General features: G+C 40.2%; 3 protein-coding genes and 1 pseudogene across 5 annotated transcripts; 1 reads left to right on the forward strand and 3 right to left on the reverse strand.

Moving 5' to 3' along the window:
• Positions 1 to 1,467: 1,467 nt before the first annotated feature.
• Positions 1,468 to 14,633, reverse strand: LOC138918385 (vacuolar protein-sorting-associated protein 36-like). The gene is made up of 6 exons (XM_070239663.1): positions 14,618 to 14,633; positions 7,213 to 7,278; positions 5,761 to 5,825; positions 5,049 to 5,133; positions 4,020 to 4,096; positions 1,468 to 3,932 (listed from the first exon to the last, which is right to left on the reverse strand). The coding sequence occupies exons 2-6, from the start codon at positions 7,261 to 7,263 to the stop codon at positions 3,839 to 3,841; spliced, it is 372 nt and encodes a 123-aa protein (XP_070095764.1). The 5' UTR covers positions 7,264 to 7,278; positions 14,618 to 14,633; the 3' UTR covers positions 1,468 to 3,838.
• LOC138918380 (mitochondrial ornithine transporter 1-like) lies at positions 8,688 to 141,003 on the forward strand. 3 transcript variants are annotated; one of them, XR_011427712.1, is made up of 5 exons: positions 8,688 to 9,013; positions 11,122 to 11,291; positions 12,266 to 12,424; positions 139,851 to 140,540; positions 140,945 to 141,003. XR_011427712.1 is itself a non-coding variant. In XM_070239644.1 (4 exons), exons 1-4 carry the CDS (start codon positions 8,829 to 8,831, stop codon positions 97,511 to 97,513), a joined length of 525 nt encoding a protein of 174 aa, XP_070095745.1. In that variant the 5' UTR covers positions 8,688 to 8,828; the 3' UTR covers positions 97,514 to 100,150. The 3 variants fall into 3 exon arrangements, 2 of the variants coding, with proteins under 2 accessions (XP_070095745.1, XP_070095744.1); XM_070239644.1 differs by lacking the exons at positions 139,851 to 140,540; positions 140,945 to 141,003 and adding an exon at positions 97,503 to 100,150; XM_070239643.1 differs by lacking the exons at positions 139,851 to 140,540; positions 140,945 to 141,003 and adding an exon at positions 13,909 to 18,139.
• Positions 18,712 to 220,452, reverse strand: LOC138918367 (uncharacterized). The gene is made up of 60 exons (XM_070239620.1): positions 219,753 to 220,452; positions 219,049 to 219,151; positions 218,576 to 218,684; positions 213,108 to 213,204; positions 212,593 to 212,669; positions 211,977 to 212,120; positions 211,022 to 211,113; positions 203,870 to 203,917; positions 202,933 to 202,986; positions 196,829 to 196,876; positions 195,892 to 195,945; positions 189,762 to 189,809; positions 188,825 to 188,878; positions 182,695 to 182,742; positions 181,758 to 181,811; positions 175,632 to 175,679; positions 174,695 to 174,748; positions 168,569 to 168,616; positions 167,632 to 167,685; positions 161,506 to 161,553; positions 160,569 to 160,622; positions 154,443 to 154,490; positions 153,506 to 153,559; positions 147,376 to 147,423; positions 146,439 to 146,492; positions 140,313 to 140,360; positions 139,376 to 139,429; positions 133,250 to 133,297; positions 132,313 to 132,366; positions 126,187 to 126,234; positions 125,250 to 125,303; positions 119,124 to 119,171; positions 118,187 to 118,240; positions 112,061 to 112,108; positions 111,124 to 111,177; positions 105,015 to 105,062; positions 104,078 to 104,131; positions 97,965 to 98,012; positions 97,028 to 97,081; positions 74,460 to 74,516; positions 73,540 to 73,593; positions 70,869 to 70,922; positions 69,294 to 69,347; positions 68,502 to 68,567; positions 53,709 to 53,759; positions 52,369 to 52,530; positions 50,938 to 51,057; positions 49,360 to 49,459; positions 49,153 to 49,216; positions 48,370 to 48,434; positions 44,098 to 44,158; positions 43,207 to 43,288; positions 43,015 to 43,103; positions 35,932 to 35,993; positions 34,054 to 34,134; positions 30,342 to 30,447; positions 25,423 to 25,514; positions 22,607 to 22,702; positions 20,557 to 20,624; positions 18,712 to 18,978 (listed from the first exon to the last, which is right to left on the reverse strand). Exons 7-60 carry the CDS (start codon positions 211,069 to 211,071, stop codon positions 18,867 to 18,869), a joined length of 3,378 nt encoding a protein of 1,125 aa, XP_070095721.1. The 5' UTR covers positions 211,072 to 211,113; positions 211,977 to 212,120; positions 212,593 to 212,669; positions 213,108 to 213,204; positions 218,576 to 218,684; positions 219,049 to 219,151; positions 219,753 to 220,452; the 3' UTR covers positions 18,712 to 18,866.
• A 39,434-nt stretch (positions 220,453 to 259,886) lies between these two features.
• LOC138918373 (thrombospondin type-1 domain-containing protein 1-like) lies at positions 259,887 to 282,466 on the reverse strand (annotated as a pseudogene).
• Positions 282,467 to 283,963: the final 1,497 nt, after the last annotated feature.

Genomic DNA, 283,963 nt, shown 5'->3' on the forward strand with positions numbered 1-283,963 from the left:
ATAGAGAGCAAGATTAAACGCAGTCAAGTATATGAGACGGACAGTAACTCTTAGGGAGTTTAGAAATAGAGCTGTGTACTGGAAACAGATTTTTCTAGAGCAGGTGGGATTGAGCAAAGCATGATTTTGATTAGTGGGGGTAGGGGTGTGAGTGGGAAGAAGGAATGATGGGAAGTCTGGACAGACAAGGGGAAGCGTCCCAGCAACAGGAAGAGGCACACCTCACGCTGTTCCCGTGACCCAATGCCTGCCACCTACTGACCATCTCTTGGTCCTCATGAGTCTAGTTTACCAAGCTCTTCCCCTCCCACGGGGCCTTCCCAGGTCCCTCCCTCAAAACGAAAAGCTCCTTCCTTGTCTTCCACAGCGTGGTACCTGTGCCCCTTTCATGGCATGGACTTCCTTCCATCTTCAATTAAGGTTGCTCACATGTCTCTTTGCCCAACTGGGCCACCCTCTTAAGGGCAGGGGCTGTATCTTATTCACTTTTGTATCCCCACCAATGGCCCACAAAGCTCCTCACACAAATTCAGTATGTATTAAAAAAAATGTGTTTTAATTGAAGTGAATGGGAGATAAAAAGTAGGATAAAGTGGAGCCAAATTATAAATAGATATATACACTGGAGTTAATTCATTCAATAACTATTTATTGAGTCATACTGTGTGCCAGGCCCTGTTCTGGCCTCTGGGGATCTATCCATGAACAAACCAGCGAAACATCTCTGCCCTGTGAGCTTACACTCTAGAAAATGGATGGGATCAGCAATAAATTTACATAAATTCAACCATACTATTCAGGAAAAAAAAGGATCCATATTTAAATAGTTTATTGGTGCTGTAAAAGTCTACTGTTGATATGTAGTTTGTATTATATATTGTACTTACTATATTCATAAACTATTCATCCTCATGTATTACACTACAGGGAATCTAATATAGAGAACTTTATTGGCAGTTTAAGAGATTCTCAAGGATCATTTTGAGCATGCTCGATTTCATCCTTAGGCAGTCTTTAGCACAGTCTTTGAAACCTAACCACCTTATAAGTTGTGACTCTACTGAAACAAAATGAAAACTGAGATTGTTGGGCAAAGAAGAACCAGTTTAAGTATTTGAGCATGAGAATGCTGACAATCACGTCTGGTCAGATTTGTCTGGTAACAGGGAATGAGAGACAGTACATTCACATGAACACACAAGGTCAATCAACAGTGGAATTCACATCAGGAATTAGAAGAAAACAGTTCATGAGCCATTTCCCATTCTTTTAAAACTAAAATAGTAAGAGCTTGAGGTCATAAATATTTATAATCAACTCGATTATAAAATCTAAACAAAAAAATTGTAACATACTGGCTTATTCTAACTAAAGGTTTATCATTTTCATATATTTTTCAAAGAGTATTTAAAAAGAACGCCAAGAAACATCGTTTTTAAATTTTGCAAAAACTTTACTCTATATACATTAATTCCAATCATTTAATCCTGAAAGCAATCTTCACTTGTACAATGTAAAAAAACTTTTGACAGTATGTGACTAGAAATATCCCATTACCATAAAGCTACAAACAGATTTATGCTCCTAAGAGCAAAGTTAGGAAAGCAAAAATAATAACCACACCAGTGATAAGCAGCAAGACAGAACTTTTTTGCACTTAGGGCCTGATTGGTTCTATTTAAACAAAACCTCTACCAACAGAGGACCAAAATAACATCTTATTTGGCAAAAAAAAAAAAAAAAAAAAAAGATAAAAATATACATACAGAGGTCTGGAAACAGTGGAGAATGCCCACTTAAAAAATTAAACAATGAAATTATTCATATGTCACTTTTCTTCTTTAGTTCGCCTTATACAATTCAGGTTGCGCCATGTTTGTTAATGTTGTCACACTACTGTAAATCAATATGGTGAACAATGGGAGTTTGCTGTAATGAATCCGAACCATGAGAGCTAGATCCAGGAGCCCAAACAACCTTAGTTGCAACTCATTAAGCGGTGAAACAGATTATTTATCTTTGTAATTTTTACAAGCCGTAGCCAGATATCATGTGTGTATGTGTGCGTGCATGTGCACGTGCAAGTATGCCAGAGCAGTGAGAGAGAGTACAACTCAGAAGGGAGTGACATAAACAGGCTTACACAAGGACCCAAAAGATTTGGGCAGCCGACACTGAATTTCCCCAAAACAAACCTGAAGCTGAGCAATGGGGGAATTCGGGGATCTGTCATCACAATATAGAATCAGTGACAGATTTGGAGAACAAAGACTAAGTAAGGCAGGATGCCTCAGCCACAACATTCCCATGACACTGGAGGACACAAAGCAGTGACAGCCACTCTTCAGGCAGGGATCAGGGACAGACTCTGCCTGCACTTGGAGGGATTCCCTGGGTCTGCGGCCGAGGGTTCCTGCAAAGGCAAAGGGTCCCCAAAGGGCATCTGCAGTAGCCTCAGGCAGTGGCCCTCCACCTCACTCAGTGAGAATGTCTTAGGGACCCCAGAGTGTGGCCCTGGGTATCCCCTCCTCCTGGTCTCAACCCTTCTCTCGATACAGATACTATCCCTTCCAGAGACTTGGTCAAAAACTATCGCTACCTTCCACTTCCAACTCAGTCTCAGGAAGAGGGGGTTCTCGTCCCCATGGGGTCCCTGAGTTTGAGGTAATGCCGACATACTGTATGCTGTACCACAGTAACATATGAAGGCAGGCAAGTCCACTTTAAAACTCAAGCAATCTAAATTCAACATCGGCCAGTTTTTGTTACCTCAGTAATACTGTTTGGCGAGATAGTTTCTCCACACAACTTATGATGTGTGGGGTAAAGAAAAAAAATATTGCTAGAATGTGATAGAAATATTTTTAAAAGTTCAATGTTGAAACTCCTTAAGGGAAGGAAAAGGAGACATTTTACTTTTCCACTGTCTATGTTCCTGTCCTTGGCTTCGAGGTCAAAGAGCACCAAGGTTCCTGTTAAGCTAGTTCAAGCTTCTCCCAGCCCCTCCCCTGCACAACAATCCTAGGGAATTCCGGAGCCGTCTGCTTCCCAAATTTGTAATCTTATCTCTGGGCATGTCTACACAGCTCTTTAATTCAGTTTCAAAATCCACAGTACTTTTTAAACCAAATGACATAGTTGCATTCTTTAAATGCCAGCTATGAAATCATCACTTAAAAAAAAGAAAGAAACTACTCAGATAATATATACGTAAGACAAATAAACTTCTCTCCCTTTTTAAGTGCTTTATTTGGTCTGCTGCAGACATGCGTATGGCTGCTTCCAAAGAAAAGCCCTTAGGAGGAGCTGCTGACAGCATTCCGCAGTTTGATATTTGTTCTAATGTTGTCAGGTTCTTAGACGACCCCATACGTACGACTTGCTTCATGAAAACCCCCCAAAATGGGCACATTAGATACAGGAAAAAACCTTATTTATAATTCAGTGAATTTTTCTCACATCAAAATAACACTCTAACCTGTCCAAACATGCAGCTTCTCCTTTTCTTCCCCCATGAACTAAATTCCTTTCCTTAAAAAACAGTCAGACTTGAGGATTGAGTGAAAATCTACCATATTTCAAGTTCAACTCTGAGGGTTCTTTACAACTGTAGCATGATTTCAAATTCACATTGTCATTCATTTTTCTGTATTTTCCTATATTTATCCTAAATAACCTTCCTGGACCCTTATATTTAGGGAGAAACTAAAAGGGTTTTATATGATACTGCAAAGTTCCTGTAAATGCTCAGTTTATCAGGGTTTACTCTGAGCTCAATGTCAGACAACCTCTACATGACGCAAAGATACGGACAAGAAGTATTTCAAATACAAAACCCTTAGCTCTGTGTCATAAAAAAATTTGGGTAAAATCGCAAGCCTTCCACGGAATCATCTCGGCAAAGATGGCCCATCTTCTCTGCAAGAAGCAACCTAGAAATCAAGAGGAAAAGCCACAATCATGTGTCTGTTCAGAAACACAAACTACAAGGTGTAATGAAGAGCAAGGACCTTACGTACCGTTCTTTGGCCAGGAGGACAGACATTCCTACGAGCTTGGCAAACTCTTCTGACGTTAGGGATCCCTTTTCTGAAACCTAACAGAAACACAGAGCAGAAAAATGTGATGGTGTGGACCGTCTAGGCGCCAACCTAAGGAGAGCGTCCACCAGTATACTCGGGAAATAACTGACTGAATTTCCTACTAAATGTAAGAATATCCACTACAGAACCACCTCTTCTTCACTAATGTTTAATTCTGCAAAAGCTGAACGACCCAGAACAAACAGAGAAGAGGTTAAAATATCACGAAGTGCATAGTAAAACAGTGCGGGAGTACAAAGGCACTGCGGTAAAGCTTAAAAAGAACTATTTGCTATTCTAAGAAGGAACATACGACAAATTCTAATTGAGTGCATATTACACGCTCCACTGAGGACCCTTATCTACAGATGTAGTTTAAAATATGTGGTAGAAATACCTATAGTCTTGGGATTTTCATCGAGCTTAAAATTAGAAGCATAATAAATATGAGTTATTCAAATTATACAGGCTCGCCGCAGAGGCTATGAAGGCAGTAATATTTCAAATATCCTAATGAGTAATATTAGCAGTTTGGCCAGCAAAAGCCATCTAAACTACAGTTGCTTTTCATATTTTTTGAAGCAATTATTTCACAAAACAACTTGTGATGTTTTATAATGCTGCTTATGTGGGTGTTACTGAAAGAAAAAGTTCAGTCATGGGTAACATTCTGATTAACAGAGTTAAGAACCTGTTCTCAACACTGGGCATCAAATGAAAAGAGAACGCCTCACTAATTCTATCTCCTTACTTACAAGACGTTACGAGTATCGGGAAGTTTCAAAAAGCTTTCAAAGTATAATTTTGATTACTATTTATTCATTAATGATAAACTGTTTTTAATTGGGTCTTCAAATGTTACTTTTTAGTAAAGTTAAATCCAAAAGGAAATCCTGTTTCTCGAGTTGCTAAGCATCGCGTCTTGGTAGCAAGCCCTAATAACCAGAGGAAGCCGGGTTCACATACTGTCTCCAAGGCTGAGGCCACCATTTCCTCTTCCTTGTGGGCCTGAAGCTCAATTACCATGACGCCGCTGTCGAAAACTCGGAGCCTACAAATCGCAGATGGGAGAACAAAGCCATGAATATCAGGGATTTTCAACCCCTGAGGAGGCGCAAGTATTTCTTGATATCTTTTATGCCCAGGTATGAGGGGAAGAATAACACAAAATAACCTTTAAAACATAACGACCACAAGCAACCATGGCATAACTAAAAAGCTCATGAATAAACAGGTAATAAAATTATGAACTATAATCCAGAGGCTTTTCTATAATCCAGAAATACGTATGGCTACTTTTTTTTAACCTGAGGATAAGGAAAATATAATTCACAGCTCAATATTTGCACTTCTAAGCTTCCAGAAACTAACGCAAAATGTCTAGGGGAGGAGGCGCTGGTTACTCTGGCCTCATGGGAGGTGCCTACATTCTACTCTCACTGCCCTCAATCCACAGCCATCAGACTACTAGCACCCGCAGGCCACGCCCAGCCCTAAGGATGGAGGCCAGAATGACAGAGATGCTTGTGGGCCCAGTGAATTCTGTTCGCACGGAATGTAATTTCAAGAGGGGCGATATGGTGGCTGGCCCTGCAGGACGGCACCTGGCAGGGCTTGCCTGTCCTCTCTGTGAGGAGTAGCGACTACAGCCAGCAAGGCCCCGCGGAGGACCTTTTACCTGAGAGGTAATTTCAGCGCTTCCAGCATCTTGCACGCATTCACTAAATCTTCTGGCGAGAGCAACTAATGGGGAAACAAATCCAGTTTACACTGAAAATTAATAGAGTGATGCTATATAATTATAATGACCACTGAAACAGAAGAGCAAACTTAAAACATCGTTTATCAAGGATTTTAGGTAGCTTAATCACTACAAGGCAAAAAGGATTAACAAAGAAGCAGACTTCTACTCATTAAAGCAGTGCTATCCAACAGAAACAAAATGCAAGTCATAAATGTAATTTTTAATTTTCTAGTAGCCACATTAAAAAAATAAAAGGAAACAGGTGAAATTAGTTTTAATACATATGTTTTATTTAACCCAATAGGTCCAAAAATTCAACACATTATCAATACAAAAATTACTAATGAGATATTTAAGAATTCTTTATTCTGTACTAAATCTTGTAAAGTCAATGTATAATTTACACTTACAGCACCTCTCAGTTTACATTAACTACACTTCAAGTTCGCAGTGGCCACACGTGGCTAGCTAGCAGCTACCCTTCTGAACCACATGGCCTTAAAGACTCAGCCCATGTGGTGGCTGACAAGCACAGCTCTGAGTCACAAAGAATGGCTCCAGAGCCAGCCCAGCCTGGGTCCAAATAATTTGCCATGGTCAAATTATTTAATCTTTCTAAGCTTCAATTTCCTCTTCCCCAAATTATCCCCCAGACAGGGACAGTAAAAGTAGGCCCCTCACTGAGTTATTGGGCGGCTAGATGAGGGAACCCTTGCAGAGTGCCTGGCGGATGGTGAACACTCACTGATGGCAGTTATGATGACTATTGAAATAAGAACAGAGCAGAGGCTTAGCTCATGGGGCGGGCTGAATGCTGGAGAGACAGGTGTGGGTCATTTGCATGGAGCTGACACCACAAAACTGATTTAGAGGGCACAAAGGCGAGAACCCTGGAGGCCAAGGACATCTGGGTGTGAAGGGACAATGAGAGTTGAACAGCGGCTGCAGATTCAGAGCCAAAGAAGCGGGGCAGCTTTTTCTGTATCATTTACAGGCAATTGGTATCCAACCCAGTTAATTCAAACAGGTAACTATCACAGAGAAGGGGCATCACACTCAACCTTATTAATCACAACAACACAAACACAGAACATTAGAGCTGAAAGGTATCTGTGCGTCCAAACCCTTATTTTAAAGGTAGAAAACCTGAGTCCAGAGAGGTTAAGTAAGCTACTCAAGGTCACTCAGCAAATCACTGTCAAAACCAGGAACAGAATCTACCTCCTAGACCCCAGGGCAGTATTCTATTCACTGCACCACACTGCTTCTCCAAATAGTTTTGATATTCACAACCCTTCCTCAAATTCTATTCACTATAGGGGAATTTGTACTATATTAAGAAAGTCTATAATTAGTTAAAAGAATATCTAAATATTCTATTCTTACTTCCATTCCTCGAGCTCGGTTTACTAAACAGTATACCTCTGTGAGTGACATTATTCCTCCTCATTCCTGTTAAAAATGAAACAAAAGAAGTATTACGTTACACTTAGCACCAGTTGGCATTTAACAGAAATCACAATCAGAGTGAAATCAGAAATCATAAAATTTCTTAAGAAGCTTTTGAAAACTGTATTTACAAACAGGAAGACCTGTTCAGATACCCTGAGGCAATTCAAATTCAATACTTGGACTTGTCATTATTACTGTTTTAACATTTACTCAACGAAAAATGGGGCTCTCTTCTTTCATGTTTCAGAAAGTGTATTTAAATGTTTCAAGTTATTCCAACTAATAAATGAAAAAAATCATAGAATTAAATAGGAATATCACCATTTTACAACCCCTAATAAAGTAACAGATCTCCATAATGACTACCAATGGCTGCCAACATCACAAAAAAAGACGCTCAGACGTTATGCACCTCCTGATGGAAATGCTGCTGACTGTGGCTTGTGGCACTAAACCCACAGGAGATGCGGTGAGTGCTTCCGCTTTTGGACTAATGTGCGTTCATTCCTCCGTTTACATTTCCAGTGTAGTCATTTTACCTACAACCCTCGAACTGCTGACGTGCACCGGCCTTATGCTCTCCTCCGGCACCATCACACCCTCATGCCGTCTGTTGCTGAGGTTGAGGCGGTCACCAGCTGACCTGGGAAATCTTTTTGCAATGGCAGCTTTTTGGTTAAAAATTTATCCTGGGTTTTCATCTGTGGCAGTTATATGCTCCACTGCTCCAGGTTGGATTTTGAGCATGTAGGCATAGCCTCAGAACCTAGTTTTATTTAAAGCTTAGTGGCAAATACACTAAAGTATTAATAGTGTATGTTTTTGGGTGATGGGACTATAGGTAATTTTTTCCTCCTCCATGGTTTTTGGTTTTGTTTTGTGTGTCACTGTGTTTCTTGTTCTGGCTGCTGTAACAAAATACCATTGACTGGGTGGCTTAAACAACACACATTTGTTACTCATACTTCTAGACCCTGGGAAGTCCAGGATCAAGGTGCTGGCTGGTTCCGTGTCTGGGGAGGGCCCTCTTCCTGTTTTGCAGAGGGACCACTTTGCTGTGTCCTCATATGGCAGAGAGCGAGCACAGCCTAGCTCTCTGGTCTCTTATAAGGGCGCTAATCCCTTCATGAGGACTCCACCCTCGTGACCTCATCTAAACCTAATTACCTCCTACAGGACCCTCCCCGCCCCCAAAATGCCGTCACATTGGGGTTAAAGGGTTCAACAAAGGAATCTGGGGTGGGGGGCCCAACATTCAGTCCATAGCGTTGTGACTGATAAAGGAGCATGGATCCTGCAGTCAGGCAGACCTGGGTTCGAATCCTATCATTGCCACTTAGCAGCTGTGTGACTTTGGGCACAACATGTATCATGTCTAAGTGTCGTTTTCTCCGTGTGGCAGTTGGGGTCTTGCTGTTCGCCTCACCGAGTTGCAGATCCTTCAATGAAACAGCACGTGCACGTTCCTGGTGGGCACTCAGGAAGTGTTTCTCTCCCTTCATCTGCACTCTCCTTTACCACTGAGTTTCAGCGCAGTGAGTGCTGCATGAATGAACGGCTGGACAGGTAACTGGTCTCCTGTGCTGTGTCCTTTCAGTGACCTGCATAATGCGGCTGCCGGTTCCTTCGCCTCCGCGTTTGCTGCCCTGGTGCTCTGCCCCACTGAGCTTGTGAAGTGCCGGCTACAGACCATGTACGAAACGCAGATGTCGGGGAAGATAGCCAAAAGCCAGAAGTAAGCACCGCTTGGGCACAAACATTAGGTCTCGAACATGTATTGAGTATTTTAAAAAATATATTGTACTAAAATTAAGTGACAGATATAGAAACAGATGTGTCTAATCCAAAATACTGTTTCTAGAACTTCTACCAATCAGAATAATTTTCTGAACGGACTATTTGTGGTGGTCAGACCCACCCCCCAGGCCACAGAACATCATAGACAGGTGTTTAATACCCCAGAAGTGATGAAGCCAGGAGCTTCTACCCCTTTTGACCGGTTGAGGGCATAAGGCATGATCCCCAGCTGTTTTTGGAGGCACATGGCAGACAGCTTTGGAACTGTGTGTGAGAACTGAGCCTTCATAAGGGACGCTTTGGTTCTGAGATGAATATTTGATGCCCTTTCCCAGGTTTCACGTAGATGTTCAGGCTGATCACCTCAGATCCCAGCGGTAACTTTCTTTACGCCCCTCCCTAATCCTTCAAGCGGACCTGCAAAGGGCGCCAGTTCTGGGAACACTGAGCAGGACCGTTGTGAGCATAGCTGCCCTTCAGATCAAATTCCTCTCCAGCTCAGTCTTGAAAGATCCTAGTTACCCTGTGAAGGTGTATATGTCACGTACATATGATTTATTTGAATTGTAAAGCAATTTATTATCCTGATTAATCTCAAAACTTGCTTATTTATCTTCACATCTGGCTGACTGCAGTTCTGGGGGTGAATATTGCTGTGGTTAACTCAGACCCTGTCAATCCACTGGGGAAAATTGGTAGATAAATTGACCATTTTCAGAGTTACCAGTCCCCTTGCAGCAGCGAGGCTGGGGTTTGTAATAGAGCCCAATTTCCTGCACCCTTGGGATTCTTTACAACCAATTTGAATCTATTATTCATAGCCCAGAGTCCAAAACTGTGAGTCTTTAAGACTTTTTATTGAGATAGTATGTGTACACAGTAACACGAACACACACAGAAAACGTAAGTGTGAAATGAACATGCCTTTGTAACCAGTGCCCAAGAAGTAGGATGTTAATAGCCCCCAGAAAGTTGCCCTCATGCCCCTTGTAGTGGTTTAAGGTATTTTTAAGGAAAATAGTTAGGTCCAAAGGACTTAGGCAGATGGACAGCTTGCGTGAAAGTAAGTACTGGCTGACTGTATTTTAGGCATAGCAGTGGCCACGCAGGGATGTAGAGTAGCTTGGGGTTAAGACTTGGATGGGAAGGTAGGCTGGCCGTGTCGAGTTGGGTTACTTTGTTACGTTCACATCCGAGGATGAGAGCAGCGTTGCAGGAAGGACCTGGCTGATGGATAATACCCGATGAAGCCTTCTGAAGTCCGAGGAAGGAAGATAATCATCAAAAGCAGGTGGCCTTTGTTCCCTCTGGGCTTGGTCCTTCATTGGTCCAAACTGAGTCACCTGCTCTCTGAGAACAAAGTGAGGAGTGAGGGGTCCGCCAGGCTGCTGAGTGTGCGGGTTCTGCGCTCTTCCTGCCACGGTGCACGTACTCGGGAAGAGGAGTCTAGATGGACGGGGTGCTGTGTTCCGGCTGCTGCAGGACTCGGATCTGCTTAATTAGAAAGCCTTGCACACCTACCTCTCTAAGAACTAAGTCCTGGTGCTTCTTGCCTTACAGGAGCCGTAGCTCCATTCTTAGAATTTCTTTTGTCTTGCCTTAAAGTAATGTTTAATGTTACTTGCTCGTTTCCCTGCACTGACACAGAATAAGACAAACCCTAAACACCTGAACCAATTTTCTCAGAACACAGCAGATCAAAAGAAAGGTTGGGGAGATAGAAATCGAGGGAGGTAAGGGACTGGGCAAATAGGATACCGTTTTATTCTTGCTGAGTTTGGACAACTCCTTATTGTAATTTCGCTTATTCCGTATTGAAAAATTGGATGTTAGCTTTTTTACATCTTTGATAATATGCCTTCTAGAAATGTGTGCTTCCATTTTAATGAGATTTCTTTACCCTGGAGTAGTTCAGGTGACAAAGGTTGTTATAAAATAGCTGTATCTGAGATTTCCTTCCCACAGCGGCCTTTTAGAATTCTGGTTCTCTGTTTACAGATTCAGCTGCTTCGCCTGCTGTAACTGTCTCTCTGTGTCTCCTCCCAGTACAGTTTGGTCTGTCGTGAAGAGTATCCTTAGGAAGGATGGCCCCTTGAGCTTCTACCATGGACTCTCGAGCACTTTACTTCGAGAAGTACCGGGCTATTTCTTCTTCTTCGGTGGCTATGAACTGAGCCGATCGTTTTTTGCATCTGGGAGATCAAAAGATGAACTAGGTAAATGTATTTGCGTGGACGGCGGGTGGGTTGATGGTGTCCGCTTCCCGACTGTATGGTTGCTGCGGATTCCGTGCACTCTGCGCCGCCTTGTAGGGGATCCACCTGGCACTGGGGAGATTCTAAATCGCAGAAAGTCACAGGGCCGAATGATTTCTAGCATCTTCTTCTGGGCTTCATAATTTCCTCAGGACAGGGGCTGGAGCAGCACATCCCAAACTTCTTCCCTAGAATAACATTTGTGAATTTCTTCTGGATCTATTTTCAGGAAGAAGAAATATAGAAATTACTTTCCCTGTGGGAAATTACCTATAAGTCAGCTTGCAATAAACTGAGAACTTGGTAATAAGTCTTGATAGTGTTTTGAGAGCAGTGAAAAGTGTAGTTCTTTCTAGTTTGTTCTCTTTAGCTGCTGGATACAACCATATCAATGTTTGAATCACATGGGTGATAACTTTTTTCTTGAACACCTCCCTTCATGGTTGGTGGACTTATTCTGGGGTTGGTCAAGCTCCCAGGCTTAACTGTCTTGTTTAATAAGACAACTTTGGTTTTTCATGGTAAAGGAAGAATCAGGGCTGTGGGGCATTAAGATAGTTAAGAGAAGGCTGATAAATGCCTCACCCTGCATTTCAGTGGCCTCTATTCTCATTCCTCCTGTAAGGCGTTGCCATGCTGCTGGGGGCCTGCTGATTCTAGGGGCCAGCCCTCCAAGGATGGCACAGGAGGGCCACAGTGCCACAATGATCAGCCTAAACATGACCCTCGCTTGGGCTTCTCGTCCTGGCATGATGAGGGGTAGACCCAGGCCACCAACCGGAACCTTATGCTCTTAGAGCTTCGACAGTCTCCTCAGGGAATTGTGTTTGCAGCGTTTTTGTTTGTACCTACCTCCGGCCACTGCCATTGGCCTCTGGAAACATCACATCAGCTGCCCTTGAGACAAAATACTGTTTGCTAATTTTCTTCTCTAGGCCCTGTCCCTTTGATGTTAAGTGGTGGCGTTGGTGGAATCTGCCTCTGGCTTGCTGTATACCCAGTGGATTGTATAAAATCCAGAATTCAGGTTCTTTCCATGTCGGGGAAACAGGCAGGATTTCTTGGAACCTTTATAACTGTTGTGAGAAATGAAGGTGAGTCTGGTAATTGCAGAAACAGGAGGTATGTTTAGAGGGGCTGGTCATTTCGGTGCTAGTTTCGTTGAGGTGGTCAGGTGTGTAATTGCTTTCTTCCCCCTCCGCATATCCCTTTTCTAGTACTGTATATTAATCCACATTTGTGGATTTCTGTTTCCAACCCCCTTTCTTTAGTTTAGTTAGTTAGTTTAGTTAGTTTCATTATTCTCAAGAAAATTTAAAGTTCTTATTCCTAACCCCTGGCCCGGGTACCTGTCAGGATTCTTTGTTCTCAATAGCCTGGAGGGAATTGTTAACTAGGGGCTTTGTCTAAGGGAATAGGTGTTTTGAAGTTAGCACCACTTGTTTTACATACTGTATTATCAGAAAATGATCTCTAAGAACCACGAAGGGATTTAAAAGAATGTACAACATCCTTAATGCTAAGACTTCTGGAATTAGAAATGCACTAAGCAACTTCTGAAGGTAATTTGCTATCAATTCTTAGAGTTAAGCAGGAGGATAAAGATTTTCCAGTTAATGTTTGTTTAAAGCCAGTTTTATGCAACTAGTGAGTAAAGTTCTGTCCTTCCAGCATCCACTGTACGTCTTAAACCTTGGGATGTGAATGTCCCTGTCTTGATTTTAAGAGAGAGAGCAGGGGCCGGCTCCGTGGCCGAGTGGTTAAGTTCGCGTGCTCCGCTGTGGCGGCCCAGGTTTCGGATCCTGGGTGCAGACATGTCACCGCTCGTCAAGCCATGTTGAGGTGGCGTCCCACATCCCACAACTAGAAGGACCTGCAACTAAGATATACAACTATGTACGGGGGGGGTTTGGGGAAATAAAGCAGAGAAAGAAAAAAAAAGCACCATAACAATATGCAGAAACTGTTTAGTTTGTATCCCAAATAGAGTGCAGACATCTTGTACATTACTGATAGTAACCCCTCTTTAAATTTGCGTAACACTTTATGGTTTTACAAAGTACTCACACCTCAATTATCTAACTAGCTCTTCATAACTACCTTGGGCAGTGCTAATGCTAGAAACAGGTCTCTGACTTCAACGCTGGTGTTGATGCTAGAAACAGGTCTCTGACTTCAGTGCCGGTGCTCTTTCTGCTGGCCCAATGCCTCGTGGCCCTCACCCCCCAGGAGAAGCTGCAAGGCTGCTGCCTCCTGTGGCTCTGTGGTTGCCTCCTGTCTGCCCACGTGAGGCCTCAGCTCTACCCAATCCATTTACCAGAAGTTAACCAGGTGTGGAATTGGTATATGTTACCTAAGCATCAACCAGCTTTGCTGGGAGACCTGACACTTGTCCTGTTTCTGTTAGTTGATTTGTTTCCGTCAGTCCAGGGAAACCCGGAAATAAGTCTTTCCATCACTTGTTGGTTTTTAGTGCTATTGGCTGGATTTCTAAGTGTAAAAATATCTATGCTTTGCAGCTTTGTGGGGTGGCTCCAAGGAGGGGAGTCTCAGTCTTCCATCACCTTTTATCTTCTAGGAATAATGGCCTTGTATTCTGGACTGAAACCTACTATGATCCGAGCGTTCCCTGCCAACGGGGCACTATTCTTGGCCTATGAATACAGCAGAAGGTTGATGATGAGCCAGTTTGAAGCTTACTGACGTGTTCTGGCGAACCGAGATCCAAATAGGCGTTTGAGGGCTGCAGTTCCTCTCAGGGCTTCATGGAGTACAAGACCAATGTGAATTATTTTGATTTTGTGGGAAATTTGTTTTTGTCTTCTCTTCTGCTTTAAATCTTCAGCTTTATGGAAGGACCTCTATTTTACATCATGTAATTTCTGCTCATAATTGTATTGAAATAGAAAAGTTACTGCTCTTGTCCTTGGTGGGACTTTCAGGGCGAGCTGCTGGCCCTCTGTAGCGAATCTGAAAGGCTAAATACAGTTATATCAGGGCTTTTGCGTAACCCTGTATGTGTACATGCAGTCTGGATGGTTATGTGCTGTGAGTGAAGCACACTTTGTTCCATGTTTGATCTCAAATCTCACCAGGAAAACCTAGAGGCGTTAACCACGTTTCATAAAGATGGTTATAAATGATTGCTTAAGCCATCCTATATGTAGGGTCTCTTTTAAAATCTGCTTAGCACCTATACTATACTAAGTGGTTAAAGTTTTTAAAAAGTTTTCCTGTGGTGCTTGAAAACTAAAATATCCATCTGTGTTTTAAAGAGGAGACCATACCTGCATACTGGTGTGGCTTCCATGTTCTTGATTTGTTTCAGAGTAGGCATCCTGGATTTTCCCAGGATGCTCTACTGTTAAAATAGTGCCATTCATTTTCTAGGTGGAATCATATTCTACACTCTGACGTCTTGTTGGGTTTGGCCTAGAGCATCAGGCCTTCGGGCAACAGCACGCCCTCCCCGTGCCAACTTCCCTTCCCTCTCCCAAAGAGCTTCCTGTCTGCTGGGCTTTAGGTTGAGGAAGGGGCTGAAGGGAGGGGGCTGTGCTGCTGTGCTTTGTGAAGTCAGCTTGTGGCTGACAACAGCCCTTAGCTCCTGTCTTGCTCCTGGTCTGGGTGGGATTCCAGAGTATTGTGTTGGACCATCTATGGGCTGTTGATCTACTTTGAGCCTCTCACTCATTACCTGCACCAATTGGAAACCCATCCAGGGAGCAGAGCGCCAAAGCCAAGAGAAGCCCTCGTTCCCTGTCTGGTGACTGAGTGATGGGGCTCATGGGTGGAGTCCTCCCATCTCGGACAGAACTAGACACAGTGTAGTGTTTGCACTCCACTGTGAGTAATGTCTGGGCTGACCCATTCTAACATGTCTCAGGATCCATACTGCTTGCCTTGCTTTTACAGTTTCGGAGCCTTTCACATTTGGTACTGGCAGTCAGTGAAGTTTAATGGTGACCATGTGGGGTGTGACTTTATAAAGCAAGGAAACAGGAAAAGTAGTTTTGTTAAACTCTGCCATGTATGTGTACTAACCACAACAAAAACCCCAGTTCATCCGATCCCCAGACTTGGGGATGGGCAGCTGCTCCTTGGCCACCTGGTGTAAGAGAGTCCTCCTCGTCACCACTAAAGCAAGCCACCTCATTCCGTGCCACTCCAAGACCTGCAAGGGCTCTCGCAGTAAAAAGTGTTCTTAAGCAGCCTGTGAGACTGAAAGCAGGCAGCCTGACACTGTTAATAGTAGTCCATACCAGGTGTGTCTGTCCCTGTTGGCAGAATGTAAATAATTTTTCTACCTTGCTTTTCTCTCCATACTTAAATGGTCAGTAGCTACTGAGGGGAGCCTCATCTCAGCAGTCTTGGCTTGAAGCGAAGTAGAAAATGGGACTGGCTTCCAGCAGGAAGTGAAGTGCTTCAGAGTCTGTGGTCCCCCTGCCCGGCGCCTGTGGGTCATCTGGGGGTTAGCCCTGTCGGCAGCAGACCCTCTCATGTTGTCCTTTAAGGATTGAACTAAGTGTCTTCAGTAGAAGCCATCTGAGGCAAGGAAGAGTGAGTGGGAGTAAGGAATGGAAACCAAAGTCAGGAGAATTTTTTTTTTCATTCTGTTTGCTTAATTCATGGTTCAGTATTTGGGTACAATTTGTACCATTTCAGATTTGTACTCCAGACAAAAATATAGTAGCTTGAAATATTGTGTTTAAAGAAATTCTATTGTTCTATCATCATTAAATTATTTACCTAATATTTGAGCATATGATGGGTTGTTTTGTTTAAGTACTTTATATCCATGCAAAGAACTAAGTGACGGTGATGTTTGAGGCATGTTTAGTAATATTCCGAGGTGGTGGTTTTCTTGCAACAAGCATTGGTTTTTGTCAGCAAGATTCCTGATGTAAAATTATTTCACTGTAGGTAAATGGACCAAAATACACACTTTTTATATACACTGGCGGTATGAAACTTGGCTCTCTGGAATCACTCCCCCTGCACCAGGCTGTGGATGGGACGGGACTGATTTGGCAGGACGCCATTCTATCTTTTAAAATAGTTAAACTTCTTGCTATTAAGTTTTGGATAATTCTATTTCAGATTAGTAAATTCTGTTTAAGAAAACCAGTATTATTCTGATGTATTATGATGGAAGTTTCTTGCATTGGTCAAAGAACGCTTCACACTGGGTTTGAAGAAAGCAATACCCAAGAGGCCCTAAACCAGTTCTTGTTAGGTGAGCAAAAGCAGGGGAGTGTGGTGACTCAGAATTGCCAGAAATCTTGATGCATTTTGGAGGATTAGGGGAGAGAAACCCCAACTGTAGTCCCCTTTATTTCTAAAAGCCAGGTTCTTAAAAACTGCGCTTTCCTTCCCTTGTTGTTGGCAGTATTGAGAAAGGTGACTGGCTCGGTTGAAGAGTGAGATCGCAGTTTTTCCCCATTCCCCTAAGCCCGCCGCCGCCTCTGCCCTCCGTGGGTTGTTGCTCCAGGAATTTTAAAGGAAACTGTACAACGTATTCTGCCACAACACGTTTCTGTCACACAAATACAGGGAACAAAGTAGTCATAACGTGGAAGGAACTTGAAAGCATGTTCCTCCAAGACCTCTTCCTCCAAGGGGAGCCCGATTAGGGGAGTAAAATGACAACTTCTGTCAGAAAAGCAGAGAGTCTTCAGCTAGGCTGCTGCACCGGTAGCTGGGACCCTTTGTGGGCTATTTTGAGGGGAAAAAAGAGCACCATAACCAGGCAGCCTGCCAGGATTGCACGGCTTTCTGTGCCACCATGATGCCCAGCGGCTCAGAGCTCTACTCCCATCTGTGCCGCTCTGCCACCCACCAGCCCTTCTCTAAAGTATGGCTCTAGGTCCCCTTTAAAAAAGATACCTACGGTGGCAACTGCCAGATAGTCTGAGCTGCCAACCTGGGTGGTGAGTGGTTAGCATGCTGGTTACGAAGTTGCTTAGTTGGAGTGGTCTGTCCCAAACCCTATTTTTTCCCCACGAACTTGTTGTTTTTTTTTAGTGTGCTTTTTGCCGAGCACAAGGTTTTCAGGAATGAGTACACTGTTTTAGCAGAGGCACCGGTTCTTATCAGTTGCTACCTCTCACTTCTTGATAAATTCAACTTGGTCTAGACTGTTGAGAGCCTTGCCAATAAAAGGAAAATCACTCAAGGATAATTTAAATAAAGCCAAAATAGAACTGTTTTCAAGGACAATTATGGCCCTGAGATAAAGTTGCAGTGAAGGTACTTAGTATAAAATAGCACCCAGTACCAATGAGAATATGATTTCCGGTGGACACAGGGCTAGCGTGTGTTTATGACAGAAAGGTGACCTTGCCTCGCAGTTCCACATCACCTGAGTGAAGTCGGTTGTGAGTAGGGGCGGGTTGTAAAATAATCTAGATTTCTCCAGGCAAATATTTCCTTTGGCTTCACTTATGATGTTACACAAAAGCAAAAGTTACTGAGATTCTTTATCCTTCATGTTTACCAAGATTCTGTTAGCCTCCCCGACGTCTGTGCCTGTAGAATTAAAGGAAGCTCGTCACTCCGTGCGGTGCTTGGGGCAAGAGAGAAGTGTGTGTTGGGGGTGGGGGACTGCTTGTGGAATGGTTCTTGGGGTTTGAAACAGTCTTTGCTGCCAATGTGATGTTTGCTAACAGACAGTTTGTAAATCAAGTGGAGGAAGAAAATAGGGATTGCCTTTCTAATAAACCTGAAATTACAAATGTGAAAGCAGGGAATACATACTTGTTCAAAAATATATAAGTAAATGAAATAAACCCACAGTATTGGGGAGAATCGCATTTTTAAAATATCTCGATTATTTTGATATGAAAGTTTTATTTCAAAGTTCTTAAAAGTGGTAACTTTTAATGTTCCTGTTAGTGCTGTTGAGTCAATTCCGACTCCCAGCGACCCTGTGGACAGCAGAGCAGAACCCTGCCCGGTCTTTTTGTACCATCCTCTCGCCTTCCAGCGCTCTATCAGACAATTCTCCGCTGCTCTTCACAGGGTTTTCATGGCCAATTTTTTTGGAAGTGGGTGGCCAGGCCCTTCTTTCTAGTCTGTCTTAGTCTGGAGTCTCTGCTGAAACCTGTCCTCCATGGGTGACCCTTCTGGTATTTGAAAAACTGGTGGCACAGCTTTCAGCATCACATCAACATGCAGCTGCCACAGTATGACAACCGACAGATGGGGTGGTGTGGTTCCCTGACCAGGAAACGAACCCAGGCCGCAGTGGTGAGCACGCTGAATCTTAACCACTAACCCCCAGGGCTGGCAAGTGTTCCTGTGTACTGTGTTCCAAATTTATCTCAATACAGATGAAAACTATGTGTGAAGTATATTCCTTCAAAGAAGAAAAAAAAACTGCCACTGACATTTTACCTTTTATATTTTTAATAGATTTCTTAATACATGTACATATATGTAAATAAAAGTATACTGTCAAAGAGACAGGTTTTTAAGATGTCAACGTGCAGTAGGGATTGAAAAGACGTGATTCTATCCTGGAAAGGACACTGTGCTCAGTCAGACGTTAGTTCTGGCTTTAAAATATATCTCGACTGCAAACTTTGGACCGTAAATTTTCCATGTCTTCTGTTTATGGGGATTATCCAGTTCGCTTCTTGAAAGATAAAGCCTAGAATAGAAAAAAAATCATTACCTTTAATTTTGGGCTAAGAGGAAAGCCATGCAGCCGGGCCCGCTTGTTAGAGCTTTAGAAGAGACCTGGCCACGGTTAGGCTCAGCCCCTTCTCAGAGCCCGTCCTCCCACCTTCTCTAGGGAGACGCAAAGTATCTTAATCCTCAGTAACACAGCAGTAACAACATGTCGTCAATTCTTTTAACATTGCCTGTAATGGAGTTAATGACATCTGGGTTTAATAAAATAAGTTTCTATATGTGACAAATCAGCCAGAGAGACTCGATGTGTATTAAAACAGAGTAATAAAATACTGAGTGTCTTTCAAATGATGAAGCTGGCATTTTCAGCTGATTAAGAATCTTGTAACTAATAAAAACAGCTTTACTAGGTAGTATGGAAATTTAAATGTTAAATCTTTAGAAACACATAAGTGAGGAGAAAAGTCATCTAATTTGTTGCCTCTCCCATATGATTATGGTGTTTTAAAGGAAAAAACTGTTCTTAGCAAGAACCACTTTTCAGGAGTAGCATCAAGTGACGTTCTGCCCAGATGTCTATATGAGGGACTTTGTTCCTGTTAGGAATCAAAGTTTATTGTTTGCAAACATCTAGGGAAAAAATTGCTAGAAATTTTCCATTAAATCCAAACTTCAGTCTATCAGAACCCATTAAATGTGTGTTGTTGTAAGTGTGTAGGCTGGATGTTCAGTTCAGTGTTGCCTCACTGGACTTGTGTGATTAGATGTAGTTCAGGGTTGAAGGAAAGACTAGGCTTGCATGTAGTGAGAACTATCAATTCATGCCACGTACAGTCACAACCACTTCTTCAAAACTCACCTGCACAAGGTTTTGGATATTACTTTCCTTTTGTATTTCATGGTATGGTGATACCAATGATCTGAAATTTTCAGCACCACAAAACATACTCCTTAAAGTGAAGAACTTATAGACTCAGGAATGAGTTTCCAGATATGGTAGAAGATTCTTTGGAATAATAATCTTCAAATCAATTAATTTTTAAAAAAGCTTTCCCAATTTAGTTATTAGAAAATCATTTTAAATGGGAGACTATTAATGATTTTTTTAGCTGTCTTTATGGTACTTATTGTGTCTTATAACTTCTGCCATTGATATAAATGAGTCAATCAGCTTTTAAAACTAGCTGAAGCCTTGCTAGATGATGCCTTCTTTTGGAAGAGAATTTGGTGGTGGCCGGTCATCAGTACATCAACACATACTGAGGACCTGCCATATTCGAGGTACTGAGCAGACTCATATTAAACTTCCATGGGAGGGATTTAGCACCACACCCGAGATCTGATTAGAATACATTTTAACTTATAATGCAGTCCTATGGTATAGACCTTGAGGATGATGCAACAGGGGGTCTCAAGAATAACCATATTTTTTAAATACTCAGATTAAGATGAGTAAGGCAATGAAGAGTGGTGACTAGAGGACTTTTTGGTTTCTATAAATTGAGCTTAGGGTAATCAGCAAAAGACTTGCCATTTCACCTTACACATACATTGAAGATGAAGGCATTTCTACTGGATTATATCATAGCCATACCTGTTTTTCATGAATGATGTATGAAACCAGAAGAAAAACGGGCATTTGTCATAGTACTTAGGAATATTCTAAAAAGACATGGTTTAAAAATAAAAGGTTATTTTTCATAGTAAAATTGATACCAAGAACTAATCATTCCAAAGTGATTAAAATTCCTTCCTTTATTCATGTTTATCAGACAATTGTAGCCATTAAATATGCAGCACTTACAGTCTTTAACATTACACTTAACACGCAAAGGAGAAGGCTTTAAGAGACGGCTCTTTTTTTTTTTTTGAGGAAGATCAGCCCTGAGCTAACATCCGCCACCAATCCTCCTCTTTTTGCTGAGGAAGACTGGCCCTGAGCTAGCATCTGTGCCCATCTTCCTCTACTTTATATGCAGGACCCCTACCACAGCATGGCTTGTCAAGCGGTGCCATGTCCGCACCCGGGATCCAAACCGGTGAACCCTGGGCCGTCCAAGCGGAACGTACGAACTTAACTGCTGCGCCACTGGGCCGGCCCGAGACTGCTGTTCTTTTGCTGTTTCTACCAAAAATTTCAAGGAAATCTATTTTTTCCGTGATAGGTATTTATAAATGTAGACAGTGGTCTTTTAATCTGGTTTAGATAGTGCTAAACAGAATCTACTAAGGATCTATGATTATTTATGCCCAAATATATTGTCCATTTCTACAAGGAGCAGCTGCATTGGATAATTAACCATCATTATTGATGATGATAAAAATACCTAAATTTTTTGAAAGTGCTTTCATCTCATGGCCCTGGAAAATCACAAAGGCCAGGTATTACTAATGTCCCCTGGGTCAATGCCGTTACACCAGTGCTTCTGCTTGGTGTAGAGACCACTGATAGAGAATTCAAACTGGTCCATTATTCAAGGGGTAACCATCCACTGTGGGAGCAATCCAGGTCACTTGCTTCAACATATTTACCATTTCAGTACTTAACAGATTCTCTCCCAACAGGGAGCAAGCAGCAGCTGAAGGAAGGCACAGGAAATAAGTTTTAAATTGATCAGCATATTTACTTATTGGCAGTTCTCTTTGGTGATTTAATAGGAAGATGAAACGACTGAGGCTTAGAAATTTGTTATATACAGAATAATACACATTTTTTTTGAGGAAGATTAGCTCTGAGCTAACATCTACTGCCAATCCTCCTCTTTTTGCTGAGGAACTGGCCCTGAGCTAACATCCGTGCCCATCTTCCTCTACTTTATATGTGGGACGGCTGCCACAGCAGGGCTTGCTGAGCGGTGCCATGTCCGCACCCGGAATCCGACGGTGAACACCGGGCCGCCGAAGCAGAACGTGCGAACTTAACTGCTGCACCACCAGGCTGGCCCTACTCACACATTTTATGACTATCAATATAAACTATATACATGATATTCAGAGTAATGACAATGGCAGACGTTCAGTTTTTCATAAAGTAAATATTAGATTAAAACTACCATTTACAATGTATTGTAAATCAATTCAGAGGAAAATAAAATCTCCCTCACTTTAAAGTATGTTGTAAATTATGGGGAGTGATTAATTTTTTTTTTTTTTTAGTTTGGCACAAGCTAGTGTTATTTTTTTATTTTTTTAATTTTTATTTTTTTCGGATGTACATCATATTTCAAATTCTGTATACATTACATCATGTTCACCACCCGAACACTAATTATAGTGCATCCCCTTGGGGAGCGATGTATTTTAAAGATACAAAACAAAAATGTGATCACTGCTATAGCGTAAAACATACCTTTGTTGTTTTAACATCTTGGTTTTTGTATTTTTTTCTTATTTGAAAGTTAATCCATGCAAATTGTATAGAATTTAGAAAAAACAAATGAGCAAGAGAATTTTAAAATTACATATGCTTTTCTTTTAAAAAAAAATTATAGATCTGACTTGTTGCTTTTCTTTTCTCCCTCTCCCTGGCTAGGGATTGACATCTCCTATCATCTCCCTTGTTGGGAATTGTAGCAAAGGAAATCCCAAACCAGAATCAAAGACCAGACAAGAATAATGGCATAGGTTGTTTCTTGATTACTCACGGAGGAAGAGAAAAATTGCACTTTCACGTCATCATACAGAGGTGGACAGTTAACAGGTGTAATTATTACTCTGTCTGTTTCCACATCATGATGTATCTGTGAATGAATACATGGAGTTCAGAACTATAAACCTAGCTAATAATGAGATAATGAGTAGAACAGTGAAGTTCACGTTCACTTATTGAGGCTTCCTATATTTATTGAGTACTCTTGGTCTCACAGCCCCATCACATGTATATCTACACGTTAATCATTATTTCTATAAAGTTGCAATACTGTTGTTTACATTTTTGAAAGGCTAACATATCTGAGGGTTATGGTGGGGCACTGTTGAAAAGCAAGTACTCAATTTTCTATTAGAGGTTTACCAAGTAAACTTTACTGTTGAATGTGTGTCACTCAATTTTCATATATTAGGAACATGCTAAGAAGCTCAATTTTAAAGTTGATATTCACATTCAAAAAGCAATGCATAATTGGTCACGTTCTATCCAAAATGTTGTGATTGCTGATGGGATCATAGGCCTTGTTCCTAGCAGACTGCTGGATGGAGTGGCCAAAGATATGTCAAGTTTCTGGAATGAGCAACTTTGAAGCTATACTGAATATTTCTGTTATTGCTTCATCCTTGTATAATAGTGGCACCACAGTGAGAAAGGTCTATACTAGACCTTGTGAAAAATACAGAAGAAGGTGCAGACTCAGTTGACGCTTCAGGGAGCTATACACATAAGGAACAATAGTAGCATGGCATATAATGACGTGTCAAGTTGTATGATGAAGACTGAGTGTGCTGTTGTGTGCTTCAGGGGAGGTTAACCAGAGGTATAGAATGATAAAGCTTCACTAAGGGGGTAGAAATTGAGTTGGCATGGAAGGACTTGTATAAATGAAGAAGAGCATTGAAAAGATAATCCAGTTCAGGCAGGAGGCAGCTGGGGGTGGTGGATGGGGCCAGAAAGGGGAAGGGGGAGGAAAGACCAACAAAAACATGAATCAGACATTATTGTGTTCCAAAGGCCAAAGGGGACCCAGTCTACTTGGAGTGGAGACTGCAGGTCAAGTTATGATGGAAATAAGCTCAGGTATGATAGGGCTGTATCTTGAGAGTTGAAGAGCCAGGGAAATAAGAAGGAAGTTGTTGAAGAATATGGTGGGGCATTTCCTTTGTGACAAAGTGGCCTGATAATTATCACATATAACATTTATTTAGTGATTAATAGCTCACAAAGCAACTTCAACTATATTATGTAATTTAATCCTCACAACACTTGAGATGTAATCTTTATTTTACAGATAAGAATACTGAGCCAAATATAGTAACTGGCTTTGACCATGGGCACTCAGTTTGTCTTCTGCTCTACCTATAAGCTTTTCACAATGAGAGCAGTATTTCAGGATGCATATTGCAGGATCCTATATACTGCATTATAAGGAGAAAGAAAAGGTAAGGAGATGATTGTAGAAATCTAGGCGTGAGCAAATGAGGTCCTAGACTAGGTGGTAGCAATGGGAACAGAAAGGAAGGGAGAGAGTGAAGAGAGATTTCAAAGGTATAATCAGCGGGAATTGGTGACTAACTGAATATAGGGGGCCAAGGCAAAGAGAGAACCAAAGATAATACCAAATTTGAAGGCCTGAGCGAGAGAATGCTGGTGTCATTTGCAGAAGCAGAGGAAAAGCTCATTTGATAACTACGGATCGACAAATGTGTTTGAATTGTTAGGGCAGAGACTGTCCATGTTGTAGCTCCAGTATCTATCACACAGTGGGTGCTCATAAATATATTGAGTGAATGAAAGAAAAAAATTATAGTTTAAGCCAGGGGGATGGATGAACAGAACCAATAATAGAGTATGTGTGGAGAGAAGAGCAGAAAGCCAAGGATCAGGCCTCGGTGAGTGCCCTCAGTTGGGAGTGGGGCACAAAAAGAAGGGAAAGGAGTGCTGTTGGAGAGGTAATAGTAGAACTAGAGACAAAAGCCTGAGAGAGAATTTTAAAAGTTAATTTTTCTTAGACCCATTAAGGAAGCTTGCTTATTGCTTCAGAAAAGGTCCATAGTCTTAGGCATTTCTCCAACATGTAAGAAAACATTGACTACCAGCTCCCATTGCTTTGGGTAAAGAGATTCCTCTTGCATTGTTTCTCACAGAGCAGTTCCATGGGACATCTGAGTTAGAATGACTTGGGACATCACTAAGTCTAGAGATTCCTGGGCCCCATTCCAAATTTCCTGAATTATACTTTTGGGGTGCAACCTAGGAATCTGCATCTTACAAGCTCCTAGGTGATTTTCATGCACACTAAAATTTCACAATCAGTGCCATCCAATAAAAGGACCATGAGGCAGCATCCCACAAAGCACAACCAGAAGGATCTACAACTAGAATATACACCTACGTACTGGCAGGGGGTGGGGGAGAGGCCTTTGGGGAGAAGAAGAAGAAAAATCAAATAAGATTGGCAACAGATATTAACTCAGGTGCGAATCTTAAAAAAAAAAACAAAACCAAAAGGATTCCTTTAAAAAGAAAAAATACTCTGGTAGATTCCTGGGAAACTGCTTGACATTTATGGAAAAATGAAAGACAATGCAACACTCTGAACTGAAAATATATTCTGGAAAATGCCCTGAAAAAACTAGTTTGAACAGTGAGTTTAATTTAGCTCTGACTAGGGACACTCAGTCGGATGGTAACCAGAAAGCAACTTGGCCTCTCTTTGTGGTGAGCACTGGTCTGGGGAGGTCAAGATGCTGATTTGACATTGAGATTGAGACAAATACCAGAATTTTCAGTTCACGTGCTTTCTCTTACCCTACAGTTCTTGGAAGCAGAACAGACAAAGACAATCCTTTTGCGCATTATTATTTGTACTTTCAGATCACGTCCATTTCCGTTTCCAACACCTGAATGAAATTAAAAAGTTAGGCTGGTTAGAGCAAAGATCAAAATGTCTCCCCAATTAAAATTATGGATTAAAACGAGAAAAGATTATCCCAGCTAACAACGTGTCAATATAGAAACATTTGGGACATGCATAGATTTTGTCTTTGAAGGACAAGGCTTTAAGCCCAAATCTGTCTCCTAAAGCAGACGTTATAAGGCTGGAGAAAAATAAAAAGTCATATAGGTCAGCTTCTAAGACTTAGAATCTCATCTTTTCATCTTTCTAAGAAAAAAAAATAGAAAAGGTGACTTGCAACCTTCCTTGTTAATGTGTTTCTTTCTTCAGACTTCTAATCATGATGTTTCTTAACAAATTTAAGTCCAGTTCCTAGCGCAGTCTCTGAAAATATCGAATAGCTGGGTCCAAACATTTCTACGGTGCTCAGGATGTATTTACAGACAGATGGTTTCTTGCTCCTTTTTCAATTCCAATGGCCCACTTCCCTTAGCATTTCCTCAAAGGGCTGGTTTCTCAAGCCTCCAATTAATTTTTATTGTTTTCCTTTCAACCCTGCATATTTCACTTAAATATGCATGGAACTAAAGGTACAAAACTAAAACAAATATTCAAATAAAGTCATATACTAATCATTCTTTTTTTTTTTTCCAAGGAAGATTAGCCCTGAGCTAACTACTGCCAGTCCTCCTCCTTTTTGCTGAGGAACGCTGGTCCTGAGCTAACATGCATGCCCATCTTCCTCTGCTTTATATGTGGGACGCCTACCACAGCATGGCGTGCCAAGCGGTGCCATGTCCGCACCCAGGATCCGAACCGGCGAACCCTGGGCCGCTAAGAAGCGGAACATGTGCACTTAACTGCTGCGCCACCAGGCCCCCCATATACTAATCATTCTTGATTGTTCATCTTATATTATGTTTGTGTTGCTTTCTCTAATACCGTATTATTTTTTTCATGTTTTTTTATAGCCTTTTTTTTTTTTTAAGATTTTATTTTTTTCCTTTTTCTCCCCAAAGCCCCCCGGTACATAGTTGTATATTCTTTGTTGTGGGTCCTTCTAGTTGTGGCATGTGGGACGCCGCCTCAGCGTGGTTTGATGAGCAGTGCCATGTGCATGCACAGGATTCAGACCAACGAAACCCTGGGCCGCCTTGCAGCGGAGCATGCGAAGTTAACCACTCGGCCACGGGGCCAGCCCCAAATACTGTATTATTGATTTGTCATTAGGAATCATGGTTTCTTTGCCTCAGCTCCCTCTGTCCTATTCCAGTTGCAAATCTTCTTCCTACTGATGTCTACCAGAGATCAGTAAAATGTAGAACTAAACTAAGTCAAATGCTTATCACATGACAAGAAAAGGGCATTGATTTATAAGCTTAAATTAATTCTCACACGTTTAAAATTTTTTAAATAATTGAAGTATACTTACATGACTTAAAAATAAAAGGTAAAACAGATGAAGTGAAAAGTCTCTGTCTCACCCATCTTCCCGTTTAGTTCTCCAGCCCCAAATAGATAATCACTACTATTAGTTTCTTGCTTTTCATGCATACATAATCAAATATGAATATATATTCTCCCAGAGAATTTTATATGTGTACACACACACAAATATGAATACACATTACTGCCCCCTTTTGTCTTACAGAAATTGTTGCATACCATAGTACTGTCCTGTACCTTGCATTTTTTTAACACACATTAAAAATTTTATTTAACTCCTTAATTAATAAGGAACCAGTAAAATGTTACAGCTGGTTCAAAGTACTGCACATTTATAGGCAAATAAGGAATGATGAATTTACAGATATAAAACTGTCAACAATCAATCACTTTTCACTGAACACAACTAATTTGCATTTCTATGTACAAAACTTATTTGCATTATTATCAGTTTTCTACAACTTACAGAGTTGTAGAATAGCTTAAAGACCATGAGAGGTGGAGGGAACCACGGAAGGGCACCCTAGACAAGATACTGCCTGTTTCAAAGTCTTCCACACTTTTTCCTGACAGTCTCCCATCCCCTTTCTGTTGTGATCAAAACAATCTGAAAGGAAGATTATTATTCCAAAAGAAGGCTGGTGTCATTAGGTTTGGCCTGATGATTTACATGGTGCAGCAAGAATTTTAACTTCCCATAGAGGCCTTCTTAAGTTGGCCCCACAAGCCTAGACCCACATTGTACTGAACAGCTGCTAAGGTCACAACTTTCTATCTGGAAGTCTTCATGAGGAATCTCAAATTGGACTTTTAAAATCCTCTATTTTATGTTAGCCCGAGATTAGGAAACCAAATGCATGAAATTCTCCATTTTTCACCTGCAGTACTTAAAAATTTGGGTTAGTTCCTCTGTTCACCACATCTGCACCTTATGGTTTTACTAAATGTCTCCACAGAGTTGAAATAAAATTCAAAATATTAAGAGAGAGGTCACAGTCTTAGGATACAATATCAGACTGGAACAACATATGAAATTCTAGAACTTATTAGAAACATTTCTAAGCTTAGGATTTTGAGAAACTAATCTTATTCTCATTGTTCATATTAGAGAAATGCATTAAAACTCCATTAAACTAGGAGGCCGCCCCGTGGCCGGGCAGTTCAGTCCGCGCGCTCCGCTGCCGCGGCCCAGGGTTTCGCTGGTTCAGATCCTGGGTGTGGACATGGCACTGCTCGTCAGGCCACGTTGAGGCGGCGTCCCACATGCCACAACTAGAAGGATGTGCAACGAAGATATATAGCTGTCTACCGGGGGGATTGGGGAAGATAAAGCAGAAAAAAAAAAAAAAGATTGGCAACAGTTCAGGTGCCGATCTTTAAAAAAAACTCCATTAGACTAAATGCCTGTTTGCCTGTTTTGAATAGTTTAATACTCACAGAAGTTTGTATAGATACTGTTATTCCCATTGTTAACAAAGAGGAAACTGAGGCAGAGTGTGCACTCAGGTACCATACAGGCTCTCACACCATCCAGTTGGTCTATAGTTGGGTTTAAATTTCTTAGAGGAAGAAACTGCTCCAACAGCCAACTGTGTTGCCTCTCACTCTGTGGAATAAAGCAGCCTTGCAGTCTAGCGTGCAGGGCCCCACTGAGTGTGGGAAGGAAGGGGAGCAAAGCGCTTCTGACCTCTACTGGGCAGCCTCCTGCTAGAACAGGCTGTGTTTCTAGGCTTTGCCTGCATGATGCTTGCTTGAAAATCTAGACCAAAATTTCCCACAGAAACAATGCTACTAGGTTGAAGTTGGTTTCAGAAGCCAGAAACCTACATAATCTGTTTGTGGTAATCCACCAAAATTCCTCACCACCACCTCTTGGTGGTGGTGATATGGGTGGGTGTGTGTGCATGGAGGAGGTATGTAAATAATTTGAAAAAAGCATTTTATATTTTAACAACTGTAATCTATCTTTTCAACTATGTAGTTTATATATATTTATTTAAAGATTCTTTCATTTGTAAATGATTGGATGAAATGTTAAAAAAAAATAAATATCTAGATCTTACTTTGTGTGACTCTTCAGAAGGCTGAAAACACTAGGCTGTCTGGGTGGATACCAATGCTCTGGCACCATTCCACCCATGAGAGGTCCAGCACTCAGCACCTCCTCATGGTCTGCAATCTGGCTGTTGCTTTAGGGATCAGAAGCCTCACCCCCTGCTGCACCTCTGGCAGTGAGAGTGAGGCCCTATCCCCTTTCTGCTGAGACATCCCTGCCTTCCCACCTCCTGGAGGTGAGCTGTGCAGGAAAGAGAGGTGAGTGATGGAGAAATAGAGACATGGGACTTGAGGCCAGTTCCTCTCCCTTCCTTCCTTTCTTTTCTTTCTCAAGTCCCAGAGATGGACGATCTGACCAATTTTCCTGCCTCCCTGGGCGGTGGTGGATCCCAGTCTCTCTCCATCATTCTTGAAGCAGGCAAACATCAATTCTTTTGAAGCTTATAAGGATTTTTACTCCTGGTAAAAATCAGTAACAGTTGGGGCGTTGAAAGACACCCGATACAGCCCAGGTTTCTCTCAACCCTTTCCAGGCTCATGTGGATTCAGGTAGGGAAGATCTAAGCACTGTCCCCTCAAGAAGCTTTCCCTGACCCCCAGGCTGGGTGGGGCCCAGACTCTGTGTGCTCCCAACACTGTGGTCAGCTCTTTATCTTTGTACTCATTCCGCCCCTCTGCTAACCACCCAGCGACTCCTTAAGGGCAGAGAAACACTAGCATGGGGCTGGCCCAAAGCAGGTATTCGGTAGTTATTTGTAAAAAGAATTTGTGGCAACAAAATTCATTTGCTGTTTGGGCATTTAAGACATCTTGATGGAGCTGCTGAGAGTGAGGGGGCTACAGGTGGAGGAGGGAGGGCAAAAGGAGAGACCAGGGTGGTGAGAAAACAAAGGGTCTCTGAAAGGAGTAGGTGAGAAAATGGTAGAGATGCTGCTGCCAAGACCATCCCTGAACTAGAGGTGGGTATGAGAGAGAAGTGGTCTCCAGGGCTCACAGGCCCTTCCTCTCTTCTGCATCAGAGGTTCCACGCTGAAAAGTCCACCTGGGCTGAGACCAGAGCAGCAATAAGAACAAGAGAAAAGGGAAGGGGATGGACCCCCCAAAGTGGTGATGGGAGAGGAACGGAGAAGATGTCTAAGGGTTGCTAATATGACCACAGCACTGCTAGGCCAATAGGAAATTCCAGGGGGAGGGGTTCATATGTGAGGATACATAAAAAGGCAACTGTGAGTTGGGATTGTCTGTTTTATATAACCGTAAGGGAAACTCTCTCGAATAGTAAGAACACTGGCCTTCCTGCCCAATTTTCCAATTATACTAAAGCACTTACCATGAATTGAATGAACAATAATTTTTTTTATCATAAGTATCCTTCTTGGAGGAAGATTCATATTGTAGATATTTTTCACAGCTGCAAAGTATCCAACATACCTATTCTGCAAAACAACAGAAGCCTCAGTTTAAGTGGAGATGAAAAGTCTAAAGTCAGCATTCCTGATTTTTTTTCTATACATAGAACTTGTTAAGGAGAGTAATTAATTAAGGAAACATTTATTGGATGACATTATATGAATCTACATACATGCCATTATAGGCGTTTTTATATATGTTGCCTCATGACTGAATATCTACCTTAAAAAAAGATACTGAACTAAGTGCTGTGGGGAAGGAACAAGAAAGGAGCCAGGTGTTGCTTATAGGCTGCTATGATTGAGAGGTTGACCAACCAGAACCAACAAAGCAGTTTCAACAACATTACAGTGAGATGCAGCTAACTGCAACTGTGAAAAAGGTCGATCCAAGGGTAGAAGCTTGACTGTGACGGAGTTAAAGGAAGGCTTGTGGTTTGGTGGAGAGTCGCCTCCTAGGCATGAGAGAACTGCAGATGTGAAAACTCAAGAGGAAGACTTCTCTAGGCCAGTGGTAGATACATATTCTTCTCTCGTTCCTTCACTTTGCATTTCCCCAATTCTATTTTCAAGGAAGCCCTGTCCTTTTTAGTCTAGTTCTTCTCCTGTGGCAGGCTGCTCACAAGGGCTCTCTCCTTGAATCTTTCTTCAAGAAGCTGAAGAGTTCAGGTACTGAATCAACTGGACTTAAAAGTTCGCGGACTCTTCTGCACCCAATGAGAAGTGTTAAATTAACTGCCATACTTTGCATTGGAAAGGGCCAGTCAAGGGAAGCGCTCTTGCAATTTCTTAACTCAGAGGTGGATGAAATGTAGTCTGTAGAATGGCCCACAATGCAGGGTCAGAATTTGATGGTATCTGAGAATTACCTCCCCACATGGAGGGAACTCTGTCCTGGGGCTTTGCCAACACAGCTCGGAAACCTGGGGCCGGGTCCTTGTATTGCTCTCCCAGTGAATCAGAAAAGATTCAGTTGTAGCCTAGGGAGTGCCAGTTCTGGACCAAAGTTAGAGAAACTGTGCATGACTACAGAAGAAATGGGGAAGGGAATCTGTACAGCGAGAGTCCTTGAAGGAGTTGCATCTAGCGTCCCCTTGGCTTCTGCCACTAGATTCTTGATCTTTCATTAAAGGATGTAACCCATCATGGCCCTAAAGCTGCTCTTACTCTCACTCTTCCTTCTCCTTCAGCCTAAAACAACAGGGTTTGTAACAGAAGTTAATAAGACAAGCATCTATTTAGTAAGCATTCACTACAAACAAAGGAGATACTATAAGAGGTGCTTTGGGATGCCAAGGTTGGGAAGATGGGTAAGACATGGGCCTTGTCTGCAAAAGGGGCAGAGAAGTCGCCACTTCAAATAGCTAGAGAATAATATAAAGTCACTTAGTCCCTAAAAGAAACACAAAGGGATATAAAAACTGAAAAAGCAAGAGACTACATCAGGCTGGGAAGAGAAAAGGACTCCAGGAAAAAGGGTCCACATGAGCAACAGCATGTGGGTATAAAGTGGTACCAGGCTGAGAAACAGCAAATGGTCCAAATGTGTTAGAGCGTAGGACATGTGAATGTACATTATGGAAGAAATGGTTGGAAAAATAAGATCTTGATGCCAGATTAAAATGTTTATATTTGTTGCCCTTGGCAGAGGGGAGCCATTATGGATTTTGAGCATGGAAATGTCATGATTAGAGCTGGGCTTCAGTAAGTTCAAGTGTTACTTTTAGCCTATAGCTTATTACTATCTTTTTTTTTTCTTGGGTGTGGCAGAAAAGTATCAGTGGATAAGGCTGAGTTCTTTTTCCCCAAACTAAATTTCTAGAGCCAGCAGTTACTAAATTTCCAGAGCCAGCTAACAAGGCCAAGGTTATCTATTCAGCTCCCATCACTTCATTCAAAGAAAACTTTCTTTCACAGCCGCATCCACATCTACTTAACAATTGCCAACCAACTCTCACTTCGGTTTGAGAGGCAATATAGAAAAGGCAAAAACAGATGAGATGCTGTGCAGAGGATGGGAAATAATGGGCTTCAGAGTCTGACAGATCTAGACTTGAGTTCTTGGTTCAAAAAAATTTCGCTGAACTTCAATGTTCTAATCTGTAAAATGGGAATCACAATGGTGCCCTCTCATGGAGTTATTGAGAGTATTAAAGGAGATAATGAATACAAAGCACTTAGCGTGGTTCAACAAAGTCTAGTATGTTGTAAACTCTATAGGATAAATGTCCAAGTTCCTTCAATAAACAAAGTACAAGGAATAAAGAAGAGAGATGGAAAAGCTATAAACTAAAAGAGACTTAACAGACAAAGAAACCAAATGAAATGTGTGGCCCTTGTTTAGACCCTGATTGAAACAAACTAAATTTAAAAAAAGATTTAAAGATAATTGTGGAAATTTAAACATGGAGTAGACATTTGAAATTATTAAGATATTATTAAGGTATAATATTCTTAGATATGATAAATGGTTTTAAGGGTTTTTTAAAGAGTCTTTATGTTAGATGTCACACTAAAATATCTGTGGGATAAAATGATCTGATGTCTGGGATTTCCTTCAAAATAATCCAGGTATAGAGAAAGGATGGAGAGTGAGTGTGTGTGTGTGTGCACACGCGCGAGGAGAATGGGGAGAGAATGGATGAAACATGGTTGGCTACATGATGAAATGATTGTTGAAGTGGTGAGGTGACTGTAAGGAATTTATTATATGATTGTCTTGACTTTTTGTGTGTGTGTGAGTAAGTTTCACCCTGAGCTAACATCCATTGCCAATCTTGCTCTTTTTTTTGCTTGAGGAAGATTGTCCCTGAGCTAACATCTGTGCCAATCACCCTCTACTTTGTATGTGGGATGCCTCCAAAGCATGGCTGATGAATGGAGTAGGTCTGCACCTGGGATCTGAACCTGCAAACCCTGGGCTGCAGAAACAGAATGTGTGGAACTTTAATCACTTGGCCATAGGCCGGCCCTGTCTTGACTTCTTATATTTGAAAAAGTCCACAATAAAATGTCTTCAAAAGGAAAAAATAGGGTAATAGCATATATTTCACATGGGTTGTCTGAATATTAAATGAGCTAATATATGTAAAAGTACAATAGTGTCTGGTATATAATAGGCTTTTGAAAAATGTTAATTTCCTCTTTTCTCTCTGTTTAAAAACACAGCCTCCCCATCTCTCTTTCTCTCTCTCTCTCTCACACACACACATGTGTGCACATACACACTTGTGATGTTCTGCAAGGGCTGAATTGTCCCAGTAGGGGTTTGTGAAAGACTCAGTTCCTTTCTGCAGGGAAATAAAAGGCTGATGACTTTAGATATTTTCAGAGGTCTGGAACCTTAGAATTGGACCTTCCTACTTTGGGAGGGGAATCAACTCCTGAATTCTGTAAACAATAACCAATATAAAATGGAAAGCAGGATGCTCTGGGGAGAACTCAGTGCTTGCAAAGCACAGGCATGCCATAGGCATGGCTCTCGGGCCCTGGGAAGGATCCAGGCCTGTCACGGGGCACCCAAGTGCTGCTACCTGATCACCAAAGGAGAAAAGTCTAAATGAAACTAAGTAATAGGCACCAATCTTAACCAAATTCCCCAAAGAACCCACCTTTTTTTAAAAAGAAACTTACCTGGGAAGGAGTTTCTACTCCCTGAAATTTAGAGCTGCTGGTTTTATCTGTTCGTCGTTCTCCAAAATAATAAAGGCTCTCCTATAGAAAAGGGGACAATCCAATCATGGCTCATTTTCACTCTCCTTTCCTATATAAGGTACTCTTAAAGTTTCCAAGGCACATTATTTCCTTAAATCAGCGGTCTTTGGGCAGAGGCTATCCAATACAACAAAACTAAGAAGGCAACATGAAGATCTGCTCTCATCCAAAGGCTGATAAAGACATGGGGTTTCAGAGCTGGAAAGACCTTAGGGATCATCTGGTCCTTCTTCCTACCTTTCCATTTTACAAATGGGGAAGACTGAGACCAAAAGAAAACCAAGTGACCTGTCACGGAGACGTATGCAGCCAGTTGAGAGAGCACAGGCCCAGAGCATAGGTCTCTGGCTCTCAGTCTAGGGCTCTGGGTCAATGGCTTTTGATCTTTGTATTTTTTTATTTATTTTATTTATTTTTTTTTGAGGAAGATTAGCCCTGAGCTAACTACTGCCAGTCCTCCTCTTTTTGCTGAGGAAGACTGGCCCTGAGCTCACATCTGGGCCCATCTTCCTCTACTTTATATGTGGGATGCCTACCACAACATGGCTTGCCAAGCGGTGTCATGTCCGCAGCTGGGATCCGAACCGGCAAACTCCGGGCCGCCAAAGTGGAATGTGCACACTTAACCGCTGTGCCACCGGGCCGGCCCTGATCTTTTTATTTTTAAAGCTACAATCTACATTAATAAACCTAGGACACACACACACACACACCCCTGAAACAAAAGTTTCACAAAATAATACTACCATTTGACATTTTCTATTTAATCTATTTTATTTTATTAAAAAACATGCTGGTCACAACCCAATAAGTTGATTTACAACCCACTGATAGATCATGATCCGTAGTTTGAAAAACACTGTCCTAGAACATCCATTTTATAATTTGTGTGTCTCAAATTAGAAAAAAAGAAGATGGTGGAATTAGAGTGCTGGGCATTGTGCATAACCCACAGCTCCTCTTATCTGGACTGGCGGCCAAACGAGGAGCAGAGCTGCTGAGAGTGTGTCCTTTAAGTGGTAACCTCTCAGCAAGATCATGGCAGAAAAAAGACTGACGACCCTACTTAAAGACGTAGAAACAGCCCACTCTGTCTTCTCACAAATTTCTAGAGGGCACAGACCCCACATATACTGAGTACGCAAAGATAATAATATTCGGGCAAGACTTGGCTCTGAGTTGAAAAACGATACCGTCTATCTTCCTAGCACTTCTGAGGATGTTTAAGGTCCTTTGGAGAATTTACCTAATCAATCTTGGTACTATTCTTGTGAGGAAGGAAGAATTCTGCAGTTGGTGGGAGTAACAGCAGATCTGGGACTAGGGGAGGCGAGTAAAACCTCTAGATTGCTGAGTATTTGTACAATTGCATAACTTGGACCTTACTCATCTCATCTCAATCCTGCCCCTATTGAGTCCTGTTTCTATTTAAAATGTTGCTATTGTATACATCATGGAGTTTTTGCATTAATTTTTATTTTTGAAAGTATTGAATTAGAATATTATTTATCTTAATTACTAAAATTTTTGGCATTCCCTTAATTTTTGTGCCCAAGGTGAGTATGTCACTGACATCACCCTCATCTTGGCCCAGAGTAAGAGGTACCTAGGCTAGTTACTAACTAGAGCAAGTTAAACAAGGATGTATTAAAACCAAGCTTTCTAATAACCACCTCTCCAATTACATTTTCATAAGTACCATGACTCAAAGGATCATCTTAACATCCTACCAGTAAGGTTTCAGAACTAGCGAATTCAATCAGCACAGGACAGAGTTGATAGTAACATCTTTCATACCTCTGCAGTTACAAATATTTCACAGGCAATCAGGCAGGCACAAACCATAGTACCAGTCCGTCCTGGAAAAGAAAACAGTTAGTTCGTGAACCAATGTTCATGGTAATACTTGGTATAAAAATACTCTTAGAAATTTCCTAAGAGTTCATTTTGGATTGATTTTCTTTCACTCTGAAAGTGCTTGTTCAAAGTATTTCAATTCAGAAATAGCCAAAGCTGTTTCACTGCTCAGAGGTTCCACCTGGAATTCTGCCCTAACTCTGTGCATGATCGCACATGGGCACGTGTATACCGTTCTTGAGTTACTACTGCTGGGGGCTGCAGTAATAGGCAGAAGCAATCAGCTCTGCTCTAGGACTCCAAAGCTAAAGAGCTGCTTACCAATTAAGACCTAATTACATACCCTGTTTTTCTAACTAAAAGTACCTATAAAAGATAAAACATGGTCAGAACCCAAAACACTATCGAGTATTTGAATACCCTTTACTCCTTACATTTTCATTAGAGTTTTTAAGTGTGTTACAAAACATATATGAAAGTAAAAAGAGTAGTATAATGAACCCCCATATACCTGTTTCCCAGATTCTATAATTATCATGTTATATTGCTGTACTTGTTTAATTTCTCTTCCTTCTTCCTTCCTTTCTTCCCTCTCTCCCTCTTTCTCTCTCTTTCCTCTATAGCATTGTAAAGCAAACCCTTGATTTCATGTCATTTCATTCTCGAAGTCTCTTATGTTTTATTCCAATTGATACTTTTGTCCTGCCATACAAAATCTGAGTTTAAAAAACATGTTACTTTTATTTTTACGATGATCTGTAGCTTTTGTCTTAGCCAGTATATGCTGAACTTATTTTATGTAATTCCAAACTTACTCTTCTAACTTGAGATGCACTCTATTTTCTAGTCCTTTTCTGTTTGTTTGTTTAATGGACTACTAAACTTATTTTGCAACCCATAGTTTGAAAAACACTATTCTAAGCCAAGTGCTTCCAAAGAGGACTTTGTACCACCGTCTGCTATTACAAATAAAAGCTTCTTGCTAAAGGAAGCTACTGACCATTAACAACCTGGCTCTCAGTTGTATAGACTGTTAACATTTCAATTTTCAAGGACATTTCTGGTCTCTATAACTCTGATATTTTCCCATTTGAAGAAAACTTTTGCAGATTCATGTCCTTGTGACTGTAGATAAGTACAAGCACAGACAAAGTAGATGCTCTCTCATCCAGTCAAGTCGTGTACAGCGGGGAATCGTAAAAATGATACATACTTGCCTCCAATATTTTATTTTAACTTAAAACATAAATGTACATTCATTCACTAAACTTCTGATATTGGACGAAGGTTTTAACATTTTGAGTGCCCCCAACTGGAGTTTTTTCTTGGAAAGGCCAGACTCATGGTATAAACCATTGCCTCATCCATATTTCTAGTTTCAGATTCTTCCGAGCAATCTAGGTGCAGGATCCTTCTAGATTTTACTACTGGAATTTTTCTCCCAATGTTTTACATTAGTCGTACTTGCATTTAATTCAGCTGCAATTTTGGTTGTAGGCAGTCAGCTTCATTGAATCTTCTTGAAACATTCAACTTAGGTTTCATAAAATTGTAACTCTTTCTGTTCACTCTGACATTTTACAGATCTACATAATATTTGATTATTTGACATAAGTATAATAACAAGTAGAACTGGCAGACACTGGTGGAAGCAGAAACACATAGGCAAACTAAAAAGAAGCATACTAGCTACAAGTTTTCAACATGCCAATGGACACCAATAGGTGTGTTTATGGAGGGAATGGAGAACGTGAAATAATCCACCAAGTTGGTCAGATGGAAGTCGTAAGAGAGCTTTTGTTATCCTGAAGTCGGCAAAAGCATCTTGCACCTCTAAATATAATACAATTTTTGGCTTTCATAATGATAACAACTAACATTTGGGTAATGCTTAACAGATCTCATATAATCTTTACAACACCTCAGTGAGGTAAACAACCTGGCATAAAGAAACTGAGAAACTGAGGTTCTGTAAGTTTAAGAAACTTTCACATAGTCAAATAGCTAGATACCTTAATGCCAGCTTATATGACCTTTTGCAACAATCCTTAAACTTTATTCTTTCTCAAGTGGTGTCCATCACCCTTCCTCACAAGGCAGATCTTATATTTCAAGTTCTTGAATCTATAACCAGAGTACTGAGGTGATTTTCCAGACACCAAGAGTGGTAGCTCTATGTATGTATGTATGTATATATGTATGTATGTATGTACGTGTGTGTGTGTGTGTATCCCTTAGAGTTGTTTAAAGCACTTAGCATGTAACTGAAACAATTTCTCATTCAAGATATTCAGACCAAAATAGCCTTTTGTCAGTTTGACTGCCTTACTTGATACAATGAATGTCTCAAATGAAAATGTACTTTGTAGCATCCATTAAAAAAGACTTTGAAAGAGCTAGAGACGCTTAAACATTCACTCCTATTATTTAAATAAAAATATGTTCATTGTATATCTACTAGAAAAAGACTCAGGAAAGATAAGTCTGCTGCTAAAAACTGATAGCATACCAGTTGAAGGATAACAATAATGGCCAATATTATCAAGCCATTGATACTTCTTTCAGATAGATAATTTTCACATTTCATTTAATCTCTAAAATAGGACCATGAGGTTGGAACTGTCATCATCCACATTAGAAAACTATTAGAAAACTAAAGCATGGAGAGTTTAAGTAATTTACTCAATGCCGCAAAATTCTTTAACGGCATAGTTGGGATTTAAACCTAGATCTTTTATTTCAAAGCCTGTGCTTTTAATCATTATGTTTTGATAACTGCAACTTTTCAATTTCTTTTCTTTTTTTTTTAGTCTCTCAACCGGGAAAAAAAATCCAATTGAAAAGGATAGACTAAACATTGGTAAAAGACACGTATAAAAGATAGCCGATGAAGCTGTGAGAGAGTTCTCAGTTAATCTAGTCCTTGGGCCCAGTGGAATTATTTTCCAGAAAACTTAGAATTCCTGACTGGACAAACTTGCAAAAGAGATTCCTCAGCATCACTGGATATTCCTTATGGTGGAGAGCAGGAGAGGTGTGGATAGCCTAGAGCTGATTCATTTCCTGCTTTGCAAATCAGGAGGTAGTGCATTTCCCAAATTGTAAGCCAGTAACCTTGGTGTTAATTTAGGGAGAAATTTTAACACAAATATACTTAAATGGATTTGTTGCATACACATAAAGAAAAGCTATGATCACTCAAGCCCAATGTGAATTTTCCAAGTTCTGGTGGATTTATTTCATTGATACTCTCTTGATACTCTTTATACCCACTTTTCCCTACACATCTGTACGTTCACAGTACTCCTTGTATGACGTCTCTGCTCAAATGTCTTTGTATTGGTAAGACCTTCCTTGACCATCTACATATCAGTTAGCAACCTCTCTCCCATTACATATTCTCCTTATTTTTATTTTTTCAATTGCACGTGTCACCATCTAATACATATATTTTCTCTGTAAACAATAGACTGTGGTCTCCATGGGAGATGTGCATGTATCTGCTTTGTACACTGTCACATAAATGCATCTAGACAGGATCTGCTGTTCAAGGCATGAATGAATATATTTGCTCTTTCAATTTATCCTGTCATCCAGTCCCATGGCCACTCATTTTTCTCATTTTGTTTTCACTTCCTCATCCACCTAGAAGTATGACGGACAATTTCACTGTTGGTTTTGCCAATACTAAATAACAGTGCCAGTAACATTGCCATTCTTGCTTCTGGTCCTTTTGCTGTGCCCATTCTGTAAAAACCTAATATTGGGTCCATTTGGGCACCCACTTCCTCCATTCCTACACCAGAAATGTAGAGACAACAGAGATGCAGAAACACCAGAGATACAGAGAACCACTGGAGAAAAATCACACAACTTTTCATGTTGGTAATAATGTCAATTAATGGTCTGACACTTAAGCTAGACCCTCACTGCAGCCAAAACACTTCTCAATGGTGCTAGTCAGTTCTTTTTCTTGGTTCCCTTAGAATTTGGTTGAAATTTTCCCTACATTCCTTAGGTCGCCAACCCAATTGCCTTCCCACTGACTCTGAGTTTGTGTCTTCATTTCTTTCTTCCCAGAGGCAGGATCTCCGATAACGTGTTGCCTCCCTGAATCCCCGTTACAAGCTTCCCGTAACTACATCTATTCCTGTGACTACACCTCTTCCCTTGAATCTCACTTGTGAGGAGTTTCTCCTCTTAATTCAGCCAAATCCTCCACTTGGGCTCTGGATCCCATCCCCTTCTCTCAACTCAGGGTTTTGACTTTATCAGGCCCTACTCTTCTGTGTCTTCAACCACTCCCTCTCTTTGACTCCTTTCCCTTGGCAAATAAACATATTCAGCTCCCCTTACCCTATCTTATAAACAACACTCACTATCAGCCCCAAATGCTCAGACAACTAACTTCTCTCTGTCCTTTTACAGACAAGCACCTTGACTCTCTAGTCTACACTTGCTATGGTCACTTCCTCCTCGTTAACGATTCTGGTGCTGGCTGTCTTTAGACTCTATTTTAATAATTATAATAGCTACCATTTACTCACTGTTTACTATGAATCAGGTACTCTACTACACAGTGTAATATGCATTACTTCATTTTAATTTCTTAACAATCCTTTAAGGTAAGTATTACAATTCCCATTTTACAGATGGGAAAACTGAGGTTTTGAATGGCTATCTAACTCACCTAAATGGTTAGCGATGGTCCTAGGTTTTAAATCTGGACAGTTCAATGCTAATTATCCCACCATTACCAACTGCATAATAATATGCACACTTTGAGAAAGACTGTTCTACATCAATGTATCTATCTTAGTCTTGAGCTCCTTTATATCCCACTGATGTGACTGCCTTTTCCAGTCACCTGCAGGCTTGCTTGACTCCTCTGGTCTTTTCAGTATTTCTTCACTGCACCTGGATCACTGTTTTTGGAGTTTTCTTTGCTGGAACCTTTTTTTTTTTTTTTTTTTGCTTCATCTGAGGTATTTTGTTATTTATCTGGCAAATCTGGCAAGGAGGTTTCTCTTACATTTTCCGATAAAAGATAAAAGAATATTTATTCTAAGAAATCTAAAGAGTTTTCTTTACAAGGGTACTGAGAATATTAAATCTGGGTACTCTTTGCATTAAAGTTCAAGAAATCTAACAAAGATGATTGAAAGTTAAAAAGACTATTTCTAAATCAAGATGATAGTTTGAGCACCAATGATAGATTGAAAACTTCCACCTCTGTATCAAACATATGGAAATGATAAGGAAAAAAAATGGCTGAACTCAAAAATAAAAAGGCAAGGAAAACTCAGAGGATCAGAAATGGAGAGAGGAGTCAAGCTGGTAGGTAGGAGTTGAAGCCAAGAAACCTCAAAATAAACTATTATAGGAAAAACAAAAGGGTGAGAGGATCCACAGAATGCAGGAAAGTAGATAAAAAGAAACATAGAAAAATTGTGGTAAATATAAAACATATAGTTGAATGTCATAAATAAGTCCAAATATGTCAGCAATTGCAATAAATACATTGAAAATGAAGATACTGAGATTGCATGTTTAATGATGCAGGTATATGCTCTTTAAAGAGACATATCTAAACCAAAATGACACAGAAAGGTTGAATGTAAAATGATGAAAAATTTATAACAGAAATAACCCACTGAGAAGATATAATAATGTATTTGCATGCACCTAACAACACATTATGAAATATAAAATGCAAAAGTTGATAGAATTAAAAGAAGAAATCAACACACAAAATAGTTGATACAAAGAAATAGTAAAAAAGAAAAGAAATACTAAATAGAAAGATTTGAGTAATATAATTAATAAGATTGATTTAATGGATAGATAGATTTATAATAGATAGATAGATAATAAGATTGATTTAATGGATAGATAGATAGATAGATAATGGATAGATAGATAGAGGAAAACTGATACGAATGACAATTTAAAAAAAAGAGGCTGCTCTGATGTGCACCAGCTGAACACCAGCCCTCCAAACAATCCTAAAGGGAAATCAATGAAAGACATGTGAACACAGAATAGTCCTCTCTCAGAAAAAAGAAAAAAATGAAATTTGAAATGAATGTTTTCCTTCAAGCAGGGAATTAGCTTTAATTAAAAGAATAGTGAAGCCAATTGCTTGAAATTATAATATTTTAGGTTGAGCCATGTGAAATGGCCATTTTTATAAGTGAAAGATGGTCCAAAACTGACAGTTCCATGTGGTTCAACCTCTATATTCTTCATTTATCCATGGCATTGTAAATTGCTAACATATACAGAATATTTCAACCTGTGGATCTGGAGACAGAACTTGCCTACTCACTAATGGGCTTGAAACTAGTTTTCAAATAAGACTAAAACTTGATTCTACTCAAATATATACGGCAGTTTTAAAGAGTTATGTTTTCCCGGAATTCAATATAAAAAACCATTTTACGGCTCACCAAAAACATAATTCTTTGTCAAAAATTGAGAAATATGCTTGGATGATTATTAAAAGTCTAAAGTTGAATGAGAGAAAATCTAATTCAACTTAAATTGGTTGGATTTACTAACAGCTTTTTTTTTCATTGTACACCCACCAAAATCATCTTCTTTGTATCATTACACTATAAAAATTCCAGTAGATTTGGTTTTTGAAATAGCATCACTGTTGGTGCCCTTAACTTTAAAAGCCTCTCACAAAGTTTAAGAACAATCTTAAATAGAACACAAGTGCTCAGACAGTTTCTAAACACTGTATTTTGACAGATTATTTTAGCAAATCAAAAATGAAGAAACCAAATAGTCAATAACAACGGAAATTTCTTAGTTTTTATTCCTATTTTCTTCCCTTCTTTACTCTCTGCCTTCCTCCCCTACTCCCCCCTTTCCTTCCCTTTCTTCAGTCTTGAAGCTAATATTAAAAAGTGTTAACAATTATTAACACTGATTAATAGCAGTATGACTTGGTCTTGTACCTTAATATGTTTTTCACATTTCTCAAAAAAAGAGAAATAAAAAGAAAAATGTTTTTACCTTTTCCGCCTTTACAGTGAATCACCACAATGTTTCTTTTATCCTCAGCCATCCACTCAATGACTTCCTTCGAAAGAGTCAGCATCTCTCTGATTTCAAACGTAAAATTTTTAGTTGAATTAAAGTACTTCAAAAAAATTGAGCTCAATTCATTTAGCCCTCTTCTGACAGCCAACTTGGCAAGAAACTTACTTTAGAGTGGGCACATTGTGATCATCAATCATGACTCGATGGACCCTGTGGTGGAAATGCTTAGGATTGTAAGATCTTTCACCTAAAATAGATGATGCATGGGTCATACCTCTATATCTAATAAACAAAGTAAATGATCAAGTTATGAATAAGTTATGCTTTTCTGTTAGAAATTCCTTATTCACCTTTAAAAGGAGCTTTCTGACTGGCTCCTCCTGCTCTAAAAGAAACTTAAGGGTCTCAAAAATATAAGGACAGTAGTGGTTTGTCCATCTTGAGTAACCTAAGTTCAACCTATTTTGGTTTGCTTAATAGGACTTACTTTTAATTTTCTAGCAGGCTACTCATTACATTATTATAGGGTAGTTAAGCACCACAGAGCAGAAGCAAATGTGGTCGACCAAAATGTTTGCCTCCTGAAAATGATAATTTAATGTACAGGAAGAGGAGAAAATCAAGAAAGACAAAGTAGTAAGCTGAGATATAATCTGTTTTCTACACCGTTTTCTTTTTTTTCTGTGTAGGGCCCTGCTCTCCTCACACCCCACTCCTAGTGGGTTAGAGAATGAATTTGTTGAATTATCTGTCTTCAAAACAGGAGCTGGCAGGAAGAACAGAAATATTTTCTTCACCTAAAACCACTAGAGCATACAGACTCCTAAAATGGCTCCGCCTCTACCCCAGCCTCCTGTCTCGCTCACGGGGCACTTCGTGCTGTTGAGCTATCTTTTCCCACCAAATAGGGCCAAGAGCAAGATGGAGATTTTTTAACTCACTTCCCACCACTACCAAATACTTATGACTAAATGAAACGTAAAAACTGAATCGTCTTCTTACATGCAGTGATTGGTTTTCTATCTATAGTAGGAAAATATCTAGTTAAGTACGTACTGCATAGATTGTAGACTTGGTAGTGGTTTCGATGCTTGGTGTCCAGGAACCGCACAACTTCCTAAAATCGATGGACACATATATTACATATATCCACATGGCACCAACATAAGCCACTTCCTAGGAGTAGCCTGAAATGGTTATTACCTTTTATTCCCTTGTCCCTCACTTAGCACCTTTTAGGGGAGATTCAGGGACTATAAGAGTATGTGCATTCCAAATCACATCTAACCCACTGATAGTTTTCAAATAGCCCACAAGGTTGTGCTTGACTACCCTGATTAGCCTCTACTATAAATACACATTGTTTAAAGATACCAGACAAGGAAATTAGCTGGTTGACTAGTTTTAAGTGAATTTATTCCTACTCATTAATTCGCAGTACTATATGATTCTTATCTAGATCTAATTCTACATAGATATGTATTTTAGATAATGATCTGGATTTTACCATCTACCTAAGCATTACTTAAATAAATAAATGCAAAAAATGTATGTATGATTGTGTGCATGTGTGTGCATGACAGAAAAAGATAAACACATTATGTCAAATTTTAGATAAATGGTAACAATATGGAGAATTTCTTGGCTCATCTGTGTTTTCTTATTTTCTAAAATGAATATATATGTGTGTATGTGTATATATGTGTATGTTATACACACATATATGTATATATGTATAACTAAAAATAATAAATAGTGGTTATTATTTAAAATACAGTTAATATCACCATACTAATACAACAATATTTCCAGCAAACTTATCCAACTGCAACACACACGTGCATGTATCTCTGCCAAAAACAAAAGTGACTGTAAAAAATGTCAAAAATTGATTAGTACAGTACCCTTATAGCAATGTTTACTGGCTTAATATTGAGAAAAAGAAAAATTAAGGTATCAAAATGATCAATTTGTTAAATTGGTTATCCCTGTCAGGAGGAAATAATAAATCAAAAAGAGAAACACTCTGAGTCTGCATAGCACTGTGGTAGGGGGGATAAATAGTCTTACAAGTGTCAAAAATGTGTGGGATCCCTACACCAAGATAAAATCCAGATGGACTGAGGTATCAAATATAAAAAGCCACAAATATCTCTAAGAAATGTAAATGAACATCAATCAATTCTTTGGATGAGGAAGAACTAAGGATTATCAATGGAAGATCAACAGATTTAGGTTTGACTTCACAAAAATTTGAAATTTCTGTTTAAAAAAAGCCACAGTACAACAAACAAATGACAGGAGATTCTTCAGTAAAATTGAGAGAATAAGGACTATGCCTAGTGTAATCTATAAACTAGTTATAGTAGTACAAACTAATAACACAGTAACAACAATTTAAAGATTACTCTCTCACCCTATAGATAAATAGGCCATAAATAAAAGTGTCAGTTCACAAAAGAGAAAATCCAACTGGCTAACAACCTACAAAGATAAATATTTAGCCTCACCAATAAAGATGCCAAAACAGTAATGAAATGCCATTTTCACCCATAAAATTAGCCTTTCCTTTTTAATGAGAAGACCCAATGCTGGCAAATATGGCATGAAAATTCCTTGCAGGCCAGTTAATAAGTACATTTCAAGAAAAGAAAATTGAAGGTTAATATCTCATTAGTATGTACAAAAATTTCTAAATAAAATATTAGCAAATAGAATCTAATGATATATTAAAAAGGATAATATATTAAGACCAAAGGGGGTTTATTCCAGGAATAGAAAATATTGTTTTAATATTCGAAAATCTCAATGGAATAAGAGAAAAACATTTTGATTATCTCAGTAGATGCAGAAAAAGTATATGATATATTCAGCACCGATTGATGATTAAAAACTCTTAGCAAACTATAAATAAAATGGAAGTTTCTTAATCTGGTAAAGGATAGCTACAAAAAGCCTCTAGAAAATATCATTCTAATATTGAAATAGCTAATTCTTTCTACCTAAATTTGGGAACAAGGCAAGGCTGTCTACTCTTACCACTTCTATTCAACATTACATTGGAGGTCCTAGACAGCTGAATAAAGAAAGAAAAAGAAATGAAAAGTACAAAAAGTGGAATTAAAGTAGTAAATTACATGATTATGTATGTAAAATATCCCAAAGAATATACAAATTAATTATTAAAATAAATGCATGAATTTATGAAAGGTGCTGGAAATACATACAAAAATCAGTTATAGTCCCAGCAAATAATTAGAAAATGAAAATTTAAAAATACCATTTAAAATAGCATCAAAATCCATCAAATAGGGATAAAGCTAACAAAAGATGTGCAAAGCCTGTACAGTGAAAATACTGCTAAAAGAAATTAAAGAAGACCTAAATAAATTCAGAGATATATTATGTGTATGGGTTGCAAGACTCAATATTTTTAGATGTTGATTCTCCCCAAGTCAAGCTATGTAGTCAATGTCATCCAAGTTAAAATACCAGCAGGGTATGTGTGTGTGTGTGTATGTGTAAATTAACAAGCTGATTCTAAAATTTATATAGAAATTCAAAGGACCTAGGAAAGTCAAGATAGTTTTAAAGAAGTACAGGTTTTCTGGGTTGGTGAGCAGGTGGAAATGCTCACCTGAGAAAAGTGAGAGAAAAGGGAGCCTGGAGAGGGTTTAGAAGCTTTGTGCCCCTTCCCCCATGCATTGCCCTATGCATCTCTTCTATCTGGCTGTTCCTGAGTTGTGTCCTTTTCTAATAAAGTGGTAATCTAATCACCAAGTAAATAAACATCAAATGAAGATGCTGTGGAAGCTGAGGAGCATGAGGTAAAAAGACTCAAGTTTGACAAAGAAGGAGAAGTCAGAGAGATGGCCAAACAACTTCAAGTGAAATTTCTTCAGTTATGATAGAAGAAACAAAATCATCTTCATCTAAGAATAAAGACAGACAAAGTAGTTGTATCAGGCAGCACTGTACAGAGGAGGATGAAGAGGCAGAAGAGAGTCTTTAATGACATCAACAGAAATGATCCCAGAAAGAAAAAAAGTCAAGAAAAAGAATCTGATGCCTTAACTAACTGTGAATGAAGAGACTTCTGAGAAAAATAACCAAATGGAGGAATCTCATTGGTCTCAAGCTGAGAAAGATTTACATTCTGAAGGTAGTGCAAATATAAGGCCCTGTAAGTAGCGACTGTGACTGCCATGAAACAGAAGAATTAGTAGGATCCAATACCAGTAGACATGGAGAGATTCTCTCAGAATCATCCATGGAAAACGATGATGATGCCAGAGAAGTCACTGATGAACCAACAGAACAAGACTATTGGAAACATTTAGATGCAGTATTTTACATACAGTTCTAGTTTTATACTGTATCAAATTCCTATGTAATAAAGTGGAGGTTTAGTTTTACAAGAGAAGTAGGTTGTAAAATAAAGTACTTTATGGGATACATCCTGAGAGAGTTGTTCATATAGGAACAGTGAATTATCAGCTCATCTGGGTCCTGCTTATTATTGACAATTTTTGGTGGGCGGAGTCTGGTTAACCAGTGGTTTGTGTATAGATTTTTTAAATTTAGAATTAAAGTTTTTAAATGGGAAGGTAATAATTACAATTTTTAAACTTTGAGGACAGTATCACATTTAGTTTCTACATACGCAAGAAAGCTTTTTGTCTTGTCTTTTTCTGACAGCTCTAGAAGTTTTCCTATTTTGGTCATAGTTTCAACATTTTACCATGTGAATTATAGGGTTTTGTGGTAGTTATATATTATTTATATTTATAAATATACATTACATATAATTCATCTCTTACAGAAACAGAAAAATATAAAATTTGCCTCCTTAGAATAATATTGTACATTTACATGTAATCTATTATACAGGGTATATTATATCACACATATAATAACATATTATATAATATAACGTGGGATATAATACATATTATAATAAAATAATAAATAGCATATATTATGTTATGTAATATGATTAAGTACAATTATATTTATATAATATATACCATATAATATATTATATATAAAATACATAATTTTAAATACAAATATACGTATATTATTCTAAGGGAGGCCATTTTATATTTTTATCCTTCTATAAGAGATGAATTTATATTATTATATAAATTATATATATTTATAAATGGAATAATATATATGTATATATAATATGCATTAAATTTTTTACCTGAAAGAGTATATTTTTAGGAGAATACTGCCACCTACGTGTTCTAAGTTATATTAAATTTATAACTCCATAGTCTGTTTACTGAGAAAAATGAGCATTTGTTAGATAAATACCCTTACCTTAATGGGATTCCTATAGAAAGAGTGTTTTCCAGAAGATGGGAATGACATGGCAATAATACGCCCTGGAAGTCAAAATAGTCACTATTACAGATGTTATTATACATGTGAAACAATAAATGAGAACTTAATTTACATATAATCAGACTCTTTTTTCATAAAAAAGAAATTTCAGGATTGAGAATGACAAAAAAGCTAACTAACCCTCAGAATAATCAACATAACATATTAAAATATCCAATATAATGACCACTAAACTCACACAGTGCTCCCAAGACTCAACTGCTTCCAGCCAAATGCAACAGATTTATGTTGATCTCAGTCTGGAGCTGCCCCCATGGTGAGAATTTCTTATCTGAACACTAAAGAAAAAGGAGAGATCTGGGATCCAGCAATCGTGGGAACTCCCAGGGTGCTCCAGTGCTCCTGACTCAGAAACCTGAGACCTACAAAGGGTTCCAGCAAGAGAACAGGTCTCTCTGAGATCCTTGAGACCCAGGATAACTATTAGAACTCAACAAATTCTAAACCAAACAAATGGAGTCAGCTGAAAATTCCTTCAACTCCCTGTACTGTAACCAAGTAACCCTGATTTGGGATGACAATGGAGATTTTCCATTGTCAGGGTTAAACTACAAATATGTCACACTACCATAGTGGTAGATGTCTTCACAGATCAAGAATGCTTTAGACAAGGTAAGAACCAAAATAAACATATAATTACCCACACACAAGAAAAATGTGAAGTTAATGTAAGTAAATCAACAGTTAAACTTCACAAACCAGTAATGTAAGTGAGGTCTAAGTCAAATCCATCTTTCCTGTATCGCCGTTTGTTTCCTGAAACCTGAGAGTTTAAAACAATCATTAATTTGTAAAATATAAATCAACATAAAAATAAAGAAGATTATATACATATCTATAACACTCGCCAGTATTTCCCGAAACACAAACATTTTTCTGAATCACAAACATGTTTTGCCCACTTACCATCCTTCTGGTCAGTATTTCAAGATGTCTTTTTTGGTAAGCCAGATGAAAAACTCTCATCAGAATGATAAGTCGTAGAGGTCGAAATATAATTGCCAATCTAACAATAAATTTTAAAGATCCATTTTTACTTCAGAAATAGAGGATTTTGTCAATATGGACTAAGTCTTGAGCAGTGATTCTTAACCAGGGGCAATTTTGTACACCCCACCTATCCCCAAGCCTCTCACCCACTTACCCAAGGGATATTTGGCAATGTCTGGAGGCATTTTTGGTTGTTGTAACTGTGTGTGGAGGGGGTGCTACTTGCATCCAGTGGATAGAGGACAGAAAAGCTGCTAAACACCAATGAACAGGACAGCTTCCATAACAAAGAATTATCTGGTCCAAAATATCAATAGTGCTGAGATTGAGAAACTCTGGTCTAGAGAGATAGCTATATGATGGATGCTTAGAATTTGCGGATTTAACTTTTGTAGCTTAAGATGAGCATTTTTCAATCTTTTCCTCATCAAACAAACTGAGGGTTCTTGTTCACCTGTGTTACTCCCATCAGTAACAGAGGTTTACTACACTACTAACACACATCAGGCAGGCAGTAGATTGAGATACTTCCCAAGTGTGCTAGCTACTGTCTCTCCTGCCATCAGAAAAAAAACACAATGACAGAGAACTGATGGTTTGGACTAGTGCTTCTCTAACTTGAGTGCACACACTGATTCAGTAGGTCACTGGGGCCTGCGGTGTTTTCCTTCTTGCATTTCTAGCTCTTAGATGATGCTGAGGTTGTAGGTCAGAGGACCATACTGGCTCCAGCTATTTTCAAACAACTCCAAAAGCCTATCGCATAACATCAGGTTTCACTAGCACCTGAATTGAAGTCCTGGGAAGCTGGAGTGCAGAAAGAAGCAAGCTATTAGACTAATAAATAAGCCTAATGAGCCACCCAACATCTACATCCCAGTACGCATTTGTTCTTCTTTTCCTCATCGCCAAAGTAGAAAGAAGAAAAGCCATCAGTTCTTCATACACATTTTAGTTTCCTGATCCCCAACAGTTCTGATTTTGCCTCAGCTTTCTTCATTCCAATGATACTGCAAAATTCCACCTCTGTGTTGCTATCCACGTCACCTGGTTTTCTGTTCCATTTGCTTTTTGAGAGAATTATCATTGGAGTCACTCAAGTTTTGCATATGCTCAAACCAATACTCTCTTTGTTATAGGAAAAACCCAGGAATTTCATGTGTAAGGAATTTGTGATTGAAGCTTAAACGGGAATTTCAAAGTATACCGAAGTTAAAGTTAGTACAAGAGGCAAAGTCCCCAGTTTCTTCTTTGAGTGCTCCATCTTCTTCATTCAACCAAAGGTACGTAGTGCGTACACCCTTCATGGATCCCTAAATACCACCAGCCTTTAGTTTCTAAGTATGTGGAAATTTATCTAAACATTTCATTTTCAAGCAGCTTATCTGGCATAGAATCATCACATTCAGAGTTAAAAGATTATACAAAATGAAATCCATAGAAAACGCAAAAAAAATAAAAGACAGTTTAAGAAACGTGAATCATGTCTCTTACCTGGGGATATCATTAAAATAACTAAAGTCATAAAAAATGTAAATTATATCAATCAGTAGAGTCAGCAGAATAATGACAGCATCTAAGGAGTTAAGTAAATCAGAGAAATATCGTTGCATCCTATAATGTAAAACAAAAAATACAAGTTTATGCTCCCCCAAAGAAGAGACAGGGAAATTTTAAAAGCAAGAATTATTTGACTCATCTCCATTAACAATTCTATTTTAATGAATTATCTAAATTGCATTTACTAGACTAGACTAAGAGAAAAGTATTCATATTCATTATTTTATACATATATATGACAAAAGCATAAATATTGCAGTTTAAGTTCAGTTAAGAGATATAACCAAACCATCAAACAAGAGGCAAGCAATGCCTTCACATAGGTGGGAGAGAAAGGTGGGATGTTGGAGAGTACTATTGGGCAGTGGAAGCTGAACATGTCACAGCCTTAGAGCAACTGCGGCTGTGAGGAGGGCAGAAGAGGAGCTTGTGAGAGGCAGACAGGTCCACTATTTTGGCCTGCGAACTCATCATCTGGCTTTGTACCTAGAGTGGAATCCCAATGGGCTGGTATGGCCTCCCCTGCAAAAGCTGAACTTGCACCCACTGCACCTTCCTCCCCCCAACGCTGGCTCCTTCAGCTGTGGGCACTGGTGATCCGCGGGAAGGTTCTAGGGTAGCTTCCACTTCTAGGGTAGCCCCTTTCAGGCTCTGAGTAACCCGGGAGTGGGCAACTGTCCTTAGCTCAAAGGCATGAGGGTAGAGTTCAGGAGGAGAGGAATCAAGCTGCCTTCTGAAAGGCTCTGGATGAAGTGAGGCCAGGGAACTTAGTCTCTGACTTCCACAGCAGTCCAGCTCTAAGGCTTGGCTTACTCCATCCACCTTCTCAGAAAGCCAGCAGCGGAGAAAATCAACTGCTGCCTCACTACTAAGCCTCGCTGACAGGATGAGCATGCCTCAGATCTCCTGTGTACCTTAACAAAAGTTTTTATTTTAACTGAGGTAGGGGATTGTTCATGATCTATTTTCTAGTATTTAATATGCCATCAGATTTTATTTAGATTCAATTCTTAATGAAAGTATTAATATTTATACTTCACATACATGTTCCTCTTAATAATGTGCATGTAGACACATCAGCTGCCTTGTCCCATTTTGCAAACCCATTAAGCTTTACCTGTTGAAGGAACCATCTAGAATACATTATTGGAGACTAGAGTGACAGTTACAACAAAAATATTAAAGCCCAATCTAGTAGAAATTGGGATGTGGATAGTTGTTTCTCTGGTGGACCGTGCCTTCGAGGAGAATTATTTTGATAAAGAGGGACAAATTTGGTTGTGTTGACCTGGTAATTACTTTGGGATGCTTCTCATAGCACTACAAAATAGCTTTATATGTTTTTAAAAAATTAATCAAACTTACCCTTCTACACATACTCGAAGAAGAACATCCATTAAAAAAAATAAAGCAATAGCTAAAGAAATTGAACGATATTCCAAAGGAATATACACTTTGCTATCAGAGATGAATTGATCTGCGATGATAAGAGACATGTCCACAAAGACGAGCAAGATTCCAAATATTCTAAAACAAACAAACACATAAATAAACAGAATAAAGATGAATTGGTTTTCACCTCTATAGTTAGACTACATTTAGCCCAGGGATCTGATACTAAAATGTCATTATTTAGGATTAAACTGTCAGTGGCAGGGAGAACTGTGTTGTCTTAGAATTTCAACAAAATTACTCAGTTTTCACCCAATGGAAGCATTTAGGAAAATAAAATTCCCACAAAACCACTTCATGTTATCATGCTCCTTTATAATAGACACATCAGACTAACCCTCCAACATAGAACTGTCAAACTGAATTAAAATTACTTATCTCTGCTTGTAAACTCTTCTTAAAATTCAAGAAGTTTATAAGAGGTCTCTACGAATTTCTCATAGTAAATAAAACCTCATTAGTCTTGATAATTATTAAGAATTTAGTAATAAAAACCAAGTGAAAGCATGACTAACATAAGCCCTAAAAAGACCACTTTGACCAGTAAGATTTTTTCATCAGTGAGATTTTCAGCAAGTATATGATTACACATTAATGGATGTTTCTAGCATATGCTGGGCACATGAGAAGGACTTCAATTCCAAAAATATATACATGATTGAACTCTAAAGTAACTCCGAAGCCTTTCTCTTACGTATTCTAAACACATTATCCATAAATTGATTACGCTATTTGTAGAATCTATGAAGATGAATTAATTAGTCTTCAAAGTACTTTTTTCCAATTGCAACACAAATTAAAATATTATAAATTTAAAAGGAAGCAAGTATATTGCGTGAAGCTGTATGATAGTATGAAATCTTGCCATCATGTGGAGAAGAAGCCTAAATAGAATGCTTTCAGAATTAAGGAGTAATTCGAGACAAATAAGGTATTTAATAAAACACTTTACTTGTAATTGTAGAATTTTAAAGTGCATGCATCATTATTTTTACTTTTCCAGGTAGGAAAAAACATACTAATATGTTACCATTAGACTTAGGGGAATGCCGTTTCTTTGCAATTCTTAATGTTCAGGTTAAACTAACCTTCCAAGATAAATTAGATTACATTATATGGGACACGGGGGCTATTTAGTAACATACTGACAGTGGAAATGCTTTTTTTCTCCTCCTAGATCCTTTCTCATTAAAACAAAATTCACATTAAATGGATACATATTTAATTACCTCTTTTTTTAGGGTCTCACATACCTGATTATGAAAGATGATACAATTAAGCGTATAACTTTCTTAATCTCTTGGCTGCAAAAAGAAGTAAAAATAAAATTCAAGAGTTTTCAAGTTTATCACAGATTTCTTCTAACATATAATATGAATTTAACCAATAAACAAAGGCCTTTATAAATATAATTTTAGAAGAAAATTCTTCAGAAGTTGCATAACAAGGTGCTTTTTACTAATAACTAAAATTTTCACATTTCTGCTTCATGATTTTTTTTTTACTTTCCTATGTGGAATATGAATAAAACACCAAACTTTAGATGTCTAGTAACATTTCCTTTGCCTATAAAGCCCCAACCCCACCTTTATGGTAATATTAAGCTTGGCGTCATCAACTAAAGCAACATAGCGTGGAGATAGAGGGAGTGATAGGAGAGACCTATGTTCCAGTTCTCCCATTCATGAGCTGTGGGATCCTGGGCAAGTCATCAAACCTTGGCCAGACCTATTTCCACAGCAATCAAAGAAGGGACTTCAGGCATGGGTAGGGAGCACCCATCTTGTCCTGTAATATTCATCTCTTGAAACAAGACATCCCATGAATATGACAGTTAAACATTAAGGAGAGTCACATTTGGAGTTGCAAGTGCTCTTTGGAGGTAATTTAATAAGGAATTTTAATAAGATGCATTTCAAAGGAGAAATAACATACAGACTGGGCTCCTTCCATTAATAGGAGGAGGAAGAGGAGCCTCTTTGATGAACTCCACAGTTACGCCTCATTTTATCCTATGGCTAAAGACAAGGTAGCCACTGGGGTGCAGTTTCATGCCCTGCTGAAGCTTCCAACACAGGACACAAATTCCACTCCAAGTGGGATCAAGCCCAAGGCAGTGCTCATAGCCTGTGCCCAAGACTGAAGAATGGAGATGATGGATGAAGAACAGAACTAGGGCACCACCAAAATTGGCCACGGATGAATACTCTTAGGCTAACCTGGGATGCAAGAGCTCCCCACTCCCTCTAATCTCTCCCTCCTTTACCTGCACCCACAACCTCTGCCCAGGCTTAGTGAGTTGAGGCTGACATGGATGGGAACTGATTGGCCAAAAGAGGTGAATTTCCCCCTGAGGTTACCATTCTCTTAATACAAGCCCTTTCTCAACCACACAGACTACTGGATCTCCAGATAGCAATGAAATGTTATAATAAATCTGAACTTGCCTGACAAAGTGAACATACAGAACCATGACTGACAGAATCATGGGGGCACAAAGGTATGACTTAGGATGGCTTTAGGGCCTCCTATCACTTTCAGTGCCTCACAAAACTACCCCAAGTAAATATGCAATTGAGATTTTTTAAAAACAGTGTGCTATGTAAATGGAACTTCAAACAATATGTTTAGAGTTTGCAGGGAAAGGACTGTGACTCATTGACTCTATATCCAGGAAAAGTACTGTTCATATTTAGGAGCAACAGACAGATACTCTCCAACATGAAGCAACTCAAAGCATAGCAGCCACATACCTTTCCTAAAAACAATTACTCGAAGTGCTCAAGCCAACTGAGCAATGAGTCAAAAGGAAGAATGCAGGAGTAAGAAAGATACCTTATAGAGACAAGGTTAAGAAATTAAATCATAACAATTCAGAACTGTCTAAATAATCATTGTTAATGGAGCACATGGAACAAATGATTCCAAAAACAAAGATAATCTAAGATTCTTGATAATACCATGGACTTAAATTTGCAGGTTTTCTCACACAACTTAGGATTTAAGGTTTGTAAGAAGATAGAAGTAAAAGCAAGTCTCATTTCTTCTCTTTCCCAGGTACAAGTCTAGTGTTAACCTGGATACTGATGGAGAAACAAGGGCACAATTATGTTCTCTAAAAATAAGTTTATAACTTTCATATCATTAAAAATTGACAAGAATAAAAACAATGAATTAATAGCAAAATACAGAAAAATTTAAAGATAAAATATGAAGAGAATGTTTAACCCAGAAAACAAAGGAAGATGATAGCAAATAAAACCTAAAATACCAGAAATGATAACAAATACAAGCACGTTACTGTCATATTAAATACTGGCAAATACTCTCAGATAAGTTTAAAAACTAAATGCACAATACGCTATATACAAGAGACAAAAACTAAATTAAAATGATAGTTTGAAAATAAAGAGATGGACAAAGATATGAGATGCAAACGTTAAATCTCAAAATATTAAAAGTTGTAATATTAATATCAAAGTTGAATTCAAAGTAAACATATTAACTATGACCAAGACATCTTATATTGATAGAAGGTAGATTCTATAGGACATTAACAAGGCCATGTTGAAAAGAGGTGAGATGTGTATTGGGGTCAGGTCCTGTCTTTCCCATTGGACGCTTACTTCTCTGTACAGATGCTGGAGAAGGCATGTGGCCATACTCAAAGCACTAAGGGCACCAGGGTGATTCTTTGGTCTTCCTGCTCTCACACTAGGGCTCTGGACTTTTCCCCCAAACTATCCACAACACACAAGGCTACATTCCCAGTTTATAGTGTAAACTCTGGTTGAAGAGAGCTGAGTCCGGCTTCAGATCTGATTCCAACCTAAGTTAGCTCATTAGAATTCTCTACCGGGGTTTGGAGAGGAAGCTCCAAAGTAACTAGGAGTGTCTTTTGCCTGGCTTGGTCCACAGGGTATGTACTTCCCTTGGGAGTATTGGTGGCAAAGATAAGATCTGAGTGTCTCTGGCCAAATACTATCTATTCTTAAATATATATATATTGAAATATAGAAACTTCTTGTGCAGCAAACACATACTTAAAGAATTCGTATGAAATATTTGAAGAAACTCATCCTGTAATAAGACATAAAAAACTTCAACGTACTTTAAAATATAAAAATTATGCAGGCTATATTTTCTGACCACAATGTAATAAAACCATTGCAGTGGGAGAATACTGACATACAAGATATTTAATCGCATTTTATCATTACAGAAATTAAAAAGGTGCCATACATGACAACTTAGATTAAATGGAGATATTGCCTGAAAGACATGAACTACTAACATTTGCTCAAGAAAAAATAGATAAGCTGAATAGTCTAAAAGATAACATACCTTTTAAGGAAATTGAACTTGTAGTTTAAAACTTTCCAACAACAAAAACTCCAAGCCCAATTTTTAAGTGAAGAAATAATACCAATTCTAAACAAACTCTTCCAGAAAAGAGGAAAAGAGGACTATTTCCAAACTCATATTAAGAGACCAGCATTACCCTGATTATTCTATCTTTGTTAGACCAGCCAAATCAGTAAAGATGTTACATGACAAGAAAATTACCAACCAACATCCCTCATGAATACAGATGCAAAAATCCTTAACAAAACGTTAGGAAATCGAATCCAGCAACATAAAAAAGAAAATGCATCATGACCAAGTGGTGTTTGTTCCAGGAATTCAAGGATGGTTCAATACTCTAAAATTAATGTAATTCACCATGTCAATAAACAAAGGAAAATAAAACATACAGTCATCTCAATAGATGTAAATTTTTTTTCCAAAAAATTTAAGGTCCATTCATAATAAAAACTTTCAGCAAACTAGGAATAGAAGGGAACTTCCTTAGCCTGACAATGGACATTTACAAAAATCCCATGGCTAATATCATTCCTAATGGTGAAAGACTGAATATTTTCTCCCAATGATTAGCAATCCAGGATGTCAGTTCACTATTCTTCTATTCAAAATTGTATTGGAGGTTCTAGTCAATGCAATAAGGCAAGAAAAGGAAATAAAAGGCGTATAGATTTGAAAGGGAGAAATAAAACTCTATTTGTAGAAGATATGCTTGTCTACCCAGAAAATCCCAAGGAATCTACAAAGAAGCTAATAGAACTAATAAGTGAGTTTAATAAAGTTATCAGATAAAAGGTCAATAAACAAAACAATTATATTTCTATATACTAGCAATGAACTATTGAAAAATGGAAATTTAAGCAACTACACCATTTATATTAACACCAAAACCCACAAAACACTTTGGTGTAAATTAACGAAATATGTGCAGGATCTGTACACTGAAAATTACAAAACATGATTAAAGAAAAAAAGATTTTAAGGTAAGAGATGTACCATGTTCATAGATTAGAAGACTCAACATTGTTAAGATGTCACTTCTCCTCAAACCAAGCTAAAGATTCAATACAATTTCTATTAAAAAATCACAGCACAATTTTTTGTAGATATTGATAACCTGATTCTAAAATTCACATGGAAAGGCAAAGTGATACCACTCCCTGATTTAAAGACTTACTATAAAGTTAAATAATCAAGACAGTGTGGTATAGAAGAAAGAATCGACACATAGAACAGTGGAACAAAATAGAGTCCAGAAATAGACTCTTGTACGTGGTCAACTGATTTTCAACAAAGATGCAACGGCAATTCAACAGAGAAAAAATAGTCTCACAAGAAATTGTAGTAGAATTATTGGACATACATATACAAAAGAACAGTCTTCAACCTATATCACACAACGTACACCAAAACGAACCAAAAATGGATCCATGTACCTAAATGTAAAACCTAAAACTATGAAATTTCTAGAAGAAAACATAGGAGAAAATATTTGTGACCTTGGGTTAGAAAAACATATCTTAGACAGTACACCAAAAATCATAATCCTGAAAGAAAAAATTGAATTTTATCAAAATTAAAAATTTCTGCTGTGTAAAAAAAATAAACCAAAACAGGGACAAGCTACAGATTGGGAGAAAATATTTGCAAAATATTTATCTGATGAATTTGTATCCAGAACATATAAAGAACTCTCAAAACTCAACAATAAGGAAAAAGAATTTAAAAACAGACCAAAAACTTGGATAGACACTTCACCAAAGGAAATCAATGGATAGCAAGTAAGCATACGAAAAGATGCTCAACATCATTGGTCATTATGAAAATACAATTTCAAGTCTCAGCGAGATACCTCTACTCACCTATTACAATGTCTTAAAAAACAAAGTGAAACAAAACAGATGGACAATACGAAGTACAGGCAAGGATGCAGAGCAACCAGAACCCTCATACATGTGAAACAGTACAGCCATTTTGGAAACTATTTTTTATACAATTAAACTACACTTTACCATAAGATTCAGCAATCCTTACGCCCACACAAAGACGTATATGCAAATGTTCATAGCCACATTATTCATAACAGGCCAAAACTGGAAATAATCTAAACGTCCATCAATGGGTGAATGGATAGGAAAATATGGAATATTCATATAATGGCATACTACTCAGCAATAAAAAGAAACAGACTACTGATACACGTATTTATATGGATGAATCTCCAATGCATTAAGCTATATGAAAGAAGCCAATTTCAATTGGCTACATACTGTTCAACTCAACTACATGACATTCTGGAAAAGGTAAAACTATAGGGACAGAAAATAGATCAGTCATTGCCAGGGGCTAGATTTGGGGGAAAGGTTGAACACAAAAGGACTTGAGAAATTTTAAAAGGATGATAGAATTTTTCTGTGTCATGATTATGACAGTGGTTACACGAATCTATGTATTAGTCAAAACTCATAGAATTGCCACACAATGCATAAAATTCATTAAATATAAATTGTAGCTTAAGTTTTTAAAGAACATTTACTATGCTGTAAATTATACCTTAAGGTGTGAAAAGTGTGCTGTAATCAAAAGGCTAGTAAAATGATGGAATAAAATAAATTCTGGAAACAGAGCCGGTATGCAAAGATTCATAATAAAATAGAGAGACATTTAAAAATCACTGAAGAAAATAGAAATTTTTTCAATAATAGGTTCATTCATTCAACCAAAGTCATTGAGTGCCTACTACGTACTATGGTGCTGTTTTAGTCACTGGAGATACAGCAGTTAACAAAATGGACAAAATTTTCTTCCTTCATGATGCTTGCACTCTTGTTATGAGGACAGACCATAAGTATAATAAATAAGTAAATAACATAATAAGTTATAAAGTGATAAGTGCAATAGAGATCATTAAAACAGGGCAACAGCAATGGAGGGGGATGCAATTTTGATGTTGGGGAAACTAGGTAGTCACTTGGGAGAAGAGTAGATTCCTACATTTTATATCTTAATACAAAATAAATTCTGGACAGATGTTTTATTCAAATGTAGAAAATAAATTCAAAATATAGAAGAAGAAATTTTGGTGACTATATTAAAATCTTGGGTAGAGAAAGACTTTCTACGTATGACACTAAAGGCATAAATCACAAAGGAAAGTAGAGATATATTCAAATGCATGAAGATTATAAACTTCTATGGGCCAGCCCTGGCAGCCTAGTGGCTAAGTTCAGTGCACTCTGCTTCTGCGGCCTGGATTTGGTTCTCAGTTGCGGACCTATGCCACTCATCTTTCAGTGGCCATTCTATGTTGGTGGCTCATGTAAAGAAAAAAAAAAAGAGGAAGATTGGCAACAGATGTTAGAAAAAAAAAAGACTATAAATTTATACACAGTGAAAAGCTAGACAACCTGGGAAAAATTACTTGCCCTATATATGACATAAAAAAGATTGATATATTTAACTTTTCAATCCAATGACAGAGATAACATCCCAATTTTATTTTATTTTATTTTTTAAATTTTTTATTGAGCTAATGATAGGTTACAATCTTGTGAAATTTCGGTTGTACATTATTGTCTGTCACTCGTGTTGTAGGTGCAACCCTTCACCCTTTTTGCCCACCCCCACCCCCCCCTTTCCCCTGGGAGCCACTAATCTGTTCTCTTTGTCGACGTATTTAAATTCCTCATATGAGTGGAGTCATACAGAGATTGTCCTCCTCTATCTGGCTTATTTCACTTAACATAATTCCCTCAAGGTCCATCCATGTTGTTGCAAATGGGACAATTTTGTTCTTTTTCATGGCTGAGTAGTATTCCATTGTATATATATACCACGTCTTTTTTTATCCAATCATCTGTTGATGGGCACTTAGGTTGCTTCCACGTCTTGGCTATTGTAAATAATGCTGCAATGAACATTGGGGTGCATGGGACTTTTGGAATTGCTTATTTCAAGCTCTTTGGATAGATACCCAATAGTGGGATAGCTGGATCATATGGTAGTTCTACTTTTAATTTTTTGAGGAATCTCCATACTGTTTTCCATAGTGACTGCACCAGTTTGCATTCCCACCAGCAGCGTATGAGGGTTCCTTTTTCTCCACAACCACTCCAACATTTGTTACTATTAGTTTTAGATATTTTTGTCATTCTAATGGGTGTAAGGTGATATCTTAGTGTAGTTTTGATTTGCATTTCCCTGATGATCAGTGATGATGAACATCTTTTCATGTGCCTATTGGCCATCCCTATATCTTCTTTGGAGAAATGTCTGTTCATGTCTCCTGCCCATTTTTTAATTGCGTTGTTCAATTTTTTGTTGTTGGGTTGTGTGAGTTCTTTATGTATTATGGATATTAAGCCTTTGCCGGATGTTTTACTTGCAAATATTTTTTTTCCCAGCTAGTGGGTTGTGTTTTTGTTTCAGTCCTGTTTTCCCTTGCCTTGAAGAAGCTCTTTAGTCTGATGAAGTCCCATTTGTTTATTCTTTCTATGGTTTCCCCTGTCTGAGAAGACATGGAGTCCGAAAAGATCCTTTTAAGACTGATGTCAAAGAGCGTACTGCCTACGTTTTCTTCTAGAAGCCTTATGGTTTCAGGTCTCAGCTTTAGGTCTTCGATCCATTTTGAGTTTATTTTGGTGAATGGTGAAAAAGAATGGTCAATTTTCATTCTTTTACATGTGGCTTTCCAGTTTTCTCAGCACCATTTGTTGAAAAGACTTGCTTTTCTCCATTGTATGCTCTCAGCTCCTTTGTCGAAGATTAGCTGTCCATAGATGTGTGGTTTAATTTCTGGGCTTTCAATTCTGTTCCATTGATCTGTGCACCTGTTTTTGTACCAGTACCATGCTGTTTTGATTACTGTAGCTTTGTAGTATGTTTTGAAGTCAGGGCTTGTGATGCCTCCAGCTGCGTTCTTTTTTCTCAGGATTGCTTTAGCAATTCGAGGGCTTTTGTTGCCCCATATGAATTTTAGGATTCTTTGTTCTATTTCTGTAAAGAATGTCATTGGGATTCTCATTGGGATGGTGTTGAATCTGTAGATTGCTTTAGGTAGAATGGACATTTTAACTACGTTTCTTCTTTCAATCCATGTGCCTGGAATGTCTTTCCATCTCTTTACGTTGTCATCCATTTCTTTCAGAGAAGCCTTGTAATTTTCATTGTATATGTCTTTCATTTCCTTAGTTAAATTCATCCCGAGGTATTTTATTCTTTTTGTTGCAATTGTGAATGGTATTGTGTTCTTGGGTTCTTTTTCTGTTAGTTCGTTATTAGAGTATAGAAATGCTACTGATTTATGTAAATTGATTTTATACCCTGCAACTTTGCTGTAGTTGTTGATTACTTCTAAAAGTTTTCCAATGGATTCTTTGGGGTTTTCTATATATAAGATCATGTCATCTGCAAGCAGCGAGAGTTTCACTTCTTCCCTCCCTATTTGGATTCCTTTTTCTTGCCTAATTGCTCTAGCCAAAACCTCCAGTACTATGTTAAATGAGAGTGATGATAGAGGGCGTCCTTGTCTCGTTCCTGTTTTCAGGGGATGGTTCTCAGGTTTTGCCCATTGAGCATGATGTTGACTGCGGGTTTGTCACATATGGCCTTTATTATGTTGAGGTATTTCCCTTCTATCACCATTTTGTTCAGAGTTTTTATCATAAATGGCTGTTGGATCTTGTCAAATGCTTTCTCTGTATCTATTGAGATGATCGTGTGGTTTTTATTCCTCAGTTTGTTGATGTGGTGTATCACGTTGATTGCTTTGCGGATGTTGAACCATCCCTGTGTCCCTGGTATGAATCCCACTTGATCCTGATGTATGATCCTTTTGATGTATTGCTGTATTTGGGCTGCCAACATTTTGTTGAGAATTTTTGCATCTATGTTCATCAGTGATATTGGCCTGTAGTTCTCCTTTCTCGTGCTGTCCTTGTCAGGCTTTGGTATCAGCGTGATGTTGGCCTCACAGAATGTGTTAGGAAGTGTTCCATCCTCCTCAATTTTTTGGAATAGCTTGAAAAGGATAGGTATTAAATCCTCTCTGAAAGTTTGGTAGAATTCCACAGGAAAGCCATCTGGTCCTGGGGTTTTATTTTTTGGGATGCTTTTGATTGCTGTTTCAATCTCTTTCCTTGTGATTGGTCTGTTCAAATTGTCTGCTTCATCTTGAGTGAGCTTTGGGAGATTGTAGGAGTCCAAGAATTTCTCCATTTCCTCTAGGTTATCCATTTTGCTGGCATATAGTTTTTTGTAGTATTCTCTTATAATCCGTTGTATTTCTGTGGAGTCTGTTGTTATTTCTCCTCTTTCATTTCTGATTTTGTTTATTTGAGCTTTCTCTCTTTTTTTCTTTGTAAGTCTGGCTAGGGGTTTGTCAATTTTATTTATCTTCTCAAAGAACCAGCTCTTTGTTTCATTGATCCTTTCTACTGCCTTTTTTGTTTCAATAGCATTTATTTCTGCTCTGATTTTTATTATTTCTCTCCTTCTGCTGACTTTGGGCTTTGTTTGTTCTTCTTTCTCTAGTTCAGTTAGGTGTAGTTTAAGACTGCTGACTTGGGATTTTCCTTGTTTGTTAAGATGTGCCTGAATTGCAATGAATTTTCCTCTTAACACAGCTTTTGCTGCATGCCATCTGAGTTGGTATAGCATGTTATCATTGTCACTTGTCTCCGGGTATTTTCTGATTTCTTCTTTAATTTCTTCAATGATCCATTGTTTGTTCGATAGCCTATTGTTTAGTCTCCACATCCTTGTGCTTTTCTCAGCTTTTTTCTCGTAATTAATTTCTAGCTTTATAGCATTATGATCGGAGTAGATGCTTGTTATTATTTCAATTTTTTTAAATTTGTAGAGGCTTGCCTTGTTTCCCAACATATGGTCTATCCTTGAGAATGTTCCATGCACGCATGAGAAGAATATGTATTCTGCTGTTTTTGGATGGAGTGTTCTATATATGTCTATTAAGTCCAACTGTTTTAGCTTTTTGTTTAGCTCCACTGTTTCTTTATTGATTTTCTGTCTGGATGATCTGTCCATTGATGTGAGTGGGGTGTTGAGGTCCCCTACTATTATTGTGTTATTTTTGATATCGTCTTTTAGGTTTGTTAATAGTTGCTTTATGAACTTTGGTGTTCCTGTGTTGGGTGCATAGATATTTATAAGCATTATTTCTTCTTGATGAAGTGTCCCTTTGATCATTATATATTTTGGCCCTCTGTGTCTCTCTTTACCTGCCTTATCTTGAAGTCTGTTTTGTCTGATATAAGTATTGCGACACCTGCTTTCTTTTGTTTGCTATTAGCTTGGAGTATTGTCTTCCACCCCTTCACTCTGAGCCTGTGTTTGTCCTTGGAGCTGAGGTGTGTTTCCTGGAGGCAACAAATTGTTGGATCTTGTTCTTTAATCCATTTTGCCACTCTGTGTCTTTTGATTAGAGAGTTCAATCCATTTACATTGAAGGTGAGTATTGATGCATGAGGGCTTAATGCTGTCATTCTGTTGCTCGTTTTCCAGTTTTCCTGTGCTTCCTTTGTTTCTCGTCCTGTATGTTTTAGCCTACCTATTGACTACTGCAATTTCTTATGCTGGGTTTCTTAGATTTTTTCTTATTTATGTTTTGTGTCTCTGTTCTGTTTTTTAGTTTAGTGGCTACCCTGAACTTTGTATTCACAATCTCATGTATAACATAGTCCATTTTCTGGTGGTCTCTTACTTCCTTAGCCTAGACTGTTTCAGACCCTTTCCTCCTCTCCTCCTAAATTATTATTTTCATCTCTTATTCCAGCTCGTGTTGTGAGTTTGTGGTTAGAGTGATAAGATTGTCTTTGCTTTGGTGATTTCCTTCCCTTTATCCTAATGATATAGTTGAATATTTGCTATCCTATTCAGATTCTATCTGTCTCCCTACTCTGTGTTTTGTGACCCCTTTTTCCCTTTTTATCTTTTCTCAGGTATGAGAGCCTTCTTGAGGATTTCTTGTAGTGGAGGTCTTGTGACTATGAAGTCCCTTAGCTTTTGTTTGTCTGGAAAAGATTTAATTTCTCCCTCATATCTGAAGGATATTTTTGCTGGATAGAGTATTCTTGCCTGAAGATTTTTATCCTCTAAAGTTTTGAATATGCCACTCCAATCTCTCCTAGCTTGTAAGGTTTCTGTAGAGAAACCCGCTGAAAGTCTGCTAGGGGTTCCTTTGTAGGTTATTTTCTTCTGCCTTGCTGCCCTGAGTATTCTTTCTTTGTCATTCATTTTTGCCATTTTTACTACTATATGCCTTGCAGTAGGTCTTTTTACATTGACAAATCTAGGAGATCTGAAAGCTTCCTTCACACACATTTATCTCTCAATCCCTAGATTTGGGAAGTTCTCTTCTATTATTTCGTTGAGCATACTTTCTGCTCCATTTTCCTTTTCCACACCCTCAGGAATTCCGATGATTCTTAAGTTGCATTTTCTCATTGAGTCAGCTATTTCTCTGAGATTTTCTTCAGTTTTTTAAATTCTTAGTTCCCCTTCTTCCTCTGTCTGGAGCCATTCAGCCTGTCTATCTTAGATTATGCTAATTTGCTCCTCTATGGTGTCTACACGGGCATTCAGAGAATCCGTATCCTGTTTTATCTGATCCATTGTATTTTTCACCTCTAGTATTTCTAATTGATTCTTCTTTATAATTTCAATCTCTTTTGGGAAGTAACTCCAGAACTCATTGACTTGTTTCTCTATATTTCCCTTTACCTCATTGAATATTTTGATGATAGCTATTTTGAACTCATCTTCACTTAGTTTACGTATTTCCAAGTCCTCAGGACCTACTTCTGTATTTTTATTGTTTTCCTGTTGGACTGGAGCTTTTATAAATTGCTGGATGGTAGAGGAGCAGTTTTTGCACATGATGCTATTATTTGGTTTCAGTTACAGCCTGTTGCCACTAGATGGGGGTCAAGAGCCTTGCATTCTGAGCCCTCTACCTTCAGCTGCGATGGCCGCGTGCAGTGTGGGTTGGGGGAGGAGGGGCACTTTCTCTTGCGTGCTGACCTGGATTGGGGTCAGCTCTTGCTCTCTGGTCTCCGAGGGTCCTGGCTTGCTGGGGTTCCCCCATGCAAAAGCTTTCCCCCGTTAGAGGGTTTCCACTGCACTGGCGGTGGGAGTCCTGGATGATCCCCACACGCGCGGCCCCTCCCCCACTCCTTCCCTCACCCACAGCAGCAAATCCCAGTCTCTAGGGGAGGGAGCAAAGTTCTTTCCTACCCAGTTCCAGCTCCTCCGAGGGTGGCTCCAGCCTCTCCACCCTCCGGCATTTGGCTGCTGTGGGTCTCTGACAATTTCTGTTATTAGGAATTTTTTTTTTGGTTGGAAAGCAGTTGCTCTTTTTGGTTGTAATTTGGAGGGGAGAGTCCCGGGTGAGCTCATGCCACCATGTTGCTGACGTCACCCCCCGATAACATCCCAATTTTATTTATTTATTTATTTGTTTATTTTTTTAAAGATTCTATCTTTTTCTTTTTTCTCTCCCCAAAGCTCCCTGGTACATAGTTGTATATTCTTCATTGTGAGTCCTTCTAATTGTGGTATGTGGGACGCTGCCTCAGTGTGGTTCGATGAGCAGTGTCATGTCCGCACCCAGGATTCGAACCAACGAAACACTGGGCTGCCTGCAGCGGAGTGCATGAACTTAACCACTTGGCCGTGGGGCCAGCCCCTAATATCCCAATTTTAAATGGGCTAAGGTAATTTGCAAACAATGAAATACAAGTTCTATGAAACTCATGGGAATGGAGGAAACGTACACTTTTATATTGTGATTTGGGAGGGCATATCAATATCAAGAGCCCCACAAGCATTCCTTTTGACACAATTTCCATTTCTGAGAACTTATCATAAGGAAATAATAATATATAGAGGTTTGGTCTCAAAGATATTCATCACTCTTTGTATGAGTAAAAAGTTGTAAACAATTTAAATGTCCATTGATATCTGATTACTTAAATAAACTATGACACATCTACACTATGAGGTATTGTATAGCTGTTAAAAATAATGTTGTAAATTTAAAAATAAATAAAGTTAGCTATTGGTAGGACTTCAGGCAACAATAAAAAATCTGAAATTAAAGAAAATATAGTGTTGTAAATGCATATGTATATTTATTAACACAGAAATATGTGATACGTCACTGAGCAATAAGGTTATTTTTAAAAAGAAGGTACATATGATACCATACCCATAAACAAAAAATGTATATCTCTAAAGAACCTGGAAGGGCATGGATCAAAAATTAAGAATGGCTATTTATGGGTGAATTTATTGTTTGTCTGTATTTTCTGATTTTCCTAATAATGAACTGCTGTGTTACTTTTGGTTTTTAGCATAAAGCTTATTTGTGGTGCTTTAGAGCTTTAAAAGCACTTTCACACATACTAATTTACCTTTATTAGTAGTTTTTTATTCTACAACACCCAGTAGATAGATACTGTACATAGCATTATTTTTACAGTTTACAGGTGAATGATCTAAAGTTTAAAGAGGTTTAGTGACTTGCCGAGTGTCCAGTGAATATTAGATGTCAAAGTCAAGCATTGTTTCCAAGTCAAACTCCAAATCAAAAACCATCCTCCTAGTCTGAAACACCAGTGTTTCTCCCAGATACTATCGCAAATGTCACTTGTATCTATACAATAAGCATTTGTAACTAAGAAAACAAAACAAAACCACTTTATTTTTTTGGAGGGGGTAAGAAAAAGGAAATGCTTGCCTTGCTCAATCTATTCAAATTTTGCCCCAGCCCTCGGCCTCACTGCAGAAGATATACAGCTAATATGCAGACATAAAATTTAATGAAGTGACAGAGTGAACTCTTCATTGATGGCCCATGGTGAAAAAAGTCACAGAAAATGGAAATTAATGGGTAATTTGAAGAACTATTTGTATTCACTGGTCACTCTTTTATTTTCCATATTATCGTTGTCCAGACAACAAAAAAATTGCAAAAGTTATCAGTTAATATCCTCTTCAGCACTACTCACTCTCCAACATTGACACAAGCTGGTGAATGGTTAAATAACTGTCCAAGAGACGAGCAGAAGAAAAATCTCATGAATATTTCCGCAGTTCAGACACATGCCATTTTAGGAATCTATTGTTTCCTTGCTGTGAGTCTGTGGTAAAAATGCCTGAAGATCAGTGCAGCAGGAAGTACTCTCAGTAAGATTACTCAGAAACAAGTCAAAATTAATAAAATTCCAATAATCATGAAGAGGGCTTTATTCAGCAGAACACATTTGCTTTTTCTATCAGTCTCATTTCCTCATAGACAAAATCAACAAAACCAAGAGTCAGTATATATCCAGGAAAAACAGGAAAGGAATACAGTTGAAGGGTAAACAGCATTCTGCAATCCTTTGTTAAGAAAGAAACTTTATAATAAAATTATTATCTACTAAGTCTATTTTCACATTTTCAAACTAGAAGAACATTTATTTGTGAGTATGTGGAAATACTTTTTTTACACGTGGTACTTATCTGCAAATTCAATTAGTTATTATTGTGTACCCCCCCCCCCAAACATTTGGATACCTTTCCACAATTTTCCTTTTTCTTTCTTGCCTCAACACAAGCCCTATCTTTGCAAAGATAAGAGATCCACCAACTGCTCCCTCCCTCCAAATTCCAAACTGACTTACCCACAAGAATCAGACAAGTCAGTGTCCTCAGTACCATTATCGAGCCTGGAGAGTTGTTCCTTTATTCTTTAACCACCAACAAATGCAAGAATATATCATTAGAAATGTGCTACATGGAACAGTGATATGAAAAATTTATTTCAACAAAAAGAATCCTTTGAATCTAAAAGACAGAGGAAATATGATTTGGCTCACTGGAAGACCTAATTTTTTAGAAATAATTTTAGAATTATTCTCCAGGAAACACTGTATTTCCATAGACACTTCCAAGACTGAATTTTGCAAATAGCTGTTTCTCTTTCTCTCTCTCTTTCCATCTCTGTCTGTCTGTCTTTCTCACTCTCTTTTTCTCTCTCTCTCAAGATTGATATATATAGCACTGACTCAAACAAATGACATCGGTATTGCTGGATGGAACCTTCATTGACAGGTAAGACATATCAAAGCCATCACAGACTTCTGATATCAATTTATTCAGGCCAGTGTGAAAGATTGAAAACGTACATTGTCAGAACCAAGTAACTTTGTATACTTACTGTTTTGGTTGAAATCGGGTACAATTGCTCTACAATTCATAAACTGATAGAACTCTAAAAAACTATAAGTTAATTAGTTATTTGGAACCTGGGTCCCTCTACCACCTTCTATTTGTCACATATCATGGATATCTTTTCTCCTCCTTGGACAGGATTCAAATAACTTCCTGAGATAAGGACTCCATTCAATAAATAATCAGATTTCACAAGTGTCAATATCCCCCCATCTCTTTCTATATATGTATTTACATCTCACCTTTCAGGCATGGGTCTAACATGGGTTATAGTTTTCGACTCATTTGAGTCACAGCTAAAGGATTAGAAATGCACATAGTAAGACGTTACATGTTTCTCTAGACTTATTTTTAAATGAGAATTAGCTACAATTTTTCAATAACTTGTAATCTACTTGTCCTAAAAAATAATACTTTAATCAGTTACTTGAAACTGATAGTTAATTTTTCCCTAGAAATGAGACTTTATATATTTGTAATGAAGATCTGAGTCCTAGGAAAAACAACTTAGTGAATCAAGTTCACGTACATTTCTTTACTCCTGAACCCCTTCAGAATTACTTCTCCTTGCTTCAAATAGGTTTTCCTGCTCTCTGGGACCACTTTAGCAGAGTCTTATAGATGGGCAATCTGACAGCATTCTAAGGGTTTTTGCTGCTAATAAGGGTGACAAAAGGGGTAAGAAGCAACCCTCTTACGACCTATTTCTCTTTTATCCAACTAGTGTCAAGGACACTCTGTAATGTCATGCATGCTGCTGAAAACAAACCCCCCAAATCTCAATACATCTCCCTCTCTGTATATATATATATATATATATTTCTGTTTATATATATCTATCTTTCTATCTCACATTTCATCAGAGGTTTCATCAGCGGTTTCTGTTGTCAATTTACTCAGGACAGTGTGAAAGGATTAAAAACACACATAGTAAGGTACCACGTGACTTCCAGACTTACTTTTTTGGTTCAAATTAGTTACAATTACTCTTGACGTCATTAACTGGTTTACTCAGAAAATTCACATGTAATCAGTTATTTGGAATCCAATATCTCCTTTTCCCTAGATATAATGCTATATATGTTTGTAACAAATATTTTAGACCTACCAAAAAAGTTAATGACTCGAGATTTAAGTACAGTTCTTTACTACTGAACTTGACCCATGGTGTAACAGCCTTTTGTGGTGGAATTTATTTCAAAATCAACTTCAATTTGCAGGTGTGCATCCCTCTTCCGCTACCTAATTTCCTGCTTCTCAAGTCCCTCCTTCACCCTTGACTGTCCTCGATCATGGCTGTCTTTCCTGGCCCTCAGATAGGGTCAAGTCACTGCAGGCCAGAGTCAGGGACTCCCTCTATACTAGGGTGGGTTTGGGTCTGGGACACCAGCCTCACACGGCAGCAGAACTCTGGAGGATGGGGGACAGATCCCAGTCTATTAGCTCCCATCTTCTCTGCTAAGGCCTCCTCTGGCTCCCTGTCCACTGCTAACTCCTCCTTGCTCCAAATAAGTTTCTCTCCTTCCTTGCCATCTCTAGTAGAATTTCATACACAGTAATCAAGGGCGACAAATTCTAGGATTAAAAAGACTTCCTTTATGACCTGTGCGTCTTTTCTATCTCAATTTCAAGACAAAGAATATTACACGTAGAAGCTTACCATGAGAGGGCTTTAAAAATATATGAAGGGAACTCTGTATTCCCAGGTGCTCCTGAGAGTGAACATCCCAAACATCAATTTCTCTGAATGTGTGTGTGTGTGTGTGTGTGTACACATATACGGACACATATATACAGATTTATTCGTCATAGCTCACTTGGCATCGTAGAAGGTTTCAGAAGATACTGTGGTCAGTTCACTTGGTGCAGGGCTAAAGGATTAAAAACACACATAGTAAGGCACCACACGACTTCTAGACTTACTTTTTTAGTTCAAATTAGCTACAATTACTCTTGATTTTATCAACCGGTTGACTCTTAGAAAATTCACATGTAAATCAGTTGTTTGGAATCCAATATCTCCTTTTCCCTGGAAATGATACTATATATGTTTGTAATGAATATTTTAGACCTACCAAAAAAGTTAATGACTCAAGGTTTAAGTACAGTTCTTTACTACTGAACTTGACCCATGGTGTAACAACCTTTTGTGGTGGAATTTATTTCAAAATCAACTTCAATTCTCAGGTGTGCATCCCTCTTCTCCTACCTAATTTCCTACCTCTCAAGTTCTTCCTTCACCTTTACTTTCACCTAACATGGTTGTTTTTCCTGGCCCTCAGAAAGGGTTAAGTGACTGCAGGCCTGAGTTGGGGACTCCCTCTATTGGGTGGTGGGTTTGGGTCTAGGACACCAGCCTCACATGGCAGCAGAACTCTGGAGGGTGAGGGACAGATCCCAGTCTATTAGCTCCTTTCTTTGTGATGAGGGCTCCTCTGCTCTTTGTCCACTGCTACCTCCACCTTGCCTTAAATTGGATTCTGTCCCCCTTTCACTCAATCTATAGAGTCTCAAAGGCAGAATGCTCCTATTTGGAGCATTCTGAAATTTTTCTAAGACTTTTGGGTGGTAGTTACTAGGAGGAAGAAGCATTCCTCTTATGACCTGTTCCTTTTTTATCCAACCAAATCCAATAAGATGAAAAGTTACCTAAAGGTGCTATGGTAAGATTTAGAAACAGTGTCAAAGACACTGTACTGTCAAGGATACTCCTAAGAATGAATTTGGAAATTTATCTCTCTTTCTTTCATTGTATTTATGTTTGTGTATGTGTGTTTGTATGTCTGTGTTGATATAACTATATAAATACACATGTGTATATATAAAAAGATATATATTTATTTTTATTTATTCATTTATATCTCAAATTTCATGGGTGGCCCCCTCATAGCTTTTTGATGTTAATTCATTCAGAGCAGTGTTAAAGGACTAGAGAGTTACCTATTCAGATACCACATTTTAATTTTAGACTTGTTTGTTTTAATTCAAATAGCTGTAATTACTTTACAGCTTATGAACTGGTTGATCTTTACAAATTCACATATAGAGGAGATGGAGTTCAGCATCCCTGTTTTCTCATACTGCTGTTGCCTGGGACATGAGGGCTCCCAGCCTTATGACTTCAGAGGCACCCTTTGAACTGTCGCAGCATCTAGTCGTTGAGGGCTTTAGCCTCAGTGTCTACAGCACTCCAGAAAGCTTCAAGGAAAAGTTCCTTCTCAAGACCTGCAAGAACCCAATGGTACCCATAGGCTGCCTGGGCACGGTGGCTGCCCTCACCCATGACCTCTACTGCTTCCCTAGGGATCAGAGCCAGTGCTGCCAGCTCATGATATACAACCAGATTGCCACCCAGGGCTTCTCGCTCACAGCCACCTTGCTGGATCCAGCTTCATCAGCTATGAAGTCTCTGCCCAAGCCTGGCTTGGTCTTGAAAGCTCCGTGGAGATTATTCCCAGCCTGGGAGTAACCACTGGTCCTGCCACAGGATTTATTCCCTCATCTGCCCTGACCAGTCCCTGTGTCAATGGAGGAGCAAGTGGCCAATTGTGTAATCGACAGATTTTTTTTCAGGAATCTCAGATTCTGTTCACTTCGGGTGTTGCATACTTCTACTTGTGCTACACCCTCTTCACCCCCTACTTAATAAACTCTGATCCACTTGTAAAAAAAAATTCATGTATATATAACTAAATCTAGTATGTTAGTTTTTATTAGAAATGAGGCTTTATATAAGGTAGTAATGAAAATTTTAGCCTGTAAATAATTAATGCATCAAGATACAAGCAAAGTTCTTTACAATTACCCTAATCCTAGTGTGTAACAGCCTTTTGTGGTAGAATTTATTTCAAATTCCACTTCAGTTTGTAGGTACCCATCCCTCTTCTCACGTTTAATTCCCAATTCTTAAGCCCCTCCATCACTTTCTTGCTTTCACCATCATAGATATCTTTTCTGACCCTCAGGGTCAAGCAACTGCAGGCTAAGGTAGGGGCGGGGGGCTCCTTCCAATATGACAGTGAGTATGGGCACTAGCCTCACACCGTGGCAAAACTCTGGAGGGTCATTGACACATCCAGGCTCTATTAGCTCCATTCTTTTCTGCTGAGGGCTCCACTGTTCTCTGTCCACTGCTACCTTGTCTCCTTGCTCCAAATGAGATTCTGTGCTCTCTTGGTCCACTCTAGTAGAGTCTCACATGTGGGCAATCTGATAGTTTCTTAAGAGTTTTGGCTGCTACTAATTAAGGGTGACAAAACACACTTAGGGGAAGAAGCATCCCTTTTATAACTTGTTCCTTTTTTATCCAAATGGGTCCAAAAAGGTAAAGAGTTACCTACAGATGCTACCGTGAGATGACTCCAAAAGAGTGTCAAAGACACTCTGTATTGTTATCCACTGACACCCTGCTATCATTCTCCTTGTTTCCAAATAGAAATCTCTCTTCACTTTGTGTGTGTATCTTTACAGATATATCTATAATCTCACCTTTTGCTGGAGACTTCCTCAGTGGTTACTGATGTCAATTTATTCCAATCAGAACTAAAGGATTAAAATGTACATGATCAAACACCGTGTGACTTCATAGACTCACTTTTCTCATTCAAATTAGCTACAATTTCTCTATAACTTACAAAATGGTTGAACCCTGTAAGTTCACATGTAATTTGGTTATTTGGAAAATATTTCATCTTTCCCTAGAATTGAGGCTTCATATGATGGTAATAAAATTCTTAGGCCTGTAAAAGAATCCTTAATGGATCAAGATTTAAAAACATTTCTTTACTACTAAACTTAACCCCAATGTGTAATTGCCTTTTGTGATTACATTTACTTCAAATTCAGCTATAGTTTGTAGGTAGGAATCCCTCTTATCCCATCTCATTTTCTGATTTCAAGTCCCTCCACCACCTCCTTACTCTTCATGTTTCATGGATGTCTTTCCTTCTCCTCAGATAGGGTTAAGTAACTGTCGGCCTGAGGCAGGGGCTACCTCCAGTATGATGGTTGGTTTGGGTTTGGGATACCAGCCTCCCATTGTGGCAGAGCTCTGGAGGGTAAGGGACAGATCTCAAGTCTATTATCTCTTTTAGTTTCTGCTGAGGGCTCCTCTGCTCCCTGTCCACCGCTACTACCTTTGTGCTTCCAAATAGTGTTTTCTCCCTTGACCCACACTAGCAGAAAGATATACACAGGTACTCTAATAGTTCCCTAAGGATTTTCACTAGTAATCCCTAAAGTTCACGAACACACAAATAGTAAGTGTTCTCTCTCTTTTGACCTGGTCCTTCTTGATCCAAAAAAGAAAAAAGTTATATATAGAAGCTGACAGGCTATCACGGACATTCTGTATTGTCACCAATGCTCCCAAATGGTTTTCCCACTCAGATGACAGAAAATCAACTCACCTATTGTTGATGATCTGGCTAGAGGACTCTGAAAAGGCTACTAAAGCATTCTTATTTCTGTCAAAGAACAAAAAGAATATGCAAAAAATAAAGCCAGACAATGAGGAAGGAAATAATAACAGGAAGTGATTCCTTTTTTCAAGAGGAAATCATTCCTCTTTCCTGACAGGAATTTCAGGCACAAAAAGTCACACATGACAAATTTGAAGGAATGTGACAGGAACTGAAGGGGTTACCACAGTGGCACCTGTAAGCAAGCCTCTTGGGGTGTGTGTGTGTGTGTGCGTGTGCATGTGTGTGTGTGCCTGTGTGTATTTATTGGAAACAGAAGGAAGCAAGCAAGGGAGAAGCAGCAATCATGATTAAATGTTCTTCCTTCCTTCCTTCCCATTTTCTCTACCATTCTGGTCATCATTGAATAAATTTGGGAAGAGGGAGACACAGAGAGAAAGAGGGAGACACAAGAGTGTAGGGATGAGGTGGTGGATCCAGGTAAGTTGATGAGATGATACAAAGACAATGGAAAGAAAATGCCAGAACAATGAGAATTTCAATGGCAAGGGCTAATCCCTGGTTGCCATTTGGTAGGGCAGAAACAAGTAGCTAGATTAGGATCTGCCTAAATTACGTTTTCAAGATTTTATGAATTGGAAGTAGAGCACATGATCTGAATGATTTTTCGTCTTGCACATTTTTTTAAGTAGACTTTTTTAAAAAATAAGTTTAGGTTTACAGAAAAATTAAGCAGAAAGTACAGAGAGTTTCCATATACCCCCCTTCTCCCTCACAGCTTCTCCTATCACTAATATCTTGCATTCATCTGGTATATTTGTTATAACTGATGAATCAGTATTTACACATTATTGTTAACTAACATCCATAGTTGACATTGGTGTTCATTCTTCGTGTTGAACAAGTCTATTGGTTTTTCCAAATGCATAATGTCATGTATCCATCATAACAGCATCATACTGAATAACTGTACTGCCCTAAAAATCCCCTGTACTCTACATATTCATCCCTTTGCCCCCCACTCCAATTCCTAGAAACCACTGATCTTTTCACTGTCTCTATAGTTTTACCTTTTCCACAGTGTCATATAGTTGGAATCCTAAAGTATATCGCCTTAGCAGACTGCCTCCTTTCACTTAGTACTTATGCAAGGATTTAAGGTTCCTCTATTTCCTTTTGTGGCTTGATAGATTCTTTTACTTTTTTTAAATTGCTTGGTGAATAATTTTCCATTGTATATAGGCATTACAGGTTATCTATTCTTCTGTGATGTCTTGGTTGCTTCCGATTTTTGGCAATTATGAATAAAGCTGCTATCAAATTTGGGTGGAGGTTTTTGTGTAGGTATAACTTTTCAACTCATTTCGGGGTTGAAACTCATTAGGAGCACAACTGCTGAATCATCTGATAAGACTATGTTTTGCTTTGTAAGAAATTGCCAAAATGTCTTCCAAAGTGGCTATACTATTTTGCATTTTCACCAACAGTGAATGAGAATTCCTGTTGCTCCTTATCCTTGACAGCATTTGGTGTTTTCAATATTCAGATCTTGACCATTCTAATAGGTGGATAGTAGTATCTTCTTGTCTTAATTTGCAATTCCTGAGTGACATATGATGTTGAGCATCTTCTCATAAGCTTATTTGGCATTTGTATATCTTCTTTGGTGAGGTATCTGTTCAGATCTTTTGTCCATTTTTTGAGTACTTTCGTTTTCTGATTGTTGATTTTTAAGAGTTCTTTGTATACCTTCAATAAAAGCCCTTTACCAGATACGTCTTTTGCAAATAATTTCTTCTAGTCTGTGGCTGACTTGTCTTCTCATTCTCTTGATAGTGTCTTTCACAGAGCAGAAGTTTTAAATTTTAATGAAATCCAAGTTGTCTGTATTTTCTTTCATGATTTTATTTTTGGTGTTATATATAAAATCATTGCTGTATGAAAGGCCATCTGGTTTCTTCCTGTGTTATCTTCTAGGAGTTTTATGGTTTTGCATTTTATATTTACGTCCGTGATCCATTTTGAGTTAAGTTTTGTTAAGTGTGTAAGGTCTGTGCCTAGATTTTTTTTTTTTCTTGCACATAGATGTCCAGTTCTTCCAGCAACATTTGTTGAAAAGACCATCCTTTCTCCACTGGATTGAGTGCCTTTGCTCCTTTATCAAAGACAAGATGTCTATATTTGTGTGGGCCTATTTCTGGGCTCTCTATTCTGTTCCTTTGATCTACTTGTATATTCTCTCACCCATACCACTCTACCTTGATTACTGTAGCTTTATAGAAAGACTTAAGTCAGGTATTGTCAGTCCTCTGACTTTGCTATTCTTCTTCAATATTGTGTTGGCTATTCTGGGTCTTTTGCCTTTTCACATAAACTTTAGAATTAGTTTGTCAATATTGAAAAAAATGACTTTTCAGGATTTTGATTCAGATTGCACTCAACTACAAGTTGAAGGAATTGACATCTTAACAATATTGAGTCTTCCTATCCATGAACATGGAACATCTTCCCATTTATTTAGATCTTCTTTGATTTCATTAATCAGTTATGTAGTTTTCCTCATATAGATTTTATACATTATTTTGTTAGATTTGTACCTAAGTATTTCAATTTTTTGGTGCTAATGTAAATGGTGGTGTGCTTGTTTCAAATTCCAATTATTCATTGCTGGTATAAAGGAAAGCAATCAACTTTTGTATATTAACCTTGTTCTTGAAACTCTGCTATAATTTCTTATTATTCCAGAAGGTTCTTTGTAAATTATTTTCGATTTTCTACAGAGATAATCATGTCACATGTGAACAAAGACAGTTTTATTTCTTCTGTTCCAATCTGCATACTTTTGTTTCCTTCTTACTGCATTAGTTAGGACTTACAGTATGATGTTGAAAAGGAGTGGTGAAGGGGGATATCCTTGCCTTGTACCTGATCTTATCAAGTTTCTCACCATCAAGTATGATGGTACCTGTGGATTTTTTTTTAACTTTCTAATCCCTTTTTAAATTTTTTTATTTTTATTTTATTGAGGTCATAATAGTTTATAACATTGTGAAATTTCAGTTTTACATTTTTCTTTGTCAGTCACCATATATTTGTGACCCTTTGCCCTTTATGTCCACCCCCAACTTCCTTCCCCTCTGGTAACCACTAATCTGTTTTCTTTGTCCATGTGTTTGTTTATCTTCCACATATGAGTGAAATCATACACTGTTCGTCTTTATCTGTCTGCCTTATTTTGCTTAACATAATACCATCAAGGTCTATCCGCATTGTTGCAAATGGGATGATTTTGTCTTTTTTTATGGTCGAGTAGTATTCCATTGTATATATATATATACACACAAACACACACACATATATATATACAATGTATATATATACATATATATATATAATGTATATATACCACATCTTCTTTATCGTCAGTTGACAGGCACTTGGGTTGCTTCCACATTTGGCTATTTTGAATAATGCTGCAATGAACATAGGGGTGCATAAGTCTCTTTGAATTGTTGATTTCAAGTTCTTTGGATAAATACCCAGTAGCAGGATAGCTGGGTCATATGGTATATATATTTTTAATTTTTTGAGAAATCTCCATACTGTTTTCCATAGTGGCTAGACCAGTTTGCATTCCTACCAGCAGTGTATGGGGGTTCCCTTTTCTCCACATTGTCTTCCATTTGTTATTTTTTGTCTTGTTAATTATAGCCATTCTTACAGGTGTTAGGTAATATCTCATTGTAGTTTTGATTTGTATTTCTCTAATGATTAGTGATGTTGAATATCTCTTTATGTGCCTGTTGGCCATCTGTATATCTTCTTTGGAAAGATGTCTGTTTATATCCTCTGCCCATTTTTTGATCAGGTTGTTTGTTTTTTTGTTGTTGACTTGTAGGCGTTATTTATATATTTTGGAGTTAAACCCTCGTCGCATACATGATTTATAAATATCTTCTCTCAGTTGGTGGGTTGCCCTTTCATTTTGTTCCTGGTTTCCTTTGCCTTGCAGAAGCTCTTTAGTCTGATGAAGTCCCATTTGGTTATTTTTTCTTTTGTTTCCCTTGCCCAAGTAGACTGGTATTCAAAAAGATCCTTCTAAGACTGATGTCAAAGAGTGCACTGCCTATGTTTTCTTCTAGGAGTTTTATGTTTCACATCTTACCTTCAAGTCTTTAATCCATTTTGAGTTAATTTTTGTGTATGGTGTAAGATAAGGGTCTACTTTCATTCTTTTCATGTGGCTGTCCAGTTTCCCCAACACCATTTATTGAAGAGACTTTCCTTTCTCCATTGTATGTTCTTAGCTCCTCTGTCAAAGATTAGCTGTCCATAGATGTGCGGTTTTATTTCTGGGCTTTCAATTCTGCTCCACTGATCTGTGTGTCTGTTTTTGTACCAGTACCATGCTGTTTTGATTACTATAGCTTTGTAGTATGCTTTGAAGTCAGGGATTGTGATGCCTACAGCTTTGTTCTTTTTTCTCAGGGTTGCTTTAGTTATTCAGGGTCTTTTCTTGCTCATTATGAATTTTGGGATTCTTGGTTCTCTTTTCATGAAGAACATCATTGGGATTCTGATTTGGATTGCACTGAATCTGTAGATTGCGTTAGATACTGTGGACATTTTAACTATGTTTATTTTTCTAATCCATATGCATGGAATCTCTTTCCACTTCTTTATGACATCATCAATTTCTTCCAATAATGTCTTACAGTTTTCCTTGGTTAAATTTATTCCTACATAATTTATTCTTTTTATTGTGGTTACAAATGGGATTGTATTCTGGAGTTCTCCTTCTGTTAGTTCATCATTAGAGTATAGAAATGCAACTGATTTTTGTAAGTTGATTTTGTACCCTGCAACTTTGCTGTAGTTGTTGATTATTTCTAACAGTTTTCTGATGGATTCTTTAGAGTTTTTGATATATAAAATCATATTATCTGCAAACAGCAAGTGTTTCACTTCCTCATTGGCAATTTGGATACATTTTATTTCTTTTTCTTGCTTAATTGCCCTGGCCAAAAACTCCAGTACTATGCTGAATAAGAGTGGTGAGAGTGGGCACCCTTGTCTTGTTCCTGTTCTCAGAGGGAGGGCTTTCAGTTTTTCCCCATTGAGTATAATGTTGGCTGTGGGTTTGTCATATATGGCCTTTATCATGTTGAAGCACTTTCCTTCTATACTCATTTTATTGCGAGTTTTTATCATAATTGGACGTTGGATATTGTCAAATGCTTTCTCTATGTCTATTGACATGATCATGTGATTTTTATTCCTCATTTTGTTAATGTGGTGCATCACATTGCTTGATTTGCAGATGTTGAACCCTCCCTGTGTCCCTGCTATAAATCCCACTTGATCATGGTGTATGATCCTTTTAATGTATTGCTGTATTTGGGCTGCCAATATTTTGTTGAGGATTTTTGCATCTATGGCCATCAGCGATATTGCCCTGTAATTTTCCTTCTTTGTGTTGTTCTTTTCTGGCTTTGAGATCAGGGTGATGTTGGCCTTACAAAATGTGTTAGGAAGTGTTCTATCTTCTTCAATTTTTTGGAATAGTTTGAGAGGGGTAGGTATTAAATCTTCTTTGAATGTTTGGTAGAATTCTCCAGAGAAGCCACCTGGTCCTAGACTTTTATTTTGGGGGAGGTTTTTGATTACTGTTTCAATCTCTTTACTTGTGATTGGTCTATTCAGATCATCTATTTCTTCTTGATTCAGTTTTGAGAGGTTGTATACGCCTAAGAATTTGTCCATTTCCTCTAGATTGTCCAATTTGTTGGCATATACTTTTTCATAGTATTTTCTTATAACCCTTTGTATTTCTGCGGTATCCGTTGTTAATTTCTCCTGTTTAATTTCTAATTTTATTCATTTGAGTCTTCTTTTTTCTTAGTGAGTCTGGCTAAGGGTTTGTCAATTTTGTTTATCTTTTTAAAGAACCAGCTCTTAGTTTCATTGACCCTTTCTACAGTAATTTTTTTGTTTATTTCAATTTCATTTATTTCCACTCTACTTTTTATTATTTCCCTCATTGTGCTGACTTTGGGCTTTGTTTGTTCTTCTTTTTCTAATTCTCTTAGGTGTAGTTTAAGATTGCTTATTTGAGATTTTTCTTGTTTGTTAAGGTGGGCCTGTATTGCTATGAATTTCCCTCTGAGGACTGCTTTTGCTTTATCCCATATGAGTTGGTATTGGTGTATTTTCATTTTCATTTGTTGCTAGATTTTTTTGATTTCTCCTTTAATTTCTTCAATGATCCATTGGTTGTTCAGTAGTATGTTGTTTAGTCTCCACTTATTTGTCACTTTCCCAGCTTTTTTCTTGTAGTTGAATTCCAGTTTCATAGCACTATGGTCAGAAAAGATGCTTGACATGATTTCGGTCTTCTTAAATTTATTGAGGCTTGCCTTGTTTTCAAACATGTGGTCTATTTTTGAGAATGTTCCATGTGCAGTTGAGAAGAATGTGTATTTTGTTGGTTTTGGATGGAGTGTTCCGTATATACCTATTAAGTCCATCTGGTCTCGTTTTTCATTTAATTCCACTACTTCCTTGTTGACTTTCTCTCTGGATGATCTATCCACTGATGTAAGTGGAGCGTTAAGGTCACCTACTATTATTGTGTCGCTGTTGATATCTCCTTTTAGGTTTGTTAATAGTTGCTTTATGCACTTCGGTGTTCCCATGTTAGGTGCATATATATTTACAAGAGTTATATCTTATTGGTGGAGTGTCCCTTTTATCATTATATACTGCCCCTCTTTGTCTCTCATTGCCTTTTTTTATCTTAAAGTCTACTTTGATACAAGTATGGCGACATCTGCTTTCTTTTGTTTGCCATTAGCTTGGAGTATCATCCTCCATCCCTTCACTCTGAGCCTGTGTTTATCTTTAGAAGTGAGATGTGTTTCCCGGAGGCAGCATATTGTTGGGTCTTGGTTTTCAATCCATCCAGCCACTCTGTGTCTTTTGAGTGGACAATTCAATCCATTTACACTTAGAGCAATTATTGATATATGAGGTCTTAATGCTGCCATTTTATCACTTGTTTTCCAGTTGTTCTTTATTTTCCTTGTTTCTTCTCCCATTTATTCAGACCTGCAATTCAGTTTGGTGGTTCTCTAGGATCGTTTTCTCACTGTTTATCATTTCTGTCTCTGTTCTGATTTTTTGTTTAGTGGTTACTGTGAAGTTAGTATAAAAGATCTTGTAGTGAGACAGTCTATTTTCTGATAGCTCTTATTTCTTTAGTCTAAGCAAGCTCTATCCCTTTATTCTTCCCCATCTAAGTTATTGTTGTCACACTTTATTCCGTTTTGTGTTGTGAGTTTGTGGGTAAAACAAAGTGATTATAGTTATTTTTGATGTTTTCCTTCCCTTTATCTTGAACGTTATAATTATTTACTAACCTGTTCTGATACCTGCAATTTTCTGATTTTATCTGCCTATTTATCTCCTTGCTCAAGCCTTTGTAAACTTTTCTCTTTTTTTGAGGTATGAGGGCCTTCCTGATCATTTCTTGTAGGGAGGGGCTCTTGTGGCAATGAACTCTCTTAGCTTTTGTTTCTGGGAAAGTTTTGACTTCTCCATCATATCTGAAGGATATTTTCACTGGGTAGAGTATTCTTGGCTGAAAGTTTTTGTCTTTCAGAATTTTGAATGTATCATTCCACTCTCTCCCAGCCTGTAAGGTTTCTGCTGAAAGCTTGATAGGGGTTCCCTTGTAGGTTATTATCTTCTGCCTTGCTGCCCTTAATATATTTTTTTGTCATTGTTTTTTGCCAGTTCTACTGATATATGCCTTGAAGAAGGTCTTTTTACACTGATGTAATTAGGAGTCCGATTGGCTCCTTTTACTTGTAATTCCAGCTCCTTCCCCAGGTTTGGGAAGTTCTTAGCTATTATTCCTTTGAACAAGCTCTCTGCTCCTTTCTCCTTCTCTTCTCCCTCTGGAATACCTATAATCCTTATGTTGCATTTCCTAATTGAGTCAGATATTTCTTGGAGAACTTTTTCATTTCTTTTCAGTCTTAGTTCTCTCTCCTCCATCTGAAGCATTTCTATATTTCTGTCCTTTAAATTACTAATTCTGTCCTCCATAATATCAGCTCTGTTATTTAAGGACTCCAGATTTTTCTTTCATTCTTTGTGTTTTACATCTTCAACATTTCTGATTTCTTTTTATACTTTCAATCTGATTTGTGAAGAAATCCCTCTGTTCAATAATTTTATTCCTGATTTCATTGAGCTATCTTTCTGAGTTTTCCTGTAATTTGTTGAGCTTTTCTATGATAGCCATTTTTGCTTCTCTGTCATTTAGCTTGTACATTTCTGTGCCTTCAGGATTGATTTCTGGGTGTTTGTCATTTCCCTTCTGGTCTAGAGTGTTAATATACCTCTTCATCCTATTTGGTGAGGTAGCTGTGTGATTTGCATAGTGTAGCTTCCACCTGCTGCCACTAGGGGTGGGCAGGAGCTGAGTATTCTGAGCCCATCTCAATCCCTGGCAGCTGTGCCTGTCCTTTAGATGCTATGTTGACAGGGCCTGTCTGCATTTGCTCACTGGCCACCTCTGCTTTATACATGTGTATGCAGGCACTCTTGTGGGAGTCCCTTTCTCTGGCCCACTGTCTGAGCTGGAGTGACAGATAGGGGAAGGGTCACTTTCTTTTGTGTGCGCAATCCTGGGGTGCTCTCCTTCTGCACTCGCTGTCTCCCTTCCTGGGCTGCTCAGCTTAGTGAAGATGTCCTTGTTATTGCTTAGCCTCCTTGGTGTGGAGCTTTCCCATGGGCTGGGAGGACACTCCAAGGGCAAAGGCATTCCCATGGAGTTCTGCCCCCTCCCCCCTCTCTTTTCAGAGCTGCACGCAGTCCCACACCCTAGATCACTTCTGTTTGGGGAGAGAGAGGCAATCCCCTTACCTCCTTCTGCTACCCCCCAGGGGGTACAGCACTTCCAATTTCAGACGTATGGCTACATAGATCTCTCAGACATCTATTGTGTTGTATGAATTGAATGTCTTCTGTTGGTTTATGAGTGTCCTTTTCATAGTATCTTGGGGGGGAGAGTCTAAGGGAAGAGCTCACTCCACCGTGATATGCTGTCAATCCTCCTAGCTGTAGGCCTTTTGTAGATGTTTTTTCGTCAAGGTAAGGAAGTTCCTCCCTATTCCTAGTTTGCTGGGAGTTTTTATCACAAATGAGTGTTGGAGTTTGTCATATGCTTTTTCTGCATCAATTGATATGATGTCATTTTTCTCCTTTGACCTTTTGATATGATGGATTACATTAATTTTCAAATTTTGAGCCAGCCTTGCTTACTTGGGATAAATCTCACTTGATCTCAGTGCACAATTGTTTATATACATTGTAGGACTCAATTTTCTTGAAAGTTTTTACGTTTATGTTCATGAGAGATACAGGTCTGTAGTTCTCTTTTCTTGTAATTTCTTTGTCTGATTTTAGTATTAGGGTAATGCTAGCCTCATAGAATGAATAAGGAAGTGTTCCCTGTTCTTTTATTTTCTGCAACAGATTTTAGAGAACTGATATCACTTCTTCCTTACGTGTTTGGTGGAATTGACAAGTGAAATCATCTAGGCATATTATCTGTTTTGGAAGGTTTTCAATTATTGATTTAATTTCTTTAACAGACGTGGGTCTATTCAGACTATCTATTCCTCCTTGTGAGTTTTGGTAGTGTCTTTTAAAGAATTCCTCAATTTCATATAAGCTATAAAATTTGTGGGCTTATGGAGTTGTTCACATTATTCCTGTATTATCCCTTTAATGTCCATACGATCAATCATGATAATCCCTCTTTCATTTCTGATATTAGTAATTTGTAACTTCTCTCTTTTGTTCCTGGTTATCTCTCCAGAGAGATATTAGTTTTATTGATATTTTCAAAGAAACAGCTTTTGGTTTTGTTGATTTTCTCTATTGTTTTCTTGCTTTCAATTTCATGGATTTCTGCTCTAATTTTTATTATTTCTTTTCTCCTATTTTTTTAAAGTTTATATTGCTCTTCTTTCTCTAGCTTCCTAAATTGGAAGCCTAGATTATTGATTTTAATAATATTATTAAATGTATTCTAACGTATGCATTAGAATCTAATGTATTCATCTCTTCTAATGTATGCATTCAATGCTATAAATTTTCCTCTAAGCACTGGTTTTGCTGCATCCCACAAGTTTTGATTGGTTGTTTTTTCATTTTCATTTAGTTCAAAATATTTTAAAATTTCTTTGAGACTTCTACTTTGACTAATGTGTTATTGAGAAGTGTGCTGTTTAATCTCCCAGAATTTTGTGATTTTCAAGCTATCTTTCTCTTACTGACTTCTAATTTAATTCCACTGTGGTCTGACAGCATACTTTGAATGATCCCTATTTCTTTAAATTTGTTAAGATGTGTGTTATGGACCAGTACGTGATCTATCTTGGTGAATCTTCCATGTGAGCTTGAGAAAAATGTGTATTCTGCTCTTGTTAAATGAAGTATTCTGTAAGTATCAATTAGATCCAATTGACTGAAGGTGATGTTCAGTACCACTATACCCTTACTGACTTTTTGCCTGCTGGATTTATCAAATACTGATAGAGGAGTGTTAAAATCTCCAACTATAATAGTGGCTTTGTCTATTTCTCTTTGCGGTTCTATCAGTTTTTGCCTCACATATTTTGATGTTCTGTTGTCAGGTGCATACACATTAGAACTGCTACGTCTTCCTAGAGAATTAACTCTGTTATCATCATTTAATGTCCCTCTTAATCCCCAATAATTTTGCTTGCTCTGAAGTCTGTTATGTCTGAAGTTAAAATAGCTATTCCCACTGTCTTTTAATTATGTTATCATGGCATATTTTTCTCCATTCTTTTACTTCTAATCTACCTTGGTCTTTACATTTAAAGTTGGTGTCTTACAGATAACATATAGTTGGGTCTTGTTTTGTTATCAAAGAAATTAGTCTCTGTCTTTTAATTGGTATGTTTAGCCCAGTCATACTTCAAGTTTTAGACTATTGATATAGTTGGATTAGTAGAATTATTTTTGCTTTTCTCAAGTTCATTTTTAAAAAGATATTTGGGGGCCAGCCAGATGGTGCAGTGGTTAAGTTCACACATTCCACTTCAGTAGCCCGGGGTTTGCCAGTTTGGACCCTGGGTGAGGACCTACGCACTGCTTGTCAAGCCATGCTGTGGCAGGCATCCCACATGTAAACTAGAGGAAGATGGGAACGGATGTTAGCTTAGGGCCAGTCTTCCTCAGCAAAAAAGAGGAGGGTTGGTGGCAGGTGTTACCACAGGGCTAAACTTCCTCAAAATAAAAAAAAGATATTTGGCTATATCACTGAAAATCAAGACTCTCCTTCACCCAAACCACTGAATTAGGTAATTTAATCACTCTATAATTTAATTTTCTCATCTATGAAATGAAACACATTCAAAATGCACTTTCCATCTGTCAACTTCATAAAATCATGATGAATATTCACCATTTCACAAATATTATTTGCTTTTAGACAACGTGCCCTCTTCACTGGGGTTATGCAAAAACATCAGTATGTGACAACAATATAACCTGAGTATTCTCTCTGTCTTTTTTTTTGCAGAGGACAATTTGCCCTGAGCTAACATCCATTGCCAATCTCCCTCTTTTTGTCTTTACTTTAAAAAAAAATTTTCAAGTTATTTTTTAAATTTTTTTTCCTTTTTTTAATTGCAGTATCATTGGTTTATAACAACATATAAACTTCAGGTGTACATCATAATATATTTTGAATTCTCTGTAGATGACATCATGTTCACCACCCAAAGACTAATTATAATCCATCACCACACACACGTGCTTGATCACCCCTTTCGCCCTCCTCCTTCCCTTTTCCCCTCTGCTAATCACCAATCCAATCTCTGTTGCTATGTGTTTGTTTGTCGTTTTTCTCTTCTACCTATGAGTGAGATCATATGGTATTTGACTTTCTCCCTCTGATTTATTTCACTTAGCATCATACCCTCAAGGTCCATCCATGTTGTCACAAATGGCCAGATTTCATCATTTCTTATGGTTGAGTAGTATTTCATTGTGTATATATACCACGTATTCTTTATCCATTCATCCCTTGATGGGCACTTAGGTTGCTTCCAAGTCTTCGTTATTGTGAATGATGCTATGATGAACATAGGGTGCATGTATCTTTATGCATTTCTGTTTTCAAGTTCTTTGGATAAATATCCGGCAGTAGAATAGCTACATCATCTGGTAGATGTATTCTTAATTTTCTGAGAAAACTCCATATTGTTTTCCATAATGGCTGGACCACTATGCACTCCCACTAGCAGTGTATGGGGGTTCCCTTCTCTCCACATCCTCTCCAGCACTTACTGTTTCCTGTCTTGTTAATTATAGCTATTCTGACCAGAGTGAGGTGATATCACATTGTAGTTTTGATCTGCATTTCCCTGATAGTTAATGATGTCGAACATCTTTTCATGTGCCTGTTGGCCATCTGGATATCTTCTTTGGAGAAATCTCTGTTCAGATCTTTTGCCCATTTTTAAATTGGGTTCTTAGTTTTTTTTGTTGTTGAGATGTGTGAGTTCTTTGTACATTTTGGATATTAACCCCTTAATATCTGATATATGGTTTGCAAATATCTTCTCTCAATTGTTAGGTTGCCTTTTCATTTTGTTGATGCTTTCCTTTGCTGTGCAGAAGCTTTTTGGTTTGATATAGTCCCATTTGTTTATTTTTTCTCTTGTTTCCTTTGCCCAGTCAAACATGGTATTTGAAAAAAGCTGCTAAGACTGATGTCAAAGAGCACACTCCCTGTGTTTTCTTCGAGAAGTTTAATGGTTTCAGATCTTACATTCAAGTCCTTAATCCATTTTGAGATGATTTTTGTGCATGGTGTAAAGTAATGGTCTACTTTCATTCTTTCGCTTGTGGCTGTCCAGTTTTCCCAACACCATTTATTGAAGAGACTTTCCTTTCTCCATTGTATGTTCTTGGCTCCCTTGTCAAAAATTAGTTGTCCATAGATGTGTGGGTTTATTTCTAGGCTCTTGATTCTATTCCTTTGATCTGTGTGTCTGTTTTTGTGCCATTACCATGCTGTTGTGGTTACTATAGCTTTGTAGCATATTTTGAAATCACGGAGTGTGAGATCTCCAGCTTTGTTCTTTTTTTCTCAGGATTCCTTTGGATATTCAGAGCCTTTTGTTGTTCCATATAAATTTTAGGATTCCTTGTTCTATTTCTGTGAAAAATGTTGTTGGAACTTTGATAGAGATTGCCTTGAATCTGTAGATTGCTTTAGGAACTATGGACATTTTAACTATGTTAATTCTTCCAATCCAAGAGCACAGAACCTCTTTCCATTTCTTTGTGTCTTCTTCAATTTCTTTCAACAATGTTTTCAGTTTTCTGTGTACAGATCTTTCACCTCTTTGGTTAAGTTTATTCCTAGGTATTTTATTCTTTTTGTTGCAATTGTAAATGGGATTGTATTCTTAATTTTTCTTTCTGCTACTTCACTGCTAGTGTATAGAAACACAACTGATTTTTGTGTTTTGATTTTGTATCCTGCAATTTGACTATATTCACTTACTATTTCTAAACGCTTTTTAGTGGATTCTTTAGGGTTTTCTATATATAAAATTATGTCATCCACAAATAGGGACAGTTTCACTTCTTCCTTTCCAATTTGGATCCCTTTTATTTCTTTTTCTTGCCTGATTGCTCTGGCTAAGACTTCTAATACTACGTTAAATAAGAGTGGTGAAACTAGGCATCCTTGTCTCGTTCCTGTTCTTAGAGGGATAGCTTTCAGTTGTTCTCCATTGGGAATGACATTAGCTGTGGGTTTGTCATATACAGCCTTTATTATGTTCAGGTATTTTCCTTCTATGCCCATTTTATTTAGAGTTTTTATCATAAATGCATGCTGTATCTTTTCAACTGCTTTCTCTGCAGCTATTGAGATGATCATGTGACTTTTATTCCTCTTTTTGTTAATGTGGTGTTATCACATTGATTGATTTGTGGATGTTGAACCATCCCTGCATCCCTGGAGTGAATCTCACTTAATCATGGTGTATGATCTTTTTAATGTATTGTTGTATTCAATTTGCTAGTATTTTGTTGAGGATTTTTGCATCGATGTTCATCAACGATATTGGCATGTAATTTTCTTTTTTTGTGTTGTCCTTGTCTGGCTTTGGAATCAGGGTAATGTTGACTTTGTAGAAGGAGTTAGGAAGCTTGCCCTCCTCTTCAATTTTTTGGAAGAGTTTGAGAAGGATAGGTATTAAGTCTTCTTTGAATGTTTGGTAGAATTCACCAGGGAAGCCATTTGATCCTGGACTTTTGTTTTTGGGGAGGTTTTCGATTACTATTTCAATCTCCTTACTGGTGACTAGTCTATTCAAATTCTCTATTTCTTCTTGATCCAGTTTTGGAAGGTTGTATGATTCTAAGAATTTATCCATTTCTTCTAGATTACCCAATTTGTTGGCATATAGCTTTTCATAGTATTCTCTTATTACTTTTGTATTTCTATGACGTCCATTGTAATTTCTCCTTTTTCATTTCTGACTTTATTTATTTGAGCCTTCTCTCTTTTGTTCTTGGTGAGTCTAGCTAAAGGTGTCTCAATTTTGTTTATCTTTTCAAAGAACCAGCTCTTGGTTTCATTAATTTTTTCTGTTGTTTTTTACTCTCTATTTTATTTATTTCTTCTCTGATTGTTCTTATTTCCTTCCTTCTGCTGATTTTGGGCTTTGTTTCTTCTTCTTCTTCCAGTTCCTTTAGGTGCACTATTAGATTGTTTGTTTGGAATTTTTCTTGTTTGTTAAGGTAGGCCTGAATTGCCATGAACTTCCCTCTTAGAACCACTTTTGCTCTATCCCATAAATTTTGGCATGTCATATTTTCTTTTTCATTTGTCTCCAGGTATTTTTTTAATTTATCCTTTGATTTCTCCATTGACCCAATTGTTGTTCAGCAGCATTTTGTTTAATCTCCACATATTTGTGGCTTTTCTGATTTTCTTCCTGTAATTGATTTCTAGTTTCATTATCTTTGTGGTCAGGAAAGATGTTTGGTATTATTCTAATCTTCTTAAGTTAGTGAGACTTGTTTTTGGCCTAATATGTGATTGAGCCTGGAGAATGGTCCAGGAGCATTTGGAAAGAATGTGTATTCTGTGGTTTTGGGATGGAATGTTCTATATATATCCACTAAGTCCATCTGGTCTAATGTGTTGTTTAAGGCCAATGTTTCCTTATTGATCTTCTTTTTAGATGACCTATCCATTGGTGTAAGTGGAGTGTTCAAGTCTCCTACTATTATAGTGTTACTGTCTATTTCTCCTTTTTTGTCTGTTAATAATTGCTTTACATATATAGATGCTCCTATGTTGGGTACATAGATATTTACAAGTGTTACATCCTCTTCTTAGATTGTTCCCTTTATCATTATGTAGTGCCCTTTGTCTCTTGTTACAGTTTTTGTTTTAAAGTCTATTTTGTCTGATATGAGTATTGCTACCCCAGCTTTCTTTTCATTGCCATTTGCATGGAGTATCTTTTTACATCCTTTCACTTTCAATTTGTGGGTGTCTTTAGGTCTGAAGCTTGTCTCTTGTATGCAGTATATATATGGGTCTTGTTTTCTTTGTCCAATCAGCCAGCCTATGCCTTTTGGTTGGAGCATTTGGTCCATCGACACTTAAAGTAGCTATTGAAAAATATGTCTTTGTTGCCATTTTGTTACTTTTTTCTGGGTGTTTTAGTAGTTCTTCTCTGTGCCTTTCTTCTTCTCTTTTTCTCTTCCCTTGTGGTTTGATGGCTTTCTTTAGTAATATGTTTGACTCCCTTTCTCCTACTTACTCATATATTTATTACAGGTTTCTGGTTTGTGATTACCATGAAGTTCATGTATAGTAATCTACGTATACAGCAATCTATATTGAGTTGATAGTCTCTTTAATTTGACCTCTTTCTAACAGCTCTACTCTTTTACTCCCCTCCTCCCACATTTAATTTTTTGATATCATATCTAACCTCTTATTTTGTGTGAGTGTATCCATTCCCTCTTATCATTGAAATAGGTAATTTTAGTACTTTTGTCTTTTGACCTTCATATTATCTTAATAGGTGGTTGATCTGCTACCATTCCTGTATTTTTGCCTTTCGTAGTGATTTTATTGTGGTTTCTTTTTTTTGGATAATTTTCTTATTCTTATATGTGATCTTCTCTTTCCCACTTAAATAAGTACCTTCAGCAGTTCTTGTAGAACTGGTTTCTTGGTGATAAACTCCTGGTTTCTTGGTGATAAACTCCTTTAATTTGTGCTTGTCTGGGAAACTCTTTCTCTCTCCTTCCATTCTGAATGATAACCTTGTCAGGTAGAGTATTCTTGGCTGTAGGTTTTTTCCTTTCAGCACTTTAAATGTATTGTGCCACTCTCTTGTAGCCTTTAGGGTTTCAGCTGAGAAGTCAGCTGATAGCCTTATGGGCTTTCCTTTGCATGTCAGTCATTGCCTTTCAATTGCAGCTTTTAGGACTCTCTCTTTATCTTTAATTTTGGACATTTTAATTATAATGTGACTTGGTGTGGGCCTCTTTGGGTTTATCTTGTTTGGTGCTCTTCGTGCTTCATGTACTTGGATGTCTGTTGCCTTCCTTAGGTTAGGAAAGTTTTCAGTTATAAAATAAATTATTCAAGTAAATTCTCTACCCCTTTGTCTCTCTCTTCCTCTTCTGGGACACATATAATATGAATGTTAGTGCACTTGATCTTGTCCCGGAGTTCTCTTAGACTGTTCTCGTTCTTTTTCGCTTTTTCTTTTATCTGTTCAGCTTGGGCGATTTCCTCTAGTTTTTTGTCCAGCTCACTGATCCCTTTTTCTGTATCATCTACTCTACTATTGAGACCCTCTAGTGAATTTTTCATTTCCAGTATTGTATTCTTCATTTCTGATTGGTTCTTTTTTATATTTTCCAATTCTTTGTTGACGATCTCACTGTGTTCATCGAGTCTTCTCCCAAGATCAGTGAGCATCCTTACGAATTTTTGGTTGAACTCTTTGTCAAGTAGATTGCTTACTTCTCTTTCATTTCACTCTTTTTCTGGAGTTTTCTCCTGTTCCCTTGCTTGGAATGTATTCCTTTACCTCCTCATTTTGCCTCTTTGTGCTTATATCTATGCATTAGGTGACTGAGCTATGTCTCCTGATGTTGGAGAAGTGGCCTATGTAAAAGATACCTTCTGGGGCCTAGCAGTGTGCTTCTCTCTCGTCACTAGTCCAAATGTTCCAAGAGTGACCCCTGTGTAGGCTACTTGTGTCCTGCTACAGCAGGGCTGCTCTTACTGCAGGTACCCAGAGAATCTAGGCTTCCCCCCCCAACCCCGGCTGTCTATTTGTAAATTGGGTTTGAGGAGCCCCAGCACAGTTGGCAGCAAGGTCTAATAGCACGCTCCTGTTGCAGTTTTTCTGTTAAGTGAGTAGGCGTCCAGTGTGGCTGGTTGCTAGGCTCGGGAGCTTACAATTGCTGTAGGCCTCAGGCCTACAAGGCTGTGGTCAGCTCTCTCAGGATTGCAGCTGAGTGGGGATGGCCCCAGGCATGGGTGCTCCCAACTGTTTCAGGCTTTGGAAGGTAGGGCACATCCCCTATAAGGCTGTTTGACAAGCACAGGTCTTCTGCCACTTATAACCCCACCACACATACAGGTCCACACACACTGTCCACACAGTCCTGGCACATGCACACCTCCTGACCCCCTGAAGCAGACCCAGTCATCCCACTGCAGAGACCCCCCCCACATTCTCCACCAACACCCTCAACACTCCACCTGCTCCTCATGCAGGCCCTGCCCCCAGAGGAGGACATACTTGCTTGCCTGCAGAAGATCAAGGCACCCAGTCGATGCAGCCAACAGGTAGCCTGAGGGCTTGCTCTTGCGTGGGACCAGTCCCTAGGGCAGGCTGCCTGCCCTGGCTGAGCAGGATTAAATCACACTCTAGTGGGTGTGGCAGACCTCTGGGCTAACAGGCCAGGGGATGAACCCCAATTGTCTCTGTGTCAGCACACTTGTACTTGTTCACAACAATGGCTGTGCCAATGCGTCGGTCTCTGGAGAGGCCTCATCTCTCACCAACATGCACCCAGAACTTACCAGCTGAGTCTCTTTTCATCAAAGGCCTGTGTACCTTTCTTTCTGGTGATTTTAGGTAGCTTTCTGAAACAGGTGGATTTGTGCATGTGCCCTTTAACAGTTAGGTCTTTCCGCTTATGTCCAATAGCTTTTCTAGGGGTATTCCCTGTTGTAGTTACTAGTCAGTGAAGGCAGATATTATGACACTTGTCTCATTTGCGCTGAGTCCTAAAGGTGCTTATAGCGGTATTGGACCCCTGCTCAGGTTCACACTCCTCCAGAGAAGGCTGTGTACCTTAGGGTTGCTCCCAGTCAGCTGGCTGTGAAGCTCTGTGGCTTGGGAAAGTGGCTTTTTTCTCTCCAGAAAGGAATTTTTGCTTCTTTCATTTAAGTCAGGAAAGTCGTTGGTTGTGGGGGTTCTTTTTAACCAGTTTTCAGTAATCTCTCTCAGGAGTAATTTTCCAAGAATAGCTATAGCTTCGTTTTCATCATGGGAGGAGGTGAGTTCAGAGTCTGCCTAAACTACCATATAGAAGATATCCTGTCTTTCTTTTCTTATGTGAGCCACCACCATAGCATGGCCACCAACGGACAAGTAGTGTACGTCTGTGCCTAGGATATGAACCATGGCTGCCAAAGTGGAGTGCACTGGAACTACAAGATCCATATTTTTAATTTCAAATACATCACCACCCCTCATATTAAACTTACTTAGAAAAACACACAGTAGGTCCTAGGTCTCAACAAAGGTGACTATATAATACAGCACCCAAGAGAGGACACTTCTGAGAGTGAAAAGGACACACTATTAATAATTATTCTGAGATAACAGCCACAGACTGAGATGGTCCCAAGCAAAACGTTCGCCCTTCTCTAATACAAGATGCCAGACAGAGTAGCCAACAGCAGAACAGAGAGCCTAGAAATAGATGCCCGTTAACATACGTCACCGTTCTTTGACAAAGGAGCACAGACCATACAATGGAGCAAAGACAGTCTTATCAACGAATGGTGCTGGAAGAACTGGACATCCACGTGCGAGACAATGAACGTGCACATGGACCTTTACACCTTTACAAAACGGAAATCAAAATGCATTATAGACCCACATGTCAAAAGCAAAACTCTAGAATTCCTAGAAGACAGTAACACGGAAGAAAACCGAGATGACCTCTTTAGAAACATGACTTTCTAGATGTGACAGCAAAATCAAGATCATGAAAGGAATAACCGATAAGCTGGACTTCATTAACATTTTAAACTGCTGCTCCACAAGACACAATGTCAAGAGGATAAAATCACAAGCCACAGACTGGGAGAAAATATTTGCAAAAGGCACAGTTGATAAAGGAATAACAAATATACAGATACGCAAAGAAATCTTAAAACTAAACAACAAGAACACGCACAACCAGATTAAAAAATGGGGCAAACAACTTAACAGACATCTGGCCAAAGAAGACATAAAAATGGCAACTAAGAGTACGAGACGATGCTCCACATCATATGGCTCCAGGGAAATGCAAATTGAACAACAATGAGATACCACTACACACCTGTTAGAATAGTCAAAACTATGGAACACTAACAACAGCAATTGCTGACAAGCATGTGGAGCAATGGAGACACTCATTCAGTATGGGTGGCAAGGCAAAACGGAACAGCCACTCTGGAAGGCAGTTTAGGGGTTTCTTACAAAACCAAGCATAACCCTTAACGTACGATCCAGCTTAACATACGCTCCTTGGTATTTACCCAAAGGAGTTCAAAACTTACACGCAGATGAAAACCTGCACACAAATGTTGATAGCAGCTTTACTCGTAATCGCCAAAAAGCGGAAGCAACCAAGATGTCCTGCACCAGATGAACGGATAAACAAACCGTGGTACATCTAGTCAACGGCATATTATTCAGCGCTAAAAAGCAACGAGCTATCAAGCTGTGAAAAGAAACCTTACATGCATGTTACTTTGTGAAAGAAGCCAATCTGAAAAGGTTGCATACTGTATGAGGCCAACTATATGACATTCTGGACGTGGCAAAATTGGGGCGACAGGAAGAGATCGGTGGTTGCCAGGAGTTGGCGGGGAGAAGGATGAATAGGCGGAGCACAAAGGATTTTTAGGGCAGTGAAAATACTCCATCGTTATGAAACTCTAATGACAGATTCATGTCATTCTACTTTTATCCAAACCCATAGAATGTATGACACCAAGAGTGAGTCGCAATGTAAACCATAAATCAGATAATATTCTATTATGGCTTTCATTTTCCAATTCTGGTAATCGTATTATGGTTACGGAAGTGAAAATTTTCTGATTTTGATCACTGTGCTGTGGTTAGGTGTCCCTGAAGGTAGAAAAATAAAACTGAAATATTCAGGAGTAAAGGGTATGTGGTCTGCATTTTCTCTCTAATGATTCAGGAATAGAGCCTAAGTGTGTAGGAAGGTGTGTGTCACGTGTGTGTCTATCAAACATCTTCTGCCTCAACTCACATAAAAATCAGGTCTAGATACAGGTATATTGAGAGAGAGAGCTCTTTCTATGTGTATATCTATATCTAAACGTATTTTCTTTCTCTCTCTCTCTTTCTATATATATCTATAGATCGATAAATAGATAGATAGATAGATTTATGTCTATATACCTACATACCCATATGATGGGAGTAACAAAGGAAATGTGACAAAATGTTAACAATTGGAAAAGTAAGTAAAGGGTATACTGGAGCTTTTGGAACCATTTGCGAGAAATTTCTGTATGTGTTGGAATATTGTTCAGTCTTAAAAAGAAATGAAATTCGGACACACGCTGCAACATGGATTGACTTTGAGGGCATTGTGCTAAATGAAATAACTAGTCACAAGAAGACAAATTTTGCATGATTCCACTGACATGACATACCTAGAGTAGTCAAACTCACAGAGACAGAAGGTAGAATGGTGGTTGCCAAGAGCTTGGGAAAGGGGCAACGGGGAGAGTAGTTTAATGTGTACAGAGTTTCAGTTTTGCAAGACGAGAAGAGTTCTGCAGGTTGGCTGCACAACAATATGAAGGTACCTAACGCTACAGAATGGCACACTTAAAAATGCTGAAGATGATCTATTTTAGGTTACATGCATTTACCACAATTTAGAAATCTGCGTAAGTTTCGAATTCTTACAATGGAAAAAGTGTTTCAAAAATAGCTCTCCTGGTGCTTGTTCTGGTGAAAATGAGATTGGGGAAAAAAGGAGATAGTACAAAAAAGCTGACGTTGCAAAACCAAAAATTTTCTGTCTCAACTCATCCTACATTCAACCTATTCTCCCAAGGAAACTTGAAAGTGCATTTAGAACAATGCCCCTTATTGAGTCTATGTCTTGATTTGCTCTGTCAACCTCCTGACTAAAGACTCAAAGGGCTATCTTCACTGGGTCTCTCCACACTCTGTCTGGAGTCGGCTCCCTGTTTTGTGGTCAGCTCTCACTCTTCTCAGCATTCACGTGGGAGAGGGAACATCGAGCTGCACAGACTCTCCAGCCCTTAAAAGCCCATATAGCGGCAGAGACAACATACCCTCTCCTCATCCCAGACATCACCCCTAAAGATGTCCACATACCTGGGAATGCACAGTCTAGGAGTGCATCTCTAGAAGAGCCTACCTCTCTAGAAAGCTACATTTGGTAGGTCTACGGTTCACGATTGGAGTTTGTATTGTTTGTAGAGCCTCAAGCATGACCCCTCATTGCCTTGCCAGTGCTACTAGGATTGAGCCAAAACCATTCAGCAGAGCCTACAATGCCCTTCAAAACCTGGCCCTGCCAGCCCTCATCCTTGTGGCGCACCTCTCTCCCCTCAATCCTGTTCTCCAGTCCTGACCTCCTTTTATTTCCTCCCAAGAGCCATATGCCTTCCAACACTGCTCAATGACGTCAGAAAAAGAAGTGAGAGGTATAAGGACTGGACAGGAAAAATGAAAATTATCGCTGTGTTCAGATGACATGACTAAGTACCCGGAAAATTTTTGTTCCATCTAATAAGCACTTAAATGGTATTTATTACGTGCCAGACATCGTCCTAAGTGTTTAACACTTATTTGGTCCTCATAACAAATCATCACGGAGCCTGGAGAGTTGTTCTATGTTAACGTAAACACCAAGAAATGCAACAACATGTCATTTGAGATTTCCTACATGGGACAGTGATGTGACCAACTTATTTGAAGAAGGATTCTGTGAATCTAAGAATATGATAAACATGACTTAGCTCAGTGGATCCGAAATTTTAGAAAAGATCTTAGAATCATTGTCCAGAATACTCCGCATTCCCATGGATAATGCCGCGTCTGCATTTCACTCATTCTCTCTCTCTCTCTCTCTCTCTCTCTGAGTATATACGTCACCTTTTGTTGGTGGTTCCATCACAGATTACTTCTGTCAGTTCATCGGGGTCATTTCTAAAGAATTAAAAGCATATATGATCAGACTCCTAGTGACTTCATAGAGTTACACTCTTGTTTGCAATTAGTTACAAGTAGTCTTCAAGTGGTAAACTGGTTGAACCCTAAAAACTTATGTGGATGTTAGTTATTTGGAAACTAGTATTTTAATCTTCCCTAGAAATAGGGCTTTCTATAGTTGTAACGAAGATCTTCGGCCGGTCAAAAAGCCTAATGAATGAAGATATTGAAATACAATTCTTCACTACTGAACCTTACTCTCACGTGTAATTGCATCGAGGTTGAATTTAGCTCAAAATTCAACTCCAGGTTGTAGGTACACATTTCCCCAGCTCCTCCTAATTTCCTGATCCTCAACACCCTCCACCACATCCTGACCCTTCATGTATCATGTATGTCTTTTCTGTTCCTCATACAGGGTTCAGATGACTGCAGGTCTGAGGCACGGGCTCCCTCCAGTATGACGGTGGCTTGGCATTCGGGACACCAGCTTTAGATGGTGGCAGAGCTCTGGAGGCTGACGAAAGGAGCCGAGGTCTGTTTAGCTCCATTCTCTTCTGCTGAGAGCTCCACTGCTCCCTCTCCACTGCTACCGTCTCCTTGCTCCAAATAGGATTCTCTCCTCTCCTGGCCCACTCTAGCAGAGTCTTACACACAGGCATTCTGAGAGTTTCCTCAAAGCTTTGGCTACTACTTTCTAAGGCTCACAAACAAACCGTGAGTAAGAAGTCTCCCTCTTCTGACTCCTCCTTCCTTTGGCCACCTAGGCCCAACAGGAAAGAAAGTTACCTACAGAAGCTTATAGTCTCTTATGGAAACCTGTTGTTGCCATCGATGCCCCCCATACCTTTCACCACTCAGATCACTCATGTCAACTCACCCCATCTTGTCACTGTTGCCAGACGACATTCGGGAAGAATCCATAACCCTGCCATAGAGTAAAAACCATGTACAAAAAATAGAGTCAGACATTTTGGAAGATAATCAGGTTCTTTTTCCCAACAGAATTGCAGCACACAAAAAGTAAAGTCACGAGGAAACACGACAGAAACAAAAGCATCCGTTTCAGGGTCCAGCACTGGAACCTCTGACACAGTTTCCGGGTTCTGTATGTGCGTGTGTGCGTGTCTGTGTGTCCCTGTGTGTATCCACTGGAAAGAGAATGAAGGGAACAAGGGAGACATAGCATTCATGATTACACCTCCTTCCTTCTTCACCATTTTGTTTCTCCTTCATGCACTCTGGAATCAATTTGGGAAACGTGAGAGGGATCTGAGTGTGTCGGGATGGGGAGGTGCATCCAAGTAAGAGCTAACACAGAGATATAGATAGAAAGAGAATACACAAGAACAATGAACACACAGTGTCAGGGCCTAGTCCCTGGTTGTTATCTGGTAGGAAAGAAACAAGTAGGAAGGTCAACGATGACCAAATGATGATTAAAAGATTTTCTGACCTGCGTGAAGACCATGCGTTTACAATGATTCTTTTTCTTTTTCTTTTTCTCTACAGTCCTCTCAGAAAACGTTATCTGGTTATATTATCCAAAATCAAGACTTGTCACCTCAAAACTGGCTTGGGTAATCTTTTCTCTATTTATCTTTTTCTTCATCTACAAAATAAGACACTTGCAAAATGCACTTTGAGTCTGTCACCTTCACAGTATCATGCTAATATTCAGCATTGCACAAATATTATTGATTTTTGGACAGCCTGCACTCTTCACCAAATTCTTTCAAATTTCATTAACTCTGTATCTGGCAACAATATACATTAGTACGTATATCTTAAAGTTCAAATACACTTAAAGGTTCTCATCAAAGTAACACACCCTGATAATTTCCAGAGAAATCATGGGTTCCTATCAAGACGCCAAATGGTACGGCATGTTGCATCCTCCTCCCAAAACTTCAGAAGTCTAAGGAACTATGCATTCCCAGAAATAACAAGAGTGACAACCCTGGGAAATGACAGAGGCCTGAAGGCTGTCTCTTAATTGGTGGGTAGCCTGGGGTTAGGGGCAGTGGGTGGCAGCCTTGAGGGGCTCAGTGTGAGGGAAAATTTTAAGGACCGTTCTTGCCTCTCCCCTGAGTTGCTTGGAAGCGATCACTTTCCTTTCTCAGCAGAAACAAGTAGCAACCACCCAGATGTAGCTAGGATAAAATTAGAGTAGCATTAGGTTAGCTGATGAAAGCAGGGAAGGGCTGAACAATCCTTGATCCTTCACTCCTCCACCTCCTCCGTCTCCCAAGCCCCAGGTGACAACCTCAAATGCCTCCTCAAATGCCGCTTTCCCCAAGAGCTCAAAGGTGACAGATCCTGACCACAGGAGTTGAGTGGTCACAGTGTTTCACGGTTTCTGAGACTGTCTGCGCCTGGGGCCATCACCTGCCCTCATATTAAACTTACTTAGAAAAACACACCTTAGGTCCTAGGTCTCAACAAAGGTGACTATATAATACAGCACCCAAGAGAGGACACTTCTGAGAGTGAAAAGGACACACTATTAATAATTATTCTGAGATAACAGCCACAGACTGAGATGGTCCCAAGCAAAACGTTAGCCCTTCTCTAATACAAGATGCCAGACAGAGTAGCCAACAGCCACAAGGAATGAAAGCTCACAAGTCAAAACAATTACATACCTGAGGAGTACAACGACTGAAAAAGAAATACAACAAAGTGAGCAACATAGACCATTTGAAGTAGAACTACTGGAACATACTGGAACATGAGCATGACAAATACACTTAAAGATACAAGGGAAGATGTTAGTAGCACGAAGTGACAATGAGAAAGCATAAGGAAAACCTCATGAGGAAATAGGTGTAAAAGGACGATTGTTAAAGACTTAAGTCATGGGATAAATAGCAGTGTGGATACATGAGAACAGCAAATTATTTAGACATGGAAAATGACATTGAGAAACTCTCCCAGAAAACAGAATAAAACAATAAAGTGAGAGAATATTTGAAAGAACAGCAGTGTGATATGGTGGGTAAAAAAAGACATCTAACATCTGAAATAAATGAAATCCAAGACAACTAAGATGAAAAAAAAAGAAAACAGAGAAGATGAAATATTCAAAAACTAATGAAGATAAATTTCACAAAGTTAAAGAAGGAAGTAAAAAATTATCTGTAAAGGATCCATGGAAATGAAGAGAAAATTCTAAAAGCTTCCAAAAAGAGCAAAGAAAATAAGAACAGACTGACACGATCTCTCTCCAGAGCAAACAGAACACATCTTGTTTGAGAGCACACAAGTGACATTTATGAAAACAGACAACATATTTGGACATAAACAAAGCATTAATAACGTGCACGGGAGCAATATCATATAGATTTTCTCTGACCGTATCGCAACTGCAATAGCTTTTTAAAAGTCAACATAATACCAAAGAAGAAAAAAGTTGAAGGACTGACATGAGCCAATGTCAAAATTCACTATAAAGCTACAGCAATCAAGACAGTGTGGTACTGGTGAAAGAACAGACAAATGGACCAAAGGAGCAGAACAGAGAGCCTAGAAATAGATGCCCGTTAACATACTCCACCGTTCTTTGACAAAGGAGCACAGACCATACAATGGAGCAAAGACAGTCTTATCAACGAATGGTGCTGGAAGAACTGGACATCCACGTGCGAGACAATGAACGTGCACATGGACCTTTACACCTTTACAAAACGGAAATCAAAATGCATTATAGACCCACATGTCAAAAGCAAAACTCTAGAATTCCTAGAAGACAATAACACGGAAGAAAACCGAGATGACCTCTTTAGAAACATGACTTTCTAGATGTGACAGCAAAATCAAGATCATGAAAGGAATAACCGATAAGCTGGACTTCATTAACATTTTAAACTGCTGCTCCACAAGACACAATGTCAAGAGGATAAAATCACAAGCCACAGACTGGGAGAAAATATTTGCAAAAGGCACAGTTGATAAAGGAATAACAAATATACAGATACGCAAAGAAATCTTAAAACTAAACAACAAGAACACGCACAACCAGATTAAAAAATGGGGCAAACAACTTAACAGACATCTGGCCAAAGAAGACATAAAAATGGCAACTAAGAGTACGAGACGATGCTCCACATCATATGGCTCCAGGGAAATGCAAATTGAACAACAATGAGATACCACTACACACCTGTTAGAATAGTCAAAACTATGGAACACTAACAACAGCAATTGCTGACAAGCATGTGGAGCAATGGAGACACTCATTCAGTATGGGTGGCAAGGCAAAACGGAACAGCCACTCTGGAAGGCAGTTTAGGGGTTTCTTACAAAACCAAGCATAACCCTTAACGTACGATCCAGCTTAACATACGCTCCTTGGTATTTACCCAAAGGAGTTCAAAACTTACACGCAGATGAAAACCTGCACACAAATGTTGATAGCAGCTTTACTCGTAATCGCCAAAAAGCGGAAGCAACCAAGATGTCCTGCACCAGATGAACGGATAAACAAACCGTGGTACATCTAGTCAACGGCATATTATTCAGCGCTAAAAAGCAACGAGCTATCAAGCTGTGAAAAGAAACCTTACATGCATGTTACTTTGTGAAAGAAGCCAATCTGAAAAGGTTGCATACTGTATGAGGCCAACTATATGACATTCTGGACGTGGCAAAATTGGGGCGACAGGAAGAGATCGGTGGTTGCCAGGAGTTGGCGGGGAGAAGGATGAATAGGCGGAGCACAAAGGATTTTTAGGGCAGTGAAAATACTCCATCGTTATGAAACTCTAATGACAGATTCATGTCATTCTACTTTTATCCAAACCCATAGAATGTATGACACCAAGAGTGAGTCGCAATGTAAACCATAAATCAGATAATATTCTATTATGGCTTTCATTTTCCAATTCTGGTAATCGTATTATGGTTACAGAAGTGAAAATTTTCTGATTTTGATCACTGTGCTGTGGTTAGGTGTCCCTGAAGGTAGAAAAATAAAACTGAAATATTCAGGAGTAAAGGGTATGTGGTCTGCATTTTCTCTCTAATGATTCAGGAATAGAGCCTAAGTGTGTAGGAAGGTGTGTGTCACGTGTGTGTCTATCAAACATCTTCTGCCTCAACTCACATAAAAATCAGATCTAGATACAGGTATATTGAGAGAGAGAGCTCTTTCTATGTGTATATCTATATCTAAACGTATTTTCTTTCTCTCTCTCTCTTTCTATATATATCTATAGATCGATAAATAGATAGATAGATAGATTTATGTCTATATACCTACATATCCATATGATGGGAGTAACAAAGGAAATGTGACAAAATGTTAACAATTGGAAAAGTAAGTAAAGGGTATACTGGAGCTTTTGGAACCATTTGCGAGAAATTTCTGTATGTGTTGGAATATTGTTCAGTCTTAAAAAGAAATGAAATTCGGACACATGCTGCAACATGGATTGACTTTGAGGGCATTGTGCTAAATGAAATAACTAGTCACAAGAAGACAAATTTTGCATGATTCCACTGACATGACATACCTAGAGTAGTCAAACTCACAGAGACAGAAGGTAGAATGGTGGTTGCCAAGAGCTTGGGAAAGGGGCAACGGGGAGAGTAGTTTAATGTGTACAGAGTTTCAGTTTTGCAAGACGAGAAGAGTTCTGCAGGTTGGCTGCACAACAATATGAAGGTACCTAACGCTACAGAATGGCACACTTAAAAATGCTGAAGATGATCTATTTTAGGTTACATGCATTTACCACAATTTAGAAATCTGCGTAAGTTTCAAATTCTTACAATGGAAAAAGTGTTTCAAAAATAGCTCTCCTGGTGCTTGTTCTGGTGAAAATGAGATTGGGGAAAAAAGGAGATAGTACAAAAAAGCTGACGTTGCAAAACCAAAAATTTTCTGTCTCAACTCATCCTACATTCAACCTATTCTCCCAAGGAAACTTGAAAGTGCATTTAGAACAATGCCCCTTATTGAGTCTATGTCTTGATTTGCTCTGTCAACCTCCTGACTAAAGACTCAAAGGGCTATCTTCACTGGGTCTCTCCACACTCTGTCTGGAGTCGGCTCCCTGTTTTGTGGTCAGCTCTCACTCTTCTCAGCATTCACGTGGGAGAGGGAACATCGAGCTGCACAGACTCTCCAGCCCTTAAAAGCCCATATAGCGGCAGAGACAACATACCCTCTCCTCATCCCAGACATCACCCCTAAAGATGTCCACATACCTGGGAATGCACAGTCTAGGAGTGCATCTCTAGAAGAGCCTACCTCTCTAGAAAGCTACATTTGGTAGGTCTACGGTTCACGATTGGAGTTTGTATTGTTTGTAGAGCCTCAAGCATGACCCCTCATTGCCTTGCCAGTGCTACTAGGATTGAGCCAAAACCATTCAGCAGAGCCTACAATGCCCTTCAAAACCTGGCCCTGCCAGCCCTCATCCTTGTGGCGCACCTCTCTCCCCTCAATCCTGTTCTCCAGTCCTGACCTCCTTTTATTTCCTCCCAAGAGCCATATGCCTTCCAACACTGCTCAATGACGTCAGAAAAAGAAGTGAGAGGTATAAGGACTGGACAGGAAAAATGAAAATTATCGCTGTGTTCAGATGACATGACTAAGTACACGGAAAATTTTTGTTCCATCTAATAAGCACTTAAATGGTATTTATTACGTGCCAGACATCGTCCTAAGTGTTTAACACTTATTTGGTCCTCATAACAAATCATCACGGAGCCTGGAGAGTTGTTCTATGTTAACGTAAACACCAAGAAATGCAACAACCTGTCATTTGAGATTTCCTACATGGGACAGTGATGTGACCCACTTATTTGAACAAGGATTCTGTGAATCTAAGAATATGATAAACATGACTTAGCTCAGTGGATCCGAAATTTTAGAAAAGATCTTAGAATCATTGTCCAGAATACTCCGCATTCCCATGGATAATGCCGCGTCTGCATTTCACTCATTCTCTCTCTCTCTCTCTCTCTCTCTCTGAGTATATACGTCACCTTTTGTTGGTGGTTCCATCACAGATTACTTCTGTCAGTTCATCGGGGTCATTTCTAAAGAATTAAAAGCATATATGATCAGACTCCTAGTGACTTCATAGAGTTACACTCTTGTTTGCAATTAGTTACAAGTAGTCTTCAAGTGGTAAACTGGTTGAACCCTAAAAACTTATGTGGATGTTAGTTATTTGGAAACTAGTATTTTAATCTTCCCTAGAAATAGGGCTTTCTATAGTTGTAACGAAGATCTTCGGCCGGTCAAAAAGCCTAATGAATGAAGATATTGAAATACAATTCTTCACTACTGAACCTTACTCTCACGTGTAATTGCATCGAGGTTGAATTTAGCTCAAAATTCAACTCCAGGTTGTAGGTACACATTTCCCCAGCTCCTCCTAATTTCCTGATCCTCAACACCCTCCACCACATCCTGACCCTTCATGTATCATGTATGTCTTTTCTGTTCCTCATACAGGGTTCAGATGACTGCAGGTCTGAGGCACGGGCTCCCTCCAGTATGACGGTGGCTTGGCATTCGGGACACCAGCTTTAGATGGTGGCAGAGCTCTGGAGGCTGACGAAAGGAGCCGAGGTCTGTTTAGCTCCATTCTCTTCTGCTGAGAGCTCCACTGCTCCCTCTCCACTGCTACCGTCTCCTTGCTCCAAATAGGATTCTCTCCTCTCCTGGCCCACTCTAGCAGAGTCTTACACACAGGCATTCTGAGAGTTTCCTCAAAGCTTTGGCTACTACTTTCTAAGGCTCACAAACAAACCGTGAGTAAGAAGTCTCCCTCTTCTGACTCCTCCTTCCTTTGGCCACCTAGGCCCAACAGGAAAGAAAGTTACCTACAGAAGCTTATAGTCTCTTATGGAAACCTGTTGTTGCCATCGATGCCCCCCATACCTTTCACCACTCAGATCACTCATGTCAACTCACCCCATCTTGTCACTGTTGCCAGACGACATTCGGGAAGAATCCATAACCCTGCCATAGAGTAAAAACCATGTACAAAAAATAGAGTCAGACATTTTGGAAGATAATCAGGTTCTTTTTCCCAACAGAATTGCAGCACACAAAAAGTAAAGTCACGAGGAAACACGACAGAAACAAAAGCATCCGTTTCAGGGTCCAGCACTGGAACCTCTGACACAGTTTCCGGGTTCTGTATGTGCGTGTGTGCGTGTCTGTGTGTCCCTGTGTGTATCCACTGGAAAGAGAATGAAGGGAACAAGGGAGACATAGCATTCATGATTACACCTCCTTCCTTCTTCACCATTTTGTTTCTCCTTCATGCACTCTGGAATCAATTTGGGAAACGTGAGAGGGATCTGAGTGTGTCGGGATGGGGAGGTGCATCCAAGTAAGAGCTAACACAGAGATATAGATAGAAAGAGAATACACAAGAACAATGAACACACAGTGTCAGGGCCTAGTCCCTGGTTGTTATCTGGTAGGAAAGAAACAAGTAGGAAGGTCAACGATGACCAAATGATGATTAAAAGATTTTCTGACCTGCGTGAAGACCATGCGTTTACAATGATTCTTTTTCTTTTTCTTTTTCTCTACAGTCCTCTCAGAAAACGTTATCTGGTTATATTATCCAAAATCAAGACTTGTCACCTCAAAACTGGCTTGGGTAATCTTTTCTCTATTTATCTTTTTCTTCATCTACAAAATAAGACACTTGCAAAATGCACTTTGAGTCTGTCACCTTCACAGTATCATGCTAATATTCAGCATTGCACAAATATTATTGATTTTTGGACAGCCTGCACTCTTCACCAAATTCTTTCAAATTTCATTAACTCTGTATCTGGCAACAATATACATTAGTACGTATATCTTAAAGTTCAAATACACTTAAAGGTTCTCATCAAAGTAACACACCCTGATAATTTCCAGAGAAATCATGGGTTCCTATCAAGACGCCAAATGGTACGGCATGTTGCATCCTCCTCCCAAAACTTCAGAAGTCTAAGGAACTATGCATTCCCAGAAATAACAAGAGTGACAACCCTGGGAAATGACAGAGGCCTGAAGGCTGTCTCTTAATTGGTGGGTAGCCTGGGGTTAGGGGCAGTGGGTGGCAGCCTTGAGGGGCTCAGTGTGAGGGAAAATTTTAAGGACCGTTCTTGCCTCTCCCCTGAGTTGCTTGGAAGCGATCACTTTCCTTTCTCAGCAGAAACAAGTAGCAACCACCCAGATGTAGCTAGGATAAAATTAGAGTAGCATTAGGTTAGCTGATGAAAGCAGGGAAGGGCTGAACAATCCTTGATCCTTCACTCCTCCACCTCCTCCGTCTCCCAAGCCCCAGGTGACAACCTCAAATGCCTCCTCAAATGCCGCTTTCCCCAAGAGCTCAAAGGTGACAGATCCTGACCACAGGAGTTGAGTGGTCACAGTGTTTCACGGTTTCTGAGACTGTCTGCGCCTGGGGCCATCACCTCCCCTCATATTAAACTTACTTAGAAAAACACACCTTAGGTCCTAGGTCTCAACAAAGGTGACTATATAATACAGCACCCAAGAGAGGACACTTCTGAGAGTGAAAAGGACACACTATTAATAATTATTCTGAGATAACAGCCACAGACTGAGATGGTCCCAAGCAAAACGTTAGCCCTTCTCTAATACAAGATGCCAGACAGAGTAGCCAACAGCCACAAGGAATGAAAGCTCACAAGTCAAAACAATTACATACCTGAGGAGTACAACGACTGAAAAAGAAATACAACAAAGTGAGCAACATAGACCATTTGAAGTAGAACTACTGGAACATACTGGAACATGAGCATGACAAATACACTTAAAGATACAAGGGAAGATGTTAGTAGCACGAAGTGACAATGAGAAAGCATAAGGAAAACCTCATGAGGAAATAGGTGTAAAAGGACGATTGTTAAAGACTTAAGTCATGGGATAAATAGCAGTGTGGATACATGAGAACAGCAAATTATTTAGACATGGAAAATGACATTGAGAAACTCTCCCAGGAAACAGAATAAAACAATAAAGTGAGAGAATATTTGAAAGAACAGCAGTGTGATATGGTGGGTAAAAAAAGACATCTAACATCTGAAATAAATGAAATCCAAGACATCTAAGATGAAAAAAAAAGAAAACAGAGAAGACGAAATATTCAAAAACTAATGAAGATAAATTTCACAAAGTTAAAGAAGGAAGTAAAAAATTATCTGTAAAGGATCCATGGAAATGAAGAGAAAATTCTAAAAGCTTCCAAAAAGAGCAAAGAAAATAAGAACAGACTGACACGATCTCTCTCCAGAGCAAACAGAACACATCTTGTTTGAGAGCACACAAGTGACATTTATGAAAACAGACAACATATTTGGACATAAACAAAGCATTAATAATGTGCACGGGAGCAATATCATATAGATTTTCTCTGACCGTATCGCAACTGCAATAGCTTTTTAAAAGTCAACATAATACCAAAGAAGAAAAAAGTTGAAGGACTGACATGAGCCAATGTCAAAATTCACTATAAAGCTACAGCAATCAAGACAGTGTGGTACTGGTGAAAGAACAGACAAATGGACCAAAGGAGCAGAACAGAGAGCCTAGAAATAGATGCCCGTTAACATACTCCACCGTTCTTTGACAAAGGAGCACAGACCATACAATGGAGCAAAGACAGTCTTATCAACGAATGGTGCTGGAAGAACTGGACATCCACGTGCGAGACAATGAACGTGCACATGGACCTTTACACCTTTACAAAACGGAAATCAAAATGCATTATAGACCCACATGTCAAAAGCAAAACTCTAGAATTCCTAGAAGACAATAACACGGAAGAAAACCGAGATGACCTCTTTAGAAACATGACTTTCTAGATGTGACAGCAAAATCAAGATCATGAAAGGAATAACCGATAAGCTGGACTTCATTAACATTTTAAACTGCTGCTCCACAAGACACAATGTCAAGAGGATAAAATCACAAGCCACAGACTGGGAGAAAATATTTGCAAAAGGCACAGTTGATAAAGGAATAACAAATATACAGATACGCAAAGAAATCTTAAAACTAAACAACAAGAACACGCACAACCAGATTAAAAAATGGGGCAAACAACTTAACAGACATCTGGCCAAAGAAGACATAAAAATGGCAACTAAGAGTACGAGACAATGCTCCACATCATATGGCTCCAGGGAAATGCAAATTGAACAACAATGAGATACCACTACACACCTGTTAGAATAGTCAAAACTATGGAACACTAACAACAGCAATTGCTGACAAGCATGTGGAGCAATGGAGACACTCATTCAGTATGGGTGGCAAGGCAAAACGGAACAGCCACTCTGGAAGGCAGTTTAGGGGTTTCTTACAAAACCAAGCATAACCCTTAACGTACGATCCAGCTTAACATACGCTCCTTGGTATTTACCCAAAGGAGTTCAAAACTTACACGCAGATGAAAACCTGCACACAAATGTTGATAGCAGCTTTACTCGTAATCGCCAAAAAGCGGAAGCAACCAAGATGTCCTGCACCAGATGAACGGATAAACAAACCGTGGTACATCTAGTCAACGGCATATTATTCAGCGCTAAAAAGCAACGAGCTATCAAGCTGTGAAAAGAAACCTTACATGCATGTTACTTTGTGAAAGAAGCCAATCTGAAAAGGTTGCATACTGTATGAGGCCAACTATATGACATTCTGGACGTGGCAAAATTGGGGCGACAGGAAGAGATCGGTGGTTGCCAGGAGTTGGCGGGGAGAAGGATGAATAGGCGGAGCACAAAGGATTTTTAGGGCAGTGAAAATACTCCATCGTTATGAAACTCTAATGACAGATTCATGTCATTCTACTTTTATCCAAACCCATAGAATGTATGACACCAAGAGTGAGTCGCAATGTAAACCATAAATCAGATAATATTCTATTATGGCTTTCATTTTCCAATTCTGGTAATCGTATTATGGTTACGGAAGTGAAAATTTTCTGATTTTGATCACTGTGCTGTGGTTAGGTGTCCCTGAAGGTAGAAAAATAAAACTGAAATATTCAGGAGTAAAGGGTATGTGGTCTGCATTTTCTCTCTAATGATTCAGGAATAGAGCCTAAGTGTGTAGGAAGGTGTGTGTCACGTGTGTGTCTATCAAACATCTTCTGCCTCAACTCACAATAAAATCAGGTCTAGATACAGGTATATTGAGAGAGAGAGCTCTTTCTATGTGTATATCTATATCTAAACGTATTTTCTTTCTCTCTCTCTCTTTCTATATATATCTATAGATCGATAAATAGATAGATAGATTTATGTCTATATACCTACATACCCATATGATGGGAGTAACAAAGGAAATGTGACAAAATGTTAACAATTGGAAAAGTAAGTAAAGGGTATACTGGAGCTTTTGGAACCATTTGCGAGAAATTTCTGTATGCGTTGGAATATTGTTCAGTCTTAAAAAGAAATGAAATTCGGACACACGCTGCAACATGGATTGACTTTGAGGGCATTGTGCTAAATGAAATAACTAGTCACAAGAAGACAAATTTTGCATGATTCCACTGACATGACATACCTAGAGTAGTCAAACTCACAGAGACAGAAGGTAGAATGGTGGTTGCCAAGAGCTTGGGAAAGGGGCAACGGGGAGAGTAGTTTAATGTGTACAGAGTTTCAGTTTTGCAAGACGAGAAGAGTTCTGCAGGTTGGCTGCACAACAATATGAAGGTACCTAACGCTACAGAATGGCACACTTAAAAATGCTGAAGATGATCTATTTTAGGTTACATGCATTTACCACAATTTAGAAATCTGCGTAAGTTTCGAATTCTTACAATGGAAAAAGTGTTTCAAAAATAGCTCTCCTGGTGCTTGTTCTGGTGAAAATGAGATTGGGGAAAAAAGGAGATAGTACAAAAAAGCTGACGTTGCAAAACCAAAAATTTTCTGTCTCAACTCATCCTACATTCAACCTATTCTCCCAAGGAAACTTGAAAGTGCATTTAGAACAATGCCCCTTATTGAGTCTATGTCTTGATTTGCTCTGTCAACCTCCTGACTAAAGACTCAAAGGGCTATCTTCACTGGGTCTCTCCACACTCTGTCTGGAGTCGGCTCCCTGTTTTGTGGTCAGCTCTCACTCTTCTCAGCATTCACGTGGGAGAGGGAACATCGAGCTGCACAGACTCTCCAGCCCTTAAAAGCCCATATAGCGGCAGAGACAACATACCCTCTCCTCATCCCAGACATCACCCCTAAAGATGTCCACATACCTGGGAATGCACAGTCTAGGAGTGCATCTCTAGAAGAGCCTACCTCTCTAGAAAGCTACATTTGGTAGGTCTACGGTTCACGATTGGAGTTTGTATTGTTTGTAGAGCCTCAAGCATGACCCCTCATTGCCTTGCCAGTGCTACTAGGATTGAGCCAAAACCATTCAGCAGAGCCTACAATGCCCTTCAAAACCTGGCCCTGCCAGCCCTCATCCTTGTGGCGCACCTCTCTCCCCTCAATCCTGTTCTCCAGTCCTGACCTCCTTTTATTTCCTCCCAAGAGCCATATGCCTTCCAACACTGCTCAATGACGTCAGAAAAAGAAGTGAGAGGTATAAGGACTGGACAGGAAAAATGAAAATTATCGCTGTGTTCAGATGACATGACTAAGTACCCGGAAAATTTTTGTTCCATCTAATAAGCACTTAAATGGTATTTATTACGTGCCAGACATCGTCCTAAGTGTTTAACACATATTTGGTCCTCATAACAAATCATCACGGAGCCTGGAGAGTTGTTCTATGTTAACGTAAACACCAAGAAATGCAACAACCTGTCATTTGAGATTTCCTACATGGGACAGTGATGTGACCAACTTATTTGAAGAAGGATTCTGTGAATCTAAGAATATGATAAACATGACTTAGCTCAGTGGATCCGAAATTTTAGAAAAGATCTTAGAATCATTGTCCAGAATACTCCGCATTCCCATGGATAATGCCGCGTCTGCATTTCACTCATTCTCTCTCTCTCTCTCTCTCTCTCTCTGAGTATATACGTCACCTTTTGTTGGTGGTTCCATCACAGATTACTTCTGTCAGTTCATCGGGGTCATTTCTAAAGAATTAAAAGCATATATGATCAGACTCCTAGTGACTTCATAGAGTTACACTCTTGTTTGCAATTAGTTACAAGTAGTCTTCAAGTGGTAAACTGGTTGAACCCTAAAAACTTATGTGGATGTTAGTTATTTGGAAACTAGTATTTTAATCTTCCCTAGAAATAGGGCTTTCTATAGTTGTAACGAAGATCTTCGGCCGGTCAAAAAGCCTAATGAATGAAGATATTGAAATACAATTCTTCACTACTGAACCTTACTCTCACGTGTAATTGCATCGAGGTTGAATTTAGCTCAAAATTCAACTCCAGGTTGTAGGTACACATTTCCCCAGCTCCTCCTAATTTCCTGATCCTCAACACCCTCCACCACATCCTGACCCTTCATGTATCATGTATGTCTTTTCTGTTCCTCATACAGGGTTCAGATGACTGCAGGTCTGAGGCACGGGCTCCCTCCAGTATGACGGTGGCTTGGCATTCGGGACACCAGCTTTAGATGGTGGCAGAGCTCTGGAGGCTGACGAAAGGAGCCGAGGTCTGTTTAGCTCCATTCTCTTCTGCTGAGAGCTCCACTGCTCCCTCTCCACTGCTACCGTCTCCTTGCTCCAAATAGGATTCTCTCCTCTCCTGGCCCACTCTAGCAGAGTCTTACACACAGGCATTCTGAGAGTTTCCTCAAAGCTTTGGCTACTACTTTCTAAGGCTCACAAACAAACCGTGAGTAAGAAGTCTCCCTCTTCTGACTCCTCCTTCCTTTGGCCACCTAGGCCCAACAGGAAAGAAAGTTACCTACAGAAGCTTATAGTCTCTTATGGAAACCTGTTGTTGCCATCGATGCCCCCCATACCTTTCACCACTCAGATCACTCATGTCAACTCACCCCATCTTGTCACTGTTGCCAGACGACATTCGGGAAGAATCCATAACCCTGCCATAGAGTAAAAACCATGTACAAAAAATAGAGTCAGACATTTTGGAAGATAATCAGGTTCTTTTTCCCAACAGAATTGCAGCACACAAAAAGTAAAGTCACGAGGAAACACGACAGAAACAAAAGCATCCGTTTCAGGGTCCAGCACTGGAACCTCTGACACAGTTTCCGGGTTCTGTATGTGCGTGTGTGCGTGTCTGTGTGTCCCTGTGTGTATCCACTGGAAAGAGAATGAAGGGAACAAGGGAGACATAGCATTCATGATTACACCTCCTTCCTTCTTCACCATTTTGTTTCTCCTTCATGCACTCTGGAATCAATTTGGGAAACGTGAGAGGGATCTGAGTGTGTCGGGATGGGGAGGTGCATCCAAGTAAGAGCTAACACAGAGATATAGATAGAAAGAGAATACACAAGAACAATGAACACACAGTGTCAGGGCCTAGTCCCTGGTTGTTATCTGGTAGGAAAGAAACAAGTAGGAAGGTCAACGATGACCAAATGATGATTAAAAGATTTTCTGACCTGCGTGAAGACCATGCGTTTACAATGATTCTTTTTCTTTTTCTTTATCTCTACAGTCCTCTCAGAAAACGTTATCTGGTTATATTATCCAAAATCAAGACTTTTCACCTCAAAACTGGCTTGGGTAATCTTTTCTCTATTTATCTTTTTCTTCATCTACAAAATAAGACACTTGCAAAATGCACTTTGAGTCTGTCACCTTCACAGTATCATGCTAATATTCAGCATTGCACAAATATTATTGATTTTTGGACAGCCTGCACTCTTCACCAAATTCTTTCAAATTTCATTAACTCTGTATCTGGCAACAATATACATTAGTACGTATATCTTAAAGTTCAAATACACTTAAAGGTTCTCATCAAAGTAACACACCCTGATAATTTCCAGAGAAATCATGGGTTCCTATCAAGACGCCAAATGGTACGGCATGTTGCATCCTCCTCCCAAAACTTCAGAAGTCTAAGGAACTATGCATTCCCAGAAATAACAAGAGTGACAACCCTGGGAAATGACAGAGGCCTGAAGGCTGTCTCTTAATTGGTGGGTAGCCTGGGGTTAGGGGCAGTGGGTGGCAGCCTTGAGGGGCTCAGTGTGAGGGAAAATTTTAAGGACCGTTCTTGCCTCTCCCCTGAGTTGCTTGGAAGCGATCACTTTCCTTTCTCAGCAGAAACAAGTAGCAACCACCCAGATGTAGCTAGGATAAAATTAGAGTAGCATTAGGTTAGCTGATGAAAGCAGGGAAGGGCTGAACAATCCTTGATCCTTCACTCCTCCACCTCCTCCGTCTCCCAAGCCCCAGGTGACAACCTCAAATGCCTCCTCAAATGCCGCTTTCCCCAAGAGCTCAAAGGTGACAGATCCTGACCACAGGAGTTGAGTGGTCACAGTGTTTCACGGTTTCTGAGACTGTCTGCGCCTGGGGCCATCACCTGCCCTCATATTAAACTTACTTAGAAAAACACACCTTAGGTCCTAGGTCTCAACAAAGGTGACTATATAATACAGCACCCAAGAGAGGACACTTCTGAGAGTGAAAAGGACACACTATTAATAATTATTCTGAGATAACAGCCACAGACTGAGATGGTCCCAAGCAAAACGTTAGCCCTTCTCTAATACAAGATGCCAGACAGAGTAGCCAACAGCCACAAGGAATGAAAGCTCACAAGTCAAAACAATTACATACCTGAGGAGTACAACGACTGAAAAAGAAATACAACAAAGTGAGCAACATAGACCATTTGAAGTAGAACTACTGGAACATACTGGAACATAAGCATGACAAATACACTTAAAGATACAAGGGAAGATGTTAGTAGCACGAAGTGACAATGAGAAAGCATAAGGAAAACCTCATGAGGAAATAGGTGTAAAAGGACGATTGTTAAAGACTTAAGTCATGGGATAAATAGCAGTGTGGATACATGAGAACAGCAAATTATTTAGACATGGAAAATGACATTGAGAAACTCTCCCAGGAAACAGAATAAAACAATAAAGTGAGAGAATATTTAAAAGAACAGCAGTGTGATATGGTGGGTAAAAAAAGACATCTAACATCTGAAATAAATGAAATCCAAGACAACTAAGATGGAAAAAAAAGAAAACAGAGAAGAGGTAATATTCAAAAACTAATGAAGATAAATTTCACAAAGTTAAAGAAGGAAGTAAAAAATTATCTGTAAAGGATCCATGGAAATGAAGAGAAAATTCTAAAAGCTTCCAAAAAGAGCAAAGAAAATAAGAACAGACTGACACGATCTCTCTCTAGAGCAAACAGAACACATCTTGTTTGAGAGCACACAAGTGACATTTATGAAAACAGACAACATATTTGGACATAAACAAAGCATTAAAAACGTGCACGGGAGCAATATCATATAGATTTTCTCTGACCGTATCGCAACTGCAACAGCTTTTTAAAAGTCAACATAATATCAAAGAAGAAAAAAGTTGAAGGACTGACATGAGCCAATGTCAAAATTCACTATAAAGCTACAGCAATCAAGACAGTGTGGTACTGGTGAAAGAACAGACAAATGGACCAAAGGAGCAGAACAGAGAGCCTAGAAATAGATGCCCGTTAACATACTCCACCGTTCTTTGACAAAGGAGCACAGACCATACAATGGAGCAAAGACAGTCTTATCAACGAATGGTGCTGGAAGAACTGGACATCCACGTGCGAGACAGTGAACGTGCACATGGCCCTTTACACCTTTACAAAACGGAAATCAAAATGCATTATAGACCCACATGTCAAAAGCAAAACTCTAGAATTCCTAGAAGACAGTAACACGGAAGAAAACCGAGATGACCTCTTTAGAAACATGACTTTCTAGATGTGACAGCAAAATCAAGATCATGAAAGGAATAACTGATAAGCTGGATTTCATTAACATTTTAAACTGCTGCTCCACAAGACACAATGTCAAGAGGATAAAATCACAAGCCACAGACTGGGAGAAAATATTTGCAAAAGGCACAGTTGATAAAGGAATAACAAATATACAAATACGCAAAGAAATCTTAAAACTAAACAACAAGAACACACACAACCAGATTAAAAAATGGGGCAAACAACTTAACAGACATCTGGCCAAAGAAGACATAAAAATGGCAACTAAGAGTATGAGACGATGCTCCACATCATATGGCTCCAGGGAAATGCAAATTGAACAACAATGAGATACCACTACACACCTGTTAGAATAGTCAAAATATGGAACACTAACAACAGCAATTGCTGACAAGCATGTGGAGCATTGGAGACACTCATTCAGTATGGGTGGCAAGGCAAAACGGAACAGCCACTCTGGAAGGCAGTTTAGGGGTTTCTTACAAAACCAAGCATAACCCTTAACGTACGATCCAGCTTAAAATACGCTCCTTAGTATTTACCCAAAGGAGTTCAAAACTTACACGCAGATGAAAACCTGCACACAAATGTTGATAGCAGCTTTACTCGTAATCGCCAAAAAGCGGAAGCAACCAAGATGTCCTGCACCAGATGAACGGATAAACAAACCGTGGTACATCTAGTCAACGGCATATTATTCAGCGCTAAAAAGCATCGAGCTATCAAGCTGTGAAAAGAAACCTTACATGCATGTTACTTTGTGAAAGAAGCCAATCTGAAAAGGTTGCATACTGTATGAGGCCAACTATATGACATTCTGGACGTGGCAAAATTGGGGCGACAGGAAGAGATCGGTGGTTGCCAGGAGTTGGCGGGGAGAAGGATGAATAGGCGGAGCACAAAGGATTTTTAGGGCAGTGAAAATACTCCATCGTTATGAAACTCTAATGACGGATTCATGTCATTCTACTTTTATCCAAACCCATAGAATGTATGACACCAAGAGTGAGTCGCAATGTAAACCATAAATCAGATAATATTCTATTATGGCTTTCATTTTCCAATTCTGGTAATCGTATTATGGTTACGGAAGTGAAAATTTTCTGATTTTGATCACTGTGCTGTGGTTAGGTGTCCCTGAAGGTAGAAAAATAAAACTGAAATATTCAGGAGTAAAGGGTATGTGGTCTGCATTTTCTCTCTAATGATTCAGGAATAGAGCCTAAGTGTGTAGGAAGGTGTGTGTCACGTGTGTGTCTATCAAACATCTTCTGCCTCAACTCACATTAAAATCAGGTCTAGATACAGGTATATTGAGAGAGAGAGCTCTTTCTATGTGTATATCTATATCTAAACGTATTTTCTTTCTCTCTCTCTCTTTCTATATATCTATAGATAGATAGATAGATAGATAGATTTATGTCTATATACCTACATATCCATATGATGGGAGTAACAAAGGAAATGTGACAAAATGTTAACAATTGGAAAAGTAAGTAAAGGGTATACTGGAGCTTTTGGAACCATTTGCGAGAAATTTCTGTATGTGTTGGAATATTGTTCAGTCTTAAAAAGAAATGAAATTCGGACACACGCTGCAACATGGATTGACTTTGAGGGCATTGTGCTAAATGAAATAACTAGTCACAAGAAGACAAATTTTGCATGATTCCACTGACATGACATACCTAGAGTAGTCAAACTCACAGAGACAGAAGGTAGAATGGTGGTTGCCAAGAGCTTGGGAAAGGGGCAACGGGGAGAGTAGTTTAATGTGTACAGAGTTTCAGTTTTGCAAGACGAGAAGAGTTCTGCAGGTTGGCTGCACAACAATATGAAGGTACCTAACGCTACAGAATGGCACACTTAAAAATGCTGAAGATGATCAATTTTAGGTTACATGCATTTACCACAATTTAGAAATCTGCATAAGTTTCGAATTCTTACAATGGAAAAAGTGTTTCAAAAATAGCTCTCCTGGTGCTTGTTCTGGTGAAAATGAGATTGGGGAAAAAAGGAGATAGTACAAAAAAGCTGACGTTGCAAAACCAAAAATTTTCTGTCTCAACTCATCCTACTTTCAACCTATTCTCCCAAGGAAACTTGAAAGTGCATTTAGAACAATGCCCCTTATTGAGTCTATGTCTTGATTTGCTCTGTCAACCTCCTGACTAAAGACTCAAAGGGCTATCTTCACTGTGTCTCTCCAAACTCTGTCTGGAGTCGGCTCCCTGTTTTGTGGTCAGCTCTCACTCTTCTCAGCATTCACGTGGGAGAGGGAACATCGAGCTGCACAGACTCTCCAGCCCTTAAAAGCCCATATAGCGGCAGAGACAACATACCCTCTCCTCATCCCAGACATCACCCCTAAAGATGTCCACATACCTGGGAATGCACAGTCTAGGAGTGCATCTCTAGAAAAGCCTACCTCTCTAGAAAGCTACAGTTGGTACGTCTACGGTTCACGATTGGAGTTTGTATTGTTTGCAGAGCCTCAAGCATGACCCCTCATTGCCTTGCCAGTGCTACTAGGATTGAGCCAAAACCATTCAGCAGAGCCTACAATGCCCTTCAAAATCTGGCCCTGCCAGCCCTCATCCTTGTGGAGCACCTCTCTCCCCTCAATCCTGTTCTCCAGTCCTGACCTCCTTTTATTTCCTCCCAAGAGCCATATGCCTTCCAACACTGCTCAATGACGTCAGAAAAAGAAGTGAGAGGTATAAGGACTGGACAGGAAAAATGAAAATTATCGCTGTGTTCAGATGACATGACTAAGTACACGGAAAATTTTTGTTCCATCTAATAAGCACTTAAATGGTATTTATTACGTGCCAGACATCGTCCTAAGTGTTTAACACTTATTTGGTCCTCATAACAAATCATCACGGAGCCTGGAGAGTTGTTCTATGTTAACGTAAACACCAAGAAATGCAACAACCTGTCATTTGAGATTTCCTACATGGGACAGTGATGTGACCCACTTATTTGAACAAGGATTCTGTGAATCTAAGAATATGATAAACATGACTAACATCTAAGAATATGATAAACATGACTTAGCTCAGTGGATCCGAAATTTTAGAAAAGATCTTAGAATCATTGTCCAGAATACTCCGCATTCCCATGGATAATGCCGCGTCTGCATTTCACTCATTCTCTCTCTCTCTCTCTCTGAGTATATACGTCACCTTTTGTTGGTGGTTCCATCACAGACTACTTCTGTCAGTTCATCGGGGTCATTTCTAAAGAATTAAAAGCATATATGATCAGACTCCTAGTGACTTCATAGAGTTACACTCTTGTTTGCAATTAGTTACAAGTAGTCTTCAAGTGGTAAACTGGTTGAACCCTAAAAACTTATGTGGATGTTAGTTATTTGGAAACTAGTATTTTAATCTTCCCTAGAAATAGGGCTTTCTATAGTTGTAACGAAGATCTTCGGCCGGTCAAAAAGCCTAATGAATGAAGATATTGAAATACAATTCTTCACTACTGAACCTTACTCTCACGTGTAATTGCATCGAGGTTGAATTTAGCTCAAAATTCAACTCCAGGTTGTAGGTACACATTTCCCCAGCTCCTCCTAATTTCCTGATCCTCAACACCCTCCACCACATCCTGACCCTTCATGTATCATGTATGTCTTTTCTGTTCCTCATACAGGGTTCAGATGACTGCAGGTCTGAGGCACGGGCTCCCTCCAGTATGACGGTGGCTTGGCATTCGGGACACCAGCTTTAGATGGTGGCAGAGCTCTGGAGGCTGACGAAAGGAGCCGAGGTCTGTTTAGCTCCATTCTCTTCTGCTGAGAGCTCCACTGCTCCCTCTCCACTGCTACCGTCTCCTTGCTCCAAATAGGATTCTCTCCTCTCCTGGCCCACTCTAGCAGAGTCTTACACACAGGCATTCTGAGAGTTTCCTCAAAGCTTTGGCTACTACTTTCTAAGGCTCACAAACAAACCGTGAGTAAGAAGTCTCCCTCTTCTGACTCCTCCTTCCTTTGGCCACCTAGGCCCAACAGGAAAGAAAGTTACCTACAGAAGCTTATAGTCTCTTATGGAAACCTGTTGTTGCCATCGATGCCCCCCATACCTTTCACCACTCAGATCACTCATGTCAACTCACCCCATCTTGTCACTGTTGCCAGACGACATTCGGGAAGAATCCATAACCCTGCCATAGAGTAAAAACCATGTACAAAAAATAGAGTCAGACATTTTGGAAGATAATCAGGTTCTTTTTCCCAACAGAATTGCAGCACACAAAAAGTAAAGTCACGAGGAAACACGACAGAAACAAAAGCATCCGTTTCAGGGTCCAGCACTGGAACCTCTGACACAGTTTCCGGGTTCTGTATGTGCGTGTGTGCGTGTCTGTGTGTCCCTGTGTGTATCCACTGGAAAGAGAATGAAGGGAACAAGGGAGACATAGCATTCATGATTACACCTCCTTCCTTCTTCACCATTTTGTTTCTCCTTCATGCACTCTGGAATCAATTTGGGAAACGTGAGAGGGATCTGAGTGTGTCGGGATGGGGAGGTGCATCCAAGTAAGAGCTAACACAGAGATATAGATAGAAAGAGAATACACAAGAACAATGAACACACAGTGTCAGGGCCTAGTCCCTGGTTGTTATCTGGTAGGAAAGAAACAAGTAGGAAGGTCAACGATGACCAAATGATGATTAAAAGATTTTCTGACCTGCGTGAAGACCATGCGTTTACAATGATTCTTTTTCTTTTTCTTTATCTCTACAGTCCTCTCAGAAAACGTTATCTGGTTATATTATCCAAAATCAAGACTTTTCACCTCAAAACTGGCTTGGGTAATCTTTTCTCTATTTATCTTTTTCTTCATCTACAAAATAAGACACTTGCAAAATGCACTTTGAGTCTGTCACCTTCACAGTATCATGCTAATATTCAGCATTGCACAAATATTATTGATTTTTGGACAGCCTGCACTCTTCACCAAATTCTTTCAAATTTCATTAACTCTGTATCTGGCAACAATATACATTAGTACGTATATCTTAAAGTTCAAATACACTTAAAGGTTCTCATCAAAGTAACACACCCTGATAATTTCCAGAGAAATCATGGGTTCCTATCAAGACGCCAAATGGTACGGCATGTTGCATCCTCCTCCCAAAACTTCAGAAGTCTAAGGAACTATGCATTCCCAGAAATAACAAGAGTGACAACCCTGGGAAATGACAGAGGCCTGAAGGCTGTCTCTTAATTGGTGGGTAGCCTGGGGTTAGGGGCAGTGGGTGGCAGCCTTGAGGGGCTCAGTGTGAGGGAAAATTTTAAGGACCGTTCTTGCCTCTCCCCTGAGTTGCTTGGAAGCGATCACTTTCCTTTCTCAGCAGAAACAAGTAGCAACCACCCAGATGTAGCTAGGATAAAATTAGAGTAGCATTAGGTTAGCTGATGAAAGCAGGGAAGGGCTGAACAATCCTTGATCCTTCACTCCTCCACCTCCTCCGTCTCCCAAGCCCCAGGTGACAACCTCAAATGCCTCCTCAAATGCCGCTTTCCCCAAGAGCTCAAAGGTGACAGATCCTGACCACAGGAGTTGAGTAGTCACAGTGTTTCACGGTTTCTGAGACTGTCTGCGCCTGGGGCCATCACCTGCCCTCATATTAAACTTACTTAGAAAAACACACCTTAGGTCCTAGGTCTCAACAAAGGTGACTATATAATACAGCACCCAAGAGAGGACACTTCTGAGAGTGAAAAGGACACACTATTAATAATTATTCTGAGATAACAGCCACAGACTGAGATGGTCCCAAGCAAAACGTTAGCCCTTCTCTAATACAAGATGCCAGACAGAGTAGCCAACAGCCACAAGGAATGAAAGCTCACAAGTCAAAACAATTACATACCTGAGGAGTACAACGACTGAAAAAGAAATACAACAAAGTGAGCAACATAGACCATTTGAAGTAGAACTACTGGAACATACTGGAACATAAGCATGACAAATACACTTAAAGATACAAGGGAAGATGTTAGTAGCACGAAGTGACAATGAGAAAGCATAAGGAAAACCTCATGAGGAAATAGGTGTAAAAGGACGATTGTTAAAGACTTAAGTCATGGGATAAATAGCAGTGTGGATACATGAGAACAGCAAATTATTTAGACATGGAAAATGACATTGAGAAACTCTCCCAGGAAACAGAATAAAACAATAAAGTGAGAGAATATTTAAAAGAACAGCAGTGTGATATGGTGGGTAAAAAAAGACATCTAACATCTGAAATAAATGAAATCCAAGACAACTAAGATGAAAAAAAAAGAAAACAGAGAAGAGGTAATATTCAAAAACTAATGAAGATAAATTTCACAAAGTTAAAGAAGGAAGTAAAAAATTATCTGTAAAGGATCCATGGAAATGAAGAGAAAATTCTAAAAGCTTCCAAAAAGAGCAAAGAAAATAAGAACAGACTGACACGATCTCTCTCTAGAGCAAACAGAACACATCTTGTTTGAGAGCACACAAGTGACATTTATGAAAACAGACAACATATTTGGACATAAACAAAGCATTAAAAACGTGCACGGGAGCAATATCATATAGATTTTCTCTGACCGTATCGCAACTGCAACAGCTTTTTAAAAGTCAACATAATATCAAAGAAGAAAAAAGTTGAAGGACTGACATGAGCCAATGTCAAAATTCACTATAAAGCTACAGCAATCAAGACAGTGTGGTACTGGTGAAAGAACAGACAAATGGACCAAAGGAGCAGAACAGAGAGCCTAGAAATAGATGCCCGTTAACATACTCCACCGTTCTTTGACAAAGGAGCACAGACCATACAATGGAGCAAAGACAGTCTTATCAACGAATGGTGCTGGAAGAACTGGACATCCACGTGCGAGACAGTGAACGTGCACATGGCCCTTTACACCTTTACAAAACGGAAATCAAAATGCATTATAGACCCACATGTCAAAAGCAAAACTCTAGAATTCCTAGAAGACAGTAACACGGAAGAAAACCGAGATGACCTCTTTAGAAACATGACTTTCTAGATGTGACAGCAAAATCAAGATCATGAAAGGAATAACTGATAAGCTGGATTTCATTAACATTTTAAACTGCTGCTCCACAAGACACAATGTCAAGAGGATAAAATCACAAGCCACAGACTGGGAGAAAATATTTGCAAAAGGCACAGTTGATAAAGGAATAACAAATATACAAATACGCAAAGAAATCTTAAAACTAAACAACAAGAACACACACAACCAGATTAAAAAATGGGGCAAACAACTTAACAGACATCTGGCCAAAGAAGACATAAAAATGGCAACTAAGAGTATGAGACGATGCTCCACATCATATGGCTCCAGGGAAATGCAAATTGAACAACAATGAGATACCACTACACACCTGTTAGAATAGTCAAAATATGGAACACTAACAACAGCAATTGCTGACAAGCATGTGGAGCATTGGAGACACTCATTCAGTATGGGTGGCAAGGCAAAACGGAACAGCCACTCTGGAAGGCAGTTTAGGGGTTTCTTACAAAACCAAGCATAACCCTTAACGTACGATCCAGCTTAACATACGCTCCTTAGTATTTACCCAAAGGAGTTCAAAACTTACACGCAGATGAAAACCTGCACACAAATGTTGATAGCAGCTTTACTCGTAATCGCCAAAAAGCGGAAGCAACCAAGATGTCCTGCACCAGATGAACGGATAAACAAACCGTGGTACATCTAGTCAACGGCATATTATTCAGCGCTAAAAAGCATCGAGCTATCAAGCTGTGAAAAGAAACCTTACATGCATGTTACTTTGTGAAAGAAGCCAATCTGAAAAGGTTGCATACTGTATGAGGCCAACTATATGACATTCTGGACGTGGCAAAATTGGGGCGACAGGAAGAGATCGGTGGTTGCCAGGAGTTGGCGGGGAGAAGGATGAATAGGCGGAGCACAAAGGATTTTTAGGGCAGTGAAAATACTCCATCGTTATGAAACTCTAATGACAGATTCATGTCATTCTACTTTTATCCAAACCCATAGAATGTATGACACCAACAGTGAGTCGCAATGTAAACCATAAATCAGATAATATTCTATTATGGCTTTCATTTTCCAATTCTGGTAATCGTATTATGGTTACGGAAGTGAAAATTTTCTGATTTTGATCACTGTGCTGTGGTTAGGTGTCCCTGAAGGTAGAAAAATAAAACTGAAATATTCAGGAGTAAAGGGTATGTGGTCTGCATTTTCTCTCTAATGATTCAGGAATAGAGCCTAAGTGTGTAGGAAGGTGTGTGTCACGTGTGTGTCTATCAAACATCTTCTGCCTCAACTCACATTAAAATCAGGTCTAGATACAGGTATATTGAGAGAGAGAGCTCTTTCTATGTGTATATCTATATCTAAACGTATTTTCTTTCTCTCTCTCTCTTTCTATATATCTATAGATAGATAGATAGATAGATAGATTTATGTCTATATACCTACATATCCATATGATGGGAGTAACAAAGGAAATGTGACAAAATGTTAACAATTGGAAAAGTAAGTAAAGGGTATACTGGAGCTTTTGGAACCATTTGCGAGAAATTTCTGTATGTGTTGGAATATTGTTCAGTCTTAAAAAGAAATGAAATTCGGACACACGCTGCAACATGGATTGACTTTGAGGGCATTGTGCTAAATGAAATAACTAGTCACAAGAAGACAAATTTTGCATGATTCCACTGACATGACATACCTAGAGTAGTCAAACTCACAGAGACAGAAGGTAGAATGGTGGTTGCCAAGAGCTTGGGAAAGGGGCAACGGGGAGAGTAGTTTAATGTGTACAGAGTTTCAGTTTTGCAAGACGAGAAGAGTTCTGCAGGTTGGCTGCACAACAATATGAAGGTACCTAACGCTACAGAATGGCACACTTAAAAATGCTGAAGATGATCTATTTTAGGTTACATGCATTTACCACAATTTAGAAATCTGCATAAGTTTCGAATTCTTACAATGGAAAAAGTGTTTCAAAAATAGCTCTCCTGGTGCTTGTTCTGGTGAAAATGAGATTGGGGAAAAAAGGAGATAGTACAAAAAAGCTGACGTTGCAAAACCAAAAATTTTCTGTCTCAACTCATCCTACTTTCAACCTATTCTCCCAAGGAAACTTGAAAGTGCATTTAGAACAATGCCCCTTATTGAGTCTATGTCTTGATTTGCTCTGTCAACCTCCTGACTAAAGACTCAAAGGGCTATCTTCACTGTGTCTCTCCAAACTCTGTCTGGAGTCGGCTCCCTGTTTTGTGGTCAGCTCTCACTCTTCTCAGCATTCACGTGGGAGAGGGAACATCGAGCTGCACAGACTCTCCAGCCCTTAAAAGCCCATATAGCGGCAGAGACAACATACCCTCTCCTCATCCCAGACATCACCCCTAAAGATGTCCACATACCTGGGAATGCACAGTCTAGGAGTGCATCTCTAGAAAAGCCTACCTCTCTAGAAAGCTACAGTTGGTACGTCTACGGTTCACGATTGGAGTTTGTATTGTTTGCAGAGCCTCAAGCATGACCCCTCATTGCCTTGCCAGTGCTACTAGGATTGAGCCAAAACCATTCAGCAGAGCCTACAATGCCCTTCAAAATCTGGCCCTGCCAGCCCTCATCCTTGTGGAGCACCTCTCTCCCCTCAATCCTGTTCTCCAGTCCTGACCTCCTTTTATTTCCTCCCAAGAGCCATATGCCTTCCAACACTGCTCAATGACGTCAGAAAAAGAAGTGAGAGGTATAAGGACTGGACAGGAAAAATGAAAATTATCGCTGTGTTCAGATGACATGACTAAGTACACGGAAAATTTTTGTTCCATCTAATAAGCACTTAAATGGTATTTATTACGTGCCAGACATCGTCCTAAGTGTTTAACACTTATTTGGTCCTCATAACAAATCATCACGGAGCCTGGAGAGTTGTTCTATGTTAACGTAAACACCAAGAAATGCAACAACCTGTCATTTGAGATTTCCTACATGGGACAGTGATGTGACCCACTTATTTGAACAAGGATTCTGTGAATCTAAGAATATGATAAACATGACTAACATCTAAGAATATGATAAACATGACTTAGCTCAGTGGATCCGAAATTTTAGAAAAGATCTTAGAATCATTGTCCAGAATACTCCGCATTCCCATGGATAATGCCGCGTCTGCATTTCACTCATTCTCTCTCTCTCTCTCTCTGAGTATATACGTCACCTTTTGTTGGTGGTTCCATCACAGACTACTTCTGTCAGTTCATCGGGGTCATTTCTAAAGAATTAAAAGCATATATGATCAGACTCCTAGTGACTTCATAGAGTTACACTCTTGTTTGCAATTAGTTACAAGTAGTCTTCAAGTGGTAAACTGGTTGAACCCTAAAAACTTATGTGGATGTTAGTTATTTGGAAACTAGTATTTTAATCTTCCCTAGAAATAGGGCTTTCTATAGTTGTAACGAAGATCTTCGGCCGGTCAAAAAGCCTAATGAATGAAGATATTGAAATACAATTCTTCACTACTGAACCTTACTCTCACGTGTAATTGCATCGAGGTTGAATTTAGCTCAAAATTCAACTCCAGGTTGTAGGTACACATTTCCCCAGCTCCTCCTAATTTCCTGATCCTCAACACCCTCCACCACATCCTGACCCTTCATGTATCATGTATGTCTTTTCTGTTCCTCATACAGGGTTCAGATGACTGCAGGTCTGAGGCACGGGCTCCCTCCAGTATGACGGTGGCTTGGCATTCGGGACACCAGCTTTAGATGGTGGCAGAGCTCTGGAGGCTGACGAAAGGAGCCGAGGTCTGTTTAGCTCCATTCTCTTCTGCTGAGAGCTCCACTGCTCCCTCTCCACTGCTACCGTCTCCTTGCTCCAAATAGGATTCTCTCCTCTCCTGGCCCACTCTAGCAGAGTCTTACACACAGGCATTCTGAGAGTTTCCTCAAAGCTTTGGCTACTACTTTCTAAGGCTCACAAACAAACCGTGAGTAAGAAGTCTCCCTCTTCTGACTCCTCCTTCCTTTGGCCACCTAGGCCCAACAGGAAAGAAAGTTACCTACAGAAGCTTATAGTCTCTTATGGAAACCTGTTGTTGCCATCGATGCCCCCCATACCTTTCACCACTCAGATCACTCATGTCAACTCACCCCATCTTGTCACTGTTGCCAGACGACATTCGGGAAGAATCCATAACCCTGCCATAGAGTAAAAACCATGTACAAAAAATAGAGTCAGACATTTTGGAAGATAATCAGGTTCTTTTTCCCAACAGAATTGCAGCACACAAAAAGTAAAGTCACGAGGAAACACGACAGAAACAAAAGCATCCGTTTCAGGGTCCAGCACTGGAACCTCTGACACAGTTTCCGGGTTCTGTATGTGCGTGTGTGCGTGTCTGTGTGTCCCTGTGTGTATCCACTGGAAAGAGAATGAAGGGAACAAGGGAGACATAGCATTCATGATTACACCTCCTTCCTTCTTCACCATTTTGTTTCTCCTTCATGCACTCTGGAATCAATTTGGGAAACGTGAGAGGGATCTGAGTGTGTCGGGATGGGGAGGTGCATCCAAGTAAGAGCTAACACAGAGATATAGATAGAAAGAGAATACACAAGAACAATGAACACACAGTGTCAGGGCCTAGTCCCTGGTTGTTATCTGGTAGGAAAGAAACAAGTAGGAAGGTCAACGATGACCAAATGATGATTAAAAGATTTTCTGACCTGCGTGAAGACCATGCGTTTACAATGATTCTTTTTCTTTTTCTTTTTCTCTACAGTCCTCTCAGAAAACGTTATCTGGTTATATTATCCAAAATCAAGACTTTTCACCTCAAAACTGGCTTGGGTAATCTTTTCTCTATTTATCTTTTTCTTCATCTACAAAATAAGACACTTGCAAAATGCACTTTGAGTCTGTCACCTTCACAGTATCATGCTAATATTCAGCATTGCACAAATATTATTGATTTTTGGACAGCCTGCACTCTTCACCAAATTCTTTCAAATTTCATTAACTCTGTATCTGGCAACAATATACATTAGTACGTATATCTTAAAGTTCAAATACACTTAAAGGTTCTCATCAAAGTAACACACCCTGATAATTTCCAGAGAAATCATGGGTTCCTATCAAGACGCCAAATGGTACGGCATGTTGCATCCTCCTCCCAAAACTTCAGAAGTCTAAGGAACTATGCATTCCCAGAAATAACAAGAGTGACAACCCTGGGAAATGACAGAGGCCTGAAGGCTGTCTCTTAATTGGTGGGTAGCCTGGGGTTAGGGGCAGTGGGTGGCAGCCTTGAGGGGCTCAGTGTGAGGGAAAATTTTAAGGACCGTTCTTGCCTCTCCCCTGAGTTGCTTGGAAGCGATCACTTTCCTTTCTCAGCAGAAACAAGTAGCAACCACCCAGATGTAGCTAGGATAAAATTAGAGTAGCATTAGGTTAGCTGATGAAAGCAGGGAAGGGCTGAACAATCCTTGATCCTTCACTCCTCCACCTCCTCCGTCTCCCAAGCCCCAGGTGACAACCTCAAATGCCTCCTCAAATGCCGCTTTCCCCAAGAGCTCAAAGGTGACAGATCCTGACCACAGGAGTTGAGTGGTCACAGTGTTTCACGGTTTCTGAGACTGTCTGCGCCTGGGGCCATCACCTGCCCTCATATTAAACTTACTTAGAAAAACACACCTTAGGTCCTAGGTCTCAACAAAGGTGACTATATAATACAGCACCCAAGAGAGGACACTTCTGAGAGTGAAAAGGACACACTATTAATAATTATTCTGAGATAACAGCCACAGACTGAGATGGTCCCAAGCAAAACGTTAGCCCTTCTCTAATACAAGATGCCAGACAGAGTAGCCAACAGCCACAAGGAATGAAAGCTCACAAGTCAAAACAATTACATACCTGAGGAGTACAACGACTGAAAAAGAAATACAACAAAGTGAGCAACATAGACCATTTGAAGTAGAACTACTGGAACATACTGGAACATAAGCATGACAAATACACTTAAAGATACAAGGGAAGATGTTAGTAGCACGAAGTGACAATGAGAAAGCATAAGGAAAACCTCATGAGGAAATAGGTGTAAAAGGACGATTGTTAAAGACTTAAGTCATGGGATAAATAGCAGTGTGGATACATGAGAACAGCAAATTATTTAGACATGGAAAATGACATTGAGAAACTCTCCCAGGAAACAGAATAAAACAATAAAGTGAGAGAATATTTAAAAGAACAGCAGTGTGATATGGTGGGTAAAAAAAGACATCTAACATCTGAAATAAATGAAATCCAAGACAACTAAGATGAAAAAAAAAGAAAACAGAGAAGAGGTAATATTCAAAAACTAATGAAGATAAATTTCACAAAGTTAAAGAAGGAAGTAAAAAATTATCTGTAAAGGATCCATGGAAATGAAGAGAAAATTCTAAAAGCTTCCAAAAAGAGCAAAGAAAATAAGAACAGACTGACACGATCTCTCTCTAGAGCAAACAGAACACATCTTGTTTGAGAGCACACAAGTGACATTTATGAAAACAGACAACATATTTGGACATAAACAAAGCATTAAAAACGTGCACGGGAGCAATATCATATAGATTTTCTCTGACCGTATCGCAACTGCAACAGCTTTTTAAAAGTCAACATAATATCAAAGAAGAAAAAAGTTGAAGGACTGACATGAGCCAATGTCAAAATTCACTATAAAGCTACAGCAATCAAGACAGTGTGGTACTGGTGAAAGAACAGACAAATGGACCAAAGGAGCAGAACAGAGAGCCTAGAAATAGATGCCCGTTAACATACTCCACCGTTCTTTGACAAAGGAGCACAGACCATACAATGGAGCAAAGACAGTCTTATCAACGAATGGTGCTGGAAGAACTGGACATCCACGTGCGAGACAGTGAACGTGCACATGGCCCTTTACACCTTTACAAAACGGAAATCAAAATGCATTATAGACCCACATGTCAAAAGCAAAACTCTAGAATTCCTAGAAGACAGTAACACGGAAGAAAACCGAGATGACCTCTTTAGAAACATGACTTTCTAGATGTGACAGCAAAATCAAGATCATGAAAGGAATAACTGATAAGCTGGATTTCATTAACATTTTAAACTGCTGCTCCACAAGACACAATGTCAAGAGGATAAAATCACAAGCCACAGACTGGGAGAAAATATTTGCAAAAGGCACAGTTGATAAAGGAATAACAAATATACAAATACGCAAAGAAATCTTAAAACTAAACAACAAGAACACACACAACCAGATTAAAAAATGGGGCAAACAACTTAACAGACATCTGGCCAAAGAAGACATAAAAATGGCAACTAAGAGTATGAGACGATGCTCCACATCATATGGCTCCAGGGAAATGCAAATTGAACAACAATGAGATACCACTACACACCTGTTAGAATAGTCAAAATATGGAACACTAACAACAGCAATTGCTGACAAGCATGTGGAGCATTGGAGACACTCATTCAGTATGGGTGGCAAGGCAAAACGGAACAGCCACTCTGGAAGGCAGTTTAGGGGTTTCTTACAAAACCAAGCATAACCCTTAACGTACGATCCAGCTTAACATACGCTCCTTAGTATTTACCCAAAGGAGTTCAAAACTTACACGCAGATGAAAACCTGCACACAAATGTTGATAGCAGCTTTACTCGTAATCGCCAAAAAGCGGAAGCAACCAAGATGTCCTGCACCAGATGAACGGATAAACAAACCGTGGTACATCTAGTCAACGGCATATTATTCAGCGCTAAAAAGCATCGAGCTATCAAGCTGTGAAAAGAAACCTTACATGCATGTTACTTTGTGAAAGAAGCCAATCTGAAAAGGTTGCATACTGTATGAGGCCAACTGTATGACATTCTGGACGTGGCAAAATTGGGGCGACAGGAAGAGATCGGTGGTTGCCAGGAGTTGGCGGGGAGAAGGATGAATAGGCGGAGCACAAAGGATTTTTAGGGCAGTGAAAATACTCCATCGTTATGAAACTCTAATGACAGATTCATGTCATTCTACTTTTATCCAAACCCATAGAATGTATGACACCAACAGTGAGTCGCAATGTAAACCATAAATCAGATAATATTCTATTATGGCTTTCATTTTCCAATTCTGGTAATCGTATTATGGTTACGGAAGTGAAAATTTTCTGATTTTGATCACTGTGCTGTGGTTAGGTGTCCCTGAAGGTAGAAAAATAAAACTGAAATATTCAGGAGTAAAGGGTATGTGGTCTGCATTTTCTCTCTAATGATTCAGGAATAGAGCCTAAGTGTGTAGGAAGGTGTGTGTCACGTGTGTGTCTATCAAACATCTTCTGCCTCAACTCACATTAAAATCAGGTCTAGATACAGGTATATTGAGAGAGAGAGCTCTTTCTATGTGTATATCTATATCTAAACGTATTTTCTTTCTCTCTCTCTCTTTCTATATATCTATAGATAGATAGATAGATAGATAGATTTATGTCTATATACCTACATATCCATATGATGGGAGTAACAAAGGAAATGTGACAAAATGTTAACAATTGGAAAAGTAAGTAAAGGGTATACTGGAGCTTTTGGAACCATTTGCGAGAAATTTCTGTATGTGTTGGAATATTGTTCAGTCTTAAAAAGAAATGAAATTCGGACACACGCTGCAACATGGATTGACTTTGAGGGCATTGTGCTAAATGAAATAACTAGTCACAAGAAGACAAATTTTGCATGATTCCACTGACATGACATACCTAGAGTAGTCAAACTCACAGAGACAGAAGGTAGAATGGTGGTTGCCAAGAGCTTGGGAAAGGGGCAACGGGGAGAGTAGTTTAATGTGTACAGAGTTTCAGTTTTGCAAGACGAGAAGAGTTCTGCAGGTTGGCTGCACAACAATATGAAGGTACCTAACGCTACAGAATGGCACACTTAAAAATGCTGAAGATGATCTATTTTAGGTTACATGCATTTACCACAATTTAGAAATCTGCATAAGTTTCGAATTCTTACAATGGAAAAAGTGTTTCAAAAATAGCTCTCCTGGTGCTTGTTCTGGTGAAAATGAGATTGGGGAAAAAAGGAGATAGTACAAAAAAGCTGACGTTGCAAAACCAAAAATTTTCTGTCTCAACTCATCCTACTTTCAACCTATTCTCCCAAGGAAACTTGAAAGTGCATTTAGAACAATGCCCCTTATTGAGTCTATGTCTTGATTTGCTCTGTCAACCTCCTGACTAAAGACTCAAAGGGCTATCTTCACTGTGTCTCTCCAAACTCTGTCTGGAGTCGGCTCCCTGTTTTGTGGTCAGCTCTCACTCTTCTCAGCATTCACGTGGGAGAGGGAACATCGAGCTGCACAGACTCTCCAGCCCTTAAAAGCCCATATAGCGGCAGAGACAACATACCCTCTCCTCATCCCAGACATCACCCCTAAAGATGTCCACATACCTGGGAATGCACAGTCTAGGAGTGCATCTCTAGAAAAGCCTACCTCTCTAGAAAGCTACAGTTGGTACGTCTACGGTTCACGATTGGAGTTTGTATTGTTTGCAGAGCCTCAAGCATGACCCCTCATTGCCTTGCCAGTGCTACTAGGATTGAGCCAAAACCATTCAGCAGAGCCTACAATGCCCTTCAAAATCTGGCCCTGCCAGCCCTCATCCTTGTGGAGCACCTCTCTCCCCTCAATCCTGTTCTCCAGTCCTGACCTCCTTTTATTTCCTCCCAAGAGCCATATGCCTTCCAACACTGCTCAATGACGTCAGAAAAAGAAGTGAGAGGTATAAGGACTGGACAGGAAAAATGAAAATTATCGCTGTGTTCAGATGACATGACTAAGTACACGGAAAATTTTTGTTCCATCTAATAAGCACTTAAATGGTATTTATTACGTGCCAGACATCGTCCTAAGTGTTTAACACTTATTTGGTCCTCATAACAAATCATCACGGAGCCTGGAGAGTTGTTCTATGTTAACGTAAACACCAAGAAATGCAACAACCTGTCATTTGAGATTTCCTACATGGGACAGTGATGTGACCCACTTATTTGAACAAGGATTCTGTGAATCTAAGAATATGATAAACATGACTAACATCTAAGAATATGATAAACATGACTTAGCTCAGTGGATCCGAAATTTTAGAAAAGATCTTAGAATCATTGTCCAGAATACTCCGCATTCCCATGGATAATGCCGCGTCTGCATTTCACTCATTCTCTCTCTCTCTCTCTCTGAGTATATACGTCACCTTTTGTTGGTGGTTCCATCACAGACTACTTCTGTCAGTTCATCGGGGTCATTTCTAAAGAATTAAAAGCATATATGATCAGACTCCTAGTGACTTCATAGAGTTACACTCTTGTTTGCAATTAGTTACAAGTAGTCTTCAAGTGGTAAACTGGTTGAACCCTAAAAACTTATGTGGATGTTAGTTATTTGGAAACTAGTATTTTAATCTTCCCTAGAAATAGGGCTTTCTATAGTTGTAACGAAGATCTTCGGCCGGTCAAAAAGCCTAATGAATGAAGATATTGAAATACAATTCTTCACTACTGAACCTTACTCTCACGTGTAATTGCATCGAGGTTGAATTTAGCTCAAAATTCAACTCCAGGTTGTAGGTACACATTTCCCCAGCTCCTCCTAATTTCCTGATCCTCAACACCCTCCACCACATCCTGACCCTTCATGTATCATGTATGTCTTTTCTGTTCCTCATACAGGGTTCAGATGACTGCAGGTCTGAGGCACGGGCTCCCTCCAGTATGACGGTGGCTTGGCATTCGGGACACCAGCTTTAGATGGTGGCAGAGCTCTGGAGGCTGACGAAAGGAGCCGAGGTCTGTTTAGCTCCATTCTCTTCTGCTGAGAGCTCCACTGCTCCCTCTCCACTGCTACCGTCTCCTTGCTCCAAATAGGATTCTCTCCTCTCCTGGCCCACTCTAGCAGAGTCTTACACACAGGCATTCTGAGAGTTTCCTCAAAGCTTTGGCTACTACTTTCTAAGGCTCACAAACAAACCGTGAGTAAGAAGTCTCCCTCTTCTGACTCCTCCTTCCTTTGGCCACCTAGGCCCAACAGGAAAGAAAGTTACCTACAGAAGCTTATAGTCTCTTATGGAAACCTGTTGTTGCCATCGATGCCCCCCATACCTTTCACCACTCAGATCACTCATGTCAACTCACCCCATCTTGTCACTGTTGCCAGACGACATTCGGGAAGAATCCATAACCCTGCCATAGAGTAAAAACCATGTACAAAAAATAGAGTCAGACATTTTGGAAGATAATCAGGTTCTTTTTCCCAACAGAATTGCAGCACACAAAAAGTAAAGTCACGAGGAAACACGACAGAAACAAAAGCATCCGTTTCAGGGTCCAGCACTGGAACCTCTGACACAGTTTCCGGGTTCTGTATGTGCGTGTGTGCGTGTCTGTGTGTCCCTGTGTGTATCCACTGGAAAGAGAATGAAGGGAACAAGGGAGACATAGCATTCATGATTACACCTCCTTCCTTCTTCACCATTTTGTTTCTCCTTCATGCACTCTGGAATCAATTTGGGAAACGTGAGAGGGATCTGAGTGTGTCGGGATGGGGAGGTGCATCCAAGTAAGAGCTAACACAGAGATATAGATAGAAAGAGAATACACAAGAACAATGAACACACAGTGTCAGGGCCTAGTCCCTGGTTGTTATCTGGTAGGAAAGAAACAAGTAGGAAGGTCAACGATGACCAAATGATGATTAAAAGATTTTCTGACCTGCGTGAAGACCATGCGTTTACAATGATTCTTTTTCTTTTTCTTTTTCTCTACAGTCCTCTCAGAAAACGTTATCTGGTTATATTATCCAAAATCAAGACTTTTCACCTCAAAACTGGCTTGGGTAATCTTTTCTCTATTTATCTTTTTCTTCATCTACAAAATAAGACACTTGCAAAATGCACTTTGAGTCTGTCACCTTCACAGTATCATGCTAATATTCAGCATTGCACAAATATTATTGATTTTTGGACAGCCTGCACTCTTCACCAAATTCTTTCAAATTTCATTAACTCTGTATCTGGCAACAATATACATTAGTACGTATATCTTAAAGTTCAAATACACTTAAAGGTTCTCATCAAAGTAACACACCCTGATAATTTCCAGAGAAATCATGGGTTCCTATCAAGACACCAAATGGTACGGCATGTTGCATCCTCCTCCCAAAACTTCAGAAGTCTAAGGAACTATGCATTCCCAGAAATAACAAGAGTGACAACCCTGGGAAATGACAGAGGCCTGAAGGCTGTCTCTTAATTGGTGGGTAGCCTGGGGTTAGGGGCAGTGGGTGGCAGCCTTGAGGGGCTCAGTGTGAGGGAAAATTTTAAGGACCGTTCTTGCCTCTCCCCTGAGTTGCTTGGAAGCGATCACTTTCCTTTCTCAGCAGAAACAAGTAGCAACCACCCAGATGTAGCTAGGATAAAATTAGAGTAGCATTAGGTTAGCTGATGAAAGCAGGGAAGGGCTGAACAATCCTTGATCCTTCACTCCTCCACCTCCTCCGTCTCCCAAGCCCCAGGTGACAACCTCAAATGCCTCCTCAAATGCCGCTTTCCCCAAGAGCTCAAAGGTGACAGATCCTGACCACAGGAGTTGAGTGGTCACAGTGTTTCACGGTTTCTGAGACTGTCTGCGCCTGGGGCCATCACCTGCCCTCATATTAAACTTACTTAGAAAAACACACCTTAGGTCCTAGGTCTCAACAAAGGTGACTATATAATACAGCACCCAAGAGAGGACACTTCTGAGAGTGAAAAGGACACACTATTAATAATTATTCTGAGATAACAGCCACAGACTGAGATGGTCCCAAGCAAAACGTTAGCCCTTCTCTAATACAAGATGCCAGACAGAGTAGCCAACAGCCACAAGGAATGAAAGCTCACAAGTCAAAACAATTACATACCTGAGGAGTACAACGACTGAAAAAGAAATACAACAAAGTGAGCAACATAGACCATTTGAAGTAGAACTACTGGAACATACTGGAACATAAGCATGACAAATACACTTAAAGATACAAGGGAAGATGTTAGTAGCACGAAGTGACAATGAGAAAGCATAAGGAAAACCTCATGAGGAAATAGGTGTAAAAGGACGATTGTTAAAGACTTAAGTCATGGGATAAATAGCAGTGTGGATACATGAGAACAGCAAATTATTTAGACATGGAAAATGACATTGAGAAACTCTCCCAGGAAACAGAATAAAACAATAAAGTGAGAGAATATTTAAAAGAACAGCAGTGTGATATGGTGGGTAAAAAAAGACATCTAACATCTGAAATAAATGAAATCCAAGACAACTAAGATGAAAAAAAAAGAAAACAGAGAAGAGGTAATATTCAAAAACTAATGAAGATAAATTTCACAAAGTTAAAGAAGGAAGTAAAAAATTATCTGTAAAGGATCCATGGAAATGAAGAGAAAATTCTAAAAGCTTCCAAAAAGAGCAAAGAAAATAAGAACAGACTGACACGATCTCTCTCTAGAGCAAACAGAACACATCTTGTTTGAGAGCACACAAGTGACATTTATGAAAACAGACAACATATTTGGACATAAACAAAGCATTAAAAACGTGCACGGGAGCAATATCATATAGATTTTCTCTGACCGTATCGCAACTGCAACAGCTTTTTAAAAGTCAACATAATATCAAAGAAGAAAAAAGTTGAAGGACTGACATGAGCCAATGTCAAAATTCACTATAAAGCTACAGCAATCAAGACAGTGTGGTACTGGTGAAAGAACAGACAAATGGACCAAAGGAGCAGAACAGAGAGCCTAGAAATAGATGCCCGTTAACATACTCCACCGTTCTTTGACAAAGGAGCACAGACCATACAATGGAGCAAAGACAGTCTTATCAACGAATGGTGCTGGAAGAACTGGACATCCACGTGCGAGACAGTGAACGTGCACATGGCCCTTTACACCTTTACAAAACGGAAATCAAAATGCATTATAGACCCACATGTCAAAAGCAAAACTCTAGAATTCCTAGAAGACAGTAACACGGAAGAAAACCGAGATGACCTCTTTAGAAACATGACTTTCTAGATGTGACAGCAAAATCAAGATCATGAAAGGAATAACTGATAAGCTGGATTTCATTAACATTTTAAACTGCTGCTCCACAAGACACAATGTCAAGAGGATAAAATCACAAGCCACAGACTGGGAGAAAATATTTGCAAAAGGCACAGTTGATAAAGGAATAACAAATATACAAATACGCAAAGAAATCTTAAAACTAAACAACAAGAACACACACAACCAGATTAAAAAATGGGGCAAACAACTTAACAGACATCTGGCCAAAGAAGACATAAAAATGGCAACTAAGAGTATGAGACGATGCTCCACATCATATGGCTCCAGGGAAATGCAAATTGAACAACAATGAGATACCACTACACACCTGTTAGAATAGTCAAAATATGGAACACTAACAACAGCAATTGCTGACAAGCATGTGGAGCATTGGAGACACTCATTCAGTATGGGTGGCAAGGCAAAACGGAACAGCCACTCTGGAAGGCAGTTTAGGGGTTTCTTACAAAACCAAGCATAACCCTTAACGTACGATCCAGCTTAACATACGCTCCTTAGTATTTACCCAAAGGAGTTCAAAACTTACACGCAGATGAAAACCTGCACACAAATGTTGATAGCAGCTTTACTCGTAATCGCCAAAAAGCGGAAGCAACCAAGATGTCCTGCACCAGATGAACGGATAAACAAACCGTGGTACATCTAGTCAACGGCATATTATTCAGCGCTAAAAAGCATCGAGCTATCAAGCTGTGAAAAGAAACCTTACATGCATGTTACTTTGTGAAAGAAGCCAATCTGAAAAGGTTGCATACTGTATGAGGCCAACTATATGACATTCTGGACGTGGCAAAATTGGGGCGACAGGAAGAGATCGGTGGTTGCCAGGAGTTGGCGGGGAGAAGGATGAATAGGCGGAGCACAAAGGATTTTTAGGGCAGTGAAAATACTCCATCGTTATGAAACTCTAATGACAGATTCATGTCATTCTACTTTTATCCAAACCCATAGAATGTATGACACCAAGAGTGAGTCGCAATGTAAACCATAAATCAGATAATATTCTATTATGGCTTTCATTTTCCAATTCTGGTAATCGTATTATGGTTACGGAAGTGAAAATTTTCTGATTTTGATCACTGTGCTGTGGTTAGGTGTCCCTGAAGGTAGAAAAATAAAACTGAAATATTCAGGAGTAAAGGGTATGTGGTCTGCATTTTCTCTCTAATGATTCAGGAATAGAGCCTAAGTGTGTAGGAAGGTGTGTGTCACGTGTGTGTCTATCAAACATCTTCTGCCTCAACTCACATTAAAATCAGGTCTAGATACAGGTATATTGAGAGAGAGAGCTCTTTCTATGTGTATATCTATATCTAAACGTATTTTCTTTCTCTCTCTCTCTTTCTATATATCTATAGATAGATAGATAGATAGATAGATTTATGTCTATATACCTACATATCCATATGATGGGAGTAACAAAGGAAATGTGACAAAATGTTAACAATTGGAAAAGTAAGTAAAGGGTATACTGGAGCTTTTGGAACCATTTGCGAGAAATTTCTGTATGTGTTGGAATATTGTTCAGTCTTAAAAAGAAATGAAATTCGGACACACGCTGCAACATGGATTGACTTTGAGGGCATTGTGCTAAATGAAATAACTAGTCACAAGAAGACAAATTTTGCATGATTCCACTGACATGACATACCTAGAGTAGTCAAACTCACAGAGACAGAAGGTAGAATGGTGGTTGCCAAGAGCTTGGGAAAGGGGCAACGGGGAGAGTAGTTTAATGTGTACAGAGTTTCAGTTTTGCAAGACGAGAAGAGTTCTGCAGGTTGGCTGCACAACAATATGAAGGTACCTAACGCTACAGAATGGCACACTTAAAAATGCTGAAGATGATCTATTTTAGGTTACATGCATTTACCACAATTTAGAAATCTGCATAAGTTTCGAATTCTTACAATGGAAAAAGTGTTTCAAAAATAGCTCTCCTGGTGCTTGTTCTGGTGAAAATGAGATTGGGGAAAAAAGGAGATAGTACAAAAAAGCTGACGTTGCAAAACCAAAAATTTTCTGTCTCAACTCATCCTACTTTCAACCTATTCTCCCAAGGAAACTTGAAAGTGCATTTAGAACAATGCCCCTTATTGAGTCTATGTCTTGATTTGCTCTGTCAACCTCCTGACTAAAGACTCAAAGGGCTATCTTCACTGTGTCTCTCCAAACTCTGTCTGGAGTCGGCTCCCTGTTTTGTGGTCAGCTCTCACTCTTCTCAGCATTCACGTGGGAGAGGGAACATCGAGCTGCACAGACTCTCCAGCCCTTAAAAGCCCATATAGCGGCAGAGACAACATACCCTCTCCTCATCCCAGACATCACCCCTAAAGATGTCCACATACCTGGGAATGCACAGTCTAGGAGTGCATCTCTAGAAAAGCCTACCTCTCTAGAAAGCTACAGTTGGTACGTCTACGGTTCACGATTGGAGTTTGTATTGTTTGCAGAGCCTCAAGCATGACCCCTCATTGCCTTGCCAGTGCTACTAGGATTGAGCCAAAACCATTCAGCAGAGCCTACAATGCCCTTCAAAATCTGGCCCTGCCAGCCCTCATCCTTGTGGAGCACCTCTCTCCCCTCAATCCTGTTCTCCAGTCCTGACCTCCTTTTATTTCCTCCCAAGAGCCATATGCCTTCCAACACTGCTCAATGACGTCAGAAAAAGAAGTGAGAGGTATAAGGACTGGACAGGAAAAATGAAAATTATCGCTGTGTTCAGATGACATGACTAAGTACACGGAAAATTTTTGTTCCATCTAATAAGCACTTAAATGGTATTTATTACGTGCCAGACATCGTCCTAAGTGTTTAACACTTATTTGGTCCTCATAACAAATCATCACGGAGCCTGGAGAGTTGTTCTATGTTAACGTAAACACCAAGAAATGCAACAACCTGTCATTTGAGATTTCCTACATGGGACAGTGATGTGACCCACTTATTTGAACAAGGATTCTGTGAATCTAAGAATATGATAAACATGACTAACATCTAAGAATATGATAAACATGACTTAGCTCAGTGGATCCGAAATTTTAGAAAAGATCTTAGAATCATTGTCCAGAATACTCCGCATTCCCATGGATAATGCCGCGTCTGCATTTCACTCATTCTCTCTCTCTCTCTCTCTGAGTATATACGTCACCTTTTGTTGGTGGTTCCATCACAGACTACTTCTGTCAGTTCATCGGGGTCATTTCTAAAGAATTAAAAGCATATATGATCAGACTCCTAGTGACTTCATAGAGTTACACTCTTGTTTGCAATTAGTTACAAGTAGTCTTCAAGTGGTAAACTGGTTGAACCCTAAAAACTTATGTGGATGTTAGTTATTTGGAAACTAGTATTTTAATCTTCCCTAGAAATAGGGCTTTCTATAGTTGTAACGAAGATCTTCGGCCGGTCAAAAAGCCTAATGAATGAAGATATTGAAATACAATTCTTCACTACTGAACCTTACTCTCACGTGTAATTGCATCGAGGTTGAATTTAGCTCAAAATTCAACTCCAGGTTGTAGGTACACATTTCCCCAGCTCCTCCTAATTTCCTGATCCTCAACACCCTCCACCACATCCTGACCCTTCATGTATCATGTATGTCTTTTCTGTTCCTCATACAGGGTTCAGATGACTGCAGGTCTGAGGCACGGGCTCCCTCCAGTATGACGGTGGCTTGGCATTCGGGACACCAGCTTTAGATGGTGGCAGAGCTCTGGAGGCTGACGAAAGGAGCCGAGGTCTGTTTAGCTCCATTCTCTTCTGCTGAGAGCTCCACTGCTCCCTCTCCACTGCTACCGTCTCCTTGCTCCAAATAGGATTCTCTCCTCTCCTGGCCCACTCTAGCAGAGTCTTACACACAGGCATTCTGAGAGTTTCCTCAAAGCTTTGGCTACTACTTTCTAAGGCTCACAAACAAACCGTGAGTAAGAAGTCTCCCTCTTCTGACTCCTCCTTCCTTTGGCCACCTAGGCCCAACAGGAAAGAAAGTTACCTACAGAAGCTTATAGTCTCTTATGGAAACCTGTTGTTGCCATCGATGCCCCCCATACCTTTCACCACTCAGATCACTCATGTCAACTCACCCCATCTTGTCACTGTTGCCAGACGACATTCGGGAAGAATCCATAACCCTGCCATAGAGTAAAAACCATGTACAAAAAATAGAGTCAGACATTTTGGAAGATAATCAGGTTCTTTTTCCCAACAGAATTGCAGCACACAAAAAGTAAAGTCACGAGGAAACACGACAGAAACAAAAGCATCCGTTTCAGGGTCCAGCACTGGAACCTCTGACACAGTTTCCGGGTTCTGTATGTGCGTGTGTGCGTGTCTGTGTGTCCCTGTGTGTATCCACTGGAAAGAGAATGAAGGGAACAAGGGAGACATAGCATTCATGATTACACCTCCTTCCTTCTTCACCATTTTGTTTCTCCTTCATGCACTCTGGAATCAATTTGGGAAACGTGAGAGGGATCTGAGTGTGTCGGGATGGGGAGGTGCATCCAAGTAAGAGCTAACACAGAGATATAGATAGAAAGAGAATACACAAGAACAATGAACACACAGTGTCAGGGCCTAGTCCCTGGTTGTTATCTGGTAGGAAAGAAACAAGTAGGAAGGTCAACGATGACCAAATGATGATTAAAAGATTTTCTGACCTGCGTGAAGACCATGCGTTTACAATGATTCTTTTTCTTTTTCTTTTTCTCTACAGTCCTCTCAGAAAACGTTATCTGGTTATATTATCCAAAATCAAGACTTTTCACCTCAAAACTGGCTTGGGTAATCTTTTCTCTATTTATCTTTTTCTTCATCTACAAAATAAGACACTTGCAAAATGCACTTTGAGTCTGTCACCTTCACAGTATCATGCTAATATTCAGCATTGCACAAATATTATTGATTTTTGGACAGCCTGCACTCTTCACCAAATTCTTTCAAATTTCATTAACTCTGTATCTGGCAACAATATACATTAGTACGTATATCTTAAAGTTCAAATACACTTAAAGGTTCTCATCAAAGTAACACACCCTGATAATTTCCAGAGAAATCATGGGTTCCTATCAAGACACCAAATGGTACGGCATGTTGCATCCTCCTCCCAAAACTTCAGAAGTCTAAGGAACTATGCATTCCCAGAAATAACAAGAGTGACAACCCTGGGAAATGACAGAGGCCTGAAGGCTGTCTCTTAATTGGTGGGTAGCCTGGGGTTAGGGGCAGTGGGTGGCAGCCTTGAGGGGCTCAGTGTGAGGGAAAATTTTAAGGACCGTTCTTGCCTCTCCCCTGAGTTGCTTGGAAGCGATCACTTTCCTTTCTCAGCAGAAACAAGTAGCAACCACCCAGATGTAGCTAGGATAAAATTAGAGTAGCATTAGGTTAGCTGATGAAAGCAGGGAAGGGCTGAACAATCCTTGATCCTTCACTCCTCCACCTCCTCCGTCTCCCAAGCCCCAGGTGACAACCTCAAATGCCTCCTCAAATGCCGCTTTCCCCAAGAGCTCAAAGGTGACAGATCCTGACCACAGGAGTTGAGTGGTCACAGTGTTTCACGGTTTCTGAGACTGTCTGCGCCTGGGGCCATCACCTGCCCTCATATTAAACTTACTTAGAAAAACACACCTTAGGTCCTAGGTCTCAACAAAGGTGACTATATAATACAGCACCCAAGAGAGGACACTTCTGAGAGTGAAAAGGACACACTATTAATAATTATTCTGAGATAACAGCCACAGACTGAGATGGTCCCAAGCAAAACGTTAGCCCTTCTCTAATACAAGATGCCAGACAGAGTAGCCAACAGCCACAAGGAATGAAAGCTCACAAGTCAAAACAATTACATACCTGAGGAGTACAACGACTGAAAAAGAAATACAACAAAGTGAGCAACATAGACCATTTGAAGTAGAACTACTGGAACATACTGGAACATAAGCATGACAAATACACTTAAAGATACAAGGGAAGATGTTAGTAGCACGAAGTGACAATGAGAAAGCATAAGGAAAACCTCATGAGGAAATAGGTGTAAAAGGACGATTGTTAAAGACTTAAGTCATGGGATAAATAGCAGTGTGGATACATGAGAACAGCAAATTATTTAGACATGGAAAATGACATTGAGAAACTCTCCCAGGAAACAGAATAAAACAATAAAGTGAGAGAATATTTAAAAGAACAGCAGTGTGATATGGTGGGTAAAAAAAGACATCTAACATCTGAAATAAATGAAATCCAAGACAACTAAGATGAAAAAAAAAGAAAACAGAGAAGAGGTAATATTCAAAAACTAATGAAGATAAATTTCACAAAGTTAAAGAAGGAAGTAAAAAATTATCTGTAAAGGATCCATGGAAATGAAGAGAAAATTCTAAAAGCTTCCAAAAAGAGCAAAGAAAATAAGAACAGACTGACACGATCTCTCTCTAGAGCAAACAGAACACATCTTGTTTGAGAGCACACAAGTGACATTTATGAAAACAGACAACATATTTGGACATAAACAAAGCATTAAAAACGTGCACGGGAGCAATATCATATAGATTTTCTCTGACCGTATCGCAACTGCAACAGCTTTTTAAAAGTCAACATAATATCAAAGAAGAAAAAAGTTGAAGGACTGACATGAGCCAATGTCAAAATTCACTATAAAGCTACAGCAATCAAGACAGTGTGGTACTGGTGAAAGAACAGACAAATGGACCAAAGGAGCAGAACAGAGAGCCTAGAAATAGATGCCCGTTAACATACTCCACCGTTCTTTGACAAAGGAGCACAGACCATACAATGGAGCAAAGACAGTCTTATCAACGAATGGTGCTGGAAGAACTGGACATCCACGTGCGAGACAGTGAACGTGCACATGGCCCTTTACACCTTTACAAAACGGAAATCAAAATGCATTATAGACCCACATGTCAAAAGCAAAACTCTAGAATTCCTAGAAGACAGTAACACGGAAGAAAACCGAGATGACCTCTTTAGAAACATGACTTTCTAGATGTGACAGCAAAATCAAGATCATGAAAGGAATAACTGATAAGCTGGATTTCATTAACATTTTAAACTGCTGCTCCACAAGACACAATGTCAAGAGGATAAAATCACAAGCCACAGACTGGGAGAAAATATTTGCAAAAGGCACAGTTGATAAAGGAATAACAAATATACAAATACGCAAAGAAATCTTAAAACTAAACAACAAGAACACACACAACCAGATTAAAAAATGGGGCAAACAACTTAACAGACATCTGGCCAAAGAAGACATAAAAATGGCAACTAAGAGTATGAGACGATGCTCCACATCATATGGCTCCAGGGAAATGCAAATTGAACAACAATGAGATACCACTACACACCTGTTAGAATAGTCAAAATATGGAACACTAACAACAGCAATTGCTGACAAGCATGTGGAGCATTGGAGACACTCATTCAGTATGGGTGGCAAGGCAAAACGGAACAGCCACTCTGGAAGGCAGTTTAGGGGTTTCTTACAAAACCAAGCATAACCCTTAACGTACGATCCAGCTTAACATACGCTCCTTAGTATTTACCCAAAGGAGTTCAAAACTTACACGCAGATGAAAACCTGCACACAAATGTTGATAGCAGCTTTACTCGTAATCGCCAAAAAGCGGAAGCAACCAAGATGTCCTGCACCAGATGAACGGATAAACAAACCATGGTACATCTAGTCAACGGCATATTATTCAGCGCTAAAAAGCATCGAGCTATCAAGCTGTGAAAAGAAACCTTACATGCATGTTACTTTGTGAAAGAAGCCAATCTGAAAAGGTTGCATACTGTATGAGGCCAACTATATGACATTCTGGACGTGGCAAAATTGGGGCGACAGGAAGAGATCGGTGGTTGCCAGGAGTTGGCGGGGAGAAGGATGAATAGGCGGAGCACAAAGGATTTTTAGGGCAGTGAAAATACTCCATCGTTATGAAACTCTAATGACAGATTCATGTCATTCTACTTTTATCCAAACCCATAGAATGTATGACACCAACAGTGAGTCGCAATGTAAACCATAAATCAGATAATATTCTATTATGGCTTTCATTTTCCAATTCTGGTAATCGTATTATGGTTACGGAAGTGAAAATTTTCTGATTTTGATCACTGTGCTGTGGTTAGGTGTCCCTGAAGGTAGAAAAATAAAACTGAAATATTCAGGAGTAAAGGGTATGTGGTCTGCATTTTCTCTCTAATGATTCAGGAATAGAGCCTAAGTGTGTAGGAAGGTGTGTGTCACGTGTGTGTCTATCAAACATCTTCTGCCTCAACTCACATTAAAATCAGGTCTAGATACAGGTATATTGAGAGAGAGAGCTCTTTCTATGTGTATATCTATATCTAAACGTATTTTCTTTCTCTCTCTCTCTTTCTATATATCTATAGATAGATAGATAGATAGATAGATTTATGTCTATATACCTACATATCCATATGATGGGAGTAACAAAGGAAATGTGACAAAATGTTAACAATTGGAAAAGTAAGTAAAGGGTATACTGGAGCTTTTGGAACCATTTGCGAGAAATTTCTGTATGTGTTGGAATATTGTTCAGTCTTAAAAAGAAATGAAATTCGGACACACGCTGCAACATGGATTGACTTTGAGGGCATTGTGCTAAATGAAATAACTAGTCACAAGAAGACAAATTTTGCATGATTCCACTGACATGACATACCTAGAGTAGTCAAACTCACAGAGACAGAAGGTAGAATGGTGGTTGCCAAGAGCTTGGGAAAGGGGCAACGGGGAGAGTAGTTTAATGTGTACAGAGTTTCAGTTTTGCAAGACGAGAAGAGTTCTGCAGGTTGGCTGCACAACAATATGAAGGTACCTAACGCTACAGAATGGCACACTTAAAAATGCTGAAGATGATCTATTTTAGGTTACATGCATTTACCACAATTTAGAAATCTGCATAAGTTTCGAATTCTTACAATGGAAAAAGTGTTTCAAAAATAGCTCTCCTGGTGCTTGTTCTGGTGAAAATGAGATTGGGGAAAAAAGGAGATAGTACAAAAAAGCTGACGTTGCAAAACCAAAAATTTTCTGTCTCAACTCATCCTACTTTCAACCTATTCTCCCAAGGAAACTTGAAAGTGCATTTAGAACAATGCCCCTTATTGAGTCTATGTCTTGATTTGCTCTGTCAACCTCCTGACTAAAGACTCAAAGGGCTATCTTCACTGTGTCTCTCCAAACTCTGTCTGGAGTCGGCTCCCTGTTTTGTGGTCAGCTCTCACTCTTCTCAGCATTCACGTGGGAGAGGGAACATCGAGCTGCACAGACTCTCCAGCCCTTAAAAGCCCATATAGCGGCAGAGACAACATACCCTCTCCTCATCCCAGACATCACCCCTAAAGATGTCCACATACCTGGGAATGCACAGTCTAGGAGTGCATCTCTAGAAAAGCCTACCTCTCTAGAAAGCTACAGTTGGTACGTCTACGGTTCACGATTGGAGTTTGTATTGTTTGCAGAGCCTCAAGCATGACCCCTCATTGCCTTGCCAGTGCTACTAGGATTGAGCCAAAACCATTCAGCAGAGCCTACAATGCCCTTCAAAATCTGGCCCTGCCAGCCCTCATCCTTGTGGAGCACCTCTCTCCCCTCAATCCTGTTCTCCAGTCCTGACCTCCTTTTATTTCCTCCCAAGAGCCATATGCCTTCCAACACTGCTCAATGACGTCAGAAAAAGAAGTGAGAGGTATAAGGACTGGACAGGAAAAATGAAAATTATCGCTGTGTTCAGATGACATGACTAAGTACACGGAAAATTTTTGTTCCATCTAATAAGCACTTAAATGGTATTTATTACGTGCCAGACATCGTCCTAAGTGTTTAACACTTATTTGGTCCTCATAACAAATCATCACGGAGCCTGGAGAGTTGTTCTATGTTAACGTAAACACCAAGAAATGCAACAACCTGTCATTTGAGATTTCCTACATGGGACAGTGATGTGACCCACTTATTTGAACAAGGATTCTGTGAATCTAAGAATATGATAAACATGACTAACATCTAAGAATATGATAAACATGACTTAGCTCAGTGGATCCGAAATTTTAGAAAAGATCTTAGAATCATTGTCCAGAATACTCCGCATTCCCATGGATAATGCCGCGTCTGCATTTCACTCATTCTCTCTCTCTCTCTCTCTGAGTATATACGTCACCTTTTGTTGGTGGTTCCATCACAGACTACTTCTGTCAGTTCATCGGGGTCATTTCTAAAGAATTAAAAGCATATATGATCAGACTCCTAGTGACTTCATAGAGTTACACTCTTGTTTGCAATTAGTTACAAGTAGTCTTCAAGTGGTAAACTGGTTGAACCCTAAAAACTTATGTGGATGTTAGTTATTTGGAAACTAGTATTTTAATCTTCCCTAGAAATAGGGCTTTCTATAGTTGTAACGAAGATCTTCGGCCGGTCAAAAAGCCTAATGAATGAAGATATTGAAATACAATTCTTCACTACTGAACCTTACTCTCACGTGTAATTGCATCGAGGTTGAATTTAGCTCAAAATTCAACTCCAGGTTGTAGGTACACATTTCCCCAGCTCCTCCTAATTTCCTGATCCTCAACACCCTCCACCACATCCTGACCCTTCATGTATCATGTATGTCTTTTCTGTTCCTCATACAGGGTTCAGATGACTGCAGGTCTGAGGCACGGGCTCCCTCCAGTATGACGGTGGCTTGGCATTCGGGACACCAGCTTTAGATGGTGGCAGAGCTCTGGAGGCTGACGAAAGGAGCCGAGGTCTGTTTAGCTCCATTCTCTTCTGCTGAGAGCTCCACTGCTCCCTCTCCACTGCTACCGTCTCCTTGCTCCAAATAGGATTCTCTCCTCTCCTGGCCCACTCTAGCAGAGTCTTACACACAGGCATTCTGAGAGTTTCCTCAAAGCTTTGGCTACTACTTTCTAAGGCTCACAAACAAACCGTGAGTAAGAAGTCTCCCTCTTCTGACTCCTCCTTCCTTTGGCCACCTAGGCCCAACAGGAAAGAAAGTTACCTACAGAAGCTTATAGTCTCTTATGGAAACCTGTTGTTGCCATCGATGCCCCCCATACCTTTCACCACTCAGATCACTCATGTCAACTCACCCCATCTTGTCACTGTTGCCAGACGACATTCGGGAAGAATCCATAACCCTGCCATAGAGTAAAAACCATGTACAAAAAATAGAGTCAGACATTTTGGAAGATAATCAGGTTCTTTTTCCCAACAGAATTGCAGCACACAAAAAGTAAAGTCACGAGGAAACACGACAGAAACAAAAGCATCCGTTTCAGGGTCCAGCACTGGAACCTCTGACACAGTTTCCGGGTTCTGTATGTGCGTGTGTGCGTGTCTGTGTGTCCCTGTGTGTATCCACTGGAAAGAGAATGAAGGGAACAAGGGAGACATAGCATTCATGATTACACCTCCTTCCTTCTTCACCATTTTGTTTCTCCTTCATGCACTCTGGAATCAATTTGGGAAACGTGAGAGGGATCTGAGTGTGTCGGGATGGGGAGGTGCATCCAAGTAAGAGCTAACACAGAGATATAGATAGAAAGAGAATACACAAGAACAATGAACACACAGTGTCAGGGCCTAGTCCCTGGTTGTTATCTGGTAGGAAAGAAACAAGTAGGAAGGTCAACGATGACCAAATGATGATTAAAAGATTTTCTGACCTGCGTGAAGACCATGCGTTTACAATGATTCTTTTTCTTTTTCTTTTTCTCTACAGTCCTCTCAGAAAACGTTATCTGGTTATATTATCCAAAATCAAGACTTTTCACCTCAAAACTGGCTTGGGTAATCTTTTCTCTATTTATCTTTTTCTTCATCTACAAAATAAGACACTTGCAAAATGCACTTTGAGTCTGTCACCTTCACAGTATCATGCTAATATTCAGCATTGCACAAATATTATTGATTTTTGGACAGCCTGCACTCTTCACCAAATTCTTTCAAATTTCATTAACTCTGTATCTGGCAACAATATACATTAGTACGTATATCTTAAAGTTCAAATACACTTAAAGGTTCTCATCAAAGTAACACACCCTGATAATTTCCAGAGAAATCATGGGTTCCTATCAAGACACCAAATGGTACGGCATGTTGCATCCTCCTCCCAAAACTTCAGAAGTCTAAGGAACTATGCATTCCCAGAAATAACAAGAGTGACAACCCTGGGAAATGACAGAGGCCTGAAGGCTGTCTCTTAATTGGTGGGTAGCCTGGGGTTAGGGGCAGTGGGTGGCAGCCTTGAGGGGCTCAGTGTGAGGGAAAATTTTAAGGACCGTTCTTGCCTCTCCCCTGAGTTGCTTGGAAGCGATCACTTTCCTTTCTCAGCAGAAACAAGTAGCAACCACCCAGATGTAGCTAGGATAAAATTAGAGTAGCATTAGGTTAGCTGATGAAAGCAGGGAAGGGCTGAACAATCCTTGATCCTTCACTCCTCCACCTCCTCCGTCTCCCAAGCCCCAGGTGACAACCTCAAATGCCTCCTCAAATGCCGCTTTCCCCAAGAGCTCAAAGGTGACAGATCCTGACCACAGGAGTTGAGTGGTCACAGTGTTTCACGGTTTCTGAGACTGTCTGCGCCTGGGGCCATCACCTGCCCTCATATTAAACTTACTTAGAAAAACACACCTTAGGTCCTAGGTCTCAACAAAGGTGACTATATAATACAGCACCCAAGAGAGGACACTTCTGAGAGTGAAAAGGACACACTATTAATAATTATTCTGAGATAACAGCCACAGACTGAGATGGTCCCAAGCAAAACGTTAGCCCTTCTCTAATACAAGATGCCAGACAGAGTAGCCAACAGCCACAAGGAATGAAAGCTCACAAGTCAAAACAATTACATACCTGAGGAGTACAACGACTGAAAAAGAAATACAACAAAGTGAGCAACATAGACCATTTGAAGTAGAACTACTGGAACATACTGGAACATAAGCATGACAAATACACTTAAAGATACAAGGGAAGATGTTAGTAGCACGAAGTGACAATGAGAAAGCATAAGGAAAACCTCATGAGGAAATAGGTGTAAAAGGACGATTGTTAAAGACTTAAGTCATGGGATAAATAGCAGTGTGGATACATGAGAACAGCAAATTATTTAGACATGGAAAATGACATTGAGAAACTCTCCCAGGAAACAGAATAAAACAATAAAGTGAGAGAATATTTAAAAGAACAGCAGTGTGATATGGTGGGTAAAAAAAGACATCTAACATCTGAAATAAATGAAATCCAAGACAACTAAGATGAAAAAAAAAGAAAACAGAGAAGAGGTAATATTCAAAAACTAATGAAGATAAATTTCACAAAGTTAAAGAAGGAAGTAAAAAATTATCTGTAAAGGATCCATGGAAATGAAGAGAAAATTCTAAAAGCTTCCAAAAAGAGCAAAGAAAATAAGAACAGACTGACACGATCTCTCTCTAGAGCAAACAGAACACATCTTGTTTGAGAGCACACAAGTGACATTTATGAAAACAGACAACATATTTGGACATAAACAAAGCATTAAAAACGTGCACGGGAGCAATATCATATAGATTTTCTCTGACCGTATCGCAACTGCAACAGCTTTTTAAAAGTCAACATAATATCAAAGAAGAAAAAAGTTGAAGGACTGACATGAGCCAATGTCAAAATTCACTATAAAGCTACAGCAATCAAGACAGTGTGGTACTGGTGAAAGAACAGACAAATGGACCAAAGGAGCAGAACAGAGAGCCTAGAAATAGATGCCCGTTAACATACTCCACCGTTCTTTGACAAAGGAGCACAGACCATACAATGGAGCAAAGACAGTCTTATCAACGAATGGTGCTGGAAGAACTGGACATCCACGTGCGAGACAGTGAACGTGCACATGGCCCTTTACACCTTTACAAAACGGAAATCAAAATGCATTATAGACCCACATGTCAAAAGCAAAACTCTAGAATTCCTAGAAGACAGTAACACGGAAGAAAACCGAGATGACCTCTTTAGAAACATGACTTTCTAGATGTGACAGCAAAATCAAGATCATGAAAGGAATAACTGATAAGCTGGATTTCATTAACATTTTAAACTGCTGCTCCACAAGACACAATGTCAAGAGGATAAAATCACAAGCCACAGACTGGGAGAAAATATTTGCAAAAGGCACAGTTGATAAAGGAATAACAAATATACAAATACGCAAAGAAATCTTAAAACTAAACAACAAGAACACACACAACCAGATTAAAAAATGGGGCAAACAACTTAACAGACATCTGGCCAAAGAAGACATAAAAATGGCAACTAAGAGTATGAGACGATGCTCCACATCATATGGCTCCAGGGAAATGCAAATTGAACAACAATGAGATACCACTACACACCTGTTAGAATAGTCAAAATATGGAACACTAACAACAGCAATTGCTGACAAGCATGTGGAGCATTGGAGACACTCATTCAGTATGGGTGGCAAGGCAAAACGGAACAGCCACTCTGGAAGGCAGTTTAGGGGTTTCTTACAAAACCAAGCATAACCCTTAACGTACGATCCAGCTTAACATACGCTCCTTAGTATTTACCCAAAGGAGTTCAAAACTTACACGCAGATGAAAACCTGCACACAAATGTTGATAGCAGCTTTACTCGTAATCGCCAAAAAGCGGAAGCAACCAAGATGTCCTGCACCAGATGAACGGATAAACAAACCGTGGTACATCTAGTCAACGGCATATTATTCAGCGCTAAAAAGCATCGAGCTATCAAGCTGTGAAAAGAAACCTTACATGCATGTTACTTTGTGAAAGAAGCCAATCTGAAAAGGTTGCATACTGTATGAGGCCAACTATATGACATTCTGGACGTGGCAAAATTGGGGCGACAGGAAGAGATCGGTGGTTGCCAGGAGTTGGCGGGGAGAAGGATGAATAGGCGGAGCACAAAGGATTTTTAGGGCAGTGAAAATACTCCATCGTTATGAAACTCTAATGACAGATTCATGTCATTCTACTTTTATCCAAACCCATAGAATGTATGACACCAACAGTGAGTCGCAATGTAAACCATAAATCAGATAATATTCTATTATGGCTTTCATTTTCCAATTCTGGTAATCGTATTATGGTTACGGAAGTGAAAATTTTCTGATTTTGATCACTGTGCTGTGGTTAGGTGTCCCTGAAGGTAGAAAAATAAAACTGAAATATTCAGGAGTAAAGGGTATGTGGTCTGCATTTTCTCTCTAATGATTCAGGAATAGAGCCTAAGTGTGTAGGAAGGTGTGTGTCACGTGTGTGTCTATCAAACATCTTCTGCCTCAACTCACATTAAAATCAGGTCTAGATACAGGTATATTGAGAGAGAGAGCTCTTTCTATGTGTATATCTATATCTAAACGTATTTTCTTTCTCTCTCTCTCTTTCTATATATCTATAGATAGATAGATAGATAGATAGATTTATGTCTATATACCTACATATCCATATGATGGGAGTAACAAAGGAAATGTGACAAAATGTTAACAATTGGAAAAGTAAGTAAAGGGTATACTGGAGCTTTTGGAACCATTTGCGAGAAATTTCTGTATGTGTTGGAATATTGTTCAGTCTTAAAAAGAAATGAAATTCGGACACACGCTGCAACATGGATTGACTTTGAGGGCATTGTGCTAAATGAAATAACTAGTCACAAGAAGACAAATTTTGCATGATTCCACTGACATGACATACCTAGAGTAGTCAAACTCACAGAGACAGAAGGTAGAATGGTGGTTGCCAAGAGCTTGGGAAAGGGGCAACGGGGAGAGTAGTTTAATGTGTACAGAGTTTCAGTTTTGCAAGACGAGAAGAGTTCTGCAGGTTGGCTGCACAACCATATGAAGGTACCTAACGCTACAGAATGGCACACTTAAAAATGCTGAAGATGATCTATTTTAGGTTACATGCATTTACCACAATTTAGAAATCTGCATAAGTTTCGAATTCTTACAATGGAAAAAGTGTTTCAAAAATAGCTCTCCTGGTGCTTGTTCTGGTGAAAATGAGATTGGGGAAAAAAGGAGATAGTACAAAAAAGCTGACGTTGCAAAACCAAAAATTTTCTGTCTCAACTCATCCTACTTTCAACCTATTCTCCCAAGGAAACTTGAAAGTGCATTTAGAACAATGCCCCTTATTGAGTCTATGTCTTGATTTGCTCTGTCAACCTCCTGACTAAAGACTCAAAGGGCTATCTTCACTGTGTCTCTCCAAACTCTGTCTGGAGTCGGCTCCCTGTTTTGTGGTCAGCTCTCACTCTTCTCAGCATTCACGTGGGAGAGGGAACATCGAGCTGCACAGACTCTCCAGCCCTTAAAAGCCCATATAGCGGCAGAGACAACATACCCTCTCCTCATCCCAGACATCACCCCTAAAGATGTCCACATACCTGGGAATGCACAGTCTAGGAGTGCATCTCTAGAAAAGCCTACCTCTCTAGAAAGCTACAGTTGGTACGTCTACGGTTCACGATTGGAGTTTGTATTGTTTGCAGAGCCTCAAGCATGACCCCTCATTGCCTTGCCAGTGCTACTAGGATTGAGCCAAAACCATTCAGCAGAGCCTACAATGCCCTTCAAAATCTGGCCCTGCCAGCCCTCATCCTTGTGGAGCACCTCTCTCCCCTCAATCCTGTTCTCCAGTCCTGACCTCCTTTTATTTCCTCCCAAGAGCCATATGCCTTCCAACACTGCTCAATGACGTCAGAAAAAGAAGTGAGAGGTATAAGGACTGGACAGGAAAAATGAAAATTATCGCTGTGTTCAGATGACATGACTAAGTACACGGAAAATTTTTGTTCCATCTAATAAGCACTTAAATGGTATTTATTACGTGCCAGACATCGTCCTAAGTGTTTAACACTTATTTGGTCCTCATAACAAATCATCACGGAGCCTGGAGAGTTGTTCTATGTTAACGTAAACACCAAGAAATGCAACAACCTGTCATTTGAGATTTCCTACATGGGACAGTGATGTGACCCACTTATTTGAACAAGGATTCTGTGAATCTAAGAATATGATAAACATGACTAACATCTAAGAATATGATAAACATGACTTAGCTCAGTGGATCCGAAATTTTAGAAAAGATCTTAGAATCATTGTCCAGAATACTCCGCATTCCCATGGACAATGCCGCGTCTGCATTTCACTCATTCTCTCTCTCTCTCTCTCTCTCTGAGTATATACGTCACCTTTTGTTGGTGGTTCCATCACAGACTACTTCTGTCAGTTCATCGGGGTCATTTCTAAAGAATTAAAAGCATATATGATCAGACTCCTAGTGACTTCATAGAGTTACACTCTTGTTTGCAATTAGTTACAAGTAGTCTTCAAGTGGTAAACTGGTTGAACCCTAAAAACTTATGTGGATGTTAGTTATTTGGAAACTAGTATTTTAATCTTCCCTAGAAATAGGGCTTTCTATAGTTGTAACGAAGATCTTCGGCCGGTCAAAAAGCCTAATGAATGAAGATATTGAAATACAATTCTTCACTACTGAACCTTACTCTCACGTGTAATTGCATCGAGGTTGAATTTAGCTCAAAATTCAACTCCAGGTTGTAGGTACACATTTCCCCAGCTCCTCCTAATTTCCTGATCCTCAACACCCTCCACCACATCCTGACCCTTCATGTATCATGTATGTCTTTTCTGTTCCTCATACAGGGTTCAGATGACTGCAGGTCTGAGGCACGGGCTCCCTCCAGTATGACGGTGGCTTGGCATTCGGGACACCAGCTTTAGATGGTGGCAGAGCTCTGGAGGCTGACGAAAGGAGCCGAGGTCTGTTTAGCTCCATTCTCTTCTGCTGAGAGCTCCACTGCTCCCTCTCCACTGCTACCGTCTCCTTGCTCCAAATAGGATTCTCTCCTCTCCTGGCCCACTCTAGCAGAGTCTTACACACAGGCATTCTGAGAGTTTCCTCAAAGCTTTGGCTACTACTTTCTAAGGCTCACAAACAAACCGTGAGTAAGAAGTCTCCCTCTTCTGACTCCTCCTTCCTTTGGCCACCTAGGCCCAACAGGAAAGAAAGTTACCTACAGAAGCTTATAGTCTCTTATGGAAACCTGTTGTTGCCATCGATGCCCCCCATACCTTTCACCACTCAGATCACTCATGTCAACTCACCCCATCTTGTCACTGTTGCCAGACGACATTCGGGAAGAATCCATAACCCTGCCATAGAGTAAAAACCATGTACAAAAAATAGAGTCAGACATTTTGGAAGATAATCAGGTTCTTTTTCCCAACAGAATTGCAGCACACAAAAAGTAAAGTCACGAGGAAACACGACAGAAACAAAAGCATCCGTTTCAGGGTCCAGCACTGGAACCTCTGACACAGTTTCCGGGTTCTGTATGTGCGTGTGTGCGTGTCTGTGTGTCCCTGTGTGTATCCACTGGAAAGAGAATGAAGGGAACAAGGGAGACATAGCATTCATGATTACACCTCCTTCCTTCTTCACCATTTTGTTTCTCCTTCATGCACTCTGGAATCAATTTGGGAAACGTGAGAGGGATCTGAGTGTGTCGGGATGGGGAGGTGCATCCAAGTAAGAGCTAACACAGAGATATAGATAGAAAGAGAATACACAAGAACAATGAACACACAGTGTCAGGGCCTAGTCCCTGGTTGTTATCTGGTAGGAAAGAAACAAGTAGGAAGGTCAACGATGACCAAATGATGATTAAAAGATTTTCTGACCTGCGTGAAGACCATGCGTTTACAATGATTCTTTTTCTTTTTCTTTTTCTCTACAGTCCTCTCAGAAAACGTTATCTGGTTATATTATCCAAAATCAAGACTTTTCACCTCAAAACTGGCTTGGGTAATCTTTTCTCTATTTATCTTTTTCTTCATCTACAAAATAAGACACTTGCAAAATGCACTTTGAGTCTGTCACCTTCACAGTATCATGCTAATATTCAGCATTGCACAAATATTATTGATTTTTGGACAGCCTGCACTCTTCACCAAATTCTTTCAAATTTCATTAACTCTGTATCTGGCAACAATATACATTAGTACGTATATCTTAAAGTTCAAATACACTTAAAGGTTCTCATCAAAGTAACACACCCTGATAATTTCCAGAGAAATCATGGGTTCCTATCAAGACACCAAATGGTACGGCATGTTGCATCCTCCTCCCAAAACTTCAGAAGTCTAAGGAACTATGCATTCCCAGAAATAACAAGAGTGACAACCCTGGGAAATGACAGAGGCCTGAAGGCTGTCTCTTAATTGGTGGGTAGCCTGGGGTTAGGGGCAGTGGGTGGCAGCCTTGAGGGGCTCAGTGTGAGGGAAAATTTTAAGGACCGTTCTTGCCTCTCCCCTGAGTTGCTTGGAAGCGATCACTTTCCTTTCTCAGCAGAAACAAGTAGCAACCACCCAGATGTAGCTAGGATAAAATTAGAGTAGCATTAGGTTAGCTGATGAAAGCAGGGAAGGGCTGAACAATCCTTGATCCTTCACTCCTCCACCTCCTCCGTCTCCCAAGCCCCAGGTGACAACCTCAAATGCCTCCTCAAATGCCGCTTTCCCCAAGAGCTCAAAGGTGACAGATCCTGACCACAGGAGTTGAGTGGTCACAGTGTTTCACGGTTTCTGAGACTGTCTGCGCCTGGGGCCATCACCTGCCCTCATATTAAACTTACTTAGAAAAACACACCTTAGGTCCTAGGTCTCAACAAAGGTGACTATATAATACAGCACCCAAGAGAGGACACTTCTGAGAGTGAAAAGGACACACTATTAATAATTATTCTGAGATAACAGCCACAGACTGAGATGGTCCCAAGCAAAACGTTAGCCCTTCTCTAATACAAGATGCCAGACAGAGTAGCCAACAGCCACAAGGAATGAAAGCTCACAAGTCAAAACAATTACATACCTGAGGAGTACAACGACTGAAAAAGAAATACAACAAAGTGAGCAACATAGACCATTTGAAGTAGAACTACTGGAACATACTGGAACATAAGCATGACAAATACACTTAAAGATACAAGGGAAGATGTTAGTAGCACGAAGTGACAATGAGAAAGCATAAGGAAAACCTCATGAGGAAATAGGTGTAAAAGGACGATTGTTAAAGACTTAAGTCATGGGATAAATAGCAGTGTGGATACATGAGAACAGCAAATTATTTAGACATGGAAAATGACATTGAGAAACTCTCCCAGGAAACAGAATAAAACAATAAAGTGAGAGAATATTTAAAAGAACAGCAGTGTGATATGGTGGGTAAAAAAAGACATCTAACATCTGAAATAAATGAAATCCAAGACAACTAAGATGAAAAAAAAAGAAAACAGAGAAGAGGTAATATTCAAAAACTAATGAAGATAAATTTCACAAAGTTAAAGAAGGAAGTAAAAAATTATCTGTAAAGGATCCATGGAAATGAAGAGAAAATTCTAAAAGCTTCCAAAAAGAGCAAAGAAAATAAGAACAGACTGACACGATCTCTCTCTAGAGCAAACAGAACACATCTTGTTTGAGAGCACACAAGTGACATTTATGAAAACAGACAACATATTTGGACATAAACAAAGCATTAAAAACGTGCACGGGAGCAATATCATATAGATTTTCTCTGACCGTATCGCAACTGCAACAGCTTTTTAAAAGTCAACATAATATCAAAGAAGAAAAAAGTTGAAGGACTGACATGAGCCAATGTCAAAATTCACTATAAAGCTACAGCAATCAAGACAGTGTGGTACTGGTGAAAGAACAGACAAATGGACCAAAGGAGCAGAACAGAGAGCCTAGAAATAGATGCCCGTTAACATACTCCACCGTTCTTTGACAAAGGAGCACAGACCATACAATGGAGCAAAGACAGTCTTATCAACGAATGGTGCTGGAAGAACTGGACATCCACGTGCGAGACAGTGAACGTGCACATGGCCCTTTACACCTTTACAAAACGGAAATCAAAATGCATTATAGACCCACATGTCAAAAGCAAAACTCTAGAATTCCTAGAAGACAGTAACACGGAAGAAAACCGAGATGACCTCTTTAGAAACATGACTTTCTAGATGTGACAGCAAAATCAAGATCATGAAAGGAATAACTGATAAGCTGGATTTCATTAACATTTTAAACTGCTGCTCCACAAGACACAATGTCAAGAGGATAAAATCACAAGCCACAGACTGGGAGAAAATATTTGCAAAAGGCACAGTTGATAAAGGAATAACAAATATACAAATACGCAAAGAAATCTTAAAACTAAACAACAAGAACACACACAACCAGATTAAAAAATGGGGCAAACAACTTAACAGACATCTGGCCAAAGAAGACATAAAAATGGCAACTAAGAGTATGAGACGATGCTCCACATCATATGGCTCCAGGGAAATGCAAATTGAACAACAATGAGATACCACTACACACCTGTTAGAATAGTCAAAATATGGAACACTAACAACAGCAATTGCTGACAAGCATGTGGAGCATTGGAGACACTCATTCAGTATGGGTGGCAAGGCAAAACGGAACAGCCACTCTGGAAGGCAGTTTAGGGGTTTCTTACAAAACCAAGCATAACCCTTAACGTACGATCCAGCTTAACATACGCTCCTTAGTATTTACCCAAAGGAGTTCAAAACTTACACGCAGATGAAAACCTGCACACAAATGTTGATAGCAGCTTTACTCGTAATCGCCAAAAAGCGGAAGCAACCAAGATGTCCTGCACCAGATGAACGGATAAACAAACCGTGGTACATCTAGTCAACGGCATATTATTCAGCGCTAAAAAGCATCGAGCTATCAAGCTGTGAAAAGAAACCTTACATGCATGTTACTTTGTGAAAGAAGCCAATCTGAAAAGGTTGCATACTGTATGAGGCCAACTATATGACATTCTGGACGTGGCAAAATTGGGGCGACAGGAAGAGATCGGTGGTTGCCAGGAGTTGGCGGGGAGAAGGATGAATAGGCGGAGCACAAAGGATTTTTAGGGCAGTGAAAATACTCCATCGTTATGAAACTCTAATGACAGATTCATGTCATTCTACTTTTATCCAAACCCATAGAATGTATGACACCAAGAGTGAGTCGCAATGTAAACCATAAATCAGATAATATTCTATTATGGCTTTCATTTTCCAATTCTGGTAATCGTATTATGGTTACGGAAGTGAAAATTTTCTGATTTTGATCACTGTGCTGTGGTTAGGTGTCCCTGAAGGTAGAAAAATAAAACTGAAATATTCAGGAGTAAAGGGTATGTGGTCTGCATTTTCTCTCTAATGATTCAGGAATAGAGCCTAAGTGTGTAGGAAGGTGTGTGTCACGTGTGTGTCTATCAAACATCTTCTGCCTCAACTCACATTAAAATCAGGTCTAGATACAGGTATATTGAGAGAGAGAGCTCTTTCTATGTGTATATCTATATCTAAACGTATTTTCTTTCTCTCTCTCTCTTTCTATATATCTATAGATAGATAGATAGATAGATAGATTTATGTCTATATACCTACATATCCATATGATGGGAGTAACAAAGGAAATGTGACAAAATGTTAACAATTGGAAAAGTAAGTAAAGGGTATACTGGAGCTTTTGGAACCATTTGCGAGAAATTTCTGTATGTGTTGGAATATTGTTCAGTCTTAAAAAGAAATGAAATTCGGACACACGCTGCAACATGGATTGACTTTGAGGGCATTGTGCTAAATGAAATAACTAGTCACAAGAAGACAAATTTTGCATGATTCCACTGACATGACATACCTAGAGTAGTCAAACTCACAGAGACAGAAGGTAGAATGGTGGTTGCCAAGAGCTTGGGAAAGGGGCAACGGGGAGAGTAGTTTAATGTGTACAGAGTTTCAGTTTTGCAAGACGAGAAGAGTTCTGCAGGTTGGCTGCACAACCATATGAAGGTACCTAACGCTACAGAATGGCACACTTAAAAATGCTGAAGATGATCTATTTTAGGTTACATGCATTTACCACAATTTAGAAATCTGCATAAGTTTCGAATTCTTACAATGGAAAAAGTGTTTCAAAAATAGCTCTCCTGGTGCTTGTTCTGGTGAAAATGAGATTGGGGAAAAAAGGAGATAGTACAAAAAAGCTGACGTTGCAAAACCAAAAATTTTCTGTCTCAACTCATCCTACTTTCAACCTATTCTCCCAAGGAAACTTGAAAGTGCATTTAGAACAATGCCCCTTATTGAGTCTATGTCTTGATTTGCTCTGTCAACCTCCTGACTAAAGACTCAAAGGGCTATCTTCACTGTGTCTCTCCAAACTCTGTCTGGAGTCGGCTCCCTGTTTTGTGGTCAGCTCTCACTCTTCTCAGCATTCACGTGGGAGAGGGAACATCGAGCTGCACAGACTCTCCAGCCCTTAAAAGCCCATATAGCGGCAGAGACAACATACCCTCTCCTCATCCCAGACATCACCCCTAAAGATGTCCACATACCTGGGAATGCACAGTCTAGGAGTGCATCTCTAGAAAAGCCTACCTCTCTAGAAAGCTACAGTTGGTACGTCTACGGTTCACGATTGGAGTTTGTATTGTTTGCAGAGCCTCAAGCATGACCCCTCATTGCCTTGCCAGTGCTACTAGGATTGAGCCAAAACCATTCAGCAGAGCCTACAATGCCCTTCAAAATCTGGCCCTGCCAGCCCTCATCCTTGTGGAGCACCTCTCTCCCCTCAATCCTGTTCTCCAGTCCTGACCTCCTTTTATTTCCTCCCAAGAGCCATATGCCTTCCAACACTGCTCAATGACGTCAGAAAAAGAAGTGAGAGGTATAAGGACTGGACAGGAAAAATGAAAATTATCGCTGTGTTCAGATGACATGACTAAGTACACGGAAAATTTTTGTTCCATCTAATAAGCACTTAAATGGTATTTATTACGTGCCAGACATCGTCCTAAGTGTTTAACACTTATTTGGTCCTCATAACAAATCATCACGGAGCCTGGAGAGTTGTTCTATGTTAACGTAAACACCAAGAAATGCAACAACCTGTCATTTGAGATTTCCTACATGGGACAGTGATGTGACCCACTTATTTGAACAAGGATTCTGTGAATCTAAGAATATGATAAACATGACTAACATCTAAGAATATGATAAACATGACTTAGCTCAGTGGATCCGAAATTTTAGAAAAGATCTTAGAATCATTGTCCAGAATACTCCGCATTCCCATGGATAATGCCGCGTCTGCATTTCACTCATTCTCTCTCTCTCTCTCTCTGAGTATATACGTCACCTTTTGTTGGTGGTTCCATCACAGACTACTTCTGTCAGTTCATCGGGGTCATTTCTAAAGAATTAAAAGCATATATGATCAGACTCCTAGTGACTTCATAGAGTTACACTCTTGTTTGCAATTAGTTACAAGTAGTCTTCAAGTGGTAAACTGGTTGAACCCTAAAAACTTATGTGGATGTTAGTTATTTGGAAACTAGTATTTTAATCTTCCCTAGAAATAGGGCTTTCTATAGTTGTAACGAAGATCTTCGGCCGGTCAAAAAGCCTAATGAATGAAGATATTGAAATACAATTCTTCACTACTGAACCTTACTCTCACGTGTAATTGCATCGAGGTTGAATTTAGCTCAAAATTCAACTCCAGGTTGTAGGTACACATTTCCCCAGCTCCTCCTAATTTCCTGATCCTCAACACCCTCCACCACATCCTGACCCTTCATGTATCATGTATGTCTTTTCTGTTCCTCATACAGGGTTCAGATGACTGCAGGTCTGAGGCACGGGCTCCCTCCAGTATGACGGTGGCTTGGCATTCGGGACACCAGCTTTAGATGGTGGCAGAGCTCTGGAGGCTGACGAAAGGAGCCGAGGTCTGTTTAGCTCCATTCTCTTCTGCTGAGAGCTCCACTGCTCCCTCTCCACTGCTACCGTCTCCTTGCTCCAAATAGGATTCTCTCCTCTCCTGGCCCACTCTAGCAGAGTCTTACACACAGGCATTCTGAGAGTTTCCTCAAAGCTTTGGCTACTACTTTCTAAGGCTCACAAACAAACCGTGAGTAAGAAGTCTCCCTCTTCTGACTCCTCCTTCCTTTGGCCACCTAGGCCCAACAGGAAAGAAAGTTACCTACAGAAGCTTATAGTCTCTTATGGAAACCTGTTGTTGCCATCGATGCCCCCCATACCTTTCACCACTCAGATCACTCATGTCAACTCACCCCATCTTGTCACTGTTGCCAGACGACATTCGGGAAGAATCCATAACCCTGCCATAGAGTAAAAACCATGTACAAAAAATAGAGTCAGACATTTTGGAAGATAATCAGGTTCTTTTTCCCAACAGAATTGCAGCACACAAAAAGTAAAGTCACGAGGAAACACGACAGAAACAAAAGCATCCGTTTCAGGGTCCAGCACTGGAACCTCTGACACAGTTTCCGGGTTCTGTATGTGCGTGTGTGCGTGTCTGTGTGTCCCTGTGTGTATCCACTGGAAAGAGAATGAAGGGAACAAGGGAGACATAGCATTCATGATTACACCTCCTTCCTTCTTCACCATTTTGTTTCTCCTTCATGCACTCTGGAATCAATTTGGGAAACGTGAGAGGGATCTGAGTGTGTCGGGATGGGGAGGTGCATCCAAGTAAGAGCTAACACAGAGATATAGATAGAAAGAGAATACACAAGAACAATGAACACACAGTGTCAGGGCCTAGTCCCTGGTTGTTATCTGGTAGGAAAGAAACAAGTAGGAAGGTCAACGATGACCAAATGATGATTAAAAGATTTTCTGACCTGCGTGAAGACCATGCGTTTACAATGATTCTTTTTCTTTTTCTTTTTCTCTACAGTCCTCTCAGAAAACGTTATCTGGTTATATTATCCAAAATCAAGACTTTTCACCTCAAAACTGGCTTGGGTAATCTTTTCTCTATTTATCTTTTTCTTCATCTACAAAATAAGACACTTGCAAAATGCACTTTGAGTCTGTCACCTTCACAGTATCATGCTAATATTCAGCATTGCACAAATATTATTGATTTTTGGACAGCCTGCACTCTTCACCAAATTCTTTCAAATTTCATTAACTCTGTATCTGGCAACAATATACATTAGTACGTATATCTTAAAGTTCAAATACACTTAAAGGTTCTCATCAAAGTAACACACCCTGATAATTTCCAGAGAAATCATGGGTTCCTATCAAGACGCCAAATGGTACGGCATGTTGCATCCTCCTCCCAAAACTTCAGAAGTCTAAGGAACTATGCATTCCCAGAAATAACAAGAGTGACAACCCTGGGAAATGACAGAGGCCTGAAGGCTGTCTCTTAATTGGTGGGTAGCCTGGGGTTAGGGGCAGTGGGTGGCAGCCTTGAGGGGCTCAGTGTGAGGGAAAATTTTAAGGACCGTTCTTGCCTCTCCCCTGAGTTGCTTGGAAGCGATCACTTTCCTTTCTCAGCAGAAACAAGTAGCAACCACCCAGATGTAGCTAGGATAAAATTAGAGTAGCATTAGGTTAGCTGATGAAAGCAGGGAAGGGCTGAACAATCCTTGATCCTTCACTCCTCCACCTCCTCCGTCTCCCAAGCCCCAGGTGACAACCTCAAATGCCTCCTCAAATGCCGCTTTCCCCAAGAGCTCAAAGGTGACAGATCCTGACCACAGGAGTTGAGTAGTCACAGTGTTTCACGGTTTCTGAGACTGTCTGCGCCTGGGGCCATCACCTGCCCTCATATTAAACTTACTTAGAAAAACACACCTTAGGTCCTAGGTCTCAACAAAGGTGACTATATAATACAGCACCCAAGAGAGGACACTTCTGAGAGTGAAAAGGACACACTATTAATAATTATTCTGAGATAACAGCCACAGACTGAGATGGTCCCAAGCAAAACGTTAGCCCTTCTCTAATACAAGATGCCAGACAGAGTAGCCAACAGCCACAAGGAATGAAAGCTCACAAGTCAAAACAATTACATACCTGAGGAGTACAACGACTGAAAAAGAAATACAACAAAGTGAGCAACATAGACCATTTGAAGTAGAACTACTGGAACATACTGGAACATAAGCATGACAAATACACTTAAAGATACAAGGGAAGATGTTAGTAGCACGAAGTGACAATGAGAAAGCATAAGGAAAACCTCATGAGGAAATAGGTGTAAAAGGACGATTGTTAAAGACTTAAGTCATGGGATAAATAGCAGTGTGGATACATGAGAACAGCAAATTATTTAGACATGGAAAATGACATTGAGAAACTCTCCCAGGAAACAGAATAAAACAATAAAGTGAGAGAATATTTAAAAGAACAGCAGTGTGATATGGTGGGTAAAAAAAGACATCTAACATCTGAAATAAATGAAATCCAAGACAACTAAGATGAAAAAAAAAGAAAACAGAGAAGAGGTAATATTCAAAAACTAATGAAGATAAATTTCACAAAGTTAAAGAAGGAAGTAAAAAATTATCTGTAAAGGATCCATGGAAATGAAGAGAAAATTCTAAAAGCTTCCAAAAAGAGCAAAGAAAATAAGAACAGACTGACACGATCTCTCTCTAGAGCAAACAGAACACATCTTGTTTGAGAGCACACAAGTGACATTTATGAAAACAGACAACATATTTGGACATAAACAAAGCATTAAAAACGTGCACGGGAGCAATATCATATAGATTTTCTCTGACCGTATCGCAACTGCAACAGCTTTTTAAAAGTCAACATAATATCAAAGAAGAAAAAAGTTGAAGGACTGACATGAGCCAATGTCAAAATTCACTATAAAGCTACAGCAATCAAGACAGTGTGGTACTGGTGAAAGAACAGACAAATGGACCAAAGGAGCAGAACAGAGAGCCTAGAAATAGATGCCCGTTAACATACTCCACCGTTCTTTGACAAAGGAGCACAGACCATACAATGGAGCAAAGACAGTCTTATCAACGAATGGTGCTGGAAGAACTGGACATCCACGTGCGAGACAGTGAACGTGCACATGGCCCTTTACACCTTTACAAAACGGAAATCAAAATGCATTATAGACCCACATGTCAAAAGCAAAACTCTAGAATTCCTAGAAGACAGTAACACGGAAGAAAACCGAGATGACCTCTTTAGAAACATGACTTTCTAGATGTGACAGCAAAATCAAGATCATGAAAGGAATAACTGATAAGCTGGATTTCATTAACATTTTAAACTGCTGCTCCACAAGACACAATGTCAAGAGGATAAAATCACAAGCCACAGACTGGGAGAAAATATTTGCAAAAGGCACAGTTGATAAAGGAATAACAAATATACAAATACGCAAAGAAATCTTAAAACTAAACAACAAGAACACACACAACCAGATTAAAAAATGGGGCAAACAACTTAACAGACATCTGGCCAAAGAAGACATAAAAATGGCAACTAAGAGTATGAGACGATGCTCCACATCATATGGCTCCAGGGAAATGCAAATTGAACAACAATGAGATACCACTACACACCTGTTAGAATAGTCAAAATATGGAACACTAACAACAGCAATTGCTGACAAGCATGTGGAGCATTGGAGACACTCATTCAGTATGGGTGGCAAGGCAAAACGGAACAGCCACTCTGGAAGGCAGTTTAGGGGTTTCTTACAAAACCAAGCATAACCCTTAACGTACGATCCAGCTTAACATACGCTCCTTAGTATTTACCCAAAGGAGTTCAAAACTTACACGCAGATGAAAACCTGCACACAAATGTTGATAGCAGCTTTACTCGTAATCGCCAAAAAGCGGAAGCAACCAAGATGTCCTGCACCAGATGAACGGATAAACAAACCGTGGTACATCTAGTCAACGGCATATTATTCAGCGCTAAAAAGCATCGAGCTATCAAGCTGTGAAAAGAAACCTTACATGCATGTTACTTTGTGAAAGAAGCCAATCTGAAAAGGTTGCATACTGTATGAGGCCAACTATATGACATTCTGGACGTGGCAAAATTGGGGCGACAGGAAGAGATCGGTGGTTGCCAGGAGTTGGCGGGGAGAAGGATGAATAGGCGGAGCACAAAGGATTTTTAGGGCAGTGAAAATACTCCATCGTTATGAAACTCTAATGACAGATTCATGTCATTCTACTTTTATCCAAACCCATAGAATGTATGACACCAAGAGTGAGTCGCAATGTAAACCATAAATCAGATAATATTCTATTATGGCTTTCATTTTCCAATTCTGGTAATCGTATTATGGTTACGGAAGTGAAAATTTTCTGATTTTGATCACTGTGCTGTGGTTAGGTGTCCCTGAAGGTAGAAAAATAAAACTGAAATATTCAGGAGTAAAGGGTATGTGGTCTGCATTTTCTCTCTAATGATTCAGGAATAGAGCCTAAGTGTGTAGGAAGGTGTGTGTCACGTGTGTGTCTATCAAACATCTTCTGCCTCAACTCACATTAAAATCAGGTCTAGATACAGGTATATTGAGAGAGAGAGCTCTTTCTATGTGTATATCTATATCTAAACGTATTTTCTTTCTCTCTCTCTCTTTCTATATATCTATAGATAGATAGATAGATAGATAGATTTATGTCTATATACCTACATATCCATATGATGGGAGTAACAAAGGAAATGTGACAAAATGTTAACAATTGGAAAAGTAAGTAAAGGGTATACTGGAGCTTTTGGAACCATTTGCGAGAAATTTCTGTATGTGTTGGAATATTGTTCAGTCTTAAAAAGAAATGAAATTCGGACACACGCTGCAACATGGATTGACTTTGAGGGCATTGTGCTAAATGAAATAACTAGTCACAAGAAGACAAATTTTGCATGATTCCACTGACATGACATACCTAGAGTAGTCAAACTCACAGAGACAGAAGGTAGAATGGTGGTTGCCAAGAGCTTGGGAAAGGGGCAACGGGGAGAGTAGTTTAATGTGTACAGAGTTTCAGTTTTGCAAGACGAGAAGAGTTCTGCAGGTTGGCTGCACAACAATATGAAGGTACCTAACGCTACAGAATGGCACACTTAAAAATGCTGAAGATGATCTATTTTAGGTTACATGCATTTACCACAATTTAGAAATCTGCATAAGTTTCGAATTCTTACAATGGAAAAAGTGTTTCAAAAATAGCTCTCCTGGTGCTTGTTCTGGTGAAAATGAGATTGGGGAAAAAAGGAGATAGTACAAAAAAGCTGACGTTGCAAAACCAAAAATTTTCTGTCTCAACTCATCCTACTTTCAACCTATTCTCCCAAGGAAACTTGAAAGTGCATTTAGAACAATGCCCCTTATTGAGTCTATGTCTTGATTTGCTCTGTCAACCTCCTGACTAAAGACTCAAAGGGCTATCTTCACTGTGTCTCTCCAAACTCTGTCTGGAGTCGGCTCCCTGTTTTGTGGTCAGCTCTCACTCTTCTCAGCATTCACGTGGGAGAGGGAACATCGAGCTGCACAGACTCTCCAGCCCTTAAAAGCCCATATAGCGGCAGAGACAACATACCCTCTCCTCATCCCAGACATCACCCCTAAAGATGTCCACATACCTGGGAATGCACAGTCTAGGAGTGCATCTCTAGAAAAGCCTACCTCTCTAGAAAGCTACAGTTGGTACGTCTACGGTTCACGATTGGAGTTTGTATTGTTTGCAGAGCCTCAAGCATGACCCCTCATTGCCTTGCCAGTGCTACTAGGATTGAGCCAAAACCATTCAGCAGAGCCTACAATGCCCTTCAAAATCTGGCCCTGCCAGCCCTCATCCTTGTGGAGCACCTCTCTCCCCTCAATCCTGTTCTCCAGTCCTGACCTCCTTTTATTTCCTCCCAAGAGCCATATGCCTTCCAACACTGCTCAATGACGTCAGAAAAAGAAGTGAGAGGTATAAGGACTGGACAGGAAAAATGAAAATTATCGCTGTGTTCAGATGACATGACTAAGTACACGGAAAATTTTTGTTCCATCTAATAAGCACTTAAATGGTATTTATTACGTGCCAGACATCGTCCTAAGTGTTTAACACTTATTTGGTCCTCATAACAAATCATCACGGAGCCTGGAGAGTTGTTCTATGTTAACGTAAACACCAAGAAATGCAACAACCTGTCATTTGAGATTTCCTACATGGGACAGTGATGTGACCCACTTATTTGAACAAGGATTCTGTGAATCTAAGAATATGATAAACATGACTAACATCTAAGAATATGATAAACATGACTTAGCTCAGTGGATCCGAAATTTTAGAAAAGATCTTAGAATCATTGTCCAGAATACTCCGCATTCCCATGGATAATGCCGCGTCTGCATTTCACTCATTCTCTCTCTCTCTCTCTCTGAGTATATACGTCACCTTTTGTTGGTGGTTCCATCACAGACTACTTCTGTCAGTTCATCGGGGTCATTTCTAAAGAATTAAAAGCATATATGATCAGACTCCTAGTGACTTCATAGAGTTACACTCTTGTTTGCAATTAGTTACAAGTAGTCTTCAAGTGGTAAACTGGTTGAACCCTAAAAACTTATGTGGATGTTAGTTATTTGGAAACTAGTATTTTAATCTTCCCTAGAAATAGGGCTTTCTATAGTTGTAACGAAGATCTTCGGCCGGTCAAAAAGCCTAATGAATGAAGATATTGAAATACAATTCTTCACTACTGAACCTTACTCTCACGTGTAATTGCATCGAGGTTGAATTTAGCTCAAAATTCAACTCCAGGTTGTAGGTACACATTTCCCCAGCTCCTCCTAATTTCCTGATCCTCAACACCCTCCACCACATCCTGACCCTTCATGTATCATGTATGTCTTTTCTGTTCCTCATACAGGGTTCAGATGACTGCAGGTCTGAGGCACGGGCTCCCTCCAGTATGACGGTGGCTTGGCATTCGGGACACCAGCTTTAGATGGTGGCAGAGCTCTGGAGGCTGACGAAAGGAGCCGAGGTCTGTTTAGCTCCATTCTCTTCTGCTGAGAGCTCCACTGCTCCCTCTCCACTGCTACCGTCTCCTTGCTCCAAATAGGATTCTCTCCTCTCCTGGCCCACTCTAGCAGAGTCTTACACACAGGCATTCTGAGAGTTTCCTCAAAGCTTTGGCTACTACTTTCTAAGGCTCACAAACAAACCGTGAGTAAGAAGTCTCCCTCTTCTGACTCCTCCTTCCTTTGGCCACCTAGGCCCAACAGGAAAGAAAGTTACCTACAGAAGCTTATAGTCTCTTATGGAAACCTGTTGTTGCCATCGATGCCCCCCATACCTTTCACCACTCAGATCACTCATGTCAACTCACCCCATCTTGTCACTGTTGCCAGACGACATTCGGGAAGAATCCATAACCCTGCCATAGAGTAAAAACCATGTACAAAAAATAGAGTCAGACATTTTGGAAGATAATCAGGTTCTTTTTCCCAACAGAATTGCAGCACACAAAAAGTAAAGTCACGAGGAAACACGACAGAAACAAAAGCATCCGTTTCAGGGTCCAGCACTGGAACCTCTGACACAGTTTCCGGGTTCTGTATGTGCGTGTGTGCGTGTCTGTGTGTCCCTGTGTGTATCCACTGGAAAGAGAATGAAGGGAACAAGGGAGACATAGCATTCATGATTACACCTCCTTCCTTCTTCACCATTTTGTTTCTCCTTCATGCACTCTGGAATCAATTTGGGAAACGTGAGAGGGATCTGAGTGTGTCGGGATGGGGAGGTGCATCCAAGTAAGAGCTAACACAGAGATATAGATAGAAAGAGAATACACAAGAACAATGAACACACAGTGTCAGGGCCTAGTCCCTGGTTGTTATCTGGTAGGAAAGAAACAAGTAGGAAGGTCAACGATGACCAAATGATGATTAAAAGATTTTCTGACCTGCGTGAAGACCATGCGTTTACAATGATTCTTTTTCTTTTTCTTTTTCTCTACAGTCCTCTCAGAAAACGTTATCTGGTTATATTATCCAAAATCAAGACTTTTCACCTCAAAACTGGCTTGGGTAATCTTTTCTCTATTTATCTTTTTCTTCATCTACAAAATAAGACACTTGCAAAATGCACTTTGAGTCTGTCACCTTCACAGTATCATGCTAATATTCAGCATTGCACAAATATTATTGATTTTTGGACAGCCTGCACTCTTCACCAAATTCTTTCAAATTTCATTAACTCTGTATCTGGCAACAATATACATTAGTACGTATATCTTAAAGTTCAAATACACTTAAAGGTTCTCATCAAAGTAACACACCCTGATAATTTCCAGAGAAATCATGGGTTCCTATCAAGACGCCAAATGGTACGGCATGTTGCATCCTCCTCCCAAAACTTCAGAAGTCTAAGGAACTATGCATTCCCAGAAATAACAAGAGTGACAACCCTGGGAAATGACAGAGGCCTGAAGGCTGTCTCTTAATTGGTGGGTAGCCTGGGGTTAGGGGCAGTGGGTGGCAGCCTTGAGGGGCTCAGTGTGAGGGAAAATTTTAAGGACCGTTCTTGCCTCTCCCCTGAGTTGCTTGGAAGCGATCACTTTCCTTTCTCAGCAGAAACAAGTAGCAACCACCCAGATGTAGCTAGGATAAAATTAGAGTAGCATTAGGTTAGCTGATGAAAGCAGGGAAGGGCTGAACAATCCTTGATCCTTCACTCCTCCACCTCCTCCGTCTCCCAAGCCCCAGGTGACAACCTCAAATGCCTCCTCAAATGCCGCTTTCCCCAAGAGCTCAAAGGTGACAGATCCTGACCACAGGAGTTGAGTAGTCACAGTGTTTCACGGTTTCTGAGACTGTCTGCGCCTGGGGCCATCACCTGCCCTCATATTAAACTTACTTAGAAAAACACACCTTAGGTCCTAGGTCTCAACAAAGGTGACTATATAATACAGCACCCAAGAGAGGACACTTCTGAGAGTGAAAAGGACACACTATTAATAATTATTCTGAGATAACAGCCACAGACTGAGATGGTCCCAAGCAAAACGTTAGCCCTTCTCTAATACAAGATGCCAGACAGAGTAGCCAACAGCCACAAGGAATGAAAGCTCACAAGTCAAAACAATTACATACCTGAGGAGTACAACGACTGAAAAAGAAATACAACAAAGTGAGCAACATAGACCATTTGAAGTAGAACTACTGGAACATACTGGAACATAAGCATGACAAATACACTTAAAGATACAAGGGAAGATGTTAGTAGCACGAAGTGACAATGAGAAAGCATAAGGAAAACCTCATGAGGAAATAGGTGTAAAAGGACGATTGTTAAAGACTTAAGTCATGGGATAAATAGCAGTGTGGATACATGAGAACAGCAAATTATTTAGACATGGAAAATGACATTGAGAAACTCTCCCAGGAAACAGAATAAAACAATAAAGTGAGAGAATATTTAAAAGAACAGCAGTGTGATATGGTGGGTAAAAAAAGACATCTAACATCTGAAATAAATGAAATCCAAGACAACTAAGATGAAAAAAAAAGAAAACAGAGAAGAGGTAATATTCAAAAACTAATGAAGATAAATTTCACAAAGTTAAAGAAGGAAGTAAAAAATTATCTGTAAAGGATCCATGGAAATGAAGAGAAAATTCTAAAAGCTTCCAAAAAGAGCAAAGAAAATAAGAACAGACTGACACGATCTCTCTCTAGAGCAAACAGAACACATCTTGTTTGAGAGCACACAAGTGACATTTATGAAAACAGACAACATATTTGGACATAAACAAAGCATTAAAAACGTGCACGGGAGCAATATCATATAGATTTTCTCTGACCGTATCGCAACTGCAACAGCTTTTTAAAAGTCAACATAATATCAAAGAAGAAAAAAGTTGAAGGACTGACATGAGCCAATGTCAAAATTCACTATAAAGCTACAGCAATCAAGACAGTGTGGTACTGGTGAAAGAACAGACAAATGGACCAAAGGAGCAGAACAGAGAGCCTAGAAATAGATGCCCGTTAACATACTCCACCGTTCTTTGACAAAGGAGCACAGACCATACAATGGAGCAAAGACAGTCTTATCAACGAATGGTGCTGGAAGAACTGGACATCCACGTGCGAGACAGTGAACGTGCACATGGCCCTTTACACCTTTACAAAACGGAAATCAAAATGCATTATAGACCCACATGTCAAAAGCAAAACTCTAGAATTCCTAGAAGACAGTAACACGGAAGAAAACCGAGATGACCTCTTTAGAAACATGACTTTCTAGATGTGACAGCAAAATCAAGATCATGAAAGGAATAACTGATAAGCTGGATTTCATTAACATTTTAAACTGCTGCTCCACAAGACACAATGTCAAGAGGATAAAATCACAAGCCACAGACTGGGAGAAAATATTTGCAAAAGGCACAGTTGATAAAGGAATAACAAATATACAAATACGCAAAGAAATCTTAAAACTAAACAACAAGAACACACACAACCAGATTAAAAAATGGGGCAAACAACTTAACAGACATCTGGCCAAAGAAGACATAAAAATGGCAACTAAGAGTATGAGACGATGCTCCACATCATATGGCTCCAGGGAAATGCAAATTGAACAACAATGAGATACCACTACACACCTGTTAGAATAGTCAAAATATGGAACACTAACAACAGCAATTGCTGACAAGCATGTGGAGCATTGGAGACACTCATTCAGTATGGGTGGCAAGGCAAAACGGAACAGCCACTCTGGAAGGCAGTTTAGGGGTTTCTTACAAAACCAAGCATAACCCTTAACGTACGATCCAGCTTAACATACGCTCCTTAGTATTTACCCAAAGGAGTTCAAAACTTACACGCAGATGAAAACCTGCACACAAATGTTGATAGCAGCTTTACTCGTAATCGCCAAAAAGCGGAAGCAACCAAGATGTCCTGCACCAGATGAACGGATAAACAAACCGTGGTACATCTAGTCAACGGCATATTATTCAGCGCTAAAAAGCATCGAGCTATCAAGCTGTGAAAAGAAACCTTACATGCATGTTACTTTGTGAAAGAAGCCAATCTGAAAAGGTTGCATACTGTATGAGGCCAACTATATGACATTCTGGACGTGGCAAAATTGGGGCGACAGGAAGAGATCGGTGGTTGCCAGGAGTTGGCGGGGAGAAGGATGAATAGGCGGAGCACAAAGGATTTTTAGGGCAGTGAAAATACTCCATCGTTATGAAACTCTAATGACAGATTCATGTCATTCTACTTTTATCCAAACCCATAGAATGTATGACACCAAGAGTGAGTCGCAATGTAAACCATAAATCAGATAATATTCTATTATGGCTTTCATTTTCCAATTCTGGTAATCGTATTATGGTTACGGAAGTGAAAATTTTCTGATTTTGATCACTGTGCTGTGGTTAGGTGTCCCTGAAGGTAGAAAAATAAAACTGAAATATTCAGGAGTAAAGGGTATGTGGTCTGCATTTTCTCTCTAATGATTCAGGAATAGAGCCTAAGTGTGTAGGAAGGTGTGTGTCACGTGTGTGTCTATCAAACATCTTCTGCCTCAACTCACATTAAAATCAGGTCTAGATACAGGTATATTGAGAGAGAGAGCTCTTTCTATGTGTATATCTATATCTAAACGTATTTTCTTTCTCTCTCTCTCTTTCTATATATCTATAGATAGATAGATAGATAGATAGATTTATGTCTATATACCTACATATCCATATGATGGGAGTAACAAAGGAAATGTGACAAAATGTTAACAATTGGAAAAGTAAGTAAAGGGTATACTGGAGCTTTTGGAACCATTTGCGAGAAATTTCTGTATGTGTTGGAATATTGTTCAGTCTTAAAAAGAAATGAAATTCGGACACACGCTGCAACATGGATTGACTTTGAGGGCATTGTGCTAAATGAAATAACTAGTCACAAGAAGACAAATTTTGCATGATTCCACTGACATGACATACCTAGAGTAGTCAAACTCACAGAGACAGAAGGTAGAATGGTGGTTGCCAAGAGCTTGGGAAAGGGGCAACGGGGAGAGTAGTTTAATGTGTACAGAGTTTCAGTTTTGCAAGACGAGAAGAGTTCTGCAGGTTGGCTGCACAACAATATGAAGGTACCTAACGCTACAGAATGGCACACTTAAAAATGCTGAAGATGATCTATTTTAGGTTACATGCATTTACCACAATTTAGAAATCTGCATAAGTTTCGAATTCTTACAATGGAAAAAGTGTTTCAAAAATAGCTCTCCTGGTGCTTGTTCTGGTGAAAATGAGATTGGGGAAAAAAGGAGATAGTACAAAAAAGCTGACGTTGCAAAACCAAAAATTTTCTGTCTCAACTCATCCTACTTTCAACCTATTCTCCCAAGGAAACTTGAAAGTGCATTTAGAACAATGCCCCTTATTGAGTCTATGTCTTGATTTGCTCTGTCAACCTCCTGACTAAAGACTCAAAGGGCTATCTTCACTGTGTCTCTCCAAACTCTGTCTGGAGTCGGCTCCCTGTTTTGTGGTCAGCTCTCACTCTTCTCAGCATTCACGTGGGAGAGGGAACATCGAGCTGCACAGACTCTCCAGCCCTTAAAAGCCCATATAGCGGCAGAGACAACATACCCTCTCCTCATCCCAGACATCACCCCTAAAGATGTCCACATACCTGGGAATGCACAGTCTAGGAGTGCATCTCTAGAAAAGCCTACCTCTCTAGAAAGCTACAGTTGGTACGTCTACGGTTCACGATTGGAGTTTGTATTGTTTGCAGAGCCTCAAGCATGACCCCTCATTGCCTTGCCAGTGCTACTAGGATTGAGCCAAAACCATTCAGCAGAGCCTACAATGCCCTTCAAAATCTGGCCCTGCCAGCCCTCATCCTTGTGGAGCACCTCTCTCCCCTCAATCCTGTTCTCCAGTCCTGACCTCCTTTTATTTCCTCCCAAGAGCCATATGCCTTCCAACACTGCTCAATGACGTCAGAAAAAGAAGTGAGAGGTATAAGGACTGGACAGGAAAAATGAAAATTATCGCTGTGTTCAGATGACATGACTAAGTACACGGAAAATTTTTGTTCCATCTAATAAGCACTTAAATGGTATTTATTACGTGCCAGACATCGTCCTAAGTGTTTAACACTTATTTGGTCCTCATAACAAATCATCACGGAGCCTGGAGAGTTGTTCTATGTTAACGTAAACACCAAGAAATGCAACAACCTGTCATTTGAGATTTCCTACATGGGACAGTGATGTGACCCACTTATTTGAACAAGGATTCTGTGAATCTAAGAATATGATAAACATGACTAACATCTAAGAATATGATAAACATGACTTAGCTCAGTGGATCCGAAATTTTAGAAAAGATCTTAGAATCATTGTCCAGAATACTCCGCATTCCCATGGATAATGCCGCGTCTGCATTTCACTCATTCTCTCTCTCTCTCTCTCTGAGTATATACGTCACCTTTTGTTGGTGGTTCCATCACAGACTACTTCTGTCAGTTCATCGGGGTCATTTCTAAAGAATTAAAAGCATATATGATCAGACTCCTAGTGACTTCATAGAGTTACACTCTTGTTTGCAATTAGTTACAAGTAGTCTTCAAGTGGTAAACTGGTTGAACCCTAAAAACTTATGTGGATGTTAGTTATTTGGAAACTAGTATTTTAATCTTCCCTAGAAATAGGGCTTTCTATAGTTGTAACGAAGATCTTCGGCCGGTCAAAAAGCCTAATGAATGAAGATATTGAAATACAATTCTTCACTACTGAACCTTACTCTCACGTGTAATTGCATCGAGGTTGAATTTAGCTCAAAATTCAACTCCAGGTTGTAGGTACACATTTCCCCAGCTCCTCCTAATTTCCTGATCCTCAACACCCTCCACCACATCCTGACCCTTCATGTATCATGTATGTCTTTTCTGTTCCTCATACAGGGTTCAGATGACTGCAGGTCTGAGGCACGGGCTCCCTCCAGTATGACGGTGGCTTGGCATTCGGGACACCAGCTTTAGATGGTGGCAGAGCTCTGGAGGCTGACGAAAGGAGCCGAGGTCTGTTTAGCTCCATTCTCTTCTGCTGAGAGCTCCACTGCTCCCTCTCCACTGCTACCGTCTCCTTGCTCCAAATAGGATTCTCTCCTCTCCTGGCCCACTCTAGCAGAGTCTTACACACAGGCATTCTGAGAGTTTCCTCAAAGCTTTGGCTACTACTTTCTAAGGCTCACAAACAAACCGTGAGTAAGAAGTCTCCCTCTTCTGACTCCTCCTTCCTTTGGCCACCTAGGCCCAACAGGAAAGAAAGTTACCTACAGAAGCTTATAGTCTCTTATGGAAACCTGTTGTTGCCATCGATGCCCCCCATACCTTTCACCACTCAGATCACTCATGTCAACTCACCCCATCTTGTCACTGTTGCCAGACGACATTCGGGAAGAATCCATAACCCTGCCATAGAGTAAAAACCATGTACAAAAAATAGAGTCAGACATTTTGGAAGATAATCAGGTTCTTTTTCCCAACAGAATTGCAGCACACAAAAAGTAAAGTCACGAGGAAACACGACAGAAACAAAAGCATCCGTTTCAGGGTCCAGCACTGGAACCTCTGACACAGTTTCCGGGTTCTGTATGTGCGTGTGTGCGTGTCTGTGTGTCCCTGTGTGTATCCACTGGAAAGAGAATGAAGGGAACAAGGGAGACATAGCATTCATGATTACACCTCCTTCCTTCTTCACCATTTTGTTTCTCCTTCATGCACTCTGGAATCAATTTGGGAAACGTGAGAGGGATCTGAGTGTGTCGGGATGGGGAGGTGCATCCAAGTAAGAGCTAACACAGAGATATAGATAGAAAGAGAATACACAAGAACAATGAACACACAGTGTCAGGGCCTAGTCCCTGGTTGTTATCTGGTAGGAAAGAAACAAGTAGGAAGGTCAACGATGACCAAATGATGATTAAAAGATTTTCTGACCTGCGTGAAGACCATGCGTTTACAATGATTCTTTTTCTTTTTCTTTTTCTCTACAGTCCTCTCAGAAAACGTTATCTGGTTATATTATCCAAAATCAAGACTTTTCACCTCAAAACTGGCTTGGGTAATCTTTTCTCTATTTATCTTTTTCTTCATCTACAAAATAAGACACTTGCAAAATGCACTTTGAGTCTGTCACCTTCACAGTATCATGCTAATATTCAGCATTGCACAAATATTATTGATTTTTGGACAGCCTGCACTCTTCACCAAATTCTTTCAAATTTCATTAACTCTGTATCTGGCAACAATATACATTAGTACGTATATCTTAAAGTTCAAATACACTTAAAGGTTCTCATCAAAGTAACACACCCTGATAATTTCCAGAGAAATCATGGGTTCCTATCAAGACGCCAAATGGTACGGCATGTTGCATCCTCCTCCCAAAACTTCAGAAGTCTAAGGAACTATGCATTCCCAGAAATAACAAGAGTGACAACCCTGGGAAATGACAGAGGCCTGAAGGCTGTCTCTTAATTGGTGGGTAGCCTGGGGTTAGGGGCAGTGGGTGGCAGCCTTGAGGGGCTCAGTGTGAGGGAAAATTTTAAGGACCGTTCTTGCCTCTCCCCTGAGTTGCTTGGAAGCGATCACTTTCCTTTCTCAGCAGAAACAAGTAGCAACCACCCAGATGTAGCTAGGATAAAATTAGAGTAGCATTAGGTTAGCTGATGAAAGCAGGGAAGGGCTGAACAATCCTTGATCCTTCACTCCTCCACCTCCTCCGTCTCCCAAGCCCCAGGTGACAACCTCAAATGCCTCCTCAAATGCCGCTTTCCCCAAGAGCTCAAAGGTGACAGATCCTGACCACAGGAGTTGAGTAGTCACAGTGTTTCACGGTTTCTGAGACTGTCTGCGCCTGGGGCCATCACCTGCCCTCATATTAAACTTACTTAGAAAAACACACCTTAGGTCCTAGGTCTCAACAAAGGTGACTATATAATACAGCACCCAAGAGAGGACACTTCTGAGAGTGAAAAGGACACACTATTAATAATTATTCTGAGATAACAGCCACAGACTGAGATGGTCCCAAGCAAAACGTTAGCCCTTCTCTAATACAAGATGCCAGACAGAGTAGCCAACAGCCACAAGGAATGAAAGCTCACAAGTCAAAACAATTACATACCTGAGGAGTACAACGACTGAAAAAGAAATACAACAAAGTGAGCAACATAGACCATTTGAAGTAGAACTACTGGAACATACTGGAACATAAGCATGACAAATACACTTAAAGATACAAGGGAAGATGTTAGTAGCACGAAGTGACAATGAGAAAGCATAAGGAAAACCTCATGAGGAAATAGGTGTAAAAGGACGATTGTTAAAGACTTAAGTCATGGGATAAATAGCAGTGTGGATACATGAGAACAGCAAATTATTTAGACATGGAAAATGACATTGAGAAACTCTCCCAGGAAACAGAATAAAACAATAAAGTGAGAGAATATTTAAAAGAACAGCAGTGTGATATGGTGGGTAAAAAAAGACATCTAACATCTGAAATAAATGAAATCCAAGACAACTAAGATGAAAAAAAAAGAAAACAGAGAAGAGGTAATATTCAAAAACTAATGAAGATAAATTTCACAAAGTTAAAGAAGGAAGTAAAAAATTATCTGTAAAGGATCCATGGAAATGAAGAGAAAATTCTAAAAGCTTCCAAAAAGAGCAAAGAAAATAAGAACAGACTGACACGATCTCTCTCTAGAGCAAACAGAACACATCTTGTTTGAGAGCACACAAGTGACATTTATGAAAACAGACAACATATTTGGACATAAACAAAGCATTAAAAACGTGCACGGGAGCAATATCATATAGATTTTCTCTGACCGTATCGCAACTGCAACAGCTTTTTAAAAGTCAACATAATATCAAAGAAGAAAAAAGTTGAAGGACTGACATGAGCCAATGTCAAAATTCACTATAAAGCTACAGCAATCAAGACAGTGTGGTACTGGTGAAAGAACAGACAAATGGACCAAAGGAGCAGAACAGAGAGCCTAGAAATAGATGCCCGTTAACATACTCCACCGTTCTTTGACAAAGGAGCACAGACCATACAATGGAGCAAAGACAGTCTTATCAACGAATGGTGCTGGAAGAACTGGACATCCACGTGCGAGACAGTGAACGTGCACATGGCCCTTTACACCTTTACAAAACGGAAATCAAAATGCATTATAGACCCACATGTCAAAAGCAAAACTCTAGAATTCCTAGAAGACAGTAACACGGAAGAAAACCGAGATGACCTCTTTAGAAACATGACTTTCTAGATGTGACAGCAAAATCAAGATCATGAAAGGAATAACTGATAAGCTGGATTTCATTAACATTTTAAACTGCTGCTCCACAAGACACAATGTCAAGAGGATAAAATCACAAGCCACAGACTGGGAGAAAATATTTGCAAAAGGCACAGTTGATAAAGGAATAACAAATATACAAATACGCAAAGAAATCTTAAAACTAAACAACAAGAACACACACAACCAGATTAAAAAATGGGGCAAACAACTTAACAGACATCTGGCCAAAGAAGACATAAAAATGGCAACTAAGAGTATGAGACGATGCTCCACATCATATGGCTCCAGGGAAATGCAAATTGAACAACAATGAGATACCACTACACACCTGTTAGAATAGTCAAAATATGGAACACTAACAACAGCAATTGCTGACAAGCATGTGGAGCATTGGAGACACTCATTCAGTATGGGTGGCAAGGCAAAACGGAACAGCCACTCTGGAAGGCAGTTTAGGGGTTTCTTACAAAACCAAGCATAACCCTTAACGTACGATCCAGCTTAACATACGCTCCTTAGTATTTACCCAAAGGAGTTCAAAACTTACACGCAGATGAAAACCTGCACACAAATGTTGATAGCAGCTTTACTCGTAATCGCCAAAAAGCGGAAGCAACCAAGATGTCCTGCACCAGATGAACGGATAAACAAACCGTGGTACATCTAGTCAACGGCATATTATTCAGCGCTAAAAAGCATCGAGCTATCAAGCTGTGAAAAGAAACCTTACATGCATGTTACTTTGTGAAAGAAGCCAATCTGAAAAGGTTGCATACTGTATGAGGCCAACTATATGACATTCTGGACGTGGCAAAATTGGGGCGACAGGAAGAGATCGGTGGTTGCCAGGAGTTGGCGGGGAGAAGGATGAATAGGCGGAGCACAAAGGATTTTTAGGGCAGTGAAAATACTCCATCGTTATGAAACTCTAATGACAGATTCATGTCATTCTACTTTTATCCAAACCCATAGAATGTATGACACCAAGAGTGAGTCGCAATGTAAACCATAAATCAGATAATATTCTATTATGGCTTTCATTTTCCAATTCTGGTAATCGTATTATGGTTACGGAAGTGAAAATTTTCTGATTTTGATCACTGTGCTGTGGTTAGGTGTCCCTGAAGGTAGAAAAATAAAACTGAAATATTCAGGAGTAAAGGGTATGTGGTCTGCATTTTCTCTCTAATGATTCAGGAATAGAGCCTAAGTGTGTAGGAAGGTGTGTGTCACGTGTGTGTCTATCAAACATCTTCTGCCTCAACTCACATTAAAATCAGGTCTAGATACAGGTATATTGAGAGAGAGAGCTCTTTCTATGTGTATATCTATATCTAAACGTATTTTCTTTCTCTCTCTCTCTTTCTATATATCTATAGATAGATAGATAGATAGATAGATTTATGTCTATATACCTACATATCCATATGATGGGAGTAACAAAGGAAATGTGACAAAATGTTAACAATTGGAAAAGTAAGTAAAGGGTATACTGGAGCTTTTGGAACCATTTGCGAGAAATTTCTGTATGTGTTGGAATATTGTTCAGTCTTAAAAAGAAATGAAATTCGGACACACGCTGCAACATGGATTGACTTTGAGGGCATTGTGCTAAATGAAATAACTAGTCACAAGAAGACAAATTTTGCATGATTCCACTGACATGACATACCTAGAGTAGTCAAACTCACAGAGACAGAAGGTAGAATGGTGGTTGCCAAGAGCTTGGGAAAGGGGCAACGGGGAGAGTAGTTTAATGTGTACAGAGTTTCAGTTTTGCAAGACGAGAAGAGTTCTGCAGGTTGGCTGCACAACCATATGAAGGTACCTAACGCTACAGAATGGCACACTTAAAAATGCTGAAGATGATCTATTTTAGGTTACATGCATTTACCACAATTTAGAAATCTGCATAAGTTTCGAATTCTTACAATGGAAAAAGTGTTTCAAAAATAGCTCTCCTGGTGCTTGTTCTGGTGAAAATGAGATTGGGGAAAAAAGGAGATAGTACAAAAAAGCTGACGTTGCAAAACCAAAAATTTTCTGTCTCAACTCATCCTACTTTCAACCTATTCTCCCAAGGAAACTTGAAAGTGCATTTAGAACAATGCCCCTTATTGAGTCTATGTCTTGATTTGCTCTGTCAACCTCCTGACTAAAGACTCAAAGGGCTATCTTCACTGTGTCTCTCCAAACTCTGTCTGGAGTCGGCTCCCTGTTTTGTGGTCAGCTCTCACTCTTCTCAGCATTCACGTGGGAGAGGGAACATCGAGCTGCACAGACTCTCCAGCCCTTAAAAGCCCATATAGCGGCAGAGACAACATACCCTCTCCTCATCCCAGACATCACCCCTAAAGATGTCCACATACCTGGGAATGCACAGTCTAGGAGTGCATCTCTAGAAAAGCCTACCTCTCTAGAAAGCTACAGTTGGTACGTCTACGGTTCACGATTGGAGTTTGTATTGTTTGCAGAGCCTCAAGCATGACCCCTCATTGCCTTGCCAGTGCTACTAGGATTGAGCCAAAACCATTCAGCAGAGCCTACAATGCCCTTCAAAATCTGGCCCTGCCAGCCCTCATCCTTGTGGAGCACCTCTCTCCCCTCAATCCTGTTCTCCAGTCCTGACCTCCTTTTATTTCCTCCCAAGAGCCATATGCCTTCCAACACTGCTCAATGACGTCAGAAAAAGAAGTGAGAGGTATAAGGACTGGACAGGAAAAATGAAAATTATCGCTGTGTTCAGATGACATGACTAAGTACACGGAAAATTTTTGTTCCATCTAATAAGCACTTAAATGGTATTTATTACGTGCCAGACATCGTCCTAAGTGTTTAACACTTATTTGGTCCTCATAACAAATCATCACGGAGCCTGGAGAGTTGTTCTATGTTAACGTAAACACCAAGAAATGCAACAACCTGTCATTTGAGATTTCCTACATGGGACAGTGATGTGACCCACTTATTTGAACAAGGATTCTGTGAATCTAAGAATATGATAAACATGACTAACATCTAAGAATATGATAAACATGACTTAGCTCAGTGGATCCGAAATTTTAGAAAAGATCTTAGAATCATTGTCCAGAATACTCCGCATTCCCATGGATAATGCCGCGTCTGCATTTCACTCATTCTCTCTCTCTCTCTCTCTGAGTATATACGTCACCTTTTGTTGGTGGTTCCATCACAGACTACTTCTGTCAGTTCATCGGGGTCATTTCTAAAGAATTAAAAGCATATATGATCAGACTCCTAGTGACTTCATAGAGTTACACTCTTGTTTGCAATTAGTTACAAGTAGTCTTCAAGTGGTAAACTGGTTGAACCCTAAAAACTTATGTGGATGTTAGTTATTTGGAAACTAGTATTTTAATCTTCCCTAGAAATAGGGCTTTCTATAGTTGTAACGAAGATCTTCGGCCGGTCAAAAAGCCTAATGAATGAAGATATTGAAATACAATTCTTCACTACTGAACCTTACTCTCACGTGTAATTGCATCGAGGTTGAATTTAGCTCAAAATTCAACTCCAGGTTGTAGGTACACATTTCCCCAGCTCCTCCTAATTTCCTGATCCTCAACACCCTCCACCACATCCTGACCCTTCATGTATCATGTATGTCTTTTCTGTTCCTCATACAGGGTTCAGATGACTGCAGGTCTGAGGCACGGGCTCCCTCCAGTATGACGGTGGCTTGGCATTCGGGACACCAGCTTTAGATGGTGGCAGAGCTCTGGAGGCTGACGAAAGGAGCCGAGGTCTGTTTAGCTCCATTCTCTTCTGCTGAGAGCTCCACTGCTCCCTCTCCACTGCTACCGTCTCCTTGCTCCAAATAGGATTCTCTCCTCTCCTGGCCCACTCTAGCAGAGTCTTACACACAGGCATTCTGAGAGTTTCCTCAAAGCTTTGGCTACTACTTTCTAAGGCTCACAAACAAACCGTGAGTAAGAAGTCTCCCTCTTCTGACTCCTCCTTCCTTTGGCCACCTAGGCCCAACAGGAAAGAAAGTTACCTACAGAAGCTTATAGTCTCTTATGGAAACCTGTTGTTGCCATCGATGCCCCCCATACCTTTCACCACTCAGATCACTCATGTCAACTCACCCCATCTTGTCACTGTTGCCAGACGACATTCGGGAAGAATCCATAACCCTGCCATAGAGTAAAAACCATGTACAAAAAATAGAGTCAGACATTTTGGAAGATAATCAGGTTCTTTTTCCCAACAGAATTGCAGCACACAAAAAGTAAAGTCACGAGGAAACACGACAGAAACAAAAGCATCCGTTTCAGGGTCCAGCACTGGAACCTCTGACACAGTTTCCGGGTTCTGTATGTGCGTGTGTGCGTGTCTGTGTGTCCCTGTGTGTATCCACTGGAAAGAGAATGAAGGGAACAAGGGAGACATAGCATTCATGATTACACCTCCTTCCTTCTTCACCATTTTGTTTCTCCTTCATGCACTCTGGAATCAATTTGGGAAACGTGAGAGGGATCTGAGTGTGTCGGGATGGGGAGGTGCATCCAAGTAAGAGCTAACACAGAGATATAGATAGAAAGAGAATACACAAGAACAATGAACACACAGTGTCAGGGCCTAGTCCCTGGTTGTTATCTGGTAGGAAAGAAACAAGTAGGAAGGTCAACGATGACCAAATGATGATTAAAAGATTTTCTGACCTGCGTGAAGACCATGCGTTTACAATGATTCTTTTTCTTTTTCTTTTTCTCTACAGTCCTCTCAGAAAACGTTATCTGGTTATATTATCCAAAATCAAGACTTGTCACCTCAAAACTGGCTTGGGTAATCTTTTCTCTATTTATCTTTTTCTTCATCTACAAAATAAGACACTTGCAAAATGCACTTTGAGTCTGTCACCTTCACAGTATCATGCTAATATTCAGCATTGCACAAATATTATTGATTTTTGGACAGCCTGCACTCTTCACCAAATTCTTTCAAATTTCATTAACTCTGTATCTGGCAACAATATACATTAGTACGTATATCTTAAAGTTCAAATACACTTAAAGGTTCTCATCAAAGTAACACACCCTGATAATTTCCAGAGAAATCATGGGTTCCTATCAAGACACCAAATGGTACGGCATGTTGCATCCTCCTCCCAAAACTTCAGAAGTCTAAGGAACTATGCATTCCCAGAAATAACAAGAGTGACAACCCTGGGAAATGACAGAGGCCTGAAGGCTGTCTCTTAATTGGTGGGTAGCCTGGGATTAGGGGCAGTGGGTGGCAGCCTTGAGGGGCTCAGTGTGAGGGAAAATTTTAAGGACCGTTCTTGCCTCTCCCCTGAGTTGCTTGGAAGCGATCACTTTCCTTTCTCAGCAGAAACAAGTAGCAACCACCCAGATGTAGCTAGGATAAAATTAGAGTAGCATTAGGTTAGCTGATGAAAGCAGGGAAGGGCTGAACAATCCTTGATCCTTCACTCCTCCACCTCCTCCGTCTCCCAAGCCCCAGGTGACAACCTCAAATGCCTCCTCAAATGCCGCTTTCCCCAAGAGCTCAAAGGTGACAGATCCTGACCACAGGAGTTGAGTGGTCACAGTGTTTCACGGTTTCTGAGACTGTCTGCGCCTGGGGCCATCACCTGCCCTCATATTAAACTTACTTAGAAAAACACACCTTAGGTCCTAGGTCTCAACAAAGGTGACTATATAATACAGCACCCAAGAGAGGACACTTCTGAGAGTGAAAAGGACACACTATTAATAATTATTCTGAGATAACAGCCACAGACTGAGATGGTCCCAAGCAAAACGTTAGCCCTTCTCTAATACAAGATGCCAGACAGAGTAGCCAACAGCCACAAGGAATGAAAGCTCACAAGTCAAAACAATTACATACCTGAGGAGTACAACGACTGAAAAAGAAATACAACAAAGTGAGCAACATAGACCATTTGAAGTAGAACTACTGGAACATACTGGAACATAAGCATGACAAATACACTTAAAGATACAAGGGAAGATGTTAGTAGCACGAAGTGACAATGAGAAAGCATAAGGAAAACCTCATGAGGAAATAGGTGTAAAAGGACGATTGTTAAAGACTTAAGTCATGGGATAAATAGCAGTGTGGATACATGAGAACAGCAAATTATTTAGACATGGAAAATGACATTGAGAAACTCTCCCAGGAAACAGAATAAAACAATAAAGTGAGAGAATATTTAAAAGAACAGCAGTGTGATATGGTGGGTAAAAAAAGACATCTAACATCTGAAATAAATGAAATCCAAGACAACTAAGATGAAAAAAAAAGAAAACAGAGAAGAGGTAATATTCAAAAACTAATGAAGATAAATTTCACAAAGTTAAAGAAGGAAGTAAAAAATTATCTGTAAAGGATCCATGGAAATGAAGAGAAAATTCTAAAAGCTTCCAAAAAGAGCAAAGAAAATAAGAACAGACTGACACGATCTCTCTCTAGAGCAAACAGAACACATCTTGTTTGAGAGCACACAAGTGACATTTATGAAAACAGACAACATATTTGGACATAAACAAAGCATTAAAAACGTGCACGGGAGCAATATCATATAGATTTTCTCTGACCGTATCGCAACTGCAACAGCTTTTTAAAAGTCAACATAATATCAAAGAAGAAAAAAGTTGAAGGACTGACATGAGCCAATGTCAAAATTCACTATAAAGCTACAGCAATCAAGACAGTGTGGTACTGGTGAAAGAACAGACAAATGGACCAAAGGAGCAGAACAGAGAGCCTAGAAATAGATGCCCGTTAACATACTCCACCGTTCTTTGACAAAGGAGCACAGACCATACAATGGAGCAAAGACAGTCTTATCAACGAATGGTGCTGGAAGAACTGGACATCCACGTGCGAGACAGTGAACGTGCACATGGCCCTTTACACCTTTACAAAACGGAAATCAAAATGCATTATAGACCCACATGTCAAAAGCAAAACTCTAGAATTCCTAGAAGACAGTAACACGGAAGAAAACCGAGATGACCTCTTTAGAAACATGACTTTCTAGATGTGACAGCAAAATCAAGATCATGAAAGGAATAACTGATAAGCTGGATTTCATTAACATTTTAAACTGCTGCTCCACAAGACACAATGTCAAGAGGATAAAATCACAAGCCACAGACTGGGAGAAAATATTTGCAAAAGGCACAGTTGATAAAGGAATAACAAATATACAAATACGCAAAGAAATCTTAAAACTAAACAACAAGAACACACACAACCAGATTAAAAAATGGGGCAAACAACTTAACAGACATCTGGCCAAAGAAGACATAAAAATGGCAACTAAGAGTATGAGACGATGCTCCACATCATATGGCTCCAGGGAAATGCAAATTGAACAACAATGAGATACCACTACACACCTGTTAGAATAGTCAAAATATGGAACACTAACAACAGCAATTGCTGACAAGCATGTGGAGCATTGGAGACACTCATTCAGTATGGGTGGCAAGGCAAAACGGAACAGCCACTCTGGAAGGCAGTTTAGGGGTTTCTTACAAAACCAAGCATAACCCTTAACGTACGATCCAGCTTAACATACGCTCCTTAGTATTTACCCAAAGGAGTTCAAAACTTACACGCAGATGAAAACCTGCACACAAATGTTGATAGCAGCTTTACTCGTAATCGCCAAAAAGCGGAAGCAACCAAGATGTCCTGCACCAGATGAACGGATAAACAAACCGTGGTACATCTAGTCAACGGCATATTATTCAGCGCTAAAAAGCATCGAGCTATCAAGCTGTGAAAAGAAACCTTACATGCATGTTACTTTGTGAAAGAAGCCAATCTGAAAAGGTTGCATACTGTATGAGGCCAACTATATGACATTCTGGACGTGGCAAAATTGGGGCGACAGGAAGAGATCGGTGGTTGCCAGGAGTTGGCGGGGAGAAGGATGAATAGGCGGAGCACAAAGGATTTTTAGGGCAGTGAAAATACTCCATCGTTATGAAACTCTAATGACAGATTCATGTCATTCTACTTTTATCCAAACCCATAGAATGTATGACACCAAGAGTGAGTCGCAATGTAAACCATAAATCAGATAATATTCTATTATGGCTTTCATTTTCCAATTCTGGTAATCGTATTATGGTTACGGAAGTGAAAATTTTCTGATTTTGATCACTGTGCTGTGGTTAGGTGTCCCTGAAGGTAGAAAAATAAAACTGAAATATTCAGGAGTAAAGGGTATGTGGTCTGCATTTTCTCTCTAATGATTCAGGAATAGAGCCTAAGTGTGTAGGAAGGTGTGTGTCACGTGTGTGTCTATCAAACATCTTCTGCCTCAACTCACATTAAAATCAGGTCTAGATACAGGTATATTGAGAGAGAGAGCTCTTTCTATGTGTATATCTATATCTAAACGTATTTTCTTTCTCTCTCTCTCTTTCTATATATCTATAGATAGATAGATAGATAGATAGATTTATGTCTATATACCTACATATCCATATGATGGGAGTAACAAAGGAAATGTGACAAAATGTTAACAATTGGAAAAGTAAGTAAAGGGTATACTGGAGCTTTTGGAACCATTTGCGAGAAATTTCTGTATGTGTTGGAATATTGTTCAGTCTTAAAAAGAAATGAAATTCGGACACACGCTGCAACATGGATTGACTTTGAGGGCATTGTGCTAAATGAAATAACTAGTCACAAGAAGACAAATTTTGCATGATTCCACTGACATGACATACCTAGAGTAGTCAAACTCACAGAGACAGAAGGTAGAATGGTGGTTGCCAAGAGCTTGGGAAAGGGGCAACGGGGAGAGTAGTTTAATGTGTACAGAGTTTCAGTTTTGCAAGACGAGAAGAGTTCTGCAGGTTGGCTGCACAACCATATGAAGGTACCTAACGCTACAGAATGGCACACTTAAAAATGCTGAAGATGATCTATTTTAGGTTACATGCATTTACCACAATTTAGAAATCTGCATAAGTTTCGAATTCTTACAATGGAAAAAGTGTTTCAAAAATAGCTCTCCTGGTGCTTGTTCTGGTGAAAATGAGATTGGGGAAAAAAGGAGATAGTACAAAAAAGCTGACGTTGCAAAACCAAAAATTTTCTGTCTCAACTCATCCTACTTTCAACCTATTCTCCCAAGGAAACTTGAAAGTGCATTTAGAACAATGCCCCTTATTGAGTCTATGTCTTGATTTGCTCTGTCAACCTCCTGACTAAAGACTCAAAGGGCTATCTTCACTGTGTCTCTCCAAACTCTGTCTGGAGTCGGCTCCCTGTTTTGTGGTCAGCTCTCACTCTTCTCAGCATTCACGTGGGAGAGGGAACATCGAGCTGCACAGACTCTCCAGCCCTTAAAAGCCCATATAGCGGCAGAGACAACATACCCTCTCCTCATCCCAGACATCACCCCTAAAGATGTCCACATACCTGGGAATGCACAGTCTAGGAGTGCATCTCTAGAAAAGCCTACCTCTCTAGAAAGCTACAGTTGGTACGTCTACGGTTCACGATTGGAGTTTGTATTGTTTGCAGAGCCTCAAGCATGACCCCTCATTGCCTTGCCAGTGCTACTAGGATTGAGCCAAAACCATTCAGCAGAGCCTACAATGCCCTTCAAAACCTGGCCCTGCCAGCCCTCATCCTTGTGGCGCACCTCTCTCCCCTCAATCCTGTTCTCCAGTCCTGACCTCCTTTTATTTCCTCCCAAGAGCCATATGCCTTCCAACACTGCTCAATGACGTCAGAAAAAGAAGTGAGAGGTATAAGGACTGGACAGGAAAAATGAAAATTATCGCTGTGTTCAGATGACATGACTAAGTACACGGAAAATTTTTGTTCCATCTAATAAGCACTTAAATGGTATTTATTACGTGCCAGACATCGTCCTAAGTGTTTAACACTTATTTGGTCCTCATAACAAATCATCACGGAGCCTGGAGAGTTGTTCTATGTTAACGTAAACACCAAGAAATGCAACAACCTGTCATTTGAGATTTCCTACATGGGACAGTGATGTGACCCACTTATTTGAACAAGGATTCTGTGAATCTAAGAATATGATAAACATGACTAACATCTAAGAATATGATAAACATGACTTAGCTCAGTGGATCCGAAATTTTAGAAAAGATCTTAGAATCATTGTCCAGAATACTCCGCATTCCCATGGACAATGCCGCGTCTGCATTTCACTCATTCTCTCTCTCTCTCTCTCTCTCTGAGTATATACGTCACCTTTTGTTGGTGGTTCCATCACAGACTACTTCTGTCAGTTCATCGGGGTCATTTCTAAAGAATTAAAAGCATATATGATCAGACTCCTAGTGACTTCATAGAGTTACACTCTTGTTTGCAATTAGTTACAAGTAGTCTTCAAGTGGTAAACTGGTTGAACCCTAAAAACTTATGTGGATGTCAGTTATTTGGAAACTAGTATTTTAATCTTCCCTAGAAATAGGGCTTTCTATAGTTGTAACGAAGATCTTCGGCCGGTCAAAAAGCCTAATGAATGAAGATATTGAAATACAATTCTTCACTACTGAACCTTACTCTCACGTGTAATTGCATCGAGGTTGAATTTAGCTCAAAATTCAACTCCAGGTTGTAGGTACACATTTCCCCAGCTCCTCCTAATTTCCTGATCCTCAACACCCTCCACCACATCCTGACCCTTCATGTATCATGTATGTCTTTTCTGTTCCTCATACAGGGTTCAGATGACTGCAGGTCTGAGGCACGGGCTCCCTCCAGTATGACGGTGGCTTGGCATTCGGGACACCAGCTTTAGATGGTGGCAGAGCTCTGGAGGCTGACGAAAGGAGCCGAGGTCTGTTTAGCTCCATTCTCTTCTGCTGAGAGCTCCACTGCTCCCTCTCCACTGCTACCGTCTCCTTGCTCCAAATAGGATTCTCTCCTCTCCTGGCCCACTCTAGCAGAGTCTTACACACAGGCATTCTGAGAGTTTCCTCAAAGCTTTGGCTACTACTTTCTAAGGCTCACAAACAAACCGTGAGTAAGAAGTCTCCCTCTTCTGACTCCTCCTTCCTTTGGCCACCTAGGCCCAACAGGAAAGAAAGTTACCTACAGAAGCTTATAGTCTCTTATGGAAACCTGTTGTTGCCATCGATGCCCCCCATACCTTTCACCACTCAGATCACTCATGTCAACTCACCCCATCTTGTCACTGTTGCCAGACGACATTCGGGAAGAATCCATAACCCTGCCATAGAGTAAAAACCATGTACAAAAAATAGAGTCAGACATTTTGGAAGATAATCAGGTTCTTTTTCCCAACAGAATTGCAGCACACAAAAAGTAAAGTCACGAGGAAACACGACAGAAACAAAAGCATCCGTTTCAGGGTCCAGCACTGGAACCTCTGACACAGTTTCCGGGTTCTGTATGTGCGTGTGTGCGTGTCTGTGTGTCCCTGTGTGTATCCACTGGAAAGAGAATGAAGGGAACAAGGGAGACATAGCATTCATGATTACACCTCCTTCCTTCTTCACCATTTTGTTTCTCCTTCATGCACTCTGGAATCAATTTGGGAAACGTGAGAGGGATCTGAGTGTGTCGGGATGGGGAGGTGCATCCAAGTAAGAGCTAACACAGAGATATAGATAGAAAGAGAATACACAAGAACAATGAACACACAGTGTCAGGGCCTAGTCCCTGGTTGTTATCTGGTAGGAAAGAAACAAGTAGGAAGGTCAACGATGACCAAATGATGATTAAAAGATTTTCTGACCTGCGTGAAGACCATGCGTTTACAATGATTCTTTTTCTTTTTCTTTTTCTCTACAGTCCTCTCAGAAAACGTTATCTGGTTATATTATCCAAAATCAAGACTTTTCACCTCAAAACTGGCTTGGGTAATCTTTTCTCTATTTATCTTTTTCTTCATCTACAAAATAAGACACTTGCAAAATGCACTTTGAGTCTGTCACCTTCACAGTATCATGCTAATATTCAGCATTGCACAAATATTATTGATTTTTGGACAGCCTGCACTCTTCACCAAATTCTTTCAAATTTCATTAACTCTGTATCTGGCAACAATATACATTAGTACGTATATCTTAAAGTTCAAATACACTTAAAGGTTCTCATCAAAGTAACACACCCTGATAATTTCCAGAGAAATCATGGGTTCCTATCAAGACACCAAATGGTACGGCATGTTGCATCCTCCTCCCAAAACTTCAGAAGTCTAAGGAACTATGCATTCCCAGAAATAACAAGAGTGACAACCCTGGGAAATGACAGAGGCCTGAAGGCTGTCTCTTAATTGGTGGGTAGCCTGGGGTTAGGGGCAGTGGGTGGCAGCCTTGAGGGGCTCAGTGTGAGGGAAAATTTTAAGGACCGTTCTTGCCTCTCCCCTGAGTTGCTTGGAAGCGATCACTTTCCTTTCTCAGCAGAAACAAGTAGCAACCACCCAGATGTAGCTAGGATAAAATTAGAGTAGCATTAGGTTAGCTGATGAAAGCAGGGAAGGGCTGAACAATCCTTGATCCTTCACTCCTCCACCTCCTCCGTCTCCCAAGCCCCAGGTGACAACCTCAAATGCCTCCTCAAATGCCGCTTTCCCCAAGAGCTCAAAGGTGACAGATCCTGACCACAGGAGTTGAGTGGTCACAGTGTTTCACGGTTTCTGAGACTGTCTGCGCCTGGGGCCATCACCTGCCCTCATATTAAACTTACTTAGAAAAACACACCTTAGGTCCTAGGTCTCAACAAAGGTGACTATATAATACAGCACCCAAGAGAGGACACTTCTGAGAGTGAAAAGGACACACTATTAATAATTATTCTGAGATAACAGCCACAGACTGAGATGGTCCCAAGCAAAACGTTAGCCCTTCTCTAATACAAGATGCCAGACAGAGTAGCCAACAGCCACAAGGAATGAAAGCTCACAAGTCAAAACAATTACATACCTGAGGAGTACAACGACTGAAAAAGAAATACAACAAAGTGAGCAACATAGACCATTTGAAGTAGAACTACTGGAACATACTGGAACATAAGCATGACAAATACACTTAAAGATACAAGGGAAGATGTTAGTAGCACGAAGTGACAATGAGAAAGCATAAGGAAAACCTCATGAGGAAATAGGTGTAAAAGGACGATTGTTAAAGACTTAAGTCATGGGATAAATAGCAGTGTGGATACATGAGAACAGCAAATTATTTAGACATGGAAAATGACATTGAGAAACTCTCCCAGGAAACAGAATAAAACAATAAAGTGAGAGAATATTTAAAAGAACAGCAGTGTGATATGGTGGGTAAAAAAAGACATCTAACATCTGAAATAAATGAAATCCAAGACAACTAAGATGAAAAAAAAAGAAAACAGAGAAGAGGTAATATTCAAAAACTAATGAAGATAAATTTCACAAAGTTAAAGAAGGAAGTAAAAAATTATCTGTAAAGGATCCATGGAAATGAAGAGAAAATTCTAAAAGCTTCCAAAAAGAGCAAAGAAAATAAGAACAGACTGACACGATCTCTCTCTAGAGCAAACAGAACACATCTTGTTTGAGAGCACACAAGTGACATTTATGAAAACAGACAACATATTTGGACATAAACAAAGCATTAAAAACGTGCACGGGAGCAATATCATATAGATTTTCTCTGACCGTATCGCAACTGCAACAGCTTTTTAAAAGTCAACATAATATCAAAGAAGAAAAAAGTTGAAGGACTGACATGAGCCAATGTCAAAATTCACTATAAAGCTACAGCAATCAAGACAGTGTGGTACTGGTGAAAGAACAGACAAATGGACCAAAGGAGCAGAACAGAGAGCCTAGAAATAGATGCCCGTTAACATACTCCACCGTTCTTTGACAAAGGAGCACAGACCATACAATGGAGCAAAGACAGTCTTATCAACGAATGGTGCTGGAAGAACTGGACATCCACGTGCGAGACAGTGAACGTGCACATGGCCCTTTACACCTTTACAAAACGGAAATCAAAATGCATTATAGACCCACATGTCAAAAGCAAAACTCTAGAATTCCTAGAAGACAGTAACACGGAAGAAAACCGAGATGACCTCTTTAGAAACATGACTTTCTAGATGTGACAGCAAAATCAAGATCATGAAAGGAATAACTGATAAGCTGGATTTCATTAACATTTTAAACTGCTGCTCCACAAGACACAATGTCAAGAGGATAAAATCACAAGCCACAGACTGGGAGAAAATATTTGCAAAAGGCACAGTTGATAAAGGAATAACAAATATACAAATACGCAAAGAAATCTTAAAACTAAACAACAAGAACACACACAACCAGATTAAAAAATGGGGCAAACAACTTAACAGACATCTGGCCAAAGAAGACATAAAAATGGCAACTAAGAGTATGAGACGATGCTCCACATCATATGGCTCCAGGGAAATGCAAATTGAACAACAATGAGATACCACTACACACCTGTTAGAATAGTCAAAATATGGAACACTAACAACAGCAATTGCTGACAAGCATGTGGAGCATTGGAGACACTCATTCAGTATGGGTGGCAAGGCAAAACGGAACAGCCACTCTGGAAGGCAGTTTAGGGGTTTCTTACAAAACCAAGCATAACCCTTAACGTACGATCCAGCTTAACATACGCTCCTTAGTATTTACCCAAAGGAGTTCAAAACTTACACGCAGATGAAAACCTGCACACAAATGTTGATAGCAGCTTTACTCGTAATCGCCAAAAAGCGGAAGCAACCAAGATGTCCTGCACCAGATGAACGGATAAACAAACCGTGGTACATCTAGTCAACGGCATATTATTCAGCGCTAAAAAGCATCGAGCTATCAAGCTGTGAAAAGAAACCTTACATGCATGTTACTTTGTGAAAGAAGCCAATCTGAAAAGGTTGCATACTGTATGAGGCCAACTATATGACATTCTGGACGTGGCAAAATTGGGGCGACAGGAAGAGATCGGTGGTTGCCAGGAGTTGGCGGGGAGAAGGATGAATAGGCGGAGCACAAAGGATTTTTAGGGCAGTGAAAATACTCCATCGTTATGAAACTCTAATGACAGATTCATGTCATTCTACTTTTATCCAAACCCATAGAATGTATGACACCAAGAGTGAGTCGCAATGTAAACCATAAATCAGATAATATTCTATTATGGCTTTCATTTTCCAATTCTGGTAATCGTATTATGGTTACGGAAGTGAAAATTTTCTGATTTTGATCACTGTGCTGTGGTTAGGTGTCCCTGAAGGTAGAAAAATAAAACTGAAATATTCAGGAGTAAAGGGTATGTGGTCTGCATTTTCTCTCTAATGATTCAGGAATAGAGCCTAAGTGTGTAGGAAGGTGTGTGTCACGTGTGTGTCTATCAAACATCTTCTGCCTCAACTCACATTAAAATCAGGTCTAGATACAGGTATATTGAGAGAGAGAGCTCTTTCTATGTGTATATCTATATCTAAACGTATTTTCTTTCTCTCTCTCTCTTTCTATATATCTATAGATAGATAGATAGATAGATAGATTTATGTCTATATACCTACATATCCATATGATGGGAGTAACAAAGGAAATGTGACAAAATGTTAACAATTGGAAAAGTAAGTAAAGGGTATACTGGAGCTTTTGGAACCATTTGCGAGAAATTTCTGTATGTGTTGGAATATTGTTCAGTCTTAAAAAGAAATGAAATTCGGACACACGCTGCAACATGGATTGACTTTGAGGGCATTGTGCTAAATGAAATAACTAGTCACAAGAAGACAAATTTTGCATGATTCCACTGACATGACATACCTAGAGTAGTCAAACTCACAGAGACAGAAGGTAGAATGGTGGTTGCCAAGAGCTTGGGAAAGGGGCAACGGGGAGAGTAGTTTAATGTGTACAGAGTTTCAGTTTTGCAAGACGAGAAGAGTTCTGCAGGTTGGCTGCACAACCATATGAAGGTACCTAACGCTACAGAATGGCACACTTAAAAATGCTGAAGATGATCTATTTTAGGTTACATGCATTTACCACAATTTAGAAATCTGCATAAGTTTCGAATTCTTACAATGGAAAAAGTGTTTCAAAAATAGCTCTCCTGGTGCTTGTTCTGGTGAAAATGAGATTGGGGAAAAAAGGAGATAGTACAAAAAAGCTGACGTTGCAAAACCAAAAATTTTCTGTCTCAACTCATCCTACTTTCAACCTATTCTCCCAAGGAAACTTGAAAGTGCATTTAGAACAATGCCCCTTATTGAGTCTATGTCTTGATTTGCTCTGTCAACCTCCTGACTAAAGACTCAAAGGGCTATCTTCACTGTGTCTCTCCAAACTCTGTCTGGAGTCGGCTCCCTGTTTTGTGGTCAGCTCTCACTCTTCTCAGCATTCACGTGGGAGAGGGAACATCGAGCTGCACAGACTCTCCAGCCCTTAAAAGCCCATATAGCGGCAGAGACAACATACCCTCTCCTCATCCCAGACATCACCCCTAAAGATGTCCACATACCTGGGAATGCACAGTCTAGGAGTGCATCTCTAGAAAAGCCTACCTCTCTAGAAAGCTACAGTTGGTACGTCTACGGTTCACGATTGGAGTTTGTATTGTTTGCAGAGCCTCAAGCATGACCCCTCATTGCCTTGCCAGTGCTACTAGGATTGAGCCAAAACCATTCAGCAGAGCCTACAATGCCCTTCAAAATCTGGCCCTGCCAGCCCTCATCCTTGTGGCGCACCTCTCTCCCCTCAATCCTGTTCTCCAGTCCTGACCTCCTTTTATTTCCTCCCAAGAGCCATATGCCTTCCAACACTGCTCAATGACGTCAGAAAAAGAAGTGAGAGGTATAAGGACTGGACAGGAAAAATGAAAATTATCGCTGTGTTCAGATGACATGACTAAGTACACGGAAAATTTTTGTTCCATCTAATAAGCACTTAAATGGTATTTATTACGTGCCAGACATCGTCCTAAGTGTTTAACACTTATTTGGTCCTCATAACAAATCATCACGGAGCCTGGAGAGTTGTTCTATGTTAACGTAAACACCAAGAAATGCAACAACCTGTCATTTGAGATTTCCTACATGGGACAGTGATGTGACCCACTTATTTGAACAAGGATTCTGTGAATCTAAGAATATGATAAACATGACTAACATCTAAGAATATGATAAACATGACTTAGCTCAGTGGATCCGAAATTTTAGAAAAGATCTTAGAATCATTGTCCAGAATACTCCGCATTCCCATGGACAATGCCGCGTCTGCATTTCACTCATTCTCTCTCTCTCTCTCTCTCTCTGAGTATATACGTCACCTTTTGTTGGTGGTTCCATCACAGACTACTTCTGTCAGTTCATCGGGGTCATTTCTAAAGAATTAAAAGCATATATGATCAGACTCCTAGTGACTTCATAGAGTTACACTCTTGTTTGCAATTAGTTACAAGTAGTCTTCAAGTGGTAAACTGGTTGAACCCTAAAAACTTATGTGGATGTTAGTTATTTGGAAACTAGTATTTTAATCTTCCCTAGAAATAGGGCTTTCTATAGTTGTAACGAAGATCTTCGGCCGGTCAAAAAGCCTAATGAATGAAGATATTGAAATACAATTCTTCACTACTGAACCTTACTCTCACGTGTAATTGCATCGAGGTTGAATTTAGCTCAAAATTCAACTCCAGGTTGTAGGTACACATTTCCCCAGCTCCTCCTAATTTCCTGATCCTCAACACCCTCCACCACATCCTGACCCTTCATGTATCATGTATGTCTTTTCTGTTCCTCATACAGGGTTCAGATGACTGCAGGTCTGAGGCACGGGCTCCCTCCAGTATGACGGTGGCTTGGCATTCGGGACACCAGCTTTAGATGGTGGCAGAGCTCTGGAGGCTGACGAAAGGAGCCGAGGTCTGTTTAGCTCCATTCTCTTCTGCTGAGAGCTCCACTGCTCCCTCTCCACTGCTACCGTCTCCTTGCTCCAAATAGGATTCTCTCCTCTCCTGGCCCACTCTAGCAGAGTCTTACACACAGGCATTCTGAGAGTTTCCTCAAAGCTTTGGCTACTACTTTCTAAGGCTCACAAACAAACCGTGAGTAAGAAGTCTCCCTCTTCTGACTCCTCCTTCCTTTGGCCACCTAGGCCCAACAGGAAAGAAAGTTACCTACAGAAGCTTATAGTCTCTTATGGAAACCTGTTGTTGCCATCGATGCCCCCCATACCTTTCACCACTCAGATCACTCATGTCAACTCACCCCATCTTGTCACTGTTGCCAGACGACATTCGGGAAGAATCCATAACCCTGCCATAGAGTAAAAACCATGTACAAAAAATAGAGTCAGACATTTTGGAAGATAATCAGGTTCTTTTTCCCAACAGAATTGCAGCACACAAAAAGTAAAGTCACGAGGAAACACGACAGAAACAAAAGCATCCGTTTCAGGGTCCAGCACTGGAACCTCTGACACAGTTTCCGGGTTCTGTATGTGCGTGTGTGCGTGTCTGTGTGTCCCTGTGTGTATCCACTGGAAAGAGAATGAAGGGAACAAGGGAGACATAGCATTCATGATTACACCTCCTTCCTTCTTCACCATTTTGTTTCTCCTTCATGCACTCTGGAATCAATTTGGGAAACGTGAGAGGGATCTGAGTGTGTCGGGATGGGGAGGTGCATCCAAGTAAGAGCTAACACAGAGATATAGATAGAAAGAGAATACACAAGAACAATGAACACACAGTGTCAGGGCCTAGTCCCTGGTTGTTATCTGGTAGGAAAGAAACAAGTAGGAAGGTCAACGATGACCAAATGATGATTAAAAGATTTTCTGACCTGCGTGAAGACCATGCGTTTACAATGATTCTTTTTCTTTTTCTTTTTCTCTACAGTCCTCTCAGAAAACGTTATCTGGTTATATTATCCAAAATCAAGACTTTTCACCTCAAAACTGGCTTGGGTAATCTTTTCTCTATTTATCTTTTTCTTCATCTACAAAATAAGACACTTGCAAAATGCACTTTGAGTCTGTCACCTTCACAGTATCATGCTAATATTCAGCATTGCACAAATATTATTGATTTTTGGACAGCCTGCACTCTTCACCAAATTCTTTCAAATTTCATTAACTCTGTATCTGGCAACAATATACATTAGTACGTATATCTTAAAGTTCAAATACACTTAAAGGTTCTCATCAAAGTAACACACCCTGATAATTTCCAGAGAAATCATGGGTTCCTATCAAGACACCAAATGGTACGGCATGTTGCATCCTCCTCCCAAAACTTCAGAAGTCTAAGGAACTATGCATTCCCAGAAATAACAAGAGTGACAACCCTGGGAAATGACAGAGGCCTGAAGGCTGTCTCTTAATTGGTGGGTAGCCTGGGGTTAGGGGCAGTGGGTGGCAGCCTTGAGGGGCTCAGTGTGAGGGAAAATTTTAAGGACCGTTCTTGCCTCTCCCCTGAGTTGCTTGGAAGCGATCACTTTCCTTTCTCAGCAGAAACAAGTAGCAACCACCCAGATGTAGCTAGGATAAAATTAGAGTAGCATTAGGTTAGCTGATGAAAGCAGGGAAGGGCTGAACAATCCTTGATCCTTCACTCCTCCACCTCCTCCGTCTCCCAAGCCCCAGGTGACAACCTCAAATGCCTCCTCAAATGCCGCTTTCCCCAAGAGCTCAAAGGTGACAGATCCTGACCACAGGAGTTGAGTGGTCACAGTGTTTCACGGTTTCTGAGACTGTCTGCGCCTGGGGCCATCACCTGCCCTCATATTAAACTTACTTAGAAAAACACACCTTAGGTCCTAGGTCTCAACAAAGGTGACTATATAATACAGCACCCAAGAGAGGACACTTCTGAGAGTGAAAAGGACACACTATTAATAATTATTCTGAGATAACAGCCACAGACTGAGATGGTCCCAAGCAAAACGTTAGCCCTTCTCTAATACAAGATGCCAGACAGAGTAGCCAACAGCCACAAGGAATGAAAGCTCACAAGTCAAAACAATTACATACCTGAGGAGTACAACGACTGAAAAAGAAATACAACAAAGTGAGCAACATAGACCATTTGAAGTAGAACTACTGGAACATACTGGAACATAAGCATGACAAATACACTTAAAGATACAAGGGAAGATGTTAGTAGCACGAAGTGACAATGAGAAAGCATAAGGAAAACCTCATGAGGAAATAGGTGTAAAAGGACGATTGTTAAAGACTTAAGTCATGGGATAAATAGCAGTGTGGATACATGAGAACAGCAAATTATTTAGACATGGAAAATGACATTGAGAAACTCTCCCAGGAAACAGAATAAAACAATAAAGTGAGAGAATATTTAAAAGAACAGCAGTGTGATATGGTGGGTAAAAAAAGACATCTAACATCTGAAATAAATGAAATCCAAGACAACTAAGATGAAAAAAAAAGAAAACAGAGAAGAGGTAATATTCAAAAACTAATGAAGATAAATTTCACAAAGTTAAAGAAGGAAGTAAAAAATTATCTGTAAAGGATCCATGGAAATGAAGAGAAAATTCTAAAAGCTTCCAAAAAGAGCAAAGAAAATAAGAACAGACTGACACGATCTCTCTCTAGAGCAAACAGAACACATCTTGTTTGAGAGCACACAAGTGACATTTATGAAAACAGACAACATATTTGGACATAAACAAAGCATTAAAAACGTGCACGGGAGCAATATCATATAGATTTTCTCTGACCGTATCGCAACTGCAACAGCTTTTTAAAAGTCAACATAATATCAAAGAAGAAAAAAGTTGAAGGACTGACATGAGCCAATGTCAAAATTCACTATAAAGCTACAGCAATCAAGACAGTGTGGTACTGGTGAAAGAACAGACAAATGGACCAAAGGAGCAGAACAGAGAGCCTAGAAATAGATGCCCGTTAACATACTCCACCGTTCTTTGACAAAGGAGCACAGACCATACAATGGAGCAAAGACAGTCTTATCAACGAATGGTGCTGGAAGAACTGGACATCCACGTGCGAGACAGTGAACGTGCACATGGCCCTTTACACCTTTACAAAACGGAAATCAAAATGCATTATAGACCCACATGTCAAAAGCAAAACTCTAGAATTCCTAGAAGACAGTAACACGGAAGAAAACCGAGATGACCTCTTTAGAAACATGACTTTCTAGATGTGACAGCAAAATCAAGATCATGAAAGGAATAACTGATAAGCTGGATTTCATTAACATTTTAAACTGCTGCTCCACAAGACACAATGTCAAGAGGATAAAATCACAAGCCACAGACTGGGAGAAAATATTTGCAAAAGGCACAGTTGATAAAGGAATAACAAATATACAAATACGCAAAGAAATCTTAAAACTAAACAACAAGAACACACACAACCAGATTAAAAAATGGGGCAAACAACTTAACAGACATCTGGCCAAAGAAGACATAAAAATGGCAACTAAGAGTATGAGACGATGCTCCACATCATATGGCTCCAGGGAAATGCAAATTGAACAACAATGAGATACCACTACACACCTGTTAGAATAGTCAAAATATGGAACACTAACAACAGCAATTGCTGACAAGCATGTGGAGCATTGGAGACACTCATTCAGTATGGGTGGCAAGGCAAAACGGAACAGCCACTCTGGAAGGCAGTTTAGGGGTTTCTTACAAAACCAAGCATAACCCTTAACGTACGATCCAGCTTAACATACGCTCCTTAGTATTTACCCAAAGGAGTTCAAAACTTACACGCAGATGAAAACCTGCACACAAATGTTGATAGCAGCTTTACTCGTAATCGCCAAAAAGCGGAAGCAACCAAGATGTCCTGCACCAGATGAACGGATAAACAAACCGTGGTACATCTAGTCAACGGCATATTATTCAGCGCTAAAAAGCATCGAGCTATCAAGCTGTGAAAAGAAACCTTACATGCATGTTACTTTGTGAAAGAAGCCAATCTGAAAAGGTTGCATACTGTATGAGGCCAACTATATGACATTCTGGACGTGGCAAAATTGGGGCGACAGGAAGAGATCGGTGGTTGCCAGGAGTTGGCGGGGAGAAGGATGAATAGGCGGAGCACAAAGGATTTTTAGGGCAGTGAAAATACTCCATCGTTATGAAACTCTAATGACAGATTCATGTCATTCTACTTTTATCCAAACCCATAGAATGTATGACACCAACAGTGAGTCGCAATGTAAACCATAAATCAGATAATATTCTATTATGGCTTTCATTTTCCAATTCTGGTAATCGTATTATGGTTACGGAAGTGAAAATTTTCTGATTTTGATCACTGTGCTGTGGTTAGGTGTCCCTGAAGGTAGAAAAATAAAACTGAAATATTCAGGAGTAAAGGGTATGTGGTCTGCATTTTCTCTCTAATGATTCAGGAATAGAGCCTAAGTGTGTAGGAAGGTGTGTGTCACGTGTGTGTCTATCAAACATCTTCTGCCTCAACTCACATTAAAATCAGGTCTAGATACAGGTATATTGAGAGAGAGAGCTCTTTCTATGTGTATATCTATATCTAAACGTATTTTCTTTCTCTCTCTCTCTTTCTATATATCTATAGATAGATAGATAGATAGATAGATTTATGTCTATATACCTACATATCCATATGATGGGAGTAACAAAGGAAATGTGACAAAATGTTAACAATTGGAAAAGTAAGTAAAGGGTATACTGGAGCTTTTGGAACCATTTGCGAGAAATTTCTGTATGTGTTGGAATATTGTTCAGTCTTAAAAAGAAATGAAATTCGGACACACGCTGCAACATGGATTGACTTTGAGGGCATTGTGCTAAATGAAATAACTAGTCACAAGAAGACAAATTTTGCATGATTCCACTGACATGACATACCTAGAGTAGTCAAACTCACAGAGACAGAAGGTAGAATGGTGGTTGCCAAGAGCTTGGGAAAGGGGCAACGGGGAGAGTAGTTTAATGTGTACAGAGTTTCAGTTTTGCAAGACGAGAAGAGTTCTGCAGGTTGGCTGCACAACAATATGAAGGTACCTAACGCTACAGAATGGCACACTTAAAAATGCTGAAGATGATCTATTTTAGGTTACATGCATTTACCACAATTTAGAAATCTGCATAAGTTTCGAATTCTTACAATGGAAAAAGTGTTTCAAAAATAGCTCTCCTGGTGCTTGTTCTGGTGAAAATGAGATTGGGGAAAAAAGGAGATAGTACAAAAAAGCTGACGTTGCAAAACCAAAAATTTTCTGTCTCAACTCATCCTACTTTCAACCTATTCTCCCAAGGAAACTTGAAAGTGCATTTAGAACAATGCCCCTTATTGAGTCTATGTCTTGATTTGCTCTGTCAACCTCCTGACTAAAGACTCAAAGGGCTATCTTCACTGTGTCTCTCCAAACTCTGTCTGGAGTCGGCTCCCTGTTTTGTGGTCAGCTCTCACTCTTCTCAGCATTCACGTGGGAGAGGGAACATCGAGCTGCACAGACTCTCCAGCCCTTAAAAGCCCATATAGCGGCAGAGACAACATACCCTCTCCTCATCCCAGACATCACCCCTAAAGATGTCCACATACCTGGGAATGCACAGTCTAGGAGTGCATCTCTAGAAAAGCCTACCTCTCTAGAAAGCTACAGTTGGTACGTCTACGGTTCACGATTGGAGTTTGTATTGTTTGCAGAGCCTCAAGCATGACCCCTCATTGCCTTGCCAGTGCTACTAGGATTGAGCCAAAACCATTCAGCAGAGCCTACAATGCCCTTCAAAATCTGGCCCTGCCAGCCCTCATCCTTGTGGCGCACCTCTCTCCCCTCAATCCTGTTCTCCAGTCCTGACCTCCTTTTATTTCCTCCCAAGAGCCATATGCCTTCCAACACTGCTCAATGACGTCAGAAAAAGAAGTGAGAGGTATAAGGACTGGACAGGAAAAATGAAAATTATCGCTGTGTTCAGATGACATGACTAAGTACACAGAAAATTTTTGTTCCATCTAATAAGCACTTAAATGGTATTTATTACGTGCCAGACATCGTCCTAAGTGTTTAACACTTATTTGGTCCTCATAACAAATCATCACGGAGCCTGGAGAGTTGTTCTATGTTAACGTAAACACCAAGAAATGCAACAACCTGTCATTTGAGATTTCCTACATGGGACAGTGATGTGACCAACTTATTTGAAGAAGGATTCTGTGAATCTAAGAATATGATAAACATGACCTAGCTCAGTGGATCCGAAATTTTAGAAAAGATCTTAGAATCATTGTCCAGAATACTCCGCATTCCCATGGATAATGCCGCGTCTGCATTTCACTCAATCTCTCTCTCTCTCTCTCTCTCTCTGAGTATATATGTCACCTTTTGTTGGTGGTTCCATCACAGATTACTTCTGTCAGTTCATCGGGGTCATTTCTAAAGAATTAAAAGCATATATGATCAGACTCCTAGTGACTTCATAGAGTTACACTCTTGTTTGCAATTAGTTACAAGTAGTCTTCAAGTGGTAAACTGGTTGAACCCTAAAAAATTATGTGGATGTTAGTTATTTGGAAACTAGTATTTTAATCTTCCCTAGAAATAGGGCTTTCTATAGTTGTAACGAAGATCTTCGGCCGGTCAAAAAGCCTAATGAATGAAGATATTGAAATACAATTCTTCACTACTTAACCTTACCCTCACGTGTAATTGCATCGAGGTTGAATTTAGCTCAAAATTCAACTCCAGGTTGTAGGTACATATTTCCCCAGCTCCTCCTAATTTCCTGATCCTCAACACCCTCCACCACATCCTGACCCTTCATGTATCATGTATGTCTTTTCTGTTCCTCATACAGGGTTCAGATGACTGCAGCTCTGAGGCACGGGCTCCCTCCAATATGACGGTGGTTTGGCATTCGGGACACCAGCTTCAGATAGTGGCAGAGCTCTGGAGGCTGACGAAAGGAGCCGAGGTCTGTTTAGCTCCATTCTCTTCTGCTGAGAGCTCCACTGCTCCCTCTCCACTGCTACCGTCTCCTTGCTCCAAATAGGATTCTCTCCTCTCCTGGCCCACTCTAGCAGAGTCTTACACACAGGCATTCTGAGAGTTTCCTCAAAGCTTTGGCTGCTACTTTCTAAGGCTCACAAACAAACCGTGAGTAAGAAGTCTCCCTCTTATGACTCCTCCTTCCTTTGGCCACCTAGGCCCAACAGGAAAGAAAGTTACCTACAGAAGCTTATAGTCTCTTATGGAAACCTGTTGTTGCCATCGATGCCCCCCATACCTTTCACCACTCAGATCACTCATGTCAACTCACCCCATCTTGTCACTGTTGCCAGACGACATTCGGGAAGAATCCATAACCCTGCCATAGAGTAAAAACCATGTACAAAAAATAGAGTCAGACATTTTGGAAGATAATCAGGTTCTTTTTCCCAACAGAATTGCAGCACACAAAAAGTAAAGTCACGAGGAAACACGACAGAAACAAAAGCATCCGTTTCAGGGTCCAGCACTGGAACCTCTGAGACAGTTTCCGGGTTCTGTATGTGCGTGTGTGCGTGTCTGTGTGTCTCTGTGTGTATCCACTGGAAAGAAAATGAAGGGAACAAGGGAGACATAGCATTCATGATTACACCTCCTTCCTTCTTCACCATTTTGTTTCTCCTTCATGCACTCTGGAATCAATTTGGGAAACGTGAGAGGGATCTGAGTGTGTCGGGATGGCGAGGTGCATCCAAGTAAGAGCTAACACAGAGATATAGATAGAAAGAGAATACACAAGAACAATGAACACACAGTGTCAGGGCCTAGTCCCTGGTTGTTATTTGGTAGGAAAGAAACAAGTAGGAAGGTCAACGATGACCAAATGATGATTAAAAGATTTTCTGACCTGCGTGAAGACCATGCGTTTACAATGATTCTTTTTCTTTTTCTTTTTCTCTACAGTCCTTTTAGAAAACGTTATCTGGTTGTATTATCCAAAATCAAGACTTTTCACCTCAAAACTGGCTTGGGTAATCTTTTCTCTATTTATCTTTTTCTTCATCTACAAAATAAGACACTTGCAAAATGCACTTTGAGTCTGTCACCTTCACAGTATCATGCTAATATTCAGCATTGCACAAATATTATTGATTTTTGGACAGCCTGCACTCTTCACCAAATTCTTTCAAATTTCATTAATTCTGTATCTGGCAACAATATACATTAGTACGTATATCTTAAAGTTCAAATACACTTAAAGGTTCTCATCAAAGTAACACACCCTGATAATTTCCAGAGAAATCATGGGTTCCTATCAAGACGCCAAATGGTACGGCATGTTGCATCCTCCTCCCAAAACTTCAGAAGTCCTAAGGAACTATGCACCCCCAGAAATAACAAGAGTGACAACCCTGGGAAATGACAGAGGCCTGAAGGTTGTCTCTTAGTTGGTGGGTAGTCTGGGATTAGGGGCAGTGTGTGGCAGCCTTGAGAGGCTCAGTGTGAGGGAAAATTTTAAGGACCGTTCTTGCCTCTTCCCTGAGTTGCTTGGAAGCGATCACTTTCCTTTCTCAGCAGAAACAAGTAGCAACCACCCAGATGTAGCTAGGATAAAATTAGAGTAGCATTAGGTTACCTAATGAAAGCAGGGAAGGGCTGAACAATCCTTGATCCTTCACTCCTCCACCTCCTCCGTCTCCCAAGCCCCAGGTGACAACCTCAAATGCCTCCTCAAATGCTGCTTTCCTCAGGAGCTCAAAGGTGACATATCCTGACCACAGGAGTTGTGTGGACACAGTGTTTCACGGTTTCTGAGACTGTCTGCGCCTGGGGCCATCACCTCCCCTCATATTAAATTTACTGAGAAAATCAGACCTTAGAGCTAGCCTTGATGGCCTAGTGGTTAAAGTTCAGCACTCACCGCTTCGGCAGTGTGGGTTCACTGTCCAGTCTCAGAACCACACCACTCGTCTGTCAATCAGACATCATTTAAACTGTCATCATCTCAAAGAGATCTTTCCTCACCCTCAACCAGAAGTAGGCTTACACTCACTCCTTATCACTTGTTTAATTTTCAACAGGACTTCTCATTACTGCTTGGTTTTCATTTACTAATTTGTTTTCTGTCTTTTACACCTCCTCTGCCCAAATGTAGACTTCAAGAGAACAAAGACCTTGTCTCTGCTTCTTAATCTATATCATTAGCACATATATTGATGCCAGGTGCATAGTAGGTGCTCACTATATTCTTCTTAAGTGAATTATTAATAAAGTACTAATAAAATAATTAATTTTCTGATACATTCACTGCAGATTTCCCTTTAAAATGTGTTGCCCAAGTTATACTTAAAATATTAATTTATTCAGAACTTTGATTACTCACATATAGGAATGTTTAAACAGAGGAAACTGTATCTGTAGGATTCTCAGATTGGAAATAAGACTAAAAAATTGACCCAGAAATGAGTTCAATTAAGAAAAACCTATTATTCTACAGAAAATCCTAAGTCAGAAAACCATCTGGCACTGTACAATTTTGTCCTCAGATTTGTTTCTTTTTTTAATTTTTTATTAAGATTTTGATAGTTTACAACCTTGGGAAATTTCAGTTGTACATTATTGTCAGTCATGTTGTAGGTGCACCACTTCACCCTTTGTGCCCTCCCCCCACCCCCCCATTTCCCCTGGTAACCACCGATCAGTTCTCTTTGTCTCTATGTTTAACTTCCACCTATGAGTGGAGTCATACAGAGTTCGTCTTTCTCTATCTGGCTTATTTCACTTAACGTAATACCAAGTTCCATCTATGTTGTTGTGAATGGGACAATTTTATCTTTTTTTCTGGCTGAGTAGTATTCCATTGTATATATATATACCATATCTTCTTTATCCAATCATCAGTTGATGGGCATTTAGGTTGCTTCCACATCTTGGCTATTGTAAATAATGCTGCGATGAACATTGGGGTGCATGGGACTTTTGGAATTGCTGATTTCAAGTTCTTTGGATAGATACACAGTAGTGATATGGCTGGGTCATAAGGTATTTCTATTTTTAATTTTTTGAGAAATCTCCATACTGTTTTCCATAGTGGCTGCACTAGTTTGCATTCCCACCAACAGTGTATGAGGGTTCCTTTTTCTCTACAACCTCTCCAACATTTGTCACTTTTTGTTTTGGTTATTTTTACCATTCTAACAGGTATAAGGTGATATCTTATTGTAGTTTTGATTTGCATTTCCCTGATGATCAGCGATCATGACCATCGTTTCATGTGTCTACTGGCCATCCGTATATCTTCTTTGGAGAAATGTCTGTTCATGACCCCTGCCCATTTTTGATCGGGTTGTTTGATTTTTCGTTGTTGAGCTGTGTGAGTTCTCTATATATTATGGAGATTAACCCTTTGTCGGGTAAGTAACTTGTAAATATTTTTTCCCAACTAGTGGGCTGTTTTTTTGTTTCAATCCTGTTTTCCCCTGCCTTGAAGAAGCTCTTTAGTCTGATGAAGTCCCATTTGTTTATTCTTTCTATTGTTTCCCTCGTCTGAGGAGTTATGGTGTGTGAAAAGATCCTTTTGATACTGATGTCAAAGAATGTACTGCCTATATTCTCTTCTAGAAGACATTGTTTCAGGTGTAATCTTTAGGTCTTTGATCAATTTGGAGTTTATTTTTGTGAACGGTGAAAAAGAATGGTCAATTTTCATTCTTTTACATGTGGATTTCCAGTTTTCCCAGCACCATTTGTTAAAGAGACTTTCTTTTCTCCATTGTAGGCCCTCAGCTCCCTTGTCAAAGATGAGCTGTCCCCTCAGATTTGTTTTAATGTCTTCTGTTGACACTGTGGGATTCAAAGCCTCCAGCTAAGCATAATGAAACCTAGCAGAAGTATAGAACTTTGTCTTCTTGCTGTAACATACAATTTCTAAATAGTTATCTGAGAATCTAGTCATAAAAGATTGTCTAACGCTCTGCTTGAAAATCTCTTGCTTAGTAAGCAACATAAAAATGTGCTAATCCTTCACAGAAAAACATGATGACCATCAAAAGAAAATCTCTTACTGTGCCGTCACCCTCAGTCTGCATGTCAGATGTCACACTCTGAACCAAGAATCCACGAAAACTGAATGGGAATAGTCAGCTGCATGCGTAACTGACTACAGATGATGTGTAAATGCATGATGGATGGAACCGAAGTACCATTCAAATCTTCCAAAGTAACTAGGGGGTCTTCTGGTCTCAGCAAGGAAACTAAAAATAATGCCAAATCATCTGTGATCTAACTAATGGTAACATGCAGGTTCTAATGTCATGTAAGGAAGCAGAGCCAATATGCAGTCAGGGGAAGAACTCCCAAAGATTTCATGTTGGTCAGTATACCAAGAGCTCCAACCAGGCTGACAGACATTTCCTGGACCACTTGCAAGGTGAGGCCCAACAGGAAGAAAGGGCACAGAACGTCCTTGAGATCACTCAACTGCGTTTATCCTGACTATCCTCATCAACAAAACTTGACTGGGTTTTCTAAGGAGAAATTTATTCTGGGAAGAGAATGTGCCAACCAACTGTAATGAGCATTCTATCCCCTTCCAACTACACATCAGACTGAAATTAATAAACTGGGATTCTAACATTTCGGTTAATATCAGTTAGTGTGCCTGGAAAATGTGAACATGTAAAGCGGAGTAGCAGATGCTCAGCATGTAGTGTCTATCAAATGTAACTGGCAAGCCAATTTGTTTCATCAAGCAACCAACCTGTGTTTAATCCTCTCTACCATTACTCAACACAATAGAGATAGGACTCATGCAACAGCTGTGTGACATTTAAAAGAGGAGGCACTTGATCCGAAAGTGGTATTCAAACTTTCATCTTTCCTTTAAAAAGGCACAAAATTATTTGCTATCATCTCACATGAAAGATTTTTACAGTATTTTAAGAGTTTGCATTCAAATGTCTTTAGAAAGAGTCGTAAGAATAGTCATACACTAAGAAAATGAACTCTGAAATTTTAGAACAACTAGATATTTTAACCTCATAACTTAGTTTTTATTAACTGAATCATCTCTCTCTCATTTCAAAAGTATCTAAAAGTAGGTTTTAGACATTGTATTAGGTCTTCCTGGTGACAACTGAAATGTTTGGAGATTCCATTTTTCCATCATTTCAATATGTCTGTCTTTTAAACATTTTTTTGCATTGGAAAGTTTTCTTCAGTGGGCTTTTGGACATCACACATGCTTAGTAAGCATCAAGTCTGCAAATGATCTTAAGACAAATGTCACAGGAAATGCCTTCTACAAGACATGTTTCAATGACCACACCAGCATTTGCTCTTATGGCATCCTTGGGTCACATACAATATATTAATAAGTGCATTTCCCAATGTGTATGTAATGGAAGAGTAGTTTGAGGAGATATTAATAGGATTTAATAATAATAATAATAGCACTTATGTGCTAGGTACTATTATAAATACTTTACATAAAATAATTCATTTAATTTTCACAATAATCCCATGGAGGTATATAGTATTATCATCCCCATTTTATAGATGAGAGAAATGGGCTACAGAGATAGTGAGTAACTTGCCCATCATCACCAGCCTGAAATGGTAGAGCTGAGATCTGAATCCATCTGTTAATGAATCCATGCTCTTAGCCACAACACTTTCCTAACTCTCCAAATGTTCAATAAAATTAAGAAATTATTGATTGCACACATTTTTTTGTGTGTAGGACTTGTATACTAATAAGCATTGTGATTATCTGAGAGAGACCAGAGTATGCAAAGATTCCTGAACTTATTTGACCACAAAAACCTCTTTCTCACAGTGGAAATACGTGAGGAACACATTTTAGAAACACTGTATCAAATGGTTTTTCTTTATTCCACCCTACAAACCAATTTTGGACTCTAATCAATAGCTTAGAACTCTAAGCACAGATAGATTATGTTATTCTTGCAAACTGTCTGGAAAGAAGAGCTAGACTATGGGTCATCAAACCCCTTGGCCTGGGCTGATGGTCCATGAAAGGAGCAGTCCCAGTTTTAGATGGGTGTACTGATGCCCATGAAGCATGGCTCATAGAAGTCCCTTCAGGCCTTAAGAGAAAAGATTACCTCAAAAAGAAAGACCTCTACATGTATCAGTTGCTTTTCAACAGGAAGACTACCAGGATTGACTGTGCAGAATACACTAATAAATTACATCAGGGAAAAATATTTGGGTAACCAAAAAGGTAAGAATTTGAGTTTCTGACATAGGTAGCCTATTGAATGATTACTGGATTTTCCAGACGGCTTCTGAGAAAGAGAACTGGCAGATACACAAATTACCCCTGAGATCCAGATGACAGGCCAGGACTGCTAAGAATGTTGCTTGGGGCACCAATCTACCCACAGGGCATGAGCTGTCCCTAGATATTACCTGAACTCCTTTCAAGGAGAGTAGTATATGAAACCTGAAAGACTAGCTTGATAAACTGCTTGGGGACATAGATGTGACTCCTTCATGGGACATGAGTAAGCAGGTAGCTAAACTGCCTTCTAAGGAAAGTGGGTTTTGCAAACTGACCTAAACTAACTTGGGCATGCACAATTCTTAGGTGCTTTTTGGTAGGAGGAGCCACAGTAGAAATCTAGGGTAGTTGAAGAGTAGCTACACCTTTAAGTCATGCTACCAGGTTACAACAAAAGCAGGTCTTAGACAAAATATGCCATACATACAGACATTCATTTAATGAAACATTCAGTAGTAAGCAGGCACAACCATTTGTAAGCTGTCTGTCCTTTTAGGTCCTCCAAACATCACCTTATACGCAAGGCTCATTTCCAATAGATTCCCCATATTCTAGAGGCTGAAATCTTCCTCAACCAATGGCTTGAGACACTATAAGGATAAAGCCTCTGGTGTCATCCCTAAGGGTATATATACTACAAGCCTCACTCATTTGATTCTGATAACCTGTTGATGCAAGAGTGGGCTGTCCCTAAAATATTTCAGCCAATTCCACAGATCTTGAATATTCCTACAATTCCAACATCTATCATGCTGCTTTGCATGCCACTAACGTCACTAAGAAAAATTCATTTGTGACCTTCACTGTGGGAATTAACAGTGTTTCAGGTGTTGATCAAGATGGGACAACGGAAGCCGTTGCAGTGGCCTTCTCTGGAAAATGGCTTCCTGAGTTGAACACTAGCTCACCATCCATGGACAGAGCAACCAGTCACCCCTGGAGGAGCTTAAAGGGACCATGACTGGCACATGCATTTTATTACTGGCACACTGCCTAAGCTGTGCTATTTTTAAGGAAATTACAGGCATAAAACAAGGTCTTTAAATTCTGAGTTTGACAAATTTCATTTGCATACAGTCTACATCTATTATGAAAGAAGGGACGCATGTATTCCCTATTCGATTAACCAAGGCTGAGAATTATGTTTAAAATTCAGTGAATTTGAATCTTATCACTTACGTATTACTTCTGCAACAGCTGAACCAGAGATCTAAACTATTCCTCTTCATAGTATTGTTGCAGTCATGTGGTTGAATTTACTCTAAATCAATCTAAGAAAAGGAAAAGCATGTATTTTTATATTCAATGAGTTTAAAACACAAATGATATTCCCAACTTAGAAAGAAAGTCACACATAGAACTTACTAGGTATGGATCAGCATTTCTAAAGTTTTGAATCCACAAACATGAAATCTACAATACTGTGCAATTTTATCAATCCTGTGAAATAGGCATTGTGTACTTGCCCTCAGTATTTTATTTTAGTTCAAGAAATAGAGGAAAACATTTTTGAATGTTCAATAAAATTCAAGTTTGGCTCAAGTATAGGGCGCTTTAAAGATTGTTCACTTGCTACACAGGACCCAGAAAGTGAAACAAAACCCGTTTCAAACCAATTTTACATCATCATAGTGATTCACGATATTTTAACCCTGAAATAGTCTGTAGAATAAATCAAAGGACTAGGAAAGCAAAGAGATGTGCCTCTCAACATTTCACAGAGCAGATTTATGTCATGTAAGAAAACTGGAAGTCACTAGAGAGTAAAAAGACACTACCAAGTACACTGTCAAGTTAATCAGTAGCAACATTATATCTACACTGAAAAACGTGTCACAAGCACCTAAACTCTGGGCAAGGAGAGAAAAGTGAAAACAAATAGAAAAATACTTTTAAAAGAGATTAATTTGGGCATAAATGTTGATTTTGAGTATTGGGCTTGGGGCCCAAAAGAACACCAGTAAATGCCATACTTTCAAGGGATACCAGCTCATGCGCAATGGAAACAGTAATCTCAAAGCTCCAAGGCCACTGCCATCTGTTCCAGAGAGGCGGCCCAGAGAACCAGGAAGGGCCAACGGAGAGCTGGATTTCTTGGGGGTAACCCTCCCCTACAAACCCAAGATTCGCTTACCTGTCGATAAGCTGCTTTCGATGAGGCGCTGCAGCTCACAAGGGGCTGGGGCAGAAGGGTAGAGGGGCCGAGGGGCAGAGGGGCGGTGGGACGGTGGGGCCGTAGGGTGCAGGACTCAGATATTTGACTTGGGTACAACTTTTCCTAAATGGGAGAGAACTTAACTTGAAATCCTAGTAGTAGTTTTCTCTCCTGTTGTCTTTCGGGATAATGCCTTTTCTTCTTTTTCATTCTTTTTAACTTTTAATTTCCCAAAACCAAGCCCGTTAAGTCATCTTGGCCCAATTCCCGGCCTGCAACAAGGTTACTGCTACTTGGTCCTACATCCACCTAGTTGTCCCCAGTCCCCCAAGGGTGAGGGGGCTCGGGGAGGTCTCTGCGTGGGAGAGAAATGTTAATTAATGCTCCCCATAGATGAGCGCAAGGCAAACCTTCCTGTCTTTGGGCCCCAGAGCCCCCCATCCTGCCCCTTCTCTCCACCCTTCTACTTCCCCTCCGTAACCCAGCCACCTCTAAAATGTTATACTCTAACTCTCTGAGGATGAGAGGGCAATATAGTGGGCAGAGGATGGGATGGGATGTCCTTGTCCAGAGACCCCCATCCTTAGGTCTTTACCTGTGCTGGGTACAAGCCAGTACTGAAACAAGAACTCCATCTCCATGGCAGTCCCAAAGAAGAGATTCCTGACATTCCTGAGATCATAATAGAGTGAGGAATAGAATGAACTGGGTTCTAGACTGCAGGGACTTAAAGACAGACGCACACACCATATAATTTCACTCATATGTGGAAGATAAACAAACACACGGATAAGGAGAACAGATTAGTTGTCACCAGAGGGGACGAGCATGGGGGGAGGATGAAAGGGGTAAAGGGGCACATATGTATGGTAATGGATAAAAACTAGACTATTGGTGGTGAACACCTGCAGTCTATACAGAAACTGATATATAATAATGTACAACTGAAATTTACACAATGTTATAGGCCAATATAACTTCAATAAAATAAGCTTTTTTAAAAAACAAATCACAGACACACAGACGCTGTTCTTCTTAAAGAAATGTTGGGTGGGAGGGGTACCAAGATCAAAGATCCCAGGATAATAATCTCAGAGTAGACTGTCTCACCTGTTACTTTTTTTTTTTTTTTTTTTGCATCTGATGGAGGGGATGCATCTTATATATTTTGAGTCTGAAGAAGGTTACCATAAGCTTTTGGCTTTCCCTGTGGATTGAAGAGAATGACCAGAGGGCTCAATGTTTTCCAGCTAATATTAAATTTGACTAAAATAGGCAAGGTTAATACAAGACTCAGGAAAAAAACATTTCATTTACTCAGGCTATGATTTCACAGGATTGAAAGAAAGCAATCAAATAATACATGTAAATCAAAAATACACCCATATTCCTAGTACAGTAAATCTGAAAGGCAGAAGCACATGCTAAACAAATGAAAACAAATATGGAAATAAAGATTTAAAAATATAGATAAAGCATTAGAAATTTCTGTTTGGAAATTACGATATAAAAATTACCACAAAAAGAGGAATAAATAAAGACAGTTAAGTTTGACAGTCTGTATTGGTACATGTTCTGGTATTGAGTAAATGGCCACAGTTGAAGACATGGGAAAAAAAAGATTAAAGTCATATTTATTTAGTATTTCTCTAAAGCACTTTGCAAGATACAAAAATGAATAAAACGGTCACTGACTTAAGTGTCAGGTTGATGACTTAAAGGCCAGATCATTTTGAAATATGCTCAGAGCATTCTATTCTCTGTGAGAAAGACCTGCCCTAAAGAGAAACTACTCTATCAGAGCCTCATCTGGCCTAGGGGGAGGGTAATAAGAGAACCCAATCCCCCTCTAGCCTTCCTGTCTCATATAAGAGGATGAAAAAAAGGCCAAGAAACTCTTCTGAAGGTCACAGCCCTTGCTTCTTTCTATGTCTCTAAATTTTTTGTTGAAAACTGGACTTTTTGAAGACTAGAAGAGGGGCTGGCCTGGTGATACAGTGGTTAAGTTTGCACGATCTGCTTCAGAAGCCTGGGGTTTTGGGTTCCTAGGTGTGGACCTACACACCATTCATCAAGCCATGCTGAGGTGGCATCCCACATACAAAATAGAGGAAGACTGGCACAGATGTTAGCTCAGGGCCAATCTTCCTCACTGAAAAATAAAAAAGAATACTAACAACTGGAAATCAGACTTTTCCCTTTCCTCAGGGTTTATTGATGCTGTTTTTTTGTGTGTTTGTTTAATGACTTTCCTGAACTACTTCTGTAAACTCTCTATTCTCTGTGCAGTGTGACCACTAAAGTCAGTTTGATTTGCATAATGGTCAGCTAATAATTGCACAGAGATTCCCTCAGATGTCTGGAACCACTAAGTCTCTCAGTTGTTAAGAAGGAGCTTTGTGTGCACGTTAGAGTATGCCTTCAACATTTAGCCAAAAAGTTTACAATTCCACCATAACCTTCATTTTCTTCTTGAGCATAGCCTCAAGGTTAGCTAGAGGTGAGAGCTTTGGGCCTTTTCACATCTTTCCTAAGTATGCAAAGTCCTGGACACGTGCACATCCCAAGATGTACAGGTGTCCTTCTAGATTCCTGGGAATGTGTTCCAGTTTTTCAAAGCTCCCTATGGACATCTCATTCCACAGCTTTTTCTTTTAAGCATTTTGGTTAGCCTATTGTTTGCCCCAACTGCTATTTACACCTCAGGAAGCTATGACATTTGACAATTGCCTCTGATTGATTGTTTTCAACAAATGTCCTCAGGGAGGAGGCTGGAGGAGCTACAAGTCAGGTCAAAGGCAGTCTTTTGAGTGGGGTTTTCCAGGGACCCACTAGATGGGTCAAATAATGACAGTTCTCTGGGAATGGGGCTTTGAATGAGTCCAATCCCCTTTTATTCCCTCCAATGGCATCCAAGAGACTGGTTTTTACCATGACTGCAGGATGTTGGTTTTCAAGGCTACTATGGAGCTGGGGAGGGTGTGATAGGAATAGGGCAAGTTAGAACATCACAGAGCCCCCTGGTCCCACCAAAATTCAGCCTATGTTCTTAAATAAATGCTCCCCAAATGGCTGCAAGCCTTTGGTTAATTTCCAGAGTTTTGAAAAAGTTGATTCTCACCATTTTCCCCAAGTGTTCTTGTTGCTTTTATAAAGGGAAGAATATCTGGAGGTCTCTACTTTGCCATTTTCACTGACATTACTTTCAAACATACTTTTAAATGCTAAACTCACAAGAAAGTAAGAGAAGTACTAAATGTTCACATACGCACGCGTGCACACACACACACATACACTCTTACACTCTAGAGCTGAAACTAAAGTGGTAAGCCAACACGGAAACCAGGGATGCCCTGGAAGTGTGTCAAAACCAAAAACGTAGAGCTTTGTTAGTTAACATGTGGCTGCCTAAAGTGGTAGATAGGAGGTGGGGCAAACAATAGGTAATGTTACACGCTTTTAAGTAATACGGGCCCTCATATTGGTTCCCCTGCATTAAACCCAGCATATACAGGGTTAAAACCAGAAAGCACTCATCCCCTTTCCCTGCTTCTTTAGTTACACTCATATGTAAATATCTGTTTCTTTAACCTTTGACTCCCTAAGCTTTACAACCAAATATAAGTTACAAATTGTTAAAGCCCAGGTGGCCTCACACTGGACTCACACTAAAGTTTTGGCTAATCATGGGTCCTTGAAGTTTATTACAGGAAAATTGATGTCCAGAGAATATCAAGAAACTGAAGCTTCCCAGGCCCCAACTCCTTGGCTTCCTGGCACCAGAATCCACCATCTACCACGGAGGGAGACAACCAAGGTTAGCCACCTGCAGATTCCCTTATCTCACCATTCACCTCTCTGCAAGCAGCCTCATGAGGCCAAACACAGGCTGGTGGGAAAGCGCTAATCAGCAAGGTCACAGGCTCTCCTTCCCTACAAGCAGCAAACCTTTAAAACCCTTTACCCACTTCTTAACAGGGAGCCAGTAGCTCCTAAGGCATTAGCTAACTGGTACCCCCTTTGCCTGGGAAAGAAAATAATAAAACTGTTTTTTTCCTTATTACCCAAAACTCTGTTCTCATTATTTGGATTGGCACCAAGTTCAGAAACTTTCAGTAACAGTAACATTTAAAAAAAAAAAAAAACTGTGGAACAGATGTCAAGAGAGGGCTTTGAAAAGCTCTGACATATCCCTGGGAATCTAGAGTTTTGCTGGTTAACCAAGTAATAGGATTTGAACCTAAAGAAGTGTGCAGTTGACTCTGAGACCTCCACAGATATCCAGGCACCCAAACTGGATATATATTTAGTTGAAAAGATAAACTTGGAAAAATCTATATGCTGGCAAATTGAACCTACAAGCAAGTCAGTATATCTGCTGGCACTGGATTTTAAAACATTAATAATTTCAATAGTCTTCCCTAATGTTTTGTAACCAGCCTTATTCTCATGCTGGGATTTGAATTTATGCTACAATCACAGTTCAAGAAACCTCAATCCAATAAATTAAATTGAAAGAGTTCCTGATTGGTAGTGACCCCTAGCACCCAGGAGAAACCAAGGCAAATCATCTCAGTTCGGGTCCCTCAGGATTCTCACAGTTAAAGTTCAGACAAATACAAGCTCTTGATAAAATCTAGCAAACATATGAGGAATCAAACCACCATGAGCAGGAGGCAACAACAATTATAAACAGAAGAAAAAGGAATGAACGGAATGACTATAGATATTGAAATTATAAGAAACTTTATTCTCAGGAGGTAGGTTTAAAAGGATGTTGAAGTGCAAAGATAGAGACCAACACTATGTGGAGCAGAAAGAAGGGTCATTGGCCCACTCTGGAACTTCAAGGTAGATTTTCTGAAGGAGATGATGCCTGAGCTTGGGCTTGAAGGACAGTAAGTAATTAGGCAGGAGAAAAAAAGTGGTGAAGAAATTCAAGACAGAAAAAACATAATAAACAAACACATGGAAGCACTGAACAGCATGGGGACTTCAGGGGAAAATGTAGACATTTATCTATTATTCTAGTAACAAATATAGAGCAGAGAGTACCAAAATCTACAAAAATAGAGAGCCCTTTACACCATATTAAGAAATATAGACTTTATTTACTAGGCAATAGAGGATCGCTGAAGGATTTTAAGTAGGGGTGTTTCATGATGATTTTGTGGTGGGCAGGTTGTCTAGAGCTAGAGAGGGGAAAGAATTTAAGAGGGACAGCGCTGAGGGATTAGAAATCAAGTAGGAGGCTACTGCACAGCTTAGGTGAGACATGTTGAGAGCCTGAAAACCAGTGTAGCAGGGAAAACTGGGAGAAGGCACAGACTTTAGAAAAAGCAGACAAAATCAGCAAAACTTGTGACTGACTAGTTATTGTGAAGGATGAAGGGGAAAAATGGCTCCTGTCTTTCTTCCTTGGATGACTGGGTGCTAATTATTGGTGCTGGAAATAAAAAGGAAGACGAGGTTGGTGATAGAGGAAGATAATGGGTTAAGTTTTGAAGATCTTTGGTCTGGGGTACTTGTGGGAAACCGAGGTTAGGAAGCAATTGAATTTATGAGTCTGCAGCTCAGAGAAGAAGTTAGCACTGATAACTAATGACTTGAGTGGATAACTCAGTAGAAAGAAAAGAGCAGCAGCCCATGGGTAGAACCTTGGGTTTTCCTGAAATTCAGGAAAATATTGATGCTTTTTGGAACAAGATCAATTTTAAGTAAAAACAATTATGTGGAAAAACCTAAGTCTTATAACATCAAAATATTGAAAACTACCTAAACGTCAAAGAAAAATAGAACGGTTAAGTTAATATGGTATATCCACCTCGGAGAATATCATAGTTATTTTAAATAATGTGTAGGAAGAGTTTACATAAACACAACATGTTTATGATTGAATGTCAAAAGTTTTTTTACTTTTATTTTTAAAACCATGTATTATATAAACCATGTCTGGAAAGAAATATATACATATATTAAAAGTAATTTTTTCAAATTATTCAAAATTGTTTCTATAACATTTTTATAATGAGGAAACAACTGTTAAAAACGCATTTCCCTACAATGAGATAGCACTTCACACACAGTAGGATGGTGATAATCAAAAAGACAGATAATAACAAGCATTGACAAATACAGGAGAAACTGGGATCCTCACATATTGCTAGTGGAGATGTAAAATGGTACAGTCACTTTGGAAAACAGTTTGGTAGTTCCTCAAAAGGTTAAACACAGAGTTACTATATGACCCAGTAATTCCCTGGTATATACCCAAGAGAAATGAAAGCATACATCCACATGAAGACTTTTCACACAAATGTTCACAACAACATCATCCATAATTGCCAAAAAGCAGAAATAACCCAAATGTTGATAAATGGATGAAGGGTTATTTAAAATGTGGGATAGTCATAATATTATTTAGCAATAAAGGAAATGAAGTGTGTCACTTAACGACCAGGATATGTTCTGAGAAATGCATCATTAGGTGATTCCGTCATTGTGCGAACATCATACAGTGTACTTACGTAAACCTAGATGGTACAGCCTACGACATACCTAGGCTATATGATACTAACCTTATGGGACCACCTTTGTATATATCATCCATCTTTGATCAAAATGTCATCATGCTGAGCAAGACTGTACTGACGTGCTACAAGTCAGATGAACCTTGAAAACATCATGCTAAGGGAAAGAAACCATGCATAAAAGATCACAAATTGTGTTATTCCACTTATATGAAATGTCCAGAATAAGCATATCTATAGAGGCAGAACATACACTAGTGGTTGCCTACACAAGGAGTAGCCAACCCTAGTGGTCCAGTGGTTAGGGTTCAGAACTAGGGTTCCTAGTTCTTAGGAAACCACACCACCCATCTCTTGGTTGTCATACTGTAGTGGCTGCATGTTGCTGTGACACTGAAAGCAATGCCACCGGTATTTCACACATCAGCAGGGTCACCCATGGTGGACAGGTTTCAGCAGAGCTTCCAGACTAAGACAGACTAAGAAGGAGGACCTGGCCACCCGCTTCCAAAAATACTGACCATGAAAACCCTGATAGAGTGCTGGAAGCTGAGAGGATGGCGCAAAAGGACCAGGCAGGGTTCCACTCTGCTGTCCATGGGGTCACTCGGAGTCACCATGGCACTAACAACAAAACAAAGACCCGGGATGGAGGGTGGAGGGTAGGGAAGAGAATTAGGGAAAACTAGAAATAAGCTGGGGCTTCTTTTTGGGGTAATGAAAAAGTCCTAAAATTAGATAGTGATGATGGCTGCGCAACTCTGGGAACATACTAAAAATCCATTGAACTGTAGGCTTGAAAGGGGTGAACTGTGTAGGAATTCTCTCTCAGAAAAGCTTTTTGAAAAACCCTCATTTCCCTCCCCCTCGGGGGGAACAAACACGGCTACAGATCCTATGGAACACCAGGCCTGAGGAGCGCAGGATGCATCAGATGCGGAATGGAAGCAGCGGTCTCGGACGCTCCGCCGGGTACACAGCCTGCCGTCGGGTTCCACCTGCGGGAGGCGGCCTGAGGCCTCAGGACGAAGTGTCCTGGTGTCTGGGGCACGTGGCCTTGTCCCCGCCTTTCCCGCCGCCTCCCGCGCACCTTTCCAGTGGGCCTCGCTGCTGGCGCCACCGAGCTTCATGGAAGATCAGCTCTTCTGGAAGCAGGTCCCAAGGGACCGTGAGCACCCTCCACATCCCGGATCCGGGTCCCCCAAAGACAGCGCGGGATGCTTACCCCAGTCTCGGGCGGAGCGGCAGAGGCCGACGGCCTGAGGTCTCGCCCGCAGTCTTTCTGACCAGGCCTAACGCCTCTCAGCGAGGGGCCGGGGCGGGCGATGGCTGTGGGCTGGTCCCCAAGGCCACGTGGCAGCTGCAGCAGGGCCACACGCCAAGTCCTCAATTCTGGTCCCGTCTGCAGCGCCTTTCTTGTTCGCTCTCCGTCTCACCACAGCTCTATCGGACAGGTCTGAACAGATTCCCATGAAAAGTGGAATCTGGGCCTCGGGTCCCGCCGCCCGCCGAAGCCCTGACTCCTCATGGCGGGTCAATAAACAGCAGTCCTCCTGACTACCTCATGTCAGGATGTTCGTGGACTCTCAGCACAGAGGGCTCGACACCTCGGAGGCCCAGCCGTGAGCAGCCTCGGAGCACCGGAGCACCGTCTGAGGCCAGGAAGTGCAAGGGCCCTGGAGGGCTCCGGAGCCTCCCTGCCGTTCTGACAGGGATGTCGGAAAAGCCCCTCGGGCTGGGCAGGCTGAAAAGACGCTTGGACATCCGGAAAGGCTGGCGACCCTGATCTGGAAGATTATGTGCCCAACTCTTGTCTCCGGGAAGCCAGAGAGGGGAATCTGGGTTTCCTGAGGTGAAGTACGTTGAACCGCCACGAGGGCGCCAGAGAAGGGCGTCCAGCTGGCCCCGCCCCCGGCGCTGGCCCCGCCCCCGGCGCTGGCCCCGCCCCCGGCGCTGGCCCCGCCCCCGGCGCTGGCCCCGCCCCCGGCGCTGGCCCCGCCCCCGGCGCTGGCCCCGCCCCCGGCGCTGGCGCGCGCCGCCCTCAGGGGACGCTGGCCGGGGCCTCCTCCTGGAGATCCAGCCTGTGGTTCGTTCACTATTCCCAATGTTATTGAGTAGCCACTACACATTGAGCTCCAGATGCTGGGGACAGGGCAGTGTGTGGGATAGACAGTGTTCCTGTCTTCAGGCAAGAGAGACAGCCAAGCCAAAAGTTACAATACAGTGTGGAAACTGTTGGGATGGAGAAAGGAAGAGACAAGGAAAGTCTGGTGCAGATACTGCTTTCAGAAGAAAACAAAGGAAAGAAGTGGTGGGATATAAGTCTCTTTGGAGGTTTGTTGATGTCAAGTTCCCATTTGATGGGTTCCGGTTCCTCTTTGTAGGGGCTCCAGCCCATCAAGCCGGGGGAACAAAAGTTTGAGGAAAGTGGAGAATATGTGAAATAGTCTTGAATAGGATGGAAGAGAGGATTGACTAAGAAGGTCATGATGTAAACTCTACAAGGCAGGAAGCTTCTTGTGTTGGGGTTCACAAGGGTTAAGTACAGTACTTAGCACATGGAAGGTGCTTCATAGGAATGGAATGAATGAAGTAGTGAATGAATAAAGGATTTTCACTTGGTGTTGGAGCAGATCACTAGTTGCGACCATGAGTTCATAGTAGCACCAATATCCTCATGTGTGTGATTTTATCAAATAAGGCTGAATCACTTACTAGAGGGCAGACCTGGAAGAGGCAGAGTTGGGATTCTGCCAGGCAGGCATGATGAAAAGGAAATAAGGTGGAGGTGTTTGGGATGTCGTTTAAGTGATAGACCTTGAAATCAATGAAAGAAGGAAGAAATGAAGACAAAATAGGTTGCTAATGGTTAGAGAGTGGGTGGAAACGTTGATGGACTGAAGATCCTGACACGGTTGAAGAACTGGCATTTGGCATACTGAGGACATAGGCTGGAAGGGCTGGAGGTTGAGGTCAAAGTGAAGGATATCAGAATATTATTTCAGAAGGCAGAGCTCTTCCTGGAAATAAGCTCTAAGACTTTCCATAGCTGAGTTAGAATGGAAATTAAGATTAAGAGCTCTGAGATGAGGAAATCTATTAATTAAGAGTCTAGGTTATCGGATGGCCCAATCACATGGAAGGTAGGATCTCCCAGAAATTTTCATCTGCACTGGGACACGTCCCGCCCCTTTCCCTCTGCCAGAGCCTCCAGAGAATTTGCATCCACCCTTTAACTGAAGTTTGAGAGGCTAGAGGTGCAATGAAATGGCTCAGAGCCAGAAGACAGCAGCAGAGCAGGGAGAGAAGGATGTAGTAGACAACTGTTTTGATTGATTTTAGCACCCAGCATTCATTCTCCCATCTGGAACCAGTATCTCTATTGGTCTCTGGGGAATTACTCCCATTCTTCAGTCTCAGTCTACGTGCAGATATTTTTAGTTTTCCCCACCACACCCCTACGCCAAGGATGAGTTTGTGACTCAGGCCTGGCAAAAGAGGTGAGCATGTGACTCAACTGGAGCTGCTAAGGCACAATGAAACTTTCACATGGACCGTTGTGAACGAGGTACCATATTTTTCAGCTACATTTGAACCTGGGAGGGTATTGTCCTGAACTTGCTGGCAGCCATCGTGCCACCATATAAAGTCTGAGAATGAAGCCAGTACAGAAGACAGAACTAAGAAATGGAGAGACACTGAATCCTAACGATGTCAGTGGAACCAGGTGTCAATGCTTCTGCCTAAAGCCAGTCTTTATCCAGGCTTTTCAGTTACATGAGTCAATATATTCCCTTTTGTATTTGGGCCATTGAGTTGTACTTTATATCACTTATATTCAGATTATTCCTCATAATACCAGGGAGTTCTCCATCCCTGGTTCCTGCTTCTGAGCTAGTCCACTAAATGTATGTTAACTTCTCTGTGCCTCAGTCTCTTTTTCTGTCAAAGGGGATGAGCAATACATAGAATTGTAAGATTAAATGGATGATAAATTTAAAAATATGAATTTGTTCCACAACATTGAGATGCAAAAAAGTCACATTAATTTTTCTAAATTAAATTAAATCTGGCTCTATACCCCCATTACTAAGGTAAGAAAACACCCAATATCAGTCATTTTGGGGGGCTCTTCTCCTTCTTTAGCATGATATACACTGCCCTTAAAAAAATCTTAAGAGCAAGCATCTGGTCTTCATTTGATCATGTGTTTTCAAATTCACAAAAGATATTAAGTTCCAGGATTCAGGAATGAGAAATTTCAACTCTTAGGAATTCTCAAAATCATAAGTTATTTTATAGTTTTATAACATTTTATTTACATATTTTTAATAAATGAGAAATGCTGTTTATTAATATTTTTAAGAAAATATGGCCTAGAAGAAATATTCAAACACCGCAAATGACTATGTAAACATTATTGAAGAACATTTAAATAGCAACTTTTGATGTTCTAGTAAAGTTAACAGTACTGTGTGAAATCGTGTCAAAAGTGCAAAATTAAAGACAGTTTGTTTCCGAAATTTGTTTCATGCAAAATCATTTTTAGGATTTGCATAATACATACTGTGTTTAAACTTACTAATTTTTATTTTATTTTCAAGAATAACTAGTTGTTGGTGGATAGGGCCATGAACACACACTCAGAACATGGCAACAGCTGCACAGTATTGGTTAGGTCATGACCCCTTTACTCTTACAGTAAGGAGATAGAGCAAGAATCCTTACATAGGGAAATTATCCCCCTAGTCTTATCAGCTCAAACTTTTTCCCACACTGAAGCATTGCCATGGGCCCTCCACCTGCAAGATAATCTGCCTTTCTCCAGTCCCCATAAGAAAGAAGGAACAGACCCTGCATCTAGGGGACAGCAGCCACAAGTTCCTGAACTGCCACTTAGTCTCCCTAATAAAACCCAAACTTGTTCTTGTGACCCAATGCATGGGACAGGTAATTTAAGCTCTGGATCCCAGTGCCAGTGGAAGTTCTGGGTGGGAGGTCTCAAAAAGAAGAGGCCCTTTCATTGCTGGGGCCCCTGCCCTAAGCCTGAGGACTGATAGTGAATTCTCAATATTAATAACTATCACGAAGCCTGCCACTCTAGTGAGAAAATATAGCGCCAGCAGCTGGGCTCTGGGATCCTGCTCCCACTCCATACCCAAGATGTCAGCCCATTCATGCATTTTGATTGTCCTGATATTAGCTGTGGAAAGTAGGGCCTGGTATTGTCTAACTCCAAGGAGCCCTATTCTTATTGTATTCAATGTCAGTGGCAACTCTTGGAACAACACTCTTTTAGCAAAATGATTGATTCCCATAAAGATGTACAAAACTGTGAGTCCTAGGCGTCAGTACGAAGTATGTTTTGGTAGGTAAATAGTTCCTCATCCTCCCTCTGTTATTTGGCTAATGAGATTTTTTTTGTTTCCCTGAAACCTCCTACTTTCCCATTGTGCTGGGGGAGTATGGGACATGGGAAAAGTGCTGGAAGCAGAGCAAGAGTGGGGCGTCCCTCCAGGATGTACCCCAACTTCATTTGAGATGTCAATTATTAGCTCCCTTGTGTGTGCAAATCCTGATTGCCTCTTCCTCTGTGTGTCTCTGGAAGTAAGCAAACACCTGTACTCAGAAGTGGAATTGCCAGGTCATAAGGTAGTTCTATGTTTAATTCCTTCAGGAACCTCCTTACTGGTTTCTGTAGTGGCTGTACCAATTTACATTCCAACCAACAGGGCACAAATGTTCCCTTTTCTCCACATCCTCGCTAACACTCCTTATCTTTTGTCTTTTTTTTTTATAATAATACATCTTAACAGGTGTGAGGTGATATCTCATTGTGATTTTGATTTGCATTTCTCAGATGATTAGTGACGCTGAGCATCTTTTTCTATACTTGTTGGCCATCTGTGTGTCTTCTTCAGAAAAATGTCTATTCAAGTCTTCGGCCCATTTTATGTCAGATTATTAGTCTTTTAGCTATTAAGTTGTATGAGTTTCTTATGTATTTTGGATATTAACCGCTTATCTGATATATATGGTTTGCAAATATTTCCTCCCATTCTGTAGGGTGCCCGTGTCTTTTTGTGGATTGTATCTTTTGTTGTACAGAAGATTTTCTGTTTGATGTAGTCCCACTTGTTTATTTTTGCCAAGATCAACGTTGAGGAGCTTTTTCCATATGTTTTATTTTAGGAGTATTATGGGTTCAGGTCTTACATTTAAGTCTTTAATCCACTTTCAGTTAATTTTTGTGAGTGGTATAAGATATGGGTCCAACTTCACTGTTTTGCATGTGGATCTCCAGTTTTCTCTTGCCCTCTTTCTAACTTCTTAAACTGGATGCTTAGCTCACTAATTTTCATTCTTTATTCCTTTCTAATCCCAGCATATGAAGAAATAAACTCCCCTCTAAATATCGCTTTACCTATTGTGTTAGGGGACCCTAAGACCACTCTCAAGTTCAGGAACTAGCTTGAAGGGCTCACGGTACTCACAAATGCAGTTATACTCATGGTTGTGGTCTATTACATTGAAAAGATGTAGAATACAGTCACCAAAGGAAAAAAGCACATAAGGTAGAGTCCAGGAGGTTACCAGGCACAGCTTCTGGTTGTCCTCTCTCTGTGGAGTTGTGTGAACAGAACCTAATTCTCCTAACAATGATGTGTGACAACGTGTACAAAGTATCTCCAATCAGGGAAGCTCGTCCAAACTTTAATGGATTTTACTGGGGATCAGACACATAGGCTTGGAGCCCTCATGTGATTGACCTTAACTACTCAGTCTCTAGTCCCTCCCAGAGGTCAAATCGATACAGCATGACAAAGGGCCCCAGGCAAAGAAAAACAGGTGTTTACCATAAATCACATTATTAGCATAACCTATCTGGCATGGCTCAAGGCCCCAGGTATGCAGACCCTCTTTTTGTTTTTTTTGTTTCTTTTTTTTGAGGAAGATTAGCCCTGAGCTAACTACTGCCAATCCTCCTCTTTTTTTTTTTTTTTTGCTGAGGAAGACTGGCCCTGAGCTAACATCTATGCCCATCTTCCACTACTTTATATGTGGGACACCTACCACAGCATGGCTTTTGCAAAGTTGTGCCATGTCCACACCTGGGATCCAAACTGGCGAACTCTGGGCCGCCGAGAAGCAGAACGTGTGTACTTAACTGCTGCACCACCAGGCTGGCCCAAGACACTCTTATCAGGCAGGATATTCCAAGGATCATTGGTTATCTCCGGGGAGATGTCTTTAGAATGTACAGAGTTTGAACATCCTAAATCTGCTGAGTTAACCCTTTAATAGTCACATTTTATGAGTTAGATCTATAGTTCTACTTTTAAATTTTATTTATTTCTGAATCTATAAACTATTACCTTTTACATTTAAAAAAATGTAAGTATATATTTATACTATATACTAATATACTATACTAAACTATATACTAATACTACCATACTATATACCATATACTAATCTACACCTTGCTTTTTTCACTTGAAGTTGTTCCATATCTTTAAAAAAAAAAAAAGAACTTTTTCATTCTTTTTATGGCTGCATTTTATCAACCGATTTTCTATTGATAGATGTTAGAGTTTCTTTTTTTCTTTCAATTTTTTGTTATTTCAAATACCACTGAAATTAATAACTATATATGTATAATTTTATTCATGTTCTAACATATTTGTAAGATATATCCCTAAAAGTAAAATTATTGGATAAAATTTTGTGTTCATCTATAATAATGATAGATATTGCCTATCAAATAAACTATTTTCTATAAAGCTTTCACCACCTTTTAGAGTCTCCTTCTAGCAATGTAAGAGAGGGCCTGCTTCCTCATGCTCTTGCTAAGTCAGTGTATTATAAAAAGTAATCATGTTTGTCAATGCTGTAGGAGTGATAACATTGTAGCATTACCTTTATTTCACTCATTGTGTGTAACGCTGAGCATCTTTTCACATTTGAGTCACTTTTATTCTTTTTCAATGAACTGTTTGTATGTATTTTTTGTCTAGATTTCTGGTGGCTTATTGATCTTTTTCTTATTGATCTGAGGGAGCTTTTTCATGCCAGTGATATTAGCCATCCATACATATTGTGAATTGGAGATATTTTTCCCTTTTTTGTTTACTATTTTATTTATGTTAGATTTTGCTACACATTTTTTTAAGTTTATATGATTTAATTGATTGGTCTTTTATTTTATGTTTTTTGAGGGTTTTTTGTTATATTGTACTTTAAAAACTCTTCTCTACTCTAAAATTCTGAAAGCATCCTCTAAGAGTTTCTTTTACTAATTTTACTTTATTTTTAAAATTTACTCTTTGATCTGGAATTTTTTTGATATAAGATATAAAGTAGAGCTAAAATCATTTTCGTTCCAAATAGCTACCTAGTTATCCCAACACCATCTATTAAATAATCCATCTATTTTTCACTGACTTGAAAAGCCACCTTTACATTGTATATACTGTCACACGTCTTCGGTCTATTTATGGATGTTCTGTTCTGTTTCAGTCGATCAGTCTCTCATCACATGTCAGTACCACACTGGAGTTTTTTTTTACGGTTGGGAGATGCGGATGAGGAAGGCTGATGTTGACTTCTGCAGGTTGTAAAATTTTGGTCGAGGTATAACGACATACAGAAAAGTGCACAAATCCTAAGTATAAAGTTCAATGAGTTTTCACATTGTGAACATACAGTATAGTATGTACTTAGTACTCATAACCAGTACTCAGCTCAAGAAGCAGAGCATTACCAGTACCTAGAAGCCCCCATCTAGTCACTTCCCTTGTGAGGGTAACCACTATACTGGATTAATTCTGACTTCTAATAGCATAATTAGTTTCACCAATTTGGAAATTCTGTGAGTTAAATTACTCGGTATCTACTCTTGTGTCTGACTTCTTTCGCCTTACATCTTATTCAACATTACGTTTGTGAGAGTCAGCTACACCGATACATATAGTTGTGGTTCGTTCAATCCCATTGCTGTAGAGTATTACATTGCATAAATATAGCGCTTTTAATTTATTCATTCTACTGTTAAGGGACATTGGGGATTTTTCATTTTTGCTATTATGAATAGTGCTTACATGAACATTTTTAACACGTTATTTGGTGAATATGTTCGTATTTCTTTTGGACATGTAGCTAGGAATGGAATTACTGGGTTGTAGGGTATGCATATGCTCAGCCTAAGAAGCCAAACAGTTTTCCAAAGTGATCATACCGGTGTCTGAGAGTTTCCATTGCTCCACATCCCTGCCAATACTTGGTATTTATAGCAGAAGCTGTTGAGGGCTGCTCATTTACCCTCAAGCCTTCCCATTTCAGTGCACACCAGCATCATAAACTCTTTCTCTGAGAGTTTCACAGGCCACCCAGACCCCTTTGATCTCCAGTCAAACAGGTGAGAAGGGTAGGGGAAGCCCTGAGTAGAGATGTCAACCAATGACTGATGAGAGGTCAGCTCCCTTGACCTTTGGATAGTGTAATTCTGAAACACATCGTCTACACTTGCTGTTGGAGTTCCCCAGCAAGATTAAGCTCCATTTGGCGACAGCCTTTATCTCTTTCCTTTCTTCTCTTACTTTTCTACTCCCCTACTCGTGTTTTAAGTCCTTGTCCCAGGCCTGCTTCTGTGGGAATCCGGACTATCAAAGTCTATTCTTTTTCATTTTGGCCACTGTGGAGGAGAGGTGATTGGGGGGAAAATACGTCTAAAAAGGCTCCTAAGAGGAGGAGGTAATAATGAAAAAAGGATTGAGAAACACTGGTTTAGAAATATGATCCATCTCAAATTTATTTTTGTGTATAGTGTAAGGTAGGCTTTCAGTCTCTCTTTTTTTTTAATTTGCATATGTTTATCCAGTTCGATAATACCATTTGTTGAAAAGACTTTTTTCCCCATTGAATTGTTTTAGCACAATTGTCAAAATGATTGACTATATATATGTGGGTCTCTTTCTGGATTCTATTCTGTTCCTTTGGCTTCTTTGTCTATTACTATGCCAATAGCACGCTGTCTTGATTACTCTAGTTCTCCAGTAAGTCTTAAATCAAATAGTATAAGCTCTAGCTCTTTTCTTCTTTTTTGAGACTGGTTTGTCTATTTTTGGTGCTTGGCATTTCTATATTAATTTTAGAACCAGCTTGTCATTGTCTACAAAATGTACCACTGAGATTTTTATTGGGGTTGTGTTCAATCTATAGATCAATCTGAGGAAATCAACAAACTTGAGTATTCCAATCCATCAACATGACGTGCCTCTCCATTTATATGCTTGTATTTTTTATAAATAGGTTTATGTATTTTATGCTATTGCAAATGGTAATTTTTATTTCATTTCTCAATGGTTTCTTGCTAGCTATAGAAATACAATTGATTTTCTTTTATAATTTGATAAGTCATGCAATTATCTTTCTAGCTGCAAATATTGAATTCGTAACAATAATAATATTGTTATTTACTTGTGTTATCTATTAAAACAAAACAAATCCAAAATACTGATGAATGGCAGGATTCACATTCAGTTTGGGGCATTCGTTTTTTGTATAAAATATTGTTGAGTGAACAAGTACCAATTCACACTAAAGTGATAGGTGGGAGAAAATGCTAGAGAACATTGTGTTCCTATAATATACAGCAAGGATGATTTTAAACTTTAAGTTTCTTAAGTCCTCATATGAAAGCATTGTAATTCATTTACCTCTTTTTGATGCTACCAGACTTTCTCTACTCTGTAATATTCAATGTTCATCAGCATAATATACCTTACTATATTTATGCATATGTATCTATTTATACCAAACAATATATTTAAGTTACAATATTGTTTAAAGTTAACAAAATAGTTTTAAAACATAGATAATTTTGTTGAAGCATATTATATGGTAATACTCATAGTACTTATCAAATTTTGCCTTTATGAAAAACCAATACATATCACACTTGGATAAAAATATGAAAGTAGAGTATACATGAAGGTTATGTTGCAACTGTATTCATTTCTTTATTTTATTTTTTCTTTCTTCTCTTTTTTTTATGCATATCCTTATATACTGGTACTTTGTTTCTGTAGGAGATATTCTTAAAAGTAGGATTACTGGGTCAAAGAATATGTACATCTAACAATAAAATAAACATCCATGAACCCATGACTTCACACAGATTGAAACATTTCTAATCTAGAAGCTGCTGGAGGTTGCTCTCTGCTCCATTCCCCCTAGCCTCTCCATAAAGGTGACCATCATCTGAAGGTTATGTTCACAAATTTCTTGCTTTTCTTTATAGTCTACAGAAAGATAGAGACTTACCTAAACAATATATCTTGTTATCTTTATTTTTAAGCTTTATAAAAATGAGTATTATGATGAAATAATATTTACTTTGAAGCAAATTTTGATGACTAAAAAGTTCTCAATAAACACTTAAATCAAATTGCTGGTATTATTTGCATAGTTTACAAAAATGTTACTCTATAAAATATCTAGATAACGTTGTGTTAATAAATATCAATAGCTCTTTGATTTAAAAGTGATGAAAGACAACCTAATTATAATTGTTTTTCATATATCCACATTTTCTTTCAGTGGTATGAAACTGTCTGGATATTTAAAAATAGGTTACTTTGGCAAGAGAAAACTTGCTGAACTCTGGAAAGTACAAAGTAGACACAATGGAAGGTTTCTGAACCTGGAGAAGAAAAGATAATTTTCTATAAATGATTTTTTTCACATCTGTGTTTCTTATATTCACATGTAGATATCTCAATTGCTGTATTACCGATTTGCTTCACTAGATGGAGATATGAGGCATAATAATTACAGATGCCTTCAAAAAGGAAAAATAACAACTTGAGAAAATAATTATTTGTAGAGGAGAAACTATTGCTTGTAAGATGTCATCTTAAAGGATATGATCTTCCATGTAGTGAATTGTTCGCTCCAGGGAGAAACATTTGCTGGAGATTGATAATGAGTACTTTATTAGTGAATAATAATTCATTAGTGAACTGAGTGGACTCCTTCTTTTATTCACTCACTCATTTGTTCATTTTTTCATTCAGTGACTAAGCATTTTTCACGCCTAGTGTGCCCAACATGGCCAGGCACTGGGGATATGGAAATAGGAACACAATCCCAGCCCTCAAGGAGCTCACAGCCTCAGTCAAGTAGGGGAGATAAGTACATAAATGATCAATTAGAATACATTTGGGGAAGAACTATCGAACGGATTCACATGAGGTTCAGTGATGGCATCAAGAAAGAAATGACTAGCTCTTATTGAGTAGGAAAAGATGCCTGGGATGAGTTTTAAGGGATGAACAATTCAAGGATGGGAAGAAAACTATACCAATAGTCCAGACAAAACTTGGTAAAGACCTGAACCAAGTGAGTACCTCTGGGATAGAAAGGAGGAGATAAATGTACAAGATATGGAGGAGGCAGAATAGGTTAACTAAATGACTAAATGATTGCAGGGATCAGAGAGTAGGAAGAAATTTCCTAGATAGTTTAAGGTAAGTGCTGTGGAGGTCAGGATAAAAATTCAACATGACAATGAGAAACTGAAAACAATTTTAATAAAGCACCGCTACTCATATCTTAAATTGTAGACTGCCTCCCCACCCTTTCCCTCTTCTTGAGATCTCACCCCATTCTCTGTTTGCTCTGGCGTGTGAACTTGTTCTTCCTGCCAAATGAGTCAGTCTCAGTTAGATTTGTGCTGACATGTATTAAATTTCCTGTAAAAGTAAGAAACTAGTGTGTCATCCCTTTCTCTCCCTCTCCTTTTCCCTCTCCCTCTCTTTCCTTCTCTCGTCTTCTCTCTCTCTCACACACGCACGCCACACACATGCACATACAGGGAAAAGCATATAGAAAAAAGTATAGTGTCATTTGTAGAAAACTACAAATAAAAAGATGTGGAATGACTATTCATACAGCAGAAAAAGAACCTTACACTCACAACGAACTCTAAGAAACTGCAGTTTTTACTCTTAAGTGTTCTTAAATCCTGGAATGGAATATGGGTCTTACTGCAAGTATCTAAATCATGATACATACTCATCTATTTGCAATAGTTTTCTAAGCGGATTTTTAAGTTCTATTGTTTTATGCAAAAGATTAGAGATCTAGAATTTTAAAGTTTCTGTTTTTGGTCTTCCTTTGAATTTCCACTGTGAATTTAGCTATGTTTTCATTTAACACCCATATGTTGAATTTTATCTGTCCCTAACACAGAGAGTATATTAATATGTCCTCAGTGAGTGTGTGAGACTCAGCAAGAAGAAGACTTGCCATGACCCCACAAATCAGCCCAGACAGCCCCGGAGTCAGCTTGAGAGAGTAAGAGAGAGCGAAGAGAATCTGAAGTCACAGAGAGCACCTTCCGAACAGGTAGAGTGGAGCAAGCACCAGAAAGAAATGAAACTTTAAAAATTCTGACTTGCGTTTGAAACTTTTGTGTTTTTTTGATTTGCATAGTGGGGAAGCAGAATGAATTTACATGTGTATATTTGAGTCCCATCCAGGGATTCTCCCAGCCTCCCATTCATGTCTTCATCTATATCCACATCATTTCTGTCTACATCTGTACCCTTAGCTACACTCAAATCCACTTCTGTATCTTCTCATCTTCTTGCTACCTCATCCCAGCAATCAAATAGAGTGGACAGAAGAGCTTTGGGAGTAACCACAAGGCAACATCGGACGATTAGAACGAACTTGACAAGTACAAACTCCATTGACCTTTATAGTATATTTCTGAGAAAATTTACAAAGAGTTCAAGTCAAAATCGTTTCAAATGTAACGCAAGCTGGTGGAAGGAGCATAAGAGGTTTATATCAAAATGTCTTGGGCCGGCCCGGTGGCATAGTGGTTAAGTTTGCTCCGTTTTGACAGCCCAAGTTCGCGGGTTAGGATCCTGGGTGTGGACCTACACCATTCATCAAGCCATGCTGTGGTGGCAACCCACATACAAAATAGAGGAAGATGAGCATAGATGTTAGCTCAGGGCCACTGTTCCTCAAGCAAAAAGAGCAAGATGGACAACAGGTCTCAGCCCAGGGCCAATCTTCCTCACTAAAAAAAAAAAAAGTCTTGATTTATAGTGATTGATTCTAGGGCTGGAGTAAGAGAAATCTAATTGAGCCTGGAAAATCTTGTGTCAGAAAATAAGGAAATACTCAAAACAATAACAGCCTCACAATGATGAGGCATGACAAAAGAATACAAGATCCAACTTACAAGAGATCCCAATGGCCAAAGTTGAAACAATTTCAGCAAAAAAATAAATAATGATAGCCTTCGGTTATAATCCATAACAGAAAATAAAAATCCATCAGTCTATACATATTGATATAAATACATTACAAAGTTTCCACCACGTAAGTATCACAATATTAATTGTTGCAGGCAAGATCCAGTAATACTGAAATCCATGGGTGAACGTTTGAGGGAAAACAGATATTAGCAGAGTCCCCATGTATCTCCTGCAAGATATTTATCAATTACAAAGGAAAAATAGTAAAATGACAGTGGAGAAACCCGGCGGACATGATCTCAACCAAGAGATCAAGGTTCACTTCACCAGTAATAAGACAGATCAACATGTGTATTTCCTGATAAAATGCACTGAGAAAGACACTTCACCTCTGTGGTATTTGTGCCAAAAATACACAACTTCAATCTAATCCTGGGAAAACGTTAGACAAATCCCAGTTGAGGGGCATTCTACGAAATACCTGAGAAGTACTGTTCAAAAGTGTCAAGGTCATGAAAGACAAAGACTGAGGAACTATCCCAGATTAGAAGAAGCTAAGGAGACCTAACAACTAAGTGCAATGTGAGTTTGTGGACTCGATCCTAGAATGACAGTGTAGTCTAGTATAGACAGTGTAGACAGTCTAGTGTCTTTTTGACATTAGAGGGAAAACTGATGAAATTCAAATAGGGTCTGTAGTTCAAGTAATAGTATTGTACCACTGTTAATTTTCCGGTTTTGATAATTGAACTGTGGTTGTGTAATTGTTAACATTAGGGGAAGCTGGATGAAGGGTCTACCTGAGCTCTATGTGCTGTTTTAAAACATTTCTATAAATCTAAAATTACCTTGAATTAAAAGTTTTATTTTTTAAGAATTTGGTTCAAATCTCAGCTCTAGCACCTTTTAGTTCTGTGAACTTTCTGGTTATCCTTTTCCTTATTAAACAGGGAGCTAGGATGGATGACCCCTAACCCATTATGGAGAATGGGTTGCTCTCTTACCCACAATATTTGCCTTCCTTTACATCAGCTGGCCAAAGGACCATTGATCAGCAGTTGTTGAAAAGGAGAATCTTGACAACAGTTGTAAAATGATATTTTCAGGTAATTTGTCTCTGCAGTTCAAGTTTCCAGTTTAAGGCAGAATGATATAATTCTCCAGAATGACTGGAGAATTGTTCCCAGTTTATTAAGGGTCAGAAGCTGCTTTAATACATATTATGCCAAGAGGAAACTTACTCTCCCAAAAGTATTGCTAAAGAAAGAGAATTACAGTCTAGAAGAAAACAGAAAAATAGAATACTACCAGTTAAAGAGCAGCGGAATTATGAGGGGTCGTTTTGTTTCCAAGTTTCTTTAATGTCATCATTGTCTTTTTAGAATTTAAAATACATCTGCTAGAAAAAAAATCCTTGTGCTTCTAATGCGTAAACATATTGCTGAAACTGGCCACCTCTGTAATCCTAGCATCTAGAGAGAATGTCCCAGGAATGCTTTGGCAGCTAGAAAATAAATCAGCTTGGCACAGTTCATTTCCCTTGATACCCTCCCACACACCCACATGTGCATGTCTCTTGACCACTACGGACATTCCATGCTCTCCCCTTCCAACAGCATCCACCTCCCTGTTCTCATTCTCCATGGCCCTTTATCCCTGTAAATACACAGCATCTAATTCAAGCATGAATCTGGGCTCAAGGATACAATGCCCCAACTAGGATGGATCCCCTTTTCATTATGTTTTCCAAGTTTAACAAGGTTTAGTTGTTGACAATCAGAAAATTTCGTCTTATTGACTGTTCCATTTTTTCTCTAGTTTTGAAGTTCTACTCATCAAGGTTGTCCTTCAATGCAACAACCAAGTGTTTTTAATTTCTAAGTGTTTAATTTCGAAGTGTTATAGGAAGTTGAATTTTGGGTTTTTTTTTTTTAAGTATACCAGAAAGTTTCTGCAATCAAATCTCTGTAGAGTAGAAATCACCCAGAAAACTTTCTAGGAGCCCGTTTAGAATGATTTACTTTCAGAAAAACTAGCAAGACCTTTTCATGGGCCTCACCCTCTGGAGTGCTCACAGCCATGTGCCCCAAGGAAAGCACATGCTTTCTGCATTATTTAGCATCGTTACAGCGGTAAGGAAATTACATGGTGGTAGTAATGGTGTTAGGTCAGTACTTGTCGGGATTGCATGACCCCTTCCAGTTGCCTGGAGCTCCACTCAATTGTTTAATGGTAGCCATCTACTCAGAGGTGGCTCCTTTGACACCGGTCCTAGGTTCTACCAGGGAGTGCCTTTAATCTCTAACTGGGATTAATCCAAATATCTGAAGTTTTATCCCGTTGAGCACCAAAAAAAAAAATTATTTAAACTGTTTTTGATGGAATGTTCATGTATTTACTCTTACTTGAATTTAAAATAGACTATATTGCATATAATTTAACATTTCTGGGTAAAGCCTGTTATAAAATGTGATGCCCTGTGGCTAGGGGAATGTATAGCATTGTCTGATTTTGTTTCACTTATTCTAGGACCACACTCTTTTGAATTCTTAGGTCATACTTTCAGTTTTTCTCTTTCTCCTTCACTGTCAGGGTGTCAGGCTATTTACTGTTATCAATGTGCCTTCCTGTGTACTTTTCTGCTACTTCTAATCTGATGTAGGCTTGGGGATGAGATATCTGGGATCATAACACCGCGTGTACAATGGGATCCATAGATCCAGAGGGAGGCCTGCTAATGTCTCACATTATTAACATGCATATGCTTTTAATATGATCCAGAAGAAGTGAAGGAAGCTAGAAAGAAAAGAAAATGACTCAGTGGACTTCATTCTTGAAAAAATCTCCTTCCAGCAGCAAAATTACAAACACATAAGATTATATAGTTCTTTAATTGAGGCATATTTCATACACAATAAAATGCACAGATCTTCAGTGTACAGATTAAGTTTTGACCCTACCTATGTAACCATTACCCAAAGCAAGATACAGAGCATTTCGATCACCTCCGTGAAACCAGCAAACAGGTAGACATTGATGATTAAGAAGTTAGGAGCAAAAGTCCTTTTCCTTTTTGCAATTACTGATTATAGCCTTTAGCTGTTCTCCCGCTCATTGTTAACTGTGCTGTTTAGGCAACATGCTATCTGACTCCCACTAGGTTCCTATAGATAACGTCTCCCTGGAGCCTGGGTCACCATAGTAATGGGTATTTGAGCTGTTTTTCAGGGATTAGAACCCCTTGTCCTCTTCAGGCCTGTTGAGACCACCAACCCATCAACTGGGCCAGCGCAGATATCCGATAAGCGACTTTTTGACGTCAAGAGGCTAAAACTCCTCCCTCAGATCATGCTAATGCCGCCTTTTTGTGAACATGCATCCTATGAAGAGCCATGAAGTCTGACTACGCTTGCGCAGATCGTCAATTATCTCACCTCTCCTCACCTCCAACCATCTATCTCCACATTTCAGACCACTTTGTCCCCTATCCCATGTATATCCCTGAGTCCCTGTTTTCAGGGAAGTGGATTTGAAACTCATTCTCTTGTTTCCTCACTTCACTGCCTTGTGATTAAAACTCTCTCTCTGCTTCAATCTTGTTGGCTCAGTGTTTGGCTTTCTGGGTGACAGGCAAAAACGAACCTGGGTTCGGTAGCACCTGGAAGTTCCTTGTGCCATTTCAAGCCAATGCTCCCTTCCTTCCACCACCACATACACGTCCAGAGACAACAGTTGTTCCAATTTCTATTGCTATAGATTCATTTTACATAAATGGAATCGTGCAATATGTACTCTTCCATGTCTGGCTTCACTTGTTCAGTATAATGTTTTGGAGATTAAACTTATTGTGTGTTATTGGTGGTCCATTTCTTTTCGCTGTTGAGTAGTAATCTATGTACAAATATGGCACAATTTGTTTATCCAGTCTTCTGTAGATGGAATTTGGATTGTTTCCAGCTTGTTGCTTTTATAAATAAAGCCCTATGAATATTTGTCTTTTTATGGACATATGTTTTTGCTTCTCTTTTTTTTTAAGATTGGCACCTGAGCTAACAATTGTTGCCAAACTTTTTTTTTTTTTTTTCCTGCTTTATCTCTCCAAATCCCCCTGGGACATAGTTGTATATCTTAGCTGCAGGTCTTTCTAGCTGTGGCATGTGGGACGCCGCCTCAGCATGGCTTGATGAGTGGTGCCATGCCCACGCCCAGGATCTGAACCCACGAAACCCTGGGCTGCTGCAGCAGAGTGCAAGAGCTTAACCACTCGGCCACGGGGCCAGCCCCTGTGTTTCTCTTGAGTAAACACCTAAGAGTGAATTTTTTTAATGGGTCCAATCTTACTACTTGTTTTTATAATGACTTATATTTACATAATCATTTCTTAAATATTATTTATTGGCTTTTAATTTTTAGAATTAACCAAAGACAAAGCAAGTGAAATATAACTGTAATTTCAGAAGAGAGAAAAGACTGGAGAAAAGAGCATGGCAGGTAAAAAGAACAGTACATGCAAAGCCCCTGAGGAAAAAAGCATTTGACGTGTTTGAGGATCTGAGTGAAGGCCATGTGGCTGGAGCATAATGTGTGAAGGGAATAGTGGTAGGAGATGAAGCTGATATGTACAGCTGGGGTCAGATTATGCAGGGCCTGGTAGGCTGCATTAAGCATGCTAGATTTTATCCTAAACCCATCCAATGAATGGTTTTAGGAAGCTGAGTAATATGGTCCATTGTTCTCCATGGAGGAGATGGAAGTATAAAGGAAGAAGCAGACAAAGCTTCATTAGTAAAGCTTTGGAGAGATGGGCGTGGCCTTTTGTAGGCTAGAGATGGAGAAACACGTGCATATTTGAGATATATTTTGGAAGTAGAATTTGAGCTCATGGCATCAACCAAATGAATTTCTAAGTAAAAAATATGGGAAAATTATTTTTATTTTTTTAAATATTGGCACCTGAGCTAACATCTGTTGCCAATCTCTCTTTCTTCTTCTCCTTCTTCTTCTCCTTCTCCTTCCCCTCCTCCTCCTCCTCCTCCTTCCTCTTCTCCCCAAATCACCCCCAGTACATAGTTGTGTAGTCTAGTTGTAGGTCCTTTTAGCTGTGCAGCAAAATTTTAAGTAAGTGTCCAGGCACTATTTTTGAAATCTTAAATTTATCATCTTTTTGGCGTGGGCTGATTTTCTATAAATCATTAAAAGATATTGCCAGGACAGCTAAAAGAAATGAGACAAAGGAGAAAAGGCGAGCAAAAAAGCAAAGAATGGGATAGAAAAAGAGATTACCTATTTAATTTCAAGTATTAAGGAGCCAGTCCTAAAAACAGAGAAGTGGGGTATCAACAAATGATGCCTTATTGCAGCCCATCTCACTAAGCTTTTCGAGAAGGATGGGCACAGAGACCTGTTTCTTCTCTTGGTTTCATATCTGCCTCTTTGATGAAATAGGGAAACACTCAAGCCCTTTACTACACACTGGTGCAGAAACGCTGCTGTCCCCAAAATACGTTTTGTAACACGAACATATGCTTCTGAAATCACTTTAAAACGCATTTTATTTCAGTGAAATAAGTCAGACACAGGAAGACAAATACTGTATGATATCACTTATATATGGAATCTAAAAAAGCTGAACTCAAAGAAACACACTAGAATGGTGATTACCAGGGGCTGAGGGGTGGGGAAAAGAGCAGATGTTGGTCAAAGGGTACAAACTTCTAGTTGTAAGATGAGTAAGTTCTGAGGATCACATTTACAGTGTGGTGGGCCGGCCCCGTGGCTGAGTGGTTAAGTTTGCGCGCTCTGCTTCAGCGGCCCAGGGTTCAGATCCTGGGCATGGACATGGCACTGCTCACTAGGCCATCTTGAGGCGGCGTCCCACATGCCACAACTAGAAGGACCCACAACTAAAATATACAACTATGTACTGGGGGCGTTGGGGAGAAAAAAAAAAAGAAGATTGGCAACAGTTATTAGCTCAGGTGCCAATCTTTAAAAAAAAAAATTTATAGTGTAGTGATTACAGCTAATAATACTGTATTGTATACTCGAATGTTGCTAAGAGAGAAGATCTTCAATGTTCTCACTACAAAAAAGCAATGGTAATTATGTGACATGAGGCAAGGGTTAGCTAAAATCATTTCTCAATGTAAAAGTGTATCAGATCAATGTGTTGTACATCCTAAACTTACACAATGTTATATGTCAATTACATTTCAATAAAGCTTGAAAAAATAATAAAACACATTTATTTTACTAGACTCATTCAATTTGGGATCTAGCCAGTGGCCATGCCAAGGGATAGTGTAAGGAGACTTTACTCATGCCCATCATCTCCTTTGGTCCCCCTGTTGAAGCTCCCAATAAATACACAATAAAGAATAAGATACATGCTCTACAAATGAAGCTTCGAGGCCTATCTGCTAACCCCACTGAATTAGTTTTCTAGGGCTGTTGTAATAAATTACCACAAGCTGAGTGACTTAAAACAAGAGAAATTTATTCTGTCACAGCTCTGGAGGCCAGAAGTCTGAAGTCAAGATGTTGGCAGGGTTGACTCCTTCTGGAGTCTCTGAGGAAGGATTTGTTCCATGCATCGTTCCTAGATGGTGGCTGCCGGCAATTCTTGGAGTTCCTTGGCTTGCAGATGCTTAGCTCCAATCTCTGCCTTCATCTTCACATGGCCTTCCCTACTATGTCTCTCCATGTCTTCTCCTTTTCTGTTCATTACAAGGACTTTTACCATTGGATTTAGGATGTACCCTAAAGCCAAGACAATCTCATGTTGAGATCCTTAATTTAATCACATCTGCAAAGACCCTATTTCCAAATAAGTTCCCATTCACAGATACCGGAGGTTAAGACTTGGGCATAACTTTTTGGAACCACAATTCAACCCACTACACTCACCTTCTAATCTGATTGCTGCCTCTAAGCCTCTCCTATAGAAATTCTGGAAAACCTCTGAGTGTGTCCTCCTGGTTCTCATCTACAGTTCACCACACAGCACGAAAATAACTACCAACTACTGAGTATTTACCAGTGACAGGCACTGTATATGAACATCTATATATGAAAAGAGCGCTGCTATTTTAAATTAATCATTGTTGTTAAAATCTTACTTATAAATAATTTTTAAAAAGCTAACGGTGCCACAAGATTTCTGATGAAGAACAGCAGTCCCTTGTCTCATCATCCTTTTCTAACCCCTTCCTATCCCCTAGAGGAAACTGCATTCAGTTCATTTGACTTTCTGCTAATTTTTACATCCAAAATTATAAATAAAATCCTTATGCTGCTATTTCTTGATTTTTCTATTTTAGACAGTATTTATTGACTTATTATGGACTATGAGAATTTTGCCTCAACTCCTTCATTTCTTTTCCCATTCTCCCAATAGGGGGAGAATATGACAACTTTGTTTACTTCTGAGCTGAGTAGAGTACTATCATCATGCTATGTTTACTTGTACAAATTTTGTTTTTCCTGGAGTTAATGATTGCCTTGTTTTAGTTTTTTGTGTATATACATTTGTTATTCCCAAACTATCAAAATCATTGTAAAATCACTCTTACTACTATATTTTCTCATGGCCAAATGCATCAGATAATCCATGAATTCCATTTTTCTTGATGTGGGGGACTTTTTCCCGGAAGTGTCCATTGTCCTGCTCCAGTTGAGGCCTTGTGCACAGTTGTCCTGACTCTTCCCTTCTCCATCTATTGAGAATTCCTCCTGCTTCTCTTCTATATTGGAGTCGCTGTTTCCTGCCCTTTGTGTGTTCTTGGTTCACTTGCCCCAATTTCATAAAGCACATTATCCAGTAACTTCTTGAGAAAGAAAACATAGGAAGTACCATTTCTGAGACCTTTTGAGTCTGAAAATGTCTTGATTGATAGTTTAATTTGATACAGAATGCTTCATTTCAAAAACATTTTTTTCTCTACATTTTACAAGAGTTATTTCATTGTCTCATTAACCTCTGAGTTGCAGTTAAGAAGTTTAAGTCTAAGTCTAAATCTGCTCCAACACACATTTTTTTAGCCAATCTCCCTGTTTTAGCCAATCGCCCTTATTCCTCATCCATGTCCTCAGTGGTGTTTGGTGCTGCCAAATCCTGAGCTCTCCCAGTGTTCTCTGGAGAAAATTAGCTTCTCCTCATTGGTGTCCCTTTCCTCAGGCCCTTAGGTTCAGCTTTCTTGGGTTTAGGTTTCAGCTTGCTAAGTCAATTACATTTCTCCATCCAGGGGTGACCACGAAAATACTCAACCACTAGGAGGGCATAAGCACTGAAGGGATATTGCCTAAAAACAATCAATAGGGTCATATTAATGTCAACTGATGAGTGCCAATTAAATATTTGCTCTGCCTCCATCCGATTTCTTTTTTCCAAAACTGGTAACATTTCATGTTTATTGTTGTCTCCTTTCCTATTCTCCTTGTCCTTAGGTGTGTTTGCATTTTTATATTCCTTTACTATCATTTTGGTGGGACTTCAGCATAAGTAGAAACAAATGTATGTGTTTAAAAGCTGTGTTTAGCAAAAAGTCTACAAGATGCTCTATTCTGTTATCACATTTACTCCTTAAACCAACCCTATTGTGAAAGGTATTAGCTCCATCTAACAGAAGGAAACTGAGGTGCAAATATGTTCACAATGCTTTCTCAAGATTGGATAGGCAATCATTAGTATGGAACAAAGTTCGAATCAGTTGGTCTGGTTCCAAAGTCATGCTCTTGCCTCCCAAAGAGCAAGTATCTCTCAAAGTCCATGGGGGTAATTCCTATAGCCCTCTCTCTACATTAATATGCTTTTCCTAACCTTCTGCTAGTTACACGTTTTTCGAAGTAGGTCAGCTGTCCCCTTGTATTGGAAGCATGACTTGGAGGTGACTGTTCTAAATGTGGATTCCTGGGTTCCACCCTAGACCCACTGAATCTCAGTCTCATGGAGGTTAGAGATTGAGATTTGCATTTTAAACTAGTTCCTCAGAAGATGATGATTCCTAGACATTTTGAGAAGCATTGCTCTAGTCAATGTATGCCTCTCCAAAGCAGTTAACACCAACCATGCCTTACTAAACTGAAATCCTTTTGCTCTTGGGTGAGTTGGGTAGGTCTTAGTGAGTCCAAGATGTTACACATTAATATTAGAAAAGAGTATCTCAGATAAGTGAGGGGCAATATTGAGAAGTAAGTGTTCAGAGTCATTTTTCCCAGTATAGAATATCTAAAAATGCTACAACAAAAAAACCCCATAAATATGCACTACAAAAAGTACATTTTTAAAAGCTAGCTTGGGATAAAAATAAGGCAAATGGTAAGAGGACCAGAAAAGACTAGAAAGCAAATCCAAAGGATAAGCTAATGTTTGCACTGATCCTGGTGGCTGGGACATCCCAGGGAGTCAGGAGACAAAGCCTGAAGACTGAGCAGGTGGAAGTCAGACTGTACCCCCACACAAAGTCAGGCTAAAGATGACATTGCAGTAAATGAACCAGAGAGATTACCCACCACACTAATGTTAGTTGTGAATCTGTTAGAAGAGAATGTTGTGAATAAATTTGCTGTGAGCCCTTTTGAGGGTAAGCATTGCTTAGATACCACTCTAGAAGCCACGCCTCAGAGAGGCAGCTACAACACAGTGGTTAAGACTGTGACCTCTGGAGAAAATTGTCTGCGGTATGATCTTGACCCCATCATCTTCTCATTGTGATCTTGGACAAACTCGTTAACCTCCCTGGGTCTCAATGTCCCTGTCTGGAGACACATAGCTCACAAAGTTGGTGTAGAGATTATATTATTAAATACACGTCAAGCGCCTTCACCAGTGCCTACACAAAGCAAGCTCTCAGCAAATCTTACCTGGGATTACGTACAGTGGTTCCCTGACAGCAAATGCGAAGCAGACTAGGCTCTTTGGGCTTAAGCTTTTAATGTCCAAATAACACCCATTTAGCATACTATATAGAAATACAAAGAGTGGTCCTGATTTCTGGTATAAACATTGGCAAGTTATTTCTTTAACATCCTAAACACTGTGAGTATAAGTAGTAGATGTGCTCATAACTACTTCTTCATAGATATGCAATTCCACATATTAATTTCAGGGCCTAATTTATTCTGACTGGATCTAGTCCCTCCTTCTTGTTCTCTGTTCTCATCTCCTGCCATTGGCCCATCACTGCCAGCTCCGGAAACACAACCTCAACATGGCCTATGGCCCATCCCAAACTCAATTGTTCACCAGTTCTGCTGCTGCTATTTATTACCAAATTGGCTTCTTTAACACTTTCAAACATTCTGCTTTGCCAAGCCTGTATAACTTCTACATAAAGTCAACAAACAGCTGTTGATTTTTATAGTCACCACACCCTCTCAAACGCTAGAAAACCGTCAAATTCCCTGAAAGTAAATTTCATATTTAAAAATATTTTTTAAATGGAAAAAAAAAGCCCCCTCTTTTACTTGAATTGTGTCTTATGGGATTGGTCATAAAACTTTAAGTAATAGAACTTTGGATAGGTTATTCCTAGCACCCCAAATGTATCCTGCGTTATATCCAGTCATAACTCACTGACGTCATAGGTTGGAAAGGAACATTCAAAATGAAAAGTGGTGTTACAGATCTGGGAAAATTTTTTTCTTCTTCACAAGCTTCCTTTTAGTCTTAAATCAAGTTTTAAATATGTGGAAATTAATTTAAAATTACTCATTAATGACTTTCCTCTTTTGATTCATGTAACTTTCAAACAATCATTATTTATGAATATCATCTTGTGAATCCCCAGAATCAATTGGTTTTTAAAAAGGTGAAGCAAACAATCTTGTCATAATGTTATTTTTACAACTGTGAGCAAGGAACCCATAGCAAATTCCTGCTACATCTCATATTTTAGAAGGAATTTTTCCTGTAATATCCCATACTTGAAATTTAAATATTTTGTTCTGACATGCAAAAACCAAAGTTTAATGTAATGAATGAGGGGGCCATGTTACTGATTGAGAACACAGCACAAAAGCAACAGAAGAATCTTTTAATAAGAGATGGCTCAAAACAGCCAAAGTCCAACCTACATAAAGCATTGCTCTGCCTTGATTTGCTTGAACAAGAAGTTCTAGTCACAAAGCATTCACCATGGGGATTGTGCTTGGAGGATAAGAACATCCGGACCCAGCCATAGTAGAGTAGAAACAGATGGCGACTTCACGGAGGGAGAGAAGTGGCTTTTCTACTGCTGAGAGGTGCTCATGTTTTTCCCCCTGTTTTCCTAATAATAATAAACAACTAGGATAACAAGGAAATTGTTTAGGTGTCTCTATCTAATTAGCTTCAAAAAATACTTCATAGTTCTAGAACTTTCCAAAGAAATTGTACATTTGTATCACAAGATGCTATAGTAATAAAACATTACATGTTAAACAAAATATCAATAAAGATCACATCATTATCTTTATACCAGAAATATTTCATTGGATTTTGAATGCGGCCTAGTGCTTACTTTGCTGTCTCCCATTATCCCTCCTCCTTCACCAAATAAAAAGGAAATTACAACATTGTTTAGTGCATATATATAAACTTTGAAGCTAGACTGTCTGGGTTCAAATCCTGACTCAGTGGTTCACTAGCTGTGCCCTGGGGCAAACAAGTTATTTAACTTCTCTGTACTTTACTTTCTTCACCTGTAAAATGGGAATAATACCTTATAGAGTTGATGTGAGAATTAAATGAATTAACTTAATACATGTCAGCACTTAAAACAATGCCAGCACATAGTAGGCACTCAATAAATGTTATGTTAATTTTATTATAATCTTTCAACAGACCTTTCTTCAGGCTGATCATTGATAAATTACGAAATTCCTATCCTTTTCAGTGCCCAATATGATAAGAAATCATGTTGCCTCAGGGACCAGTGGAAAGGACATGGCGTTGGAATCAGAAGATTCTTCCTCAGACACGGTGACAACTGTATAACCTTGAGCGAGTCCTTACTTTCTGCGACTCCCACAGTCATGCAAATTCACTGAGACATCATACTCCCATCACCTAAGCTGCTACCTAGGACTCACACAATAAGCAGTTCTTGATTACTGGAAAAAATGCATATCTGTAAGATTCTCTGGGATGTTACTCATAGTGAGCCCTTCTTTATTAAGTTTTTCAAAAGTTGTAGCAGTCAACAAAGCTCTTAAGAGAAATTAGATAAGGAAACAATGTCCATCAGTTCTGAAAGCTTGGTTAAGCCAATTTTGAAGACTAGATTCTAATATTAGGCCAGTTGGTACCCAAAGGTTTCTCTTTGGTTTCTGCTCCCTGTAAGCCAGGGGTTCCTGCCTTCAGGAGGCTCATACATTACGTAAATGAGCGAAACAGTAGAAGAGGGAGTGTTAGCAGCTGTGGAAAACTGGATTGCATGGGCCCCATCAGAAAAAGGATTCTAATTAAAACATTTTGTCCAAAACTCATCTGTAGGCCAAAGTCAATCCTCAAACCACCAGACATCAGCTTTTGTTTTTGCTTTTTAATTGGTATATTTAACTGAACGAGGTTTACATTAACTGGTATTTAGTCTTATTTGCAGTTTTATGCAGTTCTTTGCTAAACTTCTCTTACTAAATTCCTAGATATTTATTCAGGGTGTCCTTTCTCCTCCTCCGTCATCTACTGATGATGCTAACATCATGCATATCTTACAGCTGTCAGGCACTGTTAAGGGGTATGGCTAGCTTCTCCTAGGAGCTCATTAAAGCCATACCCAGGGGAGTAACTGGAATCATTCAACACTCATTCAACGGGTATTTAGAGAGCACCTAGTCTGAGCATAATCAAACATTACGGTGACATCTAGGCAGGCTTTTCCATTTTCCAGCCCCCATTTTACTAAAAGGATTTGGATTTAGCAAATCATGTCATCAGTTTCCTTTCTTATTCCTATAGACAAGCTGGTGCCTTCCATTTATCAGGAGTAAAGTGTTTTTTTCCTTGTTACTTATAAGTAAAATCACGGCAAATCTGCTTCTAATCTTGCCATTTCTGAGCTTGCTCTAAAGTTGTTCTGAACTCTGTTCAAGTCACCCGAGCCAGGATCTATGAAGCACCAGATACTCTGCTCAACCACATGCTGAGGGTGGTAGGGCTTTTTGTCCCTCTGGGATCTGTGATCTAAAATGACCACCTGTGACTCTGGTAGACATAAAATGGATAAACAGAATTGTAATTGCACTACAAAACCAGACGAAATACAGGGCTGATTTTAGAATGGTAAAGCTCGTAAATTGGTTGTCAGAGGAGAATCACGGCTGTTACTTTAGTCCCACTTACATTTTTTGTTTGCTCTCAGAAATCAGGTTGTTCTCTCCTCATTTGATACTTGAGGAGACTGAAGCCTGATGGGGTAAACACCCTGCAAATCCTCACAGAGGCCGAGAGACAGGACCTCGGGCTCCTGACAGACAGGACACTGTGCACTGCGCAAGGATGGCCTCCTCCTTTCTGCACTGAGCAACAATCGCCAATTGCCCAAAACCCAGAGAGTGTTTTAGCAACATATTAACTTAAGAATTTCATGTTAGATGTGAGATGATAATGATGATGATGAAGAGTAGGGTTTTTTTTTTCAATTTGATACATTTGATTGAGTGAAAAGTTGTGCCAGCCACTGCCCTGAGCCCTCAGGTAGCAAAGATGATTTTCTTGAGGAAGACAAACACGTGAAAAACACTGCAACATAATCAGTGCTGGAAGGGAGGTACTTAACGGGGGGAGGGGACACAGAGGAAGCTCCTTATCTCTGCTTGAGGATATCAGGGAGGACCTGAGGAGTCCCCAGATGGACAAAGAATGGAAGGGTATCTGTGCATTGGAAACAGCATGTGCAAAGTTTGGGAAATGAGAAAGGGTGTGGCTTCTGTAAGGAACCGTACACAGTTTGCAGGATATTTGTGTCAATGTAGGAAATGTGCCAGATCTTGAAGGGCCTTCCATCTCATGCCGAGAAGTTTGGATGATTTCTGCAGACATTTGGAAGTCACTAAAGAGGACTCCCTAAGAGGAATGTCATGGTCAGATTTGCATTTTAAAAAGGGTGCTCTGGCTGCCATGTGTGGGATCAATTAGAGGAGGGCAAGATAGAGGCAGAGCAATTTTAGAAAATTAATGAAACAATACAAGCATGAAACGATAAGGCAGCAATAGGGCTAGAGCAAGCAGGGATAACACTGACACAGCTTTGATGACCTGCTAGATGCAGGGAGCTAGTGAGAGACAGGAGAATTTCAAAGTGACTCCTAAGCTTCTGACTTGAGGGGTCAGTTGTGTGATGGTGCTTTCAGAATATAGGGTAGTTTGGGGAGAAAAGAGGATGTGTTGGGTTCCAGGTTGGGAGGACCATTTTGAAGATGGAAGGAGCAGGGTCAAGAGCTGGGAATACATATTGGAGAATTTTCATCTTGTGGGTGGTAGTTGAAGCTCTGAGTGTGGATAGGGTTGCCTGGAAAGATGTGGAGAGCGAAAAAGAGAAAAGTAACGAGGACAATACCAGGATGGCCAATACTTGAGAGTAAGAAGAAGAGGTGAAGCTGACAAAGGGAAATAATAATAAGTGGTCTGAAAACAGGAGGAAATCCAGGAGAGAGTGTGGTCATGGAAGCACAGAGAAGTGAGTGTCAACTGTCACCAGAGGCCAAGTAGGACACAATCTGAAAGGGAGACATTGAATTTGGAAACCAGAAAGTCATTTATTTGTTCAAGTCAGTGAATATGCATTAAGCACCTATTAAGTGAATATGCTGCTCAAGGCACCAGGGATAAATCAATGAACAAAACAGAAAATAAAAACCCTGCCCTCTAGGCTTACATTCTAGTGGGAGACACAGACAACAAACAAATAAATATGTGAAATTTTAATATGTTGGATAAGCAGTATGGAGAAAAATAAACAGGAAGGAGGTGTGGAGTTGGGGTTGAGAGAGATGTGGATGCAATGTAACATAGAGTGATTCAAAGGTTTTGGTGAGCAAGTGCAAAGGCCTTGAAATTAGAGTGATTTTTACTTGTATCAGTTTCAATCTAGTGAAAGTAAAAGTAAGACTGCAGCGACTTGAAGAGTGAATGAGAAGAAAAAGAAGAAAAGAGCTAACGAAAGAGAAAGGAATGGAGTAAATAACTTCTCCATGAAACCTGATGCTAAAGAGAAGGTATGGGATCCTAAGTGCAGGTAGAATGGATGGGGAAAGAGTAGATGAAGGTTTGGAAACTGATAATTTCACAGGGTGGAGGCTGGGTATCGGGGCTGCGAAGCTGCACAACTCCAGGGACGTCCGTTGCTCCCTGTAATTGTGAAATGGGGTCTTCCCAACTCCCTCACTCCATTAACTCCATTTTTGCTATGAATTAGGAAGCAAGGATGTCTATTTTCAATAGAAAGAGAACAGTGATGTCATGTGGGGCTTCAACTGGTTGGGACACTAATAGTAAAGAAATAAGTAAAATTTCTCGAAAGAGTTGATGTCAGAAATAGAAATGAAAGTTGAATCTAGGGACAAGCAAAATGGTGGCCAAGTGGCACTGAGAGCTGGGAGGATGGTTGGGCCATACACTGCACCCTTCACTCACATCATCTCACATAATCTTGCCAACAGTCTAGCAAGAAGAGCTTATTCTGACTTTATGGATGAGAAATCCGAAGTCCACCGTGGTGAAGTACCATGCACAAGCTCATGAAGCTGGGAGGTGGTAGAGCCAAGATTCCAGAGATGATGAACTTTCCCCTACAACATGCCACTTGAGATACAAAGAGGAATAGAATATACAGTCGCTGCTCTCAGCTCTCACACACTATTGGGAACAAAAGCATATAAATAACTATAAAACAATGAGATGAATGTGAAACTCGTTTATGAGCAAAGTGCCGTGGGAATATAGGCTTGCAAATTCTCCCAGGCGGCTGTATATTTACGGTCAGCAGGAAGGGAGAACAGGAATGACGAAGGCAAGATATTAATAAAATCTCACGATAATACAATGAGTATCCTTCACTGCTACTTTATTTTAAAATATGTATCCATCATTTCTCATTTTGAATCAGCAACTTCTTTAGTTAATATGTAGTTGGTTATTATGAGCCTGACTTGCAGATTTTTAAAAGTAGAGAGTTTAAGACTCATATAGTTAAAGTGAAGTGCTTCGAGATACGAAAACTTTTACATTTTGTATAAGGAATGAGGGAAATAGGAATTTAAATGTATAGTTATAGACTAAATGTATATATAGATATAGCAAAAACTATACCTAGTTTTTGCACGAAGAAACACTAGAAGGAAAAACCAAAAACCTCTCGGGTAGAGGTGTGGGGAACGATTAGAAGGGATAGGCATATAAGTGAGACTTCTCTGAGTACATCCTTTTACAGAGTTTTTGTTTGTGATCCTTGCAAATGTTTTACATATTTTTAAAAAAGCAAACCCTAAAATTAAAAACAGACTGAAACAAATTAATCAAACTATGTATCAAATGGGTAAGATAACCACACAGAGACAAGAATTTTGAATGAATTTTTTAACACAATGCTCTGATTATATATCTTACTCCTACATATTCTAAGGACAAAAATAATTTTGAAGACATCTTAAACTGCACGCTGTACTTCTATTTTGAGTTGTAATCATAGCATTTTTGAGAGTACTTTGTGTATATTGTAGAATAAAGCAAATAAATACTTTGAAATTATTAGAACCAAGATGTTTAGTGTAAGAAAAACAGTGTACAAATATGAAATTATAGAAGTTAAGAAAAAATGTAATGTTAATATCTGAACTGACCTGTGCATCAAAGGACACAATCAACAGGTGAAAAAGCAACTTAGAGAATGGAAAAAAATATTTGCAAATCACATCTCTGATATAGGATTAATATCCTGATATATAAAGAACTCCTACAACTCAATAATAATTTTCAAAAAACAGATAATCTGATCAAAAAATGGGCAAAGGAGGGGCTGGCCCTGTGGCCGAGTGGTTGGGTTCACGCGCTCCGCTGCAGGCGGCCCAGTGTTTCGTTGGTTCAAATCCTGGGCGCGGACATGGCACTGCTCATCAGACCACGCTGAGGCGGCGTCCCACATGCCACAACTAGAAGAACCCACAACAAAGAATACACAACTATGTACCGGGGGGCTTTGGGGAGAAAAAGGAAAAAATAAAATCTTAAAAAAAAAAAAAGAAATGGGCAAAGGACTTGAACAGACATTTCTCCAAAGAAAATATACAAATGGCCAACAAGCATGGGAAAAGATGTTCAACATCACTAATCATTAGGAGTATACAAATCAAAACCACATTGAGATATGACTTCACACCCATTAGGATGGCTACTATTTTTTTAAAAAAACACAAAAATAGCAAGTGTTGGTGAGGATGCGAAGAAATCAGAACCCTGTGCACACTGTTGATGGGAATGTAAAATGGTGCAACTGCTGTGGAAAACAGTGTGGCAGCTCCTCAAAAAATTGAACATAGGATTACCATATGATCCAGTGTTGTCATTTCTGAGTATATACTCAAAAGGATTAAAATCAAGGCCTTAAAGAGATATTTGTACACCCATGTTCATAGCAGCATCATTCACAATGGCCAAGAGGTGGAAGCAATCCAGATATCCATCAGCTGATAAATGGATAAACAAAACGTGGTATATACGTACATTGGAATATTATTCTGCCTTAAAAAAGAAGGAAATTCTGACACTTGCTACAACATGGATGAACCTTGAAGACATTATGTTAAGTGAAATAAGCCAGTAACAAAAAGACAAATAATGTATGATTACACTTATATGAGATACCTAGAGTAGGGAAATTCCTTAGAGACATAAAGTAGAATGGTAGTTGCCAGGGGCTGGGGCAAGGGTACAACGAGGAGTTGTTGTTTAATGGGTTTAAGAGTTTCAATTTTGCAAGATGAAAAAGTTCTGCAGATTGTTTGTACAACAATGTGAATACATTTTACATTACTGAACTGTACAGTCGAAAATGATTAAGATGGTAAATTTTGTTATAGATATTTTACCACAATTTTTAAAAATCTGAATCAAAACAGCAGTATGAGCTCCCGATTTTTAAAAATATATTTCTTAGTGCTGTCCTTTGAAAGGACCAGAAGCAATGGCATCCTTAGTCTTGGTTTCTCATGCCATTTCCCACCAAAAGGACCAGAACTCCTTAGACAAATGCCTGATTTCAGCCCTGGGCAGAGAAATACAAGATGAGCCCAGGACATCTTAATGCACCAAAAAGCAGGAAAGCTCTGAAAGACTAATGGGGATGTGCCAAAAGGACACAAGAGCCAGGGTGAAGAGGCTCCCACTGGACAGATCCAAACAATCCGGACATCAAAAGGAATAACTGATTGTAAAATATTAAATTTTTAAAACTCGATGAGTTCATGGAGACAGAAATTATTACACCAACACCCTACTCTAATATTTGATAATTAAAGGGGAAGAATTAAGCATTCATCCTACCTTTTTGTAAGGAACTGTAGTTCATCGCCAGTGGATGAGGGGAAGCTCTACGGAAGAATGCAGTTAATACATGTGGAAAGAATAATAGAAAGAGAAAATCACCATTTTGCTACCTCCAATAAACTTGTTGATTCAGGCAAAGATTATATATGGAATCTAAAACCATTAGGTAAAGTGTTGTAGAGAAACAAGATATTCACACAGTGCCAATGTATCACCCATAGATTACTTACTAATTACAAAGGGAAACATTATCAAGAACTGTGAAGGGTCTGAGAAAGCCCTATCTGCAAACTGACCAGGTAGCCAGCCAGTCTCTTGGATATCTTCAAAAGACACAGGACTTCTGGCTTCATGAGAACTTATTCCTCACTGTGTATCAGCATTTTTGTGTTGGTTCCTCAAAACCCACAGGGCAAAGCAAAGAGGGCCAGGTGACACCTGCACACCATGGGTTGTATAACAATGAAAGAACCCTGAACTTAGGGAACCCTAATCTTTTATACTGGACAGTAAGCATGCCTGCCCTTGGCTGCAGAGACTGACACTATGTCTACCTTCCAAGGCTGTTTGCTATCCAAACTTCCTCGAAAACATAGTCCAGTGGGAAAAAAGGGCATTCAGTGCCTTGCTCACAAGTTGTCCAGAAAAACGAGAGACCTGTGGAGAACTGTCTCTCCATACATACACAAAGTGGAGAGGTCTGGCCATTGCCACCTTAATCAAGTGTTCAAACTTAGCATCACTAATGATGGGACACCTGTGCCTCCTGATGGGCTGCAACACAGAGCACACAGGCTCCCTATGAGTCTTCACACGGAATTGAATCAAATCTTTAAACATAACGTCCCGGTTACAAGACTTACCAGGAAGAGAGGGACAAGTTACCACCACCAGGAAGTAATCAGACAAATCTACATTTGACAAAGACAACTGGTCCAGTCAATTTAAAAAATCAATGTCGTTTTCTAAAAAAGGATACGTGGAGGGAGAATCTAGTATAAAAGAAGACATAACCAAATACAATGCATGAATCTTGATTGGATTCTGAAGCAGAAAAAAGACACTTTGGGGACAACTGGGGAAATTCGAATGTGGACTGGATATTAGATTATTTTAAGGAATTGTTTTCTTAGGTGATAATATGGGTTTTGCAGCTGAATGTCCTTATTCTTAGAAAATACATTTTGAAGAGTTATGTATATCTGCAACATATATTCAAGTTGTTCAGCAACACACCCACTCACTCAGACATTAGATTGAACTACAGGAAATTTTTCCTATTCAACCATTTTCTATTACAATTTCATATGGTTTAACCTAATAAATAAACAAAACAAATATAGCAAATGTTAACAGTTGTTGAATATGGTGGTTGATATACAAGTGTTATTGTACTATTGTTTTGACTTTTCTGATTATTTGAAAATTTTACTAATAAAATTTTGAAAAAACAAAATAAGAAAAGAGATAGTTTAACATAAAAACTCACTGAGGAAGTCAATCCTGCCATTGCCATTTAGTAGCTATGTGACAGCCATGATGCCAAGAGAAGGTTCTTGGGGAGGGGAAGGGAACTGGGAAGGCTTGATTCTATCCACATCCTCCTTGGGGACCCCACCCACGCAGCCCCAATAAGCATAACCCTACTTAAGAACAGGGTAATTTAGCACAAGTTTCCTAAGTACTAGATTTTTGCTCCTAAGGCCCACCCACCAGATGCTACGTGACCCAGGCGAGTTACTTAATTTCTCCAAGGACTTATTATTCAGTAGATCTGAAGGATGAAGAGGAAAGAGGAGTTTAGGATGACTTCCAGATTTCTGGCCAGAGTGACACCTCAGGAAGAGGAGGCGTAAGCATCCCTGGGTGGTTGGGAGCTATTTCAGGCCAAAGGACTCAAAGAGGAAAGAGACCTTCTCTTTAGAAGTGATTTGGGTACTGTCTAATTTTAACGAAATGGGATTTCTTTCTGTACCCCAAGCTGACGAAGAGGAATACAGCAATTATGTCTGTTTTCCAAATGTTCTATAACAAGCACATACTGCTTTACTTTTAAAGAAAAATTATAAAGTAGTTCTGGTATAAAGCTCAGAAACAGCAAAAGCTGACACAAGATTTTGTATATTATGAGCCATATTTTTAATTGAGCGATTATATGATTATGAGCTAAATAGTAAGCTTTCAAGTTCATGCATTTGAACTTAGGAAATAAATTTACATCAATCAATGAATAATAAGAAGATGCAGCTTGGTGTGTTTTGGCAGCAGCTGAGGGAGAAACTGACAACAGCAATAACTGCATGCTCAGGGCACCCACACTGGCAGCAGAGGTGGCATCCGGAGAAGAGGTGGGCAGTGAGAGACAGCTCACGGTTGGAATGCCGGGAGACAGAAGACATGACAGGGCAGCTGGGGCTATGAGCCATGCAAGATCCCCAAGGAAGGAAGAAACATGGGTGGGGCAGGTTGGAGGTCCAGTAACACCACCAGGAGCAAATTCTACTAATAAGAGCCACACGATGGCTCACCAATTAGATTCCTAGGCATTAGTAATAGGTTACCCCTGACCCTCACCCTAACGCTGTAAGGCAGGATTGTTACGTTTGGTTTTTGTTTTGTCAAAGTTAAAAAAGAAAAGAAAGGCAAATAGTACAGGAAGATTTACAGCAAAAAGCAATTGTTCCTTGCTTTTTGCTTCCCAGCCTCAGACCCACTTTGCAAGTGCAAACCACTTTTACCTTCCTGGCTTTCCGTTGTCCTGCTGATGCTCTCCAATGGTGTATAGATAGACCATTGAGATGCTATTCATTTATTGACTCTTGCAATGCCAGGTCAAGATTCAGCTTACTTAGTATCACACCCACACACACAATAGTTACATCACTATTTTTAGTTCTATTGTTCACTTTTGAAACTTTCATTTCCTTAAACTTTTGTTTTTAGTTCTCTCAAACACAGACAGCATCTCTTGGCTCTCCATTTTGTGAGGAGGAGATTTGAGCTCCTACCTCTCCTAGACTCCCCTCCTCTACTTCTACCTCCAAACTTTTCATAAAGCTGAACTCTTAGATTTCCATGACTGAGAACATTTCCATTCCCTTCTGCAACCATAATTAAGTCTTCTATAATTGGTCCACAGGTTAGAGTCTGTTAGATCTAACAGACAGTGACCAATAAAGAGCACTAACACCAGGATGTTTATGAAAACTTTCCTTCACGGAGAGCAAGAATTGTGTTTTTCTGTAATCAGTGTCACAACCTGTGCTGCTCAGTTGCTCAAAATCTTGGTTAGTTTGATTTTTGATGCTTACCGTTTTCTTTTCTTATTGAATGAGGACAGCTGTGCCACCTTGTCTGTTCTATCTACTGCATTCTTTTTTCTCTTTCTTTTTGAAGTCCATTGACATCCTATTCTAACTTGATTCACAGTTGGATTTGGACTTTCTTAGAGTCTTTTTAAAAAAAATTTCTAGTTGCTTTTCTTCTTTTCATGCATTCTTTGCTTATAGTGTAGCTTCAAGTTCCTCCAACTCTATGTTATATGAAATTCTTTTCTTTCCTGAAGCCCTATTCTTGCTGCAATATGAACTGGTGGCTAAGTCACCCACACAGCTGACATTCTTGGTCACATCTGGTATTTCCTGAATCCCACATCTTCCTCATGTTACTTTGTTGTTTTACTGATGGAACACATGCTCAAATAAGTTCTTACGAAAAGGTGTATGGCAAGTAAGCTTTCTGAGTCTTTAACAATGTCTTTATTTTGCCCTCACAAGTCATTTGACTGGGTATAGGTTTCCCAGGTCAAAAATCATTTTTCCCCTGAATTTTGAAGCTGTTATACCACTACTTCTAGTGTAGCTATAAGAAATCTAACGCCGGTATGATTCTTGTTTCTTGTAGGAGTTGGTGTTCCCTCACCCCAGGAAAGCTCTTAGGTTCTTCTCTGTATAACTTGTTCGAAAGCTTCAAATGATGTGTGGTTTTTTCCCTTCCCCCTAATCAAAGTCCAGCAGGCCCTTTTTAATTGAAAGCTCCCATCTTTAGTTCTGTAAATTTTCATTGTATTGTTTCTTTGGTATCTTTCTCTCCTTAGTCTTCTCTGCTCTTTCTAGAATTCTTATTGGTCTCTTATTGAACCCCTCTGGATTGATCGTGTGTGTGTGTGCATGTTTATACTCTCATATTTTACACATTTTGCTCAAGGTTTTGGGAGATTTTCTCTACTTTATCTTACAATCTTCTATGGAATATTTCATTTGCAAAAGTTCCTCCCCATTTTATGATTCTTGCTTTTTATAGCATCATGTTCATGCTTAATAGATGTAATGTCATTTCACATCTCTTTAGTAATAAAGAATTAGTTTTGTAGGGTTTTTATTTGACCCTTCTTATATTCCCTGAATTCTACGTTTCCTCTGGGGTCAGTTTTTCTCTGTTTAGCTTTCTTCTTCATACTGTAGGCTTTTCTCAAATATTTGGGCATTCTCAGTTGTCTGGCTATTCTTAAGAATGAGACAGGAGAAAGACTGACTAGACACTCTAAGCACAGGAGTGGAACTTGCTGACTGGCGGGCTTCAATTTAGGGTAAACAGCCAGAGATCTGTTTGTTGTGCTGTGGCCCCTCAAATGCCAGAATGTAGATGGCTTCGTGCTGGGGTACCAGTGATGACTCTAGATGCCCAAGTGTTCTCAGAAAGATCCTTCAGTGTCTTTTAAAAAGTCCCTGTTGGTCATTTTTTGGTTGGCTGGTTGGTTTTGCTCTTTTCTGTGGTCAAACTACCTAGTTGCCGGGGTTCTTGGCACCAGAGTTGAGGAGTGGTGTGGAGGACGACCATTTCATACACAGACCTTCACTGTCTTCTGTCTCCCCTTCATCCAGGAACTTCTCTGAGTCCCCGACCTCTGCAAGGTTCTACCACATAGGGAGGCACCCTCATCTCCTGCGAGACTCTTCAAGCATATCCTGAGCTATAGCTTCTTCTACTCAGTGCTCTTCCATATACTCTGTCTTCCAGAAATTCATTGAAATCACTTATCCTCTTGTTCTCTAAACCCTTTTGGGTATGTACCTTTTATATCCCATTACTATAAGTATAAGTGAGTCTTAGAAGGGATAGGAAATAAATATGTATGCTCAAATCCCCAACATGAACCAGTAGCAAGGGTAGGTATTCTTCCCATTTTACACATGGAAAACAGAGGCTTATGTGATTAAGTGACTTGCCTAAGATCACGTAGCTAGAAAGGGAAGGGCCAGGATTAAACTTGTATTCTTTTGACTCTGCTAAACTACTTCTTTTTGTCCAAACCATGGCTCAGCTGGTATGACCTGGAAAAAAAAGAATTTACATAATACTATGAGTTTTAAATATGCTGTCACTTGTGCATAAAAATGATTCAGAAACTGCCCAGACTAAAAACTGTGCAACATCATTTTACAAGTTGCATACCTAGGATACAATGAGAAATCATCAAAGTCATAAAACAGCAATTTTATATTGGGTGGGTCAGGTTGGAGTGGACCAGAACTTGAGGAGAGAAAATTGGTAGGAAAGGCTGGATTATCATTTGGGTAACGGTGGCAAGGGCTTGGCACACTGAATGCTCTCAGCTCTATCAAATCTACTTTAGAAGTCACAATTGGGGAGCAATTGCCCCAAAGAGGTGGTGCAGACTCCAGAGCAGTGGCATGGATGGAAGAGACGTGTTGGGAAGACAGGGCACCCCATCCACTTGGAAGCCACTCTCTCATATACATTTAATAATTGTTAAGTGACTGCCATGTACAGACACTGCAATAGACTCTAGAGACACTTTCACCTTCAGCCAGGGTGATATCTGCAAAAGATGAAGATCTCTTTGTTTCTGGAGACTTCTAGAAATCAAAACCCTACAATATCTCATAGGAACACATCACATTCATAATGGTTTAAGATTTAAAGTATTAGAATTGTTCTAGTTCAACTGCAAAGGTAGTTTTGAGGGCTTTTGAATAGCTAGTCATTTATTCCACAAATCTTTATTGAGCTTCTAGTTAATGGCAGCCACTGGAGCTAGGACCTAGGGACACAATGGTGAAGAATACGAGATTATTTCTAATGTTTACCACTTAGCCACCAAAGACAATGCTGAGGCACCTAGTTTTCTCTTTCTCAGAGGCAGAGGCCAAGTTATCTTCTAAGTATGAAATGTAGAGATTGACTCTTGTTAGGGCCACAGAAAACTGGGGAGGTGGATGGTGAACATGCTATTAGCTGGTATTAGTTCACTGTGATATTAATTTAGATGCATGATATCCTGGCGAAGAACAGATCTTAACAGAAGATCTTTCTGCTCACAGTGTTTTTCTCGAATTTTCACCTTTCCTGTGGCTGTTTTGGTCTCATTCTGACACTGTAGGAAAATTCACCGTGAAATCTGGAACAAGTGAGCATGTACCCTCTGTCCTCAAAGGTTGGGACACAAGCCTGTGAACTTGGAAAGAGAACAAAGCTTTCTAGTATGATAAACAGAGAAAATGGAGATTAAAAAGTCTGGTTTCCTCTTTTTTGCATCAGCACATACCAGCTGTCAGATACCTCTGAATAATCTATTTCTTCTGTTCCTGAAAGGTAGATATTATTATTACAGCATTTCCAGAAGGAAGTATATTTTAATTTTCAATAAAAATGGCCACAAATGAAGTGGTAATGCAAAGAACAGAAGAGAAACTTTTACAGCTATAGTATTTGCATTTGTGACTTTTTCCAGTCTAATTCCACTTTCTCCACTGATCCCTGAAACCTCGCCAGCAGGCTGACACCCTGATAAACTCCAAAAGGAAGAAGGAAAACAGTCTGAAAGGCAGGGAGGGTGTGGTCGCTAGAGGGGTGATGGTGAACAAGAAGAAAAGTGCAGCTACTCCAGTGCATGCAGATAAGGCGTGAGGTTCAAGGGCAGAAAGGAAGCACACAGATTGCAGCGTGCCCACTTGGTACTGGTGACAGACTTCCAACGGAGGAGCCCCACCTTCGGGTTCTTTTGTTTAGGCCTGACTTCCAAACAAAGCAAGCTGGACGACCAGTCCTAACATCAAGCAGCAGAAAGCTTCCTTCCTTTGCGAAAATCTAGTAAAGGCATCTCTCTAAGCCCTCTTATTGCAAAAACGGCCTGCTTTCTCCTGAAGTTTCTGCTGTTAGAGAAGACTTGCAAAGGCTGTGATAGCAGAGTGCAAAGAGGTAGGCATTTAGGATAAAAACATGAGTGCACGTCCATCCAACCCCTCAGGGCTAATTCCCCTCCCTGAGCCTCAAATTCTTCACCTGTATAATGTGGTCGGGAGGTTGAATCAGAAAACAAAAGTGGTTCTAAATTTCTAAAAGACTTCTTTTCTCTATTTCCCTCTTTACCTCTTTCTTCCAATTAAAAAAGCTTAACCTGTAAAATCATAATCCAGTCTACCTACTTTCCACATTTTTTTCTGAGTGTGCTGTGGAGTCGACTCTGACTCCTAGTGAGCCTACCCAGTCTTTATTGGCTCCATCCTTTCACCTTCCAGCTCTGTATTTGACAATGCTCCACTGCCCTTCACAGGGCTTTCACAATCAACTTTTTTCAGAAGCGACTGGCCAGGTCCTTCTTCCTAGTCTGTCTTAGTCTGGAAGCTCTGCTGAAACCTGTCCACCATGGGTGACCCTGCTGGTGTTTGAAAACCGGCGGCATAGCTTTCAGCATCCCAGCAACATGCAGCTGCCACAGTAAGATAACTGACAGACAAGTGGCGTGGTTCCCTGACCTGGAAACGAACCCCAGACTGCAGGGTGAGAGCGCTGAATCTTAACCACTAGATCACCGGGCTGGCTGCTTCCCATATACCCGAGATTAATTTAAGCACATTCTGAGTAACATGATAAAGTTATCTTTAGAAACATACACACACCAGTTTCAGAATGGCACCCCCTGGGGTCCCTGCTGCCAATTTGGTCCAGGAACACAAAGTCAGCATCTTGATGTCAGGCAGTGTCCTGGCCAACACCCACTACCCACTGCAGTTGGTGCTTTCTCAGAAGACAACACCTTGCTTTCAAAACTGTCTACTTTTTTGCTCAAAACAATGATGGATGGATGGATAGGTCTTCATTTGACTCACTACCTGAAAAATCAGCTTCTCATGTGATTTCCCCAAAGCAGAGTTAACTCACATAATTTTGTGTCACATACCAGGGCTCTTCCTTGCATAAAAAACAGTAAGATATCACCAAACTCTGGCCTGAAAGTTCTTCTAGGATATCTTGTGGTATCACCATTCCTAAGTGCATGGTAGTCATAAGTGACTTCATCAGCCAAATATGAAACTGGTTCGATACTGCCCCTGTAGGAGTCAAATTCTTATGCATTTACAACTTAATAAATTACCATTCAGGGTTGTATTAGCAAGTTTGCTTTGTTCCAGCCCTTTTATAGTTGAGACTCCCAGATTTCTGTTTCAGGTTGGAATTGGCAAATGAACTTTTCAAAGCATTTCATCCTCACAAGTCACATCTTGTCATCTTTCATATCCACATGAGACACCAAGCCCTATTTCACTCTTGTTTAAATTTTATTATCATTGTTATTAGGAATAAACCAATAGAAATAGGATTACAAAGGGAAAGGTTCAGGATGAATAACTTCTTCCTTATAAATTCAAACACAGGTGCACACACACATGCTGGTCTGTGTGAGTTACTTCCTCCCCACATTCTGTCCTCCTGCACAAACAGTTATACAAAACAGTCCGCACAACAATGTGAGCAGCTGGTACCACAACCTGAGCAAAGGACCCCAGTTGTGTCAAGTCTCAGGCTGACTCTTGGTCGAGATGACCAGCTTCTCCACGCTAAGAGTACTTGTGGTTTCATCCTCTTCATTTGACCCAAAATATCCCGGGAGGTCCAGCATCCTCTGCTCGGCTTCAGTGAGGCCGAATGGTGTATTGTCGTAGAAGGCGAACTCGGGGTGCACCGGGAAGCTCTGGCACTTGTCTTTCCGACATTGAGAAGGGCTCAGAGGACTGACCCTCTGGTAGCTATCTTTGGGGGCAGTGGGGGAGGGCTGCTTCCTTGAGACACTCCTGTGACTGGGGGACGGTCCCCGCCGAGCTCTGTGAGGCTCTGTTCTCTCGCCTCCTGCCACCAATCCCGCCTGACGATCCCCTAGGTCTGGCTTCCTGGTGGGCTGCCCCAAGGTGTAGGATTTAGGGAGGGGGCTTAGTGGACCAGCGGTTCCACCTGCCCCTTGGAAATGGTCCAGTTTCTCAGGAAGCGCGGCAGCACCCCGACTCTGAGGCCTGAACCTGTCTTCTGCCTGGTCCCAGGTCCGCGTCCTAGAACTGTAGGCGGGGTCCTGCCGTGGGGTCAGGGTGGACATGCTCCTCTCCCTGAAGGGCCGCGCCTGCTTGGTCTCGTGGAAACTGGCTGTCCTCCGGAAGTGGGAACTCCTGGGGTGGCTCCGCTCCGACAGCCCCCCTCTGCTGCCCACGTGCCTCATCTGGGATTTGCGGATCACGGTCTGGCTGGGGCTCACGGCACAAGTGGCCTGCGAGACCCCGACATCCAGCCTGGAGGGAGGCCTCTCCCCGGCGCTGACCGCGGGCTGGTCCAGAAACGGGGATTTGATCCTGAACTTGTTTGCGGCAGCTTCTTCCGGGTTCTCCAAGTCTAAGAGGGCGACGGCGGCGGCGGCGGCGTCGATGGCCGTGTCTGTCAGGGGGCTCTGAGACACGTGGTACACCTTGGTGGTTTCTGTCAGGCCTTTCTTTTTCATCTCCTTCAGCTGCTGCTGGGCAAGGCGGTAGCTGAACAGCGGTGGGATTATCTTCTGCGCGTTGGACTGGAAGCTGTCACTGCCGGAAGCGTCGTCCTCGGGAGTGGCCGGCACGCTGCGCCTGTAGGTCAGAGGGATGCCCATGTCCCCCGGGCCCCCCACAGGCCCGTCACCCCCATCCGAGAAGCTCCCGCGCTGCTCGCTCAGCTCGCAGATGTTCTCCTCATCTGAGTTCTTCCGGAAGCTGGGCGAGTGGAGGGAGTTGTGCCGAGCGGGGGTGCTGCACTTGGGGGGGCGGCCGAACTTCCTCCACAGCGTGATGAGGACGGTGGCCACGATGATGAACAAGCACAGCGAAATCCCAGTGACCGTCACGATGTTGTTGGACTTCACCGGGCCCTGCGGCTGAAGAGGAGACGGGCTGGATGGCCGGAAAGCTACAAAAAAGGCAAGAACAAATGTATTCTCTAGTAGTGTTTTCTCTGGTGGTTTTCAGGTCTCTGAGAGGCTTTTCTAAGGACAAAGATTTCTGGTCCTACATCTGCATCTCTGCTGGCAGCTTAAGCCAAACTAAGAAACAGAGACCCATGTAAGTGAGGTGACCAGATAAGCCACAATTAAGGTGATTCCTGGACTCGGGGGCTCCTGCTGACACTTGTCTCACATTTTTCACAAAGAAGTAGCATGAGGAAAGTTTCAAGGTAAAATCCAGGTTTTTGCTTACAATGATGTAAACATGGGATATCTGTAGTTAAATGTACCTTTGAGATGCACGTTGGAAAATTCCTACCAAGTATAAAACTTGAAATGCAAAATAATTTAGGTAGGTTGTACCTAAATTTGCACATCTCGAGAGAAATTGATAGGTGAAAGAAGATCTTCGGTAATACAACAGAATTCATTCCTCCCTTCTAATACCCAGGAACTGTCTTTCGTAAATGTTGAAGCCTCTGCTTTCTCATTCCTCTATTTTCAGCTGTCCACTTCCCTTCCTCCCTTCCATGTGGCCTTGAGTTTTCCTCTTCTTCTCTGCTCTCTCAAACTGGTTTGTCCCACAGTCATCAAAATGTTTCAGCAAGGCTCAGAGGCCAGCGGGGCCTCAGGCTGTACTGCCACCGAAACACCTGGGAACCTGAGACCACCTAATGCCACCAGGCCTCATCTCCCTTTCCTCCGTGGTCACTGTCCTCCATTCAAGCCCTTCCAGTCACCTGTCCTCTCTCTTCTTGCCTACTCTCTTATCACCACCAGCTCTCTGCGTCATCTGCTAGACCCACACTCTCCCACTCTCCCCTCTCCTTTCTACTGTACCCTGTGGTAACCAACCTCCTCAACATCCGGAATCTCTCCACCAAACACTCCCTTTGCCTCCTTGCCTTACCTGAAGACGGAATATCCTGCAGGACACAGCTTCCCCCTGCCCACCCTCTTGGGTGGAAGCTGTGACACATACTTTATAAGCAAACAGGGCCAGAAGTAGGGTGTATCCTGTCTCCTCATTCCTGACTGCCATTTTCAACCAACTCTTTCACCTCTGTATAAAACTTCTACTCTTTTGATGCCCGTGCCATCCACCCAAACTGCCCCCCGACTCCTCCTTCAACTCTGTTATCTGCCAACCTCGTGGCAGCCATCAGTCACTAGTACTTGAGTCCTACTTGAGTCCCAGTGCTTCAGTGTCCATCCAACATGTCATACCTTTCCGTTGTCTGCAGCTGCTCCTCTTCTGAAATCTTGAACTTCACAGCCCACTTTCTGGCTGTATCCTCCCCTCTCCTTCACTCATGATTACTACACTGGGTATTCAACCTCACTGCAACTTCAGATTCCCCAACCCTTGCATTTTCTCCCAATCTGCCAGCCACCTCCTGGCCTCACTTCTCTCCCTACACCCATGATCCATCACTTAAACCATTCTCCTGCCAAAACCTCAACTCTCTGGCCACTAATACTGAGCTATAGCCCTTTCCCTGCTCTGCAGCAAAAGTCCATCCCTAGATAAATCCAGGAATGTGGGTGTGGGAATCCCAGCAGATTCTCAGCTGCTGCACCCAGGCCCTGAGCTCTGGTGGAGAAAATAATGCACCCATGCAGGCCAGTGCCTCTACGCACTGACAGCGCCCAACCTCGGCTGCCCATAACTCCGTCCATGGCTCCCTAAGCAATTCTCTCTTCCATCTTCCATTCCAATAAAACTGCCTCAAAGTTTCACCACTTTCCTCACGCCCCCACCTAATCCCCTTCCTTGGCAGTCTGCTAGGTCACAAAAATAGACACCATCAGGCAAGTACATTCCCAACTTCTTCTGCCATCCTCTCCTCCCCCATAAACTTAGCAGCAGGCACATCTCTACTTACCTCTTTCTCTATGGAATTAGTGGGAGAAGTCTCTTCTTATAAAGCAAGTCCGCCCAGTACTCTCTAGGCCACCCTTCTCCAGGGGGATCGTCCCTTGGTACCAATTATCTCCAGCTTCTCCTTTGTGCAGCTCCACAGAAACATGCTCAAGCTCTTCTCACTTTGTAAAGACCTTTCTAGAACCCTCTCACTACTGCCATAGCTGTATCTTGCTCCTGGTATTCCTAGCCAAGCTTACAGAAAGAGGAGTCCACATTTGCTGACTTACTGCTTCCACATCGTCGCCTCTGGCTCCTGCAACCTGTCCCCAGGATTCCAATGAAACGGGTCCTGTCGAGGTCATTAATGATCTAATAGCCAAACGACAAATGCAAAGGCGCTCTGTCCTGATATTCCTTGACTGCTGCAGCACTGGTTACTGTCTTGACACTTCCTGTGAGTTTTTCTCTTCTTGGTTTCAATGATAACATTCACTTAACTAACTGGAGAGAAGAACATGAACTTTGGAGCCAGGGAGATCTAGATCTCATCCTGGCTGCAATAGCTCTGCTCTCTCCATCAGCATCCCAGACACCTTCACCTCCACATGCCCAAGACTCATCATCCTCCCCCCAGAACCCCCCAGTACGATATGTCCAATCTCAACGGCATGGCCCTGCTGTCCATGCAGTTGCCAGTACCAGAATCCTGGGTTTCATCCCTGATGCTTCCCTCTCCATCACTCACCACATCAGAGTCTTGGAATCCCTCTCTCCTCTGCATCCCCATTGCCAGTGCTTCATTTCTTACCTGGGTTAGTGAAGAACTCTTAACAGGCCTTGCTGCTGCCACCCCTACCCCTTCTGATTTATATTCCACACTACAGCCGAGAGATCTCTCTAGAATATAGGTCCAAACCTTCACAGCCCCTCAGAATCTGTCTCCTGCCTACCTGTCCAGCCTCGTTTTTACCACTCCCTCCTGACACACTATCCTCTAGCCACATGAAACCATTTTCCATCCTCTGGGTCTCTTAATGTGCCACTTTCTTCCATGCTTTCCTCCATTGCTCCCTTTGCTAAAATTTCCCTTCTCACCTATTTCACCTGGTGACACCTACTCAGCTTTCAAACTTCAGTTCAATTATCACCTCCTCCAAGAGCGGAGGTGTTCCCAGCATACGTTATCACCCCTGTAAGCATCCATAGCAAGCTGTGGATACCTTCATCATTGTAGGCTCTCTATTGTACTGTGTATTGTGCCTGTTTATATGTCTGCTGAGCTACTATATCATAAGCCCCTTCCAGACAGGGACATGTCTTATCCATATAGTCCCAACCCAGTCACAGTAACTTGCACATAGTTGATACTCAATAAATGTTAGATTAATTAATTGATTCATTATTAAAAAGGTAACCGCAAAATGATCAATATCCCACCAGACAGAACGTGGGTACAAGGGCTATTGGATCCTCCCACTCTTGTATTGAACAAGACGGACCAAATTAATACAGAACTACCCTCAGACTTTGGCACAAAAATATCCTTTCAAAGCCAAACAAAACTCTAAACTCTCAACCAAGTGAAAATAGTTGAATGATGACAGACTTGATTGCTGACTCATCACTTCTTCCATCTGCAGTGGCTGCTTAGGTCAGTGGGTAGCAGCATTGCTCCGGTACATTATGGAACCCCTTACTTAGCTGTCATCTCTGACTCTGGCTGGTTCCCTGCAAAACTATGGCTGGAGGAAAGCCCAAAAGCTGCGGACCTCGCCCATCTCTGCCTCATCTAGCCTTTCCCCCTTCACCAAAAGTGATGGAGATTTCCTGATGCTAAGCGGCCTGCAGACAGATCTTTAGATTTCCAAAGAGCGGAAAATAGGTTGAATAGGAAAAAGAGAACACTTGGAAGAAATGACCATTTTTACCAATGTAAGCATTTAACTGAGGACCACTTAGAGTAGAAGTAGGGTACCTGTAGCACTTACCCTTTTCACTAATTTAGAATGTACAAATTTCTAGTTCCCACCTGGAATTAAAGAGTTGAGATGCCAGAACATGAAATAATACCACATATCCTAAAAATGATTGCAAATTCCAGGCTGTTGGTGCTTCTAGAAAGCTAGACTGGCTTGTATATTAAGGCAATTATTCAAGATAGGTAGCTTAGTAGATAGGTGTCATATCTAGGTCCCTGCTTTCTAGCTTTATGGTCTCGGGCAGGTCACTTACCCTCTCTGGGCCACCGAGTCCTCATCTGTATGTGGAGATCATGATGTACCTACTTCATATGTTCAAGGCACTTAGAAAAATGCCTGGCAGGCAGCAAGCTCTCAAGATTTGAGCCCAACATAATAATCCTTACCTTATAGAATTATTGTGAGCTGTAAGTGAGCTAATGTATTTAAAGTGCTGGCACATAGCAGATGGTCAATAAATGGTTGACACTGCTGTCACTTCCAAGGGTGCAGTAGAAGCCAGTGGCAATTAATTTTAAGTTCATCTTAGTATTATGGAACTCTACATGGAATATCTTAACCCGATTCTGTTCTCCCAGAATTGAGAGGAGCAGGCATATGTGGAGGAAGTTATACACAAGGAAGGAGCTGTGGAAAGTGAAGAGGACTTGAAAAGAGCAGACAGAGAAGAGAGCCTTAGACAACAGCATGAGACACAACTGGAGAAAGAACAATTCAGGGTGGGGCCCAGGGCTTATGAAAGAAGAGGGGCAGGGTGAGGGCTAGGAGAAGAGCCTGGGCCTGAGGCTGTAATAGGAAAACACGGAAGTGAGAATATCCTCAGGATGCTAGAATAAAGAGAACAAAGCCTACAGTATTGGCTGCAAAGACGAGATAGCAACAATGATTTTCTAAGGCCACAGGTCGGGACACTGGCCAAGATGTAGCCAGATGCCTGTGGTTTTGGCTAAAAGGTGCTCCTTAGCCAAAAGTTGTGTTGAGAGCCAAACACAGAAAAACACCTAACTTCTCCCTATCCCAAAGGGAAAAGGAACTAGGGATGGTTTTTTAACCTGGAACTGGACAGTGGAAGAAGGCAGGACTTGACAGAATGACTTTATCTGAGAGTTGGGACCAGAGCAAAGGCCAGCCAACTAAGTGGAGGGCTGATTGTATATCAGAAGGTGGGATGGTGTGTGGGACGAGCAAGGAGCCTTTATTACTATAACCTATGCCAAATGAATGGGATGCAGCTAACTAAGTCATGTGAGCATCACATCTATGGACCATTCACATCACTTATTGAGCATCTACCAGTGTGTACCTTCAAGATGCTTAGACGATTAAGGAAAAGTCAGTCTCCAGGTGAAGGAAAGAAGAAATCTCCCCACCTTCTCCTGGGTAGGGGTGGTATGGAACACATGTAGAGCCATTCAAGGGACAAGACAAGCTGTCTTGCCTCGTTCTGACAAATAACCATCTGTGTGGTCCCCTAGGGCTTCTCTGGGATGATAAGGAGAAGAAAACCTTTTGAATATTTTCCCACAGTTTTGGTGGGGAGAAGTAACAAAACAAAAAAACTCTTGGGAAGAAATGATCATCCCACCCATTTTTGTATTTTTAAAAATTATTTAATATATCTGAAGTTTTAAGTTAGATAGATTTCCGTGTCATTTCCTGATCTTCCACAGTGGTAAATGCCCTGTCATCCCACTGGCCAGTTACTCCCAGTCATAGACACACTAAGGAATACAGGGTTAGTACAGCCAACAGCAATAACAGAACGTTAATGAGTCCACCCCCGAACTCAGACTGGTGACTTTCAGGCAGCTTGGGTTCAAGAATCTCTCAGATGGAGGCTCTGAGGAGAGACTCCTGAAGGCAGAATACCTACCAGCACACTCCTCCAGGGAACACAGGGAGGTCTCCGAGGACATTCCGGGGCAGCCAGGTCTGGAGGGGAAGGAAGTCAGGCACACGCGGCGACGCTCTCTGACACCATCCCCACATGTGGCACTACACTGGCTCCACGGCTGCCACAGTCCCCAAGTTTCTGCAAGGACATTAGCCATGCTTTTAATGCTAGTTCATTTGAGAATCAGACTTTAACTGTACCCAAATGAAGCAGCCAACTCAAATCTCAGGTCTTGAAAAGTCAGTAAATAAAAACATTCCTAAAGATGTGAAAAAGCTGGAAAAGAGTGTTGCTCCTACCCTTAACACAAAGAAAGGCTATATAATCTACAAAACACTAACCTTCCTAGAACCCCACAGAGGTAAGATCACAGGGCCACCAACTAGCCTGGAATATAAGGAAAGACAGGATGCAAACACTGCTTACCTGGGGCAGACACCAGGCCTCATATAAGCTGGTGAGAAGTCATCTAAAAATGTAATGAACTGCTAGAGGCCTAGCATGGGCTAGCATGGGAATATAGGACCCCTGGGAGCCACATATGCAGGGGGAATTTGTACCCATTTGCAGGCTCTTCCCGGATCTCAGCAGATGCTCACAAGGACTGAGAGCAGAGAAAGCCTCCCTTGTGATGGAAGCCCAAGCAGGGAAGGAGCAGCGCTGTGGGAAAGACACAGACCTCACCCAGACCCTCCTCCACATCTGCTCTATCAACAAAAGCCTCGACCACTGGGGACAAGGCAGCAAACCTTGTAACTCTAAGAGCACTGGTTGAAACTCAGTGCCACTACGGAATGGAGAAGGAAGAAAATCCTTCACCCCAGGGAGGAGCAGACAATATCCTGGGCCCAGACTATGAGAGAGCTTCTACCACTGGGGAGGGGCAGGATCATCAGGAAGGCCCCATCACTGAGACTTTGGGGCACAGCACTTGCCTGAGACTAAGGCTGAACTGGAACAAGAGGATGCTCTCCCACACCCATTGCCCGACCCCCATGCTGCACCAGGCCAGCAATTACCACGTATCAAGTAACAACAGTCTACTGCTGAGGCAGGGGCAAGAGTGACAGGAAAACCTCTCTGATGTACAGGCTCAAGCCTAAAGCTGAGGGTGCAACAGAAGCATGGAGAAAAACCCTCTGGCAACCCAACTCCTACCCTAATCACAAAGTAACATTAGAAAATTTTGAACTCTGTCATGCACTGAAGGTAGCCATAGCAACAGCAAAAGCCCAAACAGCCCCAATTCCTTACCACATTGACCCAATCCCCACACTAAAGGCCTAGCAAAAACAGGGTATGCCCATTTCCAGGCATAAATACTATCTGTCGGTGTCTACAATTCTAAAAAAGATGTCCAGCTTTCAAACAAAAATTGTGAGATACACAAAGAAGCGAGAAAAAAACCATAAACCATCTAGAGACAAAGTAATCAAGAGAACCAGACTCAGATGTGACCCAGATATTGGAACTATCAAAGAGAGAAGTTAAAATAACTATAATTAATATGTTAAAGACTTTAGTGGAAAACATGAGCAAGATGCATGAACAGATGGAAAATTTCATCAAAGATTCATAAGCTTAAAAGAATCAAGTGGAATGAAATGAATAGCGTGCTAACAGAGATGAAGAATGCCTTCCAGAGGCTCACCAGGAGACTCGACACAGCTGAGGAAAGAAGCAGTGACTCTGAATACAGATCAATAGAAATCACGAAAACTGAAACACAAAAAGGAAGAAAAAGAGTGAACAAAACAGAATAGAATACACAAGAGGTCTGGGACAATATCAGATAGTCTCTTATACAAGTAACTGTCAAATAGCAGGAATGTATTATGTGTTTATAGGGCATATAAAGTAAAATGTATGACAACAATCACACAGAGAATGGGAGGAATGAATTGGGAGTGTACTGTCACAAGACCCTTACACTACATGTGAAGCAATATAACATTATTTGAAGGCAGACTGAAAGCAATTAAAGATGAATATTGCAAATTCTAGGACAACCACTAAAAAACATTTTAAGGTAGAAACAATAAACCAACAGTCTAAAGTAAACCATAAAAAATATTCAATTAATACAAAAGAAGCCAGAAAAAAGGGGGAAAAGAAACAAAGAACAGATGGAACAAATATAAAACTACCAATATGGTAGATCTTGGGGCTGGCCCCGTGGCCGAGTGGTTAAATTGGCACGCTCCACTGCGGCAGCCCAGGGTTTCGCTGGTTCGGATCCTGGGCATGGACATGGCACTGCTCATCAAGCCATGCTAAAGCGGGGTCCCACATGCCACAACTAGAAGGACCCACAACTAAAATATGCACCTATGTACCGGAGGGCTTTGGAGAGAAAAAGGAAAAATAAAATCTTAAAAAGAAAAAAAGCTGGTAGATCTTAATCCAACCATACAATGATTACAGTAAATATAAATAATCTAAAGACACCAATTAAAAGACAGATTGTGAGACTGGATAAAAAAGCATGACCCAACTACATGCTGTTTAAAGAAAATACCTTAAATACAAATACATAAATAGGTTAAAAGTAAAAGGATGGAAGAAGTTATACCTTGTGAACATCAATCAAAAGAAAACTGGAGTGGTTATATTAACGTCAGACAAAGTAGATGCCAGAACAAGGAATACTACCAGGGATAAAGAGGGACAATACATAGAGATAAAAGGGTCAATTCAGCGAGGAGACTTAACAACCCTCACAAGACCAGAGCTTCAAAATACATAAAAAACACTCCCCAAACAGTCATTATTGCTTGATAAATGCAAACTTCTCTTCCAAGCATAGGTGCAACCACTCCCAGATAGAATAACTGAGTAGTCCCCTCTTAAAAAATAATCCTAATTGCCTACTCTATCAGCACCCATCCAGCCCCAAGACCCATCAGGTCACGCCAACACTAGGCACCAAAACAACCTCTGCATAAAAGCCCTTCTTCATCCTTTATGGAAAAAAAACTCATACCACAGTCAAAGGTATATAAAGCACTATGAAAACATGAGGAGAACGTGGAGGGCAGAGACATTCTCAGGTGAGCCAAGTGGTGCAATCTTTGGAGTGAGTGACTCATGGAATATGAGTTCTTCACAGCAATTAAAAGTTTCTGGGATCTTCACAAGAGTGGGAGCATTACAAACCAGTATCCTGGACTCCCATCAACTGAGGTGTGGTAATTATGTTCCATCCAGAGGTCCAACTGAACACAATATCGGTTCTGTGCCTCCCAGATCCCACTGCAGCTTCTCAAAGGGTAGAACAATGAGCCAGCTTTGTCCTCAAGCTTCAGAGCTGTCCAGACACTAAGCCCCCAGTGCTCGCAAAGCTTTGGGACTCTCATATTAAAGTCTCTCTAAGTTAAAGTATTATGATTTATTTTTCAAATATCTACTAGGAATTCCACTACTGTGAAATCTAAATTGAAAATTAAGTCAATGTATAGTTTATCCTTCCCTTGTGCTCATATTTAAGACCACAAAAGGGAGAATTACAAAAGCTGAGAATCTTTCTGTTATTCTTTCTTAACTCTGCCTTTACTTTACATAAATGTAATTTATTTAAATACTGAAAGTCATTTGTCAAACGGAAAACAAAAATTTCATTAGTAGGTGCCAGAAAAAAATGAAAGTTTTAATAAAAGCTTGAATCTTAATGTCAAAAATCTCATTTTGAAATGTTGTGTCCTTTGCCCTTGAAAGTGAAATCACAGCTTATATGATAATCAACAGTGAAAATAAGCAAACATTTAAGCTACGTTTTGTCTTTTTATTCCAGATCAAATTAATCAAATAAGAAACACAGGAAAACATTAAAATAAAGCAATGGAAAAATTTAATCAGGCAAATAAAAAAATGCCTTAAGTAACTCTATCTGTTCCCTGAAGATTTCTACTAATAACTTTGAGGGAAATACTTGGCAAAATGGGAAGTAATTAAATAACTGTAGTTCATGTTTTAGAAATGAAGAGCAAGATGACCAATATTCCAAATAGTCTTAACTTTATGAATGGAAGGCTGTCTGTTTCGTCCTGTTTAGATGTCCACACATGCGTTCACACTCCATAACAAACCTGTTTGCCAGGATAAATACCTTTCAGGCCACTCGAGAGGATATTAATTCTGAATGAGCAAAATTTTTCTGGAATAGGAGAAGGGAGATTGTTTCCACCCCAAGACTATCTGAAGGAATGCAGCCTATGAAATATTCACATCTGCAAGACATTTCGCTCAAAAGACTAAGGTAACTAAACAAAACATGCTTATAAGAAGATTCTACTGACATGAGTGAGTAGCTACAAGCAGCAGTAGGAGCAAAGTCTCCTGGATAAGCAGCTCAGATTTTCTGGTCACAGAACAAGGCTCACCTATATTGGCCAGTGGACTCCAAAGTGAGTTATATGTCGCTCAAGGGGGTGGGCAGCACAAGATGAACCCGTGAGACAAGGAGGAAAATATTAGAACTTTTTTTAATCTAAAAGCTTTATATTGTTTAATACATGGGTGGACAGCTGATTATATGGGAGGCACCATAGAATAGTGGTAAAAGCAAACTGTCGAGCCAGTCTAACCACCAGTGGTGGTTTAGCCACTTAACCACCATTGACCTTGTGCAAGTTACTTAACCTTTCGGTGCCTCCATTTCTGCACCTATAAAATTGACAGCCCTAACTCATAGGGCTGCTATGAAGATTAAATGGGTTAATATTCATAAAGCACTGAGACCAGTGCCTCATGCAAAGTAATCACTATATAAATGTTAGCTTTATCATGTCACATGGTCACATACAGCACGTCAGCTGTCCTAAAGGGATCCCAGAGGAAGAGGGGGAGCTGCACTGAATGAAAGGGTTTTACTGGTTCATTCACTTTCATGGAAGTGACGAGTATTACAGCATCCAAGGGTCTGCTTACAGGGATTTTTAAATTATATTTTCTAGTTTTAGGTAAACTAACTCACAAAGTAGACAAGTGGCTTAAACCGATTTCAGCAAAGGATTAAAGATAAAACCATTATCGCAAACAGCTACAAATAAGAACAAAATGACAGGGGTGACAGCACTCCTATTCTTGGTAAAAAGCTCCTGTTTAGTCATTATGAAGGAAAAACAAGATCATCTATTCGGAGAAACAAAAAGACGGCCAAAAATGTTAAAATATCAAGAAAACTATGTATTAAATATGTACAATTTTTGTCAAAAAATAAGTAAAAAAATAAAAATATGTGAATATGAATTTATACCCTCTATCAATAATAATTCTCAACTCAAATATATATATTTTTGGCCTTGAGATACAGGGTCCATACTCCCTATCTGAAACTCTTGGGGCAGATGTGTTCAGAATTTAGAATTTCTCAATTTCGATTTTTTCAAGTTATTACAGTGCCTGTGCTGTATATTACTAACACTCCCCTAGCGGGATCTCAGGCAGCATCCCATAACCAAACGCATTAACATTTCTGCAGAGAAAAATATAAACATTCACACTAAATAGGATAAATGAAAATCATAAATAATCATTTTTGGCAACATCTATTATATATTTGCTGTAAATCGTTATTTACACACTATCTTCAGGCCCCAAGGGGACAAAAATCCATAGGACTTAGTGATTTATTATTCATAGGAGCTGAAGGAGAAGAGGAAGACGCCTGGGTTTCTGGTTTGAACAATGAGATGGGAGGTGGAGTCCAGCACTGAGGAGCAAGATTGGGGGTAAGATGATGAATCCAATTCCAGGTACATTGCTTTTGAGGTGCCTGGGAGCCATCTGAGGGGTGACAGCTATTCAGCAGCTCTTGGATGCAGGGGAGAGGCGCCAATCTGGAGTCGTTGGCCAGGACAGTAATCACTTAGGAAGTGTGTGAGGAGTAAAACAATGCAGAAGTCCAACACTGAAGGGATGAGAGGAGGTGGTGGAACTGGCAGGCAAAGGAGACAGCCACGGAGGTAGGAGGTAAACAAGGTGAGTATGAGGTCACGGAATCAAGGTCAATGAAGATACGGAGGACTGAAAAGCACCCCCAGATTTGGAGACCTGGAAGTCGTCTGCTGGCTGCTTTAGTGACACCATTTTCAAGGGAGGGGTGTGGGTTTCGAGTGGGTTGAAAAGTGAATGTGAAGTGAAGAAATGAACCCCAAAGTGTAGGCAACCTTTTCAAGAACCTGGACTATAAAAGGAAGAGAGAAAGAGGGTCTTAATTGTTGGAGAACCAGGGGTTGAGGGGCTGGGTCTGTTTTGTTTTTAGATAAGAAAATTAAGTACATCTCAAAGTTGATGGGAATGAGCCAGTAAAGAGGGACAGTTAAAGACAGGAGAGAGAGAGGATAACGATTAACACAAGTTTCCTGAAATGAGCGGAGAGGCTGGGATCCACAGTGGAGGGGAGGGTTGACCTTGTACCGGAGGAATGACACCTCTCCTCCGGTGACAGCAAAGAAGGGGGAGAGGATGGGACGATGCCTGTAGGCCGACAGAGATTTCAGTGGGAGGGCGAGGGAGCTCACACCTGGTGGCTTCCAGCTACTCTGTGTGGTCAGAGGCAAAGTCAGCTCTGAGAGTTAGCCAGGGAGTAGGTGAGGTCCAAAGAGAAAGCAGGAGGTCTAAACGAGCTGTGGTGGGGAACGGGAGCAGAGCCGACCAGGGCGCCTTACTGGGTGGCACGGTGAACCCAGCGGAGAGGAGAGGCATGACCCACCCACACTGGCCCCAGTGTGCTTGGGTGTGACCTTCTCGTCCAGCTTGGGTACAGTGGGCGGCTGGCAGATTGCTGCATCCATGCAGAGCTGGGGTGTGGCCTGGCAGGTGCAACGGAAGAACAACAGGGCAGAGGAGTTTACGGTATTAGTAGGAAAGTGATTAAAGGGATGGGCCACAGAATCTAGGCCAGATAGAGAGGTAAGTGCAAGCAGGGAAGTGGCCAGTGGGCGGGGACAGAGTCAAAGGAAGGGGACGTCTTCTAAAAAGAGAATGTGGGTGAATTTGGAGCAAAATACACTTGGAGTTACAAAGATGGCCCAGGTTTGGGCCATGAGGGGGCACAGGCTCAGTAGGGATGAAAGTAAGAGCATATGTAAGTGACCCAGGTAATCTCTGCCAGATTAGCCTCTTGCCAAGACCAGGCCTGCACCCAGCAAAAGGGAAAGAAAGGCAGAGGAACATGCGGGGTGGAGGGGATAGTGATAACCCCCTTTCCTGTGATTAGCTAGGGCATTACCCAAAGAATCCAGAATTTGAAGAAGTTTAAAAATCTTGCCCTGTAATCTCACTAAACAGACTTCCTTCCTCTAAGGAAGGAGATGTACTCAGCTGAAGGAAGACAGAAGTTACTAAACACGATTTGGGATTTAGCTTTGAATTCTGATCGTACCTGCCATGGATTTGCCATGTGACATAATAATATAATTTTTAAAATATAACGTAATAATAGCTAATGTTTATTGGTGCTTCCTATATGCCAGGCACTATGCTAAGAACTGTATCCATTTCCTTCATTCAATTCTCACAACTCTCAGAGGTAGATACTCTTACTATGTCCACTTTACTGATGGGGAAACCGAGACCTAGAGAGGTTACATGAGTGGCCAGCCAGGTCTGTTTATCGGGACTCTTGACTTTTTATATAAGGATGATAATGCCGTTTGGGACATTATGAGGAGTAAACCATAAAAATTATGATATAGTTCATAGAAAATTAAGTTCACTTAAATTCAAAATCATAATTTTGATTGCATGAAGGCATCAATTTGATTTAAAAAATTTTTTTTAAATCTCAATACCAACCTATATTTCTCTGAATTAGCATGCACTCCTTCTCCTTTGTGGAAAAATGGCTTCTGCTGGAAACACCAAAGTCAAAACAGTACTTATTCCTCCCCATGTCAAACAAAGTGCAGTTGAATACTGTTCTCTCCCAAGTTCAGGCTGTTTTCAGCCAGTCGAATGGTCGCTTCCCCAGGGCGTCTGGGGGCTTCCTTGAAGATGGCGACCACTCCTTGGACAAAGATGCATGGTGGGGGCAGCACCATCACCTCCACCCCAGACTCACATGTGAGTTCCGGCACCATCACTAGTTTGTATCCAAATTTCTGGGCCAGGTCAATGGGTCCTGTGGAGGTAATGACCGAGTCTCGGCCAAGCAGCTTCAGCACCACAGTGACATAGGCTTCAGGCCCCACAGGTGCACAGCCAAACTCAACCCATTGGCCTTGAGAGAGTTCTGTCCTCTTGCTAGTTCTTATCTCCAGTGGCTGTCCCTGACTCTTTCTTGCCTCGGGAAGACTGTTGGTGAAGATGACATCCACCAAGATGTTGGGCTTGTCCACAGGGAACGGGCACAGTGGCTGATTGGTAAAAAGGCCCACCTGGAAGGTACCTTCTGCTGCCTTGGATGTCCTATTTAAGTCAACGTGAAAGACAGGCCATTCCACCTTGGGAAAGGCACTTTTCTCCCACGAGGGGACGGGAGTGCTGTTGTCTGCTGCTTCCGGAGTCATCGTGAACCAGTAGTTGCCAGCCTCTTTGAAGTAGAAGCACTCAAACTCGAGCGTCCCCTGGGACTGGTTGGTCAGAAGGTACTTGGTGGTAACAGTCTGGTTGGTGTCAGCCTCCAACGACAGGACAGATACATTCCTCAGCATCCCATTAGCACCATCGAAATAATGGAAATCCACAGACACCGTGTGGTTGCTTAGCGCTACATGGCCTGGCTCTCCCAAGAGGAGGTATTCAGCTTCTCCAAGAACTGAAATGAAATGGTCAGAAAGGGCTTTAAAAAGGTGTTTTGAGCAGGACTATTGGTGCCATTGAAGAAAACAGCATTTTAGACACAAGAGAAGTCTGAACTGAGCCAAGGATGATGTAAAATGATGCCGAGTGCTTATCCTGGGAGCTGGGCACTGTGCTGCTCCCATTCTAAAGGGGCTTGTTCCTACATTTCATCTTTCATGGTTATGTTTAAAGTAACTAATCAGCGATAAATACTCTGAACTCACAACACTGAATAATGTAATATATTTGCAATGAAAATCTACAGTGCAAGAGTAACGACTCTCAACATAAAAATCCAACACCTCACTTTTCTCACTGTAATCAAATTCTGGTGTTTAAGTATTTGGGGAAAATGGATTTACAGTGAAGTGAAAGAAAGCTTGGTTTAAATGATATAATATAAACTGCTCTAGACTATTTAAAATGTAAGATCCCAAATATACTTCAAAGTTATTATTTTCTGATATTCAAGACAAGTACTTGGGCATTTTCACCAGTAAAGGAACCGGTGCCCTTGGTTTGTATGAGGCAGAAGTGTTTAAAGGAATAAGAAATGTTGACACTATTCTCCAAGGATCATCCAAGGGGTAGAGTGACCATTTATGAAGTAGCCTGGCTTGCCCTTGGCAATTTTAAGGACATTACAGTAAGTCCTATTGGCCTAGAGAGAAGAGATGACTACTAGCCCACAAGTATCACTCAGTTAGGATCAATCATACCTTCTTAAAAAAGACCTATCTGAGCAGCTGAAGTAGAGGGTGGAAAAAACAGACACACAAGAATCCTTGTTTCTATTTTGAATCTTATCCAAATACATATCAAAGGAGACAGAATTTGGCAAAGTAATAATCAGCTGGCCCATGGCTGCGGTAAGAAATAATTCTAGACTTAAGGGGCTGCAGCATCCTTTTGGTTGAAAAACAACATATGTATGAATTTATTAGTCTTAATATGTATACATAATATAATACAATATATTAATAATAATAACATACACATCCTATATGTCCAAAAGACTCAATGTGTTGTTTGGGTTGGTAATCTTTAAATATACCTTACATGTATTCAATCAATGATTGTTAGAATCAGCACATGAATATATGGGCACATAAAGGTTTGGGTTTGTTTTTTTTTAATTAGTTCAGCATTTTACCCATTTCTTATTTAAGATGAGGTGAAATAAAATACATAAAACTTGGACAGACCTGAATGCTTGATCACCACTTGCTTGGAAACCGTAATATGATAAAGCTCTTTTTTTTCACTTAGTACAGAGGTTGAGGGATACTCCCCTTTGGGTGGAGATGACTCACTAAGACTGAGAACACAGGTCAGATTAATTTGAATCTGATGGGGCAGGATGGTTCTGAGATGCATTTTAAGATCAAGAGGCATACACCCCTTAGCTAACTAATGAAAGCCTACTGTCAAGGACAGAGATTGGCAATGAGGCAGATCAGATTCTGATTTGATGGGCAGCCAGCTAAAGAAAGAGACACACGTGCTCACTTGGAAATGGAGAAAAAAGATACAGTTGATGGGTACCAGCAGTGGCAAAGAGAGAACTTGCTACTTTACTCTAAAACCTTTGTTTTTACAAAGAAGAATACATTCTCATTTGGAAAACTACAGTTTGGTTGTATCATATCCTGACTACTACAGTACAGTCACGACTCGCTTAACAGTGGGGATATGTTCTGAGAAATGTGTTAGGCGATTTCATCATTGTGTGAACATCATAGAGTGTACTTACACAAACCTAGATGGCATGGCTTCCCACACACTAGGCTATATAGTACTAACCTTACAGGAACGCTGTCGTATATGTGGTCCATTGTTGACTGAAACCTCGTTATGGAGTGCATGATTGTATAGTGTTCTCTATTCTCTCATTTCTTCTCTCTCCATTCCTTTATTGTATTTAAAGTAACTCATGTCTCAATATAAGCACTTTTTTTTAAAAAAAACTAACTGGTAGCGACATATTTAATCAACATCAAGTGATATTGATAGAGAAGAAGGGAAAAAATCCAGCTCTATGAAAATATCTCCTTTTCCCTCAGTAGCTTGTGCACTCAACTTCTATGTTCTGCTCTATTTTACACTCACTCAACTTTTATTTTTACATTCCAGTGAGATATTTTGATCTCAACAATGACAAACATCCTAGCAGATTTTATTTAAATAGAAGACTTTGATGTCTTTATTTACCATTTCAAAACCAGGGATACTTTTATAATTTTTTGTACGAGGCTGTTACACATAGAACAATCTGTTTTTAAGTAGGGATCAACGATTCTAAAAGAAATGAATCCCAGATTGGTTTTCAGTAAATCAAGCATCTTCTTGTTTAACTAAACTTCTTAAGAAGAAAAGACTAGGGAAGGAGATTCCCCGGACACAATGAACAATATACACTCTGGTCTAATGAAGTGGATATGCCACTGATGTGACACGAGCCAGGATGCTCTGTCTCTTGAATCATAATTTCTTCATCAATTTGAAAACAATTTCCACTCTCATACCATCAACTGCTTAGACGAACTGCTATGAACTATTTGGAAATCATCAAAAGAAGAGAGTATTACATTGTTGAATCTATCGGTTCAGTAGTTGCAGACAACTGAGAAATGAGCTCTATTTTTTGAGGCAAAAATGCAGTCCCTTAAGAGAACCCAGGGTTGCAAGGGTCACAGTCTAAAAGGTACCGCACTGGAGACCCTGCCTTGCCTCCTCCACACAGGGTCGACATCAATGCATTTCTAAACCTCACACTGATGTTTCTTTGTTGACACCTATAGCATTAAGTATGCTCACAATACTCACCGCAGTCGCAGAGCACCACCAACAAGAGATTTGAAAAGTCTTTCAACATTTGTTTCATTCTGATCAGCAAAATCCCAGGTCTTTGGTCTCCTCATGTCCTTTCTCGCATCCAAATTGTGAATTTTTTTTTCAAAAACACCTGAAACCAGAACCTCAAAAAACGCATGGCTCTGTTCAATGTGATTCATAAAATAGTAATCATGAAATGACAAAACCATTCTAAGAAGTCAAATTTCCTAGTTGATACTGAAAACAAAATAAGGAGGACACTAATTTTTCCCGGGGAAATGATCTGTAATTCTGCATGTCCCTTTTGTTCCGTGATAGCTCACCTGTTAAGAACATTCAGGTATGCCCAACACCAAGATTGTCTTTGCGAAACAGAAAGTCTTTCTCTTTATAGCACATCCTTACATGGAGAGTTTGCTATTATTTGCTTAATTTCATCAAAGCCAATAGCCAATCTAAATGATACATCTGCTAGTCATTTCACAATGATTAATATACTAAATTTTTGCCAAAGTTTCATTGCACTGTGTAGACCTGCCTTGCTTCCACAAATGGGCTTACCAACACTGTCTCTCTTACACAATTGGTGTGTTAGTAGGATTGCTTCATTTCTTAATGCCTAGGAGCTCCATCAAAACTATCAGACCTTTAGAAAAGATACCCAGGGTATTACAATTAAATGAGAACTCCCTGTGACCCTGAGTCCCTTGTTTAGGGCACTGTAAAGAGAAAACACAAATAACAATTATCATCTTCTGTCAGTCTTCCAATACTTGCCGCTGCTGGTATCCGTCAGGAGACAGACGATTTCATGCGGCAATCTTCCCAAAGCACCTAGGAGGGCAGGAAAGACCCTGATGGCCTGTGGTTCACAATGACTTGTGGAAGGAGGCACTTTGATATAAACAGACTATTAGGTGATAGAATAAGATGTAGGGCATTTAAGTGCCACTTTTGTCATACCAAAGTCTAGTAAACTATGGGCTACTAAACATAACCAAATGTATATTTTCTTAATGTTTACATTCCCATTATGCACAGCTAATATATTTTTACTAAGCATATTATATTCCAATATATGTATGTTACATCCCTTTAGATAAGACAGAAATTAATGGAATGTAAAGAATTGATGGAAATAATAAAAAATTCAATGGAAAGAGAACTGGTGTGTCTGCACGAGCTTTTTTTTTCCTTTTGAGGAAGATTAGCCCTGAGCTAACATCAGCTGCCACCATCTTCCTCTATTTTATATGTGGGACGCCTGCCACAGCATGGCTTAGCAAGTGCTGCGTAGGTCCACACCTGGGCTCTGGGCCCTCGAACCCCAGGCCGCTGAAGCAGAATGTGGGAATTTAACCGTTGCACCACAGGGCTGGCCCAGGAGGTTCCTTTCAGTAGAAATTAGCTGAACAGAGGAAATACTGGACTTCCTCAAAGGGAAGCAGAGATTTGAAGTGTAATTATGCAGATGATTAGAGCTCCCTCCCCTCCCAAACAAAAAAAGGGAAATTCAGTTTTGCTGGAATTAAGCATAGATTGGACCTAATCTTTTCCTTGAGCGGGGATGGGAAACTTGGCCAAAGACAGCAGGTGAGCATCATTGGATCTCCTGGGCAAGTGTGGGTGCTGAGGGCACTTTAAACACTTCCTTTAAGTCACTGATCCTCAGTAACCAAAGAAAGGAGGAGCAAGGCTGGCCCTGTGGCTGAGTGGTTAAGTTTTCGAGCTCTGCTTCAGCGGCCCAGGGTTTCTCTGGTTCGGATCCTGGGCGAGGACATGGCACCACTCGTCAGGCCATGCTGAGGCGGCGTCCCACATGCCACAACTAGAAGGACCCACAACTAAATATACAACCATGTACTGGGGAGACTTGGGGAGAAAAAGCAGAAAAAAAAAAGATAAAAAAAAAAAAAGAAAGGAGGAGCAAGTGATCTGTAGCTCCCAAAAGTTGAACTTGCTTCTCCCAAATTGCTTGCTTCCCCGTGACAATCATTTCTTAAAGAAGCTCCTAATCACAACTGATTTTGCAATTATAACACATTTTCCTTCTTTGAAAATGACCAGTAAAACACAGAATTGTGTGATAATCTACATTTAGAGCTGAATGGAAATGGAATTACAAAATACACCAGCCTACCTGAAAATCATAATAAGGATGTTTTTAAAAATGTTCTCACTTTTGAAAATAAATGCTCAATTTTTACCAGCTCAACCATTAATTTGAAGATATCAACAGAACACCCCAGAATGGAATGGAAGGCTGGATAAAAAGCACTACACTTTTTAAAGAAGATAGCATGCTTCTTTAATTTTCCTTTTTTTACACCTTGCTTGCTTTTCTTCCAACGTGTTCCCAATACACTACTGGCTACTTATGTTTGGCTTGAGAATCATTTTGAGAAAAGAAGAACTTAGGTGTATTTCATACACATTTTAAGATACTTCTATATAGCATTCACATACAAAAACGTTTACAGACAAATTTTAAATGTATCTGTTGTGAATATTCTCAATGGCTAACAGCATCATGCCAAGCTCAGATCCCATGTTTTTGCTGAAACCAGCTAAGAGAAACCCCTACAGGGTCTTCATAGCTGCCGAAAAAGAAAATAAATTACGCTAAAGTCCATGGGACCAATGACTTACCAAATAAAAGGGAAAATAAAAATAAGCAAAGTGATTTTTGACCCTTCTGACAACCACGCACACGCTCGTGTGTGTATATATCTAATAATAATATTTATTAGGAGGAAATCCCTAATTCCAAAGCAGCTCCTGTAAACAGGCTTTATTTATATATTCGATCGGCTCTACCCTGGTCCCCCGGGCTGGACGCAGCTTCCCTAGAAGCTGGGCGCTCCCCACCTCCACTCAGCTTTCCAAAGGCCCGCAAGTCAAGTTCATACTTGGAAATCCAGCCCTGCCCGCGTCGCCAGCACAAAGCCCTCTTAAAATGAGGACTGTTCTGAAATGCTTGTATCTCAGAGAGGATTTCTTTTTAGAAAGACCCAAACTTGTTCTAAAACGCTTAGCATCCCAACTGGGACTCAACACCCCGCTACCGTCAGCCTCAGCCCCTCGGCCACACCTGCGCCAGGGGAGAGCCGCGCTCGCGTTAAAGCCGGGACTCCAAGATGCGGAGAGGCACACTTTTCCAAGCGCGTTCCTCGGCGGCAGAGGCTGAGCACTAAGAAGCGAAGGCAGGGGACCGGGAGCGTCCAGGGAACGGGAGTGTCCACCTGTGCTTTCAGGCTGCGGGGAGGGAAGGGGCGGCCGGATCCGGGCGCACTGCCGGGCCCCGGCGGAGCCACCGGGAGCCCTCGCGGCTCAGCAGCGCCCGCCGGATCGCGGAAGGCTCTTCTTACCTCTCGGGACTGGTGGGCGCAGCAGCCCGGGCCGGGGCGAGCGAGGCGACGAGAAGGGTGGCAGGAAGGAGGCCTCAGGGGCCGCGAGGCAGGGCGTCGAGCATCCCGCGTCCGAGGACTGCGCGCCCTGGACAGCAGCGCCGGGTTCCCGCAGCCCCGCCCGGGCCCGCCCAGAAGGCGCGAGGAGGGCGGCACCCGGAGGGCCGCACCCGGAGGGCGGGGGACCTTGGCGAGCGGCCACGTCTGCCCCGCCCTCTCTGGGCTGCGCATCCTTTCCTGCCCGCGCCGGGCGAGCGCGCTGCTGGACGGGAAACCCGGCAGGAAACGCTCCTGGCTGGCCAGGGCCTGCGGGAAGCGGGTGCGGAGCCCCGAGCGCGCACACACCCGCAGCCCGCAGGCTGGACCTGGATTTTAAGGACGAGCCAGCAGTCTCCCACCAGTTCAAATTCAGTCACTTCCCCAGCGTCATTTTCTTCTGGGGTAACACAAAAGTCAGTCGTTGAAGTGCATAACTGGTGGGTTGTAAACTTGGTTTCCCAAATGTCATCGAAGAGTTTCAAAAGGAAGCAATTCAGGTAAAGTGCATCTTCGTTTTCTTAGCAGCCAGAAATGGTTGTTCAATAAATCAAAAAGAACATTTAAAAACCTCTAATCCGCAAGTGTTAAAGTTGTCTTCTTAAAAGAACACAAGAGGATGGAGTTCACCTTAAGAGCTGTCATTTTCGAGTCCACTGTGAAGTGCAATACGCTTCACCATTTGCTTTTCTGTTACACAAAATACACCACTTGACAGACAAAACTAACGTGTGGTAGTAGAAATCAGAGCACGGTGGTGGCCTCTGGGGAGCAGGTGATGGGAAAGAGGCACCAAGGATCTCTTGGGAACGACAGATATCTTCTATTGTTTGGTGTGCGATTTACATGGATTTTTTATGCATTTGTCAAAACTCATCCAACTTAAGATCTGTGCATTTCACTGTGTAAATTTTACCTCCATTTTTTTAGTTTTAAAGATTTTTATTTTTCCTTTTTCTCCCCAAAGCCCCCCAGTACATAGTTGTGTATTTTTAGTTGTGGATCCTTCTAGTTGTGGCATGTGGGACGCTGCCTCAGCGTGGCTTGATGAGTGGTGCCATGTCGGTGCCCAGGATTCAAACTGGCGAAACCCTGGGCCACCGAAGCAGAGTGCACGAACTTAACCACTCTGCCACGGGGCCAGCCCCTACCTCAGTTTTTAAAACAAAAAAATACAGCATTTGCAGGTCTTTGAATCTAACTTAATCTTTTAAAAGATAGCACAATTATTCAATTATCAGTTTACCAGAGGTACTAAACTTGCTAAGTATTTATCTTGTCAAATAACTAATTCTAGCAGTATGCATTTAATCTACCCAAAGTTTCAAAAGAGGCTTTAAAGTCATTATCCACTTTCACTACCAACAGAACTATCTAGTCCAATATCCATTCATCAGCTCAAATTGGGATTCCTTTTCAAATGCCACAGTCCCTGGCATTTTCAGTTTTAAAAGCAAAAGCTCAATGCAAAGAGTGGGCTTTGCAGTTAGATACAGCTGAGATTAATTCCAGCCCTGCCTCTGCAACCTTGGGCAAATTACTTAATCCCTCCTTTCTTTCACTATAAAAGGCATATAATA

The sequence above is a fragment of the Equus caballus genome, chromosome 17 (assembly GCF_041296265.1).
Source record: "Equus caballus isolate H_3958 breed thoroughbred chromosome 17, TB-T2T, whole genome shotgun sequence".
Classification (NCBI taxonomy): Eukaryota; Metazoa; Chordata; class Mammalia; order Perissodactyla; family Equidae; genus Equus; species Equus caballus.

Excerpts from the sequence above, each read along its gene's own strand:
- LOC138918367 (XM_070239620.1), bottom strand. The coding sequence starts at position 211,071 with ATGAAGAGGAATAGTTTAGATCTCTGGTTCAGCTGTTGCAGAAGTAAT. Across the intron at positions 154,491-160,568 it reads GATGGAACCACCAACAAAAG|GGTTATGGATTCTTCCCGAA; the intron begins GTGACGTATATA and ends ACTCTATGGCAG. Across the intron at positions 34,135-35,931 it reads AAATATTTGTAACTGCAGAG|GAGAGCCTTTATTATTTTGG; the intron begins GTATGAAAGATG and ends CCTTTTCTATAG.
- LOC138918385 (XM_070239663.1), bottom strand. The coding sequence starts at position 7,263 with ATGTCACTCACAGAGGTATACTGTTTAGTAAACCGAGCTCGAGGAATG. Across the intron at positions 5,826-7,212 it reads ACCGAGCTCGAGGAATGGAA|TTGCTCTCGCCAGAAGATTT; the intron begins GTAAGAATAGAA and ends TTTCCCCATTAG. Across the intron at positions 4,097-5,048 it reads TGGCCTCAGCCTTGGAGACA|GTTTCAGAAAAGGGATCCCT; the intron begins GTATGTGAACCC and ends TGTTTCTGTTAG.
- LOC138918380 (XM_070239643.1), top strand. The coding sequence starts at position 8,829 with ATGAACGGCTGGACAGGTAACTGGTCTCCTGTGCTGTGTCCTTTCAGT. Across the intron at positions 9,014-11,121 it reads AAGATAGCCAAAAGCCAGAA|TACAGTTTGGTCTGTCGTGA; the intron begins GTAAGCACCGCT and ends GTCTCCTCCCAG. Across the intron at positions 11,292-12,265 it reads GAGATCAAAAGATGAACTAG|GCCCTGTCCCTTTGATGTTA; the intron begins GTAAATGTATTT and ends TTTCTTCTCTAG.